Below are 228,727 nucleotides of genomic sequence, written 5' to 3'. Positions count from 1 at the left end.
GATAGATCTGATCCAGCAACTTCCGAATTCGAGCTTCTAGTAGGAACACCTTGTCTTGTTGCGAGTCGAACCAAACCCCCAGGTATTCCAGCAACTGAATAGGCTGAAGGCTGTTCTTGGCTAGGTTCACCACCCAGCTGAGCTCCCGCAACAGGGAAATCATCTTGCAAGTTACCAGGCGGCTCTCTTCCAGTGACTTGGATTGAATTAGCCAGTTGTCCAAATATGGGTGCACCAGGATTCCATCCTCTCTCAATGCTGCTGCAACTACCACCATTACCTTGGAAAAGGTTCTGGGAGCAGTGGCCAGACTAAAGGGCAGCACCTGAAACTGAAAGTGGTGTCCCAGAACTGTGAACCAAAGGAAGCATTGATGCCTTAGTTGGATGGGAATATGAAGATACACCTTGGACAGATCCAGAGAGGTCAGAAATTCCCCCGACTGCATGGCCATTATCACCGTGCACAATGTTTCCATGCAAAAACGCCTCACTCGCAGATGAACATTGATGCCTTTGAGGTCCAAGATGGGATGAAAGGAGCCCTCCTCCTTTGGCACAACAAATTACTTGGAATATTGCCTTGTATTTTCTTGAGATGCGGGCACTGGGACCAAAGCTCTCAGACTGAGGAGCCTTGTCAGTGTAACCTCTACCACCTGCTTCTTCTGCAGGGAGACGCCATGAACACGTCCTGAGGAATACTGCAATACTCCAACGCATATCCTTCTCTTATCACCTCCAGGATTCACTGATCTGGTGTGATCTCAACCCACCTCTTATAAAAGAGAGAGGGGCAACCCCCTATCTCCTGTTCCCAAGGGTGGGTCGGCAAACCTTCAGTGGTAAGATTGGGAGGGATCACCACCCAAGCTTGTTCCTCGACTGGGCTGTCGGGGACGAAAGCACTGAGACCTATCAAAGAGTCGAGTCCTCTGAAAAGTCGCTCCTCTACAGGGACAAAAATGCCTGATCCTCTAGCATGACCTCTCACGACAAGGAAGCACTGCATCTGTCTCTTATCTTCCAGCAAACGAGGAGCGGAGATTTGCCCCACTTACTAGCCAGTTTCTCCAACTCGCTGCCAAACAAGAGCGAGCTGTGTAAAGGTAATTTGGTGAGGTTAGCTTTGGTGGTCACATTGGCCGACCAATTTCTCAACTATAACTGGAGCATAATTTCTGAGTACATTGTTCCATGCGGAGGTCAGGCGGCATTGTGTTCCAGCTTATAGGGCCGGCAATCAATATGGCTCTATCTTTTGTGGAGGAAAGGTGAAAGAGTCTGGGGGGATGGTGTGCAGATGGTTCCTTTATAGATGGATCTGGTAGGTCTACTGGATAAGTGGAAGTTCAGCCATTGGAAGTTTTGGTTGTGTAAGGTTTTGTGTATGAGGGCGAGAGACTTGTAAAGAATTCTGTAGGATATAGGGAGCCAATGGAGATCTCTTAGAATGGGTATAATGTGTTCATTCCTACGTGTGTTGGTGAGGATTCTGGCTGCGGCGTTCTGTAACATTTGGAGGGGTATTGGATCTGTCCCAGGAACTCCAAACAGGGTCAAGGTCTGGGAAATCAAGGCTGACCGTTTATCTCTGTGAAAGAACCACAACATAGTTCTATATGGTTCCAATCCAGGGGGATTCCCCATCCTCAATAAGGCAGGAGCTGTGTCCGTGCCATCCAGATCTCCAGCCAGAGGAACCGCTAATGCTGGGGGGGAACAAAAGGTCCAGGCAAGGTTCCCACCTGAGCCTCTGCTCTAAAAGCATGGGACAGAACAGAGGACTGCACCTGAAGAAAAGATTGTAACCCCTGGAAAAATTCTACCCATGAAAATGTAGAAGCATCCAGACCAGGAGGTTTCTGAGGAGTACTCACTGAACTACCTTCCCTTGCTGAGGAACCAGATAGGGGGGTTCCAAATTCAGTTGCCCCATCTGAGACATCTTTACCCAGACACACATCCGGCTAGGAAGAAACAGGCTTAGCAAAATCAGAGGAAAACAATTCACCCTGAGCCTTCAAATAGCGTTGGCACAATTCAGTGGGCACTCCCAAATATGACAAGCAGTGCAAAGAGAGAGGCGATTAGGCTTCTTAGGCACAGGTGCCATAATGGCTGACAATGTGCTGAGCGGCAGCCGGAGGCATGCATCTAGCTGTTTTTTTTATATATAGGCGCTCAACTATGTGCCTAAAAAATTATGTGTTCAACACTTATGTATGCATAATTAGGGGCTTGCTTAGGTGGCCAAAAAGTAAGCGCACAAAAAACTTAACACAGTGCTACTTGTGTGCTGACATAAGTGCGTGGGCACTAGGCGGCACTTAACACGACAGCTTGGGGTTCAAGGCTTTACTGTGTGCCCTAGAACTGGGCACACAAATGGACGCACAGCGAGAGGTACATGCCGGATCGACAAGCCTGTAGAGGAAAGCCTAAGAAAGCGCACGAAAGACTGTTGTAGCCTACTACAGAGTGCGTAGCACAAAGCCTTAGAGCACAGCCTAGCCTACAGAGGCTGCTCAACCTGCCAGGCTGCCCACATCTCTCAACCTCCCACGGAGCGGGACGAATGTCGGAATGGCGCACCGAGCTTGGAGACCAGAGGGAGGAGGAAGTCCTGCACAGTAAAAAGACCTCCCGCTAAGTCTGTTTTGTTTTTTTTTTAATTTTTAACTTACAGAAGCTCAGCCTTAGCTGGCTGAGCACAGAGCCAGTCTCCGGCTGCAGGGGAAGAAGGCATGTGCTGTCACTGCAGTTCTCGGCTTCCTGCACCCTCTGCCTTTCAGCTACTCAAGCAGCTAAGTACACATCGGCAAAACCAGCTACCGGACCAAGGCACACCTCTGAGGAACCACAGAAATCACCTCAGGAAATCTCAACTGGGGGAGGGACCATTTGGTATCACTGCAGTGAATTCTCCTTCTCAAAACTGAAGCAATCCCCAGTGGGGAGATACATGTCCAACATCTGCTGGAGACAGAGAATACTGGCAGGCTAAGATCATTACAGGGGTATATGTACTGTGACATCAGCTTGCTCCATCTCCATCTGCTTGTAGGAGTGCATAACCCACTTGTTCTTCTGGATTATCCGACTGGACTCTTAAGAAATATGGCATTTGTATGGAGGAGGATTGTTAATTTGTTTTCATATTTTTTGTACGCTAAACTCCTTGTTAAAATTGGGAGTAGATTTGTAAACATAAATGTGTGCACGGTTTTTTACCCTGACCTAAAAATAAGACATTTAATAATATATTATATAAATTAAATCAGAAATCTTTCTTATTAGGATTGTATTAGACTTATTGTATCTGTGTTTGGGAAGGCAGTAGAATTAATAACTAAAGAATATGAAATACGTAACAGAAACCAGGACACAAAGCAGGACACTAGAGAATCACTACCATCCAGTTAAGCTGAGAACATGCAATTAACACTTAGTTCCCAAGCTCTCCACTAAACAATGTTAAACAATAAATCTGCTAAACAATTTTCTCCTCATGAACACACACTTCACACATAGCACTTTCATATTCAAACTATTATTAGTAATATATATTCAATAGTCATTTGTGCATATTTTTATTCTGTATTTCAGTGTAAAATATTGTCAGTAAAATCGTTGCAAACTGATGAAGGCCAAAGGCCTGAAATCCTAACCCCAAAGAACCAGATTGATCCTTGGGGGCTTTCAAAAGGGATCTCTGGTAATAAAATCTTGTTCCCAGCAATTCAAGGGTGGTCAAACCATGTAGAACAGTGAAGTCTTGTAACTGCTTTAGGGAAGGAACCGAATATCTGGAGATTCCAGTCTTGGTCTGACTGTTTGAGCAACATGAACTGAACTTGCTGTACACTGTGGGGCAGATTTTCAAAGGGGTACACATGTAAGATACGCGCGTACCCCCGAAAACCTGCCCCAAGCTCCCCCTGCGTGCGCAGAGCTTATGTTGCATAGGCTTCCGGTGCGCGCAAAGCCTCGGGACGCATGTAAGTCCCGGGGCTTTCCTGGGGGGGCGTGTGGCAGCCGGCGCGTCATCGGGGGCCGCGGGCATGGTTCCGGCCCGGAGGCGTGGTCGCAGCCTCCGGACCAGCCCATGGCGCGCCGGCAGCCGGCCCGTGCAAGTCACACCTGCCTCGGGCAGGCGTAACTTTTGGAATAAAGGTTGGGGGGGGGGGGGGAAGGTGGGGGGAGGCGGAAGTAAAGTTCCCTCCGAGGCCGCTCCGATTTTGGAGCGACCTCGGAGGGAACGGAGGCAGGCTGTGCGGCTCGGCACGCGCTGGCTGCCGCTTTTGCGCAGCCTTGCGTGCGCCGACCCCAGATTTTAAAAGATACGCGCGTATCTATATACGAGCGTACTTTTTTAAAATCTGCCCCTGTATGTCTGCTTAGAACGAAAACTCCCATTGACTAAAGCCCTCTGAAGTAACTGATCTTGTGTTTAATTTTAAGACCTGCTACATGTATGCCCGAACTTTACTCTTATATTGTTGTTTTGACTAAAGCAATGCTTGAAATCCTAAAAAGGCCTGTGGCTTGCATTAACAGAAGCTTAAAACGTGACAATAATACAATTATAGTATAAATACAACTACCATGTGATGAATGATTTACATTTAGGTAATTATCATTATTAATCTAAAAATAACACTTTCCAAAAATCCTTGAATTGCTTTTAAAATAGAATAGGTAATCTTAATGAATACTCTGAATGGGAATGCCCATACAGAGCCTGATTTGCTTTCTTCCCATGGGCACAGATTGGGAGAAGAGCTATAACATATTAGGACCTAAATTAGATGATAAAAAGCACTTTTTATTTTTAAAAAAAGGTGCTGAACACATAGCTTCCCCCCAACTCAACAATAAAACCGGGAAAGCCAACAGCTTATTACCTTCCACTAAAATGCCCATTTACTCCCAACTTAGTCTTTACAGATTGACCGATGTCCTTCTGCACAATTAAAGTAAAATAACTTACCGGGCACACACAACAGTGGTAAATTCCTATTCTATTTTTCTAGCTTAGATTCCAAGTCTCACTTGTTTCTTGAATCTGCCACAGGCAGTTCTGTTTCTAGTCAAACCAGCTCTCTTCCAGTGTCACATAAGAGGAATGTGTGCAAGGCAAAGACAAAATTATGTACCTGCCAAGAAAAATTCTCAGAGGTTAAAGTCATAGATGAGGCAAATCTAAATAGTTGGCTCAAGTTTGCCTCGCTTCATCTGTCATCTCTTTTAAAGCAACCATAGTTGTCTCATTCATCAGTATTAGGGCGGTGATTATATCAATTGTCTTAATTTCTCTGTTCAGGATTTTAAAATTGAGTTTAATTTCAGCTTCTAATAATCACTTATTTACTGACCATGGTAAAACTTGCTGTATGCTGTGATATTCACTTACTGGAGTTTTGTAAATATCACGTTAATTAGCTAGCAGTTTTAAAGCACTTCAGTAAATAGGGTCCAATCTGTTTTATAAAATTTTACAGAAAGAATTGTCAAACAAATCTAACAGTTGGATATTCTACTGCTTCATGATCTGCAGCTTTCAATGGATAGCTCTGTAAAGCTGTTTGAACCACTTATTTTAATGTTGTTTTTAGGTGTTTTTATTTCTAAAATATGTTTAAGAAAACTTAAAATAAGGTGACAGAGGTAACTGGCTTCTCAAAGTATTATATGATTCTATTGTGGTATTTTTTAAATTAGATACTTTCAGATTTTAAATGTGTGGCATTCTTAGTCTTCTAAAATGTAAATTGCACACACAGACACCACAAACAAAGCTGTTTGCTTCAGTTCTGAAACATTTTCTTAATTTCAATAAAGACTTTGTATTTGAGATAAATAGAATTTTAGATTTTGTGGCCTTGCTTTCAGTTGTTAAATTAATACAATTCAAACAGGAAACAATAGTCATGAATGCTATTCTGCACAAGATCCCCTCTAACCAGATGTACTTTCATGAAATCTGTGGATTTTTTTGTCATATGGTCTTATAATAAAAATTCACAAACATTACAAGCTGCAGGAATGGTAGCCACTTCCCAAGCCCTACTCTCCTTAAAAGGGCCATCAGGCAGACTGCAGAAGCCCTCAAGCATCATCACTCCCCCCCCCCCAAAGATATTCTGTACCCCAATTTAAGTGGTCCCAGTGTCTTTTGGGCAGAAGCAATCCCCAGTTGCTAGCTCCACAACATCAAATGGCATTGGATTACCCCATGCTCTCCTTTGCCTCACACTGTTATATTTTGGTATGGTTGTGGACCCTAGATCGTAGTGAGAGCTGACTCCACCCACAGGGAGGAGCCCTGTGGGGACACTACGATAGGTGTGGCCTCAGCTGAGACGGACACAGATAGAACGAGACTTTATTATACTGGAATGTAGATGAAGTACCCACCAAGTGGGAGAAGAGACACAGTCCAGAGTAGTAAGGTTGCCCAGTGATGATATCCCTGGTAGTGGCCCGCGGAGAGGGGTACGCCGGGGAACTCCTCCCCCAGATAGTACACCTCTCAGGTAGATCCGGTAGTAGTCTGCAGTGCAGGGTATGCCGAGAATCACACTGTCGTTGGTAAGAGAAGTGCAGGAGGTCAGCAGAGCTGGGTAGATGATGGTACTCACTCTGAAGTGTAGAAGGAGGTTTGCTGGGGCGAGCACGATAGTGGCTCGAGGCACAGGTTACACCAGAGATTCCATCAGCAAGATGATAGCGTACTCACAAGGCTGAACAAGGCTGTGTCCCGATCAAGTGTAGAGGTATCTCCAGGCAGGAAGGCCCTCCGAGGAGCAGATAGCCAGGACGTGACAAAGCCCCTGAGGCGCATGTACCTAAGGCGTTCAAGTCCCAGGATCAGGAACAAGTTCAGTGTAGCAATAGCGAAGCGTCTCCAAGTGGAGTGGAATTCAGCAGGAAGGAAGTCCTTGCTAACTCGTAGGAAGCATAGGCCGGCTGGCTTAAATACACTGGCTGGTGACATCATGCGGAGGGGACGCGCACGCACCTTAGGTAATCCCCAATTTAAGATGGCGGACAGGATCACCCATGCCATCCCGGGAACGCAGAGGAAGGCGGTATCTGCAAGTGGAGGCACCAATCTTCCGAGAATCACTGGTGCAGGGAAAAAGGAGGTGAGAAACAGAGGTCGCAGCAGTCTGCGACCGACGGACGCTACACACACACACATGTGGAGCAAGGGAGAGAATGAGTTTAGCTAGCATTATTTGATACTGTACAGCAAAACGGGAGAGAAGCCTGGGACCTCTTCCAATAGAGAAGGGAGGACAGGAATAAAATCGGCAAGCACATTAACATTTTTTTTTAGTATATTTTTGAGGTGAATTAACTTTGTGTTAAGATCTGTACAAATGCACATATTTTTTGTTAATGTGAGCTGCATTAACAGAATGGTGGATTGGCGAGTAAAATATTTTTAAATTAAAAAAAACATTTAAAAAAGTGACAGCAGAAAAAGATCATATGGCCTATTTAGTCTGCCCATCCACCCAACTAATTCAGCCTTACAATTCCTATTACTCCCTCAGAGATCCCCTTTGTTAATTCCATGCTTTCTTGAATTCAGATACTTTTTTTTTTGTCTTCACCAATCCAGTGGGAGGCTGTTCCATGCATCTAATACCCTCTAAGTAAAAAAGTATTTTCTTAGATTACTCCGAGTCTACCCACATTCACACTCATCCTATGACCCCTTGTTCTAAAGTCTCCTTTTCATTGAAAGAGGCCAGACTCCAGCATATAGAAACCTTCGAGAAATTTAAATGACCATATCATAACTCCCCTATCGTGCCATTCCTCTTAAAATATACATGTTTAGATCCTTAGGTTTGTCCCCTTATGCTTTAGAACAAAGACAACTGACTATTTTAATAGCCATCCTCTAGACCGATTCCAACCAGCTTATATCCTTTTGAAGGTGCATCTCCAGAACTGTACACAATATTCCAAGTGAAGTCTCTCCTGGGACTTATACAGAGAAAATATCACCTCCATTTTTTGTTGATCAGTCTTCCCCCTATGCAGCCAAGCATCTTTCCAGCTTTTGCCACTGCTTTATCTACCTGGTTAGCCACCTTAAGATCATCAGATATGAGCACCCCCAGATCCTGCTCTTCTTTCATGCTTAGAATTTCACCTCTATGCTATATGTCTCCCTTGGGTTTCTGCATCCTAAATGCATAACTGCATTTTTTTAGTATTAAATCTTAGCTGCCAGATACTAGACCGTTCCTCGGTCTCTGCTAGACTCCTCCTCATGTTCTCTATAACTTTCTGGCTGTCTATCCTGTTGCAGATTTCTGTATCAGCAAAAAGACAAAAAAAAAAAAAAAACAAACAACTTTCCCAACAATTTTCTGTAATGTCACTCATGAAAATGTTGAAAAGATTCAGTCCAAGGAACGATCCCTGAGGCACACCACTAGTAATGTCCCCTCCTCAGAGTGAACTCCATTTACCACTACCTTTTGTCACCTCTCATTCAATCAGTTTTTAACCCAGTCAGTCAATCTAGGCCTATACCAAAAGCATTCAATTTATTTATGTCACCTATTCAAATACACTACATCTAGTGCTCTCCCCAATTCAACTCTTTGGTCACCCAAAGAAACTGAACAAATGTGTCTGAGAATACAGACCTACCGCTGGTAAAACCATGCTGCCTCAGTTCTTGCAATCCATATCATTTATCAAAAAAATTTCATTTATTACAATTTTATATCCCACTTGTCAACCATGTTATCCAGGTGGTAAACAAGAAAGCGGATTCCGGAAACTGCACTAATCTTCTGTTTTAGCAGTGATTCCATTAATTTGCTCACCACAGAAAATCAGACTAACCGGCCTGTAGTTCCCAGCCTCATCCTTACTTCCACTGTAAGGTGTAACAGATGGCGCTTATGTCCAGCAGATGTCGCTGTTTTCTCAAAAAAATCTTTAAACCTATTTTACCTGTCACAGGTGTGACATATCTGTAATGTAAGTACAGAAGAACCTTCCTGTATGCGAAATGAAGGTTGTGTCCAAATTTGAAAGCAATCGGTTCAGTGGTTTCTGAGATTAGTGATTTTGTACAAACTATTTAACATTTTTATTTATATAGATTTTTCCTTCTACTTGAATTTTTGCATTCCTGATTACTTTCCCAGCTTCCCTTAGCTTTTCCAGATATTGTTGCCCGCCTTCTTCATAAGAACATAAGAAATGCCATACTGGGTCAGACCAAGGGTCCATCAAGCCCAGTATCCTGTTTCTAACAGAGGCCAATCCGAGTCACAAGTGCCTGGCAAGGATCCAAACATTAGATAGATCACAAACTACTATTGCTTATTAATTACCATAATAGCAGTTTATGGATTTATCCTCAAAGAACCCAGATACACTAACTGCTGTAACCACATCCTCTAGCAATGAATTCCAGAGCTTAACTATGTGCCGAGTAAAAAAGAATTTTCTTTGTTTTAAATGAGCTACTTGCTAACTTAATGGAGTGCCCCCTGGTCCTATTATCTGAGAGAGTAAATAACTGATATACATTAACTTATTCAAGTCCTTTCATGATTTTGTAGATGTCTATCATACCCCCCACCCCCCAGTCGTCTTTTCTCCAAACTGAACAGCTCTAACTTCTTTAGCCGTTCCTCATAGGGCAGCTGTTCCATGCCCCTTATTTTGGTCGCCCTTCTCTGTACTTTCTCCAGTGCAGCTATATAATTTTTTGAGATGCAGAGATCAGAACTGCACATGGTATTCAAGGTATGGTCTCTCCATGGAGTAATAGATGCATTATGACATCCTCCATTTTATTTTCCATTCCCTAATAATTCCTAACATTCTGTTTGCTTTTTCAATCGCCTCAGCACATTGGGCCGACTATTTCAATGTATCATCTACTATGACTCCTAGATCTCTTTCCTGGGTGGTAACTCCTAAGATACAACCTAACATTGTGTAACTACAGCAAGTGTTATTTTTCCCTATATGCACTTTGTAATTGTCCACATTAAATTTTATCTGCCATTTGGAAGCCCAATCTTCAAGTCTCACAAGACCCTCTTGCAATTCATCGCTTCAGATTTAACTACTCTGAATAAGTTTGTGTCATCCACAAATTTGATCACCTCACATATACCCCATTCCAGATCATTTATAAATATATTAAAAAACATGAGTTTAAGTACAGTTCTCTGAGGCACTCCACTAATTACTTTTTTCCATTGTGAAAACTGACTATTTAATCCTACTATTTGTTTTCTGTCTTTTAACCAACTTGCAATCCACAAAAGGACATAGCATCCTATCCTATGACTTTTTATTTTTCTTAGAAGCTTCTCATGCGGGACTTTGTTGAATGCCTTCTGAAAATCCAAATGCATCACATCTACCAGGTCACCTTTGTCCACATGCTTATTCACCCCTTCAAAAAATGTAGGAGATTTGTGAGGCAAGACTTCCCTTGGTTAAATCTATGTTGGCTGTGTCCCATCAAACCATGTCTATCTAAATGTTTTGTGATTTTATTCTTTATAAAACAGTTTCCACGATTTTTCCCAGCACTGCAGTCAGGCTCATCAGTCTATAGTTTCCCGGATCACGCCTGGATCCCTTTTTAAATATAGGGGTTACACTGGCTATCTTGCAATGTTCAGGTACATTGGATGATTTTAAGATAGGCTACAAATTTTTACCAATAGCTCTGAAATTTCGTTTTTTAGTTCTTTCAGAACCCAGGGGTGTAAACCATCTGGTCCAGGTGATTTACTACTCTTCAGTTTGTCAAACAGGCCTACCACATCTTCCAGGTTCACAGTGATTTGATTCATTTGATCTGAATCATCACCCATGAACACCTTCTCCGGAATGGGTCTCTCTCCAACATCCTCTTCAGTAAACGCTGAAGCAAAGAAATTGTTTAATCTTTCCACGATGGCCTTATCTTCTCTAAGTGCCCCTTTAACACCTTGATCATCCAATGGTCCAACCGACTCCCTTGCAGGCTTTCTGCTTCGGATATATTTTAAAACATTTTTATTGTGAGTTTTTGCCTCTATGGCCAACTACTTTTCAATTTTTCTCTTAGCCTGTCTTATCAATGTCTTACATTTAACTTGCCAATCTTTATGCTTTATCCTATTTTCTTCTGAAGGATCCTTCTTCCAATTTTAGAATGAAGATCTTTTGGCTAAAAGAGCCTCTTTCACCTCACCTTTTAACCATACAGGTAATCATTTTGCCTTCCTTCTACCTATTTTAATGCATGGAATATATCTGGTCTATGCTTCTAGGATGGTATTTTTTAACAATAGTTTATGAACGCTAACCTTTTCTCCCTTACCTTTTCGCTGCATCTTTAGAAAACCATAGTTTCTTTTTCCTTTATTTACTGTCCTAACAAAAATGTTAGTTGCCCTTATAGTATCTTTTTAGTTTTGCCTACAGCTCTTCTACTTCCTCTAGATTTTCCCATTCAGCTTGAGATACTCCTCCATTTTAACAAGTTAGTTTTCCTGAAGTCTAGGATCCTCATCTTTGAATGAACCATCAGTTCCTGCACTCTAATACTGAAAACTACACCATCTGGTAATCAGTAGATCCCAAATGATCATCCATTACAGCATTAGAAACACTGTCCCTGTTGGTAAGCACCAGGTCAAATTGTTAGAATATTAATAAGGTCATTTAAATGTTAACACAAAATTGGCATTATTTACATAAAGCATGTTAATGAAAAATATTTGTTAAATTTAAATTTATTTGATTTTTACATTCTGCTTTTCAGGTACTTCAAAGCGTATTATATTCAGGTTCTGTAGGTATTTAATATAGTAACATAGTAAATGAGGGCAGATAAAGACCCATCCAGTCTGCAGCAAAATATTTAGGGTTGGAACCAGGGGCGAATTGCAAGAAAATATCATCACGGAGAATTTTTTCAAAACCAGCCCATAGGGTGTCTGACTCACTCATATGTCCGACTCATATGTCATATGTCACTCGTATGTCTGACTCACTCATTACCGCACAATGTAAATTAATTTATTTCTGTAAAGATTCTATTATTCATGTCTATTGCTTCTCTTCTTCCTTCCCCAGTTTCAACAACCCTGTTATATTGTAACTTTTGCTTCCTCTGCACTTAAGAGAACAAAGTTATTGCACCCCCCTGTTCTTTGTAAACTGGCATGATATGATTGTATCATGAATGCCAGTATAGAAAAGCTTTAAATAAATAAAATAAATATGCTTATCTCGCCTCTGTCTGATACAGGCCCTCATCAAATACAGAATAAAGACACCATAAAGTATAAACAGAAATGTGCAGACAAAAACTGAACTGGAAACTGCAACAAGCCAGATTCTGTATGCAGTGCAACAGCAATGGATAAACAGTAACCATGCCACATAAAACATCAAACAATAAAATCAAGAAATATAAAATATATTCGTAAACCATACTAAACAAATGAACGAATATTTCAAAACAGCTGATAAAACATCCAATAAATACTCATTGGGAAATGTTTAAAATATTTCCCAAACACCAATAAAATATTTCAAAACTGTAGACACATTAAACACCTAAAAAAATATTCACTACTCTGCAATAAAAAATCTTAGGTATAGAATCACCAAAAAATATAAATAAATGTGCAGACAAAAACTGAGCTGGAAACCACAACAAGCAGACACTGTATAAGAAAAACAACAACAAAAAAAAAAACAAACAAACCATTATCATTCCTTTTAAAACAATAAAACTAAGAAATATAAAATAAATAATAAAAGCATACTAAAATTACAAATATTTCAAAATGGCTGACAAATAGAAGATCCAATCATTAAAAACTTTTTTTTAATTTACTGTTTTAAAATATGTTTTTGGTGTTTGGAAAACATCAAATAACATCCAATAATTAAAAATAAGGATTAAAAAAAATGTTGTGCTCGCCATACCTGGGAATGTTCGATTTCCAGTCATTCTAAGATCACTATACATTAGCAAGAGAGAGCGTGGATGCACAAACGTTCTCCTCCCTCCCCCCACATACACCCTGACAGAAGCAATCTTTTCTCACACACACACAAAGACAGAGGTATGCTCCCTCTCTCTCTCTCTCACAGCCAGCCAGAAACATGCTCCATCTCTCTCTCACGCACACAAACACATACACACAGAAGCACCCTCTCACATACACAAACACAGAAGCACCTCCTTCTCCCACATACACACACAGTCACCCTCCCAATCTCAAATAGTTACACACACACACACACACACACACCGGCCCACAGCTGAGCAGCTCCAGTCTTCGGCCCTGCCGGCCTGGCCTCCAACAGCGACCAGCGGCTCCAATTTCAGCCCTGCTGGCCTTGTCTCTGGAAGCGGCCAGTAGCTCAGTCTGAATTGGGTTGATGTTGGACTCAGTGGCTCCACAGGCAAGGAGAGCTGCTGCAACCAACACCAACCACATGATTGGGCCTATCGGCCCACTGGGGCATGCCCAAATCCCCGATAGACCAATCCACCCCTGGTTAGAACTGTCGCTCTGAGCAGGTTAATCCCATGCAGAAATGTTACATCTTAAGTTGTTACTCTGTTTCTTCATTTCCATCCTCTAGCCACTAGGGATCCTCTATGTTTATTCCACACTCTTTTGAACTCTACTATTCTTGCCTTCACCACATTTTCCAGGAGGGCATTCCATGTATCCACTACCCTTTCCATGAAGAAATACTTCCTGATGTTAATCAAACTCTACCCACTTGGAGTTTCATACCATGGACTCCTAATTCCACAACTTCTTTTCCATCAGCAGAGGTTTGATTCCTGGGCATTATTATACCTTTCAGGAATTTAAAAGTCTGTATCATATCTCCATCTCTCCTCCTCTCTCGAGTTTACATATTTAGGTTTAATACACATTATACTTACAATACATTAAAGGCGATTGGCACACAGAGGAATTAGCACCATTTAGTACATAGTCCAAACTGAATCTTATTCAAAAAAGGGCTTTTTTGGGGGGCTTTCTGTGCTAATAGCAACTAATGTTTTTAATTGAATAGGCCCATTGTTGCATCTCAGTCTCACAACCATCAGCTTGCACAAAGAGATGCCTAAAAGAATGATTTGAGTTTTTTGCTTTTAGTCTGATGACATGGTCAAAAAGATTTGAAGAGGCCTAAAGTCTTAGGGCCTATACGGTTGTATTCTGAAGAACACAAATAATGCTCTAGTTATCCTTGCACTGATAAGCGTCACTGAACTACATCAAACAAACAATTATTTTCCCAGCTAGGTAGTATGAAATTGCTGGCACTTGCCATAAATATTTAAATAACCACTTACATGTATTTTAAACAGCAATACCAATGTGCTCTAATTTATAGTGTAAAAGAAACTGCTTACCCAGTAACTGAAAAGCAACCTAGCGAACAGTTCAAAGTGCTCAAAAGCTCTCCATATTTCTTATTGTCTTTACTGATGACAATTGACAGAGTAGTATTTCAGCATGCTCCTTCATCTGGCCATAGTATAAAGCTCTTATAACTCCATCAACTATATCCTGCCCAGTTGCTTTTCTAGCAGTGCTCTTCGTGTGAGGAATTTTCCTGTGTGGCAACTTTTCAAACAAATCTTTGAATATTTATCAAGTCTGTGGGCCATGCCACTGAAGGCCTTTGGTGTTATTTATAAACATTTGATATTCCACATTTGGCTAAAGGTGGAATATCCTTCTTTGACACAAGGCAAATTACATAAAAATTTAAGAAAAACATTGAGCATATAAGAAAGCATATACAAATGCAACATACAGATAAGGAGTACATTTTGTATAAGTGATGCATAAAATAGGAATGTGTGGAAGACACTGGGTAGCAATAAAAATGTGGATTAAGCAAGTATAGAAAATGCATATATATGGTTAAGAAGGATGCTAAGCATCAGAGATGCAAGAGATATTAAGCAAAAGTTGGGTAGAAATGGCCCAGAAGTAGGTGAATCTTGTGGGATTTGTGATGAGAAAAAGTTTGTGTAAGTAGGTAGTAGAGTGACGAGTCTCTGCTGGGGAGCCTAGGGGGAAAGCCTAGTTCCACAGGCAAGCTTCAACTTTTTTTTCTAGAATGAGCAGTAATAAGGCTCCAGGTGCAGCATTAGTGATAACTTGTTCCATTTTAGGAGCAGAATATTGTGCAAATTGATCTAGATAAAGCCAGTGAAGAATAAAATGGTCTGCTGTGAGGATGGAAGCTCCCTTGTAGGAGTACAGGAAAAGAGAACAGAAGTAGTGAAAGATACTCAGGGGCCAGCTGCTTCATGCATTTGAAGACTAAGCAAAGTGTTTTAAAATTTTACCCTGCTTTTAACTGGGACCTGGATACCTGGTCAGTGGATTTAGCCTCTACCAAATGTCTAGCTATCGTGCTCTGCAATAGTTGAGACACTGGAGGTTATATTGTGAAATGCCTTGAAATAAGGAGCCTCAGAAGTCAAGGCATTTGGGGGATCAATGAGTGTTCAACAGTAGCCAGTTAATGTTGCTCGAAGTAGTGTCTCTCTTCAACCATCATCTCCTCCTTCACCATCTCTAGCTTTCTTGCACCCCTCTACTGCCTTTCCCCCAGTTACTAAAACCCATTCCTAGCTCGTGTCCCTTGCACTCCCACATACTATTTCACACACAATCCTCTTCACATATACCTCTCACGCAATTCCCTATCCTGGCCCTCTCACATTGCTTATTCCTCCCAACCTAACCCCGATACCCTCACACTTGCTACAGAACACCTGGCAGCACAGATCTTGGAAGAATAAGATATCATACAGCCCAATATCATTGCTGACTACAGGCAGATGGGGAAGGAGACAACATTCACCTCCTCCTCAACTTTTCCAGCATTCATTCCCTTTCAAGTCACTCCTCCTCTTATATTGTCCTCTCCCCCAAGCATATATCCTCTGTTGTACTGCTCCTCCCTCAAGCATTCACACCCTCGTTTCCCCCAATACTCACCACATCTCACACTGCCTCCCCAAAACATATACCAACTGCATTCACCCCCTTTCCCTTGCCACAAATCATTCAGGCCTGACTGGAGCTCCAAATGACTCTCTCCTCCCCTCTGCTGTTAGCTGGGAACACAATGATATACTAGGACTGGGGACAATGTCCTCTCCATCCCTTCTCGTCTGACCAGCATAGCCAAGAGTGCTCTATTCCAAGTAGAAGGGTGGACAAGATTGGGAAGGGCTGGAACAAGGATCTTACTGGCTCTTTTTTCTGTCTTGTCAGGCTCAGCCTTTATCCCTCTCCTCCTGCCATCCAGTTCTGCTGGATGCAGATAGGAGGGGAGGAGCAGAGCACGGAACAACAGAGAAACATCTCTGCTCTAGCCCCTCTTTCCTTATCTCCACAGAAACAAGCTGCACTTTGAGAGCAGGAGGGGGAGGGACAGGAGCAGAATGGCTCTTCTCTACTCTGTACATGCTTACTGCTCCAGCCTCTCTTTTCTTGTCCTCCGCATTGCTGCCCAGCTGACATGGGGACAGGAAGACAAGAGCCACATTTTTCACATGTCAGAGCCGCAAGTTAGCCACCCCTGGTCTAGTAGGACTACTCTGGTCAGCAAGCAGGACAGATTCCATTTGTGACCTTTCTTGAAGCTGGATTAGTGAGGAAGATACTGCCTCATCTAGGAAGTCTAGGAGTTGAAAGTATACCACATTTTCCACTAATTTGTATAGGCAGGGAAAGCTGGAGGCTGGGCAATAGTAAACAACAATTCTGGAGTTGGAGCCAATTTTCTTAAAGATATGTTTGATTTAAAGTAAGCGAAGTAGTAAGTTTGGGTTAATATGACGTTGAGTATGGTGCTTAGCTGGGGGCCCAGACCTTGTCTGTTTGCAGATGAGTTTAGGAGATAGGGGGACTACTCGGCTAGAGAGCTGACTGATTCTCTGGAGGATCTTGTCTACCTCTTTGGTGAAACTGTATTACACTGTCCAATTTCAGGATAGTCAGAGAGAAGGTGAATTGGTTTGGCTAAGGTTAGAAGAGCAATGTCTGAGGTCACATGGGCCTGTGGAAGGTGATGGGGAAGGGAAGGTGACAAAGGAGGAGCAGATAGCTTGAGAAGTTTTGGATCAAAGAATTTGGCAAAGTCATCAGCTGAGGCACCCTGTAACATGCTGCTGACTACAGGGTGCTGCACAGTGGTCGGCATTCTGTACCTCAAGGTCCTGAGTACAGCAAGGTCCCCCTGGTGTTCTGATCTTTGCTGCTTGTGGCTGCTCTGATTAAGGGCCCATTTCTACTCAGCAGCTTTATGTTAAATCTGTTTTTATTATTAATAAATGCAAGAAACCAACAGAAGGATGGCATATGATACATAATGTGGTCTGTTACATATCATACAACAATAAACTTTTATGAACGTTGTTTCAGATCCCCCCCCATCATCCCAACCTATCCCTTACTCCCCGCCCCCCAATCTCCGCCCCCTCCCCGGCACTGAGAGGGACTAATAGAATAGAACAACAGATCGTAAATGAGAAATCCATTAAGATCACTATAATCACATTAAACGTCTATACGGTTAAGATATTGAATTTTAGAGTCCTGTGGCAAGGTCAGAATAAATGGCATCCAAACTGCGTTGAGAGCTTGTCAGTTGGTTGCTGGCCAGAGTTTCCATCGTGAGGAGATGAAGAATGGATTAATACCAATGTGCCATAGATGGTCCTTCCAGTTTCCTCCATACCGCAAGGATAGCTTTGCTGGCTAACAGGAATACTTTTGTAATCCAAAGAATGTGTCCTTTTTCCCAACGAAAGACCGTGTCTACTCAGCAGCTTTATAGGCCCAGCACCCAGGATTTCTTGTGGCATGCCCTGACATCGCTGCTCTGATATAAAAGGAAACTCAGTCCTCTGAGTAGATGTCTTCAGCAACAGATTTGGATCCTTGTGTTCCTGTGTTGTGCTGTTCCTGCTTGCCTCTCAACACTGTATTAACTTTGTCTTCCCAGACTTTTGGCCTGTCTCTTGATCTTGAACGAACTCTGCCTGTCTTGACCCAGCCTGTCTGACCATGCTTCTGCTTCTTGATGTGTTTCGGCATCTTGGCCTTGACCATCAACTGCTTCAGAGACCACTTTCAAGCCCGTGATAGTCCCTGGTATTTAGTTCCAAGGAGTTGGGCTTGGAGAGTTTCCCTGAGCAGTTCTTTGCTGGCTCAGATTGTTTGGAATTATATGTTTTTATTGCCAGCTGAATACCTGTTTCGTAATTTTTTGCAAGTTCTTTGTAGATGCATAAATTAGTATCATTTTTTTTGTTTTTGCCATTTCCTTTCAAGTTGGTGAGATTAAGGATTCATACACCACGGTGGATCCAAGAGGAGCTCCTGGGAGGTCTGGTTGGACTGGGTTTGAAGGGGGCTAGGATGTCATTGGCTGTAGTGAATTTTTCATTCCATTGTTGAAGATGTTCCACTGGTCCTTAAGTGGTTGCTATTTTGGATAGGTTAAGGAGCTTGCCAGTGCTGTCACTAATACCAAAGGACATTTTCTTGGTGGGAGGCTTGAGTTTAGGAATATGATAATTTTTTTCTGTGTTTGTTAATGTGATCTAAACTAATAATAGTCTGATCAGGAGTCAGGATCCACCATTACTATATTAGCATCTAAGCTAAGCTAAGACTAGGGAAATGGAATATCAAATTTAAAGAGTGTCTACCCTGGTGGGCAGGAATTTTGATTAGCTGGGTGAACTATTTCCATTTTTGATTGGAAGCCGACAGTGTTATCTTTAGGAGGAACGTCTGCATAGTATTTGAAATCTCCCAGTATGAGATATTTGTGGATAGATAGCAAGGTCACATAGAAGTTCATAGAATTAGAGGAAGGTTTTAGAACAACTTTAGGTCCCTCATAACCTTGGAATTCCAGGACAAGGCAGTCTGATTTGTTTGCTTGCGACCAGGCCAATATCCAAGGATTGGTGAAAGATGATAGCTACTCCTCCACTATGGTCTGTGGATTGGGGTATGTAATACACCTGATAACCTGATGAGCAGAACTATGTGAGAGTGACAGCGTCGCCTTCCCCTAACCAGGCCTCTGTGAGTTGTATGCTTCTTGTCACCAACTAAATGCCCATCACTCTCCTGGCTTTGGACAGCTCTTTGAAAGCATCATCAGAAGTCATTCAGACTACTGTAGGTAGAAACAGCATTAATAAAGGCTCTTCTTAGAATGGCTTTACCATCTTTATAAAGTTACTAACTTAAAACTGGGAAGCATGAAACCAATTTCTCTGCTCTTTCTGGCATAGGCACATTAGAAGGTCTACCATCCTCTGCCTTAGTAGAAGCATAAAATAAAAGTACTTTGACAAGAAAGTGAAGTAGAAATTCTGTAACAGTATGTACCTGTTAAAATGAATTAACAACTTTGTGACAGAGTATAACATGTGAAAATTTTGTATTAACTATCCCTTCTCATAGTATATTCATAACTGAAAGAAGTCTTCTAAACAGAAGCCAAAAAACTACTTTTGCTATGTTTTGGAAATCTGTCCCTTCTCTAGATTATTGGCATTAGCAGTTATAAGTAGCAGCATGAATTGAGAAACTGAATTATTCATTCAGGAGAGATAACTCTAAATACGATATGGGTTGGGGAAAATTTATGATACATTACTATGCTCTAAGTTGGGTAAGGTATTTTTGTGCCTCTATGGTCAATTGATGACTAAGTGCTATGAATTTTGACTCTATAAAAAGGTGAATTCTCAAGTTATGCAAGTAAAAATTAATGGTTATGAGTGTAAAGTAGAATATATGTGCGTATATGCGACTGTAGAAACCTCAACATACACGTGTAAATCAGGATCCGTGAGTAAATTTATTATTTAAACATTTTATATTTTGCAAATCCATTATGTTTGGTGTTTTATACAAATTTATAATCTGTGCTGAATAAAATAACAGCGAACAAAATATAAATAAAAGCAAAACAAAATTAAAATAAAAAAACATGATAAAATCACCAAATGTCACAATTCTGTACTAAAACTCATAGCTGCATAAAGCATAAGCTGTCTCAAACCATATAGTTTTAATTCGCTTACAAAACAGCACAGAATTCTAAACCTGCCTTAGATCTAGTTAGAGTGCATGCCAAAACAATGCTCTAACAATGGAAAAAGCTTTAGACCTAGTTGATTGAAGATGATAATCCTGCACTGCTGGCACATGTAAAAGAAGTTGAAAAGAAGAACATAATAAATGAGCTGGTACATAATGCTGCAACTTCCCAGACAAAGGATGTGATTCTATATTAATTGCCTTAAAGATTAAAATAAGCAGCTTAAATCGTATCCTTTGAGATATTGGCAAACAATGAAGTTAAGTCATAAAGGGTGTTAAATTTTCTCTCCAGTGTAGATTAAATATGATCCTAACTTCAGCATTTTGCACGACCTGTAACACTTTCAAAAATATGCCCCACATAAACAGTATTACAATAGTCTAAATGGCACAATGCAACCGCCTGTACAATAAGGTAACATTCAGTTACTAGCATCAAGTTATTAAAAAACCATATAGTCTTTAATTTATAAAAAAAACAATTCTAGTAACCTATTCTTTAAAGGATAACTTGGAATCTATTGTAATGCCTAGATTTTGAGATACTTACTTAACAGCTATAGCATGACTATCTATACTGTCAGCAGGAGGTCACAAAGGAGTCTTTCCAATCCAAAAGATAGAGGTTTTTTTGCAATTAAGGAAAATCTAATCTCTAACAACTAATCTTGTACCTGTTTAAAACTTTAGTTAAATTGAACCTGAGGGACCACCTCAGGAATCTCATTTGGTATAAAATATTGCAAATCACCTGCATAGATTTTATATATAACCCATAGTTCAGTAAATTGCCTAACTAGGGGACTAAGAAAAGTACATCAAAAAGTGCAGCAGACAATAATGACTCTTGAAACTTGCTGATTAATTAGTATATTCACCTGTAAATGTAAAGTACTCTCATTCCAACTCCCTTAGTATCCTAAACTTAACTAGGAACTCAATAAAACTCAGATGAAGGCAGCAGTCCAGCAGCAAGAGGGGGACTTTCCAGTCTTTTGCATTGAGTGTCACATGTATGATTTTTTTACCCACCAGTGAGAGATTGTATGTGTGCACTCAGTGCAAAGAGCTCCTGGCTCTCAGGGATCGAGTCCGATCGCTGGAGGCTAGAGTAGCAGACTTGGAGGAGCTGAGGCAGACAAAGAGGTACATTGATGAGACCTTCGGGGACAGAATAACCAAGTACCAAATCCAGTCTGGCAGCCCCAGTGCTGCCTTGGATGAGAAAGGTCTCCCAGAAGGAGAACATCACCCTGGTGTAGCAGGAAGTGATCCTATATAGCAAGGACATGCTCTCCAGGCGATGTATTGTCCTCTCGCAGGGAGGACAAGTCTCCCAGGGCTACTGCCCAGGAGGGAAGGATTAGGTCGGCCATCATAGTTGGGTACGACAAAATTAATGGAATAGCACCCCATATTTTCCTGGGATGTAGGCCTAGGAACCACAGGCCTCAGCCGGAGGATCCTCAGAAGCGTAGACTCCACTGCCTGCTTCATTTGTAGGGAGTGGCAAGGACCATGAACACATCCTGAGGAATGCTGCAAAATTCCAGTGCATAGCACTCCCGTATCACTTCGAAGAAGCACTGATCCACCGCCAAAAAAAAAAAAAGAGAGAGAGAGAGGAGTCCCACTATCTCCTCCTCCCGAAGGTGAGTCGGCAAACCTTCATTGGGAAGCTCGGGATGGTCCGCCACCAGAGTTGGCTCCTCTCTTGGACTATTGAGGACAAAAGGACTGAGACCTACCAAAAAGCAGAGTCCTCTGAAAGGTCGTGTTTCTGTAGGGCCGAAAACACTATGAACCCCTAAGACGACTCCTCAAAGAAAAGGGGCGCTGGAATTGCTTCTTATCCTCTAGTAACCAGAGAACTGGAGATTTGCCCCACTTACTGGCCAGCTTTTCCAACTAGCTCCCAAACAAGAGTGAGCCTTTAAAGGGCATTTTTGTAAGATTAGCCTTGGAGGCTGCGTCAGCTAACCAATTCTGCAACTATAGCTGATGCCTGGCCGCCACTACCGAAGCCACTCCTCTGGCTGAGGTATGGACTAAATCACAGCCTGTGTCTGCCAAAAAAGTGGCAGCGGGTTCCATAACTGCTCCACCTCCTGAGAGAGAAGCAGACAAAAGTGCGCGACAAGAGCACAACAGGAAGCAATTTGCAAGGTCATCGCCACTGCATCAAAGGCCTGCTTAAGGATAGAGTCAATCCGCCTATCATAAACATCCTTCAAGGCCACTCCTCCCTCCACAGGGATAGTCGACTGCTTAGATACACCACAGACAAGTGCATCCACCTTGGGAAAAGGCAAAAATTATCTCACAGCTGGATCCAGAGGGTATAAGCCTTTCAATGCCTGACCCCCTTTGAAATTTGCCTCTGGGGTATCCCATTCAAGATCAATCAATTCTTGAATGGTGTCCATAAGAAAAAAGCAAGGGGCTTTCTGAAAGGAGACCAAAATGTAGTATAGGGGGAATTGTGCGCAGAAAATAGCAGAGGAGACCCCGGCATGCTGCGAACGGAGCGTGTCCCATGTGTGCTGTGGGACGCACTCTGCTCACGGCGAAGAAGGAAGGCCCCCTTGTGCTGCAAACGAGTGTGCTCCGCTCGTAGCGAAGATGGAAGGCCCCGGTGAGAGAGAATGAGTGTGTGTGTGTGTGTGTGTGTGTGAGAGAGAGAGGGGGAGGGTGAGAGAGAGCATGGGCGGTAAGAGAAGGGGGGAATGCTTAAATGTGGTTTTCAGAGAGAGGGAGCATATATGAGGGGAGGGGAGAGTGTGAGAGAGCATTGGAGGTAAGAGAGCGGGGGGGAATGCTTGAATGTGGTTTTTAGAGAGAGGGAGCAGGAGGGTGTGAGAGAGCATGGGAGATAAGAGAGCGGGGGGATGCTTGAGCATGGGTTTCAGAGAGAGGTAGCCTATATGAGGAGATTGTGAAGGAGTGTGTATGTGTGTGAGAGAGTGTAAGGGAGCCTGTATGAGGGTGTGTGTATGTGTATTAGAGAAAAGAAGCACATGTGTGAGAGAGGGAGGGACAGAGGGAGCCTGTGTGAGGAGCAGTACTGAAAACAAGGTCAAACTCTGGGACTGGCAATAGAGTGGGAGGGGTTGAGCCTAGAGGTGGAGGGGAGAGATACTGGCAGGAGGAGGTGGGGCCTGAGAGGGCAAAGTGGCCAGGGGAGTAGGGAGAGCGAGTGGAAGGGACACTCTTACAGTGAATTTCTAGGGAAATTCTGCTCAAAATATTTAAAATTCTGCATCTTTAAGTAATAACTTTTTTCTGTATTAATTGAAAGTGTAATTATTTAAAGACTGTCATGAAAATTGTTATTTTCACCAATATAAAGTTTGCAGAATTTAAAGTTTTTGTGCATAGAATTCCCCCAGGAGTAAAAATGGGATTCTTCTTCAGCTCAGACATAGAATCCACCCCAGGCACTCCCAGCATCTTCAATGCCTGGGAAATCAGGGCCGGTAGTTCATCTCTATGAAGGAACCATAACATGGTTCGATACGTTTCCAAACCAGGAGGAATTTCACTATCTTCCAAGGAATTAGGATCTGCCTCATCATTCATGCCATTCAGGTCCCCACCGGGAATACCTGTGGCGAACCGAAGCGTGCCGTGGTACTTATCCATAGGAATGGAAGAGGGAGGGCCCACCGGCTGAGGATCCAACCTGACCGGAGTAGGTAAAGTGGAGGACTGCCCCTGAACAAAGACTTGTAAACCTTGAAAATACTCCACCCAAGAAAAAGCAGCCGGATCCAGACCAAGCCCAGAAGGTGTTATGGACTGACTGCAGGAGTTAGCAATCTGTTATAGACTGACTGCTCGAGTAGCAATCTGTTAGTGGTTAGACTGTGGAGTTAGCAATCTGTTATGGAGAAGATACTAGGTGGGAGGAGCAGTCAGATAGGAGGAGCAATCTGTAGAGAAAGCTCTGTGTAGCGGGCTCCTGGAGAGGGAGGAGTCAGCAATCTTGTAGTCTCAGATATCGTCTTGCTAAGGAGTAGCAATCTGTAATGAATCTGATATAGTTGTGGGTGGATCCCTGGGCCAATGGCAGATGACCACGCTCTCAGGAGGATACCCCGAGAGGGACCACCGGCTAGGTTTGAGTATGGAGACAGACACACATTAGTTCTTTTATTAAACAGGTTATTAGAAACAACCAGAAGTGGCAGTAGTGAGCTGATATGCTGTAGTCCCTCAGGTACTAGAACAACGATCCCAGGATGGCTGAGCTGTTGAGAAACTGTAGAAAGCGAGTAGGCAGAGTTCATGAATAGAACTAGATGACAAAACTCACGTAAGGTCTCAAGTAAGCTCAGGAGCTGGAAAGGATTAGATCCTCGAGGAGCGAGTACCTAGTTCGAGGGAAAGCTCTGAGAGAGCGATGGTAACTCACAGTTATTTGTAGCAGTGATAGCTTCCAGGCAGTAGAGAATCTTCAGAGTGTTCAGGAACAAGGGCCCTCGAGGAGCGAGTACCGGTTCCTATCTGTAATCTGAAAATAAAGAAAAGAGCGAGGCCCCCCGAGGAGCTGGTACCTCTGGTAAGTCCGAGGAGGCAAAGTAGCTTGGAGAGGGAAACCTAATCCGTAACTTTATCCCTTCCCTTGCTAACTCGGTTTGTTAGCGTTTTCAAAGACCTATAAATATTGGAAGCAGATGACATCATCTCAGGGGGACGCCCCTGAGGTTCGCGCCCTTGCTGGTACTAGAGTTGGGACACACGCACGTGCACCCTAGGCATCAGGACAAGATGGCGGAGTTGCAGCGTCGAGCCAGTCCGGGTACGCCGGAGGGAGATAGCATGGAGACGCCGTGGAAGCCAGCCGTCCATCAGACCCGGAGGGAGTTGGCAGCAACGGACGCAACAGAAGGTACTGGAGCAGGCCCAACTGAACTGCCATCTCTTGTGGAGGAGTCAGTCAAGGGAGTACCAAGTAGCAAGATCTGGCACACTTCCAGCCAAAACCACAACCAAACCATCATCAGAATGAGAGGATCCAGGCTTGGCAAAATTAGAGGAAGAACAACTCTCCCTGAGCATCTGAACAGTGCTGACACATGTTGGAAGACAGGTCACGCTGAGAAGCTCTAATATGACTGGCAACACAAAGAGAAAGGTGCTTAGGCTTCTTGTTTACCGGCGCCATGAGCAGCGGTAACTGTGCGTTTAAATGGCTCCTACTTAAAAACATTGCGCACACAAATTATAGGGGTCCCAGCAATAAGCGCGGCAAGGCGCGTGCATTACTAGTGCACCCTACTGGAGCATATTACCATGCTCCAAAAAATTATGTGCACAAAAGTTGTTCCTAACGTGGTGCGCACTGCACAAGCAGTCGTCCAGTAGATGGAAGTAAAGCACACACAAGAGCACACAAAGACACCAAGCGGCCTACCACGCAGTACGCAGAGAAAAGCATACCGCGGGGTCTAGCCCACTGGGGCCGCTCAGCCCACCAGGCTGCCCAATTCCCCTAACCCCAACGGGAGCGGGAATGACATTGGGACGGCGCGTCCAGCACGGAGACCGAAGGAAGGCCTAAAAAAACCCAAATTGTCTCTAAGTAAAACTTCTCTTTTTATTTTTTTTTAAACTTACTGGAGCTCAGTACTTACTGGCCGAGTACAGAGATGGTCTCCAGCTGTGGGGGAGAGAGGATATCTGCCATCACAACCATGCTCGGCCTCTGCTCCCACTGCTTTTCAGCTGAACAAGCAGCTAAGTCCACGCTAGGAACCGGCTTCCGGACCAAGGCACACCTCTGAGGAACCAATGAAATCACCTTAGGAATTCTCAACTGGGGGAGGAGCCTTTCGGGATCACCCCAGGAGAGCAGGGCTTTAATTTCTCAAATTAAAATTCTTCTTTCAATATTCACAGCAATCCTCATAGGGAGATGCACGTCTAAAGAATTTCCTAGTGTGTAGATAGATGGACTCAGAACTAGTGGGTTATGCTCCCCTGCCAGCACATGGAGATGGAGCAAGCTGACATCACAGTATATATACTCCTGCAATGACCCCAGCCTGCCAGTATTCTCTGTCTCCAACAAATGGTGTTTCTTGACCAGGTAAAATACAGCAGTAACAATTTACGCTGCAATACATAGGGAGGATAACTTTAAAATATGTGTGCCCCATTACGCACATGTATATGGACATACACAAATTTACTTTTGTATTTTATAACCTACACTTATTTTCTGGGTCCCTTATACCTTTTTTGGAATTCAGTTGAACAGGGTCTGGAAGCATGTCAGAGTATGCTGAACCTTTTCCCAAGGCAGGTAGCATTTTTCTGGTACTCTTTCACAACCATTTTGCTCTCATCCTTTTTTTTTTTTATCCAGCTCCTGCCCACCTTGTACCCAAGGCGCTTTCTCACTAGCTTTGACTACCTACCTAACCTGTACCTATTTGGCAGAGTTGTCCTTAGGGGACAGTGCCCACCCTGAGCCCTACACTTTCGGGGATCCCTCACTGCAGCAGTAACTCTGTCTCCGGCGCTAAAATTTCATGTCAGCATGAGGGTGGAGCCAGGCAGTTCAGCATTCCGGGGCCCTGATACAAATGATTCATCCCAAGCCCCCAAGGTCAGCCTTGCTATGTGGGGTCCCTTATGTTGCAGGGTAAACCTACGTTCTGTTTTCATCAGTTGTATCTGTAACTTCAGCCGTGGTTTTTCTGCTTTCCTATTACTTGCTTTATGGCTTTATTTAAAACCTGGCAACAGGTTATTAACAAAAAGAGGCGCTGTGTACAGTCACATTTTTGTAACTATTTCAATTATTCTACAACCTGCAAGGTCTTTGTTCTCCATGCTGGGCAATAATGCTATAATGAGATTTATGCAAGAAACTTAATGATGTCCTTTCAGCATCTACATGCAAGACCAGCTGGAAAGAAACAAGAACTCTTTGTTCTTAAACGCTTCTATGACGAGGCTAAATCAAATTATCAGGTAGTTCAGTAAAAGTACACCATAATGTCTGTCACAAGGAAATTATGAGACCATGTCCTGGAATACGCAAGACACTCTTTGAACTGGGGTCATACATGATTTTATGATTATCAGGTTTTTTTTCTAATTTGTGTACTTTTAAATAGAAAAACACATGTGTATGCATTGGATAATTGGTAACATACATTAATAGAAAGTTTTCGCCAGACCTCATACCTCCTTTCATGGATTTTCTCCTTCCCCTTCGTTTATTGCTTTAGCCAAAATATGCAATTCCCATTACAATAATTTTATACAGTAACTCACTGCATTTTCAATAATAAAAATTCAGATGCATGTGTGACTGACATACAGCACAAAAGCCATGCAGCCAAAAGGGAATAAAACTCTGCTTCTACTGCAGTGATTAAAACTGGGGCCAAACAGAGCTATTGCCACTGGAGCCAAACTGCACAGAGATCACTCCTGAGTCCTACAGTGAACATTCTCATAAGGTCTGATATAATAAGCCACGGATTTTTGCATGGGTAATTGCACGCGCTCTCCTGTGCTGACTTTATGCACGTATGTAATGATGAGTTCAGGCAGGAAAAACATGCACACAACCTTGCACTAAAAACCTGTGGCAGATTTTGAGCAAGTGAATGCAAATGGCATGTAAAGGAGGCATTTATCTGTTTACGGGCTACGCAGGGAACCACACTAGCAGGGAGAACGGTTAGTGTAGATTTTTTTTAAACGTTTTTTTTTAGTGCCTAGGTCAGGGCAGGAGTTAAGTTAAAGCACCTGTCAGACATACCATTTTTCTCGTTGCTGGCATTGGTATGGGTGTATGTCCATGCAGAACTGGTATAATCAAGGATTACATTCATTTTTATCTGATGCTACTGTACATTTTGCGGGTCAGTCAAACAGCGGCAGAAGCCTTACAGCATGGCAGATGGTCAAGAGAGAACAGGCTGAGAGAAGAGACCCACCTTCAATCTCATTCCTGGACCACTATCTGTCTTGAAAGGGAAAAGCTTTAGCCCTGATAATCAATCACAGGTCTCCACACACCGGTGGGTTTTGTACACAGGTTTCTGCGCAGATGTCTGCAAGGTTGCTATGTAGGGCCTTGAGTGCGTGGTTATATATGCATATATAACCAGTGGATTTTCTGCACATATCTCATTAGCATACACCTCCATTATTACATCTCGCGCGGATGCCTGTTTTTGCCTAGCGTGCTGATAAAAATAAGTGCAGAAAAATAGCGCAGACTTCAGCACAGGTCTTATTACATTATCCCCAAAGTGTGCCATTTAGAATAAATAATTCTGAACGATCATCACTATCTGAATTTTCAAGAAGGTTCCTCATCCAGTAAAAATGTTGCTGGCAGTAATTATTTGTGTGTTTACAGTTGCTTGGTTCTGATTGTGAATATTACTACTCTTAATGTAAGGCTTCGGGATAACTATATGAAGCAGCAGTTTCTACCAAGGGAAGCTTGCTGGGCAGACTGGACCATTTGGTCCTTTTCTGCCGTCATTACTATGTTACATACCAGTACTGATATATTATTATTCCTTATGTCTAGGAGCAGATATTACAATACTGTTTTGCCTGCATTGTTCCCAATCTCCTTTAAAGCAAAAAACATGCTGAGGCTGTGTTGTAATGAGCAAAACAGGGCTGAAATACGTTCTGGCACACAGAGGATATAAGGAACATTAAAATCAATGCGATTATGGGGACTGAGTTGCTGGGAGTTGGATGGGGAGGGAGGAGGCATACTGTGGTCTGTTGTATTTGATGTTTAGAGGCTGCAATCACATGTTAAAATGAATAAAGATATTAAATACAATAAAATAAAATACATTAGAAGAGCTCCAGAGTGGCTGACTGTTCATGTTTTCAGCTTCAGTTTCCATAACTTTTTTGACTTTAAAATACAACTACTCATATTTCCCTCATAGGGAGTCAGTGTTTAGAACTGAAAAATTCTGGCTGCCAAAGATTTTATGTACACAGCAACAATGCTACATTGATGCTTGCATTTGGCTTTAAGTATTGTTAGTAAATTAACCCTTAAACTAAAGGATTTCCTAATGTTCTACTACCAAGGCCCTTATTTACAAAAGGCTTGATTCACTCACATAGCTTTTTGGCCTCTGAAGGGCAAAAACCTGAATAGCAACTGTAATACAGGATAATATTTGGTAGACAATAGTTAAAGAACATTTACTTTCCAAAACTCACAGAAAGTGGATCAGTTCCTTATGCACCTTAAGGTTAGATGCAGGAACTCTAGAATCCCTGTTGTTTTGTTTGTTTTTTTAGAAGTGACAGATTCACTTCCACAGGATATAATGGGACCTATACAAGTACAGAGCAGCTCTCTGGCTCAGACTTATGCTAGCTTTGAGCAGGAATAAATATCTTCAGATCTGAGGGCTGCCAGAGGTGAATAAAAAACATATTTATTTGGGTGAACAGAGGTCTCTGGCCCAAGTGGAATGCGCTAGTGAAGTTTTCAATAGAGGCGCCTCCTCCTGCATACTCAAGTTTTCTCTTTTCAGGCCATGACAAATAAAACCGTTTTTTTGTACTACGGACTGACATTTTTAGTATGCTGAACTTTGAGTTTATTCTGTAAAATATTGTTGTTCGGGAATACAATACTTGGTGTGGGTTGTATTATTTTTAAAGAGAGATCCCCTTTAGGGACCTGCAGGTTAAGCCTGTCACCATCACAGAATCCATGTCCTGCCACAAGTGGATCCAGGCTCAGCAGGGATTGGAAGTGTAAACTGGGGAGGTGGTTACAACAACATTAAAACATTTTTTGTTCCCAGTAAAGTCTCTACTCCTACGATCTCACAAGAATTTCAGAGTCCTACTCTTGTTCCCACAGTTGCTCTCAGATGGCTGAATCATCTCCCTGTGGTCTAAGGTTGTCTCTTCCCAGGCTACCCCTCTCCTACAAAACCAATGAAGTTCTAAGACAGAAGGCAGCACCTTTGCTGCCTCGCTGCAAGCTCCCTCCAAGCGCTTCTCCCTTCTCCACTCCTCAGAACTCCAGAATTTCTTCTCCAAATGACTCATGGAGTCATCATTTATATTCCCTTTGTGGGATGGACCCTCCTTTCACTCTTGCTACAATCTGAAACTCCCTTACTAGAAAATTACTCACGAAAAAGTATAGTAGGGGCCTAGTATGCCCTACAAAGCTGAAAAATAGGAAAGCCAGCTGAAAAACACTCATCTCTACTGTATCAAGTAACTTGCCTAAAAAGCTATCAGTTTTCCTTATATTATCTTGGCTGAGCAATTTCCTCCTGCTCCTCGCCTCTCCTAGGGCTATGGTAATATAAGCCTTCGTTCTTAATTTCATTGAAGGGAGGGAGGATTCCACAATCTTACACTGCCCCCTTCCATCTAGCCCAGTCTTCATACAGTCTTTAGCCAAAGGCCACAGACCGCAACTCCCTCTGGAACTCAGCATGTGTGCACCTGAGTCTGACCACTAGGTGTTGCCACTGCATGACAGCTGGGGCTCCCTCTCCTTGCATAGCATGAATGCTGCCTCCCTAGCCCCAGCTAGTCCAGAAAGCAAAGGTTGACTCAGGTACTGAACCCAGATGTTCAACATGGTGACAACCAATTTTCCCATTGTTTTTACACAAGTCTAAATTTTTTTTTTTCCCAATGACATAGGCCACAGTTCCTCTCTGGCTTTTCCTTTACTTTTTTTTGCAATGATGGATCCTTTGTGCTTATCCCATACTTTCTTGAATTCTGTTACTATATTTGCCTTTATCACCTCCAATAGGAAGCTATTTTGAGCTATGAAGACATTGTTATCGGTTATTTCAGGGGTCCACTTCCTTTGAGCACTTGCGTGTTTCTAATATACTGGAACAATATCAATACATCACTTGATTCATTAAAAAAAAACACAACAAAAAACAAAACCAAAGAAAAGGATACCAATTAAGATGACTTTCCTTTTCTAATAAAGGCATGTTCTGCAGTAACTTTCAGCAAATCAGGTTATACATCAAATGAGGGATCATAACATAACTATAAATAATGCAAGGATGGAATGTCCCACCCATTAGGGACTAAGCACATAAGTATGGAAAACACCTAAGAGTACGTCTTCCATGCAAAGAACTAAGTCAGTCAAACAGCTGCTGATCTATTTCAGATAAAAAAAATGTTTCATACTTTTAGGTAATAAAGTTAATAAGTCATATAGCACCTGACAAAATGTAAATATAGAAGTTTGACAGCTGTATTAATAAATCCTGCAAACTAATATTGCCACATACAAATTTACCTCAAATAGAAGAGACATGCTCTTCCCTCTTGCTGTATTCTTGCCCAAAATTTGCATGATGTAACACTTTTGTGCCCTAACAGGTACCTCCAGAAGGATGCATTAACAGATACAGCACAGCAACCTGAAGACTGTGAAGTCAGTTTGAAATTAAACCAAGTATGAATTCACACAAGAAAATAAAATTATTCAATTAAAAATATTCTGCTGTGCTAATGATTTTTTTTGCATGGCATTTTATGAGTTCACTCAATAAGAAAAGCACATCTACTGATCATACACTTCTTACTGGGTAAAAACAACTGCACCTTGAAAAATATTCAACATTTATAAAACAAATTTAACAAGGTTTTATATTTTCCATTTTATCCAGTGATGGCACATTTCATACCACATGATTATAGTTCTATGTGAAGTGAGCATTGCTATTTTGTTGTTGTTTTAAAATAGAATGTCCTTCAATTCTACATCATCACACGGTGTTCTGGTCCCCCACTAAGGAATCCAATTCTAATCCCCAGCAACCAAGGGCAAGAAATATTTTAAATCCACTCTGCTAGCCAACTTTCTTTTACTCATTTTTCACCACATACCAATCAGTTCTGCCTCAGTGTACATAGAACTGCTCAAAGTGTCATCACAGTCCAAACGAATGAGAAAATTTCACTTCCAGAAGAAAGTTACCTTGAAAACCAGGAGCCAGATTCTACAGCGCTCAGTACACAGTCTCCTCCCCTTTCTTAAAGCTGCTTTTTATCCTCCATGAAAGATAAAATCCTGTAGAAAAAAAAGATAATCTGAATAAAACCAGACCTTTCCCTTTGGCCGTCAACCCTTGATGTACCAGACAGGCTTCCAGTGACATCTCCCTCCCTCCGTACACTCTTCAACGGCACAATCACACCAGACAGCGGCCAAACGTCACCTTTCTTCAAAGCCTCCCCAAGTCCCCAAGCAGTAATTCAAAGGGGAGGAATCGCCCTGTAAACACAGTTATTTAATTTAAAAACGCATTGATCCCCATTATAATAACATTCATAGCGATGTACATACAACATAATGTGAAAATCATGCATGTAGCTAAGGCTAGCATGTGAACACTGATGCCTCTGTGCACCGGTGTACGGATTCCCGAGTCGGCCTGGCACCGACCTTGCCAGAGCGCATGCATTATTCCGACTGCAGAGTCAACACAATGTGTCACCCTGTCCTCTCCCTCCGAGCCAGAGCAGCCTCATGACCAGCGCCTCTTTGCTTCGGCTGCAGTCTGACATATGAGTGCAAGGACGGCACCCCTCCCCCCTGACTCAAACACACCCACACATCCTGACAGCCCCCTCCTCCCCGAACACAGCAGGCCAGGGTAGCACCCCACCCTCTCCCGGAAGAGTACAGCAGGTCAGCAACCTCCTGCTCCCCGTAAGAGCCCACATCGTCCAGGCCGTGGCGGCTCCCTCCTCTCCGCTTACCAAAACGCCGGGCAGCCCTCTCCACACTTACCCCCTCCTTCACCAGCGAACACACACACAGCGCTACTAACGCCCCGAGCTCCCCTTTCCGTGCTGCTCTTCTAAAGCAGCCCGACCGACCCACCCCCGGTTTTTTAATTCGTGGGTGCGGCACCTTTTTTATCTGGTTTTTTTTTTTCCAGCACCTTCCCTCTTCTTCGGCTCCAGCCGCGCCCCCTCCCACCCCAACTTGCAGGTCTCCCGCCAGCGCCGCCCTTCACTATGGGCAGATAGGGCCCGCGCCCTAAGTCCCAGCAGCCCGTCTCACACAAAGATTTGCTGCTGCTCTGAAAAAAGGTTAACAAATAAAAAATAATATATCTGATGATACCTTGCAGAGGAGGAAGGAACAAGCAAAAGGGGTTTCCGCGGCCACGGGCTACGTGGAACAGCAGATCTGGGCCAGCCCCACCGTCTGGCACAATCTGCAGCAGCACAGCTGATCCAGTACCTGCGTGCAGGTTGCCATGCATCAAAAGCTCTTCAGGCTCCAGCAAAGCAAACGAGATCAGAGCCTGTGAGTCTTCCCCGCCCCTTCACACGGGTTCCCTTGGTAACCGGAAACCGGTGCCGAGGGGGAGGGGCTACCACTGTCGACTGACAGACCCGGCTCTCGCTCTCTTTTTTTTTTTTTGGCTTTACGGTGGCTTGATGGGTGACAACCTAGAGTCTTCTGGTACTGAATCAGCTGTAGGGAGGAAGGAGAAAGGGTAATGAGGGGAAGTAAAAGAGAAGAGGATAATGGAGGCGGGATGCAGAATGTTGCTGAGTACGGGGGAGATCAGGGTGGGGGGAGAAAGGTGGAATGTTGCTGGGCAGAGATTGAGGTGGTAATGTGGAGCTACTGCTATATAGACAAAACTAAAATTACAAGGAGTACCTCAAGTTTTAACAATCAAAAGTAGGACTGACTACAAGTTGAACGGTTTCAAGACAACAGTATTTTCTAAGGATTTTGTGAACAGTTTGGAATACTTATAGCCAGTTCACCCCAGACTAACTGCATAAATAAGTGAGACACTACATGAACTGAATGGACTTTTGATGAAAGGAAGTTATGATATTATATTTTTATTTCATATATACATATATAGATGATATAGTATTTTTCCAAATAATATTTTTTTCATAAAATGTATTTGAAACTGTTTGACAATTTTTTGGCATTAGTGTTCTTTTGTTCTATTCTTTGTGTGTGTGTGTGTATATATATATATATATATATATATAAAGAAACATGACCGCAGAAAAATAACATGGCCTATCTAGTCTACCCATTCGTCCAATTTATCTAGCCCTTACAATTCCCATCATTCTCTTAGTTATTCCATGCTTTTTTAAATTCAGTTACCATTTTTCACCTCTACTACCTCCACTGGGAGATATTTCCTATCTATCCATTATCCTGTCTATAAAGATTTATTTCCTATCCAGTGTCTACTCCCTTTCACCCTCATCCTATGACCTCTTTTTCTAGAGCAGGGGTAGGGAAATGCCATTTTGGTTGCAGAGGCCAAATCAAACAAGCTCCACCTTTCCCTCTGCCCTCCCCCACTCCCTCCCTCTGTCTTCTTTTGCCCCCGTCTAGCTATTTTCCCCTACTACCTAGCTCCCTCTTCTCCACTCCCGCCCTTTCTCTTCCTCTGTCTTAACTCCCTTTCTGTCTCCCCCTATATGATCCCCCTTCCTTACTGATCAGCAGCAGGAGAAAGCAGGGTCCCTTGGCACATCCTTACCTTCCTTTTAACCGAGCAATTGTATGGAGTCCTATGTGGTTCAAAGCAGCAATCAGGCCCACAGTTGTAAAGGTGAAAGATACAGCCAATGCATCACAACTCTCATCTTCCTAACCCAGTCTCAAATCTCCTGCAGTGAATATGCAAGAAGGGCCAGATTTTGATGGGGACAAAGCCCACCCCATTCTGATACCTATGATCTAGAGCCGCTTTTCCATTGAAAGAGGTTCACCTCCTGTGCATGGAAACCTTTAATATATTTAAATTTCTCTATTATATCTCCCTTATCTTGCCTTTCCTCTCCACTGATGGCAAACTCCAGTCCTTGAGTGCCACAATCAGGCCAGGTTTTCAGGATATCCACAATGAATATGCATGAGATAGATTTGCATACAATGACGCAGTGTATGTTAAACTTTCTCATGCATATTCATTATAGATATCCTGAAAACCTGGCCTGGTTGTGGCACTCGAGGTTGGGGAGTGGGTTGTATGGATTAAGCTATTTGGGAAATCTTGGTGTGCACCTGAGTTGTTGAACCTGTACGATTACGGTGATATACTGGTTCTTTATACTGTTTCCTTTATTCAGGTATTGTGTTGGACCTTGAGTATATTGGATCATGCGTGGTCCTCTCAAACTCATAAAAGATTTTGGATACGACTGATGTTGGTTAATTTGAACATTACTCTCTTTGCACTACTGGATAATGAATAAGTTACTTAATTGTAACCTTCAAGAGATCCCATCCAACAACCCAACCCCCTCAACCCCAGGACAGACTGAAGACCCTGTCCCAAACAACTCCAGCTGTTGTCAAAAAATTTCAGGTCCAATACCCCTGAGATGGGAATTACTTTGGGAACCAAGGGATGAACCTGGCAGCTCCAAACCCAAACTCTCCCAAGAACAGCAAAACCACAAAAGAGAATATACCCCAGAGCCAACCCACTATATACACTATCTGAATTCTCTACCTCCCGAGACCTAACTTTTCAGACAACAGACCAATTCGGATAGTCACCCGGTTTACACCCAAAAAAACACCAATCCCTAGTAAGGTGACCATGAAGCAGCCAACATAACCTAGTTGTACCAAGGAAAAACACTGGCAGAGCATAATGACCTAGAACTGAACAAAAAATAAATAAGGAGTACACTAAGTGAAACAAAAAGGTAACAAACAGAAAAAAGAAAGAGAAAAAGTCACTGGAGCATCAAAATCAGCTGTCAAGGAACGCTGATCAGGGTCTAGGCCGGATGAAACTTGCCAGAAGGGTTCTGTGCCCTCAACTCAGAGTCCTGACTCCCACTACCTAAGAAAGGAAGGGAAAAAACACTTGTCCAGCAAGTAGAACCTTCCGGGCACTAGCACAGCTTGACCAAGTGATTAAAAAATCAACAAGGGAGAATGTCTCGTGGTCCCTTGCTGAAAAATACAACTGTGAGAGAGGAGAGACATATCCGCAAGGAGCTGGAAGCAAACATCTGTAGGACTCGTGAACCCTGTACACAATGGCGAGCAAGAGACGCACTCCTAAAGTGAAGTAAATGAAAAAATAGAATAGCCAGTCATGATGATACAAAACCCAGCCTTCTAGGAAGCTCCAGTTCAAATGGAGATATCAACAGCTCCTCAAGTTCATAAAAGTGAAAATAAAAGAAAAAAAGCAAGAAAAAAGAACCACCAATGAGAATGGTATGGGCAGTGGCACACATTACAAAAGACCAAATTCCATGTCTATGAGATAAGACACTACCCGTCTTTACCTGCTATGCTTATTCAGGTTACATGCTCATGCATGATCAGGACCCCAAGGCGCCAACGTTTTGCTGCTGTGATCTCCATTGTCGCAACCACGTTTCAGCCTCTTTCACAGTATTAAAAATCACAGATTTCCCCTATTGCTCACCCTCAGTTTAGCTGGGTATTGCAAGGTGTAATTAATGTCACTTTTCTGCATCTCCCGTTTTACCACAGGATGGAGTCAGTCCAGAAGTTGGCTATAAAAATGGTCCCTGGCCTTTGTTCTAAAGCATATGAGGATAGACTAAAAATCTAAACGTATAGCCTAGATGCAGTGATGGAGAACTTCAGTCCTCGAGTGCCACATACTGGTCATATTTTAAGGATATTTATAATGAATATGCACGAGAAAGATTTGTATGCACTGCTTCATTGTATGCAAATCTATCTCATGCATATTCATTGTGGATATCCTGAAATCTTGGCCTGTTCGTGGCACTCAAGGAATGGAGTTTGCCATCACTGGAGAGGAAAGGCAAGATAGGGGAGATATGATAAATTTAAATATATTAAAGGTTTCCATGCACAGGAGTTGAACCTCTTCCAATGGAAAAGAGATTCTAGATCATAGATTTCAGAATGGGGTGGGCCACAGGGGCCTTGCCCCCATCAAAATCTGGCCTTTCCTGCATAATCACTGCAGGAGATTTGAGGTTGGGTTGGGAAGAGGAGTACTACAGGAAGAAGAGAGTGGTGATGCATTGGCTGTATCTTTCACCTTTACAACTCTAGGCCTGATTGCTGCTTTGAACTGCATGGGACTCCATACAGTTGCTCGGTTAAATGGAGTAGTTAGGCTAGGTGGAGGAGGAGGGTAAAAATGTGCCAAGGCACCATGCTTCCTCCTTCTGCTGCTGATCAGTGAGGAAGGGGGATCATATGAGGGGGGGACAGAGGAAGGGAGTGGAGAAGAGGAAGTTAGATAATAGGGGAAAACAGCTAGACAGGGGCAAAAAAAAGACAGGGAGGAAGGGAGGGAGTGTGAGGGCAGAGGGAAGGGTGGAGCTTGGTTGACTTGGCCCCTGCAACCAAAAGGCATTCCCCTATCCCTGCTGTAGAAAAAGGGGTCATAGGATGAGGGTGAAAGGGAATAGATGCTGGATAGGAAATATAACTTTATAAACAGGGTAGTGGATACATGGAACGATCTCCCAGTGGAGGTAGTGGAGGCAAAAATGGTATCTGAATTCAAAAAAGCATGGGATCTCTAAGGGAATGATGGGAATTATAAAGGCTAGATAAATTGAATGGATGGGCAGACTAGGTAGGCCATACGTTTTTTTTTCTGCGGTCATGTTTCTTTATATACCAGCTAGTGCCCTAAAACAGTAAAAAATGTCATAATTCCAATATTCACAACCATAATAAACCACTCACTAGCAGAAGGTCTGGTCCCTACTAGGGCAAAACAAGCTGTGATTAAACCAATCCTAAAAAATAAAACTGGCAGAATCGATGATTGGGACAATTACCGACCAATGTCCAACCTAACTTTCATTGCTAAAGTCCTTGAAAAAGAAGTTATCACAACTAGAGAAACACCTAGAAGACAATAATATAATATACCCAAACCAATTTGGATTTAGAAAAAATCGCTCAACAGAAACCCTACTCATCTCCTTAGCAGACCCGGTACTACATGGGTCTGACAACAATGAATCTTATATCCTGGTACTAATTTATCTAACAGCAGCATTCAACACAGTTGTCCAGATCTTGCTTTGTCACCACCTGAGAGAAATTGGAATAGACAGAAAAGTTAACAAATGGTTCTCTTCCTTCCTAAAAGATAGAAGATTCCAAGATAAACTGGGCAATCAAATTTCGGATACTTTCCCAATCGATACAGAGTTCCCCCAAGGTTCAGCACTCTCGGCCACTCTATTCAACATATATTTGCTGCCTATATGCGCATTACTAGCAAATCTAGGAATCAACTTCTTCCTATATGCAGACAACATACAATTCCCTTTTGACAAAACAGCATCATTTCTGTCAACAAACATGAAGGCAATACAACAAAAACTTTCTCAACTGAAACTAATTCTAAACCCCCAAAAAACTGAAATTGCGTAGTTAAGGAGAGATAACACAATAATCAAACCTCCAACCCTAGACCTAGGAGTTATTAACATTACACCCTCAGATCAACTACAGGACCTAGGAATACAGATCGATGAGAACTTCACTATGAAAAAGCATATAAGCAAATTAATCAAAACAGAATACTCCAAGCTGAGAATATTACATTGGCTGAAAGCTTTACTAACAATACAGGACTTCCGCAGTGTCTTACAAACTCTAATATTTTCTAACTTAGACTATTGTAACTCCCTATTACTAGGACTACTAAAACCACTACAATTACTTCAAAATGCCTCTGCTAGCCTCTTATTAGGGACAAGGAAATTGGACCATATCACCCCCTTGCTGATAGCACTACGTTGGCTTCCTGTACAGTCCAGAATACATCATAAAGTATTAACTCTAATTTTCAATATCGTCAGCAATAATAACACATGCTTATTAGGAGTGTCACTTCAACATTACACACCACAGAGAACCTTAAGATCACAAAACAAAGGACTTCTAAAGGTGCCGTCTATTCGGAACATACACCAAATAAGACAACAAATGTTTTCCATAGCGGGCCCCAAGTTATTGAACTGTCTTCCAGAGTCATTAAAGAGTTTCAAGCATGAACTAAAAACATGGTTCTTTAGAAATGCATATGATTTAACATAAAATACCAAAATTCTGATAACTTCAATGTCAGTACCAGAGACAGTGTTAGCAGAGCGAGCAATAAGGACCGAACAAAATAAAGTATATTGTTATTAGAACCAGAATCTGTATTTGCTGTTGTGTCAATCTAGAAAATTTATGCATATGTACTAGATTATATATTTGCCGATGTGTTGACCTAGATATGAACTAGAATACAACTCAAACCAAACAATAGCTTTCACCGAAACATTTTTATATCACCAAATAGAGCTGAATTTGATATCTGTAAAAAAAATGGAGGAAAAGATCTCAGACCACCAGCATATCATGTTCAGTGAACTTCTGAATACGCTGCATTATGTTCAATCATAGGTCATAAAAACCTGCTTCCACCTAAATGTTTATTATTGTGCAAAAAATTATTTTTGAAATTTTAAATTATTTATTTAAAAACTTAGCACCGTTCTTTGCTTCTTCAAACTAGTGCCATCAGTTCTATAGATCTGTCGCCAATGTTGGCCAAGCGTTTCGCAGACTAGTCTGCTTCAGGGCGTAAGTGTTTCCCTTAGTTCAGCAAATATTCATTCCCGGAGCCTGACGCTCTCTTTACAAGCTAGTCGGCGAAACGCTTGGCCAACATTGGCAGCAGATCTATAGAACTGATGGTACTAGTTTGAAGAAGCAAAGAACAGTGCTAAGGTTTTTAATAAATAATAGAAAATAGTGCAAAAATAACTTTTTGTACAATGATAAAAATTTTAGGTGGAAGATTTTATGATGTATGATTGACCATAACGCAGCGAATTCAGAAGTTCACATAGAATGATATGCTGGTGGTCCGAGGTCTATTCCTCCTTTTTTCAGGGATATGAAGTTCAACTGTATTTGATGATATAAAATTGAATGCTTAGGTGAAAGCAATTGTTTGGTTTGAGTTGCATACTTACTTTCACCTGCCCACTATTGATTGGAAATTTTTAGGAACTAGAATAAGCATTTGCTGTTGTGATCTAGAATATGAAAGCTCACAAAGTCTGTGAATGTCGACCAAGAATTTTAAAGCCGACTTTGTAAACCGTTTTAATCTTTTGGAACGACAGTATATAAAACGCCTAAATTAAATAAATAAATAAATAAATAAATAAATAAATAAAACAAATATACAAAAAATAGAACAAAAGAACACTAATGCCAACAAATTGTCAAATAGTTCCAATTAAATACATTTTATGAAAAAAAAATATTCTTTGGAAAAATACTATATCATCTATATATGTATATACAAAATAAAAATATAATATCATAACTTCCTTTCATCAAAAGTCCATTCAGTTCATGTAGTGTCTCACTTATTTATGCAGTTAGTCTGGGGTGAACTGGCTATAAGTATTCCAAACTGTTCACAAAATCCTTAGAAAATACTGTTGTCTTGAAACCGTTCAACTTGTAGTCAGTCCTACTTTTGATTGTTATAACTTGAGGTACTCCTTGTAATTTTAGCTTTCTCTATATAGCAGTAGCTCCACTTTCTCCCCCTCAATCTCTGCCCAGCAACATTCCACCTTTCTCCCCCCACCCTGATCTCCCCCGTACTCAGCAACATTCTGCATCCCGCCCTCAATATCCTCTTCTCTTTCACTTCCCCTCATTCCCCTTTCTCCTTCCTCCCTACAGCTGATTCAGTACCAGAAGACTCTAGGTTGCCACCCATCAAGCCACAGTACAGCAAAAAAAAAAGAGAGAGAGAGCGAGAGCAGGGTCTGTGAGTCGACAGAGGTAGCCCCTCCCCCTCAGCACCGGTTTCCGGTTACCAAGGGAACCCGTGTGAAGGGGCGGGGAAGACTCACAGGCCTGTTTGCTTTGCTGGAGCCTGAAGAGCTTTTGATGCATGGCAACCTGCACGCAGGTACTGTTTCAGCTGTGCTGCTGCAGATTGTGCTGGGAGGGCTGGTCCAGACCTGCTGTTCCACGTAGCCCGTGGCCGCGGAAACCCCTTTTGCTTGTACCTTCCTCCTCTGCAAGGTATCATCAGATATATTTTTTGTTAGCCTTATTTCAGAGAAGCAACAAATAAATCTTTGTGTGAGACGGGCTGCTGGGACTTAGGGCACGGGCCCCATCTGCCCTTAGTTAAGGGCGGCCCTGGCGGGAGACCTGCAAGTTGGGGTGGGAGGGGGGCGCGACTGGAGCCGAAGAAGAGGGAAGGTGCAGAAAGAAAAAAAAAACCAAAACAGATGGCAGGTGCAGAACCCACGAACTAAAAAACCGGGGGTTGGTCGGTCAGGCTGCTTCAGAAGAGCAGCATGGAAAGCGGAGCTCGGGACGTTGGTAGCGCTGTGTCCCAGGAGCTGGGTTGGTGTGTGTACGTGTTCGCTGGTGAAGAAGGGGGTGAGGGTGGGGAGAACTGCCCCGGCGTTTTAGTAGGCGGAGAGGAGGGAGCCGCCGCGGCCTGGACGGGGCTGACAGGGTGCGGTGTGGTCTCTCAGAGGAGCAGGAGGTTGCTGACCTGCTGTACTCTTCCGGGAGGGGGTGGGGTCTTCCCTGGCCTGCTGTGTTCGGGGAGGAGGGGGCTGTCAGGATGTGTGGGTGTGTTTGAGTCAGGGGGGGGGGGAGGGGTGCCGTCCTTGCACTCATATGTCAGACTGCAGCCGAAGCAAAGAGGCGCTGGTCATGAGGCTGCTCTGTCTCTGAGGGAGAAAACAGGGTGAGACATTTTGTTGACTCTGCAGTCGGAATAATGTATACGCTCTGGCAAGGTCGGTGCCAGGCCGACTCGGGAATCCGTACACTGGTGCACAGAGGCATCAGAGTTCATATCCTAGCGTTTGCTACATGCATGATTTTCACATTATGTTGTACATCGCTATGAATGTTATTGTAATGGCGATCAATGCGTTTTTAAATGAAATTACTGCGTTTACAGGGTGATTCCTCCCCTTCGAATCACTATGCTTGGGGACTTGGGGAGTTTTTGAAGAAAGGTGACGTTTGGCCGCTGTCTGCTGTGATTGTACCATTGAAGAGTGTATGGAGGGTGGGAGGTGTCACTGGAAGCCTGTCTGGTACATCAAGGGATGATGGCCAAAGGGAACTGTCTGGTTTTATTCAGATTATCTTTTTTTCTACAGGATTTTATGTTTCATGGAGGATAAAAAGAAACTTTAAGAAGGAGGAGGAGACTGTGTACTGAGCGCTGTAGAATCTGGCTCCTGGTTTTCAAGGTAAAGTTCTTTGGGAAGTGAGATTTTCTCTCATAGGTTTGGACTGGTAATGGCACTTTCAGGCCGATGCAATATTGGCTCGTGTAAAATGGTCACTCATGATTGAGCGCTTGCTCTCCTAACGCGCACCCAGCCACCTCTCCTGGGCGCGTGATGCATTATTTAAATGAGGAGCCACGCTAAAAAGGACGTTCTAGGGATAAATCGTATGTCCCTAGCGCATCCATGGCTTCAGGTGCCAAAGACAAGTGGCTTTTCCTAACTCACTCACAATCCCCGGTTAGGAAAGCATGCTCAATTAATGGACGTCTGTTTCTCTAACCTGACTGCCCACAAACATTTTTTTTAAATGCTGTTTTCTGTAGTTCCTTCTATTTAGTATAGGGATGCTACTAAATAGGAAGAACCACAGAAAAAGCATTAGTTTGGGCTTTTTTGTGGGGTTTTTTGGGTTTTTTTTAGACGGCTTGGGGCTGGCGTTAAGTTTTCCATATTAAAATGTGCGCATCAGATACATAATGATTTTTTGCATGGGGGGTAATAGCTAATAGTCTTATCTACATGCAAGTGTTGGGCAAGAATACTTCAAGAGAGAAGAGCATCTCTCTTCTATTTGTTGTAAATTTGTAAGTGGCAGTATCTTTTTGCAGCTCGTAAAAATTAGAGCATTTATTAATACAGCTTTCAAACTGCTATATTTATATTTGTTGGACGCTAGGTAACTTATTAACCTTATCACAAAAATATTGTGAAACTTTTTTTTTTTTTTTAATCTGAAATAGGTCAGAAGGAATTTTAACTTAGTCTTTCACAAGGAAGAACTATCCCTACATGCCTCCATACTTATGTGCTTAGTTCCTAATAAGTAGGGCATTCCATCCCTGCATTACTTACACTATTATGTTATGATCCCTTATTTGATGTATAACCTAACCTGATTTGCTGAAAGTTACTGCAGAACATCTTTCTTGATGTATTTATATCCTGATCTGTTGAAACGTACTTTGGAGTGCGCTATAATGCCTCTAATATGTCCAGCAGCATTAATTAGTTTGCTTAAACATGATTCCCAAAATAGCCATTATTGCTATCTTTCAGAACATTGAAATTGGTTTGCTGTGACTTAGGAGTCACAGTGACTCTTCAGTGTGACTTACATAAGATAATGCTTAGAAGGCAAGTTAATGCTTAGAAGACATTAATATTGAGGGCAAAAGCAGCTAGCATTAGACTGTGACTGTTTGAGGCTTTACTTGTTACTAATATGGTTCAAGAATTGCTTGAGGTTATGTGTACTTTTGGTTTAATTTGTTGATTTTCCCTTTATATTTTTGTTTCTTTGAACTATTGAATTGATCCTTCACTCTGCAGAATTCTCAAGTTGCATGAATGGTCGAGTATCAGGAGATACTTGACTCTCTCCCTCAGCACTTTTGTCACCTTGCAAAAAGATGTTTGAACTGGCATAGGAGATATAAATTTCTGTCCCAGGAATGTTTACTCCAATATATAATTGTTTTATACTCCTTATTTAAATTAATGTGTGTTTAAAGTTTGAAAGGCCTTAGTGATTAGAAACAATGTGCTCTTTTGTGGTGGTGTGAAAATATATTTATGGGCTCGATTCACCCGGATTCAGGATTTAGACAAATTTCCAGAAGTTATTTATTGATTTTATCAAATAAAAATAATCACATCCCATCGTAAAAAAATGTTTCATGGGGACATTTTTCCAAGAATGCCTGTGGGGAAATCAGATATGAAGATGTCTTCATATAAGCCCAAGTTATTAACATAGGGATGGACTACCTGCTCTCGACTTGTGGTCCACATCCCCCCCAAATAAATACTCAACACATTAAACTGGGATTTAAATAGGCTGCAGTTTATTAACTCACAAACTAACCCGAGCCCTTACAATTTGAACTTATTAAACAGCCCCAACTTGCCCCTCCTCCCTCCTTTTCTCCACCCCCTTGCCCCCCAGTGGTGAAGGAAAAACCCCTCCCCTTTCTCCGCCTCGAACCAGCGAGAGTAAGCTCAAACCGGGAACTTTAGCCCTGTAGTTCTCTGGTCCTCCCGTGTAGCAGCCCTCCCAGCTACACGAGGCTCACACCCCCGCCTCCACCACTATATTCCCACTGCATTCCAAAGACCCCCTGGGCTCGGGTTTTCCGCCATAAAAAAAAGCCGACCTAGGTCGACTTGTTCCCCCCCAAACTGCGGCCGCTTTACCACTTCCTAATTTCCCTCTCCAGCCCTTCCTGTAGTGATTTATTAACAGGTCCACCTCGGATAGGTGGACCCTGTCCCCACTGAATAACCCCGCTCCTACCGCCCATGACCAGGGATGCCTAATCCAGAATCCCCCTCCCACCCCATCCATTTTCCCATTTGTCTGTTTAATTTTTTAACCCCAGACTGCCAAAATACCTCGTCCCTATTCCGCAACCTAACAATGACATCTGACCACCCAATAAGCACCCGGGGCCATCTGATCATTACTTGTGATAGGTCTTTCTTCATGCAGGTAAGAAGTTCTTTGCATGATTTTGACACTGTCATTCCCGCCCAGATGTATGAGGAGAATGTTCGGCTCGCCCCACATTTCGATTCTCTCTGACAGGAAAGGCAAGAGTTCTTCCCAACCCATGCCAAATGCCATCCCGCCCGCTCTAAATCCAAGTGTTCCCCGTACGGATGCTTCAGTGCTCTTCTTTGCCCCGATGAATGTAGGAATGGCCCACAATCCAGTCACATCCTTCGAAACGCCATACCTCCACATGCTGTGTAATACAAAATGAATAAAGTTAGCCATCTCCCTACCCCTCGCCCTCGTTTACTTCCCCTTACCAACACACCTTAATGCCTTATGTACGATCGAAAAGCATTTGACTTCCAACGGCCAATACCTTTTATCCCAATGTCTGATATGTCTGCTTCTGCCGCCGAAGTGGCTGCCCCGATCCGAAATGAATGTGAGCTATAAAACCGCGTGTCTCCGCCATTTTCCCTGATTGTCAAACTCAACACCCTGGCGAACTGATAATGTGTCAGAAGGCTACCGTCTTCACGAACTAGACAAGATCCACTCGCACCGGAGCACCTATCGAGATAATAGTGTGCCTGCCGGATTGGACACACCCAGATATTCGCAGCCAGCACTAAAGTTATGAAGTAACCTTTCCCTGTCTGGTCTGTTTTAGACTTAGGGATAAACAATCTCACCATTGAATCATAAACTTGTATGCACTGCACTGTTAACCCCAATTCTCGATCGCTGTGCTGCGATTTGGCCACTAATTCGCTGACCCTCATGGCCCAAAAAACACCCACGAAAAGGCTACTCTGAACAAAGCCACCTCGTTCTTTGACCAACATACTTTAGGCAATTTTTCAGACACTCTTACCAAATCATCATAACGGATGGGCCGTCGTGGGTCCCCTTTTTTTCCCTAAACTGCGTTGCCATCCCCCCAGTACTCGACGCACTCTAAAGCTACTTAAAGGGTTCCCCCATCCACGTAATTTTTGGAAAAAAGCAAAGCCCGCCAGGACATACGTGTGTCCCGGGGCTTGTGCGCGCCGCCGAGCCTATGCAAAATGGGCTTGTGCGTGCCGCCGAGCCTATGCAAAATGGGCTTGGCGTGCGCAGGGGCAGGTTTTCGGGGTTACGCGCATAACCTTTTGAAAGTCTACCCCTATATTAACTGGTTCACCTTTATCTGCATGTTTTTTTTCACATCTTCAAAAAAATGTAGCAGATTGGTGAGGCAAGGCTTTCCTTGGCTAAATCCATGTTGGCTTTATCTCATTAAACTATGTCTTATCTATATGTTCAATAATTTTGTTCTATAGAATAGTTTCAAACATTTTTTCCGGCACTGATGGGCTCACCCCTGGAACCCTTTTAAAAAATTGGTGCTACATTGATCAGCCTCCAAACTAGAGGTACCGTAGCTGATTTTTAATTTTGGTTTACAGATTACTAACATTAAGATTGCAAAGACACTATCCCATCAGTGTCTTTGCAGGGCCTCTTCAGTTTCTTCAACCTCCAACGGATTGGGCAGCTATCATGGTTCTCAAGTTTCTGCAGGGCCTCCAGATGAGGATGTGACAGACATGCCTGCTAGTGGTCCATAAATTGGATTTAAAATACAAGTTCAAACTCCCCCAGGTTTTGGATTTGTCCAACTTCCCTACCACTCCATACTGGTGGAGTCAGCGTTGAAATATGTTAAGCACAGATTTGTCTGCAGCTTTTTTTTTAGATTTGTCTGCAGCTTTTGACATGGTAAAACACACAGTACTTATAGACCAACTAGCCAACATATAGGCATCAAAGGCTCAGCTCTCAGTTGGTTTCAGTTCTTCCTGAGCAACAGGTTCTATAAAGTCAGGATAAACAACAAGGAAACTCATCCCGTCCTTACAGACCAAGGAGTCCCTAAAGGATCTTCACTTTCACCCACCCTCTTCAATATCTACCTCCTCCCTTTCTGCCACCTACTCGCAAACCTTAAGCTTACCCATTACCTCTATGCGGATGACATACAAATCCTTATCCCGATCACAGAATCCCTTCAAAAAACTATTTCCTATTGGAATGACTGCCTTCAGCCAATGAAAGACCTACTCTCTAGCCTCAACTTAGTTTTGAATGCCAATAAAACGGAAATGCTCATTATCTCCCATGACCCCCCCACCATCTTATTAAGCTCCTCTCAATCAACAAACTCAAATATCAATTTCTCTCCTGACTTCAGGGATCTAGGAGCCTGGCTAGATAACAATCTAAACCTAAAAAAGTTTATAAACACTACCACAAAGGACTGCTTTTACAAACTGCAAGTCCTCAGAAAGCTAAAACCCCTCCTTCACTTCAATGACTTCCGGCTAGTACTCCAATCCATCATACTATCTAAGCTCGATTATTGCAACGCCCTTCTACTCAGACTCCCCACAAATACTATCAAACCCTTACAGATGGTACAGAACGCCGCCACCAGAATCCTCACAAACTCCAACAAAAGAGAACATATCACTCCAATCCTCCGTAACCTTCACTGGCTTCCTATCAAACACAGGATCCTCTTTAAAGTTCTCACAATCGTTCACAAAGCGACACACAAACTCGCTCCCATCATGTTAAGCACACAACTTCAACCTCATACATCTTCCAGACCCATCAGAAGCGCATACAAAGGCACACTGTATGCCCTGCCGGCAAAGACATCACTAAGGAAACGAGCACTATCTTCAGCAAAAAAAAAAGCATTTCCCCTCTGTGAAAGAGCCACGTTGCTTTGGGCCTAGTCCTTCTTGGATACATGATTGTTGTGGTTTCTCTTACATCTGCACATACAAGGCCTTCAGTGGGGACCCAGAGCCAGTGGGTTCAACTTTATCTGCTATTATTCCACCAACTCTGTGACCCCTGGAATGAGAGCACACCTTCCGTGGTGGATGAATCCAGAAGTTCTAAGGGTGGGTCACTTGCTGCATGCAATGCAGGAGGGCCTCTGAATCTGGTTGTGGGCAGTTCACAGAATGCACATCTACAGATGATGTCTCTTTTGGGATTCCAGCACATGTTGGCTGACCGCACAAGTGATACCTCGATCAGGGGACCATGGACAACTTGTTCAGTTGCTGGGGGGAAAGCCAATGATCAATCTATTCATCTTGGAGGCAATAGAAAGGTAGAGATATTCTGCTCTGTGCATCTGAACAACTACAGATTAGCTCCCAATGCTTTTGTGCTAAACTGAAGCATTTTGTCTATTCTTTTTGTACCCACTGATTCATCACCAGGACCATTCAAAAGATCCTTTGGGATAAGGCTAGGATAATCCTCATAGCATGATCCTTACTACAGCAAGTGTGGTATCTATATATCGTATGACTATCAGTTCAGTTTCCAGCTTTTTTTGGGAATGTCTCCTCTGACTTCATCAAACAGAAGGAAGGCAGGCTCTGCCATCTGAATCTACTTGTGCTGGCCCTCCCAGTGTATATGCTAAATGTGCCATAGTCTTCTTCCTTCCTTAGTCTCAGAGAAGTGGATGATGATTTGATTTTTACTGGAAAATATTTAACCAGAAGATCCTGTGCCTTTAAATGGAGGAGGTGTTCAACGTGGTGTAGAGCCAGCAAGCTGGGTCTCTTTTCATGTGGCTCAAGGAATTTACTTCAGGATCTATTGTTCCTCTTAGCCAGGCAAAATACAGCATTAACAATCTTACATTGCAATACATCCAGAGTCAAAATTCACAGCACTTATTCACCAATTGATCATACATACCCAATTCAGGTACTTGGGGCGAAGTAATGCATCATAAATTTCTCCAAACTATATCATATTTAGAGTTATCTTTCCTGAATGAATAACTCAGTTTCTCAATTATGCTAATGCCAATAATTCAGGGAAGGCACAGATTTTTGAAAACATAGGAAAGGTAGTTCTTTGTATGTGAGATAGGTTATGTTCTTTGTGAAAATGTGTGCAATAGTTGAATTTAGAGTTGTGAAAGGGGGAGTTGTTATACCTTACTGTATTATACAATTGTAATATCCAAGGTAGCATGCCATGGAATATTGGAGACCATTGTTTCCGGTGAATGTTTGTGTGAAATAAGTGTCTCCTGTCCATTAGATAAGCATGAATGTCAAAATGGAAAAATATCACAAAGATAAATAGTAATAGAATTCACAGATTTTAATAACTCTATTCTTAAATGTCTTACATATAGTTTTTGGCTTTAAGAACATAAGAAATTGCCATACTGGGTCAGACCAAGGGTCCATCAGGCCCAGCATCCTGTTTCCAACAGAGGCCAAACCAGGCTACAAGTACCTGGCAAGTACCCAAACACTAAGTAGATCCCATGCTACCGAATCCAGTAATAGCAGAGGCTGTTCCCTAAGTCAACTCGATTAATAGCAGTTAATGGACTTCTCCTCCAAGAACTTATCCAAACCTTTTTGAAACCCAGCTACACTAACTGCATTAACCACATCCTCTGGCAACAAATTCCAGAGCTTAATTGGCTTTTGTTTAGAAGACATTCTTTCTATTATAAATATATTGTGAGAAGGGATAGATAATAAAAAAAAAAAAAAAGTTTTCACCATTTTGTTATAATCTCTCAGAAAGCTGTTAATTCATTTTAACAGGTAGATAGTGTTACAGAATTTTCACTTCACTTTCCTGTCAGAGTACTTTTATTCCATACTTCTGCTAAAGTAGAGGAATTAGACCTTCTAATGTGGCTGTGTAAGGGTGTTTTGTATGCACTGCTTATATCTTGTGTTTCCTTTGTTACACTGCCATCCAGTGACCTGTGTATTGATTAGCTTAGTTGCACTGCAGGGGCATATAACCTTTGAGTTGCATTTTGATTGATTTGAACTGCTTGAAGGGATATTAAATGTTTTTTACATTTCCTGACATGGAATGTAACCCTTTTCCCATTTGGTCCCCAGAAACCTCAAGGCATCTTGGGGTAATTGTTCCTCGGGCAGAGAATTCTCTGGGTGAGATAAAGACTACTAGCTAAGCATACAACGTTCTCTCTCTTTTTTTCTGTGACCCAAGATGGATTTAGCCAAGAGAAATCTTTCCTAACCAATCTGCTATATTTTTTTGAGGGTGTAAATAAAAATGTGGATAAAAGTGAGCCAGTTGATATAGTGTATCTGTATTTCCAGAAAACAATTGAGAAAGTCCCTTATGGGAGACTTCTTAGGAAATTAAAAAATCATGGGATGGGAGCAGTGACCTATTATAGATTACAAACAAGTTAAAAGACATAAAACAGAGAGTAAGGCTAAATGGTAAATTTTCCCAATAGAAAAATGTGATTAGTGGAGTGCCCCAGGGATCTGTTCTCAGACTACTATTTTTTAATATATTTATAAATGACCTAGAAATGGGAACAATGAGTGAGGTGATTAAATTTGCCAATGATACTAAATTATAAGAGGATTGTGAGAAATTGCAAGAGGACCTTGTAAAACTGGGAGACTGGGCATGCAAACAGCAAATTAAATTTAAGGTGGACAAGTGCAAAGTGATGCACGAAGGGAAGAGTAACCCAAATTTATAGCTACACAATGCTTGGTTCGACATTAGATCTAGGTGTCATCGTTGATAACATATTGAAATCTTCTGCTCAGTGTGCAGCAGCAGCCAAGAAAGCAAATGGAATGCTAGGAATTATTAGGAAAGGGAAGAATAAACAGAGAATATCATGACGACCTCAAATTGGCCTCCATCAAACCTCTACTCAAGAAACCCAACTTGGATCCTAAAGACCCCAACAACTTCCGTCCTATCGCCAATCTCCCATTCATAGCCAAGATTCTAGAAAAAGTTGTCAATACTCAACTCTCCGAATACATAGAAGAAAACAAAATCCTATTCCAATCACAATACGGATTTCGCAAATCACTGAACACAGAATCCCTCCTCATCTCCATGTCTGACTTCATATTAATGGGCCTTGACAAAGGCCAATCCTTCCTCTTAATTCTACTGGACCTATCAGCCGCCTTTGATACGGTCAATCATTCCATTCTCACTTCCATTCTGGCTTCTATAGGTATCTCAGGCACCGCTCTCTCATGGTTTAAATCTTTTCTCTCCAACAGAGGCTTCAAGGTTAAGATACAGAACAAAGAATCTTCACGAATGGACGCATCCATAGGAGTCCCTCAGGGCTCCTCACTGTCACCTACACTCTTTAACATTTATCTTTTACCTATCTGCCAACTCCTCTCCAACCTTAACCTCAAACATTTTCCTCTACGCCGACGACATCCAGATCGTGATACCCATTAAAGAATCTTACACAAAAACATTGGTTCACTGGGAAAACTGTCTCTTCGAAATTAAACATCTCCTGGCTAACCTAAACCTAGTTTTAAACTCCTCTAAAACAGAACTGCTTCTCATCTCCCCAGATAACAATGCCATCTCTAATCCTCCAACTATCCCAACTACTACACAGGTGAGAGATCTAGGAGTATTAATTGATAACCGGATGAACCTTAAAGCTTACATCAACAGAACCACCAAGGACTGTTTCCACAAACTCCAAGTTCTGAAAAGAATCAGACCACTCTTCCACACTCAGGACTTCAGAACCATTCTACAAGCTATCATTTTTTCTAAGATCGATTACTGTAACTCTATCCTTCTGGGCCTACCTTCCTCCTATACTAGACCCCTCCAGATGTTACAAAACGCTGCGGCAAGATTACTGACAAACTCCAGGAGGAGGGACCATATATCTCCAATCCTAAAAGATCTCCACTGGTTGCCTGTTCACTTTAGAATCCTCTACAAATCTCTTTCCATAATATACAAAACCATCCATCAACACACCGCACTCGACCTACAAGTCCCATTCCAAATTTATAACTCCTCCAGACCAACAAGAGACACACTCAGAGGATCTCTTCAAGTGCCCCCAGCCAAAACTACCAAACACATTACCTTGAGAGATCGGGCCTTTTCAACAGCCGGCCCCCTTCTATGGAACTCCATCCCACCGGACCTTAGACAGGAGCCCAGCCTCCCAACCTTCAGGAAGAGACTTAAGACCTGGCTGTTTAAAAAAGCTTTCCCGGACACCGATTAATTCTATTCAGCCAGATTCTACCACTTCCACATGTAAAAATGTTATTACTAATGTAAATACCTATACCTAATGTTATTCTCTCCCTTTTCTTCTCTCCTCCCAGTTCTATTACCTTGTTATTTGTAACTGCTTCCTTCTACACAAATAGGTTATTGAATTGTTCACAGTACACCCCTGTTATATGTAAACCGGCATGATGTGTTTGCAACATGAATGCCGGTATATAAAAATTTTAAATAAATAAATAAATAATGCCTCTTATCGTTCCATGGTGTGACCTCAATTTGAGTATTGTGAGCAATACTGGTCACTCAAGAAAGGTATAGCAGAATTAGAAAAGGTATAGAGAAGGGCGATCAGAATGATAAAGGGGATAGAACAATTCCCCTAGGAGGAAAGACTAAAGAAGTTAAGACTCTTCAGATTAGAGAAGAAATGGGTGAGGGGAGATATGATAAAGGTTTATAAAATAATGAGTGGAATGGAAGGAGTAAATGTTAATTGGTTATTTATTATTTCAAAAAGTACAAAGATTGGGGACACAAAATGAAGTTACTTAATAATACATTTAAAACTAATAAAAGAAAATTACTTTTTACTCAATGCATAATTAAGCTCTAGAATTCTTTGCCAGAGGATGTGGTGAAACTTGTTTTTGTAGCTGCATTTAAAAAACATTTGGACAGATTCCTGGAGGAAAAGTCCATAAACCACTATTAAGGTGGTGTTGCAGAAATCCACTGCTTATTCCTAGGATAAACATCTTGTAATCTATCTACCCCTTAGGATCCTGTCAGGTACTTGTGACCTGGATTGGCCACTATTGGAAACAGGATACTGGGTTTGATGGACCTTTGGTCTCACCCAGTATGGCAAGTCTTATGTTCTTATATTCTTAAGAAGAATATATTGCATTTTTACCCTGAATTCAAGTAAAATATTCTAGAAAAACTCATTCCAGCTGTGGAATTTTTTTTTTTTGTTCAAATATTTTTGAGTATAAGTATACAAATACAACAAAGAAAAATAAGCATTAATCATACAGAAATACAAAGAAAGATAATCAATAAAAGAAGATAAGTGGTCAAGGGAATGGCATGATAAGCTTAACAATAGAAAGCACATTAAATGCGGCTGGCAGGTGGTGAAGAAAGAGTCGCAAAGTATTCATCCAAAGATTTCCACACCACAGACCAAGAGGACAAATGTCGAAATTTAACATGAGATAAAGTAGCCTTTGGAGATACATATGACCAGCAACATTGGTTAGAGGGAAGGCCAGCTCAGTATAGCTTTCATGGGGTCCACACTGCTCTGTGTGTGATAAAGAATTAAGATTGTGTTAAATTGGAAGGTAGTGAAATCATAATGAAATGCCCCAGAAATGTGACGAGTCAACCTCTTCATCTAGACCAGCAACTTCAGTAAGCCATATGTTCTGCAAACCTTTTAAAACTGGAAACTTTGTCATTTTTATAGACTGGTAAATCCTGGAAGCTAATTGACCCAAGGGGCCATAATCATGGTACAGTACCAACAGTCTAGGAAGATTCTGTAAAACACATTTGAAGAAAAAAACTTTGCCCAAGACAGTCCCTCAATTGTAACCCATAGAAGAATTGGGATTTGGGTAGAGAAAAATGGCACATCAGATTATCAAAAGAAAGCAATGTGTGGTCTTTCTGTATGGAATCCAGAAACCAAATCCTTCTGTCTTGCCATTCCTTCCAGTTTAAACATTTACTCACAAGTTTAATGTGGGACTGAAACCATGGGGAGGCCAACTGAGAAAATTTCCATTTGGGGGAAAAAGAGGCTCTATGAGTGGAACAAAGTATGGAGTTATCCCTTAGTAGGCAAGGGAAGATCATGCCAGATAAAGCTGCAAAAGTAAAGGGAGAGACCAACCAATACTCAATGTTTATCAACCTGGGGTTATCCATAATGTGCAGAAAATCTGACATTCAGTAATATCCTTGTTGTAAAACATAAGCCTGATGGTAACTATAAAAGTCAGGAAAGTTGATGCCACCATTACCTTTGTCAGCTTTCAATTTAGAGAGCTGTTTTGGGGGGCTTATGTTGCCATAAAAAACCCAGCACATACGATCCACTTGTTTGTAAAAATCCATAGGAAAAAAATGGGAATCATAGAAATAAAAAGAAATTTAGTCTGGGGGTAAGAATCATTTTAATTGTGTCCAATCTTCCCCATCATTGATGTAATAACTCCTTGAATTTATGTAAAGGGGACAATGCACATTGTGTAACAGTTTGAGAAAAGGTATAAAAAATATGAACACCCAAATATTTAAGACCATCTTTCACCCCTTGAAAGGGATACTCAGTAATGTCTACATAGTGACCCAAAATATTCAGTGGCAGCAATTCAGTCTTGTGCCAGTTCACCCTATATCCTGAAAAAGTCGAATAGAATTCAATAAGAGAAAAAAGATGGGGAAGAGAATTGTCAGGGTTTTTAATATACAGTAAAACATTATACGTATCAGTACCCAAATCCATACCTTGAATATCTCGATGTTGCCGAATCACCAACAAGAGGGGTTCTAGAGCCAAATTAAAAAGAAAGGGAGAGAGAGGACATCCTTTTTCAAAACGATAGGAAAGTTTATTGTTAACATAGAAACTTGCAGCTGGTTGATGATATAAAAGCTTTACCACATCCAGAAAAGCAGATCCAAAATCAAACCAATGCAAGGTATGAAAAAGATACTCCCATTCAACCCTGTCAAAAGCCTTTTCAGCATCTAATGAAAGGGCAGTCAACGGGGATGGATGCGGCTTAGGCAATTTGATATATGAAGAAATAAACGAGAATTATTAGAAATGTAATGATTTTTAATAAAACAAGATTGATCTTTATGAATCAATTCTCCTATAGTCCTAAGACCAAACTTTTAGCCCAGATCTTATAATCAGTATTAATGAGTGAAATAGGATGGTAATTGGATACAAGTTTGGGATCCCTTCCTGGTTTCGGCAGAACCACTATATAAGCTTCGGAGAAAAGAGAGTCTGCTGCCAGGGAGATTAACAAATCGTAGTAATAGATAAGCAGCTTGGGAACAATCAATTTCTGAAAAGCCGTATAGAAGTCAATGGAAAAACCATCAGGACCTGGTACTTTCCTCCCCTGAAGCGCAGAGAGAGAACTGTGATCTCTCCATTCCGTAAGTGGTCTATCCAATGTGTTCCGTTGTTCCAAGCTAAGAGATGGGTGATCTACCTGAGAGAAAAACTGAGAAATAGCAGAGGAAAGTTCATAAAATTCAGATTTATATAAGGAATAGTAAAATTTCCTAAATTCCTTAGTATATCAGTCAGTAGAAAGCAAGCTATCATCAGCCATATGTATCACATGTATGCGCCTCTTTTCCTTTTTTTTTTTTTTTTGTAAGGTAATTAGCTAAAGGATGACCACACTTATTATTTTTGGAGTAATAGCAAGCCTTCTGGACAAATAAAGATCTCCCAGCTTGTGCACTCAACAGTTTATTGTAGTAATATTTCCCTTCTGAAGAGAGAATAAAGTTTCTTTGTTAGGTTAGAAAAAGTTCATAATTTACACTATCAACTCCCTCCTGTAAATGATACAGTTCGCCTTTGAGTTTCCTGTGTGCAGCATTCCCCATGAATAATGGCTTTAAATGCCACCCACACCATAGGAAAAGCAACATCAGGAGTAATAGTATTCAAAAAATAATCACCAATTTTCTCCTGAATGTGTTTAGAAAAAGTAGGATCTTCCAAAAGTCTCGCATTAAACCACCAAAAATAATCTCCCGTGGATGAGGAGGAGATAGTTTATATGAAGCATAACTATTGCATCATCGGAAATTAAAATAGGGTCAATTTTAGCAAAGGAAACATCAGAAACCAACAATCCAGAAATCTGAAAAAAATCAATTCAAGAATGAGGAAAGGAGAAAAAAATGTAATCTTTATCAGTGGGGTGTAGTAGTCTCCATGGATTAGCCAGACCACAATAATCCATTAGCCCATTAATGACTTGCTATGATTTAGAGTAGGACGCCTTAGCTTGAGATTGTTTATCCAAAATAGAATCCAAGGATTGATTGAAATCTCCCCCACTCAACAATAATATGGGAAGAGAGATCCAGGAAGAAATTAGGATAATCAGAGTTTGGGGCATATAAGTTGAGAAAAGTACATTTTTCACCCCCAATTGACACCAGAGCAGAGACCCATCTACCTTCCATATCAACAGACTGGTTGATTATTTGAACATCCAAGTGCTTGTGAAATAGATTCAGCCATACTACGTTTCTTCTTAAGTGCTGAAGAAAAAAATCACTTCCCCAACCCGTTCCTGTTTAAATTTGAGGGACTCTATATAAATGAATTGTGGGTCTCCTGTAACATGGCCACATCTGATTTTATATCATATTACATATAGGGGAAATATATCTGTTCAGTAATCCCACTATATTATACATCCACATATTTTATTCACATATATAATTTTTATTGTTCAAAAACATTTACAAATATGACACATACCATCACTTTTTCAATGTACTAAAACCTAATGTTATGGACACATTTTACATACGTAATTTGTATATTATATAAACATCCTGATACCAATATTCATTAATAATCCCCTTAAAATCTCCCACACATACTCATCACTCATACTTCATAATCATACTACCTGTCCACCTAAGGACATTTACTAAAATTATTCCAAACAATTTCCCCATTATCACACTTAAATCATGTATCTTCTCAATACCCCTTCCCACACATATATCATCTATACTCACAACAAGGACCCTTGTTTTGCCGCTCAAGGCTTTCATCAGGGGGTGTAACCTTCTCCTCTTCTTATTATCCCAGTTCCCAGCATCAGTATCTTCTACAACACCAGCTACTGTTATTATTCAACTTCCTTATTCCCATGTGTCCATAACTATATCATCCACCTACAATATGCAAAAAACAATTCTGCACAGGCATCTAATATTCATACTAGCTTTTTAAATTATAAAACCACTTACTAATGCATCCTCACATGGAAACCATCGCCGTTCTTCTCATTTCACAGCTTTCACTTCCTAATCCCATATCTGTAAAATCAACATCATCCTTATCAAACCCGACAACATTTATAAGCACTTAGGTTTAATAGTGAACACATGTAACTTAGAGCCTACCACGGCTTCATCACAAAATGGCGATTTCACCATATAGACGCGCCTCCATCTACTCAAAGCAGGTTCCAAATTCCTTTCTCATTCCAATCGATTGTGTTCTCTGCATACAAACAACACAATTTCTAACAAAATCAATCTCAAACCTCCTTTCACATATGTCCTCAAGTTAAAGAATTTAATTACCTGATATTCATTTTTCTCCTGCACAAGCCGCTCCAACTCAAAGCGCCGTCGCCAAAGTGCCGAACGCCACGGTCCTAATGCGTCACCATACGTACCGTCGTATAAAACAAACCTTCAACCAATGAGACCTTACCATTGCTCATCATCCAATCACAACCTCACATTCTAAACCAATCCCATCCTTAGTATCAATGTTCCCCCGAATATCTACCCATAGCTGTATACCTAATACACAAGCCAACCTTCAACAACCGTAATCACATCAGCTAATATTATACATAACAATTTCTTCATCCTACCACTATCCTTCAGGCATAAAAAGCCTCCCATTCAACTTCACTGTTGAGTCTCCATGGATATATACTGTATTCCATCGGAATATAAACCTTTGTTCCATTCGCCATAACCATTGGGCCACAGCCCCTCGGTGGTTATCTGCACTCTGCAGAACAACAAAAACTTTCAAGTCGTCAATCTGATGTTTAGCACTAATCCAATGGGCTACAAGAGATGCCTCCTCCATATGGGTACGTAGATTACTTTTATGTTCAATGATTCTCCGGCGAATCATACGCTTGGTATAACCAACATAGTAACTTGCATGAGCATATTATCACGTACACAACCCTCTCCGATATGCATGAGAAATTACCTTTTATCACATATGGAGCCCTCATACTTGAATACCGAAACATCTCCACCACCAAGACATTCTCACAAGCAGAACAACCAGAACATGTGGTTTGTCCCTTACCAGCACTAAATCCCTGTCCCTTGTATCCCTGAGCTATCAACGTCCTAAGGTTCTTCCCCTTCTTAAAGTCAAATACACATTGTTCTACACATCCTGGGATGGATTTCAACAATGGCCAGTATTTCGAAATAATCTTTTTACATGTATAACCTTAGAAGAATAGGGAATGCAACACACTGTTCTATCCACTTGAGAACTCGCTGTTTTAATCAGTAAATTGCCTCTGTTGGCATATAGGCCCCTTTTGTAGGCCCACTTCTCAGCCTACTTAGGATAACCCTGTCTGATAAACCTCTGAACAAGTGACTGTGCCTTTATCTTATATTCATCAACTGAATTGCAGATCCTATGATATCTCAAGAATTGGCTGGTAGGTATACTCTCCCTCAGTCTCCGGGGATGAAAACTGTCAAAGTGCAGGATAGAGTTTTTATTCATAGGTTTAACATGTACTGAAGTCACCAATCTACCACCTTCCCAATAAACCACCATATCCAAAAATGTAATGGACCGATTACTGAACTGTAAGGTAAACACCAAGTTATTATCCACCTGATTAATCCATTGGCCAAACTCTTTCAACTGTTCCACACTCCCCGTCCATATCCAAAACAAATCATCAATAAATCGTTTCCAAAACGTTATATATCTGAAAAATGGACATGGATATATATGTGTCTCTTCAACCCCTGCCATATACAAACATGCTACTGAAGGCGCTACAGGAGACCCTGTGGAAACATTACAGGGTCTCCTGTAATTTGTTTGTAGAATACACCTTGGAACATGAAGTAAAAATCAAACAATACCACTTCTGCCAACTCCATGATCACCGCCATTCTTTTATCTGATGATATTTCTTGCTCTAACACTTGGTGTATCACCTCCAGTGCACTGGATTGGGGAATATTCGTATACAATGCCGTGATATTCGCTGTAACTAATACCCCACCATCTTGGTTGTATTCGATTTTATCCAATTCATTGATAAAATTAGTAGAGTCATGAATGAATGATCTGATATCTTTAACCTTAGGTTGTAAGAAACGGTCAATGAATTTAGCCAGTGGTTTAAATATGGATCCAATACTCGATACAGTCGGTCTGTCAGGAGGATTACTTAAAGATTTGTGTATTTTTGTATTGGGTACAAAATATATATATGGTGTAGCAGGACTTCGTAAAGCTAAAAATCTAAGCTCCTTCTTTGTAATGGCTTTTGCCCGTAATGCACCTTCCAATATTACCTTTACCTTGTTCTGTAATGTTTCCACAGGATCAGCCTCAGTCACCTGATAATACCTTGTATCACTCAATTGTGTCATAGCCTCACTCTCTCATATTGTTCCTTATCCAACAATACCACAGCTCCACCTTTGTCCGCTGCCCTAATCACATCTGAGTCATCCTCTTGCAGTAACCTAATGGCATCCATCTCCTCCCTGGCGAAATTTGTTGTGGTTATGTGTGTTTGGTGGATCCTTGGGTGCTGTGGAGGAGCCCCATGAGGAGCCACAGCACTGGGCTAGACTCATACTACACAAACACAAGAGTTCTTTTATTAGACAGCTTGAAGAGAACCACCAGAGGGGGCAGTAGTGAGGCAGTCTCGTAGTTGCAGTTTCAGGGACCTCTGCAGAGGGAGCCCTTCTCTCCTTGATGACATCAGGAGGTTCTGCAGCAGGTCTCCCAGCGAGGAGATACTGTAGATGAGATAGACTGAGAGTTAGAGTATTCACTAGGTGTTGGCTGTTGATATGTGATTCCACCAGGTATGTTGTAGAAGGTACAGGCACCGAGGCAGGGAGAGCAGGCCCTCGAGGAGTGAGTACCTGTTCCCTGTAAGTCACCTGAAATAAAGCAGAGGGCCCCTGAGGAGCGGGTACCCAGGTTAGCAGTTACCCCGAAGGGCAGAGAGAGAGCTTCCTGCGGCAGCATGGAATTGGCAGAGTAGCGTAGACAAGAACGGATTAGAGTCCTTGCTAACTCAAAGAGCTAGCAAATTAATGAAGGTAATATACCCGGATGGCGTGACATCAGCATGAGGAAGCGCCCTCAAGGTTCGCGCCAAGGGTGGTACAAAGACATGGTACCTGGGAGGATCAATGGCGGGAGGCTGCACCATAGCCGTTCCGGGGACGCCAGAGAGGTCGGCTTGTAGTTGCGGTGGTAGCCATCTTGCCCAGGTAAGAAGGAGGAGCCGTGAATAAGGTGAGGCAAACTTTGCGAAGCCGTCGAGGACAGACGGACGCAACAAAATTGTACTCACAAACATCTCTCTGTGATTCTATAAACTCCAGTTCTTGCAATACTAACATCTCAAAAGCCAGTACTAAAGGACTGGGGGGTTCCCTAGGCATCCCTCCCGATGGTCTAAAAATTTTTTCTCCCATCATTTTTTTATCCCCAAAAAATTCCTTCAACCTTTGGACGTTGATAGCTCAGGGATACAACGGACAGGGATGTAGTGGTGGTAAGGGATAAACCACATGTTCTGGCTGTTCTGTTTGTGAGAATGTCTTGGTGATGGAGATGTTTCGGTATTCAAGTATAAGGCTCCATATGTGATGATAAAAAAAAAAAGGGAATTTCTCATGCATATTGGAGAGGGTTGTGTACATTATAATATGCCCGTGCCGTGGTAGGCTCTAAGTTACATGTGTTCACTATTAAACATAAGTGGTTATAGATGTTGTCAGGTTTGATAAGGATGATGTTGATTTTACAGATATGGGATAAAGGATTAGTAAGTAAAAGCTGTGAAATGAGAAGAATGGCGATGGTTTCCATGTGAGGATGCATTAGTAAGTGGTTTTATAATTTAAAAAGCAAGTATGAATATTAGATGCCTGTGTAGCATTGGTAATAATGTTTTTTTCATATTGTAGGTGGATGGTACAATTATGGACACATGGGAATAAGGAAGTTGAATAATAACAGTAGCTGGTGCTGTAGACGATATTGATGCTGGGAATTGGGATAATAAGAAGAAGAGAAAGTTACACCTCCTGATGAAGCCTTGAGGGGCGAAACAAGGGTCATTGTCGGGAATATAGATGATATATGTGAGGGAAGGGATATTGAGAAGATAGATGATATAAGTGTGGTAAAGGGGAAATTGTTTGGGTTAATTTAATAAATGTACTTAGGTGGACAGGTAATATGAGTGTGAAGTATGAGTGATGAGTATGTGTGGGATATTTTAAGGGGATTATTAATGAATATTAGTATCAGTATGTTTATATAATGTACAAATTATGTATATAAAATGTGTCCATAACATTAGGTTTTAGTACATTGAAAAAGTGATGGTATGTGTCATATTTGTAAATGTATTTGAACAATAAAAATAATATTGTGAATAAAATATGTGGATGTATAATATAGTAGGATTATTGAAAAGATATATTTCCCTTATATGTAATATGTATTATTGAGTATAGGGGATAGATAATACTCTCTGTTGTGATTACCATAAACTGTTTCCTGTTTTGAGAGTTGTGTATTTACAGGTGGATGAAATCATAAGTTTGGATGCAGGCATATGCACTGGATGATTTGTATGGTTTTTTGGATCAGGCAGCTTCAGATATCCTATCTGGGCTTCGACTTTTGGATAATTCAGGAAGTTGTAATGAGGAGGGGGATTGGAATGGATTGATGAAAAATAAGAAGTTAATTCGGATGGAGCTTCATGCTGCAACATTAGCAGAGTACTACGATGTGAAAAGGATCCCTAGGGGATTGAGAATGATGAAAGAACCATTGTTATTTGCTAATGATGAGGAATTCATAATGCGATGGAACGCAGTTCTTAATAAATGTTCATATGATTTAATGTTGCTAATTATTTCTAAGGTTAAAACACAGATTGAGGACATTAAGGGGAAGATAGATAAGGAATCAGGAGGTTTACAGCAGATGTTGTCCAAAGAAGTGTTTGAGGCCCAGATAGGAGAACATCAGAAGCAACTTGATACATTTAGAATTGAAACTAAGAAAATGAAACTTACTAAATTTCATAGAGATGAGAAGGACTACATTATTGGATATGTATACCCCTGGATGTCAAAGAATCGGAGGGTATTTCTTGTCGTCTGATGATTCATCTGATGACGATAAAAATGTGTTATCGTGCACAACTTGATGGCGAATCCTTGTATAGATCAACATTCTTACCTTGGGCCGTAACTGTCCACCAGATGGCTGGAACTGAGTGTAGAATACAAAGGTACTTCCAAGACACACTCCAGAGAAGGACAGGCAACAGTCCAGAAGCATCCAAATCCAATCCAGGTCGTGGGTAGGCAACAAACAGGCAGATCCAAAGTAAGTCCAGAGTCAGGGCAGGCAGCATGCAAAAGAAGTGTTAATATCCAATCCAGGTCGTGGGTAGGCAGCAAAACAGGCAGATCCAAAGTAAGTCCAAGTCAGCAAGCACGAAAGTATACCAAACCAAACAGAGCACCAACACAAGCAAGCCTGTAGCTGAGGCAATGCTATGCTGGGCTCAGGGGTTTAAATATCAAAAGTTCCCGCGCAAACGCGGGAACTTCCGGGAGGGAGGATGATGCACCACAGTGGGCGGAGCCTAGACGCGAGTCACGTCACGTTGTGTTACCGCCGGGGGACGCCGCCGGACAGCGATTCTCCCGGAAGCCTTCTGCCTCGCCGATCGTTGAATGGTAACAATATGTTTGGTAGGAAAGATACAACTAGGAAAGTAGAATTTAGTATACCTGAGTATGTAAATGAGAGTAATGAAGGGCAATTGGGGGGAGATGAGAGAAATTCTTTTTTGTCCAAACAAGGGAGAAGTTTAAGGGGAGTGTACAATCATCGTATCAGACTCAATGTACCGGTTCGCAAACCTTACAATTTCCAGCGGTAAATAACATGAGAAATACTCAGAAGAATAGGATGAGGAAAAGTGAACAGGATGATATAGTGGTGAATTTGTCATCTAAGGATTTATCTAATATTTCTTTGACTGCCTTGAATAAAGGTTTATCGTTTATCCCTACACATAAATATGACTCATTTTTAACAAGGGTTGAAATTAAAAAATTCTTTCAAAGGATTAGATTGAAGGAATTTTTGGGGGATAAAAAAAATGATGGGAGAAAATGTTTTTAGACCTTTGGGGGGGGGATGCCTAGGGAAACCCCCACTCCTTTAGTACTGACTTTTGAGATGTTGGTATTGCAAGAACTGGAGTGTATAGAATCACAGAGAGATGTTTATGAGTACAATTTCTCCAGGGAGGAGATAGATGCCATTAGGTTATTGCAAGAGGATTACTCGGTTGTGATTAGGGCAGCGGACAAAGGTGGAGCTGTGGTATTGTTGGATAAGGAACAATATGAGAGTGAGGCTATGACACAATTGAGTGATACAAGGTATTATCAGGTGACTGAGGCTGATCCTGTGGAAACATTACAGAACAAGGTGAAGGTAATATTGGAGGGTGCATTACGGGCAAAAGCCATTACAAAGAAGGAGTTTAGATTTTTAGCTTTAGGAAGTCCTGCTACACCATATATATATTTTGTACCCAATATAAAAATACACAAATCTTTAAGTAATCCTCCTGCCAGACCGATTGTATCGGGTATTGGATCCATATTTGAACCACTGGCTAAATTCATTGACAGATTTTTACAATCTAAGGTTAAAGATATCAGATCATTCATTCGTGACTCTACTGATTTTATCAATGAATTGGATAAAATCGAATACAACCAAGATTGTGGGGTATTAGTTAGGGCGGATATCACGGCATTGTATACGAATATTCCCCAGTCCAGTGCGCTGGAGGTGATACACCAAGTGTTAGAGCAAGAAATATCATCAGATAAAAGAATGGCGGTGATCATGGAGTTGGCAGAAGTGGTATTGTTTGATTTTTACTTCATGTTCCAAGGTGTATTCTACAAACAAATTACAGGAGACCCTGTAATGTTTCCACAGGGTCTCCTGTAGCGCCTTCGGTAGCATGTTTGTATATGGCAGGGGTTGAAGAGACACATATATATCCATGTCCATTTTTCAGATATATAATGTTTTGGAAATGATTTATTGATGATTTGTTTTGGATATGGACGGGGAGTGTGGAACAATTGAAAGAGTTTGGCCAATGGATTAATCAGGTGGATAATAACTTGGTGTTTACCTTACAGTTCAGTAATCAGTCCATTACATTTTTGGATATGGTGGTTTATTGGGAAGGTGGTAGATTGGTGACTTCAGTACATGTTAAGCCTATGGATAAAAACGCTATCCTGCACTTTGACAGTTTTCATCCCCGGAGACTGAGGGAGAGTATACCTACCAGCCAATTCTTGAGATATCATAGAATCTGCAATTCAGTTGATGAATATAAGATAAAGGCACAGTCACTTGTTCAGAGGTTTATCAGACAGGGTTATCCTAAGTAGGCTGTGAAGTGGGCCTACAAAAGGGGCCTATATGCCAACAGAGACAATTTATTGATTAAAACAGCGTGTTCTCAAGTGGATAGAACAGTATGTTGCATTCCCTGTTCTTTTAAGGTTATACATATTAAAAAGATTATTTTGAAATACTGGCTATTGTTGAAATCCATCCCAGGATGGGTAGAACAAACTGTATTTGCCTTTAAGAAGGGGAAGAACCTTAGGACATTGATAGCTCAGGGATACAAGGGACAGGGATATAGTGCTGGTAAGGGACAAACCACATGTTCTGGTTGTTCTGCTTGTGAGAATGTCTTGGTGGTGGAGATGTTTCGGTATTCAAGTATGAGGACTCTATATGTGATAAAAGGGAATTTCTCGTGCATATCAGAGAGGGTTGTGTACGTGATAATATTTACGTGCAAGTTATTATATGTTGGCATTCATATACTAACTTTTGGCTACTTTTCAATTTAAAAAAAAAATGTACTTAAGTATGCACCTACAGCCCTAGGCAATCTTCGGCCTAATTATTAATTGTTATCAATGTAATCATTATTATTGTTTTATTTTGAGACCCACTGTTTAATCGTTATTTGTATAGTTTTGGAGACTCATGGCTTACTGTTTCATGTTTATCTTAATTTGCTTATGTTAATTGCCTTGTTTTACTGTTTTATGTAAAAAGCCCTGGTCAGATAAGCCCCGGGCGAGCTGCCGTTCTTTGTAAACCGGATTCATTTGTATCTCATACAGGAATTTCGGTATATAAAAATTAAAAATAAATAAATTCACCGGAGAATCATTGAACATAAAAGTAATCTCCTTACCCATAAGGAGGAGACACCTCTTGAGGCCCATTAGATTAGTGCTAAACATCAGATTGACAAGTTGAAAGTTTTTGTTGTTCTGCAGCGTGCAGATAACAACCAGGGGGCTGTGGCCCAATGGTTATGGCGAATGGAACAAAGGTTTATATTCCGGTGGAATGCAGTATATCTATGGGGACTCAACAGTGAAGTTGAATGGGAGGCTTTTTTGCCTGAAGGATAGTGGTAGGATGAAGAAATTGTTATGTATAATATTAGCTGGTGCGAATAGGGTTGTTGAGGGTTGGTTTGTGTATTAGGTATACAGCTATGGGTAGATATTCGGGGGAGCATTGGTACTAAGGATGGGATTGTGGTGAAGTGATGGGATTGGTTTAGAATGTGAGGTTGTGATTTGATGATGAGCATTGGTAAGCTCTCATTGGTTGAAGGTTTATTTTATAAGACGGTACGTATGGTGACGCATTAGGACCGTGGTGTTCGGCACTTTGGCGACGGCACTTTGAGTTGGAGCTGCTTGTGCAGGAGAAAAATGAATATCAGGTAATTAAATTCTTTAACTTTAGGAAATATGTGAAAGGAGGTTTGAGATTGTTTTTGTTAGAAATTGTGTTGTTTGTATGCAGAGAACACAATGGATTGGAATGAGAAAGGAATTTGGAACCTGCTTTGATTAGATGGAATGCTCGTCTATATGGCGAAATCACCATTTTGTGATGAAGCCGTGGTAGGTTCTAAATTACATGTGTTCACTATTAAACATAAGTGCTTCTAAATGTTGTCGGGTTTGTTAAGGATGATGTTGATTTTACAGATATGGGATACGGGATTAGTAAGTGAAAGTTGTGAAATGAGAAGAACGGCGATGGTTTCCATGTGAGGATGCATTAGTAAGTGGTTTTATAATTTAAAAAGCTAGTATGAATATTAGATGCCTGTGCAGAATTGTTTTTTGCATATTATAGGTGGATGATACAGTTATGGACACATGGAATAAGGAAGATGAATAATAACAGTAGCTGGTACTGTAGAAGATATTGATGCTGGGAATTGGGATAATAATAAGAGAAGGTTACACCCCCTGGTAAAGCCTTGAGGGTCGAAACAATGGTCCTAGTCGGGAATATAGATGATATATGTGTGGGAAGGGGTATTGAGAAGATATATGTGTGGTAACGTGGAAATTGTTTGGGATAATTTTAGTAAATATCCTTAGGTGGACAGGTAGTATGAATGATAAGTATGTGTGGGAGATTTTAAGGGGATTATTAATGAATATTGGTATCAGGATGTTTATATAATGTACAAATTACGTATGTAAAATGTATCCATAACATTAGGATTTAGTACATTGAAAAAGTGATGGTATGTGTCATATTTGTAAATGTTTTTGAACAATAAAAATGATATATGTGAATAAAATATGTGGATGTATAATATAGTGGGATTATTGATGTATTATTGAACATAGGGGATAGCGAATACTCTCTGTTGTGATTACCACATCTGATTTTAAGAATTTTAAGTAAGCCAATGACCATTAACATTCGATGTAATCACAAGAATATCAGAAATGGTAGCCATTCTTCATGAGTAAACAGCACAATATAACTGCAGCATGCACAGCAGCACTAGGAAAACCTGATGGCCATTGTAAACTGGTCAGTGAAATACATAGAAATAAAGCCAGCTCTTGAGCACAGGAAAAAAAAAGGAAAATAAAAGACAATTCTGCATCATCAAAAACGGAAAAACCCAGACCCATATGAATGGGATCAGGCTATGCCCAGACAACATGGGCCTCTGGCAGGAAGCATAGCCACCCAAGATCCATCTCCAGTCATGGTGAATACATCACCCGGAGAAACAGTTAAGCAAGTGAACATTTAACCAAACATTAAAGAATGAATTATCACAAATCCTTAGATCAAAATATGTCACAATTATGTAAAGAACAGTATATGCAATTCAAACATCAGTTCATAATGACATCTGAGTGGAAAGAAATTGAAATATCTCAAGTGATCATCGCCTGAGCAGTCTTTAAACAACTGAGTCTTGTTGTGACAGGTAATCCTCATTCTGGCCGTATATAGAAGGTCATAGAGGGCCCCAAGAGCTTGCAGCTGTGGTCTAAAGGCCAGAAATGCCTTTCTCTTCATCAAGGTGGTCTTAGCGAGGTCCGGCACAAACAGCAGAGAATGTCCTGTATAAGTGATGGAAGCCTTGAAACGAGCCATGGAAAGGATTTTCAAAGCTTGTGGATACTGAAGCAATTTGATGATCACTGGCCTCAGGTAGCAGGAGTTGGTCAAGGGCCACAAAGGAACCCTATGAGCTCTTTCAGCCTCCAAGGGAAAGGCAAACTGGATGTGAAGACAAGCAGGAATCAAGGAAGTAAGGAACCCAAGCATATCCGAGCCTTCCACCCCTTCAGGGATTCCTAATATTCTAATGTTGTTCCGGCGAGTCCAGATAGCCAGATCCTCCAGGTCCTTTTGCAACTGTTCGGCCTTGTACAAACATTGTAGTGGCCTTGACGCATTTTTTTGCTGCACGGCCTCAAGGCGATCCTGAAACTCTGTCACTCGTTTGAGAAAGAGAGGGAGCCTCTTTTTTAATCACAGTGGTGTCATCCATTGTAGATTGGAGCATCACCTTCAGTTGTTTAAGCTCCTCTAACACCAAATCTGCCAACATCAGAGTTTTAGCTTGCACTGTCTTTTTCGGAGTTGGGGGGGTCCTGCTTAGAATGCTTGGTTCCTGCAGCAACAGTGTACGCAGCTTCAATTTTTTTCTGGATTTAGAAACCAACATGCCATAAAGGTATGATAGTGGTTGAAAAAATTGTATAAATCAGACCAGAAGCAGGTGGTGGTTGCTGATTCTATCAAAGATCCTTGAGAGCCAGTAGATCAGGCGGCCATCTTTTAGCTGTGCTAGAGTGTTCCCCCCTCCACCCACCTCCCCAAGCAGTGGAAATTCAATAAATCTGCATAGTTGTTGTTTCCTCCTCTTCATCTGCCACGATCGGGGAAGGCCTGCGCAACCGGCGCCGAGCCCCGCCGGGGGAAGGTCTGGGCTTCACTCTCCCCTCCCGGGGGAACCCGGCGACGATAACGCGGCAAAAGACAGATAAGTAAAGATTGCATCTTTTTAAAAACCTAAAGACGCATCTAAACAATTCAAAAACCGCGCCGAAAGGGAGCCCCGCCCCCGATCCAGCTCCACCAATAGGAGCCAGCCCTGAGGGGCTTTAAATCAGCATTACGTCCGGCGTCGCGCGCCGAGCGAGCGCAACAAAGGGGCAAGCCCCTTTGTTTCGCCCCTTCGTACAGCCCCGAGGAAGTCCCGAGCCATACCCGCGGAAGAATCTATTGCCATATATATCATTTCGGCGGCCTACATCCCGGCGCCCACCTGCACCCAACCGCTTCCTCCTCCTCCCTGCCGAGGCTTGCGCGATCGGCGCGGCCCATCCGGGGCAAAAGCCTGCTCACCAGACACTCGAGGTGAGACGTGCAGGAGAGACGGGGGGCAAAGAACAAAGATACCTAAAACGAAACTAAAACTAATTAGCCACTCCAGCAGCACTCATTCAGCCTCCAGCAGCACATCCAGTCTCCAGCAGCACTCATTCAGCCTCCAGCAGCACATCCAGTCTCCAGCAGCACTCATTCAGCCTCCAGCAGCACTCATTCAGCCTCCAGCAGCACTCATTCAGCCTCCAGCAGCACATCCAGTCTCCAGCAGCACATCCAGTCTCCAGCAGCACTCATTCAGCCTCCAGCAGCACATCCAGTCTCCAGCAGCACTCATTCAGCCTCCAGCAGCACATCCAGTCTCCAGCAGCACTCATTCAGCCTCCAGCAGCACATCCAGTCTCCAGCAGCACTCATCCAGTCACTCCAGCAACCAGCATTCGTCCAGTCACTCCACCATCCCTCTAGCAATCTTCTAGTCACCCCAGCATCCAGCATTCTTCCAGTCAATCCAGCATCTAGCACTCATCAAGCCACTCCAACACCCAGTAGTCATCCAATCAATCTTATCCACCTGCAATTTCTTCGTAAAAAGACAGCATGCTACAAACTTTCCCCATTCAGATCATCCCTCACCTACTCACCCACAGAGCGAATACACCCGTGCTCAATCCACGATCAAAGAGATCCCTGATTCCAATCATGATCTCCCCTCTAACACAATTCCTAGGATTATCTCTAATCACCTTAACCCTTTTCAACTCCCAGTCACTCTCAAAAAAATCTCATTTGCTCAACGACCTCCTCCTGGACACCCAACCGGACATCTGTGCCATTACAGAAACATGGCTAAAAAACACAGACACCGCCATTATTAACCAGTTGCCAACACAACAATATGACATCTTCTCTATCCCCAGACCTAAAAAAAGAGGGGGTGGAATAATGTTAATAGCAAAAAAAGAACTGAGACTGTCCCAACAAGCATTCAAATCGACGACCAAATTAGAAATCGGACTATTCAAATCCTCCCAGCTTCAAGTCTGCCTTATTTACGCCCCCCCGGGGCTCCTAGAATCCGACCCTTCTCCACTCATCGAAACCATAGCCAAACACATCAACACTAACTCACCGGCTATTATCTTAGGAGATTTCAACATCCATGTTGACTCCCCTACCCTATCATCTAATTGCGAAGCTCTTCTCCTTTCTCTCCAGGCTATGGGATTCAAACAAATTATAAACAACCCCACACACAAGGCAGGCCACACGCTTGACCTGATATTCACTAACGAAACCATCTCGCCCATCACCCCTCCTTCCTGCTCTCCCATCCCCTGGTCAGATCACTCGATGATAACTACAAAATTATATATAAAACAAAAATTGACCCCTATTGTTACTAAATCCTCGATCCAGTTCAGGAAACCCTGTTCCATGGACACTCTCAACAACAGCCTGGCCGAAGAACTAATTAAACTGGACTTCTCAGATGCGGATACCGCTATGAACTCCTGGCAAACTATTACACACTCAGTAGCTAACAGAATTTGCCCTGTAACAACAAAAGTTATCAACCCAGCCCGCACGAACAAGAAACCCTGGTTCTCAACCGAACTAAGGAAACTCAAACAGGATCTACAACACAAAGAACAACGCTGGCGGAAAGATTCCTCCCCTTCCTCACTTGCTTCGTACAAAACTGCAATGAGCTACTATAGGACATCCATTACCCGCACCAAACGAGATTTCTACGCCAAAAAAATACACGGCTTCTTATATGACCCTAAAACTCTGTTCTCATATGTAGCTGCCCTTACCACACCTATGCCCCTCACCATCCCAGAAGAAGAAGCCCAGAACAAATCTACAGAGTTGGCTATCTTTTTTGATAACAAAATCAAAAACCTTCTTGCCCCCCTGGCTTCAACTAACATGGCTCCAAACCCTTCGCAACCATTAAGCCTCGCAACTAATAACCCTCCACCAAATATCCACAGACCGTCACTAGAAATTCTTGAACAGACATCCTCCCTGGAAATTGAATCAATAATCAAGAAAATGAAACCTTCCACTCATCCTCTGGACCAAATACCGACCAAACTACTTCTCACCATCCCTAACACCATTGCTAAACCGCTGGCAGACATCATAAATTGCTCCCTCAATCAAGGATCGGTCCCGGACTCCTTAAAAATTGCTTCACTTAAACCCTTACTTAAAAAACCCAACCTGGACCCAGCCAACCCTGCAAACTTCCGCCCCATTGCAAACCTACCTTTTATAGCCAAGCTAATGGAAAAGCTTGTCAACATCCGACTCACAGACTACCTTGACTCCCACAATATTCTCTACCCCTCTCAATTCGGATTCAGGAAACGCCTAAACACAGAATCCCTCCTTCTTTCTCTAACGGACAACATCTTGACAAGGGACAATCTTACCTGCTAGCCCTTCTCGACATCTCTGCCGCGTTCGACACGGTAAACCACAATATCCTCATTAACCGCTTAATGGAAATAGGCATATCCGGCTCTGCACTGCTCTGGTTCACATCCTTTCTGAACAACAGACACTACAAAGTCAAAATAAATGACAAAGAATCTCACTCCATTCCATCAAACCAAGGTGTACCTCAGGGTTCGTCTCTTTCCCCTACCCTGTTCAATATATATCTACTCCCTTTATGCCAGCTACTCAATAGTCTCAATCTCACCCACTTTATATACGCGGACGATGTACAAATCATAATCCCCATCTCAGACCCCATCTCTACTCTAAATTTCTGGAACAACTGCTTACACGCCATCAACCTTCTGCTCTCGAGTCTCAATTTGGTCCTAAATACTTCCAAAACGGAACTACTGGTTATCTCCCCTTGTGACAACAACCCCCTCGCAAATAATGCTAGCATCCCATTAGCAAACCAGGTCAGAGATCTTGGGGCCACCCTTGACTCCAGAATGAATTTCAAAAAATTCATTAACGCCACAACCAAAGAATGCTTCTTCAAGCTACAGGTCCTGAAGCAACTTAGACCGCTCTTGCACTTCAAGGATTTCCGTTCGGTGCTTCAAGCCATACTGTTTTCAAAGATCGATTATTGTAATGCTCTATTACTTGGTCTGCCCGCTTCGTCCACCAAACCTCTTCAGATGCTGCAAAACGCAGCGGCTAGGATCCTTACAAACACTCGTCGCAAGGACCATATCACACCAATACTAAAAATTCTACACTGGCTGCCCATCCAATATAGAATACTTTTCAAGGCTCTCACCATCATCCACAAATCAGTCTACCAGCAATCCACTCTCCAACTCACCTTCCCACTTGAATTACATACTTCCGCAAGACCGATCAGAACTGCCTACAAAGGTTCGCTCAAGGCCCCCCCCAACAAATCATCGGTCCACAACACTATTCACAAGCGAGCTCTTTCATCAGCAGGTCCACTACATTGGAATTCACTTCCACAAGACTTACGCCAAGAACAATGCCATTCAACTTTCAGAAAGAAATTGAAAACCTGGCTTTTCGCAGAAGCCTACCGCTGAAGGATCTCCTCAACCATCACTGACTCTCGCTCCCCCACCCCTCCCCAATCCCTTCCCCCCACCCAACCTCACCCTTTCCTTCTCCCTCTGGACATACCAGGCTAATAACTGCCTAGGATAAACCTATGTTTTTGTATCTTACAGTTTTTGTTGATTTATATATTTATCTCTCTCTAATTGTTTCTTAGTTTAAACTCTGTACTATCTTCCATTGCCCAGGTTTTATGCTCCCTGTTTAATGTAACTTTACTTTCTACCTTGATGTTAATTGGTTTCCCCTCAGTTACATTGTAAACCGGTACGATAAGACCTAGTCTTGAGCATCGGTATAGGAAAAGAAATTAAATAAATAAAATAAAATAAAAAATAGTTCTTGATTTCATTGCATCTTATAATAAGCTCTGTTTATTCACTGCTCTGAAATAAATTTATTTATTTATATATTTAGAAGCTTTTATATACCTATGAACATTGGGAACATCTCATCAGTTCACAATAAACAAAATGCAGCTAAAAGAGCTTTACAGTGAAACAGAGAACAATATGCATAAAATTACATTAAAATTACAATAACAGAGAACTAAGGGTCGAAACGTACAAGAATAAAAACTGCACGATTACAATAATATGGGCATGAATGATGCTAATTACAATATAAGTATTTACAAGAATAGAGTCATATAATTCAGAAAGTCATATAAGTCAGGGGGCATAAGAATGAGGTGTTAGTCGTATGCTTGTTTGAAGAGGTGGGTTTTCAAGTTCTGTTTAAATTTTTTAGAGAATGATTCTTGACGTAGGGAGGATGGAAGCTTGTTCCATAGCATGGGCCCCGCTACGAATAGGGCTGAGCTTTGGTGGAACAGATTTTAAACTGTTTAGGTGATGGAGTGATTAGTGTTGCTCTATGTTGCTGTCTTGTGGGTCTGTTTGTGTTGTGAAAACTGAGGTGTTCTGTGAACCATTGCATATTTTGGTTATGGAGGGCTTTGTGGATTAGCGTGAGAGTTTTGTATGATATTCTCGCAGTGACTGGCAACCAATGGAGGTGTTTGAGTACAGGGGTTATGTGGTTGCTTCTATGGGCGTTTGTAGGGATCCGGGCAGCTGCATTTTGTAGTAATTGCAGCGGTTGCAACGTGCTTTTGGGTAAGCCTACGAGCAAGGCGTTACAGTAGTCTATTTTAGATAGAATGAAGGCTTGTAGAATGGTGCAAAAGTTGCTGAGATGTAGAAGGGGTTTAAGTTTCTTGAGGGAGTGTAGTTTGAAGTAACAGGCTTTGAGTGTGTTATTAATGAATTTTTTGAAGGTGAGGTGATTATCAATAGTGATGCCAAGGCTGTGCACCAGTTGGTTGGAGGCAGTGGAGGAGTGGAGAGTGCTGCCTGGCTGAAGGGGTGAGGGTATGTTTTGTGGTGTGATATAGAGCAGCTCAGTTTTAGCAGTGTTCAGTGCAAGGTAGTTGCTTGTCAAGAGTGTATTAATGACCGCTGAGGTGGAATTCAAGGTAGCCCCTCCGTGCCCGCGACTGACTCTGACATCTCACCGAGGGACCCGCTGACCAGCGCTGCCATCTCGTCCGACTCCGGGCCAGCACGAGGCCTACTCCCGTCGCCCAAAACCTGAGACGGACCCTCCGGAAGACCGAAAGCGAGGCAAACCCGGGAGAAAAAGAGAGAGCCCCCGCGAAAACCGGAAGAGAGAGACCCGACCTGGAGAACAAAAGAGAGAAACCCGACCCGGAAACCAAAACAGAGAGACCCAACCAGGAGCCAGCGGAAGAGAGTGAGAGAGAAAAGAGAAGTGAAGTGAAAATCAAGAGAAAAAGAGAAGAAAAGTAAGAATTGCGCTGCCGCCATCGCTCCTCTCCGCCCTACTACCCTCCCTGAGCTCCAGAGCCTCCAATCAGGAAGCAGGAGCTGCGTCTACGTCGACACCTGGGAGGACGGCCCTACCAGCCGTTTAAATTTGGGCTCGCTACAGCGGTGCACCCCTTTCGCGGCCTACCCAACCGGGGTTACTGCCTCTTGCCCCTCCGTGCCCGCGACTGACTCCAACATCTCACCGAGGAACCCGCTGACCAGCGCTGCCATCTCGTCCGACTCCGGGCCAGCACGAGGCCTACTCCCGTCGCCCAAAACCTGAGACGGACCCTCCGGAAGACTGAAAGCGCGGCAAACCCGGGAGAAAAAGAGAGAGCCCCCGCGGAGACCGGAAGAGGGAGACCCAACCAGGAGCCAACGGAAGAGAGTGAGAGAGAAAAGAGAAGTGAAGTGAAAATAAAGAGAAAAAGAGAAGAAAAGTAAGAATTGCGCCGCCGCCGCCATTGCTCCGCTCAACCCTACTACCCTCCCTGAGCTCCAGAGCCTCCAATCAGGAAGCAGGAGCTGCGTCTACATCAACGCCTGGGAGGACGGCCCTACCAGCCCTTTAAATTTTGGCTCGCTAAAGCGGCGCCGCGCACTGAGTATCGTGCGCACGAAGGAGTGCGACCTAAGGGGCCTGCTCCATAGTGTGCCCCTTCATGCGTCCACTTTGGGCCCACTCACCAACATTTCCTACGGCTCCAACTCACTGACACCGCTTGCCCCAAGACTGCAGTTTCAACCGAGGACCAGGAACTACAAACTCACCACCCCTCCGAGCTCATGACTCTACGGCTTTTACCACACTTTTACTCCTCCCCTGTGAAAGACTCTCACGGCAATAATTCTCCATAATCTCGCCACGATATCTCTTTTTCTAGTATCTCTTATTCTAATATCCCTTTTTCCTTTCTCCTCCCACCACCGCATACACACGGAGGCTTCCCCCCTCCGCCATTTAAGAAAACTCCTGTGGCCCTTCCCAACTTCCCTCCTTTTTCCCCCACCACACCCCACAATACCCTTGCTCCCCTTTTTGAATTCACCTATCTGCTTATCCCCCTACACTCCAACTATGCACTCGCTTTGCATTCCCATTATCAAGCACTATACCTTTGCTCCACATGACCCCTGCAACAATTACCCACGAGAACGTCACAGAAATCTTCTTCCCATCATGACTACTCCATTCACACAAATTATTGGGCTCACTACATTCACAATCCTACTGCTTAATTCTCACTCCATCTCCAAAAAAAACCCCATAATCAATGATATCCTTACTGACGACAAACCAGGCATACTGGCCATTACGGAAACATGGCTAAAGGACACAGACACAGCCCTTATTAATCAATTACCTGTGGAAACTTACGATATCTTCTCTACCCCAGACCCAAAAAAAAGGGGGGTGGTCTCCTACTAGCAGCTAGAAAGGCCTTTAAATTGTCACGCAAACCTATTCCCCCATCACACAAACTAGAAATTAGCCTTTTCACCGCACCCAACCTACAAATCTGCCTGGCTTACGCCCTCCCCCCCAGGGCTTCTTGAAAAAAAAACCCTCTCTCCTAATTGAATACATTTCCAAACACATAAACATTCATCTCCCAGCAATTATCCTTGGAGATTTCAACATCCATGTTGATGCTATACCTATCACACCCCCCTGTGAGGCCATCTTAACTACATTTAGTTGCTCTTGGCTTCAAGCAACTCATCTCCAACCCCACACACAGAGCTGGACATACCTTGGACCTCATTTTCACCAATACCCAAATTCAAACTAACTCACCTACCTGCACCCCTCTTCCATGGTCTAATCACTTCCGTATTGACATTACCTGCTCCATAAAAAACTCATCTACACCCATGCAACCCAAGAAAACCATTCAGTTCAGACGTAAATGCAAACAGGAAGACCTAGTAACAGCCTTCACAATAGAACTCAACAATCTCGATTTAACTGATGCAGAAACTGCCCTTGACTCTTGGAACCACTGTACCAATACAATAGCTAACAAGCTTTGCCCCATGCAGTTGCATGTGATCGACCCAGCTAAAAAGAATAAACAACCCTGGTATTCCACTGAGCTTAAATCCATGAAACGCAACCTCAGAAGACTGGAGAGAAACTGGCACAAAAATCCTACCACAGCGCAACTCACGACCTTTAAATCATACCTTCATACATACAGAACAGCCATCGATTAAAACAAAAAGAGACTTCTATGCTCACAGAATACACCACCTTCAATTCAATCCTCGAGCCCTATTCGAATTGGTAAACACCTTAACTAAATCAAACCTAAATATCACACAAGATGCAGATGATCAGGGCAAATGCGAAGACCTAGCTACCTTTTTCCACAGGAAAATAGACATTATGTCTCGTTTCACCTCCACACAAGTCTCATCTGACTTCCACTTGGACAACAACACTGCAAGGCTCTCTGCACTCGATACTACATCCTCCGTGGAAATTGAATCCATCTTAAAAAAAAATGAGGCCTTGTACTCACCCATCAGACACCATCCCTACAAAAACCCTCCTCAACATCCCAAACATCATCGCCAAACCCATCTCAAATATCATCAACAGATCCATCACACTTGGCATTGTTCTTTAAAATCTCAAACATGCCATTATCAAACCCATATTGAAAAAACCTACACTTGATCCATACGACCTCACAAACTTTCGCCCCATATCCAACCTGCCCCTCATAGCTAAAATCCTTGAGAAGTCTGTCAACCGCCAATTAACTGATTACGTAGACGATCACAACATTCTATCGCAGTCACAATACGGCTTCCGACGTCATCACAGCACTAAGACCTTACTTATCTCTTTGATTACATTCTCAGAAGCCTCGACAAAGGTCTTTCACATATCCTGGTACTCCTCGATATCTCATCTGCCTTTGACACTGTCAACCATAAAATATTAATAGAGCGCCTCACCGATATTGGCATCACAGGAGCAGCCCTCCAATGGTTCCAATCCTACTTGCAGGACAGACAATACAGTGTCCAAATAGGCAACTGTACCTCCAAACCCATCCCCCTCGCACAAGGTGATCCTCAAGGTTCCTCCCTGGCTTCCACATTATTCAAGATTTATCTCCTCCCCCTCTGCAACCTTCTATCCACACTAGGCCTCCCGCACTTCATCTATGCTGATGACGTGCAAATCCTTATACCGGTAAATGACACACTTCACAAAGCTACCGAAATAAATGTTTTGGAAGTTAAGAATTGAGTCGATCTGAATATCTAAAATTGGATCAGATGTTATCTGTCTGTCTAGCAATACAGGAAAGAAAAGATATGGAGCCAGAGCATATTATTTTGCCTTTTTATTAAACAGAAATTGGTGAGGGTCTAGATAAAGGAAATTTCCAGGGGAATAAACAGGAGCAGTCTAACAGTATTAAGCTGTGATTCTGAAGCTACTTCTCTTCAAAAACTACATTCCGTTAGTGCTAGTTTCAGACATTTAGCTACCAAGATCAGAGATCTTAAGTCATGCTGGATCACTCCCTCCTCTTCCAAGGATATCTTCTTTTGTAGCTTGAAAGGACTTTCAAGCATACCTATCACCTGAGCCACACAGAGCACTGACCAGTGTAACCTGAAGCATGGCAGAATCTAATCTCTGCCCTCTGAAAATACAAATGAGATCCCAACTTAAGTGCAAGACAGCACTGGGTCTAAAAGAAATCATACATTGACACTAAAAGCCTTACATAAATATGAAGCTGACATAGATGATTACCAAGAGAAAACAAAGCATGGGGCAAAACAGAATGTGATACTCATAGCTTCACTGGCAGTACAGCTGTAGGAAGGATTGGGCGAGAAATAAATCAACTCATATACAGCTATAAATATTGTCAACTCTAAGTCAAAAAGATGTTCATGAAAAGGACCTACATAAAAGAAGTTTGCAAGAGAGAGATTTACATAAAACTGTTGCATACGAATGTGAAAATTTAGTGAAAGACATTATAGTAGAAGCAGAGTTAAAAATTGAGAACTTTAAAAGAAACTGCATCACAACACTCCAGTCTTTCCAGATACACTTCAAGGTCAGTAAAATCAGTACATTCAAAGCTGTCTATAGCAGGTGCTGCTGACACTAGGACTCAGAAACAGAAACTGCATGAGTTGCATGCCTTCTTTAGAAAACAATAGGCCATCATAAAGCTAACAAGAGCTCGAGTATAAGTTGATCTCATGTATAAGTCGAGGGTGTTTTTTTGGGGGGCCCCAAATCAAGATTTATCTGTCACCCATGGATAAGTCGAGGGTAAAACCTAGGGGGCTTATGAAATGGTGAAATCACACTAAGAAACAAACTGATTAGAAAATTGCTTTTGGAGGTGGAGGAGAGAAGGAGAGAGTGATTTGCACCAGCAGCCATTCCGTTGGTGAGGTGGAGTTACTGGCCCCTACTGGGTTACAGCTGGCGTTTCCCTGCATCTGATGTCATCAGGGAGGGACTTTTGAGGGACCTTTAAAATCGGCCCTCCTGCGGCATGTAGTCACCGCCGGCGCGTCGCCAAAGCCATGCACGCCAAAAGGGCGCGTGTCTTTGATTTGACTTTTCTTTAATTTGGAATTTTGCTGTGACTTCTCCCTCTTTGCAAATTTATAACTTTGAATGCCTCTCCTTTCTCTTCTGTTTAAAATCATGAGAGGTCTAGAACGGGTTAATGTGAATCAGTTATTTACTCTTTTGGATAATAGACTAGGGGGCACTCCATGAACTTAGCATGGGCATATTTAAAACTAATCGGAGAAAGTTCTTTTTCATTCAACGCACAATTAAACTCTGGAATTTGTTGCCAGAGGATGTGGTTAGTGCAGTTAGTGTAGCTGTGTTTAAAAAAGGATTGGATAAATTCTTGGAGGAGAAGACCATTACCTGCTATTAATTAAGTTGACTTAGAAAATAGCCACTGCTATTACTAGCAACAGTAACATGGAATAGACTTAGTTTTTGGGTACTTGCCAGGTTCTTATGGCCTGGATTGGCCACTGTTGGAAACAGGATGCTGGGCTTGATGGACCCTTGGTCTGACCCAGAATGGCATGTTCTTAAGATGCAATGAGACCATGGATCAATAGAGGCATTAGGATATTCTCCATTCATTTCCAAATCATTTCTAACATTCTATTTGCTTTTTTGACTGCCACCATATACTAAATTGAGGATTTCAGTGTATTGTCCACAATGACTTCAAGATTCTTTCTCTGGGAGGTGACGCCTATTACAGAGCCCAGCATTGTATCTCAATAATTAGGATTTGTTTTCCCTGTGTGTCTCACTTTGCACTTGTCCTCATTAAATTTAATCTGCCATTTGGATGCCAGTCTCCTAATCTTGCAATTTTTCACAATCCTCTTTTGATTTAAGAACTTTGAATAATTTTGTGTCATCAGCAAATATCACATCACTCATTCCTATCTCTAGGTAATTTATAAATATGTTAAAAAGCAGCCATCCTAGTACAGACCCCTGGGGTGTAAGCAAATTTAGGGGTGCAGGGACCTGTCTGTTACATGAAACTTCCAATTGCCCTCCCACCTTATTTCACGATCCTAAGTCAGGAAAAGATGAAGTGTATTCTCCTCAGAAACAGACTTTTATTTATCAGATTTGGCAGGATATAGCACTCAGAAAATAAAAATTCCTGTCTCTAACTTCCTGGCCACTAAGCACCGGTTTTCCCTAAAGAAAGTTCTGTACCATAGGTGGTAACAAACATGCCATAAACCTTAGCCTGCTTAATATATTAATACTTATGGCTAACTTGCTTACCCCTGGTCCCAGCTTCAGGCAATATCCCTCTGTTTTATCTCTGAAGCAGACGCTCGCTGGAGGTCTGGACAATGTGGTCAGGGGAGAGGCTTGATGGCAGAGCAGGCAGGCAGTCCCGGAAGGAGACTTGCTTCTGGCTCTAGTACTTGCCGGGCTATCTGGGCTTGCTCTTGCCCCTCACTGTTTCAGACTCTGTGTCACTCTCTCTCTGCACCTGAGCAGGGTGTCTCCTCTCTCTGGTCTCCTGCCCTGGTCTCTGGGCCACACCTAGTCTTCTCCCTCCTCTATAGCAGGGGCTGCTGGTCTGCTTCAGGCTCCTCTTTCTCTGATTTCAGGGTTTTTCTCAGTATTTCCTTCAGGGGGTCCTTCACCCCAGGGTTGCTCTTAGTTTCGCTCCCAGAGTCTCGCTCCCTTCTTCTTTCCCCCCCCCCCATCTTATACTTTCCATCTGATAAATATGCATAAGCTCATGCATAATCACATGGTGGGTGGAAGGTCTTTGCTGCATTGCAGGTCCTTTCCCTCTCCCCATTACTTCAAGTGGGGGGTCCTTCCACGTTGCAGATCTTTTTCCCCCTCTCCATTTCCCTGGGGAAGTACTGCCACATCTGTATGCCAAGCTGTGTGCCAGAGTGTTTTTCTCCATCTCGAACACCCCCCTTTCTTTCAAGGGTAGGGGTCTTTGTGACCTATGGACTCGCCTTGGCTGGTCCCTGACACATGCTTATGAGCTTAAGTTGCACTGTCTTTCTGTCTGCTTTTTTATTTAAACAGGCACTTAGAAACAGGCACATCTTGATAAGGTATCCTTCAGAGTATCAGGGCAAAAGTTCTTCTTTTTCCATTGAGTTGTGACGGTGCTTTGGGGGCCTCTAGGTACACTGGCCTGTACGTTTCTTGGCTATTATGATTCATATTTGGTGATTCAGAGGTAAAACATGTTCCCCCACTAATGTCGGTATATAAAAAACTTTAAATAAATAAATATATCTCCCTACAGGGGCACTCCACTATTCACCATTTTCCATTAGAAGACTGACCATTTAGCCCTACTCTCTGTTTTCTGTGCTGTACAAACTAGTAAGTGCATTCTTCCCTGGCGAGTAAGCCATGGAGGAATTTTGAATCCCTGGTTATCTGCAAAAAGATAAAACTTTTGTACTACCTCTTCTCTTCCAACACTTATGAAAATGTTGAATAGGCTGTCCTCTGTTAACCCTCCTTTTCTTGGCATAAACTCTCTTTACTGTTACTTTCTGTTGTCTTACCACGAATTATTGCCTAATAATTAAGCATTATTACTACAGATTTAGCATATACAATTTTAGATTAAAAATAATCTGCCTAGCATTTCTGATGACCCAGTAGCAGAATTATGCACTGCAGGAAGACCTTGTGAGACTGGAAAATTGGGCATCCAAATGGCAGATGAAATTTAATGTGGATAAGTGCAAGGTGATGCATATAGGGAAAAATAACCCATGCTATAGTTACACAATGTTGGGTTCCATATTAGGTGCTACAACCCAAGAAAGAGATCTGGGCGTCATAGTGGATAACACATTGAAATTGTCGGTTCAGTGTGCTGCGGCAGTCAAAAAAGCAAACAGAATGTTGGGAATTATTAGAAAGGGAATGGTGAATAAAACGGAAAATGTCATAATGCCTCTGTATCGCTCCATGGTGAGATCGCACCTTGAATACTGTGTACAATTCTGGTCGCCACATCTCAAAAAAAGATATAATTGCGATGGAGAAGGTACAGAGAAGGGCTACCAAAATGATAAGGGGAATGGAACAGCTCCCCTATGAGGAAAGATTAAAGAGGTTAGGACTTTTCAGCTTGGAGAAGAGACGGCTGAGGGGGGATATGATAGAGATGTTTAAAATTATGAGAGGTCTAGAACGGGTAGATGTGAATCGGTTATTTATTCTTTCGGATAATAGAAAGACTAGGGGGCACTCCATGAAGTTAGCATGGGGCACATTTAAAACTAATTGGAGAAAGTTCTTTTTTACTCAATGCACAATTAAACTCTGGAATTTATTGCCAGAGGATGTTGTTAGTGCAGTTAGTATAGCTGTGTTTAAAAAAGGATTGGATAAGTTCTTGGAGGAGAAGTCCATTACCTGCTATTAAGTTCACTTAGAGAATAGCCACTGCCATTAGCAATGGTAACATGGAATAGACTTAGTTTTTGGGTACCTGCCAGGTTCTTATGGCCTGGATTGGCCACTGTTGGAAACAGGATGCTGGGCTTGATGGACCCTTGGTCTGACCCTGTATGGCATTTTCTTATGTTCTTAAGACCTGGATTTGCGTGCCGAGCCAGCTCTCAGTTTAACGAACTCAGGTAGGGAGGATGCCTCATTCATTTCTTAACAGTGCTACCTATTGGCTGTATTAACAATGCACTGAAAACATATGTAGTCTAATAAAACTGTGTCATCTTATATATTTTTTGATTGTTAACCTTTACTTCTGAGCAGATTGTGAGAAGAAGCCCTTGGAACCTGTGAATGTAAGCCCATGGCATCTCACCCTGTGAACTCCTTGTCATTTGTAACTGTGAGCTAGATATGGGCAGGCTTGGATTAGACTGGATGTTAAAGGAGTAAAAGGAGTCTATTTGGCAAAAAAGGAAGCTAGAGCATTAAGTAAACTTTCTAAGATGCAACACCCTATGATCTTTTTACATGGAAAACTGCATCCATAAACTGATAATAGCAGGGTTGTGTCTTTTTTGATAATCATTCAACTTGTCAGCAGGATATAATGCCTTAATAAAATAAATAATTAATTTGTACAAATAATATTGTGTTGCCTTATAGTTATGTACCTTCATTTTCAGTTTTTATTCTTGGATTTTTTAGGAACTTATCAGTGTTTTATTATAACGAACAAAAATGGAGAATAATTGGTAGAAAAATATGACTGTTAAATTCCAGGGAAAATAAAATAACTGAAAATGAAGATCATTATTTATAATTCATTGGGCTTGTTCAATTGTAGTGTTTACATTGGAAGTACTTTGGGGAAGACTGTGTTTCTATTTTGTATAATTCGGTGTATGCTGCACATACAATTGCAAAATATATTTAGTTTCATCTACTGTTGCTTTTTTTTTTTTCCCCTTATATACAGTTTTGCTTCACAAGAAATGAACGTCTCCTCACATGGACCACATCATAACAATGAACTCAGGCTGGCTACAAAAGAGCTCGGTAGGTTGAAATCCTGATGCTGAAAAATGTTCCCAGCCCTCAGTAGTCATACATCACCAGGTCAGACAGGCTTTGTGTCAATTTAAATAAATTACATAAGACAGTAGTGGGATCCATGCCTGTCCTCTGGGATCCCAGCCAGGCGGATATTAAGATATCTGCAGTGAGTATGTACGAGAAATACTTGTATGCAAATATGACTCATGAATATTAATTGTGGCTATCCCGAAAAGCCAAGTGGCTGAGGATACCAGAGGACAGATTTTGGAAGTACTAACATAAGTATCGAGAAATGCAGGGGAAACAAATTATTTTAAAAACATTAGGGAATTTTTGTCTATTTCTAGCTTAGTTTCGTATGAGGAAACTGACCTGTTAAGATTTTCTGCTCCTGTTCCTAATAACATTTGAACTATTCATCCCATTTCATTCAAATTTCTATCACAGATAGTAGCGTGACCAGTGACCATGTACTTGCACTTTTTTTCCATGTGCCCGTGATGCCTCTAAAACTTAGAATACATTTCTCTTTTCAATAAAGAAACAGTTCAGTTCAGTTGAAATCGCAGAGTGGTCATAGCATATTGTGTTGTTATTTACTGTTTTTTTAAAGCTGCCCTGCCATTGGTTGACCTTAAGCGTTTTTAAAACTGTCTTGCCATTATATAGTCTCTATAATCACCAGCTGACTGCATTTTTCCTCTAGTTTCCTGAAGGGAAAAACCATCTGTAATAATATACTTGTTAGACAGAAATTCACATAACAAATGTCACTACCAGGTGCAAATTTCTGTAAGAGAGCAGGGAAATGGGCATGAAATGTTCACATTTCTCCTTGTTTAAAACTTCTAACCCAAAGCATTTTGAATACAATTCATATCTTCTGGGCCATTGCAGATCTTTCACATGGAGAAGATTCTGCATCAAAAATGGTAAAATCGGCCATTTTGAGAAATGCTAGCCAAGAGTGTTGAATTCAGACATAGAATATGACAGGAGATAAGGACGTCTGTTCCTTTTGTAGTGCCATAGTCCACAGCTCACTCGCACTTTCCTGTCTCTTCTTCACAACTGAGAATATCTGTAGTCATCCCATGCCTTCTTGAACATGCTGTATGTTTTATTATTGCATTTCTTTTTGAAACTATGAGACTACAAGTGCTAGTGGGACTCTCAATGGGAATAAAAAATAATCCTTAGGATAGTAGTAATAGTGAGATCATTATTTAGACATATCTGGCTAATTTAGCCATACAGCTGGATAATGCTCGATAACAGGTCTAAAGTTAGCCAGACACCTCTTTTATCTGGCTAGAGATTACTAAAACAATAACCAAAATATAGAAATTGTGCAATTAAATTGAAAGATTCCCACAAAAATCCCCACATATTTCTTGATAGACTCTACTAAAATAGAACTGACAGAGCAGGCACATAAACTTGGAATAATAATAGATAGCAATTTGACACTGAAGAAGCATATTTCAAACAAAATTAAAAAAATGGTTATAATAAGCTGAGACTGAAACCACTACTGAAAAATGATGAATTCTTGATATTCACTGAATTTGACTATTGTAATTCATTGTTACTTGGATTGCCAACGAATACAACCAGGGCCCTGCAGTTGCTGCAGGATGCCACTGCAAGAGTTCCAACAGGTAATAATAAATAAGACCATATTACACCAGTTCTGAAATCATTACTGGTTACCGGTTAAATTCAGGGTATATTATAAAATATTATGTAGAATCCATATGATCAGCAAAAAAAACACTGATTGGTTAAGTACAATGCTACATTTATATATACCACAGCGAAACCTAAGATCGGCCAGTATGGGATTATGACAAATACCATCATTACAGTCTGCACATTTAAACGAGGTGAGGGAAAGAGTGATCTCAATTGCTGGGCTGAAATTAAGGAACTCAATGCAGTCGAATTACATGTCCAGAAAAATATAAGGCATGGTTATTTGGTCTTGTATATGTTGGCACAATATGAACGGCTAGGAGAATGAGGGTGAAACAGAAGCATAGGGATTTAAAGCTGGAAGATCATTGTTTCATGTATAATGAAATTTATTAACGATTTTGATACTTATACATTTTGTATTTATTACTATTGTAATTACTGTTTTTATTGATGAAATGTTTTTTGCTGTGAACCGCCGAGATTCTCTACAGAACGACGGTATACAAATAAACATTCCTTATCCAGCTAAAATCTAGCTGAATAAGAGGCTGAATATACCAAAACTTGCCATTTAGATGGATATAAGTTAACAATCTAAATGGCTTTTGCATATCTACCTCATTATGTCTGAAACAGGGTAGAAAATAGTACACTTGTGCTAAGAAGATTGGCTATGTTACCACTCTGCTTATAAAACAGAGCAGACCGTTATAAATTCTGCTAACTTTTATTTTATAATAAGGTAACTTTATTATATTCCTTAGGCATCACAAGCCTAAGACCTAGATCTAGAGTGCAAGTAAAAAAATTCTTGCTATACTTTGTTGCTGAATGTGAACAGTAGGTTAGGCTTGAGCTGATCATACTGGTGGTTTCCACAAGCTCCAAAGAAAAAGAACAAGACCTATTCTATAATAAAGTCCTTTCCTATGCAATGTTTATATCCTGTTGCAGTTTGTATGAATGGGGTGCCGAAATAACACAACTAACTCCAGGCTGAGATATGCTGGAAGACTGTGTGGACTGGACTTTGAAGCAAGAAGCAATTTCCTAAAGAATGTTGGGGGTGTCAGGAAGCAAGAATAAGACCGTGTTAAAGACAGGCATTTGTAAATTACAGCTGAATCATACATTGGATTTGTGACACGTGGATATGATCACAGATGAGCTTGGGTAGTTAGAGACTTGTAGAAAATAGGAATAGATAGAGGTATACATGGTGGTAAAGCCTCACTATCTTCTACTGTATCACTATCACTTGCCTTTAAAAGACAAATGGTGTGGGGAGAAGGTAAGTCCAAAAAGCAGCAATTTCCTAGTATATAGACAGATGGACTCAGGACTAGTTGGTTTATGCTCCCATGCCAGCAGATGGAGATGGAGCAAGCTGACGTCACAGTATATATAGCCCTGTAGTGACCACAGCCTGCCAGTATTCTCTTCAAAAACAACTGTGGACAGACTAGCAAAAAACTTGCTTAAAATCAGGTAACCAGAACTGTACTAAACCAATCATAAACACTGAGTCCACTGAAAAGTCTATTCTCTGTAAGGACAAAAACACCTGGAACCCCAGAGACGACCCGTCATACCAAAGGGGCACTGTAACTGCTTCTTATCCTCCGGCAACCAAGGAACCGTAGACTCATCCCATTTACTGGCCAGTTTCTCCAACTCACTCTCAAACAAGAGCGAGCCTTTTAAAGGACATCTTGGTAAGATTGGCTTTGGAGGCTGCGTCAGCCGACCAATTTCGCAACCACAGTTGATGCCTGGCCTCTTATCACCGAAGCTACTCCTCTGGCCGAGGTCCAGCACAAATCACAGCCTGCGTCTGCTAAAAAGGTGGTAGTAGGTTCCATAACCTCTCTGGAATTCCCTCCAGACTCATCAACCTCCTGAGAGAGAAGCAGACAAGATCTCAGTTCTGGGGCAAAACAGGAGGCAATCTGTAAATTCATCGCCACCGCCTCAAAGGGTTGCTTAAGAATAGCCTCAATTCTTCTATAATGCACATCCTTCAAGGCTGCTCCTCCCTCTATTAGAATAGTCATCCGCTTAGAAACGGCACATACCAGAGCATCCACTTTGGGAAAACATAAACACACTCTCTCACAGCCGGATCCAAGGGGTAAAGGCCTTCCAGTGTTTGACCCCCTTTAAAATTTGCCTCTGGGGTGTCCCATTCCAGATCAATCCATTCCTAAATGGCATCTATCACAGGGAAAAAAAAACCCAACAGGCTCCAACATACCATCCGAACTAGGGACACCCAGCTGTTTCAAGGTCTGGGAAATCAGAGCCGGCAGTTCATCTCTACGAAAGAAGCGCAACATGGTTCAATACGGTTCTAGCCTGAGGAATTTCCCCATCTTCCAGGCAGGGCCGGTGCAAGGGGATTTGGCGCCCTAGGCGAGCCTTCTCCCTTGCACCCAACCCCCCCCTCCCCCCCCCCCCCCCGGTTGCGCCGCCACCCCCTGGTCTTGGCCCCGACTCCTACCTCATTCTCAATCACGCCCGCTGACTGTGTGGTTTTCCGGTCACAAGCAGGTTGGGCACTGCTTGCGGCCCGCCAAATCTCCACTCCTCTTTGCCACCGCTTGCGGCCCCATATGACTCGCACCCAGTGGCTTACCAAGGGTCTCCGGCACCCGGGGGCCAATCCATTTGTGTGCCTCTCCAGCATCCCCTCCATAATCCTTCTTGTACTAATGCTTAAGGTCACAGAAAATCTGTGGTGTCTCTAGACAGAAGAATTTGGGGGGGGGGGGAGCCAAAATTATATTTCTTCATCACACCTACCTCTATAGCATGGATCCTGCTTTAAAATTGGTTATAAAAAAAAGTATTAATAAAAAAAAGTATTAATAAAAAAGTCCAAAGGGTCTTCTGTGTAATTTAAAAAAGCTGGCCAGTTTCACACTATAAAATTATTTGATAGCCTCATTCAACTAATTCTATATGGCTATGAGAGTGAAGTCTGGAATATATAGGAAGGGACAGAATGTCAATATAAATCCTGCACCCCCAGTTCTGTAACTCTGTGCATCCACTGAAATTCCCCCAAACAATGGAGCTTGGATGTTTCCCTTACAGCTCATCATACTAAAAGATATTTTCAAATTCTGGTGTCACTTCACAGTAACAGCAGCACAAACACCTACCACTGCCAGACACATTGTGAACTAACACAAAACCCCACAGAAAAGACACTCAAAATCTATACTGCAATCCCATCGTAACATAACAGTAATAACACCAAGGACTCAAACAACAATAACCCTACCTGTGAATAAGCAAGGGTAAATATTACACTGAGTCCTAGAATACCAATACACCACCTACTGAGGAAACAAAACAAACCCAATTGCAATAGATCCCTATACAGACACTACATGCTAGCAGAATCTCTCATCATGGTCATACACACAGAGCACAGACAGACCCTCACCAAATACAGAATACAAAATAAAGGAGCACAAATTAGAAAAAAAAATGGAAACCCCAAGAAGCCAGACTCTGTGTATTAACAATGGAAAAACAGAACCACCATTTCTCATAAAACAATAAAATCAAGAAACATAAAGCATCAGTTATAATAGTAAAACCATACTAATAAAATAATATTTTAAAACTACTGATAAATTGAATTTCTATTAATTAAAATCATATACATTTTTTACAATTTCCCAAACAACAATAAAGTATTTCAAAACAGCACATATATCAAATAACACACAATAAGTAAAACTAATAAGGATTTAAAAAGCCCCTGCTGTCCATACATGGGAGCTCTTGATTTCCAGTCACCCTGATATTGTCGAGGATTAGGAGGTAATCATCTCTCTCACACATACTCACATGTCCATTCTCTCTCATACATACTCTGTCACATACATACACATTCATGCTCTTATACCCAACCATAGCCTCTCGCTCTCACAGACACTACCACACTCTCAGGCTGTAAGACACTCTCTCCCCCCCCCCTCCCCCCACACACACTCTTAGTCCCCTGGATTTTCTCATACACACTCATGCTCTCACTCTGACTGGCTCCCTCACATACACACACACCCAGGCAAGCTCCCAATCATTCTCACACTGAACCCCAGGCAGGCTCCCATTCATTTTCACACCACTCCCTCCCCATCCCCCAGGCATGCATACATTCATTCTCACACACACAGATCCCCAGGCAGGCACCAATTTATTCTCACAGACACACATACACCACACACAGGCAGGCACCTATTCTCACACATACAAACCCCAGGAAGACACTCATTCATTCTCATACACAGACACACCCTCAGGCAGGCACCCATGCATTCACACACATACACCCCCAGGCAGACTCCCATTCATACACATGCACACACTAAAGGCAGAGACCCCCTCTCTTTCTTTTGCCAGCAACCTCAGAGCCTTTCTCATTCCTCTGCTGCCACTGTCACTGCTGCCGCGTGGCTATTGGGGAGGTGCTGATTGCTGCTACTGGCATTGAAGCTCATTCTGCTGCCTCCTCTGTGCAGGCCCTGTGGGCTTCCAGTTCCTCCATGCTGATCTCGTACATTGTGAGATCCGCATAGAGAAAGTGCTACTCTTACACATTCCCAAAGATTACATGTGCCAATCAGTAAAAAAGTAATTTATTTTTTTTTACATTTGCTGTCTGATCTTAGTTTTCTAATGGGTTTGTCACAGGTTTTTTTTTTTTCCACCTTCCCTTTCTTATTTTTTTGCCAATTCCTCTTATGTTGTCTTTTTTTCTATTTCTTTTCTCTCCATCTGTCATCTTCCCTCAAACACACAGTCAGGTTCTCATTCTCACATTCTCTCTCTCTCTCACACACACTCTCAATCTCACATGCTCTCTCTCATACAATCATTCATACACACAGTCTCTCACTGGCACATGCTGTCTGAGTCTCACACACTCAGGCTCTCTCTCACTCCCACATGTTGACTTGCTCAAGCACACGCTCTCACTGTCACATGCTGTCTCTGCAAACATTCAGGTCTTCACTCCCACACACAGTCTCTCAACTCTCACACACAATCTCTCAACTCATCTCATACACGCACACATACACACTCTACAGGCTCTCAGCCTCTCTCTCACCTCTGGGCCTCTTCTCACAGGATAGGCTCTGCAGCGGCCCTGGTCTTCTTGGGCCGCGCTGCTCCTCTTCTGCACGTGGCTGATGCGCCTCCTCCTTCCTGCCCGCGCGGCTCCGGCAACGTTTTTCTTCCGGGGTTGCGTGGGCAGGAAGGAGGAGGAGCACCTGCAGTGGCTGATGCTCCTCTTCCTTCTGGGGCCGTGCAGGCAGGAAGGAGGAACACCTGCACGTTTAGACGTGACCTTTTTCTTCGGGCCGTGGTGACGTGAGCTCCACCACGGCCCTGCTGATCTTCTTGCTGTGTGTATCCGGCACACAGCACAGCAGTTGTTCACAGCTCATCCGCCAGTGGGATGAGGTCCACCGGTGGCCATCGGCGGCTCGGCGCCACCTAATGCTCGGCACCCTAGGCGATCGCCTAGTTCGCCTAGTGCTTCCACTGGCCCTGCTTCCAGGGAATTAGGATTAACCTCATCATCAGTGCCTTCCGGATTCCTGTCAGGAAAGAACGCAGGGAGCCGAGGTGAGCCCCGGCGCGTAAGCATAAGACTGGCAGAGGGAGGAGCCACCGGCTTAGGGTCCAACCAGACAGAAATGGGGGAAGCGGAGGACTGCTTCTGAAGAAAGGCTTATAAGCCTTGAAAAAATTCCACCCAAGAGAAAGCAACCAGGCCCAGAAGGAACTGGAGTTGGTCCCACAGAACTGCCCTTGCCAGCAAAGGAGCCCATCAAGAGAGAATCAAGATCTGGTGTCCACCCAGCCAAAGCCGGGACCAACTCATCATCAGAATGGGAGGAGCCCGGCATAGGAAAATCCAAGTAAGACAACTCTCCCTGAGCGTCTGAACAGTGACGATACATGTTAGAAGCCAGGTCAGGCTGAGAAGCCCTAATGTGACAGGCAAACAAATAGGAAGACATTTAGGCTTCTTGCTTACTGGGTGCTGCATCGGCAGGGTTCACGCTTAAAAAAGAAGTGCGCCCAAAAATAAGTGCCTAGAAGAAAACTCAGTCAAGCGCGCACACAACTTGTGCGCCCAGTGAAGCACATAAAAAGTTTGTACGCATAAAAAACTCGCTCAAAAACTAAACGCACAAAAAATGTTACTTACGTTTACAGGGAAAGCAAATCATAAAGGCTGCTCCAATAGAAGCAACTTCCTGCCTCTTACCAGAAATAATTTGCGGAGCTGTTGTGTAATTATATAAAAATCAGAAAATACGGATATTTTATGGCCAAGAAAGCCACTTTCCTTAAACTGGAAAAACATTTTAAGGTCCAGTTTCTATCCCGTTCTAATGGAAACGTGAGAGGGTGGACCTGGAGATAATTTTAGATTGAGAGTCTTGAAGGAACTTTGGTTCTATCTGCTGAGCCCTCATTACTTGCTATTCATCCTTTCATATTGTCATCACATTGCCCAAAGGATAGGTAGAACACCCTGGTTGCGTTGGGAGTAAAGTGGGGGTAACAGATTCCGCTGGTACCTTCAGAATCTCAAGGTTTAAACCTTCTGAGCATATCCTTGGCTAACATAAATGGGGATCTTGGAAAGTTCAAAAATTGAAGATTCTGCTTCCTTGATTGGTTTTCTAGCACTTCTGTCTTATGGTGGATCAGAGTTTTATCTTTAATCAAGGCTGAATCATTGGCTTATAGAACTTGACCCCTCCCACAGCCTGGGCCTTTGAATTCATTTGGGCCTCATTCAAAATCCCCAATACAGTCTATTTTCTTTGTTAAAGCTTCCTCCATGGTTACAGTGGCTGTTCATAGGGACTGAAATGCCACGACTGGAGTTCTAGCCTGCAGAGGGTTGGACATTTATTTATTTATTTAATGAGTTTTATATACCTTCATTCGGAATCGTCAAAATAACGCCGTCATAACAGTTTACAAAATACAAGGTTACAGGTATAAGGGGGGTTAAATAGGGTTTCCAAAGGTACAAACTGTTATTAAGCATAGGGGGTATCACATGTAAGGAATTTGGTATCCCACGAGGATCTGTGTTGTCACCACTTGTGTTTAACATCTATGTGATTCCTGTAGTGGAGGTGGTCCAGAAGAATGGAGTAGCAGTGGTTTTCCGTAGGAAAATAATCAGCAGAACCAGGGGTCACGATTTGAGGCTCCAGGGAGGAAGATTCAGAACCAATGTCAGGAAGTATTTCTTCACGGAGAGGGTGGTGGATGCCTGGAATGCCCTTCCGGAGGAAGTGGTGAAGACCAGAACTGTGAAAGACTTCAAAGGGGCGTGGGATAAACACTGCGGATCCATAAAGTCAAGAGGCCACCAATGAAGAGTGGGTGACTCGCCAGAATGATGGCTATTGACACAATACCCTTACTAAATAAACATACACATGCTTACTGTGACTCCTACATCGCTCTAAGCTTCAACAGCAAGAGGTAATGGAAAAAAGGATTTGCACTCATAAAGAGGGGAGTAGCTGGCTTGTTACGGCGGTTACTACCCCAAACCAAATATGCCTGATACTTCACTTTCAATGCATATACAGCATAGCTCTCTGCTTCAATGACAGGGGAGAAGAATAACTGATACTTCACACATCCAGCAGAGCTCTCTGCTACAACGGCAAAGGAGAAGAAAAAGGGTTCGCACTCAAAACGCGGGGAGTAGCTGGCTTGTTACGGCGGTTACTACCCCAAACCAAATGTGCCTGATACTTCACTTTCCATGCATATCCAGCATGGTTCTCTCCTGCATCGGCATGGGAGAAAGACTGATACATCACGCATTTCCAGCATAGCTCTCTGCTTCAAGATGGAGAAGGTACAGAGAAGGGCAACCAAAATGATAAAGGGGATGGAACAGCTCCTCTATGAGGAAAGGCTGAAGAGGTTAGGGCTGTTCAGCTTGGAGAAGAGACGGCTGAGGGGGGATATGATAGAGGTCTTTAAGATCACGAGAGGTCTTGAACAAGTAGATGTGACTCGGTTATTTACACTTTCGAATAATAGAAGGACTAGGGGGCATTCCATGAAGTTAGCAAGTAGCACATTTAAGACTAATCGGAGAAAATTCTTTTTCACTCAACGCACAATAAAGCTCTGGAATTTGTTGCCAGAGGATGTGGTTAGTGCAGTTAGTGTAGCTGGGTTCAAAAAAGGTTTGGATAAGTACTTGGAGGAGAAGTCCATTAATGGCTATTAATCAATTATACTTAGGGAATAGCCACTGCTATTAATTGCATCAGTAGCATGGGTTCTTCTTAGTTTTTGGGTAATTGCCAGGTTCTTGTGGCCTGGTTTTGGCCTCTGTTGGAAACAGGATGCTGGGCTTGATGGACCCTTGGTTTGACCCAGCATGGCAATTTCTTATGTTCTTACTATCTGAGCATCTTGGAGCAGTTCGGTTTGTGCACTTAACAAGGCACAGTGTTGAACGCCTAAAAATTTGGGTGCACTATTGTCAGACGCCTGTTAGGGCATATTGACAATCTGATGGTGCCCATAGCAAAGAATCCTAAGCGCCTTGCCCTATGTGTTGCTTGTCATATTCGGGCATCTCAGCCCATTCCCTCTAACTTGTGTCACCACTGTTTGGAGGCTCAGATAGAATTGCCTCCTTTTGATTTTACTAAGCACAGTTCTTCCCAGCCTGGTGTGGGAATGGAAAAAGAGCTGCCAGAAGGGGTCGCTTGACTTTGGAGCTTCCCTAACTGGTTCATCAGTGGGGGAAGGTAGTTCTGTGGATACAGGACAGGTGCCCCCTGGTTTTGGCATGGATCCCTCTGCTTTTTCTTGAGTAGAGTATTTTCAAGGTCTGCAGTCTTTTCTTCAGGTATATTCCTCTGCCCTGGCCAATCTAAACAGATCAGGGTCGCAGGCAGGGAAATCCTGCACACCTGGTGCTGCTGGTAAGCATCGGGGTTCGCTTGGAGCCAGTCTTCCTGTTAGGGACCTAGATGGCACTGATGATGAAGCAGATTCTTGCGCCCTGGAGGAGGATGAAATTCTTCCGGAATTAGAATCATATAGAACAATGTTGCAGTTCTTTCATAGAGATGACTTACTGGCTCTGATTTCCTAGTCATTGAAGATGTTGGGAGTACCTGGGACTGAATCCATATCTGAGCCAAAGAAAAATCCCATTATGATTTTTTTGTGTAAAGCCTCATGTTTCTTCCTTATTATGGAGGCCAGTTGAGAATTAATTGATCTTGAGTGGGGTGCCCCGGAAGCTCATTTTAAAGGGGGATGAGTCTTGGAAGGATTGTATCCCCTGGATTGAGTTGCGTGAAAGCATTTTCATTTTCTGAAGGTGGATACGCTTGTATGTGCAGTTACCAAGTGGATGACTATCCCCGTAGAAGGGGGAGCAGCTTTGAAGGATCCACAGGATAGGAGAATTGAGGCAATGGCAATGAATTTGCAGATAGCTTTCTGTTGTTCCGTGGTGACTCACTCTTGTTTATTGCTCTCTCAGGAGATTGATGAATCTGGTATGACTCCAGGGCAGTGATGGAACTGCAGCTGCCTTTTTGGCAGACGCAGGCTGCGATTTGGTCCGCACTTCGGCCAGAGGGGTGGCTTTGGTAATACTTAGCTTTGGCAGAGAAATTGGTTGGCCGATACAACCTCAAAATCTAACCTTACAAATTTGCTGTTTAAAGGCTTGCTCTTGTTTGGGAGCGAGCTGGAGAAAATAGCTAATAATTGGGATGAGTCTCCAGTTCCTCGATTACCACAGGATAAAAGACAGGCACCATGATCCTTCGCTCACTGTAATCCGCATTTTGGCGGGTTCAACAGCTCTTAGTCCGGGACCCTCTCCGTTAAAAAAAAATCTGTGTATTTAAGCTACTTTATGTCTAGCTATACTTCAGTTTTACTCCCTATCTTACTTAAGCTATGTCATGCAATTATGTAAGCTATGTCATGCAATTATGTTAGTTTATTGAAATTCTGGTAATTTAAGGACGGACCTTGGTTCACTTGTGACTTTTACGGCTGGGCCCTGTTAATTGACTTTATTGCATTCAAATGCTAATTGCTCAACGCTTCAACCTAGGATCCTCTCTGTTCTCAAATCTGATATTACTTATAAAGATTTGATAATCCCCTTGCTACAGTTATTCACACCCCTCGTTCCTTGTATCGCACTGCGCAAATTTTGCAGTTCATTGCTTTCTTTGTTCAGTTCTCAATTCAGTTGTTAATTGTAAAGTTTATGACCCCCTTACCACTGTTTATTGTATCCCCTGTTCACTGTATCGCCCCCAAGCAAATTTTCTGTTACATTGTAAACCGATGCAATATGTATTTTATACAGGAACATCGGTATAGAAAAGTTACAAATAAATAAATAAATAATAAACATCCCTTCCCGACAGCTTCACTCCGCCTACCTTTCTTTCTTTGCACTTTCTCTCGCTATGGATGGACGCCTGGCTGCCGCGGCGTCTTCCTGCTGTCCTCTCTGGCATCCCCGAACCGGCTTGGGCGCTGCCTCCCTCCATGCTCCACTGGTACCTTAGGGCGTGCGTGCCACGCGGCCCTCATTCTTATTTCCTACTTGGCGCGAACCTCAGGGGCGGCCCCCTGTGTTGATGTCACGCTGCCCGGATATTTAAAGCCTACGATGTTTGCTAGCCTTTGAGTTAGCAAGGGGGTTATCTTACGGATGGGATTCACTCTCCGTACCTAGCTACTCTGCCTGTCCAATCTTCCATTGGACTCTTACACTAACGAGGTACCTGCTCCTCGGGGGCCTCACTTGCTTTCCAGGTTGCTATCAGGAAGCCGGTACTCGCTCCTTGAGGGCCCATGTTCCCTGACCTGCTGCCTGCTCCTACCTTCTCTTCTGCCTGGAAGGATTTGCTATCTTCAACACCAGTGAGTATTACCATCTTCACCTCAGAGCTGTTCCCTGGAACCAGGTACTCGCTCCTCGAGAGCCTCCCTCCTTTCCAGCCCTAGTGCCATCTCCTATGTGGAACCACTGTGTGAGTACATTACCTTCAAGCCTCTCAGCTCTTAGGGATCAGGTACTCGCTCTCGAGGGCCTGCTCTCCCTATCCTGGGGTTCTCCATACTGGGGCTTTGTGCATATTCCACCGTACTCATTATTCTCAGTTCTTTCCACTACAGCACTGCTACCAGAGGAGTTGCTGTTCCAGCACCTGAGGGATACTAGCCCAGCTGGGCTACTTCTGCTGCTCACTACTGCCACCTCTGGTGGCTTCATCACATTGTCTAATAAAAGATCAATCTCTGTGTTTGTGTGTCCTGCGCTGAGCCTGACCTTGGCCCCTCACGGGACTTCCCCCTGTGGGCATGGTCAGCTGCCACAGTGTCCAAGGGTCCACCCAAACCTCACTAATTATAACACAGCATGAGTGGTCATACTAGGGAGTTCAGACATTTTCAACCTTACAGAGAAGGGGCTTTTCAAGTACTCGACCTTTGGGTAGATCTCAGGCCTTTCGTCCCAGGCAGCCAAGACAGAGCACAGGCTCAGGTAGTGGAGCCTCCTAGTGAAGGTGTGCCAACCCACCTCTGGGAACAGGAGATTTGAGGTCACCTCTCTTTTTTTAATGGAGGTGGGCCAAGGTCACATCAGACCAGTGGGATTTGGAGATAAGAGGTGGCTATACACTGGAGTTCTACAGTGTTCCTCGGACTTATTCATGGTATCTCCCTGCAACTTTCCGCAGAAGAGACAGTCAATGGAGTGTATGTTAGGACTCCTCAGCCTGCGAGCTGTGGTTCCAGTGCCCACTTCTCAAGAAAATATGGGCCAATATTCCATTTATTTCATTGATCCCAAGAAGGAGGGCTTTTTTTGTCCCATCCTGGATCTTAAAGGGGTCAACCGTCATTTGTGTGTGACTCGTTTTCGCAAGGAAACCTTGTGTTCAGTGATAATGATAGTATAGTCGGGAGTTCTTGACTTCTCTGGATCTGTCCAAGGTGGACCGGCATATTTCATCTGGCTAGAGTATCAATGATTTCTGCGTTTCGCGGTTTTGGGGTGTCATCAGTTCAAGCGCTACCTTATGCTTTGGCCACCGCACCCAGAACTTTTTCTAAGGTTATGGTGGTGATGGCGGCAGAGTTGAGAAGAAATGGGATCCAGGGGTGGAGTCAAGATAGCGACTTGAGCGGCTGCACTGCATTTACTGCTCCGGCAATTTTTCACTGAAGGAAATTTCTAACTGATCTAAAATGCCTCCGAAGCATAAAGGAAGAGTAAGGACATACCACTCAACTCCTATTCTTCCTCCGGGACAGAAAACGATCTTGCAGTGTGTCGTTAAACTGGTAGTTTTGGAACTGAGTGATCCAGGTATCGGGACACAGAAAGGAGAATGTAACCCTCCCTCGGAAGAACGTCTACCTCCGGCTGCACGCGTGACCTCAACTCCGTGCCTGGGCAGGAGCTCCAAGGAAGGACTCAAGCTACTCAGGAGGAGGAGGGCTGTGTTGGTGGAGGATTCCGTGCAGTCCTTCATGAAGAACGGAGAAGACACCTCCGGAGCTTTTGAACTGGATAGTGGTGAAGACCAGACAAGAAGAGGAGGTGAGAGGTTCCGATCCACTTTCTACTCCCAGAGGAAATTTAGTTCCTCAGAAACCAGAGGTAGTTACTATAGATTCGTTATGGAATCTGACATCAGCTATGGCAAAGTCTTTTGTGGACTGATCAATGAAAATAAACTTTTTGTCGCAACAGATAGATACAATGAATAAGAACTATGAGTTATATAAGCAGGAAACTTCAGGAAAACTTCAAAATATAGAAAGTGATCTTCAACAAGTGAAAGTAGTACAATCTACTATTATACAGGATTGTGGGGCTATTAATAGAAACATCGAAAACGCATTGAGGCATTTGAATTTGAGAATATTAAACTTTCCCAGGGTAGTTGGAGAAATTCCTCGAATAACTATAAAACGTTATTTCCTTGGAGTTTTAGAAATTACCCCAGAGCAGGCTCCACCCCTGGATAAAGTTTATTTTTTACCCATTCGAAAAAATCAACAAATGCCAGTTGTCCCCAATGATTTAGAAGATCTAATTGATTTTCTTGAGTCATCAAGCTACGAAATAGCTGAAAGAACAACTTTGCTGATATTTTTTAATGAGAAAGACCTGGGAGATATCATGCAATCATATTTTAAGAAAACCAATGTGGAGTTTATGGGATCACGAATTAGAATTTTTCCTGATTTAACAAAGGCGACACAGTTGAAAAGAAAAAGTTTTCTAGCTTTACGCCAGGAGACACTGGAAGTGGGAGCGTCCTTTTTTTCTAAGGTTCCCATGCAAATGTGTTATAAAGTATAATAGAGACAACTATGTATTTTTTCAACCTGAGCAGCTAAAAAGCTTTGTCGAGGATAAAAAAAGTTTTACTGCAAGTTAGCAGTAGTTAATGAAGTCCATTATGGAAGTAACAAAGGTTTATAAGTGGCATGTTTTGAAAGTTGTTTCCTTTGTGAATCTTCTTAAATTTGCATGTACACCACCCCCAACTTTTAGGGTCTAATGGGTAGTTAAAATAGAAGGATATTTCTTTAAAATGATTTTCATACCGTATTGGTTACATTATTATTTTTGATTTAATCATACCATGTTTCATAGCAAAGTGGATGCTTTGTATATTATTGAAAAATTAATAAAGATAAAATAAAAAAAAAAAAAGAGATCCAGGTACACCTGTACTTGGACGACTGGCTGATTCAGGAAGAGAGCCTCTGGGTCTCACGAAAGGTGATCTCCTTGTTGCAGGAGCTAGGCTGGGTTGTGAACCTGCCCAAATGCAATCTTCAGCCATAATAGTCGGTAAAGTATCTCAGTGTTCAGTTCGACATGAAACAGGGCAGGGTGTTCCTGCCAGAGGGTCTTTTTCATAAACTGATGGCACAGATATGTCTCTTGAAGAACACAAATACGACTGACAGTGTGGTCCTATCTACAGGTTCACGGACTGATGGCGGCAACCCTAGAGGTGGTGCTGTGGGCGAGTGCACATATGCTTCCTCTTCAGCGCACTCTGCTGTCTTCTTGGAGCTCACAGTCTCAAGACTGTTTGTTTGATTCAGCTCCACGTGTCTATGGAGGTCTGCACTCAACTGCAGTGGTAGTTAAAAGTGGATCATCTAAGAAAGAGGGTTTCCCTATGATCACCGGAGTGGCTAGTACTCATGATAGTTGCGAGCCTCCAGGGTTGGGGAGCTCACTGTCAGGAGCTGACAGCACAAGAGTGCCGGAGTGCAGAAGAGTCTCTCTCGAAAACCAATTGGCTGGAAGCCCATGTGGTCCGGTTGGCATGCTTGCAGTTCGGTGATAGATTGCAGGGTCGAGCTGTCTGGATAATGTCTGTCAGTGCAACGACAGTGGCTTACATCAGTGAACAGAGAGGAACCAAGAGCCAGCAAGTGTCGCACGAAATAGCCCAATGGAATGGGTAGAAGTGCATCTTCAGGAGATCTCAGCCTCGCACGTTGCAGGAAAAGACAATGTAAGAGCCAGCTTTCTCAGCAGACAAGAATCTGGATCCAGGAAAATGGGAATTGTCAAACTAGGCATTTCGGCTAATAGTGGATAGCTGGGGCCTTCCGTTTACGGCCTTGATAGACCTACTTTTCAGATTGTGAAAGTCCCTCGCTTCTTCAGTCGCAGGAGAGATACAAAGTCTTTGGGCATTGATGCCCTCATGCTGGATTGGCCGGAGGACAAGCTGCTGTATGCCTTTCCCCTGTGGCAGCCCATGTTGGGCAGAATGATTCGGAACCAATGAGGGAGGCAACCATCTTAGATTTAATTCTTAGTGGAATGCAGGATTTGGTGAGAGAGGTAACTGTGGTGGGGTCACTTGTCAATAGCGATCATAACATGATAAAATTTAAGCCAATGACTGGAAGGGGGACAATATGTAAATCTACAGCTCTAACACTAAGGGGTAGATTTTAAAAGAAGCGCGATCAGCCTACTTTTGCTTGCGCATCAGACTCAAGCAAAAGTACGCTGGATTTTAGTAGATACGCGCGGAGCCGCGCGTATCCACTAAAATCCTGGATCGGCGCGCGCAAGGCTATCGATTTTGTATAGCCTGCGCGCGCCGAGCCGCGCTGCCTCCCCCCGTTCCCTCCAAGGCCGCTCCGAAATCGGAGCGGCCTCGGAGGGAACTTTCCTTTGCCCTCCCCTCACCTTACCCTCCCTTCCCCTACCTAACCCACCCACCCGGCCCTGTCTACACCCCCCCCCTTACCTTTGTCGGGGGATTTACGCCTCCCGGAGGGAGACGTAAATCCCCGCGCGCCAGCGGGCCTGCTGCGCGCCGGGCCGCGACCTGGGGGCGGGTACGGAGGGCGCGGCCACGCCCCCGTACCCGCCCCCAAAACGCTGCCGACACGCCCCCGGAACGCCACGATGACCGGGCCCGCCCCCCGACACGCCCCCCTCCGAGAACCCCGGGACTTACGCGAGTCCCGGGGCTCTGCGCGCGCCGGGAGGCCTATGTAAAATAGGCTTCCCGGCGCGCAGGGCCCTGCTCGCGTAAATCCGCCCGGTTTTGGGCGGATTTACGCGAGCAGGGCTCTGAAAATCCGCCCCTAAATTTTTAAAAGGGAAACTTTGATAAAATGAGGAAAATAGTTAGAAAAAAAATGAAAGGTGCAGTTGCAAAGGTTAAAAGTGTACAACATGTGTGGACATTGTTTAAAAATACAATCTTAGATGTGCAGTCCAGATGTATTCCATGCATTAAGAAAGTGGAAGGAAGGTAAAATGATTACTGGCATGGTTAAAAGGTGAGGTGAAAGAGGCTATTTTAACCAAAAAAAATACTTCAAAAATTGGAAGAAGGATCCCTCTGAAGAAAATAGGAAAAAGCATAAGCATTGTCAAGTTAAGTGTAAAAACTTGTTAAGGCAGGCTAAGAGAGAATTTGAAATGAAGTTGACCGTAGAGGAAAATATTCATAATAAAAAAACTTTTAAAAATATATCCAAAACAAGAAAGCTGTGAGGGAGTCGGTTGGACTGTTAGATGACTGGGGCATTAAAGAGTCTCTTAGGGAAGATAAGGCCATTGCAGAAAGACTATAAATGAATTATTTGCTTCTGTGTTTACTAATGAGAATGATGGGGAGATACAGGTTCCAGAGATGGTTTTCAAGGGTGAGAAGTCAGATGAATTGAACTGTGAACCTCGAAGATGTAGTAGACCAGATTTGACAAAGAGTAGCAAATCACCTGGACCGGATGTTATGCACCCCAGGGTTCTGAAGGAACTCAAAAATGAAATTTCAGATCTATTTTTTTAAATTTATAACTATCATTAAAATTATCCACTGTACCTGAAGACTGGAGGATGGTCAATATAATCCCAATATTTAAAAAGGACTCAGGGGTAATCCGGAAAACTATGGACCAATAAGCCTGACTTCAGAGCCCAGGAAAGATAGTGGAAACTATTTTAAAGATCAAAATCACAGAGCATATAGAAAGACATGGTTTAATGGAACACAGTTAGCATGGATTTACCCAAGGGAAATTGTCTTGCCTCAGAAATCTCCTACATTTTTTTGAAGGGGTGAATTAAAATGTGGACAAAGGTATACTTGTAGATGTGGTGTCTTTGGATTTTCAGAAGGCGTTCAACAAATTCCCGCATGAGAGGCTTCTAAGAAAACAAAAAAGTCATGGGATAGGAGGTGGTGTCCTTTCGTGGAATATAAACTGGTTAAAAGACAGGAAACAGAGTAGGATTAAATGGTCAATGTTCTCAGTGGAAAAGAGTAAATATTGGAGTACCTCAGGGATCTGTACTTTGACTAGTGCTTTTCAATCTATTTATAAATGATCTAGAAAGGAATGCGATGAGTGAGGTAATTAAATTTGCAGATGATACAAAATTATTCAGAGTAGTTAAATCACAAGCGGATTGTGATAAATTGCAGAAGGACCTTTTGAGACTGGAAGATTGGGCATCCAAATGGCAAATGAAATTTAACATGGAAATATGTGATGCATATAGGGAAAAATAGCCCATGTTCAAATTCAAAACTTGGGTCTTCGTGTGACTTCTCTGAATCCTATTTGCTATATTGAACATACCATCTGATGATGATCACTGGTGTTCAGGTGAGCCCCTACCTAACATTAGTAACATTATCCCCATTAGTGAGCACTAAATTGGGTATTGTACTCTCCTTCATGGGTTTCATTACTATTTGTTTGAGCAGAGCCTCTTGAAGGGCATCCACTATCTCTCTACTTCTCATTGATTCTGCAAAAGGGATACTCCTATCCATATCCAGCAGATTAAAGTCTCCAATGAGCAACACTTCACCCTTCTTACCTACCTTTTGAATGTCTTCAATGAGATCTCTGCCCAGTTCTTCAGTTTGAGTCAGTGGCCTGTAGATCACACCATAAAAATGGAAGCACCATCTTCTTTTTTTAGGACGATCCATAATGCTTTTTCCCTACCCCTTGTTACTTGCAATTCAATTGCTTGGATATTCTTTTTGACATAAAGAGCTACTTCTCCCCCTATTCTTTCCTCTCTGTCCTTCATTAACAAGTTATAGCCTGGGATGGCCGTATCCCAGTCATGAGACTCAATGAACCAAATCTTAACAGCAGCAATGTCCATGTCTGCCTCCAACATTAGGACCTGCAGGTCTGGGATTTTTTTGCTCAGACTACAAGCATTTGGGGTCATAGCTTTCCAGTTGCTCTGTCTAGTCACCTTTTCTGCATTTTTGAACTGATTGATTTTGTTACTTTGTCTTCCCTCTTCCTGTTTTGATTGGGTTTTGCATGCCAATTTCACAGGCCACCTCCTACACCCTCGCTCTCTAGTTTTAATGCCTGATTAAGTGCAAAATTCAGATTCTACATTGTGTCCTCTTTCGTGCCATAGACAAAAGTGGGCTATCCTTATCATATAACCTTTTATTGCTTCATTCATGGCTCCAGCCTCCAATGTATCCGAAACCACTTTTCCTATTCCAGGTTTAGAGTCAGGACTTAAAATTACCTATTTTGCATAGCCTATCCTTTCCATGAACAGGTAATACATCTGAAAAGTCAATGGTCTTTGCCACGTATCTAATCTTTTGCCCTAATTTTGGAAATCTTTCTGTACATTATGGACACCATTTCTAGCGAGGTCATTGGTCCCCAGATGGATGATAACATTGATATCAGAGTCCTTACTTTCTTCTGTAATTGCTTTGACCACCTGGTTTGCATTTCTATTAGCTGAGGAGGTGGAAGGCATTTAACTGTTGTGTCCCCATCTAAATAAGTTCCCAAATTAGTTCCTCTGGTGACTGAGTCTCCCAGCAGAAGAAACTTTCTTTTCTGACATTTGATCATGTTGAAGTGTTCCTGGGTGCATTGGGTGACTACTTCCTTTTAGACATCACTATATAGTCTATTAGTGGGGCATCCTCATTTTCCAGTGCAGAAAATGCATTATGTAAGGGTAACAATGGGGAGAGTGGTTGTCTCTTCACCACAGGCTTTAATCTGCTAGAGTCTACTGTAATCCAATTATTCCTGGGTTTCTGAATCTTGGATGTCTGACTTCTCTGTGGGAGTGGCGGCGGATACACAGGATGCATCAAAGTTGGGGAAACTGGTTGTTTTAGTCTCGTTCTACCAGAGCCCAGTGTAAACCATTTATGCCTGGATTTTTGAATCCCCTCTGGGAGACTGGAGAGTAATTCTGGATACTGGAAGGAAGGGGAGGTTATTTGAAACGTGGACATTTTATCTTTCAGGTGAATTAGCTCCTTATTCATGGCAGACAACTGAAGGTAAATTAGACAACCCTTAATTCTCCAAATGATAGGCCTTGGGACATAAGCACCACAATTGTTGCAGTGAATAAAGGATATTTTGCTGATAGTGACTAATAAATAAGTTCTGAGATTGGTATTCCAGTCCTATATGATTCACTTTTCCTAAGGCCTTGGAAGAACTATTTAAGAGGATAGTCATGTGTCTCCCTATATCTCCTCTCCTACCTTTGTTATATTTTAAACATTACTTAGAAGGGTTGGTTTGGTAGATAGACTTTTTCTTCCTCCATTTTAGTATTAGTATTACATTTTAGTTATATTGCTGTTTCTTTTCTAAACTACTGGTAATGCCACATAAAGTGAGAGATTTAAGGGTTTAAAGCTGTATAAATTTATTTTATTTATTACTTTGTATTTCTCTGTCGCCTTTCTAGTCCAGTTCAGTACTTTGTATTTCTCTGTTGCCTTTCTAGCCTATACTGTACATACTATAAGGTCAATAAAATAGGTAGTCAATTGCTTCTTGTGACATTTAAGAACACTGTGTTTTAGTCTTCTTTTTGATGTCACATGAATCACTTGCTGTCTCAATATTCTTATCTGTATTCCTTTTTGCCAGGAAGAGGCAACTCCATTCCTCGAGTGTCACCAACAGGTCTGGTTTTTTTAGGATACCCACAATGAATATGCATGAAATAAATTTGCATACAATAGAGGCAGTACATGGAAATATGTCATGCACATTCATTGTAGATATCCTGAAAACCAAACCTGTTGGCAGTAGTCAAGGACTAGAGTTATCTGTCCCTACCTTAAGCTATCATAAAACAATTAATTGTTGTTAAAGGTATTTTAATAAGACACTCAGTTAAAACTAAGCTTATTCTTCTATGTGCTATTGTGTTTTAATCTTTATGTTTCAGATATAAATTGGAAACAATGTTCTGACCTTATGTTGGTGCACAGACATTTTACGTAAAATGTTTACTTACAGTTGCTGACCAGCGTTGCATATTTGTTATCATGATGAAATGAATTCAGACTAAAGCATCATCTACCATAGACTGCCTCAGTGGAGACAAACACAGTGGTGGTTTTAGCTAATTATGCTAGTAGTACTGGAAAAGTTATTCTCATAATTATGTTGATATTTAAATTCCAGATGATCCAAAGGAGTTTTGGAGGAAGATGAAAGCTGATGGAAAACTTGACCTGATCTTTGAGCAAGTGCATAGTACTCTACTTTTTCTGCAAAAAAGGATAAAAAATGAAACTGCAACAATTCAAGGTATGAAATCTCTGTAATAAACAGAGCAGCTTGCCCATTAAATAACTTTTATGTTGACAGGTTGTGAATAAGGGCATATGTTTTCATAATTTATACATGAATGGTAGGGTTGCAAACTGCACCCAGGTCAACCAAACAGACCAATCCAGTTCTCATTTTGCCCCATTGCATACATGGAGTTGTAGTTCTGATTGTCCTCTTGATTTCCCTAAGAAAATTAGAACTACAAATCCATACGTGCAATGGGGCAAAACCAGGACTGGATTAGCCTGTTCAGTAGATCTGGGGTCAGTTGGCAACCTTAGCACTGAGTGGTAAGGATAAGATTTGAATCTTTATAAGAAATTATATATTATTCTTATAGATAAGTGATATTTTCTTAGTGTTCAGACAAGTGAATCCAAAACCAGTGGGTTATGCACCTCTACCAGCAGATGGAGACAGAGCAAAGCTGACATCACAGTATATATACACCTGCAGTGACATCCGCCCGCCAGTATTCTCCATCTCCAGGAGATGGTGGACATGCATGAAGGTGGTGCCTCCCTACTGGGGATTGCTTTAAGTTTTAGAAGGAGAAAGAAGAAGAAAATTTAATTTGCCCCGCTCTCCTGTGGTGATACCTTATGGTCCCTCCCTCAGTCGAGAATTCCTGAGGTGATATTCTTGGATCCCTTCTTCAGTTGAGTGCCTTGATCCGGTAGCTGGTTTTCAGCCGGTGTGGACTTAGCTGTAAAAAAGAAAAAAAAAACCAGCTGAAAAGCAGCGGGTGCAGGAAGCAGAGAGCGGCTGTGAAGGTATATGCCCTCTCCCCCCACAGCCGGAGATCGATTCTGAACTCAGCTGGGATGGGCTGAGCTCAGGTAAAGAGTAATAATAATCAAAAAAATAATATTATAATTGGAGAAGGAGGGGAGTTTTTGTAGAGATTCCTCTCTTCTCCGGTCTCAGTGCTCAATGCGCCCATCTGACATTTGTTCCTGCCTCAAGGAGAGCTTGGGGGACATGGGCAGTCCTGGCGGGTTGAACAGCCTTTTGGCAAGACCCTGCTGTCAGGCTTTGCTTGTACACCACGCAGTAGGCCGTGGTGTTTTTGTGCTTTTTTTGTTTGCCCAAGGCTGCCCTCTTCCATTTTGTCAGTTTGTCCTTTTATGACAGCTATGTGTCCCATTGTGTGCTTAGTTGTAGGCCTAGCTGGGCATCTGGTTGGATGCCTAGTTAGATGCATAGGAGTGCCTACCAGTGCACCCATGCATGCACTTTTTGCGTGCGCTATCTGAGCATCCTGGGGAGCTCAGTTTTGTGCATTTATCAAAGCACAGTGTTGAGTGCCTAATTTTTGGGCACCTAAATTTTGGCTGCACTATTGTCAAATGCCTGTTAGGGCATATTGGCAGACTGATGGTGCCCATAGTGAAGATGCCTAAGTGTCTTGGCCTGTGTGTTGGTTGTCATATTCAGGCATCCCAATCTGGCATTCCCTCTAACTGTTTGGAGGCTCAGGAAGAATTGCCTTTGTCTGATTTTACTAAGCTCTGCTCTTCTCAGCCTGGTGCGGGAATGGAAAAAGAGCTTCCAGAAGGGTCGCTTGACTTTGGAGCTCCTCAGTCAGCAGGGGAAGGTAGTTTAGTGGGCACAGGACAAGTGCCCCCTGGGTTTGGCATTGATCCCTCTGCCTTTTCTTAGGTAGAAATTTTTCAAGGATTGCACTCCTTTCTTCAGGCTCAGTCCTCAGCCCCAGCCAATCTTAACAGGTCAGGTAGTGAAATCCCACACGCCTGGTGCTGCGGGTAAGCATTGGGGTACGCCTAGATTGGCTGCCGGCCTTCCCGATAGGGACCCAAATGGCAGGGATGATGAAGCCAATCCTTACTCCTTGTTGGATGGCAAAATTCCTTTGGGATTGGAGCTATATAGAAAAATGTTGTGATTCTTTTATAGAGATGAGTTACTGGCTCTGATTTCCCAGACATTGAAGATGCTGGGAGTACTGGGGCTAAATCCATGTCTGAGCAAAGAAAGAGCCCATTTTGATTTCTTTGCGTAAAGCCTCATGTCTCTTCCCTATTATGGAGGTCATTCAATAATTAATTGATCTTGCATGGGGTGCCCCAGAAGCTAATTTCAAAGGGGGAAAAGTAAAAAGTCATGGGATAGGTGGCGATGTCCTTTCATGGATTACAAACTGGCTAAAAGACAGGAAACAGAGAGTAGTATTAAATGGACAATTTTCTCAGTGGAGGGGAGTGGGCAGTGGAATGCCTCGGGGATCTGTACTAGGACTCGTGCTTTTCAATATATTTATAAATGATCTGGAAAGAAATACGACGAGTGAAGTAATCAAATTTGCTGATGATACAAAATTATTCAGAGTAGTTAAATCACAAGCGGATTGTGATAAATTGCAGGAAGACCTTTTGAGACTGGATGATTGGGCATCCAAATGGCAGATGAAATTTAATGTGGATAAGTGCAAGGTGATGCATATAGGGAAAAATAACCCATGCAATAGCTACATAATGTTAGGTTCCATATCAGGAGCTACCACCCAAGAAAGAGATCTAGGCATTATAGTGGATCACATGTTGAAATCGTCGGTTCAGTGTGCTTCGGCAGTCAAAAAAGCAAACAGAATGTTGGGAATTATTAGAAAGGGAATGGTGAATAAACGGAAGATGTCACAATGCCTCTGTATCGCTCCATGGTGAGACTGCACCTTGAATAATATATACAATTCTGGTCGCCGCATCTCAAAAAAGATATAGTTGCAATGGAGAAGGTACAGAGAAGGGTGACCAAAATGATAAAGGGGATGGAACAGCTCCCCTATGAGGAAAGACTAAAGAGGTTAGGACTGTTCAGCTTGGAGAAGAGATGGCTGAGGGGGGATATGATAGAGGTGTTTAAAATCATGAGAGGTTTAGAATGGGTAAATGTGAATCAGTTATTTACTCTTTCGGATAATAGAAGGACTAGGGGGCATTCCATGAAGTTATCATGTGGCACATTTAAAACTAATCAGAGAAAGTTCTTTTTCACTCAACGCACAATTTCATTCTGGAATTTGTTGCCAGGGGATGTGGTTAGTGCATTTAGTGTAGCTGGGTTTAAAAAAGGATTGGATAAGTTCTTGGAGGAGAAGTCCATTACCTACTATTAATTAAATTGACTTAGAAAATAGTCATTGCTAATAATAGCAACTGTAACATGGGATAGAAACAGGATGCTGGGCTTGATGGACCCCCTGGACCCAGCTGCACAAGAGCAATTGTGCTTTCTGAAAGTAGATGCGCTTGTGTGTGCTGTTATCAAGCAGACAACTATTCCCGTAGAAGGGGGAGCGGCCTTGAAAAATGCTTAGGATAGGAGAATTGAGGCCATCCTCAAGCAGGCTTTTGAAGCAATGGCAATGAGTTTGTAGAAAGCTTCTTGTTGTTCCCTGGTGGCTCGCTCTTGTTTGCTTCTCTCTCAGGAGGTCAATGAATCTGGTGTGAATGCCAGAGCAGTGATGGAGCCAGCAGCCGCCTTTTTGCAGAAGCCGGCTGTGATTTTGTCTGTACCTCAGCCAGAGGGTTGGCTTCAGTAATCGTGGCCCGGCATCATTTATGGCTGAGAAATTGGTCAGCTGATGCAATCTCCAAGTCTAACCTTACGAAGCTGCCCTTTAAAGGCTCGCTCTTGTTTGGCAGCGAGCTGGAGAAAATGGACAATAAGTGGGGTGAGTCCCAGGTTCATTGATTTGACAGAGGATAAGAAACAGATGACGCGCTCCTTCAGCATGAGAGGTCATACTAGGGGATCCAAACATTTTTTACCCTACAGTGGAGCGGCCTTTCAGAGGGCTCGACCTTTGGGTAGGTTTCAGTCCTTTCGTCCTAGGCAGTCCAGATGGGGCACAAGCTCAGGTAGTGGAGTCCCCCCGAGCCTCCCATTGAATGTGTGCTGACCCACCCCCAGGAACAAGAGATAGGGGGTCGCCTCTCTTTTTTTATTGGAGATGGATCGAAATCACATCAGACCAGGGATTCTGGAGGTGATACGAGATGGCTATGTGCTGGAGTTTTGCAATGTTCCTTGGGACATGTTTGTGGTGTCTCCCTGCAACTCTCCGCAGAAGAGACAGGCAGTGGAGTGTACTTTTAAGACTCCTCAGTCTTTGGGCTGTGGTCCCAGTGCCCACGTCTCAAGAAAATATGGGCCGAGATTTCATTTATTTCGTTGTCCCCAAGAAGGGAGGGGTCTTTTTGCCCCATCCTAGATCTCAAGGGTGTCAACCATCATTTGCATGTGACTTATTTTCACATGGAAATCTTACACTCAGTGATGATGGCAGTTCTGATGTCTCTGGATTTCTCCGAGGCGTACCTGCATATTCCCATCTGTCTAGAGCATCAACGGTTTCTCTGCATTTTGCGGTTTTGGGACGCCATTATCTATTTTGAGCGCTACCCTTTGGTTTGGCCACCGCACCCAGAACTTTTTCCAAGGTTATGGTGATGGTGTTGGCGAAATTGAGAAAGGATGAGATCCTAGTACAGCCATACTTGGATGACTGGCTGATTCGGGCCAAGAGTCTGAAAGAGAGCTTCCGGGTGTTACGCAAGGTGATCCTTTGTTGCAGGAACTAGGTTGGGTGGTGAACTGCCCAAGAGCAATCTTCAGCCATCTCAGTCACTTGAGTATCTCTGTGTTTGGTTTGACACGTAGCAGGGCAGGGAGTTCCTGCCGTAGGATCACATTCAGATGCTGATGGCGCAGGTGCAACTGTTGACGAACAAGATACTTCCCACATAGTGGCCTTAACCACGGTTACTCTGATGGCAAAAGCAACCCTGGAGTTGGTGCCGTGGGCGAGGGCGCATATGCATCCTCTTCAGCGCTCTCTACTGTCTCAGAATTAATTCTGGCCAGGTGAACTGTAACAGACTGCACTACCATTTTATTCCCTTTTTCACCTGGAATTTCTATCCATAAATATTCAACATTGCATTTTGTTTCCTGCAAAACTTTTATCCTGTTTGACTCAATGTTCTCTTTAACATATATTGCCACCCCTCCACCAATTTGATCCATCTTATCTTTCGATACAATTCGTACCCTGGTATCACAGTGTGCCATTGGTTATCCCCCTTTACACCAGGTCTCTGAGATGCTAATTATATCTACCTCTTCATCCAGTGCTTTACACTCTAACTCTCCCATCTTATTTTTTAGACTTCTAGCATTTAAATACTGACCTTTCAAAGTATGTTTCTTGTTTGTATTAACAACCTGCTCATCAGTTAACAGGTGTAATTTAGAATCATTCTGCAATTTACTTAAAGGCATCTGGTCCACTTTGGCATTTATTGCGATCTCCCTACTGGGATGCCCTATTTTTCTTTTTCTCTTAATATCCTTCAAAGATACATCATTCTAAACCAAGCACTTCTGAGCGATTGTTGGCTTTCCCACATCATCTAGTTTAGTTTAAAAGCTGCACTATCTCCTTTTTGAATGTTAATGCCAACAGCCTGGTTCCACTCTGGTTAAGATGGAGCCCATCCTTTCGGAAAATGTCCCCCCTTCCCCAAAATGAAGCCCAGTTCCTAACAAATCTAAAACCTTCTTCCTTGTACCATCATCTCATCATTTTAATAAAATACATTTCCAAAGTCTCTTTTGCCCAGTATATTTGTCTTGATTAGATTATAAGCTCTACTAAGAAGGGGCTGTCTCTTGTATGTTTTTGTACACCGCTGCTTACATCAAGGAGTGCTATAGAAGTGATAAGTATGGATGGGGACTTGGGTGTAGGATTAAATGCTAGTCTTGTAAAAATCAAAGAGGAAGATAACAGGGCCTGAAACAGCCTGCCAATGGAAGTGGTAGTGATCAGCACATTAACAGATTGCATAATTAGGACTGATATGGAGGGTAGTGGTAGGAAAGGATAAAAGATTCAGGTAAAAGACAATGGGGAGAAACTGGTGGTGGGCTGCATATATATTACCACCCCTACTACTGTTCATCATTTCTAAAGTGCTACTAGATATACACAACACTGTATAGATACACACAGAGAATCCCTTCTCATTGGAGGTTATAATCTAGTCAAGACAACTATACATGGCAAATAAGTCAATAGGAAGTGTATTTATTATAGAGAAGTGGTTATGTTTAAAAGCAGTGTCACAAATGTGCTGTATGCTTATCTATCCAAATTGAAAAAATCTCAAGTGGCCAGAATGAATTACCCAATTTAGGCATTTTCTGACATAATTTACTAGGTTACCATCTAATATATTACTATTTGTATAATGGTTTACGTATGTATTTTGAAAATACGCTTATTCAATAAACATACACATGGTTAATGCAACTCCAACATTGCTCTAAGCTTCAACGGCAAAAGGAAATGTGGAAAAAAGGATTTGCATTCACAAAAAAGCGGGGAGTATCTTGCTTGTTACGGCGGTAACTACCCCAAACCAAATAAGCCTGATACTTCACTTTCAATGCATATCCAGCATAGCTCTCTGCTTCAACGGCAGGGGAGAAAGTCTGATACTTCACTTTCAATGCATATTCGGCATAGCTCTCTGCTTCAACGGCAGGGGAGAAAGTCTGATACTTCACTTTCAATGCATATTCGGCATAGCTCTCTGCTTCAACGGCAGGGGAGAAAGTCTGATACTTTCAATGCATATCCAGCATAGCTCTCTGCTTCAACGGGAGGGGAGAAAGTCTGATACTTTCAATGCATATCCAGCATAACTCTCTGCTTCAACGGCAGGGGGAATGAAGAAAAGTGGATCTATATACAGATAACAACCAACAAGGACTGATTTTCAAAGTCTGGTTAAACAAGCATGGGTGTAGCTTGCTTATTGCGGCGGTTACTACCCCTAACTAATTAAGCTAGATATTTCACTTAGATGCAGTTCCAACACTGCTCTCTACATTAATGGTGGGGGTGGAAGGGAAATAGAACCAAAAGGTTACTAAGAGCCAAGAGTAATAGATAAGTATGAGAAAATAAAAAAGTGCGAAACTTGCTGGGCAGACTGGATGGGCCGTTTGGTCTTCTTCTGCCGTCATTTCTATGTTTCTATGAATGTAAATAAGGTAAAATAGGTATCATATATGATGTATATTGGTTACATGTACATGATACCACTTAAGTTCTGCATGTATCTTAAAGGAAATAAATGAAGTGCCAAGAGACCATGGGGCAGATTTTCAAAGGGTTACGTGCGTAACCCCGAAAACCTGCCCCCGTGCGCGCCAAGTCTATCTTGCATAGGCTTGGTGGCGCACGCAAGCCCCGGGAGCGTTTGTCCCGGGGCTTGCAAAAAGGGGTGGGGCGGGGGCATGGCTGGAACCTCCAGGCACAGTGGCCATTTGCCACTGTGCCCGGGATCGCGGGCTGGCCGTTGGCCGATGCGTGTAAGCTACGCCTTCCGGGAGGCAGGCGCAACTTCTCCAACAAAGGTAAGGGGGGGGTGGTTTAGGTAGGGCTGGGGGGCGGGTTAGGTAGGGGAAGGTGGGGGGAGGCGGAGGGAATGGAGGAAGGCTGCGCGGCTTGGCGCGCGCAAGTTGCACAATTGTGCACCCCCTTGCACGCGCTGACCCTGGATTTTATAACATGCGTGTGGCTGTGCATGCATGTTATAAAATCGGGTGTAGATTTGTTTGCGCCGGGTTGCACGAACAAATCTATGCCCGCACGCAGGTTTTAAGATTTGCCCCTGTGTGTCTGACTACTCTCTTTATTGTAAGTCACAGGAATTCTACCAACCCTCCGCAAAACCTACCAGTAAATAGATGCAATGAAATAGCTACCTTTTTCAACGACAAAATAAAAAACTTAAAAACAAAAATTCCTGATACAACAAAACAAGAAATCAAAATGAAAAAAAGAGATGTAGAACAATGGACGACATTCGAGATTGATTCAATTTCCATTTCAGAAACTATGTTAAAAAAAAACTAAACCCAGCCCCGCATGCATTCGTCACAATACCAACCACTGAAATAAAAAAAAGTAGCCAACACAGTATCACCAACATTAACAAAGATAGTGAACCTATCGTTAGAGGAAGGAATCATGCCAGATAGTCTAAAAGGGGCAATTGTAAAACCAATTCTAAAGAAGAAAAACAGCAACCCACTTAACCTGAGCAATTACAGACCAGTATCAAACCTACCCCTAATCGCAAAACTAATTGAAAAAACTATACAAAAGCAACTAGCGGAACACTTAGATAATAATAACATCTTGTATCCATCACAACATGGCTTTAGAAAACAGTATAGCACAGAAACACTCCTGCTAGCACTAACAGACAACATCATAAGAGGATTCGACAACGGCAAATATTATATCTTAGTGATGCTGGAACTCTCAGCAGCATTTGATACTGTAAATCATGACATCCTTTTAAATAGACTAAAGGAAATAGGTTTAAGTAACATAACTATCAAATGGTTTAGATCATATCTAAGCAACAGATATTTCCAAGTTCAAATCAGACGTAATGTCAGAGAAAATACACCTACAAACAGGGGTTCACAGGGGTCAGCTCTATCTGCTACCCTCTTTAACATATACCTATTACCATTGTGCCACCTACTAGCCGGTCTAGGCATAACACACTATATATATGCTGACGATATTCAGCTAATACTACCCATAGATGAAACTATTGAAAAAACATTAAACTTAGCTAATATGTACCTTGATATCATAAAACAACTACTAAACCAAATGGAGCTAGTAATCAATATTGAAAAAATGGAATTCCTACACTTAGAACGCAAAAAGAATGAGATCATTCAAAACACAATCACTCTCAAAAACAACCAAAAAATAGAACTAGCAGAGAAAGTACGGAACCTAGGAGTTATAATCGACTCAGAATTAAGACTAAAACAACAAATATCCTTAAAAGTGAGAGAGGGATACACCAAACTCATGGCTCTCAGAAGACTCAAACCACTGCTAACGATTACCAACTTTCGTTCAGTGCTACAAGCATTGATTTTTGCAAGCACCGACTACTGTAATGCCTTACTACTAGGTCTACCATACACATCACTCAGACCACTACAAATTCTACAAAACACCGCTGCAAGAATTTTGACCGGAAAAAGTAAAAAAGACCACATCACTGAAACCCTAGCCGAGTTACACTGGTTACCAGTTGAACAAAGAATTCAATACAAAACACTTTGCACCATACATAAATTAATACATAACGAAAAAGCAGATTGGCTTAACACAGCCCTCCACGTTCGCGTACCAAACAGAAATCTAAGATCAGCTAACAAAGCACTCCTTACAATTCCATCAATAAAAACAGCAAGACTCGCTCAAGTAAGAGAGAGAGCTCTATCTCTTGCAGGACCCATACTGTGGAACACCATGCCTTTAGAGTTAAGGTTACAAAGTGACAGCAAATCCTTTCGAAAAAGCTTAAAAACCTGGCTATTTAAGCAAGCTTATCAATGAGAGTAGGTGGAGTAGTGAAACCGGCGAACTGCGAGGTAGGAACAAATGAAAATGAAAATCAAACACACACCATCACAATCAATAGGTGTGTAGCTGTATTTTTTTATTTTTATATTACTTTGTCTTATCATCCATCACTATAAGATAAAGTGACACTTATAAAGTTAGCATTGTTTTTAATTCCGAAAAAAAACTCCGAACAGTATTGTATCACATTCCAATTATTTTATTTTAAAAAACTATGTACCGGACCGATATGGCACCTGTGTAAATTAATGTTTCAGCATCCTTATTTTTATGTGCCTATTGTAAACCATTGTGACGGAAGCTACTTAATGACGGTATGAAAAAAGACTTAAATAAAATAAAATAAAGAGCTTCAGCTATTGTGAAAACCAGGCAAACTCTAACTTTAGCAAATGTTTGCTTTTAATCATTACCTTTCTTCTTCCTTTCCTTAATTACTGGCTTAAAATATCTTCTATCTAAATTTGTTGAAGACTCTTTTCAAACACTGGTCTCGATATAATAAGGTGCACTAGGCTGTGCACATTTTTGCTCATAGAACTGCATAGTCTTGATGTAGCAAAGAGTTTTAAGCAGAAAAAATGTGCTCACAGCTTAGCGCTTCTCCATGCAAATCTCAAGGCATTAGCTATTACTCTCTAGGGCAGAGAGGTGAAAAGGCTTGACTCGTGCTTTCGTAATACTGGAAATTTAACTCCTGGTCTATGATGTGTGTTTTGTGCACACAACTTTTATGAACCAACCAGTGGTCATAATTTGTTTTGTGCAGTGCACACAATGCACATAAACCATTGTTTATGCTCCTAAATCATGTTTTATGCATATGAACTATGATTTATGCTCACACAACATGTTTTGTGCCCCTAAATCATATTTTATAAGCATAAACAATGGCTAGTTCACATTAAATGTGTGGGGTTTGGTTTTTTTTGTTTGCAAATTTATAGGTTTACCAGCCTTTTTTTTTTTTAAACTCCCAATTATTTGCATCTGAGTAAAGAAAATGTGTGCTGAAAGCGCACAATTTTTACTCGCGTCTTATTGCATCAGAGTCACTTTCAGCAGCAGGTTTTGTTTTGCTGATTACATTGTTTACTTTTACTTTTCCGGGTTGTTGTTGGACAATAACTTCTCCTTTGGTGCTTTGTTTTAACCTGTTTACACTCACTGTTCTGCTGCAATAAAAAAAGAACCTGACGTAAAGCTGCAGGTGTTTGAAGAACAAACAGGATACTGAAGGTAAAAATGTGCTGTCTGAGGATTCTTTTATAGTGACAGAGTTGAATTCCTTGTAGTTTGGGTGACTCACCTTCAAAATGAAGCTGAGCAAGCTCAGCTGACAAACCTTTTTCACCTTAAGAGCCATATTCTCAAGGAATATAACTTTGTTTTAAATAGGCCATAAGATTTTAGGGATGACACTTCTAAAACCCCCAAGTAATTCTCTTTTAGAAAAGTGAAAAGTTAAGTTGCAGAAGAAACACATTAATCTTGTATGTCGTATATTATACTCCAACGCATTTTATCTAAAATGATTCTGGGCTGCTTAGAAAAGTGCAGGTGACATCTGTCTAATAAGGTTGTTCTTATACATGTTTGTTTATTTTATTTATTGAAAAGCCTGCCCTAGTCCAAAGTTCAGAGCAGGTAGAAGAATACATTCATAAAGCATTATAACATAAAATACCAGAGAATAGCACAAAAGAGCTATTTCAAGGCAAGCCGGCTTAAGCTTGTAAATATTGCATTGTAATGTTCACGCTTAACCACCTGCTTTATATTAATTAAAACAGAAATAGATAGTCTCTCCTAATTCCCCTCTTGCTGAAAGCCGGAAGGTATTTTACTGCCTGGATATGTGGAGATGGCAGGAATGTGTGTTAAGACATGTATGAGAGATCTGGAAAGAAGGAGAAATTGTTTCATTTAATAAGCTAAAAGACAAGTTTAAGAATGCCTGGTACACATGTTCTTTATTTAAACATAAGAAATTCACTGATAAAGATGAGGAGCAAAGGTTGGTCCCATGAAATCTGAATATGTTAGAGAGGTTTTTGAGTGACCCTAAGTCAAAAGATAAAATAAGTTCCCAGAGGGATTCCAGACACAGAGCAGAAAGGATCCAAAGTCTTATAAATAAGTAGAACAGTGAGCTACAGATAGAACTCAATAAATATGCCTGGGACATAATACGGCTGGCTGCATATTTAGAGACCAATATTTAGTGCTACTTAGATAAGTAGGGACTTATCCAGCTAAGTGGCAGCTGCTGAATCTACTGCTATGTTCAGCGGCTGCCATTTAGCTGGATAAGTATTTTTCCAGCAAAGTAGATAGTGGATATCTTGGGGACAGGCAATGGGTTGGTTCAGGATGGAGCTACTTGTCCGATTACCTTAACCGGATAAGTTCTGGTAGTCAAACTTATCTGGTTAAGTTAACCAAATAAGTTAGACCTGCTCAGTAGGACGTCTAGAGTTAGCCAGATACAATTTATCTGGCTAAGTATAACTTATCATATTCAATGGCATAGCCATTCCACTGAATATCCCTTCTCACTTAGCCATGGATAGCAACACCCTCATTTAATGAGGAGTTGCCCTAAAAGCACACTCGCTAATCGTTAAATCGCTTAAAGGTCTTGTGCTATAAGTGGAGTTATATACTTCTATGTATGAAGTATCTTATTACTATGCAAATGTACAAGAGCCTGTGTATTCTGTCAAGCTGCATCTTATGGATGTAGAAATTGCCAAGAAACTGGGTTGTTCTTTATGTTATATAAAAGGTTTATTTAAAAAAAAAAAAAAAAAAGAAATAGCCAAAATGGCATTAAAATAAAGACCACTGCATTGCAGACTAAACAGGTACACTAAAAACCTGTCTAAACAAGAATGTTTTTGACTACTACTTAAATATTTTTTAACATGTAATAAGGTGTAGCTGTTCCAGGAGGGAATCCCATGATACAGGTCTGTTTGCACAGCTCAGAAAGGTGAGCCAGTTAAGGGGACAAAGTTTTTAGAAGGCACAGTGGGCAGACCTAAACATCCATAGAGCAGCGCTTCTCAGCCGGTGTGTCGCGACACACCAGTGTGTCGCCAAGCACCGGCAGGTGTGTCGCGTGCTTCCGGTCTCTCCCGCTGCTCTTCCTTCCCTGCTGCCGTTGCCGCCGGGCTATCGGCACGTTCAAGCCCAGTGGAAACGGCAGCGGTGCTAGAAGAAGCTGTGGCACCCGTGACTGGCCTTTTCTTCTTCCCGCGCCTGCCCCTCCCCCCCCCCCGGTGACCCGGAACAGAAAGTGACACACACAGCGGTGCGCGGGAAGGAGAAAAGCCGTGCCGCATGGAAAAGTAGCGGCGGCGGCAGCAGCATTGGCCCCCGAGCAATCAAAGCAGACGGTAATCGGGAAAGGAGACAGCAGCATGAGCCTCCCGCGGCCGATGGGATTCTTCTTTCTTGGCCTGCGGGGGCTGGAGGAGGAGGCTGCTGCAGCTACCATTTGTGTTCGGGGGGGGGGCAGAGGAAGTGAGTGAGAGAAAGAGAGAGAAGCAGCCAGCCAGCCTGTGTGTAAGTGAGAAAATGTGTGTGTGATTGAGAGCCTGTGTGTAAGTGAGAGAATGTATTTGATTGAGAGCATGTGTGTGATTGAGAGAAACTGGTCAGAGAGCTGATGTGTGTGTATCTGTGAGAGACAATGAAAGTGACTGCTCAGATGTGTATGTGAGTGTGAGAGAGAGAAAAAGCATGGAAGTGAGAAATCTGGGTATGTGAGAAAGCATGGGAGTAAGAAGCTTGATTATGTGAGAGAGTGCATGGGAGTGGGAAGCCTGTGTGTGCGTGCATGAGAGAGAGACTGGTTGGTAAGGTGACGGTGTGTGTGTGAGAGAAAGAGACTGGTGTGTGTGAATGTGAGAGAAAGAATGTGATTCAGGGAAATAGAAGCCTGTGCACGTGGAGAGCGAGCATGGAAAAAAGAGAGAGACTGGTGTGTGTGTGTAACAGAGAGAAAGTGATTATGGGAATGAGAAGCCTGTGCATGTGAAGAGAGTAAGCATGGGAGTGAGAAACCTGGATGTGTATGAGACACAGCATGGGAGTGAGAAGCCTGCATATCTGAAAGAGAACATGGGAGTGGGAAGCCTGTGTGTGTGTGTGTGTGTGTGTATATGCATGAGAGAGATCAGGCAACTGGTGTGTGTTTGTGTGTGTGTGTGTGAGAGAGAGAGAGAGAAAGAAAGTGATTATGGGAGTGAGAAGCCTGTGCATGTGAAGAGTGAGCATGGGAGTGAGAAACCTGGGGGTGTGTGTGACACACAGCATGGGAGTGAGAAGCCTGCATATCTGAAAGAGAACATGGGCGTGGGAAGCCTGTGTGTGTGTATGTATGCATGAGAGAGATCAGGTAACTGGTGTGTGTTTGTGTGTGAGAGAAAAAAAGTGATTATGGGAATGAGAAGCCTGTGCATGTGGAGAGAACAAGCATGGGAGTGAGAGACTGGTGTGTGTGTGTGTGAGACAGAGAAAGTGATTATGAGAGTGAGAAGCCCATATATGTAAGTAGAACATGGGAGTGGGAAGCCTGTGTGTGTATATGGCATGAGAGAAACTGTTCAGGAAGGTGACTGGTATGTGTGTCAAAGACTGTTTGGGAAATGATTGGTGTGTGAGAGACAGAAACTGGTCATAGGGGCATGACTGGTATGGTGTGTGTGTAAGAGACATGGGCCCTAAGGAAGAGGACCATGAGTATAGAGCTTAGCCACTACTGCTGCTTCTGGTGTGTGCTACGGCCTGCATGGAAGAGGAGTAGGAGAGCTGCTGGAGGGGGTAAGTTTAAGTTTATTTTTCTTGATTGCCATTTTAATTATTTAATATTATGTGATGTGTCTGCTTTTTTTGAAATATTTTATTGGTGTTTGGAGAATTTTTAATAGTTTTTATGAGTTTTTAATTGTTGGATGGTATTCTGTTCATAGCTGTTTAGAAACATTTATTCTGCTTATTAGTATAGTTTTACAATTATTTCTGTGTGGGGATCTATAGCTGCTTGCTAGTTCTGTTTTCCTAATAAGAGGAGTATTGGTTTTTAGGACCTGATTTAATATTTGTAGTGTTGCCTTTTCATAGATAGGGTTGCTCCTGTTTGAGTGTATTCCATAATACAGGTGTAACTGTGTGCGGATTAGTTTATGTACATTACTACAGATCCTGGGAGTATGTTAGGTCGGTTCTGTGTCTGTTACCGAGATGAGATATTTTACTAGCATGTAAGCGTTTGTATCAGTCTTATTTGTTGTATTTTCTCAAGAGGACATGCATTGGTGGTAAACTGCTGTCTTTTCATAAGTAGGGCTATTGAGCCTGGAAATAGAAGGAGTTTGAGTTGCTATTACTGAGATGACACCAGAACATCTTTTTTGTAGGGTGAGTTGTATGGGGAATGTCAGAATTCTGCTTTACATCCATTATTGTGGGTCAGGGGGATTCCCATGGATGCAAACTGTACTTTTACATCTAGCCCCGAGACGATCATGGGTCAGTGTGTCATGCATGTGAGAACCATCTGTCAGGTGTGTCCCGACAGAAAAAAGGTTGAGAACCACTGCCATAGAGGATTATAGGTACACAGAACAGCGCATATCCAATGAGAAGATGTATTACTTAGCTTGTGTATTAACCTTGATACTTTATATTTAATCCTCCATTGTATTGTGATCCAGGAATATGTCTGTTTCCATAAAATCTGTTTAAATAACTTTTTTTGATAAGTAGGGGCCTTCATTATCAATTTAAACCGATTTTCACCAATAAATTCCCAGGTTGTTTTTTGCAAACATGAAAATTGGTTAAAATGGATTTTCATCCTAATTTCAAAAACATAGCTGCAGGCCTGAAGTGCTTTCCAACATCTCCTCCCCCAGAAGATTGACATTGGGGTACGTAGAGGTACTGAACCTTTTTTTTGTATATACATTACAAATAATAAATCAAATGCAGGAGCAGCATGCAAGAAGTAGAAAGAAGGAAGTCTGTAGAGGAGGGAGAGCTGAGCCTTTGCCAAAGCCAGAGATGCACCGGAGAAGGAAGGCCAGAGCTGCTGCTTCAGCTACCTCTGGGGAGGGAGGTCAGTGTTGCCGTTGAAGCAGGGCCGGTGCTAGTTTTTTTGTTGCCCTTTGCGAAAAATTACTGTGTTGCTCCCCCCCCCCCCCACCCCCACCCCCGATTCATTCAGTGCCTGTCCCGGGCCCATCAAATAAACCCCAGCTCTGTCCTACAATCTATAACTGACAAGCCCCCCTGCCCAGAACACATGGATAAGGAAATGTATTAGATACCCTAGGCAAACCTTACAGCCTTGCACACCCACCCTTCACAGACACACACAAATTATGCATTTATAACAAATTTTACATGAAAAAGAACATTCAAGAGTACAGTCTTCTGAGGCAAAAATATCACTTACAACATGCATTTTATATTTAAACTCTGCAAAAAAGAAATTTGGAGCTCCTATGGAATTAGACGTTTTATAATGTGTATTGGATGTGAGCTTGGCCCTCAGAAAGCCATGAACAGAGTTAGCATTACAATATATTAAACCTCCCATACCAAAACAACTCTAACAACCTTACCTATGAAAGGCTACACTGCACATATTACACCAGGCTCTAGAATACTAATACTGTAAAAACTCTTATCAGGAAACCAAGCTGCTATATAGATCCCTACACAGAAATTACATGCTAGCAAAATACCTCACCTCGGTCACATATACAGAACACAGAGAGACCCTGACCAAATACAGAATAAAGAGATCAGAAAGCGTAAACAGAAACATGTTGGCAAGAACTGAACTGGAACCCACAACAAGCTAGCCTCTAATGCAGAGCAACAATGGAAAAATAGAACCATTGCCATTCTTTAGAAAACATTAAATAAAATCAAGAAATATAAAACATCATTCATAATAGTAAAATCATATTTATAAAAAGAATATTTCAAACCAGTTAGTGAATAGAATATCAAAAATTTCCCAAACACCAAAAACATTTAAAAAATCTGATGAATAAAAAATCCAATTAAAAAATGTTCTGGCCCCTCCTCCCAAAATTAATTATTTCAAAAGAGTAGAATCATCAAATTACCCTCAATAACTAAAACTAATAAGGATTTAAAAATCTGCTTTCCATACCTGGGATCTGATTTCCAGTCACTCTGAGATTGTTATTGATTGGGGGAGATAGGGCCGCACAAATTTTATCTTTTCTCTCTCATATATGTACAATAACACATTCATTCTCTTTCACATACTCCCTTCTCTCTAACATACACAGGCTGCCTCTCCCTCAACATCACAGATACATTATCGGCCCAATTTTTAATGGCCTGCTCACACATAAACAGAGGTTATGCGTGCGGTGGGACCTTGGTGTGCCGCGCGCATTTTAAAAGGGGCCTGGCTACATGTGTAATTCCTGTTACATGTACAAGAGCCGGGACTCGGTAAAGGGGCAGGGCGGGGCTGGAGGCGCCTTTAGAGCAGCCACTTGCTGCTGTGCCGGGGGATCGCGCGCCAGCAGGGTGTCGGTGCGCACAACCTGCTACTGCTCCTTTGGAGGAGCAAAAGATAAGTTAAAAAAAATTGGGGGTACCTAAGATAGGGATGGGGAAGGGAGGTTAGGGTAAGGGATAGGGAAGTTCCCTTCCATTCCGCTCCTTAATTGGAGCAAACTGGGAGGGAACTGGGGAAGCCCGACGATGCATTGCTGCGCGATTTTTGCTTTACTCTGCAATTTTATAACATGCATGCACTGGAGCGCACATGTTATAAAATTGTGTGTCCATGTGTGCATGCGCTACCTGGCGCGTGTGTATTTTTTAAAAATCTACCCCTTAGTGCAGACCTGGGCAAGGGGCGGCCCGCGGGCTGAATCCGGCCCGCCTACGGTCTGAATCCGGCCCGCCCACTGCTGAGAGCAGACGGGGAATGAGGCACGCTGCCTTCCCTTGCAGAGGGAAGGCAGCAGTTCATTCTCCGCTCCCTCGCTCCCCGATTGGCCGGCCAATCAGGGAGCGAGGGAGCGGAGAATGAACTGCTGCCGGCCAATCGGGGAGCGAGGGAGCAGAGAATGAACTGTTTTTTTTTTTTACAGCGTCCGGTGGGGGGAGGGAGTGACTCGAGCGAAGGCACGCTGTTCGATTGGCCGGTGCTGGGCAAGCCTTGCCCAGCACCGGCCAATCGGGCAGCATGCCTTCGCTCAAGTTTCTTTCCTACATACCGGTATGTCACAGTTCCGCCTTTCGTGGTCTTTTTTCAGGGGTCCCCAACCACCGGTCCGCGGTCTCCCGGTCTCTTCCGCTGCCGCTGGGCTGTCAGCACATTCAAGCCCAGTGGTAACGGCAGCGGTGTTAGAAGTGTGGCACCCGCGGCTGGCCTTTTCTTCTTCCCGCGCCTGCACCCCCCTCCCGTGACCCGGAACAGGAAGTGATACTCGGAGCGGTGCGCGGGAAGGAGAAAGAGCCGTGCCGCATCGGCTGCAGCGTCGGTCCCCGAGCAATTAAAGCAGCCGGTAATCGAGACAGGAGACAGCAGCAGGAGCCTCCCGCGGCCGATGGGATTCTTCTTTCTTGGCCTGCGGGGGCAGCTGCAGCTCCCATTTGTGCTCGGGGGGGGGGGGGGAGAGGAAGTGAGTAAGAGAGAGTGAGAAGCAGCCAGCCTGCGTGTGATTGAGAGCATGTGTGTGAGTGAGAGAAACTGGTCAGAGAGCTGATGTGTGTGTGTGTATGTGAGAGACATTGAAAGTGATTGCTCAGGGAGATGACTGATGTGTATGTGAGAGTGTGAGACATTAGTCAGGGAGGTGACTGATGTGTGTGTGTGAGAGAAAAAGCATGGAAGTGAGAAGTCTGGGTATGTGGGAAAGCATAAGCGTAAGAAGCCTGGAGTTGTGGGAGTGAGAAACCTGGGTGAGTGTGCATGCATGAGAGAGAGAGACTGCTTGGTAAGGAGACTGTGTGTGTGAGAGAAAAAGACTGGTGTGTGTGAATGTGAGAGAAAGTGATTATGGGAATGAGAAGCCTGTGCATGTGAAGAGAGTGAGCATGAGAGTGAGAAACCTGGGTGTGTGTGAGACACAGCATGGGAGGGAGAAGCATGTATATCTGAAAGAGAACTTGGGAGTGGGAAGCCTGTGTGTATGTGTATGCATGAGTGAGATCAGGTGACTGGTGTGTGTGTGAGAGAGAGAGAGAAAAAGTGATTATGGGAATGAGAAGCCTGTGCATGTGAAGAGTGAGCATGGGAGTGAGAAACCCGGGTGTGTGTGAGACACATCATGGGAGGGAGAAGCCTGTATATCTGAAAGAGAACATGGGAGTGAGAGACTGGTGTGTGTGTGTGTGTGTGTGAAAGAGAAAGAAAGTGATTTTGGGAATGAGAAGCCTGTGCATGTGGAGAGAACAAGCATGGGAGTGAGAGACTGGTGAGTGTGTGTGTGAGAGAGAGAGACAGAGAAAGTGATTATGAGAGTGAGAAGACCATATATGTAAGTAGAACACGGGAGTGGGAAGCCTGTGTGTGTGTATGGCATGAGAGAAACTGTTCAGGAAGGTGACTGGTGTGTGTGTGCCAAAGACTGTTTGGGAGATGATTGGTGTGTGAGAGACAGAAACTGGTCATGGGGGCATGACTGGTATGGTGTGTGTGTGTGTGAGACATGGGCACTAAGGAAGAGGACCATAAGTATAGAGCTTAGCTTCTACTGCTGCTTCTGGTGTGTGCCACGGCCTGCAGGGAAGGGGAGTAGGAGAGCTGCTGGAGGGGGTAAGTAAAGGTGGCTTTAAGTTTATTTTTCTTGACTGCCATTTTAATTGTGTGATGTCTGCTTTTTTGAAATATTTTATTGGTGTTTGGAGAATGTTTAATAGTTTTTATGAGTTTTTAATTGTTGGATGTTATTCTGTTCATAGCTGTTTTGAAACATTTATTCTGCTTATTAGTATAGTTTTACAATTATTTCTGTGTGGGGATCTATAGTGCTTGCTAGTTCTGTTTTCCTAATAAGAGGTGTATTGGTTTTTAGGACCTGATTTAATATTTGTAGTGTTGCCTTTTCATAGATAGGGTTGCTCCTGTTTGAGTGTATTCCATAATACAGGTGTAACTGTGTGCGGATTAGTTTATGTGCATTACTACAGATCCTGGGAGTATGTTAGGTCGGTTCTGTGTCTGTTACCGAGATGAGATATTTTGCTAGCATGTAAGCGTTTGTATCGGTCTTATTTGTTGTGTTTTCTCAGAGGACATGCATTGGTGGTAAACTGCTGTCTTTTCATAAGTAGGGCTATTGAGAACTGAGTTAATTATATTAGTCCAGCCCTCTAAAACCATCCCAATTTCTCATGCGGCCCCATGGGAAAATTAATTGCCCACCCCTGCCTTAGTGTGTGTGTCTGTGCGTGTCTGTGAGAGCTTATATGTACTACAGTGCTCAGCACTTTCATTCACATTATTTACAGCCTTAACGTTTTTTACATATATCAGTTCTGTGCACTCTGAAACTAGCTGCCCTACCTGCAGTTTTCCAACGGTACAGTACTAACCCCTTATAACTAAAAGAGCTCTCAAAAACAGTCCTTATATACAATAGTAGCCTGAAAAGAAGCAACAATGAAAGGGTCATATGGAAGTTGATAAAACTCAGGAGAGGATAGTTACCCTGTTTTATTGACTAGAAATCTACTGCCGAATCGAGGAATTCTGCCAGTCCTGTCCCACCTACCAGCTGACAAGCCTATAAAAGACCAGGGTTGCCCCCTCTATTTCCTATGCCCGTTGTTGAAACCCCATTTGAGCAGATTACTCTGGACTTGATTGTTTCTCTAGAGAGCTACCAAGAGCATTACTTCATCTTGATAGTTTTGGATTTTGCCATAACTACCCAGAGACCACCTCTGAAGAACATGAAGGCCAAGACAGTTTTGAATGTACTTGTGGGTATATTCTTCTTGGTGAGGCTACCCTGAGAAGTCCTGACGATCAAGCAACCCTATTCATATTCAGGATTGTGAATCAGGTATATATCCTTCTGAAAGCTATTATGTTTCAGATCTCTGTCACCCTCAGACTGACAGGCTGGTGATTCATGGAATATTTCAGTAAAACCTTAAAGCAGATGCTACAAAGGTTCATTACGCCAGTGGGAAGGATTAGGATAGTTTACTGCCATAATCTCCTCTTTATAATTAGAGAAGGCCTTAAGAGCTCCATCACTTTTTCTCCCTTTAAGCCTATTTATGGGAGAATACCCTTGAGAACTTTCTTGAGAATTCTGGGAAGAACACTTGAGTCCAGGGAACAGCATGCTGAACTATATAATACAAACATATGTACATCTTAGCTGGGGAAGCAATAAATCCATGCTTACAGAGAGTATAAGCCAGGCAGACCAAATATTAGAACTGTTCAGCTATTACAGGGCATTCTAAGTAGAGGATCCATTTCTGGTGGTGCTGTTGTCCTCAGAAAGCAAATTGCTTAGTCATTAGCAGGAGCCCTGTGAGAAAGTCAAACAGATAGGGTAGTCTAATCCAAGGTCTCCTAGCCCAGTATATGAAGGAAGACAAGATCTTCCATGTCCATTTCTTAAATTTAATTTAATTTTAATTTAAAAGGTATTATATTCTGCCACCCCCAAGACAAAGCTGTTCAGTGCAGATTACCAAACAGACACTCATAAACAGTATTTAAAACTATAACAAAAACAGTGCATACTTAGAATACAAATAAAACTTGGACTTGACCAGCTTTTATCCATATGCTTCTCTAAATAATAGAGTTTTCAGCTGGATAGGCAATGAGATGGATCATGTCCATCTGTAATTTTGTTGAACAAGAACATACTACAACCAATGTTGGGCTGGAGTGCCAGTGAGTCCAAGACCAGCCAGGGCATGAGTATTTGAACTAAAAGAAAAATACATAGGATGGCTCATCCTGAAGAATCTGGAAGAATTCCAGAGGATCTGCCTCTCCAGGACTTGGGGAATGTCCTAGAGAGGCAGAGGCTATAACCAAGATGCCTTATCCTGGATTGAGAAACAAGTACAATCCTTTCTTAGGCTCCTCGAATATTATAGATTATTTATATCTAACTTTGCTGTGTAGTCTGAATCATTACTGAAGCTCTTCCAGAAAAGAGTCCGAGAAATAATCAGGTGGATGGAAAAAACAGAAAGGGGGAACTATATTCCAAGTTGTTCCTGGAAAAAAATGACTCAAAAAAACTTCTACAGCGTAATTCATCGGGAAAAATTAAGTGATCAATATAAAATTTTTCACTGAAAATTTTAGAAATTCAGATAGTATAAATTTGTAGAACCATTCAGGCCGATGCAATATAATGCACTTGGCCGAATGCACTGCTTAACACACACTTGGACACGGGTCCAAAACCCCTTATAGGGAATTAGCGTGTCTTAACCAGGGCGTAGCTAATAGCACTCATCACACGTAAATTTATATTGATGAGGCTATTAGCAGGCATTAATTCTTTCCCTAAAGAAAACAGAAAAGCAGAAAATATTGCTTTTCTGTTCCTTTTTTTTGGTTCCTCTGGCTTAATATCTTGGCAACAATCAGAGGAACAGAAAAAAAGAGTAAAGAAAAAAAAATTAATAAAATAGGTGCCAGTGGTCCTGAGCACAGATTAGGAAAACAGATGCTCGTAAAATTGAGCATCTGTTTTCCTAACCCACACTTTCAGCCACCTCTCCTGGGCACCCGCTGCCGAGGAGGCGCTAGGGATGCACAATTTCCCCTAGCATCTCCTTTTTACCACGGCAGCCCATTTAAATATTACACTGGGCGCCCCGGAGAGGTGCATTGGCGCGCGTTAGGACAGTGGGTGCTCAATCATGAGTGTCCGTTTTCCGTGTGACATATTGCATTGGCCTGATCTTGCAGCCAGCCTAATTATTCTAAATTAGGACTGCATTTTTTAATATATAGTCCAAATTACTATGTTTATATTTATATACGTACCGTAATTCATTCCATTTAAAAACCGGATGAAATTTGGAACTTCATATAAAGAGTTTAGAGTCTCAGAACACTAAAAAAATGATAGAAAAAATACTTAGCTTAGTCCAAAGTTCCACCTTCCAAGTTATTCTAGGCCAGCTCAGATTTCACTAAAGTCTTTTTGGTCCAGAGAGATGCCTGAAATATGGGGTTAGACTGTCCTGAACCAAGAAAAAGAGGGAAAACAGCACCCATAGTGCTCACCAACAGGAAAGTATTCCCTGGAGAGAATCAGCATTCCATCACTGAGAAGAAAAAGCAAGTTTGCTTACCGTAAACGGTGTTTCCGTAGATAGCAGGATGAATTAGCCATGCTGTATGGGATCTGTCCGTCAGGTACAGGAGGCGGAGCTTCTAAAGTGAGGTCAGAGCTTTGCTCTGAGGCTGCGCGTGTGTTCCCGCGCTGGATCAACGACTCTCCTCAGTCTGTGAAATAGCAAGCGTGAGCAAATTTTTCGACTGACAGGGAGGAGGGTGGGTCAGCATGGCTAATTCATCCTGCTATCTACGGAAACACCGTTTACGGTAAGCAAACTTGCTTTTTCCCGTCGATAGCAGGCTGAATTAGCCCTGCTGTATGGGAGTCCATAGCTAGCATCACGGTATTATTTAGTTTTGCTTGTCGTGATGCTCAGAGGTGTCAGTCGAATCAGTATTGTCTTTTGATAGTGACTGTAAAACTGCTTGACCCAGTCTTGTATCTTTTGTGGACTGGTGATCTAGACAGTAATGAGCCGCAAAGGTGTGCAGGGATGCCCACGTTGCCGATTTGCAGATGTCCAATAGAGGCACATTGGAAAGATAAGCAATAGATGTTGCTAGTGCTCTTGTCTGATGTGCTTTTGGTCGAGAGGTTAGAATAGTCTGATGTTTTGAATGACAGAATTGAATGCATTGTGCAATCCAACTGGCTATAGTGCGTTTGGCTACTGGTTTCCCTGGCGTATTCGGGTTGAATGACAAAAATAGTTGTGAAGGTCTGTTCAAAGTTTGAGTTTTTAAAGTGTAAAGTGCGAGTGCACGTTTACAATCTAAAGTATGTAATTGTTTTTCTTTCTCTGATTTGTGTGGTTCCGGAAAGAAAATAGGTAGTTCGATGGATTGGTTGAGATGGAAAGGGGTTACTACTTTTGGTAGAAAGGAGGGATGCGTTCGTAGGCGTACCTTCTGTGGTAAGAATTGCAAGTATGGTGAATAGTGGACCAAGGCTTGTAGTTCACTTACTCGTCTTGCTGATGTGATGGCCACTAAGAACACCACTTTCCATGTAAGATATTTCATATGAGCTGAATGTAAAGGTTCGAATGGATATTGCATGAGCTGGTCTAAGACTATGTTTAGATCCCACGGTATTGGTGGTTTCGAGATTGGGGGACGTAGGTTCATGAGTCCTTTCATAAACCTGGAAATGATATGGTGTAAAGAGATGGACTGGCCTTTGTACAAGCGATGCCTTGCCGCAATAGCACTGAGGTGTACTCGCACCGAAGAAGTGGCTAGACCCGAGGTATGTAGAGTATGAAGATAGTCCAACAGTCTTGCTGGAGGACAGGATAAAGGGTCCACCAATTCAGCGGTGCACCAACGAAGATATCTTTGCCACTTTGAAGAGTAGTTCCTTCTCGTAGATAGTCGGCGTGATGCAAGAATTACGTCTTGAACGGTTAAGGAAATACCTTGTTCCTCTAGTAGGAGCCGCTCAGTCTCCACGCCGTGAGGTGTAGTGATTGGTGGAGTGGGTGGAGTAGTGTTCCGTCGTTCTGAGAGAGGAGATCGACTCGTAATGGAAGGCGAATGTGTGGTTGTACCGACATGTGTAGGAGATATGGGTACCAATGTTGACGGGGCCACGCAGGCGCTATGAGGATTAATTGTGCTGCATCTTGTATGCATTTTTGCAGCGTACGTGTGATCAGTGGTATTGGGGGAAAGGCGTACAGAAGTTGTTGTGTCCATGGAAGTAGAAAGGCGTCCTGTGCTTTCCTTAGTGGACTCGGCCAAATTGAGCAAAACAGGTCTACCTTGCGATTGTGTTCGGTCGCAAAGAGGTCCATGAAGGGTGTTCCCCATTTCTGGAAAATGTAGTTTGCTACTTCTTGGTGAAGTTCCCATTCGTGTGGATGGAAAATTCGGCTGAGTCTGTCTGCCTGTATGTTGGCTATGCCTGGAATGTAAGTGGCTTGCAGGTGAATTGAGTGTTTGCACGCCCATTTCCATATCCAAATTGCTTCCCTGCATAGCTGCCAGGATCCTGTGCCGCCTTGTTTGTTTATGTAGAACATCGCTACTTGGTTGTCGGTGTAAATCATCAGTCTGTGACCCCGTAAGTACGGGAGAAAGGTTCGTAACGCATATCGAATCGCTCGGAGTTCCAGGAGATTGATTTGAAATGTTTGTTCTGTTGGTGACCATAGACCTTGTGTTTGAAAGTTGTCCAGATGGGCACCCCAACCTTTCCTGGATGCATCTGTAGTTAGAACTGCATTGTGTGGAAGGGTCGTGAAGGGTGCTCCTTTTATTAAGGTGCGCGGTTGGAGCCACCATTGTAGTTGGGTGATGATTGCTGTGTTTATTTGTATCCTCCAGGTCAATGGTTGTGAGTGTTGTTTCCACTGCCTTCGAAGATGCCATTGGATCTGACGCATTTGCAGGCGTGTATTTGGAACGGCATGTATTGCTGCTGCCATGTGGCCTAATGCTACCAGGACTTGTCGAGCCGTAGGTCTTTGCATCTGTTGTAAGGTGCGGAATATTTGTATCATTGTGGTTCGTCGTTCTGGGGTTAGAAAGACTTTGTGTCTGATAGTGTCCAGGAGAACCCCTAGAAATTGTAGGGTTTGGGTAGCTTGAAACTGCGATTTCTGATAGTTGATGAGAAGGCCTAAGTCGTGGAGACAGAGAATGGTTTGTGATAGATCGTGACGCAAGGTCGCAGGGTCCGATGCTGTCAGCAACCAATCGTCTAGGTATGGGAATATTATGATTCCCTGTTGGCGAAGGTGAGCCACCACCACTGCCATGCATTTTGTGAATACTCTCGGTGCTGTAGATAGTCCGAAGGGTAGTACCTTGTATTGATAGTGATTGTTCTGGACTTGGAAAGACAGGTATTTCCATGACGAGGGGTGCATTGGAATATGAGTATAAGCGTCCTTGAGGTCGATACTGCACATCCATGCATTCCGTTGGATTAAGGGTAAGATGGATTTCAGGGATATCATTTTGAATTTCTCTGTAATTATAAATTTGTTGAGCTGTCGGAGATCGAGGATTGGGCGTAGGTCTCCTGATTTCTTTGGAATGAGGAAATATGGGGAGTAAAATCCAGCGTCCCAGGAGGTCTTCGGTAGAATTTGAATTGCTTGTTGTTGTAGCAATTTGTTTAATTCCTGGCGAATTACTATTGCGTTCGTTTGATATATCCTGGACGGAGGATGTGGAATTGGTGGTGTTTGGTGGAATGGGATTTTGTATCCCTGCCGTATGATATTTAGGACCCATTGGTCCGTGGTGATTGAAGTCCAATTTTGATAATAGAGAGATACCCTTCCTGCTTGTTGCTGAAATGGCGGTGGCTGAGGCATTGTTAAAAAGATTGCGATGGTTTGGTGGAAGTGGTTTGTTGCTGTTGGTGTTGCTGTGGGCGTTGAGAACGTCCACGGCCCCTTCTTGGTTGGTTTTGTGCAGAAGTCGGCCTATTATATGTTTGGTAAGATTGGTAAATAGGTGCTCGATAAGATGAGTATTGTCTAAATGGTCTCCGTTGGAAGGTTTGACGTCGGTATTGAGGGAAAAAAACGTCTTGTGGGTTGGTACGAAGGTTGAGTGGTTAAGGACTGTACCGCTGCGGATTGTTCTTTTAACTGTGCCACAGTCTCTTGTAATTTATCTCCAAAAAGGTTATCACCTTTACACGGGAGATTAGCTAGCTTTGTATGAACGTCTTCCCTAATGGAGCTGGACTTCAACCAGGCTAATCTTCTTGCAGCTATGGCACTGGCGGAGACTCGAGAAGCCGTTTCAAAGCCTTCATATGTGGTACGGAGGAGGTGACGAATGCCTTCCTCTATATCCTGAACCGGGGAGAAATCTGTGATATCTGGGTTTGCTTTCATCCTTTGTATACAATCATACAGGTATTGTGCTAAATAAAATTGGTGGTGGTATATTCGTGCCCCCAGCATAGAGCCCTGATATGCTCGTTTGGCGAAGTCATCAAGCGTTCTCATATCTTTAACTGGTGGAGTTGAGGAATGTAACTTATTCTTCCTAGCCTTTCCCATCGCTGACTCTACCACTAAGGAGGTATGTGGCAGTTGAGTGTTAGAATAATGAGCTGTCTGTTGCAGTTTGTACTTAATATCTATTTTCCGTGACACCGCCGGGATAGTAAACGGGGTGTCCCAGGATTTTTCAAGCAAACTGTGAAGAACCGTGTGTGGGGGTAACGCCGTCGGTTCATGAGGTGTGTCGAAGATCTTGAGAAGATCAAGCGTTTCTGCCCTTGGGTCTGGTATTTTTTGAATAGAAATATTCAACGCCTTACCCATTTTCTCCAGAAATTTTGGGTACGTCAAATCTTCCGGTGGGGAATATGGTTCGTTTTGGTCAACGTCTGGATCCGACGGGTACCCCGTAGAGGAATCCGGGGTAGGGTTGTGGAATTGAGTGTCCTGCCTATCTTTTGGTGAGAATGGCAGTTCGACAGGTTGTTCGTGAAGTGGTGTTATGTTGGAGATAATTGGGGAGTATGGTATTGTTGGATCCACGGGTGATCGGGTTACAATTTCTGATCCTTGGGAACTGATAGATCTAGGAGAAGCATTAACCATTTGTACTGGTGAATGACTCACTTCTGTTTCTGGGGAAGTAGACATTTCATATGTCTTTGTCACCGTCTCGTAGAAACCCGCTAGAGCATATGATAAGGACTTAAAGGCATCCTTTGTACTTGGAGACATGCTTTGTTTTTTCCTTTTTGAAGAATGAGAAGTGGAAATTTTTGCTTTTAAAATTTCCGATGCTGGTTGAGGTGTAAGCAGCTTATGGGAGCGGGTTTCTGTTGGTAAAGGTTTTTTCTTTTGTAAGGGTTCCTGTAACGGATTAACCTTATCACGTGGTCTGGAGTGGTAAGAGACATTCGAAGGGTATCTCTCTGAAGAGGAGGATGAAGTAGCTCCAGAATAACGTTCCCGTTTGTCAAGGTCAGAATGTAAACATTCATTATCTGTTGAGTGGTGTGATGGTGTGTTGTTTAATCTTTTACTGAGATTGCTTAAGGTAGTTGGTGGAACAGTGGGCATTGTATGAGCCGTGTCTTGTTGTTCAATGTGGGTCATATGCTCCGCATTGCGTTGTTGTTTGTGTGTTGGATCTTTCCTTGGTACTGTAGTGCTTCGCGCCGTGTGTGGCGCTCTGCTTCGTGCCATATGCGCCGTTTTGCTTCGCGCCGTGAGCGCCGCTTCGCTTCGAGCCGGGTGAGTCGTTTTGCTTCGCGCCGTGGGCGTCGCTTCGCTTCGTGGCTGATGCGCCGCTTCGCTTCGCGCCGGATGCGCCGCTTCGCTTCGTGGCTGATGCGCCGCTTCGCGGCGATCCGGGTGCGTCGCTTCGCTTCGTGTCGTATGAGCTTCGCTTCGCTTGGTTTTGTGCGTCGCGTCGCTTCGCGGCGTATGTGCTTCGTCTCGTTTGTCAGTAGAAGTTTCCGACGCAGTACGAGAATTGCTTCTTTGTACAGAAGTTTTGGCGCGTTTCGTTCCCTTATGGAGAGCCCGTCCCTGGTCTGATCGTTGTTCCGAATGATAAGACTCGTCCGAGTCTTTCTCTTGAGGGGACTTATTTTTATGAGAATGTACCGAGACAGTAGTCGTTTGTCTCATAGGTACTGAGGGCCTCCGCTCCTCTTGCCACTTACGTTTAGTGGGTCTATCTGAGGCAGTGCCTTGCGATGGGGATGTAATCCCTGAACTCACTTGTGATGGAGATCTCAGGGAGTTCATTCGCTCTGCTCGGGTTCTTCTAGCTCTTGGCGACATTCTCCCACAGGAGGCACATGTAGCCATCTCGTGGTCTGCTCCGAGGCATCGGTAGCATTTGTCGTGTGTGTCCGTTATCGACATCACCTTCCCGCAGCCGCAGGGTTTAAACCCAGATGGTCTTGGTTTTTGTTTTTCTGACATTATTTTTAGTCTTTGGTGAGGAGGTCTTGAAGCTCCGCGTGCGTCTCCCGCGCGCGGAAAAACAGACTGAGGAGAGTCGTTGATCCAGCGCGGGAACACACGCGCAGCCTCAGAGCAAAGCTCTGACCTCACTTTAGAAGCTCCGCCTCCTGTACCTGACGGACAGATCCCATACAGCAGGGCTAATTCAGCCTGCTATCGACGGGAAATCTATGGTTATAAAATGGGATCTCAAGTACTTATTATCTACTGAGATGACAGTTCACACTGATGATGGATCATCAACCCACGAAATGGATATACAGAAATAAGGAAGCTAACTAACACTTGAGTAATAAGATGGCTTCCACATACAAAAACAGCTGGTCCAAATAAACGCATGCAGATTTTTTTTCCGCTGGCAGCAACACTAGTTTCAGCAATTGTTCAAAGAGTGTATGTAAAAGAGTATATTTCAAAGGGTATATAAAGGGGTGTATTTCTAATAGGTCAGGCCACCTTAAGTCACAATAGGCTGACCTTATCAGACTACCATAATAGGCAGTCAGGAACACAGCAGACTCACTGTGCGGAGTCTCTGCTTATTGAATTCAAGCCTAGGAAGAACCAAAGCCAGGTAGTTAAGGCCAAAGGAGCACTCTCAAGCAGCTGTGCTAGAGAAATCCCTCCACTCTGTATGCAAACATTGGAATATGGACTTGTGGCTAGCAGACCAGAAGCCCAAAAAAGGACAGAGTGTCAGCATTGTCTCAGGCTGCCCCCCTTTCTTCAAAGGTGGGGGTCTCTGCTTCTGCACTCTGCTTGCTTGCTTGTCCCTGACACTTGCTTAGGATTTTAAGTCATATTGTCTCTTCTCTCTGGTCTCTTTATTTGCACAGGAATTGACAAACAGGCACATCTTATAAGGCATTCATCTCTGCATTAGGACAAGGCCTCTAGTTTCCACTGATGCAATACAGTTTAAAGTTCACCTGGGTAAAATTCCTTCTCTTGCTGTAGCAGGGTCTAGGCCTATCAGAATTTAGCCTGTACATGGATATTATAATTCATAATTGGTGCATCATTGGTAAACAGGAGATATCGCCCTACAATTCAACAGTATTCTCTTCTGCATAAGCCTCCAGTGCTGTTGCTGCTGTTTCCTGGTCCTTGCACCTAATTCAATGGGGCAGATGAATTCTGCACAACACAGAGTTCACCCAGAAGTAATTTTTTAAGATTCACGAACAGTATAAAGTATAATTTTTCGTCAACTATTCTGTTGGCTTTCTTTTACCTAATTTGTTTTTTGTGTGCCAACTCAGTTCACTACTTTGTCATGCCAAGAAACTTAATAAACTGTTTATAAAAATAAATGTATATATACTACAAATATTCTATTTATTATGTTATCTATGTTTCAAAATTGCTATTCAATTTCCCTTTCTTTTTAGAATGTTTACAAGCCATGAATCTAGTGAATGAAGCTATTTCAAGCAACAGTTCGACATTTGAGAATGGTAAGAAATGCCTTTATTCACTCTGTTTTCTCTTGAAAGGAATACTTAGGTTTTTCTGGCTGGGAAGTCCGATAGAATGAAATGCATCCCGTGACCATGTCTTGATCAGGTGGTGCCCACTGACCACTCTGTGGGTTCTCAGGCTTTGTCCCAGGCAAGACCACAGATGTATGCAGGTAGTTTAAAACACAGTTTATTTATTCCTTTCAGCCATGAGACTAGCAGATTGGTCTTTTTTTCCTATAATACTGCCTGTATATTCTTAAAGTCATAAACAAACAAAGCAAATTTCTTTGGGATTGTTTCTTTCTGTTCTCTAGTTAAGTCCCCTAGGGCTTATATCTAGGTCTGGGCTTGCCAAACCTTTTAGTCTTGGGTTTTTCTCTGCATCTTCAGACACTCTGTTGCACCCGTCAGTCACAGACAGCTGCGCCCTCTATTGCTCACCTTTTTTCTACCTGACTCAGTTCATTTCGGGAAGATGGCTGCCCCCGCTTCTCCTCACCATACCCTCTGGTGTTCCCAGTCCGGCATGGGCGATTGCGTTCGCCATCTTTCTCCAGGAGTCACCTAGGGCACACGCGCGGGCAGCTCCGTCCTTTACATGTGTCATGGCAGGAACCTCGAGGGGCGTCCCCACCACATGACGTCACTAGCTCTGGTATTTCATCCCCGCTCACGATTCCTTCTATGAGTTAGCAAGGAATCCTCCATACTGATCTCTCCACGTTACCAGACGCTCCCGCTCTGTGTACTCTCGCTCCAGGACGACTTAGGTACCCGCTTCACGGAGGCCTTGCCTCACTCCTCCTTATCCTCTGGGGTTACCTCCTACCAACTAGGAAGCCTAAGGTACCCGCTCCTCGGGGGCCTTGCCGTGCTCCTACCTACCCTTCGAGGTTACCTACTCAATATCAGGATGCCTACGGTACCCGCTCCTCGGGGGGCCTTGTTTGTCTGGGACCTCCGCTCCCTAGGGGTTCCTTTATACTACAACTACCAGCATCAGAGTGAGTACTGCCACTCCTGTTCTGTCTCTGCATTGTCTCATCTCTCTCTCCATAGATCCTCGGCCTATCTCGCACCGCAGACCACTACCGGATCTGTTGGCTTCTCCATCTAAGCTTGGGTTCTCGGCCTACCCCGCTTCGCGGACCACTACCGGACCCATCTCCCTCTTGGGACCTGGTGAGACTGTGGAACTGCCTTTTCCACCCTGCAACCTACTGACAGAACATTACCATCTGGTTCTTCCTCTCCTGGCTGGAGTCATCACCCGTTCCTCGGGTTATCATCTACGTTACAGTACAATAAAGCTAATTCTCTGTGTCCATCTCTGCCTTGAGCTAGCCTATCGCTGCAAGTCACCACAGGGCTCTGCCCTGTGGGAGGTGCCATCTCTTACAGCGACCAAGGGCCCATGCTTCAATGTCCAAAATACAACACAATCTGGTTTGGATTAGATTTTTGGATTTAATTACCTTTCCAAACCCGTGCTTAAAATGGGTTACAGTTCAGGTACAGTTTAGAATCTAAATTGGTACCTGAGGCAATGGAGGGTGATGGGACTTACCCAGCATTACAAGGACTATCAGCGGGAAAAGTGGGAGAACTTACTCTGGCAGCTTCCTTCCAGCAGCATCCTTCTGGGGGAATGCTGACTTCAGAATCTTTATCAACTTGTGATAAGCTAGAATTGCTGGAAAAGAGTGCTTAAATCTTGAAAAAAAATTCTTAAAGGGTTACACTTTTACTGGCTGTGTATATTGTTTGTTAGTTTTTAAGGCCAGCAGTATTTACACATGTTAAGAATTGTGTGTGTTGAGGGATATGGATCTTGGATTCATTTTGTGAGGTAGTAAAAGTTAGTACTAGTTTGCAAGTATAATAAAATTGTGTGTGTTTAAGGAAAATAGACTTTGGATTAATTTTCTGAGTTAGTAAAGGGTAGTTCCCTGTACGTACCCAGATCCGTCCAGACTCCTGGGTTTTGCCTCCCTTCCAGTAGATGGAGACAGAAAAAGTTTTACTGACACTGTCACTTAACCTGGTGTACCATCTGCAATCTGTCAGTATTTCTCTGTCTCCAGCAGATGGAAGGTGGTGCAAATCCTGCAGTCTGAGAAAAAAAAGAGAAGAAGAGATAAAAGGCAATTTTTAGGGATAGGTGACTGGCTGGCCCTTGCTGAAAGTCTGTAGGTCCTGGTGGGGCCATCCTTTCAGGTAGAGGAGTGGACGAGTGGGAGGGTTGGAAATCCCTGTGTCTATCTGGATCCTTGACTTGCTGAGGGGGGTGGAGATAACTAGTGGGGCCAATTATCTCTCCTCCCTCCCACAAGTGGACAGCTGGAGCCTGCAGCCACTAAAGGGAAATTTGCTTTCGTGTAAAGTTATTTAAAAAAAAAACAAAAAAGGAACAAGCGTCTTAGGTTTTTTTTGTTATTGTTGTGCCAGTCGGGTGCTTCGGCCAGACTTTGCAGCGTGCCGCTCCGGGGAGGTCAGGCGCATTAGGGGCCAGTTCTTGTGGCACATTTTGCAGGGGGGCTGGTGCGGCAGTAAAAAAAAAAAAAAAAAAAAAGAAAGCCATGCCGCACGGAAGGCAGTGTGCAGCATGTGGAGAGAGACGCGCGCGGCTTTCCCTTATAGGCACTGGCTCCCGCTGCCTCGCCAGAGGAGAGGGCATCTCAGGGAGTGCGATAAAAGGCTCATACAGGCAGCAATCCCCTGCAAGAAATGCAGGGGGAGCCGAGCAGCCCACTGCTGTCGTCCCGATTTCGGCGGGAACAGTGGCCATTTTGTTCTCTTTTGGTGCTGCGACTGAAAGGGCCTCAAGGCCTCTGTCCTGTCTCCACTACCTTTGCCGGCAGATCTGAAATCCTCGGAGCCCTGGGGTCCCTGGATCCTCTGCTGAGGGAGGAGGAGGAAGACCTCCAGGAGTAGGATCCAGAAGACCCAGGGGTTTTTTCCCTGATTTTGTTCTCTTGCATAAGGTATTTTTGGCTAGAAAAGCAGCTGGACATCGCATGCATAAGCCAGTGGACCTGCAGGAGCCAGTTCTGGCTAAGAGGCCTCGATCGGTTTGTTCTGTTGGGACAACCAGAGTTCAGAGAATGCTGGGACAACAATTGCATTCGGGGAATGCAGATGATACTTTAGAGGACTTGGAAAATGGTGATCCCCTATCTGGAGATCCATCGGGGGTGGATCCTCCTTTGGGTAGTGCGGACCTTGATAATGCTCGAGATCAAGTACCCTCGATGGAGGAAGATGATCCGAAGGTGGTCAGTCTTTTTCATTGGGAAGAATTATGGCCCTTAATCCCATGGGTCCTAAAGGACCTGGGAATTAGAGCCCCAGCCTGATTTGGTCAATGAGAGAGTGGATCCGGGCATGGAGGGCTTAAGGGCACCAGTGAAGGCATTCTCCTTCCATAAATCAGTGAAGAAATTAGTGCTCCGGGAGTGGGAGACTCCAGATACAGGTTTGAAGGTTGGCAGAACCATGGAGAAACTGTATCCATTGCTGGAAGACACTTTGGATCTGTTGCAGATGCCGAAGGTTGATGCTTCAGTTTCGATGGTGACGAAGAAGACTATGATTCCAGTGGCGAGATCGTCAGTGCTTAAGGATATGCAGGATAGGAAGTTGGAGGTACACCTCAAGAAGATACTTTAGGTGTCTGTGTTGGGCATTCGCGCTGCTGTATGTAGTAGTTTTACGCTCTGGGCTGGATTGTGCTGGGTACAGCAATTGCAATCAGATAGGACACTATCCACGAAGGACTTAAAGCAGGTCAAGAGGCTGAAAGGCATGGTGCCTATGGTATGGATGCTTTTTATGATCTCACACAAACTTCCTCTCAATCTATGATGTCCATGGTCTCTGCTAGGAGGCTTCTTTGGTTGAGGAACTGGTTGGTGGATGTTTGGTCTAAGTCTCAGCTGGGGTCGCTTCTCTTTAAGGGGAAGTTTCTTTCTGGAGAGGACTTGGAGGAGCTTGTGAAGCATCTCAGAGAGACCAAAGGGCACAAGCTGCCAGAGGATAACCGAGGGTCGGCAGAGGTTTCTCTTCGGCACGGGCTCGTTTCCAGTCGAACCAACATTCCTGGCAGTCTCATCCTTCAGGAGAAGGTCAGAGACAAGGTGCTGGGAGGCAGCAGTCTTGGAATCAGTTCTTTCGAGGCAGGAGACTGACCAGAAATGGTACTGGTCATGGGATCTCCAGTTCCAAGTCCACCCAATGAAGCAAGGCTGGCCCGCTTCTCTGTTCCAAGAATTGGAGGTTGGTTAACAAGTTTTCTCAAGGACTGGGCCAAGATCACATCGGATCAGTGGGTCCTAAGTGTAATAGACCATGGTTATGCTTTAGAATTTGCATGCCAGTTAAAAGATTTGTTCATAAGGTCCTCTTGCGCTTATGAGCAGAAAAGACGTAAGGTTTGAGAGACAGTCACTCATCTACCTATGTTGGGGGCCATAATTCTAGTACCTGTTGTGGAACAGGGAACAGGACGGTACTCCATTTATTTTGTGGTCCCAAAGAAAGAATGCACTTTTCTTCCGATCTTGGATTTAAAGAAGGTGAATGTGGTGCTCATGGTTCCTCGTTTTTGGATGGAAACATTGAGGCCGGTGATCGCTGCAGTACGCAAAGGGGATTTTTTTGGCTTCTCTGGATTTGACCGAAGCGTATCTTAACCATGCAATTCACCTGGATCATCAAAGGTTTCTCAGGTTCATGATTATTGGGGACCATTTTCAGTTTTGTGTCCTGCCTTTTGGATTGCCAATAGCACCAAGGACCTTTACAAAGGTGATGGTCGTGGTGGCAGCAGCACTTTGGCAGACATGCATCCTGGTACACTCGTATTTGGACGACTAGTTGATTCAAGCAAAGTCAAAGGACCTTTATCTTCAGGCGGTGGCAATTGTGCTACCGAGCTTACGGTCCCTGGGCTGGGTTGTGAATCTTCCCAAGAGCCAGCTGGTTCCGTCTCAAGTTCTGGAATTCCTGGGAGCACGCTTCAACACCAAGCTCGGGAGAGTGTTTCTTACCGAGGAGCCAATAGTCAAGATCCAGAGACAGATTTGCAGATTGCTGAGCAGTGTGGTTCCCAGAGTATGGGATTATCTGCAGGTTCTTGGGACTATGGCTTCCATGTTGGAATTGGTCCCTTGGGCGTTTGCTCATATGTGGCCACTTCAGTCAACCTTGCTCTTCAGGTGGAACCTGGTATTGGAACAATTTCATCTACCGCTGCCTCTTACGGAAAGTGCCAGGTCATGTCTGGATTGGTGGCTGTGTCGGGACAGTTTGAGCTGCAGGGTGGCCTTGGAAGTCCCAAGATGGATGATAGTCACAACTGATGCCAGCCTTACCGGTTGGGGGACTGTGTGTCAGACTCAAATGGCGCAGGGGCACTGGTCTCTGGAGGAGGCGTCATGGTCCATCAACCATCTAGAGGCGAGAGCGGTGCATCTAGCATTGCAGAACTTTCTTCCTCTTGTACAGGGCAGGTCAGTGAGAGTTTTGTTGGACAGTGCGACCACAGTGGCTTACGTCAACCAGTAGGGTGGCACCAAGAGTCAGACAATGGCGCAAGAGGCCCAGGAGTTAGTGCACTGGGCAGAGCAGCATCTGGAGGTGCTGGATCAGAGACAAAAAGTGAGCATACTAGTTCCTGGGCAACTAGTCACTAGTTTGATTCTCACCCACATAAGTCACTTTGTTTTTTGTTATATAGATTCACTCTTCTCCTATGTGGGAGGAAAATCTTCAAATAAGTATCAATTAATGATTTAGAATAACTTAACCCTAATTTTAGTGATTTAATTTTAGTATTAGTACTGATCATTCACAAACTAACATGTCACCTAGTTAGCAGGTACTGGGAAGGTTGCAGTCCATTTTCATACTTTTCCCAGCTGCCTCGGTGGTGGACTCCGGAAGTCAACACAACCCACCTCAGGCTTGAGCTGCTTCCTCCCTCCCACTCCCCACATTCCTTGAGCAGCTGGCCAGGCACTGGGGAGGCTGCAGGACTCTCTATTTCCTGTGGCTTCACTACATTTTCTCTTCCTGATGCTAATCCTCCCCAATCGTATTCCCTGCTGGGAAGATAAGGCCATTAAGATCATGAGAGGTCTTGAACGAGTAGATGTGACTCGGTTATTTTCACTTTTGAATAATAGAAGGACTAGGAGGCATTCCATGAAGGTAGCAAGTGGCATATTTAAGACTAATCGGAGAAAATTCTTTTTCACTCAACGCACAATAAAGCTCTGGAATTTGTTGCCAGAGGATTTGATTAGTGCATTTAGTGTAGCTGGGTTCAAAAAAGGTTTGGATAAGTTCTTGGAGGAGAAGTCCATTAATGGCTATTAATCAATTATACTTAGGGAATAGCCACTGCTATTGATTGCATCAGTAGCATGGGATCTTCTTAGTGTTTGGGTAATTGCCAGGTTCTTGTGGCCTGGTTTTGGCTTCTGTTGGAAACAGGATGCTGGGCTTGATGGACCCTTGGTCTGACCCAGCATGGCAATTTCTTATGTTCTTATGTTCTGCTGCAAAAAACTACTAACACCAAGTCCACCTACCCCATTTCCTACATTCTTTATCTCATCTGCCATTCTGTCATCTGTACTGTCCAATGCTCTTGAACTTCAAAGTTGTTTTCCTCTCATCCAGCCATTTCCACTTTCCCTGACAGTATCCTTGTCGTCACACTTCTACCTAACTTTTACATATTTTTCTGCTTCTCCTTCTCCTCTCAGCCAGGAATATCAGTCCAAGTTCTGGCCCTCCAAGGCAACTTTCACCCTATAAATGCATATCAAACCGTTACCCCTTCAGTCTTATCACTGTTCCCCTTTTCCCTCCCTCTTCTCTTCCTTTCTTGTGCTCCTTGTGAACTGCCCATTCTATTTCCAAGAAGTTTGCCTATATTCTTGACCTCTTTATCTCTCATAATCTTCATCTCCTTTATCTCCTCATGACCTTGTCCTTTCCTGTAAACTTTCACACTAAACGTCTCTTCCTCACAGCCTCGTCCAATCACCACCAACACTTTCAGGAATCTTCAAGTTGTCAACCCTTATATCCTCTCCACTACTGTTTCAACTCTCCTTTCCTCCACTGTATTGTCTGAGTCAGATGACAAAGCAGTTTCTTAAGAACATAAGAACATGCCATACTGGGTTAGACCAAGGGTCCATCAAGCCCAGCATCCTGTTTCCAACAGTGGCCAATCCAGGCCATAAGAACCTGGCAAGTACCCAAAAACTAAGTCTATTCCATGTTACCGTTGCTAGTAATAGCAGTGGCTAATTTCTAAGTCAACTTAATCAATACTCAACCTCAAGCATCCACCTCTAGGACTGCACTCAACCTCCAGCATCCACCACTCGGACCCTTCAGTCTCTTTCAACTTCCTGTTCTCTTCACCCGTTTTCCTCTCTTCCACTCCTTCACCCAATCAAAGATGATGACATTCAACAACCCTCATCTACAAAACAGACACAGCCACCTTATAAACATCCCCCTATTGAAAAACAACAAAAACTTACTTTGTCTCACCTTCCTTCTCATCAACGCTCAGTCCTTGTCCAAGAAACACATGTTAATTTCCGACATACTACAAGAAAACAATCCTGACTTCTTTGCCATAACTGAATCCTGGTTAAAAAACACCGATCAAGTAATTCTGAACCACCTTACCCACAATGACTACGATACCTTTTCAATTCCCCGTAATTACAAAAGAGGAGGAGGCCTGCTACTCATTATAAGAAAACACTTTTCAATGAAAATAATCCCATATAACCTCCCAAAACAATTTGAAGTTACTCTCTTCGACTCCCAATATCTGCAAATCTGCCTTGTATATTGCCCACCCAAACTGCTAGACAGCAACATCTCTCCGCTCATTGAATTTCTTATTTCAAACATCAACACAAAAACACCTTCTATCATCCTTGGAGACTTCAACCTCCATACAGATGCCAACCCCTGTTCTCCAAGCTGCAAAATCCTACTAGACATGCTGTCAAGTCTAAACTTCATCCTTCAGGTGAACAACCCTACTCACAAAGCAGGTCACACACTTGACCTGATTTTCACCAATAACTTCTTCACGAACACTTCCATTTCTCACAACCCAGTTCCATGGTCTGACCACCATCTCTTACTTTGCAAGTCTCAAACAAACTACAACAACACAACAAATAATAATTCTACAAAAAAATCCTTCAAATTCCGTCCTCCTTTTCAAACTAATCTTCTCCTTCAAGAGCTAGGACTTCAACTAGCGAATCTAGATTTATCAAACATAAACAACGCTATCCATTCCTGGTCTGCAATCACTGAAACAACCGCTAACATCATTAACCCGGAGAAGATCAAACGTCTAAAGAACAAAAACGAAGTTCAAAACCCCTGGTTTAACACCACCCTAAAAAACATGAAATCAGCTCTCAGGAAAACAGAGAAAGAATGGCAAAAAAATAAGCTACCTGCTACACAACAAAAATACCATACACAATTAGCGGCCTACAAAAAATCAATCCAAAACACAAAACGGAACTACTATGGCTTTAAAATTATTAATTACTCTAACAAACCCAAATCCTTGTTCAACTTTGTAAATAACCTCATTTCTGATATCTCCACCTCCAACGCAACTATCACCAATAAAAACCTAAGCCAAGATTTAGCCGCCTTCTTTAAGGACAAAATCTCCAAAATAACAGATTCCTTTAACTCCACTTCAAGCTTCAATTTTCAATCTTCAACATTTAACATCCCTCCGTGGCTCGATTTCAGACCTATCTCCATCATAGAAACAGAAAAAATGCTGAAGAAAATCAACCCTGCACGACACGAACTTGACACCATTCCCACCCGAGTACTTAAAGAAATTGCTTATCCTTTAGCTCCAACAATTTCAGCAATCATCAACAAGTCGCTCGATGAAGGCGAGCTGCCTCCCAAGTTAAAAATCGCCACCATCACACCTTTATTAAAGAAAAAAAACCTCAACCCAGACGACCTAAACAACTACCGCCCAATCTCCAACCTACCCTTCTTCGCCAAAATGATAGAGAAGGCAGCTTTGAAACAACTCAACGAACATCTAGACGATAACAAAATTCTCTTTCCCTCCCAGTTCGGCTTCAGAAAAAAACACAGCACTGAAACCCTCCTACTTAACCTCTCCAATACCATCCTAAGAGGACTTGACAACAAAAAAGGATACCTTCTGATTCTTTTAGACCTCTCTGCAGCCTTCGACACAGTGGATCATAAAATTCTTATCTCCTGTCTAGAATCCATAGGACTAGCTGGCAAGACTCTTAGTTGGTTTACATCCTTCCTCAATAATAGACACTTCAAAGTTTCTCACAACAATTGCTCATCGAACCCCATCCCCCTCGAAACAGGTGTGCCACAAGGATCAGCACTTTCACCCATCTTATTCAACATCTACCTTACCCCTCTTTGCCATCTCCTATCAAGACTCGACATAACGTATTACATGTATGCCGATGATATACAATTCCTCATTCCAATTTCCTCCTCGATAGAAGATGCTATGTCTAAAGCAGCCTCACACCTGGACACAATCAGAAACATGCTAATTCATCTTAAACTATGTCTAAATACCAGCAAAACTGAATGTATCCTAATTGCCAAAAAAAATCCTGATCATAAAACAATTCCACCCTTCCACTTTGACAAGACCCTCGTCCATCTTAAAGAGAGCGTTAAAGACCTGGGATTTTGGTTAGACATTGACCTAAACTACAAGAAACACATCGCTACAAAAATAAAAGAAGGCTTCTACAAACTTCAAATATTAAAACATCTAAAACCACTGCTTCACCCCCATGATTTCAAAACCGTCCTACAAGCCCTCTTATTTTCCAGTTTGGATTACTGCAACTCCCTTTTGATTGGTCTTCCAAAATCTTCTTTGAGACCCTTGCAGCTCCTTCAGAAACAAAACACTTACTATCATACATAACACGCTATATAAAAATAACTCCCCCTGGATCGAAGATATGCCACACTTCCACCAGGCCAACCGTCCTACCAGAAACTCCCTTGCGGGCACCCTCCACACCCCTTCACTCAAAGTTGCTCACCTCACAAACACCAGAGCGAGAGCCTTCTCCATCGCCGGCCCCACCCTTTGGAACTCCCTCCCCACCGAGCTCCGACTAGAACCTTCACTTAATCAATTCAAAAAAGGAATCAAGACCTGGTTATTTAAACAGGCCTATCCCAACGCCTCTCAACCCTAGCATTTGACTTCTCCTCAACACTCATTATTTCCCTCTCCCTAGTACAGTGTCCCCCCGCCCCCCTACACACCCTCCCTCCCTCACCACCCCATCCATTTTATGGCTTCCTGATATTCAGTCACCACCTCTCCTTCCCATCGCCACCACCTGCCCCCTTGTACAGTTCCTACCCCACCCCGCCTCCCCTATGCGCTTCATCCCCCACCCCGCGCTACCCCCCACTCTGTCGCCACTTGTATATAATTAATTTATGTCCAACCTGGTTAACCACATGTAATCTCATTTAATAACTGTGGCGCCCGTTGGCTCTACAGTAAAGTTGTCACCTTTTAACTTCCTATCCTTCCTCCATCTATCATTGTAATTTCCTTTCTCAGTTGTCTGTAAACCGACATGATGTTTTTTTTACGAATGCCGGTATATAAAAGTTATAAATAAATAAATAAATAAATAAATAAATAAATAAATAAACATGTTGTTTTTTGTATGTAAACCGGAGTGAAGGCAGCTCTGCTATACCTCGGTATATAAAAAAAGCTAAATAAATAAATAGCAGTTAATGGACGTCTTCTCCAAGAACTTATCCAATCCTTTTTTAAACACAGCTATACTAACTGCAATAACCACATCCTCTGGCAACAAATTCCAGAGTTTAATTGTGTGTTGAGTGAAAAAGAACTTTCTCCGATTAGTTTTAAATGTGCCACATGCTAACTACATGGAGTGCCCCCTAGTCTTTCTATTATCCGAAAGCATAAATAACCAATACACATCTACCCGTTCTAGACCTCTCATGATTTTAAACACCTCTATCATATCCCACCTCAGCTGTCTCTTCTCTAAGCCAAAAAGTCCTAACCTCTTTAGTCTTTCCTCATAGGGAAACTGTTCCACTCCCCTTATCATTTTGGTAGCCCTTCTCTGTACCTTCTTCATTGCAATTATATCTTTTTTGAGATGCGGCGACCAGAATTGTACACAGTATTCAAGGTGCAGTCTTACCATGGAGCGATACAGAGGCATTATGACATTTTCCGTTTTATTCACCATTCCCTTTCTAATAATTCCCAACAGTCTGTTTGCTTTTTTGACTGCCGCGGCACACTGAACCGACGATTTCAATGTGTTATCCACTATGATGCCTAGATCTCTTTCTTCGATAGTAGCACCTAATATGGAACTAACATTGTGTAACTATGGCGTGGGTTATTTTTCCCTGTATGCATCACCTTGCACTTATCCACATTAAATTTCATTTGCCATTTTGATGTCCAATTTTCCAGTCTCACAAGGTATTCCTGCAATTTATCACAATCTGCTTGTGATTTAACTACTCTGAACAATTTTGTATCATCTGCAAATTTGATTACTCACTCGTATTTCTTTCCAGATCATTTATAAATATATTGAAAAGTAAGGGTCCCAATACAGATCCCTGTGGCACTCAACTGCCCACTCCCTTCCACTGAGAAAATTGTCCATTTAATCCTACTCTCTGTTTCTTTACTTTTAGCCAGTTTGTAATCCACGAAAGGACATCGCCACCTTTCCCATGATTTTTTACTTTTCCTAGAAGCCTCTCATGAGGAACTTTGTCAAACGCCTTCTGAAAATCCAAGTACACTACATCTACCGGTTCTCCTTTATCCACATGTTTATTAACTCCTTCAAAAAAGTGAAGCAGATTTGTGAGGCAAGACTTGCCTTGGGTAAAGCCATGCTGTCTTTGTTCCATTAAACCATGTCTTTCTATATGTTCTGTGATTTTGATGTTTAGAACACTTTCCACTATTTTTCCTGGCACTGAAGTCAGGCTAACCGGTCTGTAGTTTCCCGGATCGCTCCTGGAGCCCTTTTTAAATATTGGGGTTACATTAGCTATCCTCCAGTCTTCAGGTACAATGGATGATTTTAATGATAGGTTACAAATGTTTACTAATAGGTCTGAAATTTCATTTTTTAGTTCCTTCAGAACTCTGGGGTGTATACCATCCGGTCCAGGTGATTTACTACTCTTCAGTTTGTCAATCAGGTCTACCACATCTAAGTTCACCGTGATTTGGTTCAGTCCATCTGAATCATTACCCATGAAAACCTCCAGTATGGGTACCTCCCCAACATCCTCTTCAGTAAACACCGAAGCAAAGATATCATTTAATCTTTCCGCGATGGCCTTATCTTCTTATAACACTATCCTCTCTTCTGCTTTAGACACTATTGTCCCTCCCATTATCTGTCCTGTAAGGTGCATCAAACCCTCACCCTTAGAATTCACTTCCTACATTCCTGTGCCTGCTCTGCAGAATGTCTCTGGCAAAGATCCTGTGCCCATGTAGACTTCATACATTTCAAATTCATGCTGAGTGCCTTCCAGTCTGCGATTGCACTTGCCAAACAAGACTACTCTATCTATCTGACAAACTCTCTTGCATCCAACCCTGGCCGTCTCTTTGCCACACTTAATTCCCTCCTCAAACTTCCTTTGCCTCCCTCTTCCCCTTCACTTTCTGCCCAGACTATGGCTGACTACTTGCATGACAAGATTCACAAAATTAGTTGAGTTCTCAACCTGGTCACCTCTATCTTCCTCTCCCTCATTTCTTTCTTCTAACCTTCCCCTGGCCTCTGTCACACCTTTTTCCTTTTTGAATTCACAGTAGAAGAAACTGCCCATCTTCTCCTCCTCCTCCAAACTTACTACTTTTTCCTCTGACTTCATTCCTACCCAATACCTAAGCTCTATTTCCACTGCAGCCTTCCCTTCCATCTGTCATATCTTCAGTCTGTCACTTTCCACTGCTACTGTTCCTGCAGCCTTCAAACATACTGGGTGATCACACCACTTCTCAAAAAACCCTCACTGGACCTTGCCTTTCCTGCCAACTATCATCCCAACTCCCTCCTTCCTTTTGCTTTCAGATTACTTGAACTTGCTGTTCACTACCACTTTCTTGACTTTTTTTCATCTCAAGCCATTCTTGATTCATTCCAAACTGGTTTTCACCCTCTACATTCCACAGAAACAGTCCATGACATGGCTAAAACCAAAGGTCTTTTTGCAGTCCTTACCCTCTTTGATCTATTTGCTGCTTTTGACACTCGATGACCACCTACTCGTTGATACTTTTCCTCACTTGGATTTTGGGACTCTTCTTATCTCTTCCATTGCGCTTTTAGTGTTTCCTTTGGTGGATCCTCCTCTACTGCCATCCCACTATCAATTGGTGTACCTCAGGATTCTGTCTTAGGCCACCTTCTTTTCTCTCCTGTACCAATTCTTTGGTGCTCTGATTCCTATTATGGCTTTCAGTACCATCTTTATGCCGATAATTCCCAGTTTTATCACTTTAAACAAGAAATTTCATCAGATCTCAGCCTGCATGTCTGATATTGCTACCTGGAGTTCCCATCGCCACCTTAAACTCAATATGGCTATGACCAAGCTCCTTATCTTTTGCCCCCCAAGCCCACTTCCCCTCGTTGACCTTTTTTTCTGTGGATAACACTGTAATCCTCCCAGTCCCCTCAGCTTGTAATCTTAGTCATGTTCAACTCTTCTCTCTCCTTCTCTACATATATCCAAAACATTTCTAAAATGTGCCTTTTCTTTCTCCTTAACATCATGAAAATCTGTCCTTTCTTTTCTGAACAAACTACCAGAACCCTTTTCCATTCTCTCATCACCTCCCACTTAGATTATTAAAACCTGCTCCTCACAGGTCTCCCAGTGAGCCATCTCTCTCCACAATCTATTTACAGTTCAGCCAAAGTTGCTACACCCATATAACTCCTCTTCTCATGTCATTACATTGACCCCCCCTATCCATTCCTGCATATAGCAAGCTCTGCTTACTCATTTACAAGAGCCTTCACTCTGCAGCTTCTCACTACCTCTCTTCTTTTATCTCTCTCTACACCCTTCCTCTTGCACTCCGCTCATCAGGCAAGACACGCCTATTTATACCCTTCTCTTCTATCTCCATTTCCCGACTCCATGATTTACACCTGGCTGCACTATATGCTTGGGATAGACTTCTTGAGCTGGTGAGTCATGATCCCTCTCTTGCCTTATTTAATTCCCATCTAAAAACCCACTTTTTGAGTGCTTTTAAATCTTGACCCTTGATTGTCCCACTTACAGGCTCATTAACTTTTAGCCATGCCTTAATAAATGAAAATCACCAGTATGTTTGTCTTGATTAGATTATTAGGTCTATTGAGCTGGGACTGTTTTATTATATTTTTTTTGTACAGTACTGCATACATTGAGAAGCACTATAGAAATGTTAAGTAGTACTAATATCAATTTAAAAACCTTAGATTTAAAAGACACCAAATAAATTATTTAAAAAACATAGTCAAAGATAAAAATCCTTAAATCAAGAGACACCTACTTCTTAATGAGCTTTTAAAACTTTAGCAACTCAATAAAATTAAAATTTGCTGCAGACAGAAGTCCAGGAGCAAACTGGGGGCTATCCAGTCTTTTGCCAAATGTATGATTTATCTACCTTTTTGTGCAAAGTTGTATGTGTGCACCCAGTGCAAAGAGCTCCTGTTTCTCAGAGAATGAGTCAGATCTTGGAGGTCAGAGTGGCAGACTTGGAGGAACTGAGGCAGACTGAGAAGTATATAGAGGAGACCTTCAAGGACACAGAGTGGTCCAAACTCCAATCAAGCAGCCCTTGTGATGCTTTGGAGGACCAAGGTCACCTGGCAGGAGACTATCATCTTGGTGTGGTAGGAAGTGATTCTGTAGCTAGGACTTGCTCTCCAGATGATGGCTTATTCTCTCATACATACCAAGTACGTGTTTCCAGGACAGTGTGCCCAGGAGGGAAGGTTTAGGATGGCTGTTGTAGTGGGTGATTCAATCATTGTAGATAGCTAGGTGGCAGCTAGGAGTAAGGAACACTTGGTAACTTGTGTGCCTGGTATGAAAGTAGGTGACTTCATGTGCTACCTAGATAAGATTTTAGCGAGTGCTGCGGAGGATCTGACTGTGGTGGTACATGTGGGAACTAATGACATAGGAAGGTGCAGGAGGGAGGTTCTGGAGGCTAAATTGGTAGAAAACTGCTATAGCACATCAATTTAATTTTTATCCTGATATCACAGTGTCCCATTGGTTATCTTCCTTCTATCATGTCTCTAAAGTTTTTTAAGTTTCCCATTCTTCCTTTATGTTTAAGTTATTTTACCCATGTATTCTGTTCCAAGTTTTAAGTCCCTGTTCTATGTAACTTGCATTCTACATGCATGTCTTGTTCAGTTATAATGTAAACCGAGCTGATATGCAATCCTGCATGAAGCCCGGTATATAAAAATGTTAAATAAATAAATAAATAAATAAATAAAGTGACTATAATGTCTATATCATACAATTCAATACATTCTAACTCACCAATCTTACTGTTCAGACTTCTGGCATTTGTATATAGACATTTTAACAAAACTGAAATCTAGAACCTCGAGGGTTGCATTCTCAGAAATGCTTCCTATTCCACACGCAAAACCCAAGAGACAGGCTGAGCACCAGATTCTCAATGTGTTGATGAGACTATGGTATAGGGGAGAGGATTTTAGATTTCTTAGGAAGTGGACAGCATTCTGGGGAAGGGAGAGCCTATTCTAATGGGATGGGCTGCATCTTAACAAGTGGAACCAGGCTGTTGATGTTAACATTTAAATAGGAGATAGAGTAGCTTTTAATCTAGACCAGAAGGGAAAGCTGACAGTCACCCAGAAGCATGTTGTTCAGAGGGAAGTATCTTCCAAAAACTATTTGCAAACTAGGGAAGTTAGAATATCCTAGTAGAGAGGTTGTATTTAAGTCTGAAGAAACCCAGACTGATAAAGACAGAGCACCCAGATATGAAAGACTCTAAAATACCTGTATTATTTGCTAACAAGCAGGGTATGAAATCAAAGAGAAATGAAAGTACAAATAAAAAAGGGTTCATGCATCTGTTATCGGTGCTCTCTATTGAAGCTGTGGTGTGTTTTTGACACTCTCGCTGCACTCTTGCCACTTCTGGTACCCCTTTGCACAGTGCCTTAGGCTATTCATGCTACTTTGGTGCCACTTTGCCACAGTCTAAGTACCTTGGAGCTCTTTTGTTGTTGTGATGATTGCTCCCCAGAAGTTTCATCAAAATTGATAATAAAACCCCAATTCTGCAGCCAAAAGTAGGCTGGAAATCCTTCCCCCATTGACTTTAATGAGAACCGGAAAACGAATTCACAACGTATCGGGGCGCCATACATCCGAATGCAACGGAAATGACCCCCAACGAATACGTATCACGAATGCAACGAAAATATTTTGGCTGCACATCCCTAGTAGTTATTTCTCTGTCCCCAGAGGGCTCTCAATCTAACGGTCATTCATTTAAATGTATCATGGCATTAACACATGTGATAATTGTACTATCGTATGGCGCGGATGCAAATTTTTGGAAGGGGCAGGATTAGGGAGGGGTTGGGGCGGGTTTTAATGAAAATGAGGAGCAGTATCACACCATGCGATAGCATAACACATGCTACCATGCGATACTACCTATATGAAGCGCTATGTTACCATGCAATGCGGTAATTATAGAAATTCCCCTAAACACGCCCCTTTCATGCAGGAGTTATGTATGCGATATTTTAGCATTTTGATGAATCTAGGAGTAGGTTTGTACCTGACTCAGGAAAGAATATCCAAATTGACAAAGTGCAAACATTTTTCTCACCCAGAGCTTTGGATTATCTACAATTACTAAGGACCATGCAACCACCTTAGATCTTGTGCTGTAGGCCAAAGCTCACATGCACCCTCTGCAATGTTCTGTGCTTTCTCAATCGTCCCCTCACATACAAGACTACAAAGTCCATCTTCCCCTTCCGAGGTTGGTATAGCAGAGTCTTTTGTTATTGTTGACTTCATTAAACTTATAGAAGGGAATGTGTTTGAAACCTCCTTACTGGGTGTTTCTAATAAAACATGCAAGCCTGTTGGTATGGGGTGCCCACTGCAGGATCAAGTAGTGCAGGGACTTTGAAATTTGGAGGAGGCCTCATGGTTCATTAACAAGCTGGAAACCATGGTGAAGGGAAAGGCAATCCAAGTCCTTTCCGACAATGCTTTGACAGTGGTTTACATCAACAAACAGGCACTCAAGGCCAATGGGTGGCCAAGGAGGCAAACATCATATTCAGGTAACAGAACAGAATCTATTATTTTCTCAACAAATTGGACCCTGGATAATGGGAACTCAGTCACGAGGCTTTCCATAGGATAATAAATCACCGGGGTCGTCTTACTTGGATTTTATGTCGACTTGCAAAAATGTCAAAATTCCTCTTTACTTCAGATGGCGCAAAGTGTGCAGCTCCTTTGGAATAGATGCCCTATAATTCACCCTTGGCTGGTTGGGAAAATGTTATATGTATTTCCTCTTTGGTCTCTGTCAGAGAGAACTCAAAAGAAGAGAGAATCACTCTTCACTGTTAATTTTAGCAGCTTCAGTTTGGCCAAGAAGACCTTGGTTTGTGGATCTAGTAAGGTTACAGGTTGATTCTCTAATACACAGGATCAAGGACTTTTAATTTAGGGTACGATTCTCATGGAGGATCTGGTTTATTTTGGCCTGGCTCTAGAGAGGTCATAGGATATTCCTCCTCTGTAGTTTCTATTATATTGAAAGTCTGCAAGAACTCCACCTTCGCTGGCTTTTGTTCATGGATGGCATCTGTTAAGACATGATGCAAGGATTGGTCTGTTTTCACTTTAGCATTTGGTTATTTTTTACATTTGACCTTCCTTGAGAGAGGATTGGATAAAGGCCTGACTTTAAACTCTACAAGAGTAAATTGCAGCTATTTCATGGTACAGGGAAAGAGTCTCAGGAGTTTCTGTAGCTACCCATACTGATGTATCACATTTCCTCCTTTCAGACCTCTAGTCCCCCATTGGGACCTTAATTTTGTTCTCAGAGTTTTAGTAGGTCCACCATTCAAATCTCTTAAGAGAGCTTCTCTAAAAGATCTGTCCCTGAAAAAAAATTTTCTGGTCACTATTTGTTCTCCCAGATGAATCTCTAAGTTGCAAGCTTTGTCATATAAATCCTTTTCTCGTTTTTGCCTCATATTACATTTTTCTTCATCCAGTTCTTTCCTTTTTACCAAAAGTAATTTCTCATTTTCACTTAAACTAATCAGTTTCTCTCCCGGTATTCTCACAGGAGGAGTGTCGTGGTAAAAATCGATCTCTCTGGTTGTTATATGTCCGTCAAGTTTTTATTAGATATTTGGAAGTTACAATGTGTCCAGAAATTTGACAGATTGATTGTATTGCTTGAGGGTTACATAAAGGAAAGGAAGCTTCCAAGGCTTCTTTGGCTAGATAGATTAAAGAAACAATTGCTTCAATTTACCTACTGAAAAGCCATCAGGCTCCAGAAGTCCTTCAGGCTCACTCAACAAGATTTCAAGCTTCTTCCTGGGTGAGATTGACATCTATATCCCCAGATGAAATTTGCAAAGCAGCCACGTGGTCTTCTTTGGACATATTCACTAAGCATTACAGACTGGATGTTCCTCCAAGGGAGGATGCAGCTTTTAATTCTGCTGTTCTCAATTCGACCCTAACTTCTTCCCTCCTGGATTAATTGGGTTTGAGTATTTCCAATGTGTTGGGAATGGTGTAGCAGGATGGTAAGGAAGGAAAACTTTAACTCGATAATTTATTTTCCTTGAATCCTGTTACACCAGTCCAGGACCCTCCCAGGAAGTTGGGCCATGCAGTTTTTTATTTCGGTGTACCAAAGATTATAGAAGTTGATTTTTCTTGACTAGAGGACAACTGGAGGTTCACTTGTTCTTTCACCTTTTCTTGTTCTTGTTCTTGAAGCAGGATCCTTTTTCACATTGTAATTCGTGTTATTTACAGGTTATTTTTTAATCAGGTTTTTAACATGAGAATACTGTTTTTTGCTGGGCTGCACCATGGTAACAATCTGAGATGATATTGCAGGAAAAGTTACGTCTTTTGACCCCCATCTGCTAGTAGAGAAAGTAAACCCATGCATTTGAACTGGTGTTGCAGGATTCAAGGAAAGCAAATTATCAAGTAAATTAAATTTCTACGCACCTCCTATAGGTGTAGTTAAGTTTTAAAGCACAAATCATGTATTAATATTAAAGAGCTGGTTTAGCATACAGTTGCATGATAACCTACTTCTTTAAATATTTTGTGTGTTAGGCTGCTTTATGTCCATGTTAACAGTAATGCAGACTAATGCAGAACTGTGTTTATATAACACATGTTAATATGTTAGCATTGATGTACTTTTTAAAAAAGTGTATAGCCAGTATGTTTGCATTTAGGTCAATATGAACATGATACATAAATTTGTCTACCCTAGTGTTGCATCGGCACATTTTTGTTTATCATTTATGAATTAGCCAATCTGGAATTCTATAATGTATATAAAGGAAACTCTTTTTCAGAACAACAGATTAGATTAATTTTTTTCTAAAGTTAAACATTTACTGCAATTGTTGAGGTCCTGTAATAGTCTTCATCTTTCACATAGATGCTGCGAATGTTGACGATGATGTACAAAAAAACATACCGTGTTTGCTTGCCTCACTGGAAGACCCTTTTGCTGAAAATTATTCTGTTGTGTGGGTATAAAAGCAACATTTTATTTTAGATTGACCTAGTAATTATTATACTGCATGTTTGCATGAGAGACCTGGGAATGTTAGTTCATTTTGAAAGTAAATAATATACAAATTACTCATTACGTTTTAAGAAGTTGAAAATATACAAACTTTCAGTGTGGCACAAAAGTTTGTGCCACACTGAAATACAAAAGTATTTCTGATCCTGCAAATTCAGTCATGGCCCTGCACACTTCATGGATGAATCTTAATGAAATTAAGTAGGAGAGCAGGAACCTCATTAAGATTCCCACTACCAAATTTCAACTAAATCCATCCACTTAGAAGGCCTCAATTTATGAATATAGATAGACATGGCAATAGGCACTTTCTCCTAGGACAAGCAGGATGGTAGTCCTCACACATGAGTGACATCATCAGATGGAGCCCAGCACTGACCTTTGACCTCAAAGATTTCTAGAGCTTTCAGGATGCCCCACTGAGCATGGGCACAGCTGTAGTCAGTACCCTGCTCCCTAGGCAGAGGCCCTCAGTCTTTTCTTTTACGCAGAGCTGATGTCTCACAGTTGTGGACCTCGTGCTCTTTTTTTTTTTTATATAAGTAAATGTTGTTTTTTCGTATTCAGCTTTGCTCTCTTCTTACAGTTTTGTAAGTGATTTTTTCTAGAGCTGTAGCTTTTCATATGGTAGTTTAATTCTTGTTTCAAACTGTCTGCCGGCTGCATGGTGGGTTTTCCCCTGTGCAGACTGGTGGTCTGTTCTTTCAAAAAAAACCAAAAAAAAACTGCTTCTTCGGGTTTTGTATTTCTGTCCTCTCCTTGCTCTCTGTTCATTCTCTTTTCCACAGTGCTAACAGGACTGGGCTATGCAGTACGTCGGTGATCCTTGTAGGCCACTTAGCCTGGGGACTCGCCTGAGTTCTACCCGGACTGGAGTTCCATGGAGGATTTCCGATCGCTCGGCATCGATGGATTCAGAAGCTGGAAGGAACGGGGGGGGGGAGAGCTCATCCTCCCCATGTATTAGGGAACTAGTCTCCACGGGTGGGAGCTCTGGATGATGTTACCTCCTCTCCTGCTTGCCAGCCTTGGCAATGCAATCTCCCTGGGAGAGAGGGTGAGCAGAGCCTGGACTAGCTGCTTGCTGCTGCACCTCTGTGCTATGCCTGTGAATGGTTGCCTGTGCACAGCTGTGACCACTGATGTCAGGACTGCGTCGGTGACAGGGCCCATCTCCGGGTACCATTGTTCCTTGATGCTGTCGGGGTCCAGGGTCATCCTCGGTGCAATCGAGGTGCTTGACTGCTGACGATGCCGTGGTGGCCTTCTGTGCCATCAGTGTCGATGGAACTGGGGTGCATCTGCACCGGTTGGGCATCGAGGCCTTGATGCCCTTAGGTGCCGCAGTGCAGTGGTGCAGCGTATTCGATGACATAGTGCCCTCTATGAACTCAATATCACGATGCCCTCAATGCACTCAATTACACGGTGCTTTTGATGCACTTGGTGACTCGATGCACTCGATGCACTCAATGCCTCGGTGCCTTTGATGCACTCGATGCCACAGTGTCTTGATGCTTTCAAAGCCATGGTACTTTTGCTGCACTCAATGTCACAGTACTATCAGCTTGATCCCTCAACACGGTGCCTTCAGTGCACTTGCCATGGTACCCCCGGTGCACTCGCTGCCTCTGTCCCCTTGCAGCACTCGCTGCCTCTGTCCCCTTGCGGCACTCGCTGGCTGGGTGCCCTTGCGGCACTCGATGGCTGGGTGCCCTTGCGGCACTCGATGGCTGGGTGCCCTTGCGGCATCTATCCACAGTGGCCCAGTGCCCTCAAGGCTCCAGGGTGGTGCCCTCTATGGAGCATGGGGAACTCAGAGCTGTCCCTTCAGCCGACAATCCCAGTGTTGGAGGCCCTGCCAAGATGTACACGCCATCAATAATGATGAGGGCTAGCGAGGCTCTCTGCAGCCGTACTGCTTGCGAGGCCATCGAGCTTGCAGCATCAACACCACACGACGAATCAGTGAGCCGAGGGGAATTGCCATCGGCACTGGCAGTCGGTTCCTTTGGACATCGATGACCTATCAGGGGCGGCAGGCCCTCTCCCCGCAGACGCCCATGGCTTCCTTGGCCCATACCTTCGGGTTGTCAGGGCCCCGGGCAGTCGACATCCATGGGTACCTGTGGCGCCAGGAGTGGCGCAGTTTACTGGCAACTGCTTATAGATCACAGGACATGCCCGCAGCCCTCCATAAGCACCTGCCTCGCCAGGGTCTTCACTGCAGTTGTTCCCTGTGGGTCTCGCAAATGAGCTGGGTCCATCACATTTTCCTGGGACCGCCTCTCAGAGCGTTCTCAAGTGCCTTACCCGGAGTGCCAGTAGTGCTGGGGACACCTTAATCACCCTGTTCTCTCCACTCCACTGGAGTTACTGTGGCACGATGCACAACTTGCGCAGTTGGGATACAGGAGGCGTCTATTCCAAGGACCTCGGATGCTGGCAGGAGGTATTCTCCCTGGCTGTGCAGTCCTCAGCCATACTAGAGTTATGCCATCTTTCATCCTGGTCCCAATCTCCACATCAGTCCGCACCGTGTAGTACTGAGGAGCACTGGCAGGGGAGATGTCATTATACACACTGTGCTTGGTCATGCGGCGGCGTGTGGCCACCGACTCTGGAATGTGGTTCTCTGACCTCGCTGGGGCCTGGGATTTCTCCCACTAGCTCGGCCCTCAGGATCATGGGTGTGCCACCATTCATGGATGGCTTACTACTGCATGAGTTCCGCCCAGCGTGCTCTCGCAGAGGAGAGCTTCCAGTTGCCCTCTGTTGCCTTGGCGTTTATGTGTGTGTATGTGGGTTGTTCCCTCCAGGTGGTCACCACAGGTTGTGTTCCACAGCCGCAGGACTAACCTAGGACTGCTTTCCTGGTTGGATCCTGAGGTGATTGGCCCTCTCCTTTCTCAGCAGAGGCCTATGTCTTTCGCCTTCTACCATGTTCTTGTAGAACAGTCCTTGTGGTTCTGTCCCTGAGCATTTTTTCTCTGATCCGGGGCCCCGATGCTTTGCATCAGCGTGTCTCCTTGGAGGCCAGGGCTGGGGAGCAGGGGAGCAGCAGCGGAAGTTGAGCTGTCTTCAGCTGCGGACCCTCTGGGAATTGCAGTGGCAGCGTCCCTTATCCAAGGCTGGCTGCCTGTGATGGGTTGGTCGCTTCAGCGCTTCAGCCATCAGTGATTTGCCTCAACTCTCCTTCGGGGAGTTGCTCAGTCTTTCTGGATCGGGAGGCCCCCAATCCTGCTGCTTCCCTCTCCCCTTTGGAAAGGGAGATTCAACTAGGTTCTGGGGCAACCTTTTTGGGTTCCCCTCTGGATGTCCCACTGTCCACCCTTTCGAGGGGTGTCCCTTGTTTCTGTTCCCAGATATGGGATGTCACTGCTCTGTCTGGCGCCAGCCCCAGGAATAGTAGAGTGTGGCACTCTCCCTTGGACGCTCTGAGATATGGCAGGTCTACCCTTGAGGGAAGCTGTCAAGTGTTGCCCCCCAGTACCCTCCGGGTTTCCCCCAGTTCAGGAGTTACCTTGGTATTTGCTGGACTCTGTAGGGATCTTCCTCAAGGATCGCTGTCGTCTGTCATCCTTGTCTAGGGGACCCTCCTCTGTGAAGAGTGTTTCAGTCCATCAGCTAGGCAATCGTGCCTTTCACCCCCTTTTGCCATGTCCATGGCTGAGGGAGTTAGGATCCGAGCACCCAGCATGAGAGATTCTACCCTCTGCTCGCAGTAGCATGCAAGCTGTTCTTCCTCCTTTTTTCAGGATCGCCCTGTCTACAGACAGAGCAGACTTGGATCATCCGTTGCTGGGCCGCATGCTTCCTTAGGAGGGGAAGTATATTCACTCCTGGCTGGGGTAGTGTTACCGCAGCCGTGTGGTTGGGTACTCTTTTCTGGGATCGCCTTGGACCTGCCCTGGTGCCCCTTGGGCTTCCAGGTTGGTAATAACATCAGGTACTGTCAGGGTATACGCATGCAACTCCCCAGCTTCCCATCTCCTGATGGAGCATTCGGGACTTCTCCCCAGGGGCAATCGCTCTCAGTTTCTGCTGTTGCAAGAAGACTGAGGGCTCCATCTCCAGAGGGATACTCATAAGAACATGCCATACTGGGTCAGACTAAGGGTCCATCAAGCCCAGCATCCTGTTTCCAACAGTGGCCAATCCAGGCCATAAGAACCTGGCAAGAACCCAAAAACCAAGTCAACTTAATAGCAGGTAATGGATTTCTCCTCCAAGAACTTATCCAATCCTTTTTTAAACACAGCTATACTAACTGCACTAACCACATCTTCTGGCAACAAATTCCAGAGTTTAATTGTGCGTTGAGTGAAAAAGAACTTTCTCCGATTAGTTTTAAATGTGCCACATGCTAACTTCATGGAGTGCCCCCCTAGACTTTCTATTATCCGAAAGAGTAAAAAACCGATTCACATCTACCCGTTCTAGACCTCTCATGATTTTAAACACCTCTATCATATCCCCCCTCAGCCATCTCTTCTCCAAGCTGAAAAGTCCTAACCTCTTTAGTCTTTCCTCATAGGGGAGCTGTTCCATTCCCCTTATCATTTTGGTAGCCCTTCACTGTACCTTCTCCATCGCAATTATATCTTTTTTGAGATGTGGTAACCAGAATTGTACACAGTATTCAAGGTGCGGTCTCACCATGGAGCGATACAGAGGCATTATGACAGTAGTGAGTTATTCACTTGGGGTTGATGGACATCAGGGCGAGTTGTGCTTGCCCTGGCGGTCCGCTAGTCTGCCTCCTTGTGTTCTTCACTCCTTCTGTTTGGTTTGTTTGGGGGACTGGAGATGAAGCTAAGGCGCTTGTAATATATCTCCATATACCTGCAGGGTATATACTGCCTTAGTTTTCTCATTCTCTACATTGCCCAAAGGGCCTTCCTGCTTCCCTGATATACTGTGACAGGATAGATGAACAGGTTATGGCAGATGCTCTTGAAAGAGCTTCAGGCCTATTTCATCTACCTGGTGGGAACTTTGGCCTACAGGTCTGTTTCAGGGATTGTTCTCATCCCCTGAATCCTTGACGCTGTCCTGCGTGGTGTTATGATAACGTGTGTTTTGTGGATCCTTGGGTGCTGTGGAGATGACCACGCCCACGGGGAGGAGCCCCGTGAGGAGCCACAGCACTGGGCTAGACTCGTACACACAAAACACAAGATAGTTCTTTATTGTACAACTTGAATATCTCCACCAGAGGTGGCAGTAGTGAGGCAGATCAAAGTTCTTGTTATGTTTTTGTAAGAATGTGAACCCTGGGCCAAAGTGAGAAGTGTTTCCACCCACAGGGAAGGAGCCCTGTGAGCCTCACTGTCTGTAGGAGTGGTCTCAGTGGTCGCAGACACAGCTGTATGGTAGAGACTTTATTATACCGGAAGGAAGGCAAGCCCGCAGAGCGGGAGTTGTAGATAAAGAACAGTTCTGAGCTGAGGTGTATACCCTCGATGTGAATATCCAGTAGTGGCCCGCAGAGTGGGGTACGCCAGAAAGTCTCTTCAGAAGTGTAGTAAATACCTCAGACGTGCAGATCCAGTAGTAGCCCACAGAGCGGGGTACGCCGAAGATGTCTGTACTGCGGAGGCGATGAGAAGATAGTCTGAGGTGCAGGACCCCAGATGAGGATCCTGTGGAAGGTGATGGTAATACCCTGCAGTGACTCCTCCTGGAGAGGTTACGGTAGTGGCCCGAGGCACGGGATACACCGTAGAGGATTCCTCAGTAGGATAGATATTGTTGAAGCCCAAAGTCTAGTACTCACAAAGGTAGTTCCAGGAGACTGTCCCGGGGAGCGGGACAGGTAGCAGTCCAAGGCATAAATGCGCTCCGAGGAGCGGATAGCCAGGAATGTGGAAGGGCCCCCGAGGAGCGGGTACCCAGAGCGTCCCACGCCAAGGCAGAGATCTGGAACCGGAAGCCCAAGGATGGAGCGAATTCGACAACGAGGGAACTCCTTGCTAACTCGTCAAAGCATAGGGCCAGTCAGCTTAAGTACTGTAGCGAGATGACGTCATTCGGAGGGGACGCCTCCGAGGTTCCCGCCATGACGTGAACAAAGGTAGCCCTTGCGCGCACGGGGCTTAGGTGATACCAGGAACATTATGGCGGTCGGCAACGCACTCGCCATCCCGGGGACACCAGGTAGGTCGGTGGTGGCTGGTGGAGGCTGCCATTCTTCCTAGAATTGACAGTGCAGCAAAGAGAGAGGTGAGCATGAGTGGTCGCAGCCATCTGTGACCGGGCTCCATCCAATGATATCACCCATCCTGCTGTCCTAGGAGAACACCTTTTACAGGTAAGCAACTCTGCTTTCCACTGATAAAGCGCATCTAAAAAAATGTATTTAATTACAGACAGCTAATTATTGTCTAGAAAATCTGTCAGAGATTATGGATAACTCTTTAGGATGTGATGTATTATAATGTAGAAAACTGGCATATTGAACCCACGTGCACATCACATCAGTCATGTGAGCACATGAAATGATTACACTTTCAAATCACTTTTTAATAAAGTAACTTCCTACTTTTAACCTTTACTTGGAAAGATAACTCAAATCTTTTAATTCGCTAACATCACTTGCAAATCCCAGGCAAACACCATTCCACAGTTCTTTGAGTAATAGAGAAGCTGTAGTAAGAGGCTAGAACTGAATCTAAAGGTTTCAGAGCATCTACTGTTTGGTGTAAAGGAGTCCTATTTGGCTGATGGGAAGAGTTGACTTTTAGACCAGTAGACTGCTAGTGCTACACCCAACTAGGACACATTTCCACATAATTAGATGAATTTTAAAAGTTCTACGTGTGCCAAAGCCAAGAGATACGCACACAATTCAAAAGTTTAGAAAAAGGGGTGGGGTGTGCGCGTGGGCATGACAGGGGAAGACTAAGAAGTGTGTGAAAATCTGGATTCCCCTGCCGTGTAACTTTACTGCTGCTATGGATGGCGTGTAAGTAAAAAAAAAATAATTCTAGACTAGTCAGTGGGTTTTAAGGGTTGGAACTAGCAAGGGGAAAGGGAGGCTAATAAATTGGGGGTTTTAGAAGTCCTATCCCTAAACTGGGCAAACTGGAACAAACTGGGAAAACTAGCTATCACTTTGGTCCACATCCCTTATAAAATTCCTCCTCTCATGTGGTAGACACGGCATTTCCTAGCATGTAGTAGATGGAGTCAGGACCAATGGATATAGTGTACTCCTGATAGCAGATGGGAGACAGTCAGATTTCAAAGCAGATGTCCGCCTACATATACCCATGCAGGAAGCTCGGCTCTTCAGTATTTCTCCGTCTCCTAAGCAGATAGGGACACTACATACACTAGAATAATGTTAGCAACTTCAAACCAAAGAAGAAAGAAAACTTACCTCTAGAAAACAAGCCCCGCTCTCCTGCGGTGATAACTAAGGGTCCCTCCCCCAGTCGAGAATTCCTGAGGTAATTTCCGAGATCCCTCAGAGGCAAGCCTCGGTCCGATAGCCGGCTCCCGTCGTGGACTTAGCCTCCAGGGTGGCTGAGAGGCAGCAGGTGCAGAATTGAGCGCAGCGGTGAAGGTAACTCCCTCTCTTCCTGCAGCCGGAGACCGCCTGGCACGAGACCGGGAAACGCCAAGACCAGGTAAGGTAGAAACCTCTCTTAAGTCTCCGGTCTCAGAGGCTCGATTAGCTGCACAGATCGTCCCTTTCCGGCGTCTGTTTAAATCGGGTTGAGCAGCCCTGTCTGGGCTAGACCCCGATCCGGTGCGAGGGTCCACACACGTGGAGACCCTCCGGAGGGGTCGCCATCTTGTCCGCATGGCCGCATGCACCATTTCCCCCCCTTGACCGCCGTATTGCCCGCTCAACTGAGCCGTGTGCACAGCAACACGCACATCTGTGCTGTGCTCACAGCGACGCGCATAACGGTGCTGGGCGCATAGCGGCCCGCATAAACGGCCCGAGCGCACAAATATTGCCGTGTGCTCAGCGGCATGCACATCTCAGCCAGGCACACAAGTAGTAGTCTGCGCACTCATCTGTACGCATTCTGCGCGCGCAACTAAGCCTCCCGGCGCGCACACCTACGCGCACAAATGAGTTTTTAAGCTCCCCAAGAGCACAAACCATGGCACCGCCTGCCAAGAAGGCCAAGGGACAAGCCCTCTGCCCAGCCTGCCACCTGAGAGCTGCGCAACCTGAAGTGGGCTCCTCCCTATGCCAGCAGTGCGAAGAGGCTCGGGGGAACCTAAGCAAGGTCCCTCAGCCAGTAGAGGGATCCGAATCCACTAATGATAGTACCCCGGACCTTTGTTTCTCACAGGACAAGCAGGATGGTTGTCCTCACAAATGGGTGACATCGAGGATGGAGCCCACCACGGAAAACTTCTGTCAAAGTTTAAACAGAACTTTGACTGGCCCCTACTGGGCATGCCCAGCAAGGCACTGACCCTGCAGCCAGCAGGGGTCTCCCTTCAGTCTTCTTTTTTCCGCGCAGCAGTTGCCACGCGGGTGAAAGGAGCTCTCTAACCACGTTCCTGACAGGAATTTGGAAATTAATTTCCTAAGAAAATTTGCCCCTCAGGGGTCTCCCTTCGACAAATTTTTTAGTCATCTTACGGAACCCGGTAAGTTTTTTGCCTTCTTCCATCGACTGCCGTCGATTTTGGCCCTCGAGGCCTGTGGGCACTTACCGATCCCCAGCCTAAATTTTGGCTTCCAGCCATGGCAACGGGGTTCCGTCGTTGTCCGGATTGTACCCGGACTATGTCCATCACAGACCCCCACAGGGTTTGTGTAATGTGTTTGGGTAGTGGGCATGATGTCCTGACTTGCACCAAATGTGCCTTAATGACACCCAAGGGTCGCAAAGCCAGGATGGAGAAGATGGGGCTCCTCTTCCATGCACCAACCCCAACGCCATCGATAGCATCGACGTCATCGGAACCGGCACCGTCGAAGTTGTACCATCATCGTCAACCCTCCGGTGACCGTCCGCCATCGATCGCTTCTCGGCCGTCGACTCCCGTCCCTTCCCTGGATGGGCGAGGGGATCGGAAAGAAAAGCACCGCCATCGACGGCATAAGTCTCGGCCTGTCGAGGATCCACAGCCATCGACCTCTGCTCAAGCCGAGCCACCGACAAAGAAGCCGCAAACAGACCGGATGCCCTCCACGTCTCGTTCGCCGGCATCGAGGAAACCCTCACCCTCTCGGGGTGTGGGGGCCGTGATCCCACCGGTTACGGTGGTCCCTCCGGCCCTGCCTCAGTCTCCCTCTCCCGTCGAGCCGGGTATGGTTACCCCTGGTCTCCGGGCAGAACTGGACCGGCTGGTCCAGGAGGCCATCGAGAAAGCGATGAAGAAATTACAACCTCCATCGGCACCGTCTCCGGCACCGGTTCCAGTGCCGCCCCCGGCACCGACACCGGCACCGGCTTCGCCACCGAGGATGGAACCGACCACCGAGCCGTTGATACAAGCGCTAGCACCGCTACTGAGCCGCATGGAGGCACTCATGACGGCCCTTCCATCGGTGATTCCAGTGCCATCGACAACACCACCGTCTCCGACTGGTTTCTCATCGGCAGGAGAAACACCGTTTCGAATTCCCCCTTCCGGGGTAGTTCCATCGGTACCTTCTGGTATATCTCCACCGATTTATCCTTCAGCTCCATCGATTCCGCGCCAGGCACCGATTCCATCGGCAGCACCGAAGCCATCGATGCCATTTCTGGTTCCACCTACTGCACCGATTCCACCTCGGTTTCCATCGATGCCTTCAGAGCCTCAGCCAGGTCCATCAGGGCTACAAGCCACACATGATCCCTACGATACCTGGGGTGATGATGATGATACCTCTTCTGACACAGATCTGCCTTCGCCACCATCTCCTACAGAGAGTAGAAAAAGATCTCCTCCTGAGGGATCTATCTTTCATTAATTTTGTGAAAGAAATGTCAGAAGTTGTACCTTTTCAACTACAATCTGAAGCTGATGATAGACACCAGATGATGGAACTACTTCAATTTCTGGATGCTCCAAAAATCATCGCTTCCATCCCTATACACCAGGTGTTTTTGGATCTGCTCAAGAAAAAACTGGGAATCTCCTTCATCGGTGTCACCAGTTAACAAGAAAGCTGACTCCACATACCTTGTCCAGTCAGCACCAGGTTTCCAAAAACCTCAACTGGATCATCGCTCTGTTGTGGTTGAGTCCGCGCAGAAGAAGGCCAAGCGTCTTAAGCCGCACTCTTCTACCCCACCTACCAAGGACAACAAGTTCCTGGATAGTGTAGGACGGAAAGTGTATCATGGAGCTACGTTGATTTCACGCATAGCTTCATATCAACTTTACATGACTCAATACAACAGAGCCATCTTTAAGCAGATGCAAGACTATGCTGACACGTTGCCAGACCAATACCAACCACAGCTTCAAGCCCTTCTTCACAAGGGATTTGAGGCAGGGAAGCACGAGATTAGGACTGCCTATGACATATTCGATGCTTCCACGAAGGTTTCAGCCACAGCCATCTCAGCCAGACGTTGGGCTTGGTTAAAGTCATCCAACCTTCGCCCAGAAGTCCAAGATCGTCTTGCTGATTTGCCCTGCTTAGGCGACAATTTGTTTGGAGAGCAAATTCAACAGATTGTGGCGGAGTTAAAAGACCACCATGAGACGTTGAAACAACTCTCATCTGTCCCACCTTAGGTGACCTCCAAGCAACCGCAAAAGAAGGACTCTAAGAAGTCATTCTTTCGACCACGTCGCTACTACCCTCTGTCAACTAGGGCTCGTCCTGCACGGTCCTCTAACAGGCCTCAGCCTCGTCAGCCGAGAAAGCAAAGACCTACTGTAGCCCCACCTCCTGGGCCTACGGCGGGCCTTTGACTTCCCTGTATTGAGCACATGCCATCTCCCTCTTCCACACATCCCTGTGGGGGGTCGACTGTTCCACTTCTTACACCGTTGGAAACAGATCACCTCAGATCAGTGGGTGCTAGCAATTATCGCACAGGGTTACCGCCTCAACTTCATAACACTTCCGCCAGACTCCCCGCCCCTTCAGGCATGGAGTCTAACCAGCCATTTCACTCAATTACATCAAGAAGTATCCCTTCTTCTACAATCAAATGCTATAGAACCCATCCCTCCTTGTCAACAAGGGAAAGGATTCTATTCCAGATACTTCCTAATACCAAAGAAATCAGGGGGGCTACGTCCAATTCTGGACCTTCGGGCCCTCAACAAGTATCTGCAAAAAGAAAAGTTCAAGATGGTAACCCTGGGTGCCTTGCTCCCTCTGTTGCAAAAGGGGGATTGGCTGTGCTCTCTCGACCTCAAGGACGCTTATACCCACATTGCGATCACACAATCCCATCGCAAATATCTGCGGTTTCTTGTAGGCCACGACCATTATCAATACCGTGTCCTACCTTTCGGTCTGGCTTCTGCCCCACGAGTCTTTACCAAATGTCTCGTAGTGGTAGCAGCATTCCTAAGGAAGGAAGGTGTCCACGTCTACCCCTACCTGGACGATTGGCTAATCAGGGCCTCCTCCCAACACATAGCTCAATCCTCCCTAAAATTGACAATTCAAACACTCCTTTCCTTAGGGTTTCTTGTCAATTACGAGAAATCTTGCTTAGTCCCGTCTCAAACCTTATCCTTCATTGGAGCAGACTTGGACACCTTGCAGGCAAAGTCTTACCTTCCTCTTCAGAGGGTCCACACCCTAATATCCCTGGCTCGCCAGCTCCAGTCTCAAAACACTGCCACGGCTCGCCAGTTCCTCATTCTCCTAGGACACATGGCATCCTCGGTTCAAGTCACTCCCATGACCCGACTAGCCATGAGAGTAACACAATGGACTCTACGACACCAATGGATTCAAGCTTTTCAGCCTCTGTCCTCCATAGTCACAGTCACACAGGCCCTGCGCCTATCCTTAACCTGGTGGACAACTCAGGTCAACCTCCTTCAGGGCTTACCTTTTCTTCCACCGGATCCGCAAGTAATCCTAACCACCGACGCTTCTCACATCGGTTGGGGAGCTCATGTGGACGAATTACAAACCCAAGGGTTATGGTCCAAAGAGGAAGCCGAACACCAGATAAATTTCCTGGAACTTCGCACAATCCGCTATGCACTCCGAACTTTCAAAGATCATCTATTCCATCAGATAATCTTAATCCAGACGGACAACCAAGTGGCCATGTGGTACATAAACAAGCAGGGAGGCACAGGCTCCTTCCTTCTGTGTCAGGAAGCTGCGCAGATCTGGGCGGAAGCCCTCTCCCACTCTATGTACCTCAGGGCCACTTACCTGCCGGGAGTAGACAATGTATTGGCAGACCAGCTGAGCCGTGTCTTCAAGCCACACGAGTGGTCACTCGATCCTCTGGTAGTGACCTCTCTGTTTCACAAGTGGGGTTTTCCCCGCATAGACCTCTTTGCGTCCCCTCAGAACCACAAAGTGGACGATTACTGCTCTCTCATTCGGAGCCAACACTTTCAGCCGAGAGATGCCTTCTCCCTCAAGTGGATGACAGGTCTGCTTTATGCATTCCCTCCACTTCCTCTTCTGTCAAGGACTCTCGTGAAGCTACGCCAGGACGGAGGAACCATGATCCTGATAGCACCCCACTGGCCACGCCAAGTGTGGTTTCCCATACTCCAGGATCTCTCCATCCGCAGGCACATCCCTCTGGGAACGGATCCGCATCTGCTCACTCAAAACGACGGATGCCTCCTCCATCCCAACCTCCAAGCCTTGTCCCTGACGGCATGGATGTTGAAAGGTTAGTCCTTCAGCCTTTTAACCTTTCGGATTCGGTTTCTCGTGTCCTGATAGCTTCACGAAAGCCCTCTACCAGAAGATCCTATTCATATAAATGGAAAAGGTACACATCATGGTGCACTTCTCAGTCCCTTGATCCCCTTTCCTGTCCAATATCTAAGTTTTTGGACTATTTATGGCACCTATCAGAATCCGGTCTAAAGACCTCTTCCATTAGGATGCATGTCAGTGCGGTAGCCGCCTTCCATAAAGGTGTACAGGGTGTCCCTATTTCAGTACAACCCCTGGTAACACGTTTTCTTAAAGGCTTGCTCCATCTGACTATTGCAGTGCCCTCCTCCTTGGCCTACCCAAATCGACCATTAAACCGCTTCAGATGATTCAAAATGCTGCAGCGAGATTACTGACCAACACCAGCCGCAGAAATCACATCTCACCCATCCTCAGAAACCTACATTGGCTACCTGTAAATTTCAGAATCCTTTACAAAGCAATTACCCTAATACATAAATCCATCCATCACCAACTCCATCTCAGCCTTGAAATACCCTTCAAACTTCATTCCTCCAATAGGCCAATTAGAGATAATCATAAAGGTACTTTGAACTACCCCCCAACTAAAGCCTCACGCCTTTCCTCGACCAAAGACCGAGCTTTTTCAATAGCAGGTCCATCTATTTGGAACAACATTCCTTCAAGCCTCCGACTAGAACCCTGTCTCATTACATTCAGAAAAAAACTTAAGACGTGGCTATTCCTCCAAGCCTTCGATGATCCTCCAGACAACCCTTAGTCTTCTTTATCCACACTTGGACGTAGAAGATTAAAGTCTGACAACCATTCAAACGAAGAACTCGGGCACTTACTGATTAAAGCATCTTGCTTTAATCCAAATTCCTTTTGGACTAAGCTTCTTTAATTATTTTTTGGCATTTAACTTCCTTCCAGCTTTTAAGCTTCCCAAGTTTTTACTCCTTGTTAAATGTAACTTTATCTTATTCTCTTCTCTTGTTAATTACTTTTATTTATTGCTTCTGTTATACCCTTGTTTTATGTAAACCGATCCGATATGGTTTATTTACTATGAAGGTCGGTATAAAAAAGTGTTAAATAATAAATAATAATAAATCTGAAGCCACCCTTACGTCCTCCGGCCCCATCTTGGGACCTTAACCTGGTTCTTGGTCGTCTAATGAAACCTCCTTTCGAACCTCTGCACTCCTGTGAATTAAAGTGTCTCACATGGAAAGTGTTATTCCTTTTGGCTATCACTTCAGCTCGCAGGGTTAGTGAATTGCAGGCCCTAGTTACCTATCCGCCTTACACTAAGCTCCTGCAGGACCGGGCGGTACTCCGCACTCACCCTAAATTTTTACCTAAGGTAGTTTCTGAGTTTCATATTAATCAATCCATCATACTACCTATCTTTTTTCCCAGGCCCCACTCCAACTCCGGGGAACAGACTCTGCATACCCTAGACTGCAAACGAGCTCTAGCTTTTTATCTAGACCGTACAGTTGCTCACAGGAAGAGCACTCAATTATGTGTCTCTTTCCATCCTAACAAGTTAGGACATCCTGTGGGTAAGCAGGCTCTTTCCTCCTGGTTGGCGGACTGCATTTCTTTTTGCTATCAGCAAGCTGGCATTCCTTTTCAAGATCGTGTGAAAGCACACTCTGTGAGGGCCATGGCGACGTCAGTGGCACACCTTCGATCGGTGCCGCTTCCTGACATCTGCAAAGCTGCAACCTGGAGTTCTCTCCATACCTTTGCAGCCCACTATTGTTTGGACAAAGCTGGAAGACAGGACTCTATCTTCGGCCAATCTGTCTTGCGTAACCTTTTTCCAACGTGATGTACCAACACCCTTCCACCTTCCCGGTAGGGTGCGGATGCCCTTTACCAAATTCCACCCCAGTTGTTGTGCCTGTTGCATGTCATTGGGTGCATTTGGTGCAAGTCAGGACATCCTCAGCTCGGTACTCACCCATTTGTGAGGACAACCATCCTGCTTGTCCTGTGAGAAAGCAAATGTTGCTTACCTGATGTAACAGGTGTTCTCACAGGACAGCAGGATGTTAGTCCTCACGAAACCCGCCCGCCACCCCGCGGTGTTGGGTTTGTTTTGTTTTTACTTTTTAGGCACTGCCTGTAGCTTTGAAAATCAGACTGAAGGGAGACCCCTGCTGGCTGCAGGGTCAGTGCCTTGTTGGGCATGCCCAGTAGGGGCCAGTCAAAGTTCTGTTTAAACTTTGAAGGAAGTTTTCCGTGGTGGGCTCCATCCTCGATGTCACCCATTTGTGAGGACTAACATCCTGCTGTCCTGTGAGAACACCTGTTACATCAGGTAAGCAACATTTGCTATCTCCAATTCGGCACCTACACAGGAAGGCACCTCCGGGGCCTCCACTATAGCGCTGCCTGGAATCAACATGGACCCAGGGGCCTTTTCCTGGGTGGAATTCTTCAAAGAGCTGCAGACCTTTCTCCAAGCGACTCAGAACCGGCTGCAATTCTGTCCCAGTCGCCACCAGAAGCGCAAGACATTCCAAGCACCTCTCGGGCCCTTCCAGACGTGCCCTTCCTAAGCAAGACTCCCTAGTGGGGATACAGACACCTCGGAGGATGAGGCAGACTCCCTGGAGGAAGGAGAATTCCCCCCAGGGATGGAACCATACCAAACCATGCTGCGATTCTTCTCCAAAGACGAGTTACCAGGTCTCGTGTTCCAGACCCTGAAGACGCTGGACATTCCAGGCACGGACACCACAGCGGAACCAAAGATAAACCCCATCTTGGTCTCCCTCCATCAGGCCTCATGCTATTTTCCAATGTTGCAAGTGGTATGGCAACTGATTTACCTGGAATGGAATGCCCCAGAGGCCAGCTTCAAAGGAGGATGGGCCCTAGAAGACCTATATCCCTTGGAACCCGCGGCTAAGGAACTCCTGCAGTTCCCAAAGGTGGACACCATGGTCTGCACAACCTCCAAGTGCACAACCATTCCCATCGAGGGAGGAGCGGCTCTAAAGGATACCCAGTACAGACGACTGGAATCCATCCTTAAATAGTCCTTTGATGTAGCAGCAATGACTCTTCAGATCACTTCCTGCTGCGCCCTGGTGGCACGTTCTTGCTTGCTCCTCTCCAGAGACGCAACCACGCCTGTTGAGACGATGCTCACGGATGCGACCTCAGACCTAGTGCGCACCTCAGCCAGGAACTTCGCCTCAGCAGTGGCAGCCAGAAGACATCTATGGTCCGCAACTGGTCAGCCGACTCGATATCCAAAGCGAACCTCACGAGGATGCCCTTTAAAGGATCTCTCTTGTTCGGAAGCGAATTAGAGAAGCTAGCCAACAAATGGGGCAAATCTCCAGTACCTCATCTACCAGAGTACAGGAACAGAAGAAATCCATGCTCTTTCTCCCGAAGAACCAAGGGCAGAGGAGCTCAGCGCTTTAGACCGTACAAGAACACACACTACCAAGCACTTCGCCCCGCAGGCAGGGCTCAGTCCTTTTGGAACAGACACAACAAGAGGGGAGCAGGCTCAGGTATAGGCCCCGGCCGCACCCCACAATGAGAATAAACAGTCCCATCCACAAGAAGAAGTCATAGGGGGCAGACTTACCCTCTTCTACCAAAGATGGGTCGAGATAACGTCGGACAAGTGGATCCTAACCATCATTCGGGAGGGATACTATCTGGACTTCCATAGCATACTCCAAGACAAATTTGTGAGATCACCGTGCCACTCCCTCTCCAAGAGGATGGCAGTAGAAACCACACCGACAAGACTACTCAGCCTAAAGGCGATAACCCCGGTGCCCACGCACCAACAAAATACTGGTCACTATTCCATATATTTTATCGTTCCCAAGAAGGAAGGAACGTTCCTGCCCATCCTGGACCTCAAGACCATCAATCGTTACCTGAGGATACCACACTTCCGCATGGAAACGCTATGCTCAGTCATAAGGGCAATACAGCCGGGAGAATTACTGACCTCACTGGATCTGTCCAAAGCCTATTTCCACATCCCGGTCCATAACGACCATCAGCGCTTCCTACACTTTGAAATACTGTACCACCATTACCAGTTCTGGGCTCTACCCTTCGAACTAGCTACCGCCCCTTGGACCTTCACCTAAATCATGGTGGTAGTGGCGGCAATACTGAGGAAAGAATGAATCCTCGTACATTCTTACCTGGACAATTGGCTAATCAGGGCAAAATCTCCAGAGGAAAGTCACCAGGCGACTACCAGAGTCAAGAATCTTCTGCAGAATCTTGAGTGGGTCATTAACACAGCCAAGAGCTGCATGCAGCCCTCCCAATTGCTAGAGTACCTGGGAGTCCGGTTCAACACCAAGCAAGACAAGGTTGTCCTTCCCCCTCCAAGGAGAAGGAAACTGATGGGTCAGCTGCGAAAACTGTTGAACTATGCTTGCCCCAAGGTATGGGACTACCTCCAAGTCCTCGGTCTCATGACATCAACCCTGGAAGTCATTCCGAGGCAAGGGCCCACATGCGCCCACTACAACATTCCCTACTTTTGCATAGAGTGTCACATGTATGATTTTTTACCCACCGGTGAGAAGTTGTACAAGTGCATACGATGCAAAGAGCTCCTGGCTCTCAGAGAACGAGTCCGATCTCTGGAGGCTAGAGTGGCAGGCCTGGAGGAGTTGAGGCAGACAGAGAGGTATATAGATGAGACCTTCAGGGACATAGTGGCCAAGTCCCAACTTCAGACTGGCAGCCCTGGTGCTGCCTTGGAGAAAGAAGGTCTCATGATGGGAGAGCATCAACCAGGTGCAGCAGGAAAGGATCCTGTGGCAAAGACCTGCTCTCCAGGTGATGCATTGTCCTTTCGCACTGAGGATATCTCCCCAAGGCCTACTGCCCGGGAGGGAAGGGTTAGGTCGGCCATCATAGTTGGTGATTCGATTATTAGGAATGTAGATAGCTGGGTGGCTGGTGTCCGTGAGGATCGTCTAGTAACATGCCTACCTGGTGCGAAGGTGGTGGACCTCACGCGTCACCTAGATAGGATTTTAGACAGTGCTGGGGAGGAGCCGGCTGTCGTGATATATGTGGGCACCAACAAAATAGGAAAATGTGGGAGGGAGGTTCTGGAAGCCAAATTTAGGCTCTTAGGTAGAAAGCTTAAATCTAGAACCTCCAGGGTAGCATTCTCTGAAATGCTCCCTGTTCCACGCGCAGGTCACCAGAGGCAGGCAGAGCTCCGGAGTCTCAATGCGTGGATGAGACGATGGTGCAAGGAAGAGGGATTCAGTTTTGTTAGGAACTGGGGAACCTTTTGGGGAAGGGGGAGCCTCTTCCGAAGGGATGGGCTCCACCTTAACCAGGGTGGAACCAGACTGCTGGCGCTAACCTTTAAAAAGGAGATAGAGCAGCTTTTAAACTAGAACAAAGGGGAAAGCCGACAGTCGCTCAGCAGCCATGTTCGGAGAGAGGTATCTTCAAAGGATACTAATGATGCATTAGAATTAGGGCATCCCGACAGTGAGGTTCCAATAATTAGAAAAATAGTCCAAGTGCCTGTATCTAAAAACTCCCCTGAGCTAAAAAATTCTAACTTATCCCTATCAATTAAAAAGCAGAATGAAAATACAAACAAAAAACAAACTTTGAAATGTTTGTATGCAAATGCCAGAAGTCTAAGAAGTAAGATGGGAGAATTAGAATGTATAGCAGTGAATGATGACATAGACTTAATTGGCATCTCAGAGACATGGTGGAAAGAGGATAACCAATGCTATACTGGGCATAACCAGTGCTATACCGGGGTACAAATTATATCGCAATGACAAAGAGGAGCACTCGGGAGGAGGTGTGGCCTTTATGTCCGGGATGGCATAGAGTCCAACAGGATAAACATCCTGCATGAGACTAAATGCAAAATTGAATCTTTATGGGTAGAAATCCCTTGTATGTCGGGGAAGACTATAGTGATAGGAGTATACTACCATACACATGGTCAAGATGGTGAGATGGACAGTGAAATGCTAAGAGAAATTAGGGAAGCTAACCAAATTGGTAGTGCAGTAATAATGGGAGACTTCAATTACCCCAATAGTGACTGGGTAAATGTATCATCGGGACACGCTAGAGAGATAACGTTCCTGGATGGAATAAATGATAGCTTTATGGAGCAATTGGTTCAGGAACCAACGAGAGAGGGAGCAATTTTAGATCTAATTCTCAGTGGAGCACAAGACTTGGTGAAGGAGATAACTGTGGTGAGGCCGCTTAACAATAGTGATCATATTATGATCAAATTTGATTTAATGACTGGAAGAGGAACAGTGTGCAAATCCATGGCTCTCGTGCTAAACTTTCAAAAGGGAAACTTTGAGAAAATGAGAAAAATTGTTAGAAAAAAACTGAAAGGAGCAGCTACAAAAGTAAAAAATGTCCAAGAGGCGCGTGGTCATTGTTAAAAAAAAAATACCATTCTAGAAGCACAGTCCAGATGTATTCCACACATTAAGAAAGGTGGAAAGAAGGCAAAACGATTACCGGCATGGTTTAAAGGGGAGGTGAAAGAAGCTACTTTAGTCAAAAGATCTTCATTCAAAAATTGGAAGAAGGATCCAACAGAAGAAAATAGGATAAAGCATAAATGTTGGCAAGTTAAATGTAAGACATTGATGACAGGCTAAGAGCGAATTTGAAAAGAAGTTGTCTGTAGAGGCAAAAACTCACAGTAAAAACTTTTTAAAATATATCCGAAGCAGAAAGCCTGTGAGGGGGTCAGTTGGACCGGTAGATGATCGAGGGGTTAAAGGGGCACTTAGAGAAGATAAGGCCATCGCAGAAAGATTAAATGATTTCTTTGCTTCGGTGTTTACTGAAGAAGATGTTGGGGGGGAACCCGTAATGGAGAAGGTTTTCATGGGTAATGATTCAGATGGACTGAATCAAATCACAGTGAACCTAGAAGATGTGTTAGACCTGATTGACAAACTGAAGAGTAGTAAATCACCTGGACCGGATGGTATACACCCAAGAGTTCTGAAGGAACTAAAAAATGAAATGTCAGACCTATTAGTAAAAATTTGTAACCTATCATTAAAATCATCCATTGTACTTGAAGACTGGAGGATAGCAAAGGTAACCCCGATATTTAAAAAGGGCTCCAGGGGTGATCCGGGAAACTACAGACCGGTTAGCCGGATTTCAGTGCCAGGAAAAATAGTGGAAAGTGTTCTAAACATCAAAATCACAGAATATATAGAAAGACATGGTTTAATGGAACAAAGTCAGCATGGCTTTACCCAAGGCAAGTCTTGCCTCACAAATCTGCTTCACTTTTTGAAGGAGTCAATTTATTTATTTATTTATTTGTAGAGTTTTATATACCGTTATTTGGTAGAGCCATCATATCGGTTTACAAAATATGGAATTATTATACAAAAATTGCAATTCATAGTAATTGGGCACAGTAAAACTTTGTGAACAATATACATTATTTTCTTAGTAGATGTAAAACAGTAGAGAGAGGAGAACATTTTTATAAAATTTAACATGTCAAGTAAGAGAGTAGGGAGGGGTAGAAAGGGGTGGTAGGGGGGTACATAAGGAAAGCAGGAAGAAAGAGGATTAAGAATGCGAGTTCAGTTGAGAGCTGGGATGATCATGCGTCTGAGAGTTAGAATAGAATTTACCGAATAAGAATGTTTTTAGGTCTTTTTTTTAATGTTTTCAGGTTGTGCTGGGTTCTCAGGGCATTAGGTAGAGTGTTCCAAATTTTGGGGGAAGCGATGGAAAATGCTCTTTCTCGTGTAGTTGAAAGATGTGCGTCTCTGATGGAGGGGATGTTTAAGTAACCTGCGTTGTTAGATCGTAGGTTTCTTTGTGGATTTTGGGGGGTTATGTTTAATCCTTTTAGTCCATGATGATCATCGTTTAGGATTTTGTGAACGATGGTCATTGATTTGTAGGTAATACGCGCAGAAATAGGTAGCCAGTGAAGAGAGGTCAAAGTGGGTGTTATGTGCTCATTTCTTTTTTTTCCTGTAAGGATTCTGGCAGCTGAGTTCTGCAGTATTTGGAGTGGTTTGAGGGAAGATGAAGGTATTCCAATCAGTAATGAGTTGCAGTAGTCAAAGGTGGAGAAAATAAGAAGTTACAGGACAGTTCTGAAGTCATAAGGGTTGAGAAATGGCTTTATATGTCTTAGGGTTAGTAGCTTGTGGTATCCTTCTTTCGTTTTATTTGCTATGTGGGTCTTGAAAGAGAGATCAGCATTGATGGTAACTCCAAGGTTCCTGGTATAGGTGGTAGGGATTATAGATATCATTTGCTTATCTAGTATTTTCAGGGGTGGTGGAGTTGGATTGGGTTTTTTATCCATGAGTATGATTTCAGTTTTGTCGAAGTTGATTATGAGTTTCAGGGAGTTTAGTAGATGCTTGATTGAGATAAGTAGATCTGATGTTTTTTTTATGTGTCTTCAATTGAGTTTTGTATGGGGATTAGAAGCTGAATGTCATCAGTGTAGAGGAAGTGTGGGATTCCATGATCTTTTAGTAGTTGGCAGATGGGTAGGAGGTATATGTTGAAGAGGGTAGCAGATAAGGCTGAACCTTGGGGAACTCCAGTTTTGAGGTCAATCATTTTTGATGGGATGTTGTTGATCACTACTTGGTATGTTCGTTCAGAAAGGTAGGAAGCGAACCATTGTAAAGTAGTACCAGTTAAGCCAACATGTGATAGTTGTTCTAACAGAATATTATGCTTAACTGTGTCGAAGGTAGCTGAGAGGTCAAGGAGTATGAGTAGGTATTTTTCACCTTTGTCAAAGCCTCTAATGATAATGTCATTTAGGGAGATGAGGAGAGATTCTGTATTTAGGTTTTTTCTAAATCCATATTGGGATGGAGGTAGGATGTTGTTTGTCTCCAGATAATCATTTAGTTGGGTGTGTACGACTTTTTCAATGGTTTTGGCTAGGAATGAAAGGTTTGATATGGGGCGGTAGTTGGTGAGGATTTCTGGATCAAGGTTGTTCTTTTTGAGGATTGGTTTGATGACAGCAGATTTGAGGCATTTGGGGTAGTAGCCTTCGGTCAATGATAAATTGACGATATTGGTGATGGTTTTAGATATGGTAGGTTCAATTGTTTTGAGGGTGGTTATTGGGATGGTGTCTAATGGATGGTTGGCTGGGTTCATTTTATTTATTATAGTTTTAATTTCGAGTGTGGAGGAGATGTCAAAGTTTGACCAGGATGAGGTTATCTTGTTGTTGAGTTTGTTGTTCTGTTTGTTGTTGGTTATGTTGGATTGGATGAGATGAGATATTTTGTTGTTGAAGAAGTCTGCAAAGTCATCACTTCCATGTTTGGTGCATGTAGAATCTTGGGTGGTTTTGGTAAGTTTTTGAACTATTGTGAAAAGCATTCTGGGGTTATGATGAAATTTGGAGAGCTTATTGGAGAAGAAATCCTTTTTTGCATTGATGATATTTTTATATTGAGCTAGGTTGTTCCGATAGTTATTTAGTGTGGTAGGATTTTTGTGTTTTCGCCATTCTCTTTCTTTTTTTTCTGAATAGACGTTTGGCAGATCTGATATTTTCATTGCACCATTGGTTGTTGCGTTTGGGTTGTTGTTTATGTTTTGTAATGATGGGATTGATGTTGTCTGCTACTTTTTTTGTGATATTCAGCCATAATGAGATAGCATTATCGGAGTTAGATAGGTTGATGTTGTTTAGTTCTGATTGAAGAGTTTTTTGTAAGAGATCTGTGTTAAATGGTGGACGGTAGGATATTATTTTTGGGGTGCTTTGAAGAGCTTTAAGGTTGAGGTTGGTATGTAGTTTAGCTTGGATAATAAACATGTGGATAAAGGTGAACCGGTAGATGTAGTATACTTGGATTTTCAGAAGGCGTTTGACAAAGTTCCTCATGAGAGGCTTCTAGGAAAAGTAAAAAGTCATGGGATAGGTGGCAATATTCTTTCGTGGATTGCAAACTGGCTAAAAGGCAGGAAACAGCGAGTAGGATTAAATGGACAATTTTCTCAGTGGAAGGGAGTGGACAGTGGAGTGCCTCGGGGATCTGTATTGGGACCCTTACTTTTCAATATATTTATAAATGATCTGGAAAGAAATATGACGAGTGAGATAATCAAATTTGCAGATGACACAAAATTGTTCAGAGTAGTTAAATCACAAGCGGATTGTGATAAATTGCAGGAAGACTTTGTGAGACTGGAAAATTGGGCATCCAAATGGCAGATGAAATTTAATGTGGATAAGTGGAAGGTGAAGCATATAGGGAAAAATAACCCATGCTATAATTACACAATGTTGGGTTCCATATTAGGTGCTACAAGCCAAGAAAGAGATCTAGGCATCATAGTGGATAACACATTGAAATCGTCGGTTCAGTGTGCTGTGGCAGTCAAAAAAGCAAACAATGTTAGGAATTATTAGAAAGGATTGGTGAATAAAATGGAAAATATCATAATGCCTCTGTATCGCTCCATGGTGAGACCGCACCTTGAATACTGTGTACAATTCTGGTCACTGCATCTCAAAAAAGATATAATTGTGATGGAGAATGTACAGAGAAGGGCTACCAAAATGATAAGGGGAATGGAATAGCTCCCCTATGAGGAAAGACTAAAGAGGTTAGGACTTTTCAGCTTGGAGAAGAGACAGCTGAGGTGGGATATGATAGAGGTGTTTAAAATCATGAGAGTTCTAGAACGGGTAGATGTGAATCGGTTATTTACTCTTTCAGATAATAGAAAGATTAGGGAGCACTCCATGAAGTTAGCATGGGGCACATTTAAAACTAATCGGAGAAAGTTCTTTTTTACTCAACGCACAATTAAACTCTGGAATTTGTTGCCAGAGGATGTGGTTAGTGCAGTTAGTATAGCTGTGTTTAAAAAACAATTGGATAAGTTTTTGGAGGAGAAGTCCATTACCTGCTATTAAGTTCACTTAGAGAATAGCCACTGCCATTAGCAATGGTAACATGGAATAGACTTAGTTTTTGGGTACTTGCCAGGTTCTTATGGCCTGGATTGGCCACTGTTGGAAACAGGATGCTGGGCTTGATGGACCCTTGGTCTGACCCAGTATGGCATTTTCTTATGTTCTTATGACGTCACAGAACTACTCCATTCACCTCCAGCTACCAGCAGAGTTCTGAACCAGCTCCAATGGTGGCTACAGGAAGACCATCTGAGCAAGGGAGTAAAACTATCCCCATCGACCTGGATCTTGCTCACCACGGATGCGAGCCTGTGAGGGTGGGGAGCCCACTGTCAGGAACTGATGGCCCAGGGACATGTTATGGTTTTGAGGTGTTTGAGTGGACTCTTGGGTACTGCAGAGATGGCTACTCCCATGGGGAGGAGCCCCGCGAGCAATCACAGTACTAGACTAGACTCTATACACGCAGACACAGAGAATTAGTGTTTATTATACAGCTTGGTGGTACTGCCCAGGAGGTGGCAGCAGTGAGGTAACCCAGTAGAGTAGTCCAGGGGTCCTCGGCAGATGAGACCCGTCCCACACTTCAATGATAGTAGGCTGCGCTGGGTAGAGGAGAGAGTCCCAGATGTAGACTCGCAGCGCTGAAGCTGAAGGTGAAATAAGCTGACAAGGGTAGTTTACTCACCGAATAGATAGCTGTATTAGATGACGATCCTGGCAGGCAGAAGTAGTTGGAGTTGCAGGCACCAAGGTAGGGAGAGCAGGCCCTCAAGGAGCGAGTACCCTGTATCCCAGATAGGCACCTGAAAGAAAGCATAGGGCCCCCGAGGAGCGGGTACCCAGGTTAGAGGTGAATGGCCCCGGAGGTTAGAGAGAACTTCCAGCGGCAGCAAGGAAGCGGCAGAGTAGCTTAGACCGGAGGCATTCCAATCCATTCACGATCCTTGCTAACTCAGTTTGTTAGCAAACGAAGGGCAGGCTAAATACCCGGATGGCATGATGTCACTCGGAGGGGATGCCCCCGAGGTTCCCGCCATGACGTGGATAAAGACATGGGTGGCGTGCACGCGCACACCCTAGGAGACCCTCAGGAGAAACATGGCGAACACCTTCGCCGTAGCCATTTCGGGGACGCCGGAGAGAGTGGCATGGTGACGCGGCAGCAGCCATCTTCCCGAGGCTTGTGGAGAGAGAAGGAAGAAAGGTGAGGCACAGAGGTTGAAGCTGTCTGAGACCAACAGACGCAACAGGACAATGGGACAAGGAAGAGGCAGGATGGGAACATAAACCAACTGGAAGCCCGAGCAGTCAGACTAGCCTGTCTACGATTCGGCCACAGACTCTGGGGTGAGTCTGTCAGAGTCATGTCATCAACGCCATAACAGTTGCCTACATCAACCGCCAGGAAGGAACCAGAAGCCAACAGGTGTCCCTGGAGATAGACCCCCTCATGGCGTGGGCGGAAACAAACCTGCAAGGGATCTCAGCCTCCCACATCGCGGGAAAAGACAACGTCTCTGCGGACTACCTCAGCAGAGAAAGCCTATACCCAGAGGAATGGACGCTGTCGACCACAGCCTTCCAGTTGATAGTAAACCACTGGGGAACCCTAGCCATGGATCTACTGGCAATCCGGTCCAATGCCCAAGTTCCCAAGTTCTTCAGCCGCAGACTAGAACTGCAATCCCAGGGAATCGACGCCCTCGTCCAGACCTGGCCATAGGAAGACCTGCTATACACCTTTCCCCCATGGCCACTACTGGGCAGGATCATCTGCAAGATAGAACACCACAGGAGACTAGTACTTCTAGTGGCCCTGGACTGGCCAAGAAGGCCATAGTACGCAGACATGCAAAGACTTCTTGTGGGGAACCCTCTGTGCCTACCTCCACACAGAGACCTTCTCCAGCAAGGACCGATCCTCCACAAAGACCCGACTCTATTCTCTCTTATGGTCTGGCCCTTGAGAGGACTCACCTGAAGAAAAGCGGATACTCTAAGGCAGTGATTGACACCTTGCTTCGAGCACGCAAGTTCTTCACATCACTAACTTACATACAAATATGGAGAGTATTCGAAGCCTGGTGTGAGGGACCGTGAGATCCTCCCGCGGACAGTCAAAATCCCCATGATCCTGGAATTTCTGCAGGACAGCTTGAAGAAGGGGTTGTCTCTCAACTCCCTCAAGGTTCAGGTGGCCACGCTTCAGAGCCAAAATGGAAGGCATCAGTCTATCAACCCATCCAGATGTTTCTCGCTTCCTGAGAGGGGTCAAACAAATCCAAACACCATTAAAGTGGCCGGTGCCCCTATGGAATCTCAATCTAGTACTAGACTTTCTAGCGGGAACTTCCTTCAGACCAACACACGGCCTGTCACTATGGCTCCTGACCTTGAAGACTGCATTCCTAGTGGCAATATGTTCAGCCCGTCGCATCTCCGAGCTTCAAGCGCTATCCTGTCGGGAACCGTTCCTCAGGTTCACACCGGGAGCCATACAGCTAAGCACTGTCCCCTCCTTCCTACCGAAAGTGGTTTCTCAATTTCATCTAAACCAAACCATCTCGCTGCCATCTCCAGACGAACATAAGGACTCTGAAGACTCATGCCTTCTTCATCATCTAAACGTCAGAAGGCTCCTAGTCCGGTACCTGGAAAGATTGGAAACTGTGCGAAAGATGGACCACCTATTCGTCCTTCACAGCGGGAAGAAACAGGGGGAAGCAGCCTCGCGGGCAACCGTAGCCCACTGGATCAAAGAAGTAATCAAGGCAGCCTATGTAGAGGCAGGGAAGCCTCCACCTCTGCAAGTCAAGGCCCATTCAACAAGGGCCCAGGCAGTGTCCTGGGTGGAAACCAAGATGCTGTCACCCACCGAGATCGGTTGGGTAGCGACATGGTCCTCCATACACACCTTCTCCAGGTTCTACCGCCTGGATGTCCAGGCTTGGGAGGACACAACCTTTGCAAGGGCAGTACTAAGTGGGCCATGGGCAGCCTCCCGCCCTGCTCGGGAGTAGCTTTTGTACATCCCATTGGTCCTGAGTCTATCTGCTACACGCTAGGAAATGGAGAAATTACTTACCTGATAATTTCGTTTTCCTTAGTGAAGACAGATGGACTCAGCACCCCATCCACGGCTGCCCCAGAATCCGGAAACCTCGGGTGACAAACCCCGAGAAGAAGACAAACACGGGTAAGCCAGTTATTACCCATAGTTCAAGACACCCATAGTTGCCGGGTGTCGGCGTTATTCGGTTGAGTGCACTGGCGGTCTCCAATTTGGAAATCACTTGAACCAGTCCTAGTTAATCAAGTTAACCAAGTTAATCAAGTTATTAAAGCACACATATATCCATAATTTGCTTTTCGAGGAGAATACTGAAGAGCTGAGCATCCTGCACGCATATATGTAGGCTGATGTCAGCTTTGAAATCTGACTCCGTCTCCCATCTGCTATCAGGAGTACATTATACCCATTGGTCCTGAGTCCATCTGTCTACACTAAGGAAAACGAAATTATCAGGTAATTAATTTCTCCACGTGTGTGCATCCATTTAAAATTGTGCGCACCTGTATGTGCATCCAGGCTATTTTATAACATGCGCGCATATACGCACATATGTTATAAAATGGATGCATCTCTGGACGTGAGCCGGCAAACGCACATGCATTTGCGCCCACGCGCCTGTTTCAAAGTTACTGTCCCTGCAATTAAAAGAGTGGAAAGAATTAAGGGGAAAAATGATGGTCACCAGCAGATCATGGAACATTCCAGAGATCCCTAGAGCCTTACCACAGGTGAAACATCTGTTTTAGAGGGTAGTACAGAAAATGGCAGAAATTAGATTTTTTTAAAATTTATTTTCTTTTAAAGTAGGATGTTTAATCCTCCTGCCTTGGCAATGTTCATAGAAACATAGAAATGACGGCAGAAGAAGACCAAACGGCCCATCCAGTCTGCCCAGCAAGCTATGCAGTTTATCAAATTTATTTTTTTTAATCTTCCCCCCCCCCCCCCCCTTTTTTCTCCCTCCCACCCGTCACTATTGGCTTCCAGCACCCTCCGGCCCCAATTCCCTTCCACCCCTCCACCAGTGCCGAGAGCAGCGCCGTATCCGCATCCCAGTGAACATCCAGCTCAATCAGGGGTAGCAACCGCCGCAACAAGCAGGCCACACCCCTGCCCCATACTCTTACCCACCTCTGTTTTGTTTGTTTGTTTGTTTTTTGTTTTTTGGGGTTTTTTTGTTTTGTTTTTTTTTGGAGATGGCAGCCCTCCATCCTTCCGCTCCGTGAAGGTGGAACACAAACCACTGGCCACTGGCATCCCGCTCCGTGAATGCCTCTGTGGCTACTGCCGCTCCGTGCAGTCTTTTGCTGCCTGAAGGTGGAACACCAACTACTGGCCACTGGCATCCCGCTCCATGAATGCCTCTGTGGCTACTGCCGCTCCGTGCAGTGTTTTGCTGCCTGAAGGTGGAACACCAACTACTGGCCACTGGCATCCCGCTCCGTGAATGCCTCTGTGGCTACTGCCGCTCCGTGCAGTGTTTTGCTGCCTGAAGGTGGAACACCAACTACTGGCCACTGGCATCCCGCTCCGTGAATGCCTCTGTGGCTATCATAACATCGTGTCACCAATGGGATTGGGTGGTAGGGTTAACCCACTGTGTTGTATAGGTCCTAAGTCTCAACCAAAAGGTCAAGAAGGGTCTCTCCTTGGCTCATAGTTCAGAGCTTAGCCAAAAGGCTGAGAAGTGAATTGTCTTTTTTTTATGACATTCCCAAGATTTCACTGATAAACCTTTCTGATTCTTTACAGGACAACCAAGAACAAAGACACTTGCTTTTCAATGCATGAAGCATACAGTGAAGATAATTGTCTTAGCACAGCATTACCTGCAATGTTACCTTTTAAGAAATATCACATCTGCAGTGCCTCATGCCTTACTGAAAGGCCTCTTGGTCCCTTAAGTGGCAAAAATCCACTTAAAATACCAATCTTCTGTCAATTTCTGCGACTACATGCAAAGACAAGTTGCCTTTCCATGGAACTGGATGTATACTATAAAGCACCATGTGGAAGAAGTCTTCGAAATTTTCAAGAAGTCCAAAATTATTTAATTGCAACTCAGTGCAAGTTTCTATTTGTAGATTACTTTTCTTTCAATACGTATTTACAGTTGAACAGAACTGGTCAAAACCAAGAGCACATTGTTTCTGATTCTGACATCAGCAATGGGGCAGAATCGGTACCGGTTTCCTTCTGTAATGAAATTGATAGCGCAAAGTTACCATATTTTAAATACAGAAAGGCATCATGGCCACGTGGATATTACATAAACAACTTTTCAGACATGTTCATTGATTCCTGCAGTTGCACAGATGGTTGCAGAGACATGTAAGTAAGCAAAGCCAGACAGCAAGAAAATTCTAGCACCTGTGTGTAACTAGGATGCAATGCATACCTAAACACCATTTATGTTTGTGGGAAGAACATGATTAATTTTTTGACCCAGCAGTTTCCTCCTGTTTCTTTAGGCTTCCAGCTCAGTTGAATCCCGCATCTGTTGGGCTACAGTACCATGAACCTTCATTTGCAACTACCTGGGGATTTTCCCCTGTTTTTATATCCTCTCATACAGGGGCGGATTGGCCTATCGGGGGATCGGGCATCCTCCGGTGGGCCGGTCGCTCTAATCACGTGGTTGGCCGAGCGTGACCGTGAGAGAGCTGTGCTCGGCAGACCACGTAGTATTTCCTGGGCGGCGAATCCCCGGGCCGGTCGTCATCGGAAATCTGCCCCTGCTCTCATAACTTGTCCCAGCCATCACAGTGACTTTCCTTCAATAAGGACCACAAGTCAAGATTCATTGCAGAATCCATGGACCTTCAGTCCAGCCTCTAGGTGTTGCCATTGAGCAATGGCTGTGATTCCTCCTCCCAGACAGTGTGAAGGCTGACACTGTAGCATCCCTAGCTCTGGCTGGCCCAGGAAGCAGATTCCTGACCTAAGAATCAAATCCAGGTTCTGTGCAAAACATAGCACAACACTGCCACTCTGCTATTGAGCTGGCTTTAAGAGAATATGAAATATTAAGCATATGTATCATGAAGATTTGTAAAACTATACAACATGTGACTAAAAATATAGTAAGAAAAATAGTTTTGTTGGATCTGTTTGCATGCTTGATATATATAAATCGCTCTTTTCAATTTACTGTTTACTGACTGCTGCTTTTAGAGTCAAGTGTCCATGCCTCCAACTGACAGCAGGAGACTCTAGTGAAGATTCTACAGCAGTGCCATGGGGCTATGAGTATAAAAGACTGCAGAAGCCCATTCCGTCCGGGTAAGGATCTAGGTTTTAAATTGTGAATCTTGAGCCATATATAGTTAAGTTATACAAAGGAGATTTTGTGATTAATTTTAAAGTGACTTGCAGGCTAATTAACAAAATATGATAGCCATTTTATAAGTTTAATTAATTGGCATTTATATGCCGCTTCTCCCATCCAAAAGTTGCACTCAAAGGGCAGTAACTACACAAAAGTCATAGTCTGATTTATGATCATTTCAGCACACATAACTCGGCACCCTTTTGCCACCTTCATTGTCTCCCATGGTTTTCTGTAGTATTGGGCAACAATTAGATGCAATATTGAAGTTTAGAATGATTTTCTATTTCTAAATATAATACAGCAGTGGATTCCAGAACTTTGCCTGATACCATATAGCAGTGAGCAGCACTTCACTTAAAATGCACACAGGAAAGCTGAGTGATGAGAAGTGATCAGAAGTTGATTCACACTTTGGATTACAGAACTGAAGTTTTGCGCCAATTGAGTTATATAGGCCATTAGGTCAGATCTAGTGAAACGGTTCCCAAAGCAAATTCTAGTGACTGGTTGATAGGGGTCTAGGTGAGAACTCTTAAGGCAGTTTTTGGATCCTTCTTTATCCAGTAACTAATTTATTTTTATTATTCTACCCAAAATGCATAAGAATTCAGCTAATCTTCCAAGCTGACCTGCGGTAACTTCAGTTTGCTTAATATTTGAACATTCACCTCATCTGTGGACTTCTTTCTTGTTTCTGTTGATTAACATGCAAGTCATCTTAAGATAATATTAATTAATTAATAAAAACTATGTTAGGGAAATTTCATGAGTCAAAGAGGTAATTTTCACACTCTTATAGCTATAAGGTCCATGGGTATTTTTTACTCACCATTTTTGCACCAGTTTTCAAGGCAATATTCAAAGTGTTCTGTCACTTTGCATATTGCCTAAGAGAAAGGTACCCACAGTACATAAAATTGAGCCTTTTTAAGTTAGTTCATGATTTTATTGTAGCAATATGTAATATTGAAACTTTATACACTAACACATATCCCCCAAAGGATTATTAGGATGTATTGTAGTGAAAAAGGAAGAAGCGCACCATTCACTTATTTTTTAGCACTTTTCAACTAGGAATGGAAAGCACCAGTGGGCTGGTTAAATTGGTCTATCTGTCCATTAACTTTCTTGCCAGTGGACTGATTGGGCTGCAGTTTGGGGGCAGGACCATGATCATGGGATGTACCCTATTGAAAATGACTTTGGTAAGAAAAGAGTAAGGTAATTTTCAGTATAGTCAAAGTTGAAAAACATTCCATATCCATGCAAACGCATAATTTGTTCTCACTTTCTTTTTTTTCTATTTTTTTGTGGGAAAGGAGGTTGCTGGGTTTGGAAGAATTTTTTTTTTTTTGTGCATGATCATTTTCTCTTTGATGCATATTTTTCAAGGACCACAAGATTAAGTGCCACCAAGAGGAAAAGATGTGTGGTGTAAAACTGAAATGTAAAGTTTTCCACAAATAAGTACAACTGGACCTTCTAGTCAGTGTTGTTTTAAGCAGTGCTGCAGAGATGCTATAAGAAGTGGCATATTTTTTTTGCAGTTGACAGTGAGATCTGCAGCAGGATTACTTACACCAGAGAGAAAATTGAAAAAGTGGGATTTAAAAAGTCTTGTAGGGTTGTCAGTAGTGTGTCAGGATGCAGGTGAAATAGTGCAAATTGTGAAACAGGAGAAGAAGTAATCATATCTGAAGACCTGAAGGTTGTCAAATAGTGTGACAACAGTGGGACAAGCCATTGGCATGCTAAAATGCACTGGAGAGGGATAACCAATATAAAGGAAGTGGTAATGATTCTGTTAAAATTATTCATGATTAGAGCAATGAGCCAAGAACCAAGGAACCCAGGAATCAAATCTTACTTCCTCACTGACACTCTTTGTGTCTTTGGACAAGTCCAAATCACTTTATCTTTTGATGCCTCAAATATCAACTTAGATTGTAAGTTCTTTGTACCCAAATACTAATAATGCTGTAAGTTGCCTTCAGCATCATTTGGAAAGGCAGACTAAGCATACAAATAATATTAATTATTATAAATTATATCTCATCTAGAGTATTATGTTCAGTTCTAGGGCCTGTATCTTCAGAAAAATCTAGACAGAATACAGGTGTTACACACAGCCGACCGCGGGCTGCCCCCACATTCGGCCGTCCTTATCTCTGACACCAGGAGTTGTCGGCAAGACATCTGTCCGGACCAAGATTTGGCAGGCCGCTGCGCAACACTATCTGTGCCGCGCAGGAGATGCTGCTCAGCTGAGTGTACGTCCCTAGGCGCGAGCACGTGCGGTGCCTGATTTTTAACGGTCCCGCGACAGGAACTCTCTACAATGCTTCTCCCACTGACATCATCAAGACACCGTTTTTAAGCCAGCCTGGACCAGACTATGATGCCTCTGCAACAGGTCTCCTCTCTTGCGAATAACTGGTTAAGTTCCTGCGTCCTTGGTTCCTGTGTTCCTGGTTCCTGCAGTCTTCTTCTGGTCTTCTCCTGGTGTTCCTGCTCCCCTGTCTTCGGCTCCCTCCTCCCAGGACAGATTCTCTGATTTGGACCTTGGCTCGCCTTGACCCGTCGTGTTTCCGGAATGACTTCTGGTTGACCTCGGATTTCCACTCGACTTCACTTGTTCTGCAGCAGGTTCGTCTTCACGTTCACTGTTCTGCTGCCTTCCCCAACCTCGGCCTGCCTGGACCTCCTCTTAGCTTGCTCCTTCTTCAGATACCATGCTTCTCAGAGGCTTGCGCCTAAGTCCAGCCAGTCCCAGTACCCAAAGGCTCAACCTGCAGGGAACAAGGACTGGCAGTGGTGAAATTCCTGTTAAGCCTCTGTATCTTCCAACCTCTGCCTACCGACAGCGGGAACCTTCAGGGCCCTGCCCTGTGGGTGGCGTTAACTCTGCTTCAGCTCAAGGGTCCACCAACGTAACAATAGGCCTGAAGAGGGTTACTGAAATGCCGAGTCTATGCCATAAACTCTGTGAGATAGGACTTAAATGTTTGCACACTGGAGGAGAGATAAAAGAGAAGGGAACATGATTGACATATTCAAATAGCTCAAAGGTAAAATGCAGAAAAGGTAAATGTTTTTTTTAATTGATATTGATATGAAGCAGGAGGGAGGTAGGCTTGGGGATAATTTTAGGAAGCATTTCTTCACAGAAAAGGTGGTAGATATATGGAACAACCTCCAAATAGAGATGGTAAGGGCAAAATCAGTATCAGACTTCAAAGAAGCATGAGGCAAACACCTAGAATCCTTCCAGTGGGGCATCAGGTCAAATCTAGAAATGAAGTAATATTGTAGGAGGATGGAAAAATGGGCTTTTCATTTTCCCTCATATTTTATATTTCTCTTACAAACCTGACATTTCAAAGGCAGGTTTTCAAGAATTCAAAAGAATTCCAAATCTTATTTATCACTTGTCATCTCTGCTTACCACTTCCAGTACTTCAGCCAATAAATTGATTGACTGATTCTTTTTCTTTGAATGAGTAACACCCAATAATTAAGGTTTTAAATTTTCTTCTTTGTGTTTCTCTCTCTCTCTCTCCATGCGTGCTAAAATATTTTTCACGTAACGCACCCGCAGTGTATTAATCAGCGAATGAAGTGAAAAATAGTGCAGGTGCAATACATTTATCGCACCTTGTGGAAATTACCTATGGAATGTGGGAGCAGGGAAATTATCCTAAGCATGCCCCCTTGTTTATCGCAGGCACTATTTCTGCTATATTTATAGCATTTTGATAAATCTAGGGGTTATTGAGGCCAGTGGGCTTTATCTCATGAGAAGGAAGAGCATGTTTTCAAGACAAAGCTGCAATTTACATTTTCCTGTGGCAGTGCATGAAGACTTGATCTTATTCCAGAACCCCCCCTCAAAAAACAAAAAAAAAATACTGTTTTACAGTCTTACTGCTATGCAGTACTACAGTAACTCTCATGCAGGTTTCCTTGGACTCACTTATAAGAGCGAAAGCACAATTTGGGAGTTCCTGGGATAAAGCACACCAACTTTAATTACATGTTGCACTGACAGAAGAACCCCTCACTGCAAAGGCAGGGCCATTATTTGTGGCAACCCAATCAGCCTCCTCTATGGGATTTACTGGGTGACCTTTTCAATATATAAGAAACCAGCTATGCAAAAATTCATTTTTTTCCAACTACTGTTCTCCTTGCCTGTATTACCCACTAGTGGCAAAATGAAGCAGTAACACTGGTGAGGCCCATAAAGGGTTTGAGGATGCAGAAAAAGTATCCGGGAGTAGTTTTTACATTAACCGCCATTAAGTCAGCTATTTCAAGTGGTTTGCCTTTCACTGGACACCCCACATTCATTTTTAGAAGAATCACACACTTGCCTACATTCATAAGTTGTGTCAAATACTTAAGTGGTTTGTTATAAATCTCCAGGTTTCAACATGGCCCATCTTACTGTATAATATAAAAATGTTGTCTCGTGCATGTTTAGTGAAGAAGACAAAGCAATGAGCAGAATTTTTTTCAGCCAAACTTTGTGTAAATCTGTCACCACGCACAATGAGGTAATTTTCAAAGGAGTTATGCGTGTGAATGTAATATACTATCTTAGTAATTTTCAAAAGCCATTTACTCGAGCAAAGTTCACTTACTACGAATAAATCCTATGGTTAATTCAATGGCATTTATTGAAGCAATTTTCAAAAACCCACTTACATGGGAAAAGTACATTTACATGTGTAAATGCTTTTGAAAATCAGGCCCTAAGAGAGTAATTTTAGAACTGTGCAGTTATGTGCAGACTTTTGCCAGTATTTTCCAAGCAAACTTGTGCACCTAAATTTGCTTTGAAAATGATCAGGGTAATTGGCCTGATACGCACATAGTTGACTTGCTCAAAGTTATACACTTCCTTGTTGGAAGAGGTGACTTGTGCGGATTAACTCTTTTTTAAAAATACAAAAAGCATATGCGTAAGTTCCAACTCTGCACTCTGGAACGCTGCTCAGTAGTTTGCATAAAAGTACATGTGTAGAATTTATATCTATCAAACCACAAATAAGGGACAGCTAGTTTCCAATTAAGACATTAACAATTAACTAGCTGTTAATCTTGAATATAACGTTGTCTTGATTAATCATGAAATTTTTTTTTAAATATTCAAATCTTTATTATATGATCAACTGAATAAATTATTTTTGACCCTTTTTTTAAATTTTTGAGTTGAGAGAGAAGACCTCAGAGCTGGCAAAGTGTCTGATCAACCCAGATACTTATAGGCCAGTAATTTCAGTCACTGGTCTTATTCATCTCTTTTTTTCATTTTTATAAAACACTGTTATTTTTCTTCGTGTTGAAAAGATATTACACTGTCTTTGTGACATTACTCTGTCCAATTTTCAACAGTTTTCAACAATTCTTTATAAACAGCTTAACGGTGATTCCAACAACTTATATTCAACCACAAACCCAACTTGTTCTTCAAATGGAATATGCTCCGTGTGTTCAAGTTTCAGAACAGAGTTATCACGTATATTTGAAAAAATTCTGAAACATTCCCAACATCTTAAGAAAGGGAAAAAAGGCACTTATCTGACAACTTGTTTCAGGTTTGCTCTTTACAAAACAAGTGTGTGCCGACATGGACTCATTCAATCTTTGTCAGTCGCCGCCAACGTTAAAGTTTCGCAAAAACGCTGCATCAGGGCGGATTACTGCTCTCTCGACCTTATGTCTTTGAAACTCAGGCCCAAAGTGGGCACTCTGCACATCATGTTTTAAGCTCTGAGAAAGCACCTATGAATTTTACTAACTTTTGGGATCATATACTAGTTCACTAAATTTTTCAAACATTATAACCTTTAATATTGCAATCCATTGCGAGGCAAGAGGCATCAGATTATAGAAGTGTAGCACATTTAAATTTGAACCAAGTTCATTCAATGTTGTATTATTTGCACCTCTTGCCTATGATTTTTTTTTATCTTTTTAATTCCTAAATGGTATTCATCCAGGATGTACTAACATTTCTGACAAAGTTACAGGATGCTTAGGAATGTAAAGTTATTCCAAATTGACATTAATCAGCATTTACAGATTTTATTTGTACATATAAGCATACAGTGTCTTGTTCTTATGGATGATGATATGAGAATTTTTTCCCATAAACCCTTGCATTTTCCCAGCTCATAGGGATTCTTCAGTGTAATAAAATCATATTCTCTAATATTTTTTTAAAAATGTGTGCTTTTGGAGTTTGTTTGAAAAATAATTTGTATTTATTTTATTTACAGAATTTTTGAATGTGGTATGTTATGCAAATGTGACAAGATGACCTGCCAGAACAGGGTAGTGCAGCATGGCCTTCAACTCCGACTGCAAGTGTTTAAAACACTAAATAAGGGCTGGGGAGTCCGTTGTTTAGATGATATTGACAAAGGAACATTTGTTTGTACCTATACAGGTAAGCATATCTTATCTCCTTTCCCAACAATGAGCCCCAGTTTCCTTCAGGAGAGCAAGGATATGCACAAATAACAAGTTATTTCATCAGAACACATGCATACACACATAGGCAATAACAGTGCCTATTAGGTGTTGGGTTTGTGGCATATTGTTGACTCTTGGTCGAAGTGGCGATAACTCCTCCCATGGGGAGGGGCCCCATGGGAAACCACAGCGATAGGCTAGACTCTTAGTAAGCAGACACTGAGGAAAGAAAGCTTTTTTGTACTGCTGATGTAAGTAGAATCTTGCTTCAAAGAAGGGATAATACTGTAGGCCAGCGATATCACAGTAAGCTCAGACAGTCTCTATATATGATGGTCTCACCCGGATGTAGCAAGGTTGGGTAGTGTTCCGCAGCGCGGGATAAGCCGAACCTGAAGGGTGGATTAAGGAGAACTGGAGTGTAGCGATTCTCAGAGTTAGGTAGTCCCAGAGTCTCAGAGTTAGGTAGTCCCAGGTAGTCCTCAGGTAGTCTCAGAGTTAGGTAGTCCCAGGTTAGGTAGTTGAACCCCGAAGGGCAGATAGAAGCGAGAGGCCCCCGAGGAGCGGGTACCCAGAACTTCCGTAGGTGCGAGTCACCCCGGAGGGTAGAGAGGAATCCAAGCGAGCAGCTTAGAAACGGTCAGAGTAGCAAAACCAAAGTCCTTGCCAATTCATTGGGCTATAGCGGAGTGGAGGTTTAAATACCTGGAGGTACTGACGTTATGTGGTGGGGACGCCCCCAAGGTTCCCGCCATGACGTATTAAAAAGCGTAGGTGGCGTGCACGCGCGTGCCTAGGAGGCCTCAGGAAGAAGCATGGCGGGCAGGGGACGCCCATGCTGTGTCGGAGACGGCGAGGGTTTCGGCAATCAGCACCGGAGGCAGCCATTCTTCCCAGGGAGGAGGAAAAGGGTAGAAGAGAGGTGAGGCAGAGCAGTCACAGCCGTCTATGACAGGACACAACATTAGGGAATGATGCAGATTTCCTCTGGTAGTCCAGCACACATGCATACACAAGTAGGCATAAACAATGCCTATTAGTGAATGAATCAGATTCCTGCAGGTAGTCCATTACAATAAACTGTAGGAAATCCACAGCAACTCAATTTATTTGTGATGTCAACCTTGGTAAATCCATGGATTTCCAGGAGAATCCACAAAATTAAAGTGATACACACACAAACTTTGAGAGGGTGGGAGGACAAATAAATAAGTAATAGCTGTCTGTTTCCACCCTAGAGATGGTTGTACTTGTAGCAGTTGTAATTCTAAAATATTTTAGGTTTGTAAATTTAAATAAACAGTACATGATGAAGATTATAAAGTAAATCTTTAGGGCATCATAGTGAAAGAATACACTGCTCCTTCATGACCATTTGCTTTTTTTTTATTTTGCTTCAATGAAAGTTTATTTACAAAGACATTGTTATTTAATCAACACTAAAAACACTTAACATTATCTGCTGCCAAATAACACAGCCAGTGAAACCATTGGTCATGCTGTTTTTCACAAAATCTGTTTGTTGTGTTAGAATATATTTGAATTCTGTTGATCAGTGGCCATTTAAAAATAAATTGTTCCACAAAACATCCATATGTTGCCCCTGCTAGGGGTGCCATAGGGTTACTATCCTGGCACTAGATCTCTAGGTTCACACCCTGAGATCCAACAAAAGGACTTGTTCATAACAGTTTTATAGTTTCAGCTTTATTAAATTTTTATCTACTCATCTGGGGTACCAGCATTAAAACAACAATGGAATGAGTCAAAGATCCTAACTGGAGGCATAAGAACAAACGGTTTTGGATACACAGGTCCCAGAAATTGATAGCAAAACAAATCAGAGCTGTATTAGCTCTAGATAAACAAAAAAGGAATAACATCTCCAGGTTTACCCCATGATAAACCAGGTGGTATTCATTAATAGCCCTGAATCCATCAATGTATGATTATCTTTGGCAGCATAGTATTCTGGAAGATAAGTGCATGGCTTCTCCTAGAGCTCTGGATAAGACACTAAGCATCTGTACCTAGGAGCATTTCGTTGGCCCATCAGCCCCAAAGGTACAAAGAAAGGCCACTTATGGACTGGAAACCAGAGGTCCATAAGAGGGATCCCCAGAATCCAGGGATAGGTCCTGCTCTCTTTAATTCCAACTCCCAAAATCTCCAAGAATCTCCCCCAAATTCGTACTTGTATATACGCAGTACCATACTCCCTCTAGAGGTCATTTCAACCCATATATTTGCTTAAAGAAATAGACAAGTTTTATCCTATACTGTAAAACCATCCATTCATAGAGCATAATGGTGGAAGGCTAAGCAGTAAGGCTTAAAATTTCCACGTTTTTTGATGCCTTGTTTGCAAATCAAAATTAATTTAAAGAGCAATGAAAAAGGGACAGTAGGGTGGCCATCTTAGTTTCTAACATACACAAATTTCCATGATGCATTAAAAGAGATGACACTCTATATTGAACAGGCAGAAACAGATTTTAATGTTTGGCTTCTTGAAGAAAATGTTTTGAAAATATTGATTATTTTGGTGTAGTAATGTAGAAAAAGTTGACATTTTAAAAATAGATAACTACATCTTCTTAAAAAAAAGAAATAGTCTACAGTGCTGAGAAATACTTTGATATCATATACTGGTTGATGGTGACAGCTTTCTTTCTGCTCTGAAATGATTTATATTTCTCAGGCATATCAAAGGGTAGCCCATTGACCAGTAAGAGCTCTGTCTGAGACAGAACCAAGCATACTTTTATGAAGGGTTTTCAAAACTTGCAGCTTCAAACTGTCTACCAAGTCTGGATTTCCGGATAACCAAAATATACAAATTATCCTAGTTTTTAGACCAGATATATGCCAGGGTAACTCATGAGTATTCAGTGTGGATATGCTGAAAACCAGATGCAGTTGAAGATCCCAAGGACCCTGATTCAGAAGGCATTCAAAATCTACCTGAATAGAACATCAAAATGGGGGATAAAAAGGAGGTTCTTTTTAGATACCACCAGTGTTTATCAAATAGAGGGGGAAATCACTTTTTGTAAGATCTCCTCTTCAATATTTAGCAAGATGTATGTTCACACTGAATCCTTCTGCCCCTATATCTTTAAACCATGCTAGACCTAAGGCATTAGGAAGATATTTATAGCCCAGTTTTGTGGGTAGTGGTTTTGATTCTACCCATTTTGCGTTATGCAGCCGCACTGCTGCAATTGAACCAAAATATTTTTTGAAAAGTGGAAAAAGTCTAAAATAAACATCCTTAAAAATTGCACTTGGGAATGAATGGTGAGAGGCTGCTAAAGCATGACCAGAAGTTTTATAATCATTGGTGTGTTTTCTTTAGGCAAGATATTAAGCAAAACTGTTAACAAAGAAGGTGGTTCTGAAAACCAAGCCAAAGATGCTTTAGATAATGATGATGAGGATGATGGAACATTTGAAAGTGTCACAACTTTGTCAAAGAAGAGAAAAACTGAAATTTCTTGTTCAGATTCTGAGATTGAATTCATCCATACTGAGGAAGACAATAGTGATAAAGGGCACTGTAAACCTGTTCTACAGGCTGTGAAGCATGGGAAACAGCCACAGCCCCTGGGGTAAGATACAGCAATGGGCTGCATACAGAAGGATACATTCAATACCTAGGGGTGCAGGAGAGGAGACAAAAAGAATATTGCTCAAAATTATTTAAAGTCAAGTCCAGTAGTTGAAATGAAGCTATTATGTTTACATGTGCATTTGAGAGCTGTGACCAAAAGAGCACAGTCAGAATAAAAGCATAGAAACTTCCTCTGCACTCAAGCAGGCCAGTCCCCACAAGTGAGTTATGCACCTCTACCAGCAGATGGAGATGGAGTAAAAGCTTATGTCACAGACATATAGCCCTGCCCTGACATCAGCTCCCCAGTATTCTCCATCTCCAGCAGCTGGTGGACATGCATTTCCCTACTGGGGATTGCTTATAGTAAAAAAATAAAATAAAGAAGTGAAAAATTTCAGGAGAAAATAAGAAGTTAATCGCACCACTTGCCTCCTGAGGTGATAGCGGTGGATCCCTCCCTCAGTTGAGTGCCTTGAGTCTGGTAGCCTTTTTAGGCATGGACATTTAAAAAAAAAGTGTTTGAACGCTGAGAGAGGCTTGGGGGTGAAAGCTTTTGCCCTCTCCCCCATAGCTAGAGACCTGCTCCTGCCATCAGCCAGGGACGACTGAACTCAAGTAAAAAAAAAAAAAAAAAGTCTAAGAAAGATTAGGGAGGTTCTTTTTTCCCTATTTTGTCCTTACTGGGTCTTCCTCTGTTGGCATGTTTGGCGCTTTTCCCGCTCATGTCTCTGGAGAAGGCAGCACAGGCTAGGCGAGTTGAGCAGCCTTTGGCTAGACCCCACTCCCAGGCTTGGATTTTCTGGCCAAATGATAGGCAGTAGTGGCATTTTTCACACACTTTCATGGGTGCCTTCTTGCCAAGCGGCGGTTTAGTGAGATCGACATGTACATGCGCACCATCTTGTGCGCTTAAGACCGACCGCCACTTATGTTTGTGCATGTACTCCTGCGTCCTGCCAGTGTAAGCGTATTGAAGCACGTCTTGAGCATATAGCTGAGTACCTTTTGAGTGCGTAGCTGAGCAGATATTGTGCACATAGCTGAGCGCATACTTGAGTGCATATCTTAATTTGGGCAGGCAATGAGCAGATACAGCATAGCGCCAGTGTCAAAGAAGTCTAAGTGCTTAGCGATTTGTGCTGCTTGCCATATAAGTGAGATACAGCCAGGGCTTTCTGCTAGTCTGTGTCAGCGCTGCTTGGATGCTCAAGGTGATTTGCCTCCTCCTGATTTTGCCGACGCTGGTCCATCCCTTCGATCAGAGGGGAGTGGGGTAGTAGGCGACATAACTAGAGTGTCCCCTTCATCTGTTGATCCCATGACAGAGATGTCTTCAGGAGATATTTGCTCCATGGACGTCAGGTTTAGGCTTATGAGGCCCGGTATGGACACGTCCTCTTTTTCCTGGGTGGAATTTTCCCAAATTCTACAGACTTTTCTGCAGGGGTGCCCTTCAGAGATGGTATGGTCTCCTAAATCAAGGTTGCATTCTAGGGGGTCCCCACTTGTCCACCTCCACATGTAAATGTCACGATACAATGGATCCTGATGATGTTCGGGAGGATGTGAATCAAAATGATTTGGGTTTCTCCCCCCTTGAGGAAGGGGAAATTCCCCCTGATTTAGAGCCACATGGAACTCTGCTCCATTTCCTTCATACAGATGAGCTGCTGGGTCTGTTATCTCACTCTGAAGACGCTTGGGATGGCTGGGAGTGCCTCTACTAGTTCGCAGAAGAAGGACCCCATATTGGTCACCATATGCAATGCGTCATGTTTCTTTCCTCTCCTGGATGCAATTTAAGAGTTGATTGACTTAGAAAGGCAAGCTTTAAAAGGGGGTGCGCCTTAGTGGATTTGTATCCCTTGGATCCAAAGGCAAGAGAACAGCTGCGTTTCCTGAAGATGGATGATCAGGAAATGCAGCTATTCCCTTGCCTTTGGATCCAAGGGATACAAACCCGCTAAGGCGCACCCCCTTTTAAAGCTTGCCTTTCTAAGTCAATCAACTCTTGAATTGCATCCAGGAAGGGAAAGAAACATGATGCATTGCATAAGGTGACCAATATGGGGTCCTTCTTCTGCGAACTAGTAGAGGCACTCCCAGCCACCCCAAGCGTCTTCAAAGTCTGAGATAACAGACCCAGCAGCTCATCTGTATTTATTTATTTATTTAACAGCTTTTTTATACCGACATTAAAATACACATCATATCGGTTTACATCATAGCGCAAGGTTGAAATTACATTGAACGGGGAGGGGGGAAACATGAGAGCAATAAACAGAATAGGGGCTATGAGGAGGAGCCAGAAATCAAGCGAGGAAAAAAAAAGGGGGGGGGGGAGGAGAGGGATATAAACATATTTACAAAAATTGAAAATGATAATACATAACATATATGAAAGAAATGGAGCAGAGTTCCATGTGGCTCTAAATCCAGGGGAATTTCCCCTTCCTCAAGGGGTGAGAAACCCAAATCATTTTGATTCATATCCTTCCGAACATCTTCCCTAACTAAACTTGATTAATAGCCATTAATGGACTTTATCCTCCAAGAACTTATCCAAACCTTTTTTGAACCCAGGTACACTAACTGCACTAACCACATCCTCTGGCAACAAATTCCAGAGCTTTATTGTGCGTTGAGTGAAAAAGAATTTTCTACGATTAGTCTTAAATGTGCTACTTGCTAACTTCATGGAATGCCCCCTAGTCCTTCTATTCTTCGAAAGTGTAAATAACCGATTCGTATCTACTCATTCAAGACCTCTCATGATCTTAAAGACCTCTATCGTATCCCTCCTCAGCCGTCTCTTCTCCAAGCTGAACAGCCCTAACCTCATCAGCTTTTCCTCATAGGGGAGCTGTTCCATCCCCTTTATCATTTTGGTTGCCCTTCTCTGTACCTGCTCCATCGCAACTATATCTTTTTTGAGATGTGGCGACCAGAATTGTACACAGTATTCAAAGTGCTGTCTCATCATGGAGCGATATAGAGGCATTATGACATTTTCCGTTTTATTAACCATTCCCTTCCTAATAATTCCTAACATTTTGTTTGCTTTTTTGACTGCTGCAGCACACTGAGCTGACGATTTTAAAGTATTATCCACTATGATGCCTAGATCTTTTTCCTGGGTAGTAACTCCTAATATGGAACCTAACATCGTGTAACTACAGCAAGGGTTATTTTTCCCTATATGTAACACCTTGCACTTGTCCACATTAAATTTCATCTACCATTTGGATGCCCAGTCTTCCAGTCTTGCAAGGTCCTCCTGTAATGTTTCAGAATCCGCTTGTGATTTAACTACTCTGAATAATTTTGTATCATCCGCAAATTTGATAACCTCACTCATCATATTCCTTTCCAGATCATTTATATATATACTGAAAAGCACTGGTCCTATTACAGATCCCTGAGGCACTCCACTGTTTACCCTTTTCCACTGAGAAAATGGACCATTTAATCCTACTCTCTGTTTCCTGTCTTTTAACCAGTTTGTAATCCATGAAAGGACATCGCCTCCTATCCCATGATTTTTTAGTTTTCTTAGAAGCCTCTCATGAGGGGCTTTGTCAAACGCCTTCTGAAAATCCAAATACACTACATCTACCAGATCACCTTTATCCACATGTTTATTAACCCCTTCAAAAAAATGAAGCAGATTTGTTAGGCAAGACTTCCCTTGGGTAAATCCAAGTTGACTGTGTTCCATTAAACCATGTCTTTCTATATGCTCTACAATTTTGATCTTGAGAATAGTTTCCACTATTTTTCCCGGCACTGAAGTCAGGCTCACTGGTCTATAGTTACCTGGATCGCCCCTAGAGCCTTTTTTAAATATTGGGGTTACATTGGCCACCCTCCAGTCTTCAGGTACAATGGATGAATTTAATGATAGGATATAAATTATAACTAATAGATCAGAAATCTCATTTTTGAATTCCTTTAGTACCCTAGGATGCATACCATCTGGTCCAGGTGATTTGCTACTCTTTAGTTTGTCAATCTGGCCTACTACATTTTCCAGGTTCACAGTGATTTCGTTCAGTTCGTCTGACTCATCACCCCTGAAAACCATCTCCGGAACTGGTTTCTCCCCAACATCCTCATTAGTAAACACGGAGGCAAAGAATTCATTTAGTCTTTCTGCAATGGCCTTATCTTCCCTAAGAGCCCCTTTAACCCCTCAGTCATCTAATGGTCCATCCGACTCCCTCACAGGTTTCTTGTTTCGGATATATTTTAAAAAGTTTTTATTATGAGTTTTTGCCTCTATGGCCAACTTTATTTCAAATTCTCTCTTCACCTGTCTTATCAATGCTTTACACTTACCTTGACAATGCTTATGTTTTATCCTATTTTCTTCAGATGGATCCTTCTTCCAATTTTTGAAGGATTTTTTTTGGCTAAAATAGCCTCTTTCACCTCACTTTTACCATGACGGTAATCATTTTGCCTTCCTTCCACCTTTCTTAATGTGTGGAATACATATGGACTGCACCTCTAAGATTGTATTTTTAAACAATGTCCAAGCCTGTTGAACACTTTTAACCTTTTGTTCAATGTTTTGTTCAATGTAATTTTAACCTTTTGTTCAATCATTTGTTCAATGTAAAAAAAAAAACTTCATTGTTATTCTGTTCTATGTAAACCGCTAAATGTAGCGATAGTTACTGTTCCTTGTAAACCGGGGTGATATGTATATTATACAGGAACCTCCGGTATATAAATTACCTAAATAAATAAATAAAAATAAACCTCCTCATTTTATCAAAGTTTCTCTTTTGAAAGTTTAGTGTTAGAGCTGCAAATTTACTTATTGTCCCCCTTCCAGTTATTAGTTTAAATTTGATCATGTTATGATCACTGTTGCCAAGTGGCCCCACCACCGTTACCTCTCTCACCAAATCCTGTGTTCCACTAAGAATTAAATCTAAAATAGCTCCCTCTCTTGTTGGTTCCTGACCCAATTGCTCCATGAAGCAGTCATTTATTACATCCAGGAACTTTATATCTCTAGCAAGTCCTGATGTTACATTTACCCAGTCAATATTGGGGTAATTGAAATCTAATACAAAAAATGTATCTCTTAATCCACAGACCCACGATTAATGTAACATCAAAGTGAAAAAAACGTGGTTCAATATTTTTTCAAATCTGTAATGCTGTATGTTATGTTCTTATAAATTTAAAGAAATGCACAGTTCTATGAAATTAGGGACCATCATACCACCCACTGTGCTTGCAAGTTAAAACTTGTATATTATGCACTTTGTTGGGTCACTTTTAATCATTGGTCCAAACAAGTCCAATATTTAGATATTCAATTTTTTAAACTTTTTTATGAACTTATGTGTAAAAAGAATGCAGGAGATACTTATTTATTTATTTATTTAAGGAGTTTTATATACCGTCATTCGGAAACGTTAAAATAACGCCATCATAACGGTTTACAAAATAGGTTACAGGGAAATGGGGGGTTAACAATGGTTGTAAAGTACAAACTGTTATAAGGCTTAGGAAATAACATAAGTAATGATAAAGTTCAGTTTATGAGTTCTTTCTTATTTAAGAAGAGCATAGATGTGATGAATTTCAATTAGTCATGAGGCTGTGTTGGAGGATGGCGATGTTTAGATGATCCTTTGGATGGATTGGTATGCTTTGTTGAACAACCAAGTTTTTAATTCTTTTGTAAAGGTTTTTAGGTTTTCTTGAATTCTTAGCTTAGTCAGGAGGGAGTTCCATGGTTTTGGGCTGCCAAGGGAGATGGCTCTATTTTGGGTGGAGGTGAGTTGATTTGAATGCGTTGGTGGTGTTTTAAGGAGTCCTTTGCGGACCTCAGGTTTCTACTTGGAGTATGTAGGTGTATGTAGGGGCTTAGCCAATTTTTTTGTTCTCCGTATATAATTTTATGTAAGATGGAAAGGACTTTGTATTCAATCCTGTATTTTATTGGTAGCCAATGGAGTGAAATAAGGGTTGGGGTGATGAGGTCATGCTTTTTGGCTCTTGTGAGGATTCTTGCAGCTGCATTCTGTAGGATCTGGAGAGGGCGAATGGTGTTTAGCGGTAAGTTGAGAAGTAGAGAGTTGCAGTAGTCTATATTGGAGAAAATTAGTAATTGTAGAACTGTTCTGAAGTCATTATTTGGGAGAAAAGGTTTTAGATGACTAAGTGTGAGTAGTTTATGAAAACTGTCTTTGATTTTTGTTGAAATATGATTTTTGGATGAAAGATCTTTGTCTATAATTACTCCGAGGTTGCGGGCATGGTTAATTGGAGATAATATTGTATTTTGGTCTATGAGATTGAGTGGCGGTGTTTGTAGAGAGTTGTTCTTTCTGTCAAGTAATATCAATTCAGTTTTGTCAAAGTTGAGGATGAGTTTGATGTTTAGATATAGATGAGTTTAGATATAACTTCCCTTCAGTGGCTGTCTACTTCCCTTCAGTGGCTGACTACTGACCCCAACAGCCACTGAAGGGAAGTTATATCTCCTGCATTCTTTTTACACATAAGTTCATAAAAAAGTTAAAAAAGTTAAAAAAATTGAATATCTAAATATTGGACTTGTTTGGACCAATGATTAAAAGTGACCCAACAAAGTGCATAATATACAAGTTTTAACTTGCAAGCACAGTGGGTGGTATGATGGTCCCTAATTTCATAGAACTGTGTATTTCTTTAAATTTATAAGAACATAACATACAGCATTACAGATTTGAAAAAATATTGAACCATGTTTTTTTCACTTTGGTAATTGAAATCTCCCATTATTATTTCACTGCCAAACTGGTTAGCTTCCCTGATTTCTCTTAGCATTTCATCATCTGTCTGACCATTTTCTCCAGGTGGACGGTAGTATACTCCTATCACTATACTCTTACCCAACACACATGGGATTTCTACTCATATAGATTCTACTGAGCATTTAGTCTCTTGTATGATCTTTATCCTGTTGGACTTTGTACCCTCCCGGACATAAAGTGCCCCACCCCCACAAAGTTGATCCTCCCTATCATTGCGATATAATTTGTACCCTGATATCCTCCTTCCACCAGGTCTCTGTGATGCCAGTTGTGTCAATCTCATCATTTGCTGCTATACACTCTAACTCTCCCATCTTACTTCTTAGACTTCTGCCATTGGCATACAGACATTTCAAAGTGTGTTTTTTGTTTGTATTAACAAACAAAAGGAGGTGTTGGAGTGGATTCTTGGGTACTGCGGTGATGGCCACTCCCTCGGGGAGGAGACCCATGAGGAACCGCAGTACTAGGCTAGACTCTATACACGCAGACACAGAGAAGTAGTATTTATTGTACAGCTTGATGGTGCTGCCTGGGGAGGGCAGCAGTGAAGATAGTCCAGTGAAGTAGTCCAGGGGTCCTCAGCAGAGGAGACCAGTCTCACATTCGAGTAGGTGATAGGCAGTGCGGCGTAGCAGGGACAGGTCCCGGATGTAACTCCGAGTGCTGAAACTGAAGATGAGACAGACTGAAAGGTAGTACTCACTGAGCAGAAGCTGTATTGTAGAAGGTCCTGGCAGGCAGAAGTTGTTCAGTGGCAGGCATAGATTAGGGAGAGCAGGCCCTCAAGGAGCGAGTACCCGGTATCCCAGGATAGTTACCTGAAATAGAGCAGAAGGGCCCCTGAGGAGCGGGTACCCAGGTTAGTGAAGAATACCCCGAAGGGCAGAGAGAGCTTCCTGTGGCTGCTGGAAGCGGCAGAGCAGCTTAGACCGGAGGCATTCCAATCCAATCCTTGCTAACTTACAGGCCGATTCAGTAAAGTCTGCGGGAGAGCTGGCGAACGCCCGCTCTCCCGACGCGCGCACAGGCCACTCGCCTGTGCACGTGATACAGTATTTAAATTAGGCCCGGCGGTAGAAACTAGCGCCTCCTTTTTGACAGGAGCGGCGGCTGTCAGCGGGTTTGACAGCCGACGCCGGCAAAATTGAGCGTCTGGTTTTCGACCTGACAGCCACCGGCCGACTTCCAATTTTTTTTTGTCTTTTTTTTTTTTTTACTCTTCGGGACCTCCGACTTAATATCGCCATGATATTAAGTCGGAGGGTGCACAGAAAAGCAGTTTTTACTGCTTTTCTGTGCACTTTACCGGTGCCGGAAGAAATTAGCGCCTACCTTTGGGTAGGCGCTAATTTCTGAAAGTAAAATGTGCGGCTTGGCTGCACACATTTTACTTTCTGAATCACGTGCGAATACCTAATAGGGCCATCAACATGCATTTGCATGTTGAGGGCACTATTAGGTTCGGTGGGTTGGACGCACGTTTTCCACCCCATACTGAATAAGGGGTAAGGGAAAACGCGCATCCAATAGCAGGTTAACAGTGAGCTCCGTCGGAGCGCATTGTACTGTATCGGCCTGTTAGTTTGTTAGCAAACGAAGGGCAGGCTAAATACCAGGATGGGATGACGTCACTTGGAGGGGACGCCCGCGAGGTTCCCACCATGATGTGGATATAGACATGGGTGGCGTGCGCGTGCGCACCCTAAGAGGCCCTCAGGAAAATCATGGCGAACACCGTCACCGTTGCCGAGCCGGGGACGCCGGAGAGAGTGGCATGAAGACACGGCAGCAGCCATCTTCCCAAGGCTTGAGGAGAGAGAAAAAAGAAAGGTGAGGCACAGAGGTTGAAGCCATCTGAGACCGATGGATACAACACCTGCTTTACAGTTGTTAGGGATAATTCAGAAATCATTAGCTTCGGTGATTTTTTACATATAGGCAAATGGACTATATTTGCTTTTAATGGAACCTCTCTGTTGGGATGCCCTAACTCTCCTGTTTCATTAGTATCCTTCAAGGATACATTTCTCCGAACCATGCACTGCTGAGTGGCTGTCTGCTTTCCCCCTTGTTCTAGTTTAAAAGCTGCTCTATCTCCTTTTTGAAAGTTAGTGCCAGCAGCTTGCTTCCACTCTGGTTAAGGTAGAGCCCATTCTTTCGGAAAAGTCTCCCCTTTCCCCAAAAGTTTCCCCAATTCCTTACAAAGCTGAATCCCTCTTCCCTGCACCATTGTCTCATCCACGCACTGAAACTCTGGAGCTCTGCCTGCCTCTGGGGACCTGCATGTGGAACAGGAAGCATTTCAGAGAATGCCACCCTGGAGGTTCTGGATTTCAGCTTTCTTCCTAAAATCCTAAATTCGGCTTCCAGAACATCTCTCCCATATTTTCCTATGTCGTTGATGCCCTCATGTACCACAAAAGCCGACTCCTCCCCAGCTCTGTCTATAATCCTATCTAGGTGATGCGTGAGGTCTGCCACCTTCGCACCATCCTTGTCCTCCCTTGTGGCTACCGGTGCCTCTGTGGGACCTTAATCTGATCCTGAATTTCTTGGCAGGTCCTATTTTTGGACGTTCCTTGGCCTCTCCTTGTGGGTGCTTACCTTGAAGACAGTTTTTCTAGTGGAAATCTGTTCCATACATTGGGTTTCTGAACTGCAGGCTCTTTCTTTCCGTGAGCCTTTTCTGTGTGTGACTCTGGGAGTGGTACAGCTTCGGATTTGCCCTCCTTTTTGCTGAAAGTGGTTTTGGACTTTTATTTGAGTCAGTCTGTTTCTCTGCCAACGTTGGCCAGGGACAGAGATTAGAGTTTCGTATCGTTTTTTACGTACCTTGGATGTCAGACAGCATCTGATGTGGTACTTGGAGATTACTATATCTGTCCAGCTGTCCAAACGTCTGATCAACTGTTTGTGCTCCATGGTGGAGGCAAACAGGGTGAACCAGTGATGTGAACAACCATAGCCCATGGGGTTAAGGAAGTCATTGAGGCCGCCTATCTGGATGACAAGATTCCTTTGCCAAAGCAGATTAGGCTGCATTCCAAGAGGGTTCAGGCAGTATCGTGGGCAGGGATTCGGTTATTATCCCCTGTCGAGATTTGCCGAGCAGCAGCATGATCATCCTTACACACCTTTTCCAAGCATTACTGCTTGGATGTTTGGGCTCAGGAGGACGCTGCTTTTGCGCAGGTGTTGATGACTGGACAGCGGGCAGCCTCCCGCCCTGTTCAGGAGTAGCTTTGGTACATCCTACTTGTGGGAATTGGCCTGTCTGAGTGCAGAAGAAGGAGAAATTACTATTTACCTGATAATTTCCTTTCCTCTAATGAAGGCAGGCCAATCCCTGACCCACCCTCGGCTGTCGAATTTTGCCTTTAGTTCGCCCTTTAGGTACGGACGTTGCAGAGAGTTGTTTCTGCTATTCATTGGAGGACTGGTAAATGTTTTAATCAGCTCCTCAGTTTAGTGAATGTTCATTATTTTGTCTGAGCATGAGTGGATGATTGTTAATAATCATGTTCAAATATAATCTGTTTGTCCACAGTTTGACTTTTCCAGAGAATACTAACGGGCTGATGTAGGGCAGGGCTATATGTCCGTGATCTCGGTTTTTATTCCGTCTCCATCTGCTGGTAGGGGTGAATAACCCGTTTGTGGGGATTGGCTTACCGTCATTAGAGGAATGGAAATTATCAGGTAAATAGTAATTTACCTGATAATGGCTTAAAAATGGGTACAGGTACTATGTTACACATGTTTTGTCTTATAGTAAATATCAGTAGATGTAGTGATGTTTGCTAGGGGTTGTAAATAAGGAAACATTTCCTGTTTCTCCCCCCCCCCCTGAAATGCTATAATACTATTTTGTGACCTATCAGTGGATGCAGGGATTCATCACTGATATCCAGGACAAAGAATTTTCAGCAGCTGTTGTGAATGCCTCTTGTTTTCCAGTCAGGGACACAGATATATTGCTTCATTTAATAACATTGCTAATGAGGATATATGGTGAATGTAAATAATAGATAATTAGAATAGTCAAAAGACAGAATACAGTGGATAAATATCTTTGGTCTACAAATAAATCAAGGTCAATAAACAATTTGTAGACCTTTTTATTGGACAAAGTTCATACATTTGTGACTAACTTTGGAGGGCTGTGCTTCTTTCATCAGGTCAATGCAGAATGAGCAGATGAAGAGAGTATAGCTCTCAAAAACTAGTCACAGATATATCTACAGCTTGTTTGACATTTGTTTTTAGTTATCTAAGTGGGCTAATTTGGCAATCACATTACTCTATTCGGTCTAAAACTTATGCAACTGTTACTAGGCATATCAGAGAGTGCAAATAACTTTTAAATTTGCTTCATTGCTTAAAATCCTGACAGACTTTGTATCAATAGGACATTGTTATTCACTGGAAAGTCTGTCTCATGCAGATAGGTTGCTTGTAGCTGGTGAGTATGCCACAATTTCTAGGAGGATCAGGGGCTTGCATACCTCTCAACTCATCCTCATTGCAAAAGGTGACACTGTTATAGGAAGACAATTGCCTTCCTAACCATGTTGCTCACTTCATTAGACTTGACTGACAGAATCCTCATAAATAACTGAAAGACAAGAAGATCTCACCCAGGAAGGACTCTGTAGACTGAGAGAGATTGATTTCTAGTAAATGACCCCACATTACTTTCTTTGGACACCCTCCTGCCTCATCAGCTCTCACAAAGCTTAAAATAGACCTACTGGTGTAACATTCACATGCTCCAGGTTTCCCTTTTTCTTTCCTTGGTAAATCTATACTGTACATGAATTACTTAATTGCAAAAATCTTTTTTTCTTTCAGCATACTGTTGAAAAGTATGCAGGTCATATCCAAATGAACATATCAGATAGACATTGCTTCCTTACAAATCGCATGGCTGGTTTAGGAATGAAAGCAGTGTCACTTGCTTCTGACTAGACTCTGTTGTAGTTCTTAAATATTGTCTCTCATCTCTGCAGTTTTCAGAGCTATGGATATAATCCAAAGAATTTGTGTCCTCCAACTATTAGAAGACCTAAAAGCAGAACAGCCATACTTCAGAATCGCCGAAAACAGTTGATAAAAAAGGTGAGGAAAAGGGGCCACCTTACATCACTGGTCAGGATGCTAGTATATAGGTGGGAAGAAGTGATATGATAAGAGAATCAATATGTTACAGATCCCAGGGGAATAATGCTAGAAAAAGGGGATCTGACAGAGAACTCATTAAGAGTACAAAGGCTATATGAAAAAAATATTCAGAAAAGTAAACATAGCCACATTTGGGGGGGGGGGGGGGTTTGTGCAGGTTTCATTATTAATTAGTGAAATAACTTTCATACAAGTAAAAGGCATAACTGTGATAAACAGGAGAAATTCTGGCAGAGTACCATAATATATAAATATATGATTTACAAAAAATACAATTGAATATCAAATGACACTAGCAGAACATCATGATGTTACTAAGAACAAACAGTATAAAATAAAGGGCTGCCCAAATACCTGAGCCACATTTTGGTTGATTATGTGCCTCCAGGGTTAGAGTTTTGAAGGGCAAAGTTTAGAGAGAAAGTTGTCCATGGTCAATGAAGAATTAAGTAAAATATGATGCATAGTGGAAATAAATTTCAAAGTAAGATTGTTTCTCGATGCTACTTTGTAAAAACTGGAGGGATGAATATTTAGGCACTAAAACATTTGGTAAAGACAAGTGACAATGGAATGAACACTGGCAGAAATGAGAGACTGTAATGGCCCTTGGGCTGGAGGCTACCAGGACGTGCTCTGCAGTTAAGGTTCCACAGTGACCTCTGCCCCTCCTGGCTTCCAAATAGGAGACAGACCCTGGGATTGGAGCACGCATGGGCTCATTCTCTGGCCCATGCATCTTCACAGTCTCTCTCTGCCTCTATGGTCAGGACTTAGACCAACTCCTGCTTCTAAAGAAAAGGGGAGGGGGGGGGGTGCAATTTTCAGCCCCTGATTTTACACAGGTAGCTCCTTTGTTATCCATTATAAACGTTTTGAAAATTGTCCTTCCCGTGTGCTCAAGATTAAGATTAGGCTGTAAAGATAATATATTTTTTAACAGGAGGCTTAATCCCCTTGGTTCATCAGTTTTCAGATGGTTGGGATCTAAGTTTTAACAAAAGGGCCACAAAAGTGAAAAAGAGGCCTAAAAAGCTGATTTAGTTAGTACAGCTTCTTGTATCCAAGATGTTCTAATTTGAGACTTTGATTGTTTGAATAAATTAAAGGTCATGATATCATTACCTAACAAACAATACAGTTTTATGCACATATTGTATGTTATTGTATATTAACTTTCAGGTTCTCCAGGTTCTATCTACAGATGTGTCTACAGCAATTAAAGAAAATTCTATACACCTTGAAATGATACTTTTTATATGATTGAACCTATATTTTTATCATGTGACTGGGTACAGCATTCGACAGATGGATGTTTGGTAACGAGTCTGTGTATGAGAAGTTTAAGGACAAAATTTGTGATTAGACAGAAGAGTCTTACATAGAAGACAAGAAATTCACATAGGAAAGAAAGCAAGGCATTAACTGATGTCTGTAAAGAAGGTCTACTTTAGGCCAGTGCAACTGCACCACACCCCCATGGCTAGAAGGGCATTTAGGCAGTCGCTCCACCTGCACAGATTTAAAGATAGGGTGGCCCATGTGAGGCTGTCGATGGGAGGAGGAGGAGGAACAGAGCCAGAGCTGGCTGTACATGGTTATACTAACAGCAGCATGAGGAGAGACAGAGCTGGCTCTGCACATGGCTACCAGCATCAGGAGGGAGGAATTATAGAGCTGACTCCCCATAGGGCTGCCATAAATAGCAGGAAGAGAGAAAGAGCTGGCACTGCACAGGGCTGGCAGTTGCAAGAGGAAGCATTGGTTTTGGCCCTTCCCCCAGCACAACTGCCTCTCTCAGCCCTGGTATCAGCTGTGTGCTTCAGAAAATCCAGTACCAGGTGGGCAGGCAGCAGGACCACGGTGGCCAGTATCTCTGAGCCTGCTCCTGCCTCCCGCCACTGACTGGATCTCGAGAAGGAGCACTCTACTAAGAAGGACTTTTTAATTGCTCCCGTGGCTGCTACAAGAGAGGTGAAAGGAGGGAGGTGGAGGGAGAGAAGAGATGAAAGGAAGACATACCTGGTGAGGATAATGAAATGGTGGCAGAGGTCCTTGCATTTCATTACCATACCAGGCTCTACTGCAGCCTGAGAATGGCTCTCTCTGGGTACTTTCTCTTTGAAAATTAGCTAGTGCACCTGCTGTTTCTAAAACTGGAAGAACGGGGCAAAACCTGTATGCTTAGATGTAAAAAGTCCATTCTGTGTGCATAGTTTACATCCCCGACCTAACCACGTTCCTGGGCACACCTCTTTTTGAATTCCACTGTGAAAGCACATGCCTAATTTTGGCCACTACACAGGGTGCAGCTTTCATCCCAGTGGGATCTAGTTGGATAGCTCTGAAGTTCTTCAGCTAGATCTCTTTTTGAAACTTTTTATTTTGTTGTTTACTGTGTGTGTTTCTCTTGTACTTCACCTAGAGAAATGAATAATATGGACTAGAAAACTTTCAAATAAATAACTAAATTGCCCTTTAAATGCACAGTAGCATCTACATGGACCATTTTTTTTTGGTATGAAACCTTTTAATCCTTATTGCTTGATATAAGGATGTATCACAACTTTGTTTCTTCTTAGGGAGCTACCACGCTGATACATGCCAGCTCTGAAGATGAAGATGCCCCTGTTCCCCAGCAATTGCCTAAAACAAAATTCTCTGTCACAACAAGGAGAGCAAAGAGTAAGTAGGCTGGCATCTTTACCATGTCTTGGTGCAGCTTTTGATTTGATGTGTACCACCTTTCCTGACCTTTCTTTTTCAAAAAGCATCTCACAGGTGATAAGACAAAGAACCAAAAACCATGGTACTCAGTTGATTTAAGACAAATGAAAAACAACCTCAGACAAAAGGAAAGAGCCTGGCGCAAAGACCCTACCCCCCAAAAAGCATCCATCTTCAAATCCTCCCTACACTGCTACAGAGTCTCTACACTTAAGGCTAGACGAGACTTCTATGCCTTAAGAATACATGACTACAAGTACAACCCAAAAGCCCTCTTTACCTATGTATCCAACCTCACTAAGCCCATACCCCCTGTTATTCCAGATAATGAAGCTACTAGTAAATGTGAGGAGTTGGCTCTTTACGTTCACAATAAAATTGCAAACATCCTCCCTAGATTTCCCCCTGACCCCTGCCCCCTCCCTGCAGGCACAGGATTAACCTCTGTCACCTTCGACTCCCTCGACTTTGTATCTTCCACCGAAATTGTTTCCATCCTCAGAAAGATTAAACCTGCAACTCACCCGTCAGACACTATCCCCACTAAAGCCCTCCTCATGATACCTGACACCATTGCCAAACCTATTGCTGACGTCATTAATTTCTCCCTTTCCACTGGCATCGTTCCTGACTCCCTCAAGCATGCAGTGGTTAAACCGCTGCTCAAGAAACCTTCTTTAGACCCTAAGGACCCCTCCAACTTCCGCCCTATCTCCAATCTTCCTTTCATTGCAAAAATCATGGAGAAGGTCGTCAATCACCAGCTTACAGACTATCTTGAAACTAACAATATATTCCATTCCTCTCAACTCTGCTTCCGTAAATATCTCAACACCGAGATCCTCCTTCTCTCTTTAACTGATCACCTCATCAGAGACATGGACCAAGGACACTGTTACATCCTTGCCCTGCTGGACATTTTGGCTGCCTTCGATACTATAAACCATAATCACCTCCTTTCCTGCCTATCTGACATTGGAATATCTGGCTCTGCACTTAAGTGGTTCACCTCCTACCTCGCCAACAGGCAATTCTCAGTTAAGATAGGCAATGCCGAATCAACTCACTACTCTCTCTCTCCCAGGGAGTCCCGCAAGGTTCCTCCCTATCCTCCACCCTATTCAATATCTATCTCACCCCCCTATGCCTGCTCTTATCAGATCTCGGCCTCAAATTCTACCTCTATGCTGATGACGTGCAAATCGTCATACCCGTTCGAGGCTCACTTTCTAATGCCCTTGAATTCTGGGGAAACTTCCTTTCAGCCATCAACACCCTACTCACAAACCTTCATCTAGCACTAAACACATCCAAAACTGAACTGCTCCTCATCTCTCAACATCTCCCCATTAAACCCCCTCTTGCTAATTATCCTGCCTACAAAACACTCCTCTCACAGCACTGCGCCAGAAACCTTGGGGTTCAGATTGACCGGCAATTGAACCTAAAAAAAACACATCAACTCAATCCTCAAGGAGGGTTTCTTCAAACTCAATGTCATGAAAAAACTGAAACCCCTACTTCACCCCAATGACTTCCATACAGTCATTCAGGCCACACTCTCATCCAAAATGGATTACTGTAACTCCCTATTCCTTGGATTACCTCACTCCTCCAAAAAACCCCTCCAAATGCTGCAGAACGCAGTAGCCAGAACTATCTCCAATGTACGTAAATACGACCACATCACTCCCATCTTGAAAGACCTCCACTGGCTCCCCGTCCCATCCCGTATCCTCTACAAAACCCTTACTACTATCCACAAAGCCATATACACTCACAATTCTAATTGGCTTGATGACCCATTCCGCCTCACTTGCCCTAATCGGCCTTAAACAAATGCTGGGGGATAGAGGATTAATAGATATTTGGTGCCTTCAAAACCCGACGAGCAGCAACTATACTTTTTTTTCCAAGGCCCATGCTTCATACTGTAGTCTAGATTATTTTTTGATTGATAAAGCTTTGGTGGCTGGGTCTGCTGATGAGGGTATAGGCACTATAACATGGTCGGACCATGCTCTTGTATGGTTTTCCTTGACTATTGCTCAATTGGGGAAAGGTAGGAAATTTTGGAGACTGAACGATAGTTTGTTAGACGATGTGCAGTATCAAAATCAGCTGAAGTCTGAAATTGAGGAATATTTTTTGGAAAATGCAGCTGGGAATTGCAATTCTCTTATTATGGGCATGCATGAAAGCAGTAGTCTGGGGTAAGTTGATGTCCAGGGCCACTTTTGTGAAGTGTGAGAGTTTAGAGTTATTACAAAATATTGCTAAATGGGAACTGGTGCATAAATGCACCTTAGCCTCTGAAATCTGGAATAAGCTGGAAAGAGCTAAGCAGGACTTAAGGGCCATGAAAAATGACAAGTTGGCACATCAGCTGGACTCAGCTAAGCAGGTGTGGTTTTTTGAATTCAGGAACAAACCAAGTCGATTATTAGCCAGGCATGTAAAGGAAAAGGTGACTCAAAATCATATTATTAAAATGAAAGATAAGGATGGATCCTTCATTTACAATACAGAGAGCATTAGCCAACCGTTTCTAAAATTTTATGAAGAGCTCTACTCTAATGAAAATGAGGTTGATGGGGAGGCACTGGATGCCTATCTTAGAGATTCCTTTTCCGGTGGTACAGGAAGAATGTCGGGGGTTATTAAATGATGATCATACAGCTGAAGAGAGATTACAGGTCATTTTGGAGTTGAGATAAATAAAGCTCTTGGGCTAGATGGCTTCATGGCCAAATTTTATAAAACGTTTCGATCCATTTTGGTGGGACCTATGGTTGAGATGTTTAACTCCTTAAGTAAAACTGGGGAACTTCTCTCTGTTGAGAATGCTGCTGGTATTACTGTTATAGCTGAGCCAGGGAAAGATGCGATGCTATGTGGATCGTATCGCCCTATATCCCTACTTAATGTAGACTTGAAGATTTTGGCTAAGGCTTTAGCTAATAGGCTAAGTGTAGTGGCACCTTGCCTGATACATGATGATCAGTCAGGATTCGTTCCTGGATGATTATTGTCCGATAATGTCCGCCGGGTTCTCAATTTAATGTGGTGGGCAAAGAAAACAAGATACCAGTAATATTATTGGCCTTGGATGCAGAAAAAGCTTTTGACCGTGTTAATTCGTCCTATTTATTCCGGGTGTTAAACTTAATCCCCAGCTGGAATTTTTCTATTTCATGGATCCGAGCATTATACTCTAGGCCCCAGGCCTGTATCAAAATTAATGGGGGCTATACCAAAAACTTTGAAGACCAGCGAGGTACTTGCCAAAGTTGCCCCCTATCACCTCTACTCTTTGCTCTCTCGTTAGAACCCTAGAGGAACGTATTCGAAGGGAGGAACAAATTCAGGGGATAAACATTGGAGGGTTAAGCTGTAAATGTCTCTTTTCGCTGATGATATTTTGTTTACTTTGGAAAGTCCTGTAGAATCTTTGAGTGGAATATTGCGAGAGATGCGGCATTTTGGAAAAGTAGCTGGTTTTAAGGTGAATGAGGACAAATCTGAGACTTTGACTACTTCTACGTCGGCAGACTGTATGCAAACCGTAGGCTCACACTTCCCTTTTAAAGATTGCTGTTGAATGGGTCAAATATCTGGGGATCCATATTGGATCAGAAGGGAATAATTTATTTCATATTAATTATGATGGATTAGCCCAAAATATTTTTAATGATGTGGAAAAGTGGGATTGACTGGGCCTGTCATGGATGGGCAAGATCAATGCAGTTAAAATGAATATCCTGCCGAGATTTAGTTATTTTTTTCAAACGCTCCCAATTGGGATACCGGACCATTTACCTCGAGCTTGGCAGAGAAAGATATTTAGTTTTATATGGAAAAGGAGACCGCCGAGGATATCAAAAAAGTACTTTACCTGACAAAAGTGCGAGGGGGTTTGGGAGTCCCCAATCTGAGATGGTATATTGTAGCTTCTCAGTTAAGGGCACTTATTGATTGGCATAGAGTGCAAGATGTAAAACCTTGGGTTGCAATAGAGAGGCACTGGGCAGGGCACTTTACCTTAGCAATGCGGACATGGTATAAGGGAGCCCCCCAGATACAAGATTTTTCTATCTATTCTCGCACAACTTTACAGATTTGGTGAAAGTGGAGATCAGCTTTAGTGGGGAATAGGTAATATTTCCACTCTACTTCATTTCTCTATTTGAAGGAGCTCCTTCTGGGAAATGATGTATCCTTCTGAAACTGGTGGGTAGCCTTAGGGGTGACTCAGATGGGGCAAATGTGGGAGGGAAGACAAACTTTATCTTCAGCAACACTTATGGAGAAATAGTCCCTGGAATGTCGGAACAGGTTTGCCTTACTTCACTTATTGCATTTTATACATCAAAAATCAATCTCTCAAGACCTCAGCAAGGGGAGAACGCTTTTTGAGGGGTACTGCGAGCGAGCAGACTAGCTGGATAACATATCTCTAAATTATATGGATTGTTAAATGTGGACTTGAAGGGCAAGCCTGCTCATATTTGTGCATGGGAGGAGAGGGATTTGGGCACCTCACTAGATGAAATAGAGTGGGATCAATGTTTTATAGCTGTGAAGAAGTGCTCTATTTCTGCGACCTTGCAAGAGATGGGGTATAAAATTCTCTTTAGATGGTATCTCACTTCATAAATTGTTTCCTATGAGACCTGAAGGTTGCTGACGGGATGTGGGAAGGTAGGAACGTTTTTACATATGTAGCGGGAGTGCTTACAAATGCAACAATTGTGGGAGGCTATTACTTTGCTATTCAAGGATATGTCTGGGAGACTGGTGTCACGAGAGCCAAAGTTATTTTTATTAGGTATCCCAGGGGAGTCTGAGTATATTGGAACAAATTGCTTATGCAAGTTTTGCTGGCCGCCAAAAGTGAAATTGCTTTTCAGTGGTGATTGCCGAAAGTGCCTAGTTTAGGATCCATAAAGCAGAGATTATATTGTGTGTTTATTCTGGAAAGATTAACAGCAAAAAGGTTGGGTTTGATGTCTAGATTTGGGAAAATATGGGATCCCCCTATCGAATGGTTATGAAATCAAGCATAAGGATCCAGGAATAAGGGTTATAGGTAGTTGGTATGTTTTTTGATGCCTCTCCCAATATTGTGATGTATGGGGGGTGAGTGGGTGGGACAGGGAGAGTGAGGTAAGACATGGGAGTGGGTGGGGAGGGGAGATAAATTTTACTGAAACACACACTGGGAGATATGCTAAATCCTTGTTACATGTAAACCAATATGTTGTCCAACAACAAATGTCGGTATAAAAAAACCCCTAAATAAATAAAATAAATAAATACATTTATGATGTATATTTTGCTTTATCGGAAAAACCATTGTATTTGTTGCTGATGCATGGTTAAAATGCACTTTTCTGATTTGTACCTATTAGAACCATGTTATGATATTGTGTGAATAAAGTATAAATGATTAAAAAAAAAAAAAAAAAAAAAGCAATCCTGAGTCAATATTCTGCCAGAAGGGTTGATTTTGACTGAGTCTGATCCCAGATAGCCTCCAGCAAGAAAATCACTGAGCTGATATGGTTTTCCTTCGTGGGACTGAGCGAGGAATTGAGCAGGGAGATGGACAAGCAAGGCCTGACAGTCCGCGATTCACTGGAGCTCAGAGGTGAGGCCGGATCAGTGCCGCTAGATTGAGTGGAACATGAGATGTCAACAAGTGCAGAATTTAGAATGGAACTGCAGAAAGACATAAAAAATAATAAGGAGGAATTAATGGAAATGATAGGCGACTTGTGGGAGGAAATGGTTGAGTTAGGGCAGCATGGATAGGAGAGTAATGCTCCTGGAATCGTACGCTGTGCTGATAGATAAGCTGAATCAGCGCTGTCAAAGCCAACAGAGTGACAGCTTAGCCTTATCAGAGGAAATGGAAGATTTGGAAAATCGTTCCAGGCGTTGTAATCTTCATTTTAGAGAACTTCCCGAGTTGGAAACATATATCGATTGCAAAACAACTATCATCAAGCTCTGCACAACTATATTAGAGTCTGCAGGAACACCAGAGGAAACCAGGCTGATGCAAGTTCGCATAGATAGAGCTCACATGGCACTGGGGCCTAAAATTGGAAACAAGCCTTAGGGATATCATAGTTTGCATCCACTCCTATGAGGTAAAAGAGCAGATTTTTAATATTACAAGAAAAAAGTTTTTATGGGACTGGGAACAACATCAAATTGTTATCCTGGCGGACTTATCATCCATTACATTATGCAAGTTGTTTGAATTTCAAGGAATTACTACCATGCTGCATAGAGGAAATATCTAGTGTAGATGACTGTATCCATTTGGAATCGCCTGGATGTCACTTCTGCAATGGCTTCCTCTGGACCCTCCTCACGATCTGTGATGAATATCCACATTGGCAAAGGATCGAGAAAGGAGATAGGAGGCTGAGGTGCCACTCTGGAGGGCCCACTTCATCTAAGGGTGCAGCACCTTGACTTGCTCCAAACGTGTAGGGATGCTGTTTCCTAAGATTAAGATGGAGAAGAAATTTCTTCTAAAAGCTCTAAAATATCTAAGGTACCTTGAAACTAGGAGTTTGGACTTCAAAATGTTCTTATATTGCTGTGTTTAGATTGCTGTTAAATATATGTTTCACTTTCTGAATTAATACATGGGTTCTCTGTGGGTAGGGGAGAGCTCTGGGGTCTATTAGTTTAATCTCCACACAATAAGAGCTGCCAGTAGTATGTGCAGATACATTTCAAGGCTATGAAGATGGGGGAGAGGTAAAAGTGGGGGGAGGAAGGAAGGGGACAGGATGGTTTTAATGAATGATTATCCTGGGGGAACAGAGAGGTTAGAAGAATCAAAAGGGATATAAGAGAAGTGCAATTCTCGCTTTCTATATTTTTGGGAAGGTACTAGGTCCATAAGCTGGGGTATTTTCAAGTTTTAAACACTAGGATGGAATGTTTTTTTTAGGATGATAAAAACACCTGGGGAATTCTCTTTGGAGTCAAGGTGGGGGCGATTGTCCAGCTGGACCAGACATTCATTAGGCATATTTCCTTAATAGCTACTTTTCATATATTATCTATTAATGTGAAGGGCCTGAACTCACCCCAAAAGAGACAACTGTTATGCAAGGAATTGGAGGGACTTAAAGCTACCATTGCATTTGTGCAAGAAACCCATTTAAAGTGTAGATATGAACACTTAATGCGCTCTCACAAATTCTTTCAATGTTTCTTTGCTTCTAGTTCACATAAGACCAAATATAAGGGAGTAGGGATTTTGATTTCTAAAGAGCTTACTTTTGAATATAAAAATTGTATCAGAGATATATTCTACAAATATCAATAAGTAGGTTGTCTTAATCCTTTGTTAATATATATATCCCAAATAAAGACCAGGGAGATTTTTTTGACAAACTGCACCAAGTTCTTTCTGTTTATTGCGAAGGGAATATTATTCTTGGGGGAGATTTCAATCTAGCGGGAGTGCCTGAGGTGGACACAACTCAGGGTACAGCCCATGCAACTAAACCACATAGAGTCAAGCTGTCCCATTTAATAGAGGATTGGGACTAGATCGATATTTGGAGATCACAATACCTATTCTAGAATTGACTGTTTTTTTGTGGATAAAGAGTTAGGAGGATTTATTAAACAGATATAGAAGCCATTACTTGGTTTGATCATTCACCAGTTTGGATTGGTGTATTATTTTCTAATTATGATGCAGGACACAAATTCTGGAGACTTAACGAATCTTTGTTGTCAGATGAGGACTTTAATGCCAATTTGGTGGAAAACATTAAGGAATTCTTGGTAATTAATAATGGTGAAGTGTCTCTGGTGGTGGTGGGACTGTCTGAAAGCCTATGTTAGGGGACAGTTGATATCCAGGGCTTCCCACCTGAAAAATAAAGAAAGATAAAGATAAAACAGAATTGTGAATTAAATTAAAAGCCTTAGAACAGAAACACCTTATCAACAGGTCCAAACAGACTTTAGCTCTATTGAATAAGGCCAGGAAAGAATTTAAGGTGTTAGAACTAAGTTCAATAGCTCACCAACTGGATATTGTTAAACAATATTTTGAGGGGGGTGATAAAGCTGGGAGACTGCTAGCCTGCAAATTCAAACAGATCTTGACCCAAAACAATATCCTGAAAATCAAGAATGGGGAAGGAAAATTACTGACCACTAACAAAGACATCCAGAAGAGACGTCTTGATTTTTATGGGGACTTATATAAAGTTATAAGGGTAGAATTGGTGGAAGATTATTTCAAGGGTACACCGTTGCCACTTTTAACAGTTGAAATGAGATAATGGCTGGATGATGAAATTTCAAGCACAGAAATAAACTCCACAATTCCAAACCTTAAAATGAGTAAATCACCAGGACCAGATGGACTGACGGCCTCAGATAATGTGAGAAAAATTGTCAATATCATGTGTAGGGCACAGAAGGAGGCCTTCAACATGGTGCATTGGCCCTTTCTTTTCGGTACCATGGAAAAAATGGGTTTTGGGAAGTATTTCATGACTTGGTTATAAAAATTGTATCATAAACCTCATGCATGTATTAAGGTGAATGGGGGTTATTCTAACAATTTTCAGGTAGATAGGGGGGCACACCAGGGATGCCCCTATCCCTTCTATTGTTTGCCATTTGCTTAGAACCACTGGCCATTACAATACAAAGAAATTTACAAATAAGAGGTTTCCTCCTAGGAAAAGATGAATACAAATTATCGCTATTTGCGGATGACATTTTGTTTACTTTGACAGATCCAAAGGAAATGGGAAATTTTAGCAGGGTTTCAGGGTTTAAAATTAATTGGGATAAATCGGAAATACTAAATATCTTCTGACCTTGTACTCTGGAACAGATTTTAAAACCAAAATATTCGTTTAAATGGGCCTCTCAAAAAATCAAGTGTCTAGGGATTTTTATTGGAAAGAAGGTAAAGGATTTGTTTAATTATTCTCCTTTAATACAAATATTTGGAAAAGTGGGAGCATCTATCTTTCTCATGGCTGGGTAGGATTGCTGTGATAAAAATGAACATTCTCCCCAGGCTGGGATACTTTTTTCAAATCTTGCCAATCAGTATCTCGAGTGCTGTATTGAAGACCTGGCAGAAAAAGATCTTTGATTTTATTTGGAGAAAAATGCCTCCAAGGGTGAACAAAATAGTAATGTATCAATCTAAATCTCATGGTGGCCTCAGTGTGCACAATCTATGTTGGTACTATGTGTCAGTTCAGTTACGTGAACAGTAGGTTGGCATAAAATGAGACACCAAACATTGGGTGTCCATGGAGCAATTTTGAGTGGGAACTATGCTCCTTTCAGCATTATTATGGCAACCTCCACGGATTTGGCGCTTATGCTCAGAATTGGCCCCAAGCATTCGAAATACATTAAACATTTGGAGGAAGTGGTGCATGAGGTTAGTGGGCAAAAGAGATTATTTTTATTCAATTGCTTCATTTCATAATACAATATTTCCCCCTTGTCTGTCCTTGAGGGCTTTTATTGCTTCGAAAACAGCCAGAGTAAAGCGCTTGGAACACATTTGGGATCCAGGTGCATGGTATCTTTTGAGATGCTAAAATCAAGGCACAAATTGGCCAAGGAGGAATTTCTTTCATATTTGCAAATACAAAAGTTTTAGAAAAGGGGAGGGTTTGATGCTCACTTTTCTTTGGGGAGGTCATTGATGGACGATATATGTATGCAAACTGACAAAATAAAAGGGGTGATTTCCAAGCATTACATGGTCTTAAATAAGGACATAGATGATACTCCAGCTCGCATTAAAGCTTGGGAAAGAGATCTGGGTCAAAGTCTATCAGAGGAAGAGTGGAGTTTATCCTTTACAAGGATCAGTAAATCTTCTATTGCAACAGCTTTAATCAAGAATAGTTATAAACTTCTCTTTAGGTACGCACCTCGCCTATGCTACCTGTAAATAACCCACGTTAAATGTTATCCGTTAAAGTTACTATTTGATTGTTATTATATCTTGTTGTTAAAAATGTAAACTGGAGTGAAGGCCTTCACCAATACTTCGGTATATAAAAACCTATAAATAAATAAATAAAATATTTGACTCCAGAAAAACTGCATAAAATGTACCCAAATTAGATGATAAATGCTGGCGGGGTTGTTTACAAGTAAGAACATTTTTCCATATTTGGTGGGAGTGTGGAATTATTAAAAAGTTTTGGAATGGAGTGGCCTTCTTGATTACATAGAAACATAGAAAATGTCGGCAGAAAAAGACCAAAAGGCCCATCCAGTTTGCTCAGCAATCTTATTTTGCATTGGATCCACAGACCTTTAGTCCAGGCCCATTTGTTTGTCCTTGGGTTCCAATTCCCACCCCACTGTTCTGTTGAAACAGATAGTATTGCCAGGATGTTGGAAGGCAGGCAGTAGAGTTACTAGGAGAATGGCAGAATTGCCAGCTACTTAGAAATATTATTACTAACACTCTGCCTGCTATTCTCTCAAGGAACTCTGGCCCTTTCCTCCCTTTTGCCCCAGCATTTCAAATCACCAAACTGGCCAGACTTCGTAGGGGAACTCCCTCTCCTTGGTCTTCTTGGTTATTTCACCTGCACCATGCCTTGGAGCAGGGGTGCCACTGTTGAGGATCTTAGAGATTCTAGCTCTTCCACTGACAGTTTTGTTCAACTTTACAGACATGACTGATTTGAGCAGATTTCATTTAGCTTAACAGAATTAGACAAAGGACGGAAGCTGGTAATTAAGCAGAGTTGCTTACCTGTAATAGGTGTTCTAAGGACATCAGGACTTTGGCACTGATTTCAAGTGAGCCACCGATACTGCCATGGCTTGGATAGAATGAGCCAGTTTCAAGCTCGCCTGGCCATAACAGAAGGAGATGCAAATTTTGAGCTAATGAGATTATAATCAGTTTGGCAACTGTGATCCTCAACTTGTTTGCATCAAAACAAACAAAACATTGGGTGGACTTTCTATGGACTTCAGTTCACTCCAGGTAGAAGGCCAAGGCTCTCTTGTAATCCAAACTGTACAATGCTTGTTAACCTTGGTGAACATGAGGCTGGGAAAAAATGTTAGAAGAGCAACTGACTGGTTAAGATGGCATTCAGACATCATCCTTAGGCATGAACTTAGTATGGGTGTGCAGGCTCATCCTTTTATTGTAAAACTTGGTATAAGATAGATAAGTTAATAAAACCTTAAGCTCACTGACCCTGCATACACAAGTGACAGATACCAAAAATATGACTTTCTAGGTCAGGTACCTCAGGTCTCAAGAATGCAGTGGCTCAAAAGGAGCTTTCATCAAAACCACATTGAGGCCCCAGGACACAACAGGAGATCTGATGGGAGTCTTCAAATGAAGCAGACGCTGCATGACATGTAAAACTAAGGGCTGCACAGAGATGGGTTTACCTTCTATATTGTAATGGTATGTGCCAATCGCACTAAGGTGGACCCTCACCAACGTGGTTTTGAGACCAGCTTCAGACAGATGTAGACTAATCAAGCAGTTTTTCTGTGAAGCAGGAAAAGAACTAGGGCCTTTTGCTCACACAACCGATTACTGATATAGTAAAAGAACTGGTGACACTAAATCCGAGAAGTGTATTGTTTAAATATTCCAGATGAAAATCATAGTCAACCCTCACAATTGTTAAAGCAATAAATATACCTGGTAGCACATTGTGAAGTTGCATACTATTGGAAGCAGATAAGTGTCCCTAAATTGAAAGCGGTTGGAAAAAGTACAGAGAATGTGTAAACTGACAGCCCATAAACATCATAAAATGTAGAAGTTTCAAGAGGTTTGGGGAATATATCATTCATGGAAAGAGTCTTCGGGGAATAAATTCTTCCACTAAACTCACAAAATTAGATTCATCTTGGGAGACACTGTTTATTAGCATAGATCTTATTTGTGGTCCTATATTCGAGGCTGGGTAACTTAAGGTTATGTGCTATTTAAAACTGATAAGCAGCGCCGAACATGTTATAGTATACCTCATCCTTTGGAGATTCCTGAGAGTTTATCTTATAAAGAGAATGTACTGGGAAAAGTAATGTTGTTCCTGTTACATTATGGAATGATTATTTCATTATGATATTCTTCTACCTGTGTTACTGCATAGATAAGAGAGGGGTGGGAGGGAGAGAGAGAGGAAAGGTTGGGTCTTGGGATTCTCTTAGAGTTAGATTTAAAGTCTCTTGTATATTAAGTTTTTGTATCTTGGCATTGCTGTACAATGTATAAGGCGGGGGATTTCCTGCCTTTCTTTATCTTTTGTTATTAAAAATACAATAAAAAATTGTTGATTAAAAAAAGCTTAGGCTAATTGGGTTATAGTATCCATTTTGTAAAAGATCAACCAGTTTTCTTTGTTTCTTATTTTCACATTTATATTACCCTAATTAAACTTTCAGCAGTTGTTGGTGCTTTTGGTAATAACATATCTTGTTGAAAATTCAGAAAAGGAGATACCTCCAGAGGAAAAAGTATCTGGAACATGTGATGAATGGGCAATATCAGATGATGAAAGTGATATCGATGGATCCATATGCCATACAAGCAAACCCAAAGTAGAAACAGAGGGGCAAACTGATAAAGCTCCTCTTTATAAAGCAAGTGAGGATTCTTCAGTGTCTAGATCTGAAGCTGAAACGAATTTTCAGAGGAGCTCAACTAATGAAGAACACATTTATTTACTGGATGCAACAAAAGAAGGGAATGTGGGACGTTTTCTTAACGTAAGTATGAATGTTATTCTGTATGAATCACAACTGGCTTACTTTTACTTATTCTATAAATTGTTGTCTGTCTATCACTCTTCCATAAAAGGAGATAAACATCATGAAGTCTCTCACTGACCAATCAGTTTTTGAACTGGTTGCTAAACTGCTAGGCATCCACATTGCCAGCCAGTGGCTCAAAACCCAAGTTTTACTTCTCTTCAAGTTGCTGAAAGGAGCTTCCCCCACACAAACATACAGGCATATTGGAGCAGAGGCTGGGAGCTGCTGATGGAGGGAACTGAGGCTTGGATGGTGAGGGGTGTGGCTGTTGACCCATTCTGCTAAGAGGAATAAGCTGCTGAAGGGAGAGATTGAACAGATATGGGAAAGGGAAGGGAATTGAGGCTGGAGGGATGACAAAAGTCAAGGGGGGAGGGGGGGTTGCTGAGGAGATGCTGAGGAGAATGATTGTGACCTAGTGGAGAATGGGACATGGAGGAAAGGGTGGATCAAGCAAGGGAGGGGAGAAAGGACTGGGGATTGAGTGGGGGGGGGATCGAGGGAAGAGATGGGAGTGGGAATTGAGCAGATACACCACACACACATATGGTGTAAAGAATGCCTTTAGAAAGTTTGTGTACTCCCTGGAATACTCCTTTGCAGTCTTGAAAGAAAATAGACTGTCTACTACACTGCAATTTTCAAACTTTCAAATCCTGTCATTTACAATGCACTTTTTTTTTCTAGTAAAGTAATAGGTGTCATAAATAAAACATTTTACTGCTAAAGTAAAAAAAAAAAAATATGTATATGTTGTGAAGAAATTAGATGATTATAGGGTGCTAGTTTCAAAGCCCGCAGGCAGCTTGCAGGTCCACAAACACATTTAACTCATGAGACCTGCAAGCTACTTCTCAAAGGGAAATTCCCCATAAAGTTTCCCCTTGAAAATGAGGGATCAGCAGGGACCATGGGTCCTTTTGTACCATGTACTTTATAGCAAGTGCAACGTATGTACGGTGAAGCACATGCAAAAATTTCAAAAGAAAATCCCCTCCTATACATTCCCATTCATCTAGCGTGACCTGAATTACATGCACCATTTTGCAGCGTGTGTACTTTGACCCACACTAAGCGGGAACAACTTTCAAACAGCCCCATCTAGCCACAGCAATCCGTTTTAAGGCGGCAAGACCATTTCAGACTCTCTCAGAGAACAACTTTCTAAAGTCGTTTACCTGATTAACGTGACTGTCTGAAAATTGCCCCCTCTCATCCCTGCCAAAAGTACACCCGGGAGTTCCATAGCGCACGTACTACTAGCTGGATTGAGGGGAGGCAATCCTGAGGGCACGTTTTGGGCAGTGTGGGAAAATAACACACGCATGGTTTGTATTTTCAAATCTGTGTGCCTTATTTTCCACATGAATTTTACCTGCAGAAAAACCAGTTACAGAGTACCCACAGCAGTTGGAAATGAGGTACAAAATTGTCTCTGCTGATTTAGCACCTAAGCAAACAGTTTGAACATTTTTTCCCCTGGCGTTTTAGCCTGGCAAAAGATAATAATTGATGAATGTTATTAGTGGGTTAAGTTGTAATCACTGCTTTTCTTTACACAGCATAGCTGTTGCCCAAATCTTTTTGTACAGAATGTTTTTGTGGACACTCACAACAGAAGCTTTCCTTGGGTGGCATTCTTCACTAACAGGTTGGACTTGTTTTATTTCATTTTCATTTTTACCGCATGACGCTAATGAAACTTAGTCTATAAAATAGAAGATCTCCTTACTACTGTGAATAGTGTAGTGCAGAGTTTATAACATTTAGCTATGAAACTTGAAGAAGCCAAGTCCTGCTCCCCAGCAGTATGCACCTTAAAGCTTGTTTCTCCACCAAATTACTTCCCTTTGCACTGCACAGACAAGATGGTGCGGAGGGTGGGCAGAAAGGCTGTGGTGGTTTGAAAAGTTTTGTTTTTTTGGGTTGGCTTTTTTTTTTTAAAGTTCCCCTGTTTTGCTTTCTTCAACTGATTTATATATATTTTAGAACAATCCTTCAGGCAATAGTTTTCTCAAAGATAGATTATTGCAATTCTATCTTACTAGGTCTCCCTTCCTCCTATACCAAACCGCTTCAGATGGTACAAAATGCGGCAGCACGAATATTAACAAACACCAGGAGGAGAGATCACATCTCCCCAATTCTAAAAAGCTTTCATTGGCTGCCAGTTCACTTCAGAATCCTCTACAAATCTATCCGTTATTTACAAAATCATACATCAACATACTACCTTTGACCTGCAAATACCTCTCCTCTTACACAACTCTTCCAGACCTACCAGAGACGCATACAGAGGATCTCTCCAGGTTCCTCCAACCAAAGCCACTAGACATATTACCTTGAGGGATCGGGCCCTCTCTACAGCTGGTCCCCCATTATGGAATTCCATCCCCCCCGATCTAACACAGGAGCCCTGCCTCCCAACCTTCAGAAAGAGACTTAAGACCTGGCTCTTTAAACAAGCTTTCCCGGACTCCAACTAATGTCCCACAACTTCAAGTTCTATCCCACAACTTCAAGTTCTATAACACAGCCAGCTCAATTTTCAGTGCGTTGTAAATATTTTAAATGCTATTAACCTTTTCTTTATTTCCCTCCTCTCCCAGTTAAAGCATCCTTGTTTTTTGTAACTGCTTTCTTCCGCACTATAGTTCCTGTTTGTACTTTTTATGCACCACTGTTTTACTGTAAACCAGCATGATGTGATTTTTATCATGAATGCCGGTATATAAAAACCTTAAATAAATAAATAAATAAATTTGGATGATTAGAGATGACATCTGAGGCAGAATTAACCCCAGTACGTTAGGGGGATACTTTTTTTTTTATTTAAATAGCGTGCAGTAAGCACTGATGGGACTAGGGGATACACCATGATACTAACAAGTGGAAGTTTTCAAACAAATTAAAGAAACACATTTTTTTTTCACTTAACACACAATTTAGTTGTGGAATTTGTTGCCAGAGGGATGTGGTCAAGACATTTAGATTATCTTGATTTGAAGAAAACGCTGGGACTTCTGTAATATTGTAGCAGTTAGACGCACAAGGTTTTAGTGAAAAATGCTGTACCTTATGAGTAATGTTAGAAGACCACCCTATTAATACCAATCCATTCATTTAAAACTGAATCGCTGTTGGTGGCTCATGCAGAGGACTTGGGTTCAATCTTTAGGTCAGGACTCGGCTCCCCGGGCCATTATTCACAGCTCCCTCTCTAATTCTCTTTTATGGGGGGGGCTCTGACAGACAAAAAATTTATAAGAATTGCAGCTTAAAAAACACAAACAAAAGCAGAAAGTAATAGTTGAGTCAAGGCATATGGTTCCTCCTGTGTGGGTTTTAGTGGTTTCAACTAAATGTTGTCATCTTCTGACTTTTGATCCCAGTCTTGGCACTTTTAAACTGAAGTGCTGAGACAATTCAGAGAGTCAGTTGTACCCACTGCTTTTGAATAATGTACTTTGATTTTACCTGTGTAAGCACTAAGAATTCATTAATTTGCACAATTTATCTTTTTCAGACACATTAAAGCTGGAACAGAGCTTACTTGGGATTATGCGTATGAAGTTGGAAGCTTGCCTGAAAATGAAATTCCGTGTTTGTGTGGGGTTCAGAAGTGCAGAAAAAAGATAATATAGCAGTTATCCTGTCACCTGTGCTTAACAAAGGAACGGACCATTCAGAGAGCAGCCAAATGAACGAAGCCTACAGAGGGGCTCTTCCCTGGCTTGTATAACTCATCCCTTAGAAACAACATTTCAGAGGTGCTGAGTAGTTTCCCTTTGAAATACAGTGTATCAGACATTTCGATCTTATAGATGCTAAACTAAAATGAACTATTCTGTACTGCAGTTTTGAAACTTAAATATAGATGTTATTTTTTTTACTTTGACAAAGAAGTGGAAATTTGCATTCCATGTAAAGAGTATGCAGGGCAGAAATGTTTATATATTTTTGTGTGAAATGGAGTACTTAGGGGTCAATTTTCAAAGGTTTTAGGCTCCGTTTGGAGTTAGGCTTCTAAATTTGCCCTTTTGAAACTTTATCTGGGCTGAGTCCCAAAATTTAGGCTCCTAGTTTCATTAGGGTCCTAAATTTAGGAGTCTAAAAAGTGCTGTGGTTACAGAGGCGGAGTTAGATTGAGGAAACAACATTAGGAGCTTAGCACTGATTTTCAGAACTAGGCATCTAATTTAGGAGCCTAAATCTAGGCAAATGAATACCTGCCCAAAATTTAGGATTTTTAATTTTTAGGCCCCTAAATTTATATGACTTTTCAACTGCAAACTTGAGCCCCTAAATTCAGCTGAAAATAGGAACATAACTTACCCCTAGATTCATCATTCCGCTATAATTATAATGAACTGTGAAAAAAAGGGGCGATAGCAGGCAGCAGCATTGCAGCAGTGCATTTTTACCTGCCGCAGTTGCGGCCACGCTGCACACTATCGCCCCCGTAGCACCAATGAAATAGCTGTAGCTATTTCCAGCGCTTCTGAAGATAATGTGCAATACATTATCGCCCGCAGCGCTACAGGCCCCTAATTTACCTAAACCCACCCAAACTCCTCCCCTTTCCCTAATTTACATTTTCAAATCGCGATGCGGTATGTATCACATGCATTAGGGCGATATTGCATGCGATAACAGTCCATCGCAATTTGATGAATGACTCTCTTAGAGACCTAACTTGAGAGCCTAAATTTAGGAGTTCAATTTTTTGGGTTGTTTTTTTTTTTTTTTAGAATATTTGCCTCTTTGTCTCAACCACTAGGATCAAATACCTTTTTTAAAACATAATTTTCTGAATTCCTTGACTGCTACAAAAGACGCAAAGATAGGCATTTATGAATAAAGCAGTGCTCCATTGTAGAGTTGTTTTGGTTTTTACTGTTGTGCCCAATGCTGTACAAAAATATAAATACATAATAAAATGCATGTTTGGTACTTTTTCTCGCTTTCACTTTCTTTCTTAATAAAATGAGGACAGCAAGAGTTCTGCAGCTTTGAAGCATGCTCCTCCAAAATAATTGTACATTTTCTGTTTGAACAGTGGAGGAACAATCTGCTGTTTTCTTTTCTTGTGCCTCTCCAGCTGTTGAACTGATTTCGTAAAATGGAGTTTCTTTGCTAAACAATTATTTTAAAAGTTTTCTCTCTCCAGCAAG

General features: G+C 43.0%; 2 protein-coding genes across 9 annotated transcripts in view; one reads left to right on the top strand and one right to left on the bottom strand.

Annotated features, from left to right (window-relative positions):
- The window catches only part of CAB39L (calcium binding protein 39 like), a 198,745-nt gene extending 165,208 nt beyond the window's left edge, over positions 1-33,537 (bottom strand). Inside the window, exons 1-2 of one of the 4 annotated variants that reach the window (XM_029602855.1) lie at positions 33,336-33,537; positions 32,181-32,273 (exon numbers count right to left, since the gene is read on the bottom strand). The gene's annotated coding sequence lies outside the window, so the exon portion shown is untranslated. Of the gene's footprint in view, positions 1-32,180; positions 32,274-32,549; positions 32,798-32,996; positions 33,086-33,335 lie in introns of those variants that run through there. The other 3 variants (XM_029602857.1, XM_029602856.1, XM_029602858.1) reach the window with 3 other exon arrangements.
- Positions 33,538-41,094: 7,557 nt separating this feature from the next.
- On the top strand, positions 41,095-228,511 carry SETDB2 (SET domain bifurcated histone lysine methyltransferase 2). 5 transcript variants are annotated; one of them, XM_029602852.1, is made up of 15 exons: positions 41,095-41,181; positions 42,404-42,496; positions 83,417-83,496; positions 105,271-105,396; positions 135,610-135,675; positions 155,561-155,651; positions 184,319-184,897; positions 185,741-185,848; positions 192,182-192,351; positions 195,736-195,988; positions 207,824-207,932; positions 210,578-210,680; positions 223,231-223,508; positions 225,116-225,204; positions 227,080-228,511. In XM_029602852.1, the coding sequence occupies exons 3-15, from the start codon at positions 83,433-83,435 to the stop codon at positions 227,195-227,197; spliced, it is 2,154 nt and encodes a 717-aa protein (XP_029458712.1). In that variant the 5' UTR covers positions 41,095-41,181; positions 42,404-42,496; positions 83,417-83,432; the 3' UTR covers positions 227,198-228,511. The 5 variants fall into 5 exon arrangements, with proteins under 5 accessions (XP_029458712.1, XP_029458710.1, XP_029458713.1 ...); XM_029602850.1 differs by having other exon boundaries at positions 41,118-41,297; XM_029602853.1 differs by lacking the exon at positions 41,095-41,181 and adding an exon at positions 41,595-41,637.
- Positions 228,512-228,727: the final 216 nt, after the last annotated feature.

Source organism: Rhinatrema bivittatum, chromosome 5 (genome assembly GCF_901001135.1).
Source record: "Rhinatrema bivittatum chromosome 5, aRhiBiv1.1, whole genome shotgun sequence".
Classification (NCBI taxonomy): domain Eukaryota; kingdom Metazoa; phylum Chordata; class Amphibia; order Gymnophiona; family Rhinatrematidae; genus Rhinatrema; species Rhinatrema bivittatum.
This window is presented reverse-complemented; position numbering and strand designations above follow the sequence as displayed.

Coding starts and splice junctions, on each gene's coding strand:
- SETDB2 (XM_029602852.1), top strand. CDS start 83,433: ATGAACGTCTCCTCACATGGACCACATCATAACAATGAACTCAGGCTG. Junction 83,497..105,270: donor GCTGGCTACAAAAGAGCTCG/GTAGGTTGAAAT, acceptor TTTAAATTCCAG/ATGATCCAAAGGAGTTTTGG. Junction 210,681..223,230: donor CACAACAAGGAGAGCAAAGA/GTAAGTAGGCTG, acceptor TTGAAAATTCAG/AAAAGGAGATACCTCCAGAG.